Here is a 288,358-nt window from a genome sequence, read left to right on the forward strand (position 1 = left end):
TTCTTGAACCCTTTCTTCTTTTTTTGTTTCTTGTTTATCTTCATTCTGATGGACACATGTTTTTCTTCAGCTATACTGAAACCATTTATTAAGTTATACCAACCATTCTGACCTGTACACCATTCCTTTTTCTTGAAGTGGTTTTGGATATTCATGATCTCATCTCTTACAGATAGATTTTAGGCTTTAAGAGAGCAATGTTTTCGCTCTGATTTCCAAAACTCGGAAGGAAACAACAGAACCACTATTGTGAGCATCAAAGTGAGCACAGAATTTACTGACTGGCAAAGCAAGAGAACACACACCTGTGAAAAATTCAATGAATACTTTTCTGAGGGGAAACTGCAGGAAGCATTATGAGCTAGGGAAGTGGTGGGAGTTCATGGTGGTTTTGTTAGATGAGGATTGGTGTTTATTTTCTGGATAAAGCACAGGGGTACGTAAGCCTCTACAAGTTTAGTTAAAAATAAGCCCCATGGTACATTGGTCAGGAAAGGGTCTTTCAGTTGTGCCCAGTGTTAAAGAGAAAACCCCAGGCCCAAAAGTATATCACTTGTGCTATAGCTGGTGAAAGTTCAATGTACCTGATGGCCTAATAGCTTCAGTTGGTTAGAAGCATTTGTGGTGAAACACAGAATTTAGGCTAAATATATCACAGGCAATTACTGCTATAAGTTGAAAATCTTTCTTTTACATATCTCATTACAGCCATAATTTACCACTTGCCATAATTATATCCAGGGCTTATATTCTATCCTGGGACGATACTTTAGAGCTTATTTACATTTGTATTTCATCATAGTATATAGCACAGTACCTGGATATAGTCAATGCTCAATGAAAATTGTTGAATTAATGAAAACTAAATAAGGTAACTGAACATTTTTGTATCATTTTTTAGAAGTTTCTCAAGATTAATGTATATGCATTATGAATAAAAATTGTGTAACAGGATTTCTTAACATTTTATCAGAGTAACATACTCTAAAATATCACATAACATAGTGAAATCCCCATCAATTTTAACTTTTCTCTTTTCTCAGTCATTTCTAATTTGCAGTTTATTAAAACTGTTTCACTTATATGTTTACTTCTCTGTGCTTCCAATTAACGGATAAATTGATTCAATGATAAGTTGAATATCCACTATTCTTGTTCACAGCATTTAACAAAGAGGACTAATAATAAATACACTCCCAAATTCATTTGACAGAATTGATTTTCAGGACTGACCATTTAAAATATATTTCTCACATCATGGAATGGCCTTTATAACTTACATGAGCTTGTTTTAGTATATATATATATATATATATATATATATATATATATATATAAAATGTGATATATAGATCATGGAGTTAGAAACAGTAATAACTCATAGTAATTAGCAAAACTGATAAATTAATTGATAACAGCAAATATTAAAGACAAACATTTCTATTAAAAAATAGATGCATCACACTCCTTGGTATTTACCCAAAGGAGTTGAAAACTTATGTCTACACCAAAACCTACACATTGATGTTTACAGCAACTTTATTTGTAACTGCCAAAACTTGGAAGCAACCAAGATGTTCTTCAGTCTGTGAGAGGATAAATAACTGTGGTGTATCCACACAATGGAATATTATTCAGTGCTAAAAAGAAATAAGTGATCCAACTATGCAAGGACATATAGAAATATTACATGCTTATTACTAAGTGAAAGAAGCCAGACAGAAAATGCTATATCCTGTATGTTTCCAACTATACGATATTTTGGAAAAGGCAAAACTAAGGAGACAGTAAAAAAACAGTCAGTGATTGCCAGGGGTTGGGAGGAGGAAGAATTAATTAATACGCAGCACACAGAGGATATGGGAAATCTCTGTACCTTACTCTCCATTTTGTTGTGACCCTAAAACTATTTTTTTTTTTTTTGCAGTACGCAGGCCTCTCACGGTTGTGGCCTCTCCCCTTGCGGAGCACAGGCTCCGGACACGCAGGCTCAGTGGCCATGGCTCACGGGCCCAGCCGCTCCGCGGCATGTGGGATCTTCCCGGACCGGGGCACGAACCTGTGTCCCCTGCATCGGCAGGCAGACTCTCAACCACTGCACCACCAAGGAAGCCCATAAATCATTTATTTTGACAAAGAAGGGAGATAGGAGACATTACATTCATCCAACGAAATGATACCAGAGGACCTACATCATCTTTTTCTGGAAGAACAGAATCAAGTTTCTCCACTAAGACAGCCACTGAGTTTCATTTCCGAGATTTCCCTAGCAATCATTTCTGCAAACCTGTAGGCTTGCATCCAGTAACACAAGCTGCTTTCTCCCCACTGTTTGACCTCAGCCAATTTAATTAGCTTCTTTGGATTTCAGTTTTCTCATCAATAGAATGAAGTTTTTGGACTATATGATGTATAAAAACATCTCCTATAACTACTGAGATATTGCAGGTAAGTGTACCTTAAAAAATAAATAAATAAAAGGCTACACTCTTAATGTAGCCACAGCAGAAGCTTCTGATGGCAGACTATTACCTGTGATGCAAAGCTGTTTGATATACAGCCTGAATGTGCCAACAATTTCTGCTCACATATTTTATTGCAAACTTAAATCTACTGCAATCTGCAGAGATGCTTTTCAGTAGAGCCCCTAGGCATTTTTTTTTTCTGACAGTTGTTTACTTTTTTCATCTTCTTAGTGCAACTTTAAAAGGGTTTATTCTTCTTATTCTTTACTCTAGATGTGACAATTTCTTTCCTTGGGAGCAAGAAAGAAGTTCTACAACTGCCAAAGAGAAATAAGCACAAAATTTTGGAAATGATACTGTCCTTAAGGTAACTAACTCCCTTTCAAATAAATGAATATTTATGTGAAGAGTTTAATAAAACTAACATTAAGAATCAAAGCAATTAGAAGAGGCAAATTAATCAGCAAGTAATGATTCGCAATGAAAGAATAAAAGATGTCAGAGAAGCAAAAAATAAAACAGGTAAGAACTAGATGCTAATGTGATTATCTAAGATGAAGTCACAGAAAAATTAATTCCCTTCAGGAATAAATATCTATTTTCCTTGGCAGTTGTACACTTAGAAATGCACTTCGCTGGGCTGTTTACGAATCCTTTCATCCCTGTAATGAACTTTATTGTTCCCCAGTATCCATCTTCATTTTTCTCTCCTATCAGCACCTAGTTTTTCCTTTGAAGAAGACCCTGCTGACTTTGTGTGAAAGCCATGTGATTCTGACTAGAATGACAGTACACCTTCTGGTAGAAACATTGTAAGAGCTAATGTGTCTTTTATTGCTGTCTCTTATTTTGCTACTGTTATACTTGTTGGGTTTGGATACTTTTTCAGTTTAAACACTTCTAATCCTAATGCCTCCGCCCATTTTATGAAGATAAAAATTATACACCAACATCCATATTAAATTACTTATAAGTAATTTAATTTTTTATAGCAAAATCCATCAAAACTCTTAATGAAGTCCTCTTAAATGAAACACAGTTGCTCACCGACATAGTTTTGGAAGAGGACATAACTTTCACCTTCTTCCTAGTGAAGCTGTGTGTGCCCAAACATACGACAGTCCAAAGAACATTGGGCTTTCCCTTGGGGTTATGGAAGTTAGTCGACTGAGAACCAAAGCTCTGGGCCATTCGTGTGTGACTTAATTTGATGCAGGAGCACCCCATCGTCTCAGCAGGTCAAAGACTTTAAACTGGGGCATCAAATAGGTTTCTATACACCCCAAACAGTAAGAGTAAGAATGCCAAAGACAAGTCATTTCAGTTATTTCTAAATCCCTGAATCAATTTTCCATTGAGAAATTTGTGGACTTTGCTTTTAAGGATCTTTTTAAACCATAAAGACCTATATCCCATGAAGTTAGAAAGTAATCGGGTTGGTTTTCATCTGACAAGACCACCACGAAAGTTTCAAAAGTGCAAAATGGAACGAAATGCTGCTTTTTCTCTTGTAGTCCTAGTGAATTTTTGAAACCAGTAGATAATACCTGTGATGAGTGGAAATCAGAGACCAGTTGATACATTTCAAGTGTGAAACACGGACAATTATACTAATCATAGGATTGTTTTGAGGATTAATTGAGGTAATATTTATAACATGCTTAGAAGAGTATGTGACAGATAGTTAGCTCTTTATAAATGTATATAAATAAATCATATCTATTTCATGTTTGCATCCTCATGGCTTAATACTGTATTCTTGGATACATAAGGAAATTCCTGAACAATGTCAACACACACCATACAAGCTATTCTGTGACTGCAAAGCTTGTTTTTCTCATTTCACAAAAGGATACCCTAAGATATGGCAAGTGCTTTTCTCAACTATTTTATTTTCTACTCTCTGACCTCAAAAACTCACTCAATACCACTGTTTTTGTTTTATTACCTTTTTATATATGGTTCCAAAACTCTAGCCCTGAACTTTTTCCCAAGCTCCATTTACAACTACCTGTGAGATATTTAATATTTATGCTTCACATTTTGGTAAACAGCAATTACATTCTCCAATCTAGCAGAGTTAGAAAATTTGGATGCCTCCCTCTCTCTCTACATCAAATGAGCTCAGTTAATTCTATCTCAAAATGTCTACCAATCACTCCTTCATCCTTATTCGCTCCAGTGACTCCTTCAGGCCCTTACTGTGTCTCACCTAGATTATAACATAGAAGACTCTCCTCTCTCTGCCTCTGTTTCTCTCTCATTACTTCATCCACTTTCCTCTTCAATTCATTTACACACCATTGTCATAGTAGGCTTCCTAAGGAAAACCTGTGTTATTTCCTTACAATCGCTTCTGCACGGAATGATAGTGAAACGGTAAGTAGCAAAGACCCTATCCAAGGTCCTTCAGAAACTTGGCTGAAATTGTTCTTTCCATATATAACACCAGCCAATTTTTCTCCTCCTTTCCCCAGATACTTGCTATTTTCTGATATAAAATATTTATAAAGCCTTAATTTATGTGCACAATTTGAAAAACAGTATGAAAATCAAAAAAAATAAGTCACAGAAGACTTAAAAAACTAACTGAAACGTGAATTCCAAGCTGTATTTTCCACTGTAGACATGTTGGGGCACCATTTTAGCTGGTTAATAGCAACTCTGGAGATCCAGATCCTTTGTTAACATCATGTTAAGTTGCTCTAAGTTTGTGTGTGTACCTGTGATAACTATTGAACTGATATTAAATATTTATTAATGGTATTACTGTTAAAAATGCTCCAACATATCAGTAACTTTGAAACAGAATTTAGAGGTCATAAAAATTATTGTTTATATATATAATTTTTAAATTTATGATTCCCTTTCTTATGGGCTGAATTGATATTTAAAGTTCACATGTTGAAGTCTTAACCCCGAGTACACCTCAAAATGTGACCATATTTAAAGATAAAGTCTTTAAAGAGGTAATTAAGTTAAAGACAGGTCATTAGAGTGGGCCCAAATCCAATATGACTGGTGTCCTTATCAGAAGAGGAGATTAGGACACAGACAGGTATTGAGAGAAGACCATATGGAGACACAGGGAGAAGATGGTCATCTATAAGCCAAGGAGGAAGGCCTCAGAAAAAACCAACACAGCTGACACCTTGATCTCGGACTTCTAGACTCCAGAACGGTGAGAAAAAAAATTTCAGTTTATGCCACCCCCTCTACTGTACTTTGTTCTTGCAGCCCTAGCAAATCAATAGACCCTTCAAATATGTTTAAAAACATAAATACAATAGTTGCAGATTACTGTACTATGCAAGAATGTAACTTCCCTATTATACATTCCCTTGTATGGGGAAATGAGCCTCCATTTATATGTTTTTAATTATGTGTGCTCTTCAGAAACCCTTGCCTCAAGTAAAACGCTGAGGTTCTAATCTTGGCCATTTTCCTCTTCTGAGCATTAACTCAATGTCATACCTTCTTACTCATTCACCCTCGTTCAGCAGAGTTTAATGGAGTGGTTAAGGGTGTAGACTCTGGAGCCAGTCCACCTGGGCTCACAGCCCACTTCATCACTAACTCTGTGACTTTAGGCAGTTACTTAAAAAGCCTGGGCCACATTTTTCTCAGATATGTGTACAGTAGAAACAAGCATAAGAGTACTTGCATTAGAGGGCTCTGTAAGAATTGAGTTGATATATACAAAGTGTGTAGAATAGTATTGGGAACATAGTAAGTACAATTATGCTAGCAATGATCCCTCTACTTGATTAGGCTCCAGTTATCTCTTTCAGAAAATCTTTTTATCCTTCAAGGCCCAGAAAAAAAATGATACCTCAACTTTGAAACTTAGAGTGACTCCACTTCCCCTTTCTTCCCAGGTTGAATACTAAATGATCTTGTGTTGTCAAAGGTATTGTAGAGGTTTGAGCTTTGGTTTTTAATCTGAATTCAAATATAGATTTTTTTCCATTTACCTATTATACAATTTCAGACAATTTGCTTAATTTGTCTGAGTTTGCACATCTAGTACATTACATGACAGGCATGCTCAGTATTTTTCTAATAAATAAATATTTCATCTTGGGTCTGGGAGGATAATGTCAACCACATAAGATATTACAGTATTCCCAAAGTGTGAGACTAATGGAGGTACCAAGATAATTTTAGGCTGAACATAGACATGGCCTTAAGGACACTGAATCATACAGAGAAAACTCTTCTTTCAATTTTACTTCAATACTGCTGATTAGGTCAAGAAGAATTATCTCAGTTTGGTGCTATGTTTTAAAATTCTTTAATGCTTATTCATCCCCATTTTTAATCAAGAGAGATTCTGAGCCTTTATCAGGTAACATTTATTTAGAATTGAATCACATTTAGTATTAATTATACTTATTTTTACTTTGAAATTTAGGACAGGTCACAGTGCTTTTTCCATTTATAGAAAATGATACAAATTTTTCTTTTAAAATAAACTCATTCAAGTATAAAAGGTAAGTTGATTTAAAGAAAAATATCACTTAATAATAGTGGTATGAGGACATGGTGAAAATCGAGGATAATATTAAAATTACTGAAATTTGGGCAACACTAACTTATATGAATTATTAGAAACGATTGTGTTCAATACATTTCAAGGTGGCTATTAAGTTCATTCTGTAAGATGACAGTAGCAATTAGTGATGTATCCAGTATTGTTTTACAGTAGTCCCAAGAAAAAACTAGAAACAGTACAATGGTAAACTCAACACAGCTGCTGCTTTTCTTCTGTACCAGACCCTGGATATTGCATAAAAGCCCACGGGAGATAGTGGGAGACAGACACTAGATGTGGTATACAGGTCTCATTATCTCTTATCATTATCCTCCACCTTAGAGCTCTGCCTGCCCCACAAGGTAAACACTGTTGAAGTGGTAACCCGAAGGTGATAGAGACAGGGCTTTCAGGATGTAATTTTTTTCCTCCTTCACTTCTGGCCCAAACTTTCCTAGGATACATTACTGCAATAAATTTTACTGCCCGTTTCCATTCGGATGCACTTCAATACTAGCGATACCGCAGATAACATGGAGAATACACCTCAGCTTCCAGATTTTAAAAGTTACTCTCGTACTTTACCACTTGGTAGGTTAACCCCCAAGGTTTCGCTAAGAGAACTGCTAACACTGCCCGCGAGAGCTTCCCTCACGTGACCTCCTTAGAGCTCCGCGCGGAGGCACGCTGACGTCAAGACGTCATGCGACGTCCGGACGTCAGCGAGTCGCCGAGCGTCTTGGGAGTGCTGCCGGGGCCTTTAGTTGGGCCGTGGTTCGCAGCTTAAGTCTTCCTCCCTGTTTCCGAAAGTGTGTTTGAATCCTGTCTTTCAGCTCCTAGCGGGGGCGTCTTGGAGGAAACAGAGCCGGGGGTGATGGCGCCGTCGCGTCTCAGGACCCTCTCCTGACGATTCTGTTGCGCGGGGGGATGTGGACGCTTGCGGGTCAGGGCTGCTGGCGCAGACGCGCGCTGGCGTCTTGGGCCACCCGGGCGGCGCGTCGGGGGCTGCCCGGGCCTCGCCCCGCGCCGACCCGGGGGGCTGCAGCCGAGTCCAAGACTCCGGACAGGAGCTACAGCTCTGCGGACCGCAAGGTGACCGCCTCTGAGTTTCTCGTCAGCCAAGTTTTAAAACTTGGGAGGGGGCTTATTTTGCTACTGTTGTACTTGTGTTTGGATACTTTTTCAGTTTAAACACTTCTAATCCTAATGCCTTCGCCCATTTTATGAACATAAAAATTATACACCAACATCCATATTAAATTACTTATAAGTAATTTGGGAATTTGGGAATGTGTCGGCCTTCCTAGGACTACCTGTGAACGCAGGCTGCGCTTCTGAGAAGGGCGCGGGCTCCGCTCGGGTTTCTGACTCCATTGCTCACCAGTGTGACCTTGGGCAAGTCACGCCCTAACTTTCCTCATTGGTGATATCAGAACGCTTTTATTGTTTATGCGAGGTGCTGGTCTCAGCATGTATTTAATTTTAACAGCCTACTGGGGAAGCTGCTCGTTCCATTTTCGTGCAACTTTTTAGCCATGGGACTTGGGCAAGTTACCTGACCTTCCTGTGACTGTTTCTAACGTTGTTGAATGAGATGCTCATAAAACTCCGAATGGCTGTTTGTGAGGCTTGCGCGGTGTAAGGCACAGACCTTTTAGCCCAGTATCTAGACTGTAAGGAGTGCTGGGTATGCCTTAGCTTCTGTTTGTTTTATTATTTCGTTTAGCCTCAGCCGGAGCAGGCTTGTGCAGTTCTGACTATTTCTGTGGTTGGAGGAGGTGGGGCTCCAGCGACTCTTAAAAACTGTACTGTCTGTTAACTGTGAAGAGATAACAGTTTAGGCAGTAAAGTAACTGAATGCAAGTTATGAGTAACTGCGGATAAAAAAGACTATAATTATTCGGTTTTACCCTTTTCTAAAATGCCTGTGGAATGTAAAATGGATTTATGTTGCAATTCCCAGATCTTAAAAATGGTGCAGGACTGTATATCTTTTGAATTGAATGGTGGGGGTGGGAAATCCACGGGGCAAACAAATCAGGTTTAGTTGTTTTGCAGAATTCCTTTCAGGTGTAGTTGCACTCTTATTGTGCGCCTTGTATTGGAGCACTTACAAAAAAAAGGAAACTTAAGCTCACGAGAGTTGTGTATTTCATTGTAATTTCACTTTTTTTTGCTGGTTAGGAGATAAAAATTTGATTGGAAAAATGAAATGTTTTGAGTACAAAAAACTGACATATCTGCTTAAATACCAGTTTTTAGCAATTTGCAGTGAGTCTCAGTAAAACAGTAAAGGTGTATGCAACTAAAAATCAGAAGTTAACTTTTCAAAATATTTTAAGAATTAAAGTGATAAAAAAAAGAGGCTTTTTTTCCTTATGTGGTCATATTTTTTCCTTCTCTCTCTCCAAAGAAGTTGTCAAATAACAAAATCATCTAAATTAAACTTCTGAAGGCTCTACTAGGAGCACAGATTTTTAAGTAGACGGTTGATTAAATATGTGATGGGGGCGAAAACTTTTCCTTTTATTCTTTCAGCTTCTCTGTAGCTTTTTTGTTTCAAGAGATTTTGTTAGACCAGGTGCTCCACGGCAGTGGTAGCATTGGTCTGAGGCCTGTTAGGAACCGGGCCGCACAGCAGGAGGTGAGGTCCAGCGTGGGGGGGGGGGGGGAAGCTTCCTCTGCCACCCCGCATCACTCCCCATCACTCGCATGGCTGCCTGAACCTCCCCCTGCCCCCCATCCATGGAACAATTGTCTTCCATGAAACCGGTCCCTGGTGCGAAAAAGGTTGGGGACCGCTGCTCTAAGGCTGTAGAGTTCTACGTATCTTGTGTTCTCCATTCATGAAAGTACATTCAGTTCCTCATTGGCCCTCGAGTGATGGAAATATTATGAGACTTTTATTTAGCTATATGGTCACCTTTGACAGTGAAACCAATGTTTTTGATGGTCCTGTTGTAATCCATTGCTTGTAATACGACTTTAGCCATATGTCTCTTTACTGTCAGAGGAATAATATAAACAATATAAATGCTATAAATGAAATTGTTCTAAGAAGACTAAAAGAACATTCTTTAATTTAGTATACTTGTTTCATATTGTGCACAATTTATACTCATAAATGTAATATGTCTCTCCCCTTTCTAGGAAAAAATTGATATGTCTAGATTCTCTGTTGAAAACACTAGAAATTTCAGTATCATTGCACATGTGGATCATGGCAAAAGTACTTTAGCAGACAGGCTCCTGGAACTAACAGGTATTTTCATTTTATATTCTATACCTAATTAATGGCAATGAATAATTGATAATTTTACCATGCTTTTTAAAAGTTTGGTTTTAATTGTATATGCAGTATTGTCTCTTTTTAAAAGCTCAGAAATATCAATAAACATTTGTATTTATAGGGGCAATTGATAAAACAAAAAATAATAAACAAGTTCTTGATAAATTGCAAGTGGAACGAGAAAGAGGAATCACTGTTAAAGCACAGACAGCGTCTCTCTTCTATGATTATGAAGGAAAGCAGTACCTTTTAAATCTCATCGATACACCGGTAAATTTAATATCAATTTTTTCTCTATTGTTAAAGTCAGCCTTGTATTAATACTGCAAACAAATCCTTTTTTCAGGTTTTGAACTGAACATTAAACACCTCACTTTGCTTTTTGTTTTCTCAGTGTTCTTATGTTAGTGTCAGTTGTTTCACAAGCACAGGCTAAAAAAGAAACCTATTAACTTTTTATCCAGTGGAGTCAATATATTTACCATAGTGCCCCTCCCTAAGAAACATTTAAACTCCAACACTTAGAGGCATTAATATTTTTTGTTTCTCAGGGCCATGTTGATTTTAGTTATGAAGTATCCAGGTCACTCTCAGCTTGCCAGGGTGTTTTACTTGTGGTGGATGCAAATGAGGTAGGTACTTTAATTTTATATGATGTGATATGCTACTTGGTTGTTCCAGGGTTTTCCTTAAAATGCTTTGGGAAATAGAATTTTTGTGTTTGAAGAAAATAAGATTTATTTTATTACTTAAAGTTATGTTTTGGTCCTGTTAATTTGAAGTTTTATTACACTAAAGTTGTCTGTGAAGTTGACTAGTTCATTCTTTCAAAAATGTTAAGAGAAATTGTTCAAGAGATTTTTGAAGTATGTCATGTTATATATACATCCTGCCAAAAAAACCTCAATTTTAAGCAGTTCTTAATCTGAGGTTTCAATTTTTTAGCAGAACTTGAAAATAAATCTTTATTTTTGAGGTCATTTGGGGTGTTTTTAAGGTAATAATTTGGGAAGTGTTAGGTTTAAAGAAACATGTCAATAACATTACCAAGTTCTCTGGTATAAGTATAACCATAATAACATATTGAGATGAGAATATAAGAGCTATGATATACTATTTAAAGTAAGCTTTTGATATGTTTCAGTTTCTCACAGACTCTTCATTTAAAACCCAAAGATTTTTTTGTTGTTGTGTTAAATCTTCCCTGAGCCTGTCAGGGAGAGTCAGTCTCTACCTTACATACATATACTGGGCTTTACAAAATGTGTCACAAGAGTCCTTTGGGAGGCTTAGAGGTCTTTAAGGATCTGTGTTTTACTACTTTGTCTCCAAAGCCTAATACAGTGCCCTCTAAAAAACATTTCATGAACTGAAAGAAATTTTCACAGGGAATGATCCAGGTGCATGGAAGTATAGATACCATAGTTTGCCTTGTACCTTTGCTTTTGATGAGGATGTGTGGAATGGTCTTGAATTACAACTTTTGCCATAAATGGTGGAATGATCATCTTAGTGTCTTGTGTCTTGTTATTTCCAGGGTATTCAAGCCCAAACTGTAGCAAACTTCTTTCTTGCTTTTGAAGCACAGCTATCGGTAATTCCAGTCATAAACAAGGTAATTTGTTAGCACAACAGTGCTATTTATTATTTTACTTTGTAAACTATATAAAGGAAAAGTCAAAAATCTGCGTGTAACTTTTGACTCCCCACAAACTTAACTACTAATGGCCTACTGTTGACCAAAGCCTTACCAGTAGCTTAAACAGTCTCTTAATGCATACTTTGTATGTTATATGTAGTTATATGTATTGTATACTATATTCTTACAATAAAGTAAGCTAAAGAAAATAAAATGCTAAGAAAATCATAAGGAGGAGAAAATATATTTACAGTACTCTATTTATCAATACCCTAAGTTTATGTCATCTGTTTATAAGGTGAATCATCTCTCAGTACTTACATCAATATTGTCTTAGGTGATACAAAACACCGTAGATGTTATATGTATTACTGACACCAGACATCAAAAAATTAAAACATAATGTGAAAAAGAACTTCATATTCATTTGCAGGTATGATGATTCACACATTGATAATGAAGCAGAAATACGATTGCTTTATGGTATGATACTGTATGTGATTGCTTCATGGAAACCTAGCATATACACTAATGAATGAATCCTTATAAAGTTTTTATGGCATACAGTATTACAGTCACATTTATAACAGTATTGGAAACATTGCTACATTTTAAAAAAATATGCTTATATATAATTATAGGCTGATATGCAGTTTCTCCAGTTATGAGAGGCATACTGTATGGTAATGTAATTCTTTGAAAGCAAAGTTATAAAACAGTAAGAAAACCAACACATTATTAATTTTATGTTAAATATCACTCATCTTATGCCTTTGCTAGGGATACGCTATCCACTCAATACAAGTCTTGCACATGATGTTCTACAAGTGTATTTTTACATATTTATTGAAAAAAAATCTGCACACAAGTGGACCTGTGCTGTTGAAACTCTTGTTATTCAAGGGTCAGTTGTATATTGGTGGGATTTATTTCTTTGAATTGCATATGATAAAATTGCAGCTCAAGCTCCTATACCCTGGCATGTAGTTGAGAAGATGGTCTCCCTGACTTACATGGAGTGATGGGGGGCTGTTTCTGTAGGAAAGGGCAGGGCAGGCACAATAGTGTTGGACTAAACCATATAAAGGAAAAGAAAAGGACCTTATGAACTAGGATGAAATAGTGTAACACAGGACACTTAACAGTTAAGTGCTAAATTGAGCAGTGTTGATAAAGCTTACTTTTATATTTTAAAATTAATAAATTAAGAGTCTTAATTAAAAATCTGCATGGCATTCAGTTTTATTTTTTGATATTGAAGTTAGGTTTAAAAGAAGCAAGGTTGCTTATAGGTAAGACAGTTTGTTTTTATAAGTTATATCTAACTTATAAAATCGGTTTACATGGTGTTACTGAACTCTTCTGCCTTGAATAGCTAACTGCCTCAGTTTCATGCTTGCTCTGCTGTCTGCCTATTTTCAGTGGCCATGCTTGTTAAAATTATATTGCCTTTTTCTAGATTATTCTTATTTTAATACTTTTGAAAATAAAATCATAAAGGGGTCAGTTAGCTTAAAAGCAGCTATGCTTTTATCTATCTCCAAATACCACTAATAAATAATACATTTTTATTTAATTATATTAAGACATAATGAATTTTTCTTTTTAAGATAGATCTGAAGAATGCTGATCCTGAAAGCGTTGAAAAACAAATTGAAAAGGTGTTTGATATTCCAAGTGATGAATGTATTAAGGTAAAATACTCTTTTTTTTTAGAAGACTTGGTTTTACTTTCAAAAATCTCAGGTAATTGGCCTAAGTATATTATTATCTTACAGTTCTACAAAGTTCTTTTTACTGATATTTCATTTGATCTTTGCCAAAAATCCCTATTATATGGTTAGGACAGATAGAAATTAGTCTTATGATACAGTTGAAAAGACTAAGAGTCAAAGATTTTATCACTTTCTTAAGGTTATAGACCTAGTTAGCTAATGTGCCAGGACTAAAATGTAGGCCTCCTGCAACTCTTTATAGTATTATTTCTTGTATGCCATTTTGCCTCTATGGAAATATTCTCTTTGAAGAGCAGGGTCAGACTAATTTCAAGGCATATGTACATATCATTCTTGGAAATAGATTTTATTTATATCAAAGTTGATACTATTTTAAATTTGAATTTTTAAATTTACCTTTTAAATGGTGCTTTGGGTGTTAGATAGCCATCACTGAACTGTGCTGTGCTACATGCTTGTGTAGTAAGTCTGTCAGTGCAGTAATACAATGTTTAACTTCCACTTTCAATCTTGTTTGAGTTTTGAAAAAGCAAGTTTCAGCTGATGAAGTGAGTTTTTTTTTAACACATTGGATGATTATATAAACTTGATAATAACGAGAAAAAGCAATAATTTTTTTTCTTGGATATATACGTAGAATTTAATGGTTTTTATTATGAAGAGGGACCTCATTGTAAGGCAGTTCTGAAATTATGGTATGACTTGGATTATGTTATATTGAAGTATAATTAACTGTTCAGATTTTAATAAATATTTACCAAATTCATTCATATACTTAATTTGGTGTGTGCCAGCTAGGGATAATAGCAGTGAACAGTACAGGCAAGACCTCTGTCTCGTGTTTATATTCTGCTTGGGGAGGCACTCACTGAATAAGTAAAAAGAGAAGTAAGTATAGTAATTATTGAATGAGACATATGTTATCAAGGAAATACATTAACGGAGTGTATTGTTCCAGGTGGAATTACCATACTTAACAATGAAAAAAGTCTTTTTCTCAGAGAGGAGCTGTGATGCAGAGTAACTTAGGGAATTCTTCTCTGATGAACTGAGACTTGAAGAAATGAAGAGTTGGGAGAAATGCATTTCTGGAAGAGGAAGGAGCAAGTGTAAAGGCTTGGCATGTTTGGCAAGGTTTGGCATGTTTAAGGAACAGAAAGAAGGCAAGTTAGATGAAACGGCTTTGTAGGTTAGGTGGGAATCAAGTCATTCTGGGACTCTTGCTGTGCTAAAGGGTTTAAAATTTTTAAGATAATGAAAGAATTTTAAAGCAAGAGAGGAAAATAAGCTGATCATTCAGGTTGCCTTATAGAGAATGGATTAAAAAAGGGTAAGAGGAGATATGGGGAAACCAGCTTGTAGTAGTAGCCCAGGTGCAAAATGGTGGTGGCTAAGTATGTGCTGCTGATGTTGAAGAAGTGGGCAAATTTGATGTGTATTTTGTGGATACTGTAGATTTTGCTGGTGTGTTACGTGTAAGGAAGTGAAATAAAGAATCAAGGAGGGTTTGGATTTGAGCAACTGGTTGAATACTGGTATTTGTTAATATGGAGAGGACTCGGGGAGGAACAGACATAGTGGGAAAATGAAAAGCTCTGTTTTGGACATAGTGGGTTTGAAATGTCTGTTAGACATCCAAGTAGAGATATTGCATAAATCTACAATTCTGGCATTTGTGGAGAGGGCTGAGTCGAAGATATTTAAAAGTCTCTAGCATGTATATAGTATTGAGGCCACAGAAATGGATGCCGTTTCCTAGGGAGGAAGTGTAGGTAGAAAAAGAGGTCCTAGAAGCCAGACTACACTACATTATTATCAATTTGTAGGGGGTTTTGAGTAAGAATTTGAGAAGTATTAGAGAGTAGGATTCAAAAGAGGAGGATGCAAGGATTGAGTTTTCAGAGAGGTGAGAATATAGATTGTAACAAGAGAGAAGGCAAAGAGGTTGTGTATACAGGTGCAGATGGATTTGTATGTTTGGGTAAAGGAGTTTTTGATGTTTTCTGTTTCCTTAAATGAAGTAAGAGGCAACCGTATCTGAGAGTGAATTGGCCATAGGGAAAATGTGTAGATTGAAAAGGAAGGTGGTGTGAATTATCTTAATGAGCGACAATGTGAATTTAGTAAGGGATGTGTCCTGGGACGACCAGGAAATGTTGACTGCACATTGAGATCTGTGGTCATGAACTTACAGAAACCAGCCAGACCAGTTACTTGACTTTTCTCCAGCAATGTTAAGCTGCTCTGATTATAGGCATAGAAAAGGCACATAGTTGGATGCAGTCACAGTTGAGGTTTTACCAACTGCTTAGGATAGAGAATAAAAAGTAGTTAAACAGAGTGATCACAAACAGTTGACCCTTGGAGTCTCAGCTGTGAAAAGAGGCAGGGGGGTGAATGGATAATGAAAAAAAAAAGTAGCCTATTCAGTGGATTAGAGGTTGTGATCTTAAAGGACTGTTGCAAAGAATGTACTAGAGTCTAAAGCAGGGTTCTCATTAGGGGGTAGTTTTGCCCCTAGGAAACATTTGGCAATGTCTGAAGTCCTTTTTTGTTGTCACACTGGGGGATGGATGCTACTGGCATCTTGTGGGTAGATGAGAATCCATGGATACTGTTAAGCATCTTACAGTTCATAGAACAGCCCCCCAAACAAAGAATTATCCAGCCCAAAATGTCCTTAGTGTCGAGTTGAGAAACTCTGATCTAGAGGGACTTTAAAGGGTAAGAGGAAGTATTCATGGAATTGGGTTTGAAATAAAGATTTCAGAGATAAGTTCAATTACTGGTAATGACAAAGGTGAGTCAAATGCACATGTGTTTTGAGTCTTTTGACCTGTATTTTCAGTGTGAGAACAATAGTAATAATATGCCCTACAGTTACCTGTATGATATCCACAAATACTGCTTATTCACACAGCAACCTTGAGGTTTAGGTAAAATATGAAAAATCAGTTCATTTATCAGATGAAGAATTTGAAGCTTAAAGAAATGTGTATTGTTTGAAGTCATTTATTACATGTGGAGTGATGATAATAACCCAGATTTTTTTGAACTCTTAGTCCACTGTTCTTTCAATACCATAATCAGAATGCTTTTGTAATTTAATACCAGAGAATCACCTAACTGTAATGGAAGGGCAGTTGTTGACATGTTATATGCTTTGTGCTTCCTTTTACCAAGTTCTTCAAGCAAATTGATAAATTTTAGAGTTCTTTTTCCCTTCTAATTATAAAGCTCAGTCACAAGGATAGAAAAGTGAAGTCTTAACTTATTCAGTGTTTGTTTCACATACATATTTTTAGATTTCTGCTAAACTTGGAACGAATGTTGAAAGTGTTCTTCAGGCAGTCATCAAAAGAATACCCCCGTATGTATTTTGCTCTTTTTATACTATTTGTTTAACAGTACAAGGTCCATCAGTTTGATCTGCTATTTTAGCTTAGTAGCTATGGCAAATGTACTCTTTGCAGTCAGTGAGAATAAATTTTTAATTTATTTTTAGTAACATATAGAAGGCAAATACAGTATAGAAAAATAAAAGAAAAAAGGATGATAGAGATCTCTTAACAATTATTGCAATAGACTTGAATACATTGGTAATTATTGTTTTTTCTTAATCCTGAACAAATATATTTAATCAGTTTCATAAGTAATTTAAAAACAGTCATTTAAAATGTATTTAAAACTTGAGGTCGAATTAAAACTAATATAGGCATTATACCTTATAGAAACGTCCTTTTATTTTAGCTGTCAGTTAATCAACTGTACTAGAATAAATTAAGCATAATATTTGAGTTAAAAAGGTGTTATATTAAGATTTTAATTTATTTATTATTTAAATTTAATTTATTAGTGTTTGTTCTTTACTTATTTTTAATAGTCCTAAAGTGCATCGCAAAAATCCCTTGAGAGCTTTGGTATTTGACTCCACCTTTGACCAGTATAGGGGTGTGATTGCCAATGTAGCATTATTTGATGGAGTGGTTTCCAAAGGAGATAAAATTGTATCTGCGCATACTCAAAAGACGTATGAAGTTAACGAAGTAGGAGTTCTGAATCCTAATGAGCAGCCAACTCACAAACTGTAAGTAATCTGCATTAGTGATTAAAAGACACTTGTATGTGTTTCTGTCACAGCCTTTCTTAACTTGGTGCGCTTAGAATGATCCCAATTTGATAACTTAGAAAAAAAACAAAACCTGATTATTGAATGCAACTACATAGTGAATCCTCTTTGAAAAAGAATCTCATGTGTGAGGGACAGTAGGGATTTGATGTATTTTTTTATTCCTTTTGACTAGCCACAACTAATTTTATATTCTGGTTGCAGACTGGGTCCAACATTGATGTACTTGATGAGACAGTGGAAGAGATAATTCTCTCATCCATATCCATATCCATACTGGGTATCAATTTTTGACATTTAATTTTTTTGTAATTAGATTTTTCAACATAAAATAGTGAAGAAAATTCGATAATTGTTTTCTTTAGTGTGGAATTCATGGTAAAACTTTGATTAACAAGAATTTATGGCGTTTGAGGTTAGCAAGGTAGTGTACATTATAAAACTGAGTTCTGAGTTCACTTATAAAACAAATATTTATTGAGTGCCTATTCCATCAGTACCCCAGATACTAAGATAGATTACCTTGGGCACATAGTTTTCTAAGGTCTTTGTTTCATCATTTGTCAAATTCAGGATATGAACCAGGTGACTATATAGGCCACAATTGATAGTTTAATGTTGTATGTCTAAAACTGCACTATTTTGTCATATTTTTAGGTAATTGAAAGTCATAAAGTCTATTGTAATTTTCTCAAATATTTCTAAAATCTGTCTATATTCTTATTTAAGTATAGTTGATTTACAGTATTATATTAGTTTCAGGCATACAGCGTTATGGTTCAGTATTTTTATAGATTATACATTAAGAGTTATTGCAAGATAATGGCTATAATTCCCTGTGCTATGCAAAGTCTGTCTATATTGTGTCGCATATATATTGACAATTACTGCATCTTTAGTAAAGATTTTTGTACCTCATCCTAAATGGAAATTATCATTTAGGAAGTTTGCTTTAAAAAAAAAAAAAAAAAGCTACAACTCTGAAATCTTGGATTTGCTCTTCCTGCAAGAGGCACATCAAACAGATAATCAGATTTGTTGAGAGTTCACATTTTTTTGCTTGGTTAAAATTGTTCTTTTCTTTTTTAAAGGACATTTGTAATATAATTCACTAATAAAACAAATATTACAAGGAGCGTTTTATGTTTCTGCATTTATCAGTTTCACTGTTGTTTAATATGCAGAGGTGGGCAGAGTCATTAAGAAGGTCCCTAGGCTTATTGTATTGCAGAGGTCCTTGGTAATGGATTGTAAGGCATGGGATGTTCTTTTGCTGACGATTCTTAGAGTTGAGAATTGATATGTAGCACTTAGTTTCAGTTTGATGAGGTTTTGTTTGGAAAGTGTGATCATTTCCTAGAAGAGTAGAGCTGATTGTGAGTGTGCACATGAAACATGAAAACAGTAAATATTTCCATATAATAATTTTATTTAGATATGCAGGACAGGTGGGCTATCTGATTGCTGGGATGAAAGATGTCACTGAAGCACAAGTAGGAGATACATTATATTTACATAAACAACCAGTGGAACCCTTGCCTGGGTTTAAATCAGCGAAGCCAATGGTATTTGCAGGTGAGGAGCGCACATATTCAAAGGATAAGGGCCAGTTTACTCTAAATTGAAATAAAATTTATTAGAAATACTCATTTTAAAGAGCACCTAATTCCTGTTAAAATAACAGTTACTCTGTTTTTCTTAATTTTTTTTTTTTGTGGGCGTGCTATTTACATAGCAGTTAATTGCATATGTATGGTGAAACTTTATGTGGGAGATAATTGCCTAAATTTTTTTAGGACTTCTTAAAAATTAACCTTTTAAACAAGCCCTCTGATATATTGGAAGAGCACAGTAATATGAACTTCCTTCTTGTTTCACTAGAGAGTAGGTCATTGTGTTTGAAATACTTTCCTAATTAGGATGTTTTTATTACTAATTATCAGTGGACATTTACTGACTGCCTTCCCCTTAGCTGGCCTTTCTTTAATACTGTATTATACTAGTGTAGGCATGGCAGAAAAGAGTGTCACCTCATGTATGCATAACTTCAGAACCTCTTATTTCTGCATTATATTACATACATTTGAAAAAGGAAGACCTGATTGAAGGTCATCTGGTTACTCTGTACCGGGTATCCATTCCTTGTTTTCTCGCTTTTGTATTTCTCATTGGGAATTATAAATGTTGTTTAACTCTCCCTGCCCCTGTTAAGACAAAGTCAGTCATCTGGATTTTGAAGAACTTAAGAGGTGAGGACTTGGGTTTGAGGTGAAAGAGAATCTGATGAATCAGTAGTTCTTGTTTTCATTTCTACCTCTGCTTTTTATCTGCTCATGGAATTTCATTTGTGGTTGTGGATGTCTTGCACTTTTGTTTCTTAAAATAAACACAATGTATTTTCCTGATAGGCTTAATTCCCATGGTTCTTTTTTGTTTTCTCTGTATTTTTTGCAAAAGCAAAAACATCACTTTGTGAATCTAGTGGTAAATTCAAAGTTTATGAAACTCGCAAAATACTTTGAAGCTGATTTAACTTAATATTTATAGTTTTCTTAGCAAACCAGTATTTTGGTCAGTGAAATACAGAAAGTAATTTAAAAGCTAAGCGATTAATTTTGAACTTGGCAGCAGTGCATATTAGCTTTTCTAGGCAGCGTTTCACATGTGATAATTAGAAATCATTGTGTTCCCAGGAATGTACCCTATAGACCAATCTGAATATAATAACCTGAAGAGTGCTATAGAAAAACTGACTCTAAATGATTCCAGTGTGACAGTTCATCGGGATAGTAGCCTTGCCCTAGGTGCTGGCTGGAGGTAAGATTCAGTTATGTTGTAGTGTTCCATTTTTATTGAAAAGTAAAGTTTAAATGGTGTATTGCTCTTTAACATTTCTGAAGATAAGTTCATATTAGTGTAAAATGAACCAAACAATGTCTGCCTATTTCTCACTGTGGATTCATATTCTGTGGGTAAGTTTTAAAGCTATTTTACCAATGGAAGATTTTATCTTATTTAATGAATTTATGTTAGCATTTAATTATGATATGATAGACTGAATGACTCTTTTGATTCCACTCCTCCCCCACAAAGTAGCAGTATATTCATCAAAGAAAATACAGCCCGTGGGACATAAACATTTTGGAGTTTGGCTTTTTCTCCCCCAGGTTAGGATTTCTTGGACTTTTGCATATGGAAGTTTTCAACCAGCGACTTGAGCAAGAATATAATGCTTCTGTTATTTTGACAACACCTACTGTTCCATATAAAGCTGTTCTTTCATCAGCAAAATTGATAAAGGTACTGTTGTGAGTCAGCATACAAAGGAAAACTCAATAAATGTATGTGTGTGTGTATGTGTGTGCAGAATACAAGAGAAATATTTTAGTACACCAGTAGCTGAATAGCTATTAAAACTAAATATTTCTTGATTAATAGTAATAAAAGTTGAATTACCTTATGATGGAGAAGTTACTTGAGAACTAATTTATGCAGTATTTTTCTTAACCTGATAAAACATCCACATTATCAATACTAGTCTGTTACTAAGGGTAAAAAGTAGAGTTAGTTCTGAAAATACTGTTCAAAATTCAGCACAAAGATTAAGAGTATAATTTCGGTCATAAGTAATTCATCTTATGAAAAGTAAAGCATTCTGTCCTACGTGGTGGTAGGAAATTTAGATTTCAAGTTAACAGTAGAGACAATATTCTATTCAGTCTAAGTGGCAATCTATTCATTTTAAACAAATATTAACTGGCATCTGTAAATATTTTCCAACAAAATTAACTTGGGAAACTACTTACAGTGCCTTATAAGGGGCAGATTAAAATGTATTCTTCCATCATATTTTTCTAAGTGGTGTACACAATGTGTTTTAGTAAATGTCAATAACCAGAATATATTAATGATGGTTCTTAATGTTAAAGATTACAGTTGGAGAGTTTTTAATCTAAAGTGTGTTAAGATAATATTCTAACCTTTAAGAATTCTTTTGTGTTTATTCCAACACATTCAGTAACAGTAAATTCTAATATATATTATAAATAACAAATTTTAAAACATTGTAATTATTAAGATTTCTTTTTAACTATTGGTGATTTTTCTTATTTTTAGGAATACAGAGAAAAGGAAATTACAATCATCAATCCTGCACAATTCCCTGATAAGTCAAAAGTAACAGAATATTTGGAGCCGATTGTTTTGGGCACCATTATCACACCAGATGAATATATTGGAAAAATAATGATGCTTTGCCAGGTATAAATGTAATACTGTTTGATACAAAAGTAAACTTTAGTCTTCTCAAACAGTGGTACCCAGCTTAGGTTTTGAATTGTTTCTCTTGGCAGTGCACGTTGAATTTAACAAAAGAAATTTTCATAAAGATCTATATCTTTATATATTTTACCTATTTATACATGTAGATATACATATATATAATTACAGTATTTTGATTTTTAAATAAAAAAATAGAGCCAGAATTTTTGATCATCTGTGTTAGTTTATTGAATTGATATTTTAGCCTAAAGGAAAGGAATTTGATGGCCTTTTAACTTGAGTAAAGTATAATTTCCTTTCGCCTTTTTGAGTATTTGAAATTGAGTATCATTTGAAAGATAATTATAATACTTGAGAGACCTTTGTTTGGAAGGTATTCCTCAGTTTGCTTTAGTTCTTGCCACATTGTAATAAATGATTTAATCCACAAATTTGATATAATCATAGTCCTTAAAAAGTACGTTATTTGAAATATTCTGACATATATTGAAAAGAACTCTCAAATGACTAGTGGACTTGAATTTTAATTGTCTTGTCACAAAAAACTTTAACTTTAGTCACTTAATTTCTCTGGGCCTAAATTTCTTTTATTTGTAAAATAAGAAATTAGAACTTTGACTTTATCTGTAGCTAATTTGATTTATTGTTAAATGAAATACTGTATAATTAAAAAAGACAAAGTAGTTTGATAAAGACAAAGGATTAAAAGCTTTGGTAGCAAATATATTGTAATTGAGATACAAAATGGTTCTTCCTGTATTATAAATATTGGTCAGATGTTTTTACTAGATTAAAAAAATATTCCTTCGTTTTGCCCATTCTTTAAAGTTGATAATTGACATCTTCCTATATCCATTAAATAAACCATTATTTGATTAGGTTATCATTCAATACATTTTTTATTCCCTTTTCAGGCTCGAAGAGCAGTTCAGAAGAATATGATGTATATTGATCAAAATAGAATAATGCTTAAATATCTCTTCCCTTTGAATGAAATTGTGGTGGATTTTTATGATTCTTTGAAATCTCTGTCTTCTGGATATGCTAGGTAAAAATTTAATGGGAAACTCTGATACTTAGACAATTTTTTATGAAATATTGACCAGCAAGTGTTTACTAATACTCCACTTATTTAATCTCAGTGATCTTGAAGATGGTTGAGAATCACACTGTAAGGTTAGAAAAGCTTGGAGCAAGCTTATAGGTGTTACAGAGTACTTGTAATTTGCTTAATGGAAGAATGAATTTCTTTGATTCATCAAACTATTACTCCTTTCTTTTTTTTTTTTTTTTTTGGCGGTACGTGGGCCTCTCACTGTTGTGGCCTCTCCAGGTGCGGAGCACAGGCTCCGGACGCGCAGGCTCAGTGGCCGTGGCTCACGGGCCCAGCCACTCCGCGGCATGTGGAATCCTCCCGGACCGGGGCACAAACCCGTGTCCCCTGCATCAGCAGGTGGACTCTCAACCACTGCGTCACCAGGGAAGCCCCTATTACTCCTCTCTTAATGGCAAAAATTTTAGTGCCCTGTTCATGAGAGGAGTTGTACTCCTGTATTTCGATTAAAAATTATAATAATTTGAAAAAGCTACTATGACCTCAGTGACACTTTTGAAATGTATTTGTATGTTATGTAATCCTAGGAGCATCTGTGTACATTTGGAAAATAGAAGTACATATTTAGTCTGTAAAAAATGCTAGGTGTGCCCCTGTATTTGTGAACACTTCAATAACTTGGTCTTCTCAGGAATAAGTGGTCTGCATCATGAAAACCATTATCTTATCCCATAAAAGTACATGGAGGAACAGCCTGGTAAAACTGAAGAAAGAGTATAGCATTGTGGGAGTATTTTTTGTTAAGGCAAATAACTCTAGGTGCCCTTAGTGTCCTAAAATCCTACATTACTAGATAGCATATACTAGGATATAAAGGAAATGTAAAATATAATGGGGAAGTTGATGGAAAAGTGAATGTTCACATCTGTAAAACATGCATGAATGTACATTCATACTTAAAATTAACATTCAAAGAAACATCCCAACGTTTTGAAGAACATGCTACAGTGACCTGGAAGTTTACTTTGTGAAATGAGCTTTTCAGTGAAGAGAGTCAGCGTAACTCTTGATACAAAGGAATCTTCTTTATTTGTATTGAGAATTTATTTTTTCTAATACGTCAGCGAATTCTTTTCCTATGTCTTCTTTCAGACAAGAGCTTGAGCAAATAGGTAGCAATGTAATTTAAAATAAACTGAATTGAGGCAGCAAGTTGTTAAACAATTACTATAATTAAAAGAATGATTACTAAGTGTTTATAACACTTTTAACAAAAGTCTATGAATTCTAGTTTGCATTTGGGTACGACTTTGAGTTAAGTGGTCTTAAAAATCTTTTAGCTTGGAAAATTAAATATATTTCACATTAAGTGAGAGAACATGGTTTATTGTGAACTATGTAAAAATAATTCCAGCTTCCAAAATTAAGGTAATTCTTATGTTCAAAAATACATGTGGATAATGTTTCACATTCTAAAATATTGAAAGTCTAAGATTTTGGAGCATAGAAAATTATAAAGCTGTAAACAAGGTGGAAAGTCTAGGGACTAAGTCTATGTCTTATCTCCTCTTATTCTGCATAGTACTTAACATGGTACCTTTATATAGTATATGATTAATGATGTTTGTTGAAAAAAGAAAGGATTTTGGCAACACTTTAGACAGTAATCGGGTTTTAGAGAGTATTAGTGTCACTTAGTGACCTTCCTGCTGAAAACCTTTTGAAGCCAAACATTTGCAACTCTAGGCAGCGGTTTGTTTTAAAATTAAGGCAGGGGCTTCCCTGGTGGCGCAGTGGTTGAGAGTCTGCCTGCCGATGCAGGGGACACGGGTTCGTGCCCTGGTCGGGGACGATCCCACATGCTGCGGAGAAGCTAGGCCCGTGAGCCATGGCCGCTGAGCCTGTGCGTCCGGAGCCTGTGCTCTGCACCGGGAGAGGCCACAACAGTGAGAGGCCTGTGTACCGCAAAAATAAATAAAATAAAATAAAATAAAGGCAGGAGGAATACACATGTTCTCGTCCATAATTGCAAAGACATGAAAGCATAATTGAAATTTTCTTTCTCATAAGACATCAGTTTTGTAAGTTAAACCTGTTTTGATTAGCACTTTAAGCTTTGACCATATCGTTAATAGAAATAGTTGACACTTACTAAATGCATATTGTGCTCAGCTAGGCTCTGTTCTTAACACTTTTTATGTACTAGGCTGTTCAAGTGCTTTACATGTATTAACTCATTTCATTCTCAAAAAAGCCCTGTGAAGGTTCACACTGAAGAGCCATATATGAAGTCCAGAAGTCTCATTTATTAATGGCTGCTTAGCACTGTCATAGCATTTATTTAACTGGTAATAGAAAACTAGAAAGAAACCCAACTCATGAGTCTGAGAATGACTCACTAGAATATACTGTTGTCTACAGCCAGCCAGCTGCTAGGAGGGAACATTGGGTAGGTGACATTTTCTTTCAGTGATCCATTTTCTTAGCCTGGCTTCAGTTTTTTCCCCTTCCTTTAGTAGAGCATGTTCCCCTTGATTTTTGTACCTAATTTCATAAATGTAAAAAGATGAGGACGTTTGTTCCTTACCGTGGTCATGTAGATCAATTCATCTGAAATTTATATGTAACATTTTGTTTGAAAGTTAGATCTGTTGGGAGGGATATGGCAGGAGGTAGAAAAAAGATATTTTGAAAAGAAAAAAAATGTAATCTCTTGGGAAATATAATGTTTATCTATCACTTGGACATTTTTCCTTGTTAGTTTTGACTACGAAGATGCAGGCTACCAGACTGCAGAACTTGTAAAAATGGATATTCTACTGAATGGAAATATTGTAGAAGAGCTAGTAACTGTTGTACACAAGTAAGTTTGATAGAAACTAATCACAGAATGTGAAAGTACCCACTTTTTGATGTTTTCATTTTAATTATTGGTTGCTCATTTTTATTTGACAGCTACATTTTGAAAACTTAATTAAAGGCAATCAAATTTCCATGTACTAGTTTTTCCTTCCATTCTTTTTCCATGCTTCTCTTTCCAAACTGTTAAAAGGAGAACAGAATTACAATAGCCAAAAGTAGTAGTGTCATGGAAAGAAATGTTTCCCTTACCACATGACACAAAGTAAAAGAAAATGTTTTTTAAACTATGATAAATTTAGAATTGAGAACAAAAAGTTTTTTATTTTCATTAAAACTTTTATAATAATGAAAAATGAAATCCCCTGTATGTTCAAGAAATAGTGGATTGGTTAAAATAAATTATGGGGCACCCATATAATAAATCTATTAAGCCATTAAAATTATATTGTAGAGTAATATTTGGTGATGTAAAAAATGTCTATTAAGTAAAAAAGGGTAGAATATATCATAAACACTATGATCCAAACTGTAAAAAACAATTAAATATAAATATGTATGCAGAAAAATAACTACAAGGATGGATATATGTTTAACAAACATTCTAGAATGTTTTACAGTGGTATTAACTAGAAAGCTACTTTAAATATTCTTATTTAGGATATGTGAATAACTGCATTTTTTCTATCTCAGAGACAAAGCATACTCTGCTGGTAAAGCCATATGTGAACGTCTGAAGGATTCTCTTCCTAGGCAGCTGTTTGAGATAGCAATTCAAGCTGCTCTTGGAAGCAAAATCATTGCAAGAGAAACGTGAGTTGAAATTCATTTTTCAACCAACACTGGTTGGTTTTAGCAGTGATATACATAGAAAATGAAAGAATATTAAAAAACTTAACATTGTCCTAAACTTTATTCCTACTTATAGATACATTAATCTCTTAATTCTACTAAAGTGATGACTATTACTTTGAATTACTTATACGACACTTTTGGGTGATAATTCTTTAGTTATTAATATATATGCTGTGAGGAGTTTTATTTCCATTTATTTTATTCAGTGACCCCACTGAATTTCATAGTTAATGAATTTCTATAAAGTTTTTATGGTTTTATCTCTTTAAGTAGATTATAAACTAATAGGAACTGGAATTAAAAAGGTGTTGGAGGTAATTCTTGCAAGAGACAAAACTAAATTATGATTTTTACTTGAAGCATTTAATATCACTTCCCCAGAGCCAGTCAGGTTGTAAATTGTAAAGGTGAGAGAGGAATGCTGGTATGATGTTAGGCTTCAGGGGTTTGCAGTAGTCTTGGGATAAATTGTAAGCCTCTGTTTGCAGTGAATTTCATTTCCTAACACCATTTTGCTTTAGTTATTTTGTGTTTCATAAATGCCCAGAGATTAGGCAGAGTGAAGTTTATTTATAATAGGGGAACATCCAGGAAAATGCCATTTAAAACAGTTAGCAAATAATCATTCAAACATAAATGTGCTGAGGTAGAGAATACCTTAAAGAAGACTTTTATACCTTCTTATGGAATACAAAAAAGTGGAGCTATTTTCAAATTTTGATCCTCCAAATTTCTCAGATACATTATAGAAATAGATTATTGCTCCTTAAATGACTGTATTAAAATTATTTTGTTTTCCCTGAAATGGGTTTTGTAAAATATATCGTTCTTTATATTCCTAGTCACTCTTGACCCACATTCGGTAGAGTTAGTAATGAGATAATAACCCTTTTAGTTTTTTTGGTAGTGGTAGTAGTAGTAGTATTTTTAGGTTGAGCTGGAAATGACCTTTTATAATTGTTGTAATCAAGCTCATACCGTGCTTAAATTTGACCTCTTCAAGACTGCCCACAAGCCTTGACCATTTTTTATTCTTAACAAAGTTTGTGTTGATATTCATGTTGAATTAATTTTCTATTTTATTCCAAATACATGAAAATAAATACAAGAGCATTTAAGCTATCTAATTATTTGCTTACGGCAATTTTATATAGGCGTGACCTGATCTTAATATGTTTACTGAAGGGGAGATTGATTTTGAAAATAAGTACTTTTAAATAGTATAAGTTATGTACTTATACAGAACTTTCTCGTTTACAGTGTGAAAGCCTATAGGAAAAATGTTTTGGCAAAATGCGTACGTATCTACATGTGTTCTATTTTGTAATATACCTATTTTATAAGTTTAGAATCAGAGGGGGTATAAATACATTGGTTTCCACTGTTGTTTTTTATAATACCTTTTATCTCATCTCCATGTTTTCTTTTTAAATAGGTAAATTTCAGCTTGACTTTAATAATAGCATACTCATTTTGATCACATTTTCCCATCTTATTTTTAAAATTTTCCTTATGTGCAACTATCTAAGAACATTTTTATAATAGTTATGATCAGGATAATGTTTTATTGTTTTAATTTATAAGGACAGATTTTGAAGACAATAACTATGTCTTACAATGGGAGTTGAAACTGAAATTGAAATCCATCTCTCCTGCATTACTTTGCCAAGTTTCGTCTATTAAAGTTTCGTCTATTAAAAAAAAAGATTATTATGAGAATTAAATGATAAATGCTTTTTCTAAATCCTTAGCATAGGGACTGACACATTTAAGCCTATGTGAGTCTCTGTATTAGACTACAGCTAAATCTAAAATTTCAAGCCCTTGAATCAGTAAGGAGATGGATAACTTTTCCTTGACATGCATAATGTTGTACTGGGTTTCCTTGAGGATCTTCATCTTCTTCCAAAAACAAATAAATAAATAAAGCCTTTATTCTTTTGAGAAGACAGTAAAATTAGGATCTGCTTGGGCGTAACTTTGGAAGTTACCCTTAGGAAGACACTTTGCAGGTGTCTACTTCATGGATAATAATTGTAAAGTTTTTGTAATTGTATTGATGTCTCTTGGTAATTGTAGGATTATTTTTCTGTGATTTGGACTTGTAGTTTTTAAAAATGTTTTTCAGTATGGTGGTGATATTACCCGAAAAATGAAACTTTTGAAGAGACAAGCAGAAGGAAAGAAAAAACTAAGGAAAGTTGGCAATGTTGAAGTTCCAAAAGATGCCTTTGTAAAAGTTCTGAAAACACAATCTGATAAATAATTGGTGGGAAAATATAAGGAATTTTCATAAATTAAAAATTGTGTATCTTTTATTTTTTCTTTGTAATTTATAATATGTTGAACACAACAGAATGAAAATTATAAAATTTGCTTGTTACTTTCCAGGTTTTCAGTTTTAAATAACCTCTTGGCTTTTCTTCGAAAGAGAGTCATGGGTGGATAAGAGCATAGATTCTGAAGCCATATTGCCTGGTTTCAAATTTCTGTTCCACCACTCACTAGGCAAAGTGACGTTGGCCAAATTACCCTCTCTTTGTCTGTTTACTCTTTAGTAAAATCAGGATTATACTATTACTTACCTCCATAGGCTGTGAAGATTAAATATGTTTACAATATTCAGAAGACTGCATGACACCTAGTCAGTGCTCAGTGAATCTTAATTTTTCAAGCATATTCTTTACTCACACTAAAAGGCCCCGTACTTAAGATTCTATCTAGTTTCAAGCCCAAGATACAATATTTTCATAATCACCTCAAGTATCAACTTGTTAGATGGATATATTTAGATATATATGAATCTGTTATTCAATATTCAAATAACAGCATCTAGACATGTGCTGTAGTTTTTCATAAAATTTTTACAAATGTTACTTTGAAACTAGACAGTTTCATAGACAGTGCATATAAATTAAAATGATAGGAGCTGTCTTATTCTGAGAATTAAAATGCATTTGTGCAAAGTGATAGATGTTTGATATTAGCAGCAGCTGTTATTAATGACAGTTTAATAATGATTGCCTAGATTTCATAATTGAGGAGACTGAGTAAATAACTTAAGGTCACATAGCCAGTAAACAGTTGTGTTACTTTGAAAGCGTGTCTACTCAAGTCAATAAACAAACCAGAGGGCAGACTGTATTACAGTAAGATAAAATAATTTAGCCATTGATTTTTGTCCTTTACTTTGAATGAATTGAATGAGGTTAATGTCTTCTAGGGATAAGACTATCAGTGATAAATTTTATACAAGGTTGTTATATTATGAGATAATTATAAATTCAGATAGTGGGGATTTACCTAAAATTGTGTATGGGGGTTACATAACCTGTGGCTTATGAGATCTCATGACCAAAGTATCAATATTTTAGAAAATGGCAGTATTTTTGAAACTAGAAAAGCATTTTAATGTCATTTCTAAGACAAGATGTTCTACCATTATTGCCAGGGGAAAGTTACAAGTTGGTACCTGGCACATAGTATGTATGGTGTGTCTACTATTTAGTATTTGTGTCTTATTAGTATGCTTACAGTTTGGATACTTTTTTTTCCCCTTTAACCTCTGACTTTTTAGGAAAGTTTACTTGTAATAGTAGTACAAAAAGTATTTTCCAGATTTTTTAGCATACTCTTAAGTTCTCTCCCCTGGCCACTTTCCTAAACATGATTGAGAGTTGTGTATCCCCCAGAGGGCCTTATATTACTAAGATTTTTGTGTACGTTAAAATAATGTAAACTATTAGTATTAGAATAGCCACCGTTTATTGAGTTTAATATGTGACAGCCACTGTGCTAAGCTCTATAGACAATTCCCTCATTCAAACTACATGGCAATGGAGGTACAGGCACCATTACCATCCCATTTCACAGGGGAAGAAGCTCACACTTATGTATCAGTATTGTCCAACATCATCACAGCTCTTGACAGCTGGGATTCAAACAGTGGTTTCTTTCTCCAAACCCCAATTCTTAGCTACCATGCTTTATTGCCTCTTGTGGAAATATCTTCAATAGACTTAGTTTTTTGCTTAACTGCAGCTTAGCTCCTGAGTTAGGGAGTTAAAGTAGCAGGAACGCAGTTTGCTGTGGACCTTGAGTATATGGACTTCGAACTTACAGGGCAGTGATGGAAAGGAGATTTTGGACTGTTTCAGCAAGCACATTTAAAGCACAGAAATAACAGCTGAACCGTGCACCAATCTTTAGCTTTTTCACTAAACTATATGACCTTCTAAGGTAGTTTGCACTAACCAATACTTTATTACCAGGTGTGGGACTGGGCGATAATACTGATTTCACTTCCTGTTCAAAAACCATGTATAATACTTAAGGCTATTAGAAGTTCATTATCTAGAATTAAGGCAGCATATTTTATCTTAACAGTCCTATTTATTTCTAAATTTGCTATTTAAATGTTTTAAGGAACTTAGCTGTAAATACATTTCAATCACATAGGCAATTAGCAGGTATGTAAGTGATGCTTCTACTAGGTGGACTTACAGAAAGCAATATATGCAGAGAAAAGGAAGCATATTTTACTCCCCAAGGAGCAGAAGTAAGAATTATAGGCAGAGACATTGTCTTTTAATTTAAATCTAATTGCATAATGACAACAAATAAAAAGTAAACGCAAGCTCATAGCTACTGTTAATTGTTAGAATCTTTCAGATGTATGTGTTCAATTTCACTGTTGGAAATAAAATTTAGATAACTTACATTTGTTTATTATAAGCTTTATTTGAGTTAAAGATAGAAAACAATATACTTTTATTTGCAATTTAATAATGCAAGTTGTTATGGCAATCTAAAATAGTTTACAGTAACTTTATATTATACTTCATCATATGATCCTTTTAGACATTATATATATGTAAGGAATAAAGCTAACCATTTATGAAGTTTAATGATAATCAGAAAATTTTCTTCAAAAAAAATAATTTCCTTAAGTGTGTTGCTAGGTATAAAGCTCCTAATTGCTAAAATACTTAAATTAAGTGCGTGAACCCAAGTCGTTAACTAAAAATAAGAGCACATCTGTTTAAAAAAGTGCTACAGAAGGTGGTGCACAAAAAACATGCACTTATACATACTTTCCAAAAGGACGTAAACTGTACTTTTAGGCACTGCAGTCTCTTCAAATTTTCTGTACCAACAATATATAGCAGGACTTTTGATGTCCAGATGCTACTGCAGGAACATGACTAAGGCAACCACGTGCAGAAAGCTTGTGCAGAGAGAATATTATAAAGATAGCATTCCGGAAGTAAAGGCTTGCAATGATAGTGGTTTGATACCTGAAAGGCTTGGAGTGTCTTCCTGTGATTAAAAAATTAAAATCTAATAATGCCACTGGAGTCATATACATGGTACTTTATGTACAGAATTGTCACCTTTAAAATGACTTAAATTTGTAAACAGGCAGACATTGCATTTCTGTGCTATGTTATAGAGTGACTGTGGCTTCTGTAACAACTAGCTGATCAATTGTGAGAGCCAATTACGTCTAAACCCTAGTATAAAATGGACACGTTGTAAATATGGAATGTTTAACATATAGATATTAGACTTCAAAAATGACAATATTCAAAGATTCCCCAAGTTTTATCATATTGCATAGCTGAAAATTCATCTATGTATAAAAGTGTTCTGTTCATTCAAGCAGAATTTTGATCCAGTCTCCTTCAATTTGCTTCTTTCATACTGTATAGTGGATCCACAAGTTTATTGTGCACATGCATTAAACCTTAAAGAAAAAAAGCACAGTTCTAGTTGTATTTCTTATTTTGAACTATATCTTATTTAGAAAACAAAAGATTTAATATTAAAATACAAGTATACTGGCTCCCATCTAGTACAAAATAGTTAAATTTATTGGAAAAATGCAAATAGAAATGTTTCAGAATGTTTAGTTTTAACTACCTAGCATATATCAATTTAGTTATTTATGAAACCACGGATCTGGAATGGGTACATGTTCTTTGTGAGTAACCAGAAGTAGGGGCAGTTCTTGTCTTTAGAACTTCCTTCAGTATGACAAAATAACAAATTTGAGTACTAATTACATCTAAAAGTCTGTTGAGTTTGACCCTCTGCCAGTTAATCTAACAGACTCCAACAAAGGGCTCAGAACTGTTGTTACATCAGTTCTCTAATATATTACCCTATCCATTCATCTGGCAAATTATTTTCTACTATTTTGACATGTGTATTTACAATAGGGGTTGATTACAAGCCACACAGGTTTACTAAAACAATAAGATAACCTAAATATCAATTTCCAAGTAAATTTAAATTTCATCTTATAATTGGTATGCTTGTAAACTGTCCTTAATTTTATTAAAGCTTCTTGGGAGATATATTCCAGTTATTCATGTCTTAATGCACATGTATCGTATTTAGGGAAATAAACTGTCCCAATTAATGAACTAAAGATTTTATATTGTGCAGGTTAAAGAAATCAGTTAAATTTACCAGGTTGTTAAGAACATGGAGGCTGGGGAAAGGGACTCATAATGTGGTTTTCTTAGGAAATGGGATTACTGGATCGAGGAGACAGGGTACTTGTTAGTAAGAAGGTGTACTTTGTCAGAAAGGCTGCAAAAGCACTCTAAAATCCAAACTGTGAAGACCTACTTTTAAGAGATAAGCAAAGGGACATGCAGAGAACACTTAAGTATACGTGTAGTAGAAGAAAAACCAGGAGTGGAACAGTCTTAAAAGGAGAGAGAAATATTCACTCGTGAAATTGAAAGAGAGAATGCTAATTAACTCAACAGCTCACTTCAGTGTCTAATCAGCACCTCAAACTTGTTAACAACATCCAGACCCATTTTCCCCTTCTAAACCATTTCTTTAAAAATACTGTATATGGTGTTACCCTCTGATGAGCTGCTAAAGCCAGACAACTGAAATTCACTGTTGATTTTTTTCTCTTTCCTTTTTAAATTCAGCAGCAAGACTGGTGGGCACTACTTTCAAAATATTGATATATCCCAAATTAGCTACATTTCTTCATCTCCACAGCACTGCCCTTAGTCGAAGCCACTTTCATCTCTAATCTGATTACCAACTCAGCACCCTACTTTCATCACTTCCCATTGTCCAATTTTTCTAAAAACAGAAGCTAGATTATACCATTTCCCAACTTAAAATTCTCCAATTGCTCTTGTCACTTAGAATATAATTTAGATTGTATTATATTATATTATATATATGTATATTATTTAGATTCATTTATCCTTCTGATCTCATGTCCTCCCCACTCTCCCCCTTTTGTGTTACACTCAACCCTGGCTTTGTTGCCATTACCTCAGAAAGGCTAAGCTTGGTTATAGTACAGGGTCCTTATATTTGCTGTCTCATTCAGCCTGGAGTGCTCTTCTCCCTGAGCAAAGCATGATTATCTCCTTTTGGCTTTTTGGGTCTCAGCCCAAATGTCACCTTATAATGAATTACTGTTTCACTTTCTTTAGAGCAATTTTCACTCTTAGAAAATGTTTTTCCTACCATGTCTCCAACTAGAATCTGAGGTCCAGGACCTTAAATTTACTGCTCTAAGTCCTGGGTCTATAAAGGTCATGATACATGTTGGGAGCTCAAGAAACATTTACTTTAAAAAATCTGTGAAGATTCAGTGAGATGGTCTCTGGAAGCTTTTTTTAAATTTAAAATGAATCTAGAATATAGTTAAAAAGGAGGCAGGAAAAAAGGAGGGAGCAGAGACCAAGATTCTGTAGTTCAAGGTCCTGAAGACAGAAAAGTATCAAGGGCACTGGCAGAACGGCTAGACATGAAAGGAAAGGATGCTTAACGATTAGGATAAATTTAAAATCTTGGAGGTAGGACTGTGGAGGAACTGAAGTTAAGCCTTCCATGCAGCTGGAGGGACAGAAGGGTCAAAAGGTTAAAATAAGTAATGGGAAGAGTTTGAAGAAAGCAAAACAAGGAGCACAGCTAACCCAGGAAATGAAAGAATTATGTATAAAGAGTACCAAACTAAGCATAAAGGCACTTGATCGGTTCTGCCTCCACCTCAGGTATATGGCAGCCATTTATCCATCTGGCCTTACTTATAAAATGGAGTAACCTCAGCTCAAAAATTTAAAAAAGAAAGCAATGTACTCAACATAGTGCATAAAAGTCTTATAATGATGTTTGGTATATATGTCTGAGATAATGTAATCTCTGATACTTGAATGTTTCTATAGTGACAGTTCCATAAAGTTATATAACCCTCCCTTCTGTGCTTACCAGTGCAGACAAAAAGCCTGTGATAAAAATCCATGAGTATGTGGACAAACCAACAAATACTTCATTCATTAGACTGTTTTATGCAAACTATCTCCGAGGCTGGATTTGAAGCACACTGGTTTATTGGCATTTGTTCTTTGCTCAAAAAATGTTAATACATACGAATATTTTTCTCAGGGCTAATAACCCCTCCCCCCAATACCCTTTTGAAAGGCCACTGATATGCAAGCCCTCATTTGCCTTTTCACTCTTAATTTTGTTTTTAAAGTATAAGCTAGCCCCATTTTATCGGTATACTTTGTTCTCTATTAAGAGGTGTTCTCTATTAAGAGGAACTTTTTCTGCAACTGTGTTAGCTCATCCTTACACCTGTGCTATTATGGCATTCTCTTCAAATCTAAGTGTTACCATCTTCTACAGCTCTCAGTCCCATCAGCTCCATTCAAGTTTTCATCAACTACTATGTAACTATAAAAATCTCTCCCTTAACATCCCTTGGACTTCACAGTGATTTACATAATTTAGCACTTAAACTGAAATGGTATCAACTTCATGTGTCATCCATCTACCTGCCCAACTACCTAGAATTTACCAAGTGTCTGCAGTGTACTAGGTAGGTACCCTTTGAGATGCTCATCTATTGCAATGAACCAAAACTGAAGTCCCTACCGTCATGGAGCTACATTTTATTTTCTCGAATCACTTAGTGAGCCAGTTTTATGAAGAATGCCAACTACTTTCAGGCAGGGATACTTGTACTTCTTTCGGGTATAACAACACATGAGACAATGTACTTGAAGGCACTGTAACCCATGTTTCTTGGCTGATGACATTAACTGGAAAATATAGTTTACATTTACCAAAAATAAACATTAAAGGGTAATTTTTTAATACTGTAAAAGGTATCTGCTAATGAAAAATATTTACCAAATAATTAGCTCTAAATAGAACCAATCTTATTTAAAATAATATTTAACTGAAAAGTTTAACAACCAGTATGTAAAAAGCAGCAAAATGGAGATTGGAGAGACCCAAGAGAGGGGACAAACAAAGACAATGGTAATCTCAGCCATGTGGTTTAGAAGATATACCTCTTCCAGAGTATCAGCTCTTTGAGGATCATTCTACTTGATATAATTCATCTATCATTCACTTAAAGCTTTGATCATGGAAAGAATACATTAGAGCTTAAAAACACACAACTTAAAACATCAGGATAAACATTAAAAATACAACTCCTGTAAAGTTTTTTAAAAACTAAACACTGGCTGTAACTTGTACATAACATAAAGCTAGTTCCAAACTAAAAATAATTTTGGAAATTTTAGTACTTGCTTTCTGAATAATAAATCAAGAGTTTGCTATGACTAAAGGTAAAAACTGACAACGTTCTACACAAGAATGTGATAAAAATAAATAACTGCTTACTTAACTCATAAACAGAAGTAAATTCTAATGAGTATTGATAAAAATGCATAGACTTTCTGATGTTGCTTGAAGAAGAAAAGTTAAATATAATAGATTTTATAGTTTGGTTCAATCTGAATTCATTCAGCCTCTATCAAGCTATTGGAGCTATTGGAGTAAGGCCTAAAAAGGATAAAACAAAAAGAATGTTCACCATGATGATGATGTCTTGAAAATATATTATCTCAGGACATAAAACATAGGTTTTATTTTTTAAAAAACAAAAAACTAGAATAAAACAAATTAAAATGTTTTCCTGTGATTTACTTATATCTTTCAAAAGATATATACTGAAGTAAACTTCCATATGCTAATGATTTTTATTGTTTTAGATGTAGTTAACCTAGACTTCAAGAGCTAAATAATTAGAACCCTTTAAGATTCCTCTTGACACTTTTAAAGGGATGGCAGAAGAAATAGTGATGTGAATGGTATTCGAAGAATTACAGATTATAACTAAGGGATTCATTTCCTTCAGTATATCTTGCAGTGATATAATAATAAGGATATGACAGATACATAAAACTACATTTATAACATATAAATTTATGAAGTCATTTTACCTAATATCAAAATATCTTACTGTAAGATGAGGTCTATATATATAGCCCAGAACAATACTGCAAATCCATTTTTCTCCATATTGAAGGAGGCATCCTGACAGAGGCTGATGTCCTGAATCTCTTCAGAAATATATAAAGCTCCAATGGAAAATAATTTCTAAGTGACTTTAACATCCGTACTAAGCCTGTTAATTCACCTATAAATGGGATTATAAGAGTACCCATGTCATATAATTGTGAGATTTAAGTAAATCAGCAAGTATAATATGCTTAGAATAGCACCTGGTCATATAACTATTGGCTATTATTAAATGTTTACTTCACTAAAATGTAAAAATTTTCTGATAAAAACTAAGCTGACAAAAATCAGACAAGTATAGGGGTTTATCTGGGGATTACTGGTGCTAGAAAATGGCAATGTTAAATGAATCTCCTCAAAACTGTTATTAAAATATGTGGATAGGGTTTCCCTGGTGGCACAGTGGTTGAGAGTCTGCCTGCCGATGCAGGGAACACGGGTTCGTGCCCCGGTCCGGGAAGATCCCACATGCCGCAGAGCAGCTAGGCCCGTGAGCCATGGCCACTGGGCCTGCGTGTCCGGAGCCTGTGCTCCGCAACGGGAGAGGCCACAACAGTGAGAGGCTCGCATACCACACACACACAAAAAAATATGTGGATAATGAAGATTCCTTCTATTAACTTTTTCAAGGAATCTAATATTTGTGATGAAACCTGGACTACATGGAAATAGATGGGTAAACCTCCATCTAAGAGCTCTTATTCACAACCCATAACTGAGGTATTCCCTGCTTTTATCTGTCAAATTACTAACAAGCTAACAATTTTCAGTTTAATTTGGTATATTTGTGACTTGGTAAAAAACTGGTAATTTAACTGATAAAAATATAAATGACTGGAAGTAATCTAAGTGCTTAACACTAAGGAAACCTTTAACACCTTTTATTAAAGAGATTTAAAACGTATTTTCATTCATATAGTATCAGTAGTACACTTATTACATACTTTGTGAATTACTGAACTATACATATGACTAATTACATAATATTTTCATATCAGCTATATAAATACAGGTGCTTTGTAAAAAGTACCTATTTATACAGCTTGTTTATGTGTGTGTATTTATATGTGGAGTTGACTCAAGCAGGGAATGGCTTCTAAACTGAGTGTATTCAAAATTGTCCTTGAAAATCTCTTAAACACCTATCACAGCAAGTTTATATGGTTATATATATATATATATATATATATATATGGTATGGTAAAGTTTAAAAATTACTGAACTAGATTGTAGGAAGAAGCAAAAGGAAGCTAAATATGCAGAAGTCTGGGCAAACTCTGCTTACTTGCAGAGTTTATTCCATACTGTTTGACATTTAGCAAAATTTATTGTGAAGATTAAATGAGATAGTGGGCAACCCATCTTATCCCCTGATTTCATTCTAAACATAGCTGAGAGGTTAGGGTGGGACAGGTAAACAACGAAAAAATTAGAAAGGACATATATACATTTCCTTTGGGGCTATTTAATCTTGTATATTCAATATGAAAGTAAAATATTTAATTTTGGATTTCAAGAAACATCTTGTTTACTGGAAATATAGATTGAAGAGGTTTTCTTCAAGAAAAAATATTAGGAAATTACTTTGAAAGCTAGTATTATCTGAAGTGAGACATTTCTAATCCTTAGCACAGTGCCAGTTTTCAATAGGCCACAATGCAGAATGTAACTCCCCAGTCATACTAAGTTTTAATTGTCATCTACAATGGAATATTCTCCCAGTCTGCTTTTGAAATTTCAGTGCTCACCTTTAAAGTATTTCACAGTTTTAACTCTTAATTCTAAAGTAGCATCTTCATCACATACAAAAATAGTTCGGGGATGTTGCTGGAAGGCTGAAACAGTCCACATGTGATTGACTCCTTCTTCTATTGCTTTGTAGAGAGCAAATGCCTTGTGTGCACCTGTTATGAGGATCATTACCTGAAAAATCGTGGACATTACCTGTCAATTCTTAAAACATGTTCCAAATGATTAAGAAGCTCTATTTTTTTTAAACAAAGAATTTAGCACCAATATTTTTCTGAGGGTTAAAATAAAAATAAACAGCTCCATATTTCTTCATAGTTCAAGGTATTTATTTCTGCTCTTTAAGGTAACAGGCAAGCACAAAGTGTATCTCTACTTCTGGCTGAACAAAGTAAAATAGTGTCTTGTAATGGAGTATTATTGAATATACCATAATGCCTATGATTATTAACACATTAAATACTGATGTGCAAGAAGAGACCTGGGAGAATGAAGAAAAAGAAACAAAAGGGATGTTTTGCAAAAGCAGAGTTACAGATCAACAAAGAATTTATGTAACCAGAAATGATATATCAAATTGCTCTAGCCCAGATAAGCAATAGATATTACTTTGGAAAAGCAAAAGACTCTGAAATAAGATATTTTAAAAGTAATCTAGAGAAATGAGCCTAAAGACTGTTTCACTGAACGGGTGCTATCTAAAGCTGTTTTGGAACAAAACTAGATTTAAAGAAGGGTTCAGAATCTACTTAAATGCAGGAACTGTCCTTTAAACACACATAACTGAGACCATCCTTAGGTACAGAAAATCCAAGGTCTTTGTCCCAGATCCCTGACAGCCTATGAGATAAGTCAAAGAATGTATGCAAATGTGAGTGAGTGTATACAGGTGTCTGAATGAATCTTTTCTTTAACATTTTTAGCAGTAAATCAATCCTGTTTTTACAAGTTAAACAGTTTATGTAATGTAATAAATCTTTAAACATTTTTCCTCATTATTTTTAAAAAAATGAATGTTAAAGTGGTTGTAATTCTAAAATATCTGTAACAATGTAAAAATTCTGTATTTCACATTTTATAACCAGACCTTCTAAAACAGGGAGGAAATTAAAGATTAATGAACCAGATATTACTGTATTTCTTTTATCCAGATTCATTACTTCTCATTTTGAAGCTATATTTGATTAATATCAAAGCCCATGAATGAAATAAGATATCTATGAATTCTTACTGTTTTTATTGATACTTCTTGTTCTTAAGTATAGAGATCTAGGCTCAGTGAAGAATTAATATGCCTTCACCTATAATTAAAAGCATTTTTTAAAAATTAGCAATGCTTGATATAATAAGGTAAGCACAGCACTGATTAATGGGTCTATTAGTTTTCCTTACTGGAAATTAATATTTTTTTCTTAAGACTGATACGTGTTACAGAGGAGTTTGAAAAAAAAAAAAAAGAAAATATTCAAGTTCTTTGCTCCATCCTGTCTTCTAATTCAGAATCTTTGGGATTAGGACCCAAGAATCAGGGCCCCTTAAGTGATTAGTATGCAATCTTGGCAGAAGTCCTTATACTAGCACTTGAAAAGGCTTTTTAAAACTATTTTAACACACACTACATTAAATGAGAATATGTAGTGATTGCTGCATGATGGATATTTTCTGAAGTTTAATTTATTTCAGGAGTTTTAAAATGTGATTTGGTGGTTTCAAAGTTAAACACCGAACTTAAGCACTTTTCGTGAATTATTATCTCATTTAACTACCCACATCAACAGCGTGAGATAAATACTATTCTTACTCATATTTCACAGATAAGGAATGAGGCACAGATATTCTGTAACTTGCCCAAGGTCTTGGTAAGGCTACTATATAAACAAGAGGTCTGATTCCAGCATCCATATCCTTAACAACTACAATAAGACATATATAACCTTTAATTGAGAATTAAGAAGAAATATCTGGAAAATCAGAAATTGAAGAAAATCCCTCTTGGAATGTAATTTGACGTTGATAATACGTGATTATTTCTACTCTATCTGCTCCACTATTCTCAAGGAGAGTATTTCTTGTATTGTGAAAAAGCTTAAGAGTAGCCCTATCTGAAACCAAATCTTAAGGATAAGCAGAAAAGAAAAGGGGGCACTTCAGACAGTTATGGGGTGGTCAATAAAAAGCTAGAAATTTGGTAAGGCTGAGCATAGGGAAATGAGATGGCTGAAAACTGAATTTTGCTAATACAGAGCATATTATGCCAAAGAGGCTAGATATCATCTTGTGATGAAGCAGCAAGGAATCAGAGACTCTTCATTACATGCATGAGTAATAACTATGTTTTTGGGAAAAAAAAAAATTCAGGCTGTAATAGAGAACAGGAAAGGGAAAGAATGGCGATAGCCACGATTTAGGATGCCTTTGCAATAATCCTTAAAAAACTGATATAGACCAGAAGTAAGGCAGCTCCGATGGATTTATCTCTGTTCGATGGAGGGCTGGATCCTTAATTATCTCTAAGTTAAATGGTGGAATGTGGTGACTGATAAGATGTGAAGAAGCTGAGAATGACACACGTTTCAAGTTCAGATAATTTTCATGGAGGGTGTTGCTATTCACCAAGGGAGGGAGACAATTTTGGTAGAAAGATGAATTTAAATTTTGAACAGTTTAAGTGTAAGGAGTCAATTGGAAATATGAAATCTGCAGCTTCAGAAAAAGAACTGGCTAAAGATATGTACTGGTAGTTATCACTATATTGAGCGTAGTTGACCTTTTTAGAATAGTACTAAATCTACCAAGAACAGGGTTCCAAAGTGTGACTGCTATTGATGTGTTAATTAAAAAAAAAAAAAAACACCACACAAAAAAGGTCACTGCCCAGAAGTATGCATAGTGACTACGCAGTGCTAGGAGATGACCCCCTAGGTAACAACAACATTCAAAAGGCAGATGGAGGAAGAAGAGCCAGGGAAGCATACTGAGAAAGAATGGTCAGAAAGAAAGAAGAGTAATGGTAGAGGTTTATGATGGAAGAAATAGTCCATAGGAATAAATGATGAAAAGAAGCCCAGTAGGATAAGACCTGTAGCAAAGATGATGGTCTTAACAACTAAGAACTTGTCACTGGTGACTTCTGTGACATTCAGTAAGTCAACAAAATCAAAAGAAGATTTTTAAGTTTTACTGGTTTTTCCTTATGTCATCGCAAGAATAAACATTCAAATTATTATAATTATATATAATAAGCAATTCTAAAGATGCTACAGTAATTAAAAACAATTTGTGTCTTTTCTTTTGGAATTACCTTTAAAATATAAAGCATTATCTTTAAATATATCTCAGTAAAAACAAATTTTAATCCTTTGAGGGTAAATGTGGCTTTCATCAAACAGCCGGAAGTCAATAAAAATCAGATCTGGTGGTTCAGGTAGACAGCCAAGCTGTGGATAGAACCAACTTTGTCCAAAATGAATTATAGGCAAAACTATCATTCAAACTATTCTCAACAGTTACTGAATACCTATTATGTGACAGGCAGTGTACTGTGCTAGATATACATGACTCATAAACACTTGGAGATTATAAACTAATGAGGAAGGGTATTAAACAACGAAACATACAGAAACAATTATAAACTGCAAAAAGTGCTATAAACAAAAACTGTGGTAAAAGAATAAAAGAAAGTAATTTTGATTATAAGAATTATGGTCAGAAAATGGAACTCTGAAAGCTGAAAACGGGTGCCATTTTAGCTAAGCAAGGGCTAGAGAAGTAGAACATTTCACAATTAATTAACATCAATGTAAGGCCTCAAAGCAAGGAAGGAGTGAAAACTGAGGGCAGTGACTTGTGTGGTTCATTACCTAGTGGACAATTCCCAAGTCTTAAGAAACCTGTAATAACTTCTGGGTTGTCACTTCCAGGGTCTGTACAGAAGGGCCTCATTATCTGAGTTGCCAAAGTGTGAAGATACTTATTGATGCACTGACCACTTAAAGATTTGTCTCCCATTCAAACCTACTTTCCACTCAACAGTGACATCTGTCCCACACATGGATTTAAATTTTAAATATATTTGCAGTTATTGAAAATGACACTGAAGAACAGCTCACATCACAGTTAAAACCACTGGCAGATGAAAATGTGTACACATGAAGCCCATTAAAATTGAAGATAAAGTCATTAAGTATAATCATGTGATACTTGTTTCAAAAGAATGCTATGAAAAATCTAGCAAGACAATAGCCAAGACAATGGAAACAACCCAAGTGTCCATCAACAGAGTACTGGTTTAAGAAGATGTGGTGTACACACACACACAATGGAATATTACTCAGCCATAAAAAAGATTGACATACTGCCATTTGCAGCAACATGGACGGACCTAAAGAATATCACACTAAGTGAAGTAAGTGATACAGAAAAAAACAATACTATATGCTATCACTTATATGTGGAGTCTAAAAAACAATACAAGTTAATCTATATAAAACAGAAAAAAACTCACAGACATAGAAAACAAACTAATGGCTACCAACGGGAAAGGGGGTAAGTTAGGAGTACAGGACTAAAAGATACAAATTACTATATGTAAAACAGATAAGTAACAAGGATTTACTATATAGCACAGGGAACTATTCAATATCTTGTAATAACCTATAATGAAAAATAATCTGAAAAAATATATATATAACTGAATCACTCTGCTGCACACTGGAAACTAACACAGTATTGTAAATCAACTATAATAAAGCACTAAAGTCCTTGGGAAAACTACTAAATAATAAAAGTTTTGCCATAATTTTCTTTACAGTCATGCTGGGAATGAATACTGTGAGGTGAATAGCATCATATAATTTTGTTGGAAAAGTCAAACAAGAAACAAAATCAATGTTTGAATACTGTTAATTCTAAGAATTAGCATAAGAGTTGCACTGTAACTTTAATCTTGTTATATGTAAGAAATCGTTTTGCATAACTTTCATATTTTAGAACTAAGATTGCTCTATTTTTTTCAATTTATTTACTATGAAATTTCAGTCTTTAAAAGGTCTTTTTTCATAAACCAATTATCGTTAGATGTAAAACTCCATTTTGAATGACAGTTCTATTTGTGCATTCAAGTCTAGATATATTTACATTAAGATCAGTTACTCATTCACCATACCTTGTCTGTACTCTTTCCTCTGAACCTGTCCAATCCTGCTGCCAGAAGGGAATGGAGTTTTGGGTTTCCATATAATTTAACCACTTATAATCATGATCTGACTATAATTTGGTCTGTTATTCTCAGGGCAGGAAATGACAGCCCAATTAAAAACTAAAAAATTTGAGTCTACTGTTCAGAACTCTTGCCTTCTTAAACATACCAAATTTAGAACAGATCCAGCCCTAAAGGGGTTCTTTTTCCACTGGAAACCAACTGAGCTATCCTCCTACAGTCAAGAATCACATTACACTAAATTATCCTAAGCCTCCAAAAGCAGTTTAATGTTAATTATGACTGCATCTTTGTTGCAACAGTCCTTTCACAAGACTATATGATCAGTGTGATTTTAGGACCTCAAACTGTGAAACAAGAAGAGGCAAGTAAAGCAGTACCCCAAAAGAGATGGTGCCTAATTTTTAGTTTCCAGCTCCAAAGACTTAATTTACTTGAATTCTAAACATGGCAATGAGCCTGAAAGAAATTACTGAAAGCCAGACAACAATTTATACTGCAAATAGGATTAACCCAAAATAGCACTTATTTGACACCACAATTTCTCCAAAGTCTATAGACATCAAAGGAAAAACATCAAAGAACATTTAATTCTTACTTCTCTAGCATCCATCACTGTCCCCACACCAACTGTTAGAGCCATAGTTGGCACTTTTGATAAATCTCCATCAAAATATTTAGCATTTGCCAAAATGGTGTCCATTGCTAGAGTCTTTACTCTTGTCCTTGATACTAAACTGGATCCTGGCTCATTGAAAGCAATATGACCATCTGGACCAATTCCTTTCAAAAGAAATACATATACACACACATATATACATAAGTAAATAAGGTTTCTCAAAGTTCAACATGATTTAAAGACCAAAGAAATAGTCATAAACACGCTTACCTTGTTTTATTTGATAGCTGAATTTTTAATGCTGCAGTAAAAGATTTGTTCCTGTATTTGATTCAACAAGTATTTCAATGTTTTCCATATGCTTAGCATTGAGCTAGCATGATTCTAACAGCAAAATTAAGTATCACTTTATAATAATACTTTATAAAGCAATTTCACATGCATCCTCTCAACAACACATATATTTAACAATCTTGTGACATAGTCAGATTAACCATATCTATTTACCTCATCTCCCCCTTTTTTTAAGCTCAAAAGGAAACTTTGATGCTAAAGGATAATATATGATTTGTTCAAGGTAAATAATTTAGTAAATACTAAGACAAAACTCAAATCTAAATCTTCTGATTCCTAACCCAGTGGTCTTTATATTCACACTTTAACTTGCTTGGTTCTAGTCTAGATGGGGCAGTTAACTACTGGACCTCCCTGTAGTATAGTTTCCTCACTTATAAAAATGTTTAGATTGGACAAGATATTATCTAAGGCAGTAGTTTTCTTCAAACTTTGACTGCAACCTACTGCAAGAAATACATTTGACACTGCAATCTAGTACACATAAACAATTAAAACAAGAATTGCATGAAATAATACCCTTACGAGGAGCCATTCAAGCTATTTTTGATTACATTTTGTTTCATTAACAAAACGTACAAAGGGAAATGGTGGATGTGACTGACCATATTGATTTCATGCCCTAATAATATGTGACAACCACAATTTGAAAACTCTGCTTTAAGGAGATCTACTGCCAGCTGAAATATTCTAGGACTGCCTCTAAAATATAGATAAGAATATGACATTTCTTATTTGAAGGAAATTGGAGGTAAATCTTTTCATAAAATCAAGAATCTTTCTATGGCTTAAGTAAATCAAGTTTTATATACATGGACCCTACTTGCTAGTCAGATTTCTGGCAACTTCAATCAAAAAAAAAAAACCCCACAAGTTCTCTGGGTCAAAATACTGGTTATACTTATATTCTGCATATTTAATGATATATAGGTGTATCTTATTGGCTCTTAACACACAATTCTAACAACTTTTTCCCAGGCTACAACAAAGTAAAATATGACAAAGAGTAACCTGGTTTTGAATGAAGAAGGAAGAACTGAAAACCTTAGGAAGCAAATATGAACTACCAAAGCACAATAATCTAGGAATTTTTAACAATATAGGATTAATTTTTAATCTAGTACGTAAAGCCAGACCTATATGTGGTTAATATGTATGGTTTGTTTCCACTATTAAGTATATATATGCTTGTCTATTTTAAATCACAGATACGCATATCTCTCTAGATTTGTAAAACTGTTCTGCTTTTCCTCTTAAGTATACATCTACCTAAATATTTTTATTTATATGTCTCTATGGAGGAAAGGATGGAACCAGGAAAATAAAAGAGTTCCAGAAAAAAATAGAAGGTCCTCAAAGATCAGTATTAGTGGTCTCACCGTTGATTTGGGTCACACAAGTGTACAGCAAAGCTGAAATTATCAGGAATGGTTCATGATGGAGAAGCGTCAATACATTCCCTTACTATCAGTAACTATCAAAAATTGAGCTTTTCCTGATATAAAATTATATTTTTAAAATGTTCAGAATGTTTTACAAAGCCTTATAAAATTTTCTTAAAAATAATCATGAACTCTAAACACCATGGTTAATTCTTATTCAGTCTTTAAGTGTAGACTAAGATATCAACACCTTTTTTTTTTTAAATTTATTTTATTTTTGGCTGTGTTGGGTCTTCATTGCTGTGCACGGGCTTTCTCTAGTTGCGGCGAGCGGGGGCTCTCTTCATTGCGGTGCGCAGGCTTCTAACTGCGGTGGCTTCTCTTGTTGCTGAGCACAGGCTCTAGGTGTGAGGGCTTCAGTAGTTGTGGTGCGCGGGCTCAGTAGTTGTGGCATGCAGGTTCCAGAGCACAGGCTCAGTAGTTGTGGCACACGGGCTTACTTGCTCTGTGGCATCTTCCTGGACCAGGGCTCGAACCCATGTCCCCTGCATTGGCAGGTGGATTCTTAACCACTGCGCCCCAGGGAAGCCCGAGATAATCAACACCTTTATGAAACATCTCTAAAACCTCTGAGTCTGGATTGTGTGTCTTTCCTGTGTCTATAGTTCTATGGGCTAGAAAGTAAACTTCATGAGAGTAGACTTTCTCTTCTTCATAACTGTATCCTTACTATTTAGAACACATGACACACAGGAGGCCCTCAATAAATAATGGTTGAATAAATGAATGGATGGTTGGTATTGTTCAGAATGTTCAGTACAGTTTTTGCCCCCTTCTACCCTGCTCTGCTCCCCTCACAACAGGGGCTAGACCAATCATAACACCCTATATCTCATATTGTTTAGGCAGAACTGTTGTGATCTAAGGACAAGTACTTAGGCCAAGCTGAAACAATCAGAATTTCTCTCTGTAAATCTGAAACTTGACCAGGAACACAGAAAGAAAGAAGGCATCTAGAGCTGACGCATTTGATGACAGCACTGCAGGAGAGGATCAGGTGAGTCCCTGCTTCAGTTCATCTGAGGCTCCTGGTTCTTGTTCTTTTAAAGACTTGTTTTTTCCAACTCTGATGTCAGTTCTGTGAGTTACCCCAGAATTATTCCAATAAATTCACTTTTCGTCTCATTAGTAGACTACATTTACTTGCAAATCAAAGAATCTAATCGTGTAACCAAAGTAAAGGGTTAAAAATTTCCCCAGTGTCTTATTTTTACCTTTTAAACACAAATTATCTTAAGATAATTTTAAAGTTAATAATGCTTTTAGAGTCTATTTATAGATTTCCATGTTTGTGTACTTTATTGCTGGGTATGGATCAGGAATTGCATGATACACCTTATTCTTTCTCCCAACAATTCTGTCATCAGATGAAGAACTTCTGAGTATGTATTTCCTCCTTTCTCCTTTCTATAGAGGGAAGGGAACTCTTGCTCCATTTCCCAGGAGTGAGCAATGGTGGATTAATACTCTGGAGCTCTTCTCTGGTCTTACTATTTCCAAATTCAGAGGGGAGGAGTAGGAAACCCCATTCTGGCCTCAAGCCCAACCTGCAATCTCTAATCCAACTTTACCTTTAATAAAGCTGATATTTTGATCCCATTTGGCTCAGTTCTTAGTGTTTTTATTAACCAAACCCTGGAACAAAAGAAGGGTAAGTGGTAAGACCCAGATACCAAGCCTCATCTTGAATATCCAATGATAACAACCTAGATCAACAAAGGTGAAGAATCAAATGAGATTCTTTCATGAGACAGATCCAATAATAGGGTATCCCAAACAGGGGAAAGTTCAAAGAAAATGTAATAAGCCAACCCTCCGTTCCCTATACACAATTATATGTCCCTTCGATAATAAATATAAACTGTCAGACCCTGGATTAGCCCACGACTACAATGAAGGTGTTAATGGAAGAGGAAAGGAAATCCTGTTAAATTTTTTTGCAAGGGGAGAACTACAGGAAGTTTAAGACAAAAATTGGTTAAAAAACAAAATAAAGTTCTTTTTAGTAGTAAGAGTCAGTGATAAACATAAATAATTATGATTATGCTCCATTAGTTTCAAAGGTAGAACTAAGGTGAGTTATTGTGAGGAAATGCACTGAAAAACTTTAGCTATAAAGAAACAAGAAGTGGCTTAAAGCTATGGGGAAAGAAGAAAGTTTACTATAAATCTCTGAAAAGGGAGATTAAACCTTAAACATTACATTAAGCTAAAATATTTTCCGGAAAGTAGGCAAAAGGACAAAATGGAGTTAAAGAGCTCTTATCAGTTTTTTTCCCCCAAGTAAATTCTACTTCCTGGCATTGAGACCCCAAGGGATTTGTCACAAGAATCCTTATGTAAGGTCAATAAATTAACAGGAAAAAATAAGTCCTCAAATAAAGAAGTAAAAAAATACTATTTATGTTATCCATTCAGCCATTTTTAATACTGAAGTTTTAATAGTTGCATATCTTTTTGTATAATGGTAAATGAGTGAAAATATTTCTTGATATAACTAAGATAAACAGTTTAGGTATATTATTTTACAGTAATTCTACTTGATTTTGGTAGAGTTTAGAAAATCTAAAGAATGCATGGGTAGCGCACTCCTTAAACATTTTCAAATATCTACTGCCTTGGCCTTGATATTGGTAGGCGCAAACGGTAATTACCTCAGAATTGAGCAATACGGACAAAACTGGAATGCAAATGTTTTCCAGGAATAGTGAAGTAATATTAGCAAGTTTTATTTAAAAAATAGATACTATTTTGAAAAGCAAACTAGTCTAACTTGGATTCTTGCTCAGATAAAAAAACCATCCTGGACTGTCTATTTAAGAAAGTAATTGATATTAGTTCTGCTAGGTAGAGATAACAATTTCCTCAAAGAGAAAAACTTCAGTCTTGCTGGATACCCTTAGAGGTAAATCAGTAAAAGAGCAGGACATTCAATGAACTAAGGAAAAATTACTTCAGAAACTACATCTCAGAGACAGAGTGGAGTAACACTTAATGGATTACCAACTACATACCAAGCAATGCACAAGGCATTTTATACATGTTATAATGTGGTTAATTCTCATCAATTCTGAAATGGTTAATATAATCTTGTTTTACAAATAACTTAATTATATTGAATTAGTATACTGAACTAGTTTACTGAAATCAATAAATTTCCTAAGATCTTACAGATTGTAAGTGGCCAAAACAGGATGCTAATTTTTGTCTGACGATAAAACCCAATTTTCTCCAAAGGCAACCAAACACCTCTACAATACCTGGCCACCTCAACCATAAATTAACCTTAGTACAGGTCTATTGAAGATCTAATTCATATAGTTTTGAGCAGTCTTCTAATAAATTAATTGTAAGATATACCTGGATCTAATGGATATATCTATCTCTATATATCTAATGTTAATTTAGAGCTTTAGCATGTTTAGTTGAATACTAAAGAATCTGGCAAAAAACAATTTTGGTTTCAGTTTAGATGATGTACTATTCATATGCTCCATACTGATAGCAGAAAACCGTATTGTCATTACAAAGGAAGAGATTCTTTCACCTCTTCAATGGTAGATCATGAACACACAATATACATACACATATGTATGTTTGTGTGTGCACGTATATATATAAATTTCAAGTGGAATTTAGTTAATTAAACATTTACTTTAGAGTTTATTAAGACAACTATACAGCTTAATTCATATTAACTAAAGGCTGATGATAAAAATTTTACATTCTTAACTGATTTCTTAGTGAAATGAAGCAATTTGAATGATCAGTAGAGAAATGTTAAAATCCACCTGTTCCACATGCAGACTTTCAGAGATTTAACGCCGTAATTTGATAAGAAAGCTGGGTTGGGGTTTTAAAGAAACAGTAGAAGAATAAGAGTATCACTGAGGAAAAGAAACATCACTCGTTTTCTAAGATGTGGTAAACTATCAGTTCTAAAGAGGTAATTAGGCAGGGATTAGGACCTATTTCTCAAGCCATAATTTAAACAATCCCCACTTGCAACATTAAGATTATTTTTTGATGAAAATAAAGTAAAATAGAAATCAATAGCTGAATAAATGGGTATTACAGACAGTCACAGATGTTCTTTACATTACACGAAGGTAAGTTTTTTTTTTAAAGCACCTAGTTCAAATATTAATAAATGATTAATGACAAAATGTTTTACGTACCTCCAACAAAAAGATCAATTCCTCCAGCTTCTTTTATTTTCTTTTCAAATGCATCACATTCTGCTTGTAAGTCTGTAGCATTCCCATCAAGGATATGAGCATTATTAGGATCTATATCAATATGCTTAAAAAAGTTATTCCACATATAAGAATGGTAGCTTTCGGGATGATTTCTGGGAAGTCCTAAATACAAAGTTAATAAATAAAAATGTAACTATTTCCAGAAATAAATCTAAAGTTTACTTTTCTGATTAAGCCATAAATGCTATTTAAAATATGTAACATTTCTATACCATATTCAATTTAAAAGCATTTTTATACGGAATATATGCTTATTATGTGCCAGGCATTATTTTAATCACTGTACATGTATGTATTAATTAATGTGTACAATGTCTATGGAAATAACTATTATCAATCTCACTTTATAGATGAACAGAAACACAGAAAAGTAACTTTCCCAGGGTCACAGAGCTCACAAAGGGGCTGGAGCACAGAAGTCTAGTTCATGTGCATGTAATCACTATATTCCCCTTCTCAAATACAAAATTTTAACCAATAAAACTGATTTATGTGTTAAATTCAACATAAATTAAATGGCCACACAACTGAAATCTTGATCTACGTTCTTCCTCTGTTATTCCTATTTACATGCAAGGTATACTAAATTACGACAGTTCTTTGACAATGACTCAGGCTACTGTTAAAAATGTGTACCTATAAAATTTAAATTTTAACACAGAGTTTATATATATCACTGATCTTTCTAGTTAAGCAAGGTCACAATCAATAAATTATAAAAGCTTCAAGGCTACAAATAGCCTTATATTTAAAAAATATTTTACTAATTACTTTTACATACATATTAATTCATTTATCCCCACAACAACACTGGTTTTAACTTTGCCTTAAGAAAAAAAGAAAAAGAGAAAAAGAGAGAATGAGAAATGTGAATGAATTGGCTCAAAGTCGATGGAGCCAGGACTGGTAAGTGGCATAGCTGAAGACGAATGCAAATCTTCTCATTTCTAGTCTCACGGTCCTTCTACTACGTCATGCTGTCATTACAAAAATAGTTTTTTTTATATAAACTCCCAACCCCACTACAAGGTAATACATTATACTCTAGAAATATATTCATATTACATTCAAAACAAATTTAAATAATGTTAATATTCTCAATATATTAATTTTTTAAAAATATAACATGTCCAAATAATATATTCAAATAATATAGCTTACCTACATATTCATCCATGTTAAAGGTCTTCACATATTTAAAAGAAAGGTCTCCATTCTTGTGATATTCTATTAGTTTTTTATAACATCCTAAAGGTGTACTCCCTAAAACAGATAAACATTCCATTTTCTAACATAACTTGAAAATCTAATTTTAAAAAAAGTTTATATTAACCTTATTCTCTTCTTACTTAATAGTATTTTATATTTCTAATTTATTAGGCAAACAATTATTAATTTAAATACACATTCAGTTAACAAATATATGTTGAATTAGTCTCTCTACAAGGTAACCTAAAATTTTAGTAAACTGGAATTTGCTGAATAAAGCTGGGAATCTGTCAACAGAAATTATAGCTTGGAAAATTATTCTTGTGTCGCTGGATATTTGGAATTAATGGTGTATATTCCAGGATTAGAAACTTCTAGAGAGCACATGTGAATTAGAAGAAAAACAAACGTCCCACCTTTAGAGAAAAAACTATTTAGAGAGGGATTTGTAGCATAAATGCTACATAAATAGGTCAAGTATTGACCATTCAATGAAATCAAAAGTGAAACCAGAGCTGAATTTAAACACTGCCTCTACTTTCAAAATAGAAAGTGGCAAGGATGGAGTGAGGAGGCTTATCCTTTAAGTTTTTAACTGGAGCTCCTGTTTCTCATTTTGTGTTATTTTCAGCATATATCAGCTAAAATGTATAAAGTAAAATGATTTCTAGGAAATGGGATCTTGGCTTTGGATACTTCATCTGAGTTCTTAATGTTATTGTTTTATAAATGTGATTCTTTTATGTTTTATGAAATTAAGATCTGCTTGATAGTGCTCCATGAAACGACACAATAAAGATAAATGAATTTAGCCACTTGAGGATGGCCTCCCTTTGTTTTTTAAATCTGCTGTATTTTTTCATTTTAACTACAAATTCGAAGACTAGATTGACTACATTCTTACAACAAGCAACCTGGCCCACACAATCCTGGTCAGAGTATTGGTTTCTAGTCCGCCCACCATCACAAAACAAAATAAAACACCCAAACACAAAATTTCTACTCAAGAGGCAGGGAGAAGTATGGCAGAACTAAGCAGTCTCTGGCAAAAAAAAAAAAAAACACCAGAAAAACAAAAAAACAACTAATACAAAAAAAATCCAGAGTAGTAAAAAAACTGACTCTCATTTAAGATGACAGAATAATAGAAGTGGCTAAATATCACACAGACAGGTTCACAGAACAGAAGACTAATAGGTTTTCTTAAAGTTAAGCACACATATTGTTTTAAATTGTCATTAATAATTTAAAATTTATGTGGTCAAACTTTACAATTCTCAAAGAACTACAGCCCACTAACATGAAACCTGGATAAAAGATGGATAAGTATGCTCTTCTTTCTCCTTTTCTAGAAGCATAACAAATTTTCTGTGTGTATCTTTCAGTGTCAAGAGAATAGTTATAGGACTCCCTCCGTAATTTAAGGACATATGAATATAAAAAGAAGTTGTCACAATAGTGATAAAAATCACATTCATTTTCTACTTTTTAATCAAAGTGGCTGAATAGAAAAAAATCAATGGAAGATATGGTACACGGTGAACTGGTAAAAGAAACTTCATTTTAATATATTTGCTTTGCAATACTCATTTACTAACATAACTAATTTAGCAAGTGCTTACTATGATTCAGATAAAACAAAGATTATGACTGTTTCTACCCTAAAAGAACTCACAGAATACGGATAGACAAGTACAAAGTAACTATAACACAAGGAAAAATATAAATAACCTATAAGAAGTCTGGGGCAGTATAGTGAATCAAAGAAGAAAACACTATAGTCTTGCTTGTGGGAGAAAGGATGAAAGATGGCATTTCAACTGAGTCTTTGAAGAAGTGAAACTCCCACAATCAAAGAATGGGTTAAGTTGTAACTGAAAATAGAAAAAAGATGGGGGAGGAGGTTCAGAGATGACACTTGTATGCCTACCATGTGCTAGATACTATGCTGGTGTTTCATACATTAGCTAATGTAAATCTCACAAGTTTGGGAAATTGGCATTATCTTTCCCATTGTGAAGGTGGAAGAATTGGGGTAAAAAAATTAAGGAATGTGCCAAATATCACACACACGGCAGTGAAGCCAGATATTCAAGAGATTCTCATAAAGTTCTTATTATACAGTATGCTAGCAACATGAATGAAAGTAAAGCCAGCAAATTCAGGTCTTTTCTTTGAACTACAAGCCGTGTAACCTGCCTACCCTGATTCAGTGTAGAGGAATAGTGGGAATAAGTCTGGGAGGCAGGTTGGGCCCACAGCATGCAGGCCCTTAAATATCAAGTTTGTCAACATCACTTCAATAAATATATTACTGAACAGGGCTTCCCTGGTGGTGCAGTGGTTAAGAATCTGCCTGCCGATGCAGGGGACACGGGTTCAAGCCCTGGTCCAGGAAGATCCCACATGCCGCGGAGCAACTAAGCCTGTGCGCCACAACTACTGAGCCTGCGCTCTAGAGCCTGTGAGCCACAACTACTGAAGCCTGCGCGCCTAGAACCCATGCTCTGCAACAACAGAAGCCACCGCAGTGATAAGCCTGCACACCACAACCAAGAGTAGCCCCCGCTCGCCACGACTAGAGAAAGCCCACACACAGCAGCGAAGACCCAACACAGCCAAAAATAAATAAAATTTAAAAAAAAAGATATATACTGAACAGATATTCCCCAGAATTGTGCTTGGTGGGGCGTAATTACAACATAGCATGTTGTTTACAGAAATGTATGTTCAAATTTCAAAAGCATGGGGTGGGGGGAGGTAAGGATGGGGCATGATTAACACTGTCATTGGTCAATGAAGGAGAAAAGTAGAATATGTTAACAAAGGTTTTCCAGAGATATACCCTTGGCAGATGTATTATTAGGCAGTAATACTATCCAAAATAAAGCAGAAGAATTGTATATCAAAATACACAAAAACATGTTTAGCACTGCTGGCGTTTATGGCTCTGAAGCCTTTCTGCTCCCATACTCAAATTACTGCTTATTTCTTCATAATTAAGACAAAGTGATTAAGGCAGCTAGTCTGAGCATGGCCCAGGTTTACAGAAGGCAAACTGATACAGAGGGCATGTTCAACCACTGGGGCTCACATATCAGAACTGTGGGTGCTGAGGGGGCCCATTTCTGGTGTGCACAATTAAAAAAAATTCCTCTTTGCCGTTCTCACCAACACCTACTGCCATGGACCGAAAAACAAAAAGCAAAACAACAAACAAAAAATCAACTTGGTGAGCTAACAGTATCTTTCATGGAAATTATGCAAGTGAAAAACAATTATGATTGTAGCTTTTCTATAGTTGACATGTATGGGGGGAGGAGCAAGAGGAAAAAATACTGTTTAAATAAAACACACTTAAGAGAACCTTAAATTTACATAGTGTTTACAGTATACAAGGGACTTGCTCTTATTTGAGCTTCAAAACAGCACTGTAAGCTATTAATTTCCTTATCTTCCTTAAAAGTAAGGAAAACAAGATTATGGTGTAGAATAAGTGCCCTTCAGTCACCAAGAAAGTAGCAGCTCTGATTCCAGGTCCAATACTCTTTCCTATGTAAGTCAACAATATCAAATAAAGTACCATGTATCAGTGACACTACTTGGTTATTTTTTAAGAAAAACCTTAACCGAGAACTAAATCCAATAAAGTGTATAATTAATGCTTATGTTCATTCTGTCATGAAGACATACCTGTCTTCAATTTTTCACCTGTAATACTTCTAAAATAGAAAATAATCACAGAAATAGCAAAGGGCTAATAAGATAATATGAGGCATATGAGGTAAAATTAAGAGGCAGTAGTACATATTGTAGGTACCTCTTAATGATCAATGAGAAGGCTAATCTCCCAAGAAATTGCATGAATAGTGAAAGCAACATCCCTAAATACAAACAAAAGACTACTAGAAAAAGGTACAAAAAATATCATGACCATGACCTGAGCTTTATTTCCTTTTCAATTCTTGAGTGGTAGGTGAGACAGAATTTTAACAAATAGTAATGAAACTTAGATACCAGATATGTCTGTATCTATACATTTGACTTGATATCCTAATATGTTAAATCAGTGATATGACAAGAAATAAACAGGAAATATATTTTACTAAGAAAAAGCCTTCAATCCCACAACCTTGAGTACCTAATATGGAAAAAAATGGTGCATTACCTGTTGGCAAACCCAGTGTAAAATATCTGTCCTGTCCAGGTCTGAATTGAATGATGCGATTACAGATGTATTTGGCTGCCCATTCACTAGCCAAGTCATAGTTATCAAGAATTACAAGCCTCATTATGGTGATGCACAGCTTCCAGGACAAGAAGTTCAAACCTGAGAAAATTCCATTGTAGAGCACTTTAAGTAATTTACAGTCAAACAGAAGTAAAATACATTGATGACTTTTAAAAGGACAGTACTTGAGAAAGACATGCATGTATACAAATACAATCTGTACTTTTAAAATAGTAATAATGGCTGTTCTCTTTTGGACGAACTTTGAGTTCTGGGCAGTGGGCTAGGTCATTTAAGTACAAATATTAATTCTTACAACAACCTTCTGAAGTACATACAACATCCAGTTATAGATGAGTAGAGGGACTGACACAATTTGACTGAGTTCACACAGTTACTAAGTGACAAAGCTGAAATTTATATCAAGGCAAATTTACCATAAAGACATCACACTGCACTATCTCTACAGGTATACTATATAAAGCAACATAAAACAAATCTAAAGGCAAACAAAGCAGCACTCATTTATTGATTGCAAATTCATGGTAGTAATGATTACTCAGCACCTTTTGGGTTACTTACTAAAATCCAGAACTCTCCCTATGAATGATGTAATAACCAAACCTCCCTTCTGTATAAAAGTGATACCTGCACTTAAAAAAATTTCAATCAATACAGAAAGATAAAAAGAAGTTAAAAAAAAAAACGACCCAAATCCTGCCACTCCGAAATAATGCTCATTACTATTTGGTATACATCATTCCAGGTATCTATCTAATGCACACATATAAACAGGATGTATAGAAATAATTTCTAACAATGGGATCATACTAGACATGCTATTTTTAACAAAAAGCATAACGAATTGAATTCTTTCTGCATTAAACAGAAGCAAAAGAAAATAAAGTGAACTAAAGAAACTGCTGATCTCTGGGGGAAAAAATTATTCACAAAAAGCAATTTCAGTTCCTAAAAGTATTCTAAGGTTAAGAAAAAATATTATACAAATATTAAGAGATCAGCATCATTTAAAAACTATATGATTCCATTTTAGACGACGTGGATTGACCTACTACCATGAAAGGTGTGAAAATTACATTCTTACACTTCCTCCCACCCCGATTTCTGTAAGATGTATTATTTTATACTGCCAAGATTTATAACATTTACAATCAATGTGTTCTACAACTATAATTCCCAGATTTTAATTCTTAGTTTTATTATACTTAAATGGATCTGTTACCCATACCAATCTTTTCACAAATGGCTTCAGCAGTCCTGAATTCTGTACCCACAAACCATACATACAGAAGTCAAAATCTTTACATTAGTGGGAGCAGGAGGTCTTATTACAATGAAAACACTGAATCTAAATATGTCCTTAAGAACATGATGATTTAGATTCTGGCATAACAAAAACTTACGATCACCATGATCTAGAGTTATGGCACAATAACAAGAGATAAATATCATTTACAGACAATAATTTACAGTTAAGTCATGAATTCAGTCCAACAGATGGACTTGGCCTCCATTTAAATTCATTAATAATCTAATGGCAGAAACAATTTCAAAGTTACACCAAAGAATCAGAAACATTTCCTGGCTGTTTTAACCATCAAGAGATATACTTATCTCTAATAAGGATATTCAGCAAAATGACTACTGATAAAAAGAGAAAAAAAAAAAAAACCCTGTAAGGTGAGGAGGAGGAATGGCATTCGAGCTTTCCAAGTGTCTTCTGTGTTTTGGGGCATGCTATTTCTTTTCTCAGTTCAACACACTTGTGAGGGAGGGCCTATTAAATGCCAAGCACTAAGCTCTGTAGACACAAAAATGACAAAGATAAGGATCCTACTATCAAAGGGCTTAGACTCAATAGTCTCTGGGGAAGAACTTATCCTCATTTTTCAGATAAAGAAAAGTGCAACTCACAAGTTTATTACTTAAGTTATAAAGCTATTAAGTGGTGGAGGGCCTATCTGACTGAAAGATACATGCTTCCCAAAAGTGCCTTATAAGGAAGAATCACTTAGGATGCCTGTTAAAAAGATTCCCCGGACCTTTCCCTGGACATGGTGTTTCAAAAGATATGAAATGGGGTCCACGGAATCTGCACAAATATCACAGGTGATTCTTACAATCAGGATACATTTGGAAAATAACATCATACAAGACGACTGCGTTGCACAGAGGTTCAAGTAAGCCTCTCAGACCAAACACAGGCACGGTTTGCTTTCTTAAACTCTTCCGCGAGTCTACAGTTCAGTTCTAAAAGTCCCAAATGAATCACCTCACCCAGAGAAAAGTAGAATGCCACATGTGTTCAGATTTTTAAATGTGTCTTTTTCCAGTTTTTGCCAATCCTCACACATCTGAATTGCTGCTGCAGTCGACCATTCTCTGACATCTTGACCCGACAGCACTCAAAAAATGACACAGCACCACCTCTGCCCTCATCTTCCTCTGGTGCTGATTCATTTTGGGTGTGCGTCCCTTGGACAAAGAGCTGCCAAACACAAACCTGAACTTTAAAGCTGGATGGGAACTTCTAGACGACTTGGGTTACACAGCTATTTTAGAATCTGTACTAGAATCTGGAATCTAGGCTTACAGAATCCCTGCTCTGCGCTTTTTCCCTGAAACACACTACACCTGACCTCAAAAGATTCCTGAAGCCCGACCAGGAAGGGGGCTCTCAGAGCAGGGTCCAGGTCAGGGTCCCGACGAGAGGCGAGAAGCAGCAGAGAAGGCTGTGGTCCCTGCCCGGAAGGCGAGGGCTGCAAACTCACCTCACCTGCCAGGCCGCTGGGCCCGTCTCTCCTTAAACCCTAACGAATGCAAATGAGGATGACTATTACGAATTTGTAACAAGTGTCAGGAGAAGACTGCCAAAGGGCAGGGGCCAGGAAAGCCCCGTCCCGAAGAGGACGACCAGTCAAGTTGGAGGCTCCCGGGACCCCCATCCGCCCGGCGTCCCCGTCTCCGCATAGAGCCCACCGGTGGGTGCAACAAACAGCCGGGCCCCCGCCCGACTCCCCTTCCAGGCCCTTCCCGTGTACTCACCTGCCGACCCACCGGCTCTTCTGACGCTGGAACAGCGAAAACAACCAGCAGCCAGTCAGCCCGGAGAAACACCAGCCGGCGCGAGGAGCGTAAAGCCTAAGAACCCGGATGTAAATCTAGGCGCCGAGGGGAACGCGGAGCGGCCTGCGGGTGCTGCGCATGCGCGCTGGTGCTGCGCATGCGCGCGCCTCCGGCTCGCCCCGGGTGAGCTGCAAAGAGGTCTTTGAGTTGCGCGAGACCGGAAGTCTTTACTTAACGTGAGTCTCAAGTTGTTGGGTCATCGCCTCGACGTTGTTCGTTTTTCATCTCTCATAGGTTGAATGGCGGTAGATTCTTTGGGTTTATGAGATTTAGCATGTAGGACTACAGTGCTCATACATAAGCATTACTTTAGTTGCTGCTTATAATAGCAATATGAATTCATGTCTCTCTACCCCAAGCTATTGAATGTCTACTTTGCAAGCACAATGACAACTAAGCGCTTTTTATCAATAAGCTCATCAAAGTTAAATTTAACATGCTGCAGAAAGGCAAATCTTGGAGTGGCTCAATAAGCGTAAACTCTAGAAGGAAACTGATGAGATACGAATTTGTGCTGAGATTCTAGGAAAGGGGTAGAGGAAGCAGAATCTGCTTTGTACTGAGTATCACAGATCTTTGTTCATGAGGTGGATGGAAGGAAGCAGGGCTGGGGAAGTTATTGTTAAGAAAGCAGCAGTCACTCAAAGGAAGGGTCTTGTGGCCTCACCAGGTCCCATTAGAAACACTGTTTAGAGTTCTGGGGTGACAGGCAGACTCAAGTTTCCTTGGACACTGAAAAGTTAAGATAAATGTGTAATGCTACAATCCTAAATTCCTTATCTGAAGTTCTGCACCTGGATTGTAAATCCACCCTGCTTCTCTGGATCAAATGAACCCCCCTGGCTCACATTTTTAAGGCAAGAGTAGAATGTTCCATTCTCAGATAAAACTTCAAACAGCAAAATTTCTCACAAACTGGTACTAGGGGACAGAGTTTTTTGGCACTATAGCTTTGAGTTAGTTTACAAAGACAGTTTCAAATACCACCCCAGTACTATAATTTATCATCTAACAAAAATCTAGTGTGCATCTACTGTAGTCAAAAAGACCTACAAATAATAAAAAGAGCCTTGCAGGGAATATTATTGGAGCATAGGGTGATATTTGTGAAATGTATTCTTTCTCAATGGTTTTACTTCTTCATGTGTTTCTGACACTAGAAAAACAAGTTCTGTCCCTGCTGTAAGTGCTGACGATGGTTAATTCTGCTTTGATTGCACTGTTTCATGTCCTGTCTTCCTTTTCTCCCAAGTTGGTGTTTCTCACCTCTTGCAGCCCATATGCCATGCTTTGTATAAGATTAAAGCAAGAAATTACTGCCATCAAAAGCAAAATATTTAATACTAAACAGAAAAAACTTGTTTTTGACAAGGACAGGGACAAGTATGCTGAGTCACTCATTTTTCCATTCAATAAATATTTAGTGATTATGTGTCAGACACCAACATGAGGAAAACAGACACACAGTCTTTGCTGTCAGTGAACTAAGAGTCTTGTGGGGATACAGACATTACCCAGCAAATCCTAATAAAGGAAAGTAGTCTCAGTCATGAGACTCTAATTGAGACATTCCTTTATGTTTGGGGATGACCTGAGCATAGAAAGAACCTGTGTCTTGTCCTCCAGATAAAGCCCCAAGGAATGATAAGATTAACAGAAAGATCCTCTGAACCAAGGTTTTAGATGAAGAGTTTGGTAGGAAAATTTTAACAGGCTATCACCCAGGGAAGGTGATAGATTTACAGCGGCATAAGAGCAGTACAGTAGAGGTAGTTAGATAGGTGACAGGAAAATATGCCTGATGACAGCCCTGGTCTACTACAGGTCACAAAGAGAAGCATCAAACAGCAGTCATACCCTGTCATCCTGATAGCTGGCACAGAGCTGAAGTTAGCTGATACAGAGCCTGAAATAGTGCTTCAGTCAACATGTATCATGCAAATGGAGGCCGATGGACAAAAGATGTTTCAGCAGACACCAATGGGGATATATACTGAAGACCAAAATGCAGAGGAAGAGATACCTATACATTAAGTGGATGTCAGAGAAGAGAAAATGGCCCCAGAACAGATGCCTCCACCGATATAGATGCCAGTAGCCTCCCTACCTTAGATGCCATCCTAAGTCAAAGGTGGGGAAGAGGGATAGAAATGACAGAATTTACATTTGAAATGACTAAGGAAACACTAAAACAATTAAATGAACCTGAAAGATAACTTTTGTTTCCTGCTCTCATGAGAATGGGGCTTGAGGGAGAGATTTAAGTAAAAGTTACATTAAAGCTGTATATTATATAGAGATATTACAGAAAAATAAGAAATGGCACATTGGAATTTATGGCCTATGCAATTTCTATATGCTACAAAAGGTTTTAGCAGGGTATACCATGATCAGATTTGTATGTAAAACAAAAATTACCCTGTATGCCTGTAAAGAATAGACTGAAGTTGGGTCAGGAGTAGATCAGGGAAAGCTGGATTTTGCCAGAATGAATACAGAGGGGGAAACTGTAAGCCCAGGAAATAGTTTGCACAAAGGTATGCAGGCAGGAAAGTAAAAGGCATATATATGGAATTCTGAATGACTACCAAGTGGCTAAGATAGGATGTATTTCAAAAACTAGAGAAAATGAATCTGGAAGGCTATGCATACAAGTTGGACTTTATATTGTAAACAGTGGGGAACCACTTAAGCTTTATGAGTGTAGTAAAGACTAGCAGATTGTGTTTTAGGAAGAAGGAAGTAGAATGGGTGGGGATTGTATGATAGCAGCAAAAATCCAGACACAAAAAGACTCTAGGCTCATTTTGTATTTTCCCTGCCCCAGCCATAGTACTAGGCATTTCACTAATCACTGAGAGTTTTTGGTTTTGCTTTGTTTTGTTTTGTTTTTTATCAAGAATGTTAGGTTTTACCAAACACTTCCTGCATCTATTGAAATGATGGTGTGGTTTTCCATTTTAATCTGTTGGTGAATTATGGTGATTGATTTTTGAATATTAAATATACCTTGCATTGCTGAGATAAAGCTGACTTGGGCATGGTTTTTCTTGTCATGGTCATGGACTTTCAGTCAGAAGCAACTAAACATTTGCCTGGATAGTTTTTGACAAATGACTCGTTCCCCAAGAGTGGCTTGAGTACTAGGCAAGAGTTCTGAATTAGACAAAATTAAAAAAGCCTTTCAGTGGCTTCTTCCAAGGTTCTTCTGTCTTAAAGAGAGAGGTAGGGCTTCCCTGGTGGCGCAGTGGTTGAGAGTCCGCCTGCCGATGCAGGGGACACGGGTTCGTGCCCCGGTCCAGGAGGATCCCACATGTCGCAGAGCGGCTGGGCCTGTGAGCCATGGCCACTGAGCCTGCGCATCTGGAGCCTGTGCTCCGCAACGGGAGAGGCCACGACAGTGAGAGGCCCGCGTACCGCAAAAAACAAACAAACAAAAAAAAAAAAAAAGAGAGAGAGAGAGGTAAAATAATAATGGCTGTTTTGGGGAATGAGGGTTTGAAAGTGCTCCAGCCCAGTTTTTCTCCCTATAGTACTTGGAATGTAAACTTGTTTTTGTTTTCGTTTTTGTTTTTCCCAAGGCTACCATAGTTCTGGGAGCAGGGGATGGGATATGGGTAAGTTAAAACAAACAAAACTGACCGTTCTTATTGATAGTCCTTCAACTTTCATGAAAAAGCCTCCCAGGTTGCTGAAAGACTTTCAGTAGTCTTCACAGTTTTCAGAAATGTAGATTTTTATAGTTTGTCAGTTTTCTTTTTGTTTTTATGGGGGGATAAATTTTTGGATATCCTTACCCTGCCATTTTTCCTGAAGTCCTCAATTGATTACTTTTTGAGTGAGCGTTGACAGTTTGTCTTTCAAGGATTTTTAAAATTTATATGTTGCCAAAATTATCGGCATAACACTGTAACATTCGTTGTTATCTGTGCAATCCTTAGTGATTTCACTGCTCTCATTTCTGATATTGGTAAATTGTATCTTCATTTTTTTTCTCCCTAATCACCGTGGTAAGATGTTTATTAATTTAATTGATCTCTCAAAGAACCAAATTTTGGATTGATTGGGTTTTGCATTGCTTTCTGTTTTCCATTTCATTGATCTCTACTCTGATCTTTACTATTTCCCAAGGTCTGCTTACTTTGGGTTGAATTTTCACTTCTTTTTCTAGTTTCTTAAGTGGAAGCTAAGATTATTGTTTTGCAACCTTTGTTATTTTCTCATATATACTTGTAGTGCTGTATATTTCCCCTCTTAGAACTGCTTTAGTGGCATCCCACAAATTTTTATATCTTGTCTTTTCATTTTCATTCAGCAGAAAATTCTTTCTAATTTCGTTTTTGATTTCTTTTTGACCCACAGGTTATTTAGAAGTGTATTCTTAGTTTCCAAATATTTGGATATTTTCCAGATAGCTTTCTGTTTTTTATTTTACTTCATTTTTCTTCAAAGAACATCCTTTGTATGACTTAATTTTTTAAAAATATATTAAGATTTTTTGTGGCCCAGCATATGGTATATTTTCAAGTTCATTAGAAAAAAAAATGTGAATTCTATTTTGGGGTGGATTACCCTGTTCAGTAAATTAGGTGAAGTTGGTTGATAGTGTTCAAATTTCCTATATCTTTACTGATTTTATGTTACTAATTTTATGAATTAATGAGAGAGTAGTTTTGAAATTACAGACATTTGTGTATTTTTTGTTGCCATTTTATCAGTGTTTGGTTCATGTCTTCTGATGCTCTGTTATTAGGTACATAAACATTTAGGTTTATTATGTACTCTTGATGAATTAAATACTTTATCATTATGAAAGGATCTTCTTTATCTTGAGTGATATTCTTGGTTCTGTAATCTTCTTTGTCTGATATTAGTATCATCATTCCATTTTTTTGATTAGTGTTTGAATGGAATATATTTTTCATTCTTTTAACTTATTCATATCTTTATGTTTAAAGTTAAAAAAAAACAGATTTATTGAGGTATGATTGATATACAAAAACTGCACATATTTAAAGTGTACGAGTTGATGCATTTGGGCATATGCATACACCTGTGAAATCATCATCATAATCTAGGAAATAAACATACCCATCACCTCCAAAAATGTGCATATGTCTCCCTCTTGCCTTTAGTTAACATGAGATCTACCCTCTTAACTAAATTTTAAGAGTGCAGTACAGTATTGTTAATGTAATAGACACTATGTTACACAGCAAATCTCTAGAACTTGTTCATCTTACATAACCGAAACTTTATATACATTGAACAACAAATTCTATTTTCTCCTGCCCCTAGCTTCTGGCAACCAACGATCTATTCTCTGCGTCTATGAGTCTGGCTATTTTAGATACCTCATATACGTAGAATCATGCATTATTTGTCCTTCTATGACTGGCTTAATCAAAGCGTAATGTACTTCTAGTTCATCCATGTTGTCTCATATGGCAGAATTTCCTTCATTTTAAGGCTCAGTGATATTTCATTGTATGTGTATATCACATTTTATTTTTTATCCATTCATCTGTTGATGAATATTCGGATTGTTTCCATAGTTTGAATATTGAGAATAATGCTGTAGTGAACATGGGAGTTAAGGTATCTCTTGGAGATCCTCATTTCAGTTCTTTTGGATATATACCCAGAAGTGAAATTGCTGTATCATATGGTAGTTCTGTTTAGTTTTTTGAGGACTCTGTTTTCTGTAGTGGCTACCAGCAATGTCCAAGGGTTCCAATTTCTCTGTATCCTGACCAATATTTGTTATCTTCTTTGTGGGGGTCAAGGGGATAATAGCCATCCTAACTGGTGTGGCAGGATAGCCACTGTGGTTTTGATATGCATGTCCCTCATAATTAGTGATATTGAGCACTTTTTCATTTTGGTCATTTTTATGTCTTCTTTGGAGAAATATCTATTCAACTCCTTTGCCAATTATTTGAGTCATTTGTCATTTTGCTATTGAGTTGTAGGAGTTCCTTATATATTTTGGATATTAGCCCCTTACCAGATATATGGTCTGAAAATATTTTCCCCCATTCCGTAGGTTGTCTTTTCATTCTGTTGATTGTCACCTTTGCTATGCAGAAGGTTTTTGGTTTGATGTAGTGTTGCTTGTTTATTTTTGCTTTGCTGCCTGTGCTTTTGGTGTTATCTTCAAGAAATCATGGCCAAACCAATGTCAAGAGTCTTTTCCCCCATGTTCCTTCTAGGAGTTTTACAATTCAGGTCTTATGTTTAAGTGTTCAATCTTTTTTGAATTGATTTTTGTATCCATTTCATGATTTTGCTTGTGGATATCCAGCTTTCTAAGCACCATTTGTTGAAGAGACAGTTCTTTCTCCATTGTGTACTCTTGGCTCCCTTGTCAAAGATCAGTTAATCACTTATACCTGGGTTTACTTTTGGGTTCTCTATTCTGTTCCATTGGCCTATATGTCTATCTTTATGCCAGTTCCATACTGTTTTAATTACTATAGGTTCACATTATATTTTGAAATTGGGAGATGTGATGCCTCCAGCTTTGTTGTTCTTCCTCAAGATTGCTTTTATTCTTTGGGGTCTTTCTGGCTTAATATCACTTATAGGATTTTTTTTCTAATTCTGTAAAAAATACCATTGGGATTTTGATGGGGATAACATTGAATCTGGAGATTGCTTTGGGTAGTATGGACATTTTAACAATATTAAGTCTTCCAATCCATTAATGTGGGATGTCTTTCCATTTATTTATGTGTTCTTTAATTTCTTTCATCTGTTTTTTGTAGTTTTCAGTGTTTTGTAGTTTTCAGTCTTTCATCTGCTTGATTAAATTTATTCCTAATTACTTTATTCTTTTTGGTACTATTGTGAATGGGATTGTTTTCTTAATTTCCCTATTTGGATAGTTCTTTGTTAGTGTAGAGAAACAAAACTGATTTTTACCTGTTCATTGTATACCCTGAAACTTTACTGAATTCATTTATTAGTCCTAACAGTTTTTTTGTGGAGTCTTTAGAGTTTTCTGCATATAGGATTAGGTCATCTACAAACAGAGATAATTTACTTCTTTCTTTACATTCTGGATGCCCTTTATTTCTTTTTCTTGCCTAATTGCTCTCACTAGGACTTCTAATATTACATTTAAAAGTGGCAAGAGTAGGCATCCTTGCCTTGTTTCTGATCTTAGAAGAAAAGCTTTCAGCTTTTCACCATTTACTATGATGTTAGCTTTGGGCTTACTATATATGGTCTTTGTCATATTGAGGTAAGTAACTTCTATACCTTGTTTGTTGAGAATTTTTATCACAGAGGTGTGTTGAATTTTGTTAAATGCTTTTTCTGTATCTATGATGATAATCATGTGATTTTTGTCCTGTATTCTGTTAATGTGGTATATTATTGTTAATTGATTGGAATATGTTGCACCATTCTTTTTTTTTAAACATCTTTATTGGAGTATTATTGCTTTACAATGGTGTGTTAGTTTCTGCTTTATAACGAAGTGAATCAGCTGTACATATACATATATCCCCATATCTCCTCCCTCTTGCATCTCCCTCCCACCCTCCCTATCCCACCCCTCTAGGTGGTCACAAAGCACTGAGCTGTGTTGCACCATTCTTGAATCTCAGGGGTAAATCCCACTTTGTCATAATGTACGATTTCTTAATATGCTGTTGGATTCAGCTTGCTAGTATTTTGTTGAGGATTTTTGCATTTAGTTCATCAGGGGTATTGGCCTGTAGTTTTCTATTTTTCTCTTTTGATTATATGTCTCTAATATTTATTATTTCCCTTCTTCTAATAACTTTGGGTTTGGTTTCTTTTTTCTTTTTCTAGTGAGGTGTAAAGTTAGGTTGAGCTCTTTTCTTATTTTCTAATGTGGGCATTTATCACTATAAACTTCCTTCTTAGAACTGCTTTTGTTCCATCCTTGTTTGATTTATTTGTTATTCAAGAGAGTGTTGTTTAATTTCAACATATTTGTGAATTTTCCTTCTTCTGTGATTTCTAGTTTCATTCCATTGTGGTCAGAAAAGATATTTGATGTGATTTCAGTCTTCTTAAATTTGTTAAGACATGTTTTGTGACCTAATAAAATACAGGGTATTTTCCATCTCAAACACTGTAGTTTTCATCTCTAAAAGTTCGATGGAAGTTTTTTTTATTGTCCATGTTTCTACTTAATATATTCAATCTTTTCTTTAGCTTCTTGAACACATAGAATATAGTTAAGATAATTTTTTAAGGTCCTTGTCTACTAAGTTTATTATTTGTGTTATTTCTAGTTCTCTTTCAATTGATTGATTTATATGTTTTATTCTAATTGTGGGAACAGGAACTATGTCTGTCTCTATGAGTGGCTCTGACACTGTTTCCTCTGATCTTTTCAGGTGGTTCTCTCAGCCTCAGATAGTTTCCTTAGCTGTGTTTGCTGATCAGTACTCAACTGAATACTCCAGGGGAACACACTTTAGAGTTCTCTCTGTGTGCATCTTGCTTCTCTGTGGTACTCTGCCTTGCAAACTCTAGCTACCATGGCTTCCCTGGATTCTCATCTCTCAACACAGAGACACCATGGGTCTCTGCCTGCATCTCCTTTCCCTATGCTACAGTGTGGAAACTTTCTCTAGACATTAACCTGGGACAATTGTAGGGCTCACTTTTTTTGTTTCTCATCACTCAGGGTTACCGGTCCTTCATTGCCTGATGTTTTGGGTCTTGAGAGATGTTGTTTCATTCATTTTCTTCTTTTTTTTTTTGGCGGTACGTGGGCCTCTCACTGTTGCGGCCTCTCCCGTTGCGGAGCACAGGCTCCGGACGTGCAGGCTCAGCGGCCATGGCTCACAGGCCCAGCCGCTCCGCGACGTGTGGTATCTTCCCGGACCGGGGCATGAACCTGTGTCCCCTGCATCGGCAGGCGGACTCTCAACCACTGCCCCACCAGGGAAGCCCTTTCATTCATATTTTGTACAGCTTTTTAGTTGTTTAAGTCAGAAGGGTGAATCAGATCCCTCTGACTCTATCTCAGCTGGATTTAAAGAATGGCTGGATCCTCGAAACACAATTTAATGAATTCTTATTACCCAAATTCTGTTTAATTCTGAAAAGTAAATTGCTGTGGCCAGTGAAAAAGCAATACATTTTCTTCTGCTGGTTGTTACAACCTATTTGCTTCCTATAAAAGTGACTATTAAACTTTCAGAGACTTCGTTGAAAAATCATTATCAAGAATCACATATTGCATGTCAAGCATAAAACCTGATAGAAAAAAAAATGTTATGTTCATGGAATCAAGTTCAAATTTCTCAGAAAATAAAAATAAAAAGATGTTATTTAGAAGTTTTATACCAATTAAAATTTAATATCTTTCTTAATACTTTATATTTCATTTTTTTGTCTGACTTTTGTAATATGAAGAAATTAATAAAATTTTCCACTAGCCTGATATAGATGCCCTCAAAACTCCTTTAGTTTACTTCAGTGTGCTGTACATATTTGATCTTTCTCTGTGTGTCCCATTACATGAAAACGTTTGTAACCCCTCACATGAAAAGTGAGTCTAAATCTTGAAAGACCCTTTGCTATAAGTAGCTACTGTAGAGGTGGGGATGGGTGTGAGTGAGCTCATGACTGTTGGTAGGGGGCACCCAGAATGTTTGTGTGTGTGCATAAATGTGTGTTTTAGTTTTCCTTGTTCAGAAGGTATGGTAAAAGCGAAAGGAAGGTCAGATTTGATTTAGAAAGGAGATCATTTTATAGTCATCATTGCATTACTAGACATCTTGTAGCATACTGATTGCAAAAATGGCTTCAATCCTCTATCTCTCCTTAGATCCACACTCTATCTATTGTGACTGTGCTTGGCGGTGACTTATTTTACATGATTGTTATAGCAATTGCTTACTGATACACATCTGTTGTAATGCATTGGAGAAAGAATTCAATAATATGCGGATCCTTCCACACTCAAACGTGTTGGCAAAGCTCTCACAGATGTTGGATATATCTGCTGAGCTGGGCTTCTTGACTCCCAAGCAAAGATGTTGCCTTACCTTTTGCATCATGCAGGAGTGAATGTTTGTCAGATCAGGTACATTGGCTCATGACTCTGGTCTCCATGGGCAAGGCAGGCAGTGAAAGCTGCCTTAAAATTTCATAAGCTTTCATTCATAATTTTAGCCAGATATTTGAATATACGATAAAATGAGGCAAAGCATTCCCAGGGCAAAGTGGAAAATGCTCCTATCATCCATTTTTAAAAGGAAATATGATACATAGTCTGAGAAGGCAAATGGGGGATTTAGATTTTTAATGTAAGTGGGGTTTTGAGTCAGTCATTTGGTTGTAAAGAGAGACTGGGAAACTTGACTTGAAGCTACCTTTGCAGAGCAGGCTCTTTGTTTTAAATTAGATTTTAGGTTTATTTAGGGTTGTTTGGGGTTTGATATACTTGGGGGAGGGGTTAAAGTCACCATGCATAAGACTAACCTTAACTAGGGGTCCCCCAACCTCCAAACACTGAGGTAGAATAAGAGAATACTCTTATAGTTAGAATAAAAGGGGTTGGGCAATTGAGTAAATGAGAAATACACAGGGGTCCTCACACTTAGGAATGAGGGGACAACCTCTTGATAATTGTTAAGGGTGAAACAATAGTCTATGTGTAAAAGGTAGAATGCTAGAGTGGATGATTACTGACTTAAATGTTTCATTGAAATCAAATTCTCTTAAGATCTGCCTACTATGGTTTATATCTTATCATATCTGCTTTTATTATAGAAAGTTTCATTATGGGCCATATTGTCATCTATCTGCAAGCCATCACAATTAAGTTTCTGCTCCTTTAAATTAAAACAAGAACTTTTGTTTTCAAAACCCACAAAAAGTAAGTAAAATTTAAGAAATTTATGTCAGCTCTGAGATTTTCAGAGGATTTCTTTAGATAAGAATCATAAAAATGCAGATGGTAAGAATATATAATTGGATTTAGGGAATTTCAATTTTAATAACATAGACTAAAGCACTGTCTCTTGTCTATAATTTAATAAGGAAAATTTTCCTGGGATCATAAACTATGAAATTATAGCCTCAGAGGCTTCTCAATGACAACTAACACTAAGATTAAATAAGAGCTTTAGAATTAAACATCACAGCAGCATTTTATTGAAGATTATATCTTTGTAAATAGTAGCTATAAAACTAAATCAATGGATTATGAAATTTTTACCACTAGAAGTTAAGGAGAAGAGTTTATGGCAAGCTAAATCAATAATTTAAGATTGTAGACTAAAGAAATTAGTGGCAATATTTTTTAGCTGATAAAAGTATTTGTACCATATAATGAAATGCTAAATCTTCATACAGAAGTTTTCAAATGGAATGTAAACTTATGTAATAATTAAAGTAAGTCCTAAATAATCTCCATGAGGATAGGGACCTTGTAGGTCTTGTCCACAGCTGTGGACTCAGCACCCAGCCTAGCACCTGGCCCATAGCGAGTGTGTGATGTTCACCGTGTTGCACTAAATATTTCGATTTAAAGTTGGAGCTGCTATGCTACACTTAGACACTAGAGGGCATGATGGAACCTGGTATAGGACAGGCTGTGCTGATTTTCTTATAAACTGTGGTTTTTGTTTTTTCCAGTTGTTCTTTGTGAATAGCAGGTCACTCTGGCTGACCTTCTATAGCATAGCAGTAACATATAGTAAGGACTATTAAAAAGCTGAAATTTACTGAAATTTATATTTACTCCTATATAAAACTTAATAACTACTTTCATTTATAATATTAAGAGATTTACCAGAGAACTGAAAAAGAAAAACACAAAATAGAGTGATGTAAAATTTTAGGATTTTTTTAAAATAGCAACTCTTCCATACAAACTGGAACTCTATCTCAGATCACTGCCATAGAAATCAGGCTTTTATTTGCATAGCATGCTCTTTACATTGCATTTTTGCCCATTTTTGTGAGTAGTGAACTGAAGCAAATTAGTAAAAGAAAATTAACCTTGTTAAAGAAAATGTATTCTTCAGCATATAAAATAGTGATGATAAGCAAGGGGTGGAATTGGAACAATAGCCCCCAATATTTTATATGTTGGGGAGATGGAGGGAGGTTTATTGAGCATCCTGGATGCTTGGCAGGTGGCTGTGCTGGTTCTATAAAGATCCAAGGCACAGACACTTCCTGACAGTTGTATATTACAATTGTATAGCCATTATAGATCACTCTTACCCTCCTGTTTTCCAGCTCTCTCCCATGGGCTTGCACTGCCCTCATAAAAAAATAAAGAGCCTAATAGATAGCCAAAAAAAAAAAAAAAAAAAAATCACTTGTCTCTAATGAATTCCCTATATATTTATCTTACTTGGCAATGGTCACCATGCCAACGTGGCTAAAATTGATAGGCATTCTTCATCTTCTTATTTGATCTCTGGGAAGCATTTAGTACCATTGGCCTCTCTTCCATCTTAAAATATTGCTCTCTCCTCTTTTCTTTTTACTTTCATGGACTTTCTTTTTCAGTCTGTCAAATGGGCTTCTCTTTCCAAGATTCCCTCTTTGACCCTCTCTGTAATCACACTGTGTCTGGACACTTTTGCTCTGTGACTTCAGTTATATTGTCCCAAACTTATATAACCCTAGCTTAGCTCTCAATCTTGAGCTCAAACCCCTATGAATCTGAGCTCTGGGCTTTCCAGCTAGAAATTCAAATGTGTTCAAAGATATCACCTCACTCCCTACCCCAAACCTGTTTCTCTCGCATTGCTTCGTCCATGAATGACAATACCATCCAGACAATCGTCTAAGCCAGGTGTCTAAGCAATCCTTTAGAGTTCTGCTTCTTTCTCAGCTTCCACAGCTAATTAGATCCTCTGGGAGACACTATTGGTTGTCTCTCCAACATTCCAACCTTCTCTTCACTGTTGTTAGAACCTACCTCCCACTATAGAGGCTGAAAGAGCCAGATTTTGTTCTCTCAACTTTCCTTGCATTGAAGACATGGGCATTTGGCCCACTCTGATTAATGGGATTCTAGGAAAGACTTTCCTCTCTGATTAAAAAACAAAGAGATGCCTGTACAATGGAGGTCTCCCCTTCTTTCCTGTTGTGGGCATTGCTGTTTGAGAATCCAATGCTCAAGGCTGCTGCTTGAGACCATGAAAAAGAGAAAAACTACGTGGAGAAGTCAACCTGGAGTTCTGACGGGCGTGTGGCAACTGTGCCTGACTCCGTTCTTCTTATGTAAGAAAGTGACTCCCAATTACTTTCGTACTTACACTTGAAATTTTCTGACTTAATGTTGTAAAGATACAGCTTGAAGGCCAATTGATTTTAGCTCCTAAATATCTCTTGAATCTGCTTCCTTCTTTCAGTCCCTTGGTTAACCCCTCTGTTGGGCCTTTTTCATTCGTGCGGGGATTGCTGCAACAACAGCCTGACTGATGTAACTTCTTCCACTCTTGTTTCTTCTTCTCCAGGACCACTTTCCCTCTATTAGCAGAGGGATTTTAATTTCAAACTTCAAGTCAAATCACACCTCTTCCCTTGTTACAAAATTTTCAGTGGTTCCTCTTCAATAGTAGTTAAGTAATCAGGCAGTTGCTAAGCTTCAGCTACTACTTCAGCTGCTAGATCGACTTCCCACATTTCCATAAATGTGGTTGGTAAGGAAACAGTGAGCTTAAGTGGATTGAGATGTTTATCACTCATGAGACATCAGGCAGCAGGAGCTTCCCCTTTGCTCTCCCCTCATGTCACGGGGGCGATGCAGAGTGGATCCTGGTGGACCTTGGAAACATACTGGATGTAGGTCACAGCTGAGCTTAGGAAACCAGTTTTTTTTCTTTTTTAGGATTTATTTATTTATTTAATTAATTTATTTTTGGCCTCATCATTGCAGCGCATGGGTCTTAGTTGCAGTGTGTGGGCTCTTCATTGTGGTGCGTGGGCTTCTCTCTCTAGTTGTGGCGTGCGGGCTCCAGGGTGCATGGGCTCTGTAGTTGTGGCACGTGGGCTCCAGGGCGCGTGGGCTCTGTAGTTGTGGCACGTGGGTTCCAGAGTGCATAGGCTCTGTAGTTTGCAGCACACAGACTCCCTAGTTGAGGCGTGCAAGCTCAGTCGTTGTGGCGCGCCGGCTTAGTTGCCCCGCGGTATGTGAGACCTTGATTCCCTGACCAGGAATTGAACCCACGTCCCCTGCATTATAAGGCAGATTCTTTACCACTAGACCACCAGGGAAGTCCCAGGAAACCAGTTTTATAAGGGGGTTGCAAGCTGCAAGCCAATCTGTCTATTCTTTGCTTCCAAAGGAGACATTACCTTAAGTATCTTGATCAGGAAACAAATCTGTCCTTAAACCTGGAGAGAGACACTCTTTTAATCTCCGAGGATGTTTATTGTATAAACATCCCTGAAAAGATAACCTGAGACATGCAGAAATGCGATGGAGAATTGCTCCCAACAAATAGGAACTAGGTTTGAGAATCAAACAGATCTGGAATTAGGTTCATATGTTTATATCTATTAAATTAGATGGCTTCCAGATTCATTTCTCCAGCCCCAGAGTCTTTTCCTTAGACTCTAGTCCTATATATCCAACTTCCTACTTGACAATGTCTAATTGGTTTGAACGTCTGATAAGGATCTCAATCATACAATATCCAAGTCTAAGCTCCTGGTATTTACCACCAAACCTCTTCCTCCCAAATATTAATGGCAATTTACCTTTCTCCAGCTTCAAATCTTGCTGTCATTCTTGTCTCCTCTCTTTCCCTTACACCCCCATATTCAATCCATCTGCAAATCCTGTTGGCTCTACTTTCAAATATATTGAGAATCTGACAACTTGCCACTCTTCTACTGTTATCACACTTGTACAAAGCACTACCTCCTGCTGTCTGAATTATTGAAAACATCTTCTAACCAGTCTCCCTGCTTCCTCTTTTCAGATTGTTCTCAGCATAGTAGCCAAAGCGATCCTGTTAAAACATACCCTTCTACGATCAAAACCCCATTTTCCTATCTGGAACAAACACCAAAGACCTGACTATGAACTACAAGGTCCTGTGTGATCTGCCCCCTCCACCATTACATCCAGATCTCATCTTCTGCTCTTCCCTTCTCTCCCTCAGCTCCAGCCACATCAACCCCCATCTCAGGACCTTTCTACTTGCTATTTGTTCTTCCTTACATGCCTTCCCCTTAGATATCTGCTCACCCAACTCCATCACTATTTTTAAGCAATTACTCAAACGTTGCCTTCTCTCGTGTATTCTCAGCCTACTTGACAAATACATCTGGATGCCTAACAAGCATGTCAAACTTACCATGTTCAACAAGAGGGCCTTCCTGAACATCTTACTTAAAATTTCAATCTCCACCACCTTCTTTTTCACTTCCGTGTTTCATTTATCTCTATCTGCTAAACTGTGTGTGTGTGTGTGTGTGTGTGTGTGTGTGTGTGTGTATAAAATATACTTAATTTTTATTTTCTTTGTTTTCTGTTTCCCTCCCTAGAGTATAATTTTCTTGACGGTAGGTATTTTTATCTGCTGTCTTCACTACTGTAATCTCAGCATCTGGAACACGCCTCTCACACAGTAGGTGCTCAATAATTATTTGTTAACTGAATGAGTTTTGGCTTTATCCCTTATTTTCCGCAGGCTTTGGAAAAGTTAGTTAAACTAAGCCTTATCTTTCTCATCAGTAAAAAGGGAAAAACAATAGCACTACCTTGTTGGATTATTGTGAGGGTTAAATGGTATAATGTGCATAAAAAATTTAACATGCATAGTGCCTGGCACACAGTAGGCAGTCTGATTCCCTGGGGCTGGAGGTACCTCACCATCCTCCTTCCAGTTTGTATTAGCCATGAATCCTCATAGCATTCTGTGTCTTACATTGTACATTAATTGTTGAAGTTATTGTCTAATCCTTGTTTGTCTGCTTAGCTTGGTGTTTGACTTATAGTAGGAACTGAGGGGAAAAAAAGTAATTTGGTAGGTTACAATTTGCTTTAAATACATTATCTAATTTGATCCTTAGAACTAACCTGCGTGGGGAATAGACTGGTAAAATCATAAGAAAAAACTGAGGTTTAGCGGGATTCACAGCATTGCCAGATCTTATCTGGTGATGATTTTGTTGTTGTTGTTTAGATAAAATGAGTCTCACATTTTCTAAATGGTACTGAAATGAAAGCGTTTTTGAAACAGAAGCAATCCATATACCCATGAACATTATGTGAGTTCTTCAGTTCCCAATTGTGTTGGACCTTCCCAGGCTTAATTTAAACATATTTTTACCATTTTGATGAAATTGTGTTAGAAGTGAGATATCACCTTTATTCTCCTCATTCTCTTGTGCTTCACTTATATACCTATTATTGGTAGATCAAACAAAAAATGCCTAATTTTGTTAAGTAGTTTGTTCTTAAAGAAGAGATCAACTCACAACACAAACAACTCTTGTCTTCTCAAAAATAAAATATAGCTTATTATTATGTGCTATTTGAGGATTTAAAAATATATTTTGCTTCTAAATTATGTCTGAATGACATTAATTAAAATAGCTGTATAATCAGTATTTAAATATTCATTAAGTCTTTGCTAATATCTTTTCTAGTAATTGTTTTGACAAAGTAATTTATAGAAAACATCACTATCTTATCAATTGAAAATTATCATTTTACAAATAAAGATAGTTTGGGAGGACTGATAGCTGATTGCAATTGGAAAGATATTTGACAAGGAGGGAGCAGTTTCTTGGCATCTGGGGAAAGCTGGAATGATTTTTCTTGGTGTATTAGTTTCCTGTTGCTGCTGTAAAAATTACCACGAACTTAATAGCTTCAGGGAGCACACATTTATTATCTTATCATTCTGGGAGTCAGAAGTTTGCAGTGGGCTTCATTGGGCTAAAATTAACGTGTCAGCAGGGCTGCCTTATTTCCTGGCTGTTCCAAGGGAGAATCCACTTCCTTAACTTTTCCAGCTTCTAGAGGTTTCCTGGATTCCTTGGCTCGTGGCCCCCTTAATCTCCAAAGCCAGCAAAGTCTTTCTCATGATGCCATCTTTCTGGCTCTAACTCTTCTGCTTCCCTCTTCCACATTTAAGGGACTGTCATGATTAATTACATTGAGCCCAGCTGGATAATCCAGGATAATTTCCTTACTTTAACTTCAGCTGATTAACAACCTTAATTCCATCTGCAACTTTAACTCTCTCTTGCCATGTAATGTAATGTTCACAGGTCCTGGACATTAGGATATGGACATCTTTAGGGGCACATTATTTTGTCTACCATAGTGGGTAACTCAAAGATAGAGGCCTAAAATGGTATAAGATTGTACCATATAATTATGTTTGTTTGTTTAGGTAAGGAGTTAAGGGGTGAATACACACTACAATTTAATACTTGCTCACATCTCCGTTTGCTATTTATTTTAAGAAGTTATCATTTTAGAAAGTTCTGATCATGCTTTGTGATCCAGATTGAACCCATCACTGGCAATTACCTTCTTTAACAGTACTTATTTTTCTGCTGGCTTGCCACTTTTATGTTTTTTAGCAAATGATTTTGCAGTTATCAATAATATATGCCAATTGAATATGAACTGTCCCATACTTGATGTCCCTTTCTTGTTACCTTCTGGCAGGTAGTGAACAATGTTATTCGTTATACTAATTTTAGCTCATATAGATTTCTACCCACCACCAGGGGAAAGGGTTTGCATTAGAAATAGCAAGAGATGCAAAAACAAATAAACAGTAGTTTTCAAACACTTAAAGCATTTACAGAACTTTTTCTTCAAATTATATATTCTGTGGAAGTCTGTAGACCATTATTTGAAGCACATAAAAACCGAACTGTGTTGTTGACAGAGAGAAACCTCTAACCTCACTCCTCACTTTCTTGGCAATTCCATCTTGAAAAAGAGTAAATTCATGTGTCCTCAGGAAAGGTACTAGGAAGTTAAGGATGAAACAAATAAAAACTTATATTTTTTATTAAAAATGTTTTCCCCAGCTTTATGGAGATGTAATTGACATATAGCATTGTGTAGGCTTAGAGTGTACAATGTAATGATTAGATACGTGTATATATTGCAAAATGATGCCACAATAAGGTTTGTTAACACATCTGTCCCCACACACAGATAAAATTTGGGTGTGTGTGGGGAGAACTTTTAAAATCTACTCTCAGTAATTTTCAAATATACAATAGAGGATTGTTGACTATAGTCACCATGCTGTACATTGCATCCCCAGAACTTATTCATGTTATAACTGGAAGTTTGTACCCTTTGACCACCTTCACCTTTTCCCCCCATCTCCCACCCCCTGTCCCTGGCAACAAATAAAAATTTTAGTAGAAGGCAGAGTGTCCAGGGTAGACAAAGAGTGAGGTACAATGTGGACTGGAAGTCCAGGAAACAGAAAAATCATAATAAGCTGCTGGAATCTGTGGTACTGAAGTCATGACTTAAAGTTCAAATAAGATTTTGGACGAGCCGAGACTCAAAGGCAGCAGCACAGCAGAGAGTAAAGAGGTGAGTGAGGGTAAAGAAACCAAAGAAGACAGGCCATGTTTGTGGATAGCACATAGTTCATCTGGACACCAGCACTGGCTGAATTTAAGAGAAGACTGAGAATCGGAGTCAAGACATGACATGGGGCAGGCTGGAGAAAAGCCTTAAAGAGCAGAGTGAAAAAACTGAGTTTATTTGCTCACGGGAAACTTGCACTAAACACTGGAGTCAGGAATTAGAAGCAGGTTGGATTAAAAAAGTGAAGCTCATTTATAAAAAGCCATTGATAGTATGACAGTCTCCTTTGAACTAAGCAAAGAATGCATGTTGGTGAGCCATGACGACTACTTTGACTTTCTATCATGCTGTGTAGTGTGTCCTAGCTTGTGACAGTGAATGTGCTCAGTCATATCTACTGATCCCAAAGATTTTCTTTCTTACAACCCAGTCTGCTATTTTCTGTAATAGCACACTTGAAATTTTCCTATCCCTAGAAGGGCATTTAACTTAATTGAAACATAGAGTTCAGTGAATATAAAGCCTATTTTTTGATATGTTGCATCCTTTCATTGTGGTGAATTCCCACAGGAAGATCGATTTGGCAGATGTGAGCAGGACTTTATAGGACTTTAGACCTCAAAGGAAATCACAGCTTATTTTCATACATTCTGTCAGTGTTGGTTATAAAAGTTCAGTAGATTCCACTGTCATATCGTACAATGTATAGTTTTTCAGTAACAACTTTTTCTTTTAATTGAGTCTTAAGCTGAGTATTTCTACCACATTCTTTCAGTTGCTATTGCTATGTTATTTGTGTAGATTTCTGGTTCACACCACTGGGAAAAACATGCATGGAAACTTTTATTCACTTTCTGGGGAAAACCCACCAGTGAGGGGCCCTTTTGGCCCTATCTCTGTAAATGGCACGATCATCCCCTCAGTTTCTTAGGCAAGAAACCAGGGAGTCATCACTGATGTTTTCTCTTGCTCTCTCCCATTAATTAGATTTTTTTTAGATGGTGACAATTATCTACCCTCTAGGCTCCCCACCATTTACAATGTGACTTTAGCTCCTCCCATCAAGAGATAGATCTACTTCTCTCTTTGAATTTGGGTAGGCCTTGTAAATCTTTGGAGAAATGCTTTGTAACTTAATTGATTAATATATGTGCTATTTCCAAGCCTAGGTGTCAAGCAACCTTGCACATTTCTGCTGTTCTCACCTATACCGCCTATACCTCTGTTCTGCCACTATGAGAACAGACCTGGGCTAGCCTGCTGAGGGACAAAAGACCATGCACCATGAATCAATTGATTCATCCCAGCTGAGGCCCCAGACATGTAGGAGAACCCAGCCAAGATCAGTAGAGGTATCTTACAGCTGATCTGCCATGTGCTATGTGCTGTGAGCTCTCTTGCAGCTCAGTTCACTGAGACACATGAGCAAGGTCCTTCCAAACTTTCCTGGCCCTAGCTAATCCATCAGTTTATGATTTAAGTAAATGCTTGTTATTTTAAGCCACTAAATTTTGTGTGGTTAATTATGCAACGAAAGCTAACTGATATATCCTCCTTCACTTAATTGTTCTCTGAGTATTATAGCTTTTACCGCCTTAATATAATTTCTCTGCATTTCATTTTCTCCTCCTTTACTGCCTTCTATCTCAATTTTAATCCCACCTCATTTCTACTACTAGAATAGTCATGTTATTCTTCTACTTAAACCCCTTTAATGGTCATCATTTTCAATGGAATAAAGCACGCAGTGCTGAAGGGAGTCACCCTGATGGCTATGAGCCCAATTTATTATGTCAGACTCCCTGGCTCCCTCACTTTCTGGCTGTGTGACCTTGGGCAAGTTACTAAAGCACTCTGTGCTTCAGTTTCCTCATGCTTAAAATGGAATAAAAATGAGCCATTGCAAGTAGAGTCTAGAATAGAACCTGGCACATCATAATTATGCAAATTATATGTACTACAATTTTTACTCCTTAGTATGAAATATAAGACCTTCTGTGAACTGGTTCTTTTATTCTGTCTCTAAAGTTGTATGTCACTATGACTTCTTCACAACCCAAGTCAAAGCCCTTGGTTCTTCCAGTATGTACCATGTTGTTTAAAGCCTCCATATTTTTATTCATGTTGCTTCAGTGTTTTGAGTGCCTGGTTCCTGCCTCTCTTTTCTCTGGCCTCTAGTCCCCTTCTCTGACTATATGAACTTCTTCTCTTTCAGTGCTTACCTCAAGCAGTGCCATCTTAATGAAGTCTTTTCTAGACTCCAGTGGTATAATTAGTTATGCCCTGATTCATGCCCCCATAGTGTCCTGCCCATACTCCTTGCATGGTATGTATTGGCTTATACAGTCCAGACTGTCAGTTCCTTTTAGGAAAAAACAGTGTGCTATTTGTTCTTGTTTCTCGATCATCTAGAGCAATGCCTGAAACATAGTCTGAACTTCAGAAGTGATGATTACAAATTTAGGACACTATAAAGACACAGAGGAAGTAATTGAGAAGAAACGAATCAGGCTCTAATTTTCTGCTTCCAAAATGCTAAAGCCACAGGTGCTCTTGGAGTGATTGCAGATAACTATAGGCAAGGAGGCCATTGGGGTGGGGCTGAATGTAGGCAAGAGTGTGTGGGTAGGGCACTTGTGGGTAATGCTGTATATCCTTGTGGATCTTGAAGAACTTGGAAGATGATAATATAACTAAAACACTGGGGAAAAGCTGAAGTCCAGGAGCATGGCATTACTAAAGACACGTAGAAACTGCTTACTTTGGTTAGAATAGACAGGTTCCTACCATTTTAGCTACTATGAATGAACGCAAGGACAATTTAAAAGTTGGGATCTTTGACAATAAGATAATCTTCAAGTTATGTATGCTGTGTTCTAACTTCATGCTTGTTATATATATATACATATATATATATTTTTTAATTTATTTATTTTTTTGCGTTACGCAGACCTCTCACTGCTGTGGCCTCTCCCGTTGTGGAGCACAGGCTCCAGACGTGCAGGCTCAGTGGCCATGGCCCACGGGCCCAGCCGCTCCGCGGCATGTGGGATCCTCCTGGACCGGGGCACGAACCCGTGTCCCCTGCATCAGCAGGCGGACTCTCAACCACTGTGCCACCAGGGAAGCCCCTATATTTTTTATTAATATTGTCTCTTCTTATAAACTTAATGTTCTTAAAAAGGAATGATGGAATGCTTTTGATCATATATGCTGTAGGACATAGGAAAGTTGGGATGGGAAATATTTCATGAAGTTGATTTTTCATGCATTTAGTGAGCCAAGTTTGTGATTTCCAATGATTAAAAAAGCACTCCAGTAGAATCACTGTTTGAAAACCAAACATCATGTAATACCTCAATGGAGAAAGTTGGAACTTTTTATCAGTTATACAATAACTCCCCGTAGCTTCTCCCCCAACAACTGGAAACCATCATTCTACTTTCCGTCTCTACTATAGGAACTTCATATAAGTGGAATCATATAGTATTTGTCTTTTTGTGATTTGCTTATTTGACTTGGCTTAATGTCCTCAGGATTCATCCCTGTTGTAGCATATGTCAGAATTTCCTTCCTTTATAAGGCTGAATCATAAATCATTGTATGTATATAATACATTTTGCTTATCCATTCATCCATCAATAGACACTTGGGTTACTTCTAAGATTCAGCTATTGTAACTAATGTTGCTATGAACATGGGTTCATAAACATCTCTTTGAGACTCTGCTTTTAACTCTTTTGGTTAGATATCTAGAAGTGGAATTACTGGATCATATGGTAATTCTATTTCTAACTTTTTGGGAAACTGCCATACTGTTTTCCACAACAGCTGTACCATTTTACATTCCCACCAACAGTGCAAAAGTATTCCAATTTCTCTACATCCTCACCAATACTGTTGGTTATTTATTTATTTGTTTATTTATTTATTTATTTGTCATCCTAATGGATGTGAAGTGATGTCTCATTGTGATATGTATGGGGTGAAATTTCACTGTAATTTTGATTTGCATTTACCTAATGTCTAGTAATGTGGAACATATTTACATGTGCTTATTAGTCATTTATATATCTTTAGAGAAATATATACAGAAGTCCCTTGCCCATTTTTGAATCATGTTTTTTTTTTTAATTGAGTTTTAGGAGTTCTCTATCTATTCTGGATTTTAATCCCTTATCAGATATATGACTTTCAAATATTTTCTCTCACTCTGTGGGTTGCCTTTTTACTCTGTTCATAGTGTCTTTTGATCCACAAAATTTTAAATTTTTCATCAAGTTCAGTTTGTCTCTTTTTTCTTTGGTTGCCTGTGCCTTTGGTGTCATATCCAAGAAATCATTGCCAAACCCAGTGCTATGAATCTTTTGCCCTATGTTTTCCTCTAAGAGTTTTATAGTTTGAGGTCTTATGTATGGGTACATTTTGAATTATTTTTTTATATGGTGTTAGATAAAGGTCTCACTTCATTCTTTTGCATATAGATATCTAGTTACCTCAGAACCATTTGTTGAAGAGACAGACTGTCCTTTCCCCATTGAATGGTCTTGGCTCTCCAGTTGAAAATCATTTGACTGTATAGGCAAGGGTTTATTTCTGGGATTTCTATCTTTTCAATTGGTTTACATGTCTGTCCTTATGCCGGTACCACACTGTTTTGATTATGGTAGCTTTTTCATAAGTTTTGAAATCAGGAAGTGTAAGTCCTCCAGCTTTATGTTTTACACATTTTTGTGACACCCTGATCCATGGGTGCACTTAATGGATCCTTCAAACACTTGTGGATTTAATGATGGAACTGCAACTATCATCTAATGTGGGACATGCTGGGAAACTTGCTCTTATCTTGCCAAACCTAGAGTAATTTCCACAGAACTATTTTCAACAAGAAAATATCAAACATATTTTTCATAATATAAGTTATTCCAAATACTGCTTACTGGTGAAGAATGAATTGATTTATTCTCACAGTGTGTTGCCCTCTTTTATATTCATTAAAATTCAGATGATTGGTATTACAGAAAGAAAATCTTTTTCAGTTTAGTCATGGATTCTGAGCATAAAGTTTTTCCAGTGCTAGAAAATTGATCTGGCACCATTTCTTATCCATAGCAAAATAGCATGATCTCTTTATTACAGTTTTGACTTAACATTATGATATGTATTAAAAGTCTAAGGGAATATGATAGAGGATGTTAATGTTGTATTTAGCAATGCCATGATATAAAGATATGAAGACAAAGTGATTAGAATCTAGGGAAGTAAATATCAGAAGTGATATACATTATAAATCACTTTAGTAAAAGAAACCTAGTGCTAGGCATTCTAGTTTTATTGAACCATAATTTCTGTTTGTTTTTAAATTTATGAGCATAATATTTATCATCTTTTCATTTTTTTTCTGATTAAAACTTAAGAGTTTCAGAACTTTAAGGCGTCTGAAAATTCATTGTATTAGTTAAAGTAAGACTTGTGTGCTGTAATAAATAGAACTAACAATAGTTTAGTGGCTCAGAGAAAATAAGTTTCCTTTTTCCCTCATGCTGTAGTCTGAGATGAGCATTCTAGGTTAGCCTACAGCTGTGCTCTGGGCAATCTTTGAGTACCAGCTTCCTTCTACTTTGTTTTTCATGATTCCCTCGGGCATTGTCTTTACCTGCTTGAGTGAAACTGGTTTCAGGCACTTCCTTATTCTAGTTTGTGGAAGAGAACTTGAATACAGGAGCTCAGTACAAGGTTTTATAGGCCAGGCTGGGAAGGGGTAAATGTCACTTCTGCTGACGTTCCATTGGTGAGAGCTCAGTCACTAAGCCACACCTGGCTACAGGAGGAACTGGGAAATAAGGTCCTGGGTAGGCACTCACGTCAGCTATAGCTCTCTTATTATGTAGAAAAGGAAAAATGAATTTTGGATAACAAGCAGTGTCCTTCTCAATCACCCAGACTGAAGCCCTCAGTTTCCTAGTGAGGGTAGGGAGACTGGAGAGCAATTAATCACTTACCACCTATGTGACCTTGGACATACAGCCTTTATCACTTAATCAGCCATCTGACCTGGACTACCTAGCCTTTACTACTTACCATGGATGTGACCTTGAACACGTAATTTCTACCCTTACCACCCATCTGACCTTGAATAATTAACCTCTGTCATTTATTTCTTATAGACATTGGACACATAATCTCTACCATTTATGTGACTTGGTGTCATGACCTTTACCACATAACATCTTTATGACCATCTTGTAATTTCTACCACTTAACACCTATGTGACCATGGCCTATAACCTCGATAAGCATATTTTTCTCATCTTTACCTCATAGGATTGTGTTAGACAAGGTAATTAATATAAAGACATTAGAAAAATGATGAGCACATAGTGCTCAATAAATATACTCTGCTGTTGCTGCCATTACCACCATTACCACTCATGTTACTACTATTTGTATTACCTAGCTAACAGAAAACTAATAAACATGATAATTAATGAATGTTTCAGGGCCTCCAGGTTATTAATATAGAGTTTAGTTATTGCTAAGCATAGAAATGCTCCTGAATTAAAAAGTTATAGTCAATATAATGTCACCTTTACAAGCATTTAATATACACACTTTAATAGTATGTAGTAGTTATAGTCTCAGATTAAGTGGGAGAGTAACACATTTGTATATTCTGGTTCTATTTGCCAGTTTTAAGATTCAGTGACTCGTTTATTGGATATTGGTCCTATAGGAGAAATTAGAACATAAAAAGATAATTTATTCTGAATATAATATTAGAGTTAAATAAACGATCAATATATTTTATTCATCCTTTTGTTATGCTGACATCCCAGGGAAGCTAAGTGACCCTGATGATTATTAGCTCAAAGCATAAACCATTTAGTTGGAAACAGAAGTCAAAGAACTAAAAACTCCAAGTAGCTGTTTGCCAGATTTTCCAAAATGAAATTCAGTTAATTTGTAAATAGGTCCTTAAATGCAAATGATTTATTCCTTCCTGCATGGAGCAAAATAACTTGGACAGTTGAAAAGTCCTTATGAACTAAAGAGAGTAAACAAATCACTATAAAAGTCAGAATGCATTTTCCTATGTTTTACAGACATCACAGCAAAAATTTTAAACATTCAACTTCAATTGATGCCATAGCTTGCTTTGTCTTTTCTCTAGATCAGTTTCTGTATATATTACCTAGAGTTCCCTTACAAAGTGTGTTGATACCTGTTACCCTAAATGAGAGTTCATACTTGTTGATTGCATGTACGGTGTGATCTTCGGAGAGACTATCTATCTGTAAAGGTGCAGTTGTTGATGTATATTTTAAAGTCTAGCAATTATTCAAAGAAGTTTTCATAGAATGCAGAAGATCTTTAATATTTGTAAATTATGCGTGCGCCCACAGGCATACATACACACACACACACAAATTTAATGAATTTATATTCTGTTGAAAATGAACCTGAGAATGAAATGAAGTGTTATTGCTGGTGATGGAAATAATGAGAAGATACAAAGTGACTTATTAGAAAATAGAAGTTTGGACTAAATTAAGAGCAAGCAGTCAAATCTGTGGTGGCTTGGCTGATGTCATGAACAAGTCCACCATGTGTTTTATGGAGAAATGTGAACATAAGAACCCTGAAATTATTTCAGTGAGTGCTCCAGAAAGAATTAGGTTTTATAGGTTTATTAGTGGATACATTGAAAGCTGTTTTGTAAAATCGATGAGGGTATGAAAAGACACCAAATTTTTACATTTAGTTATGATATATTATGAAGTAAATTATGTGCATTATAATATTTAAGGATTTGGGGAGTCTTTATAGCCTCAGTTTATGTTCTCTGCAGTGGCAATATTTATTTAGCAAAGAATAATCATTTCACTCACCACTGATCTCTTACTCACTAAACACATACTGTCAATCTGTAAGCCTAGACATTGGATTGTGTTCTGTCTAGATTTTGCTGAAGTAGCACTAACATGAAAATGTAGTTTAAGGCCAACTATTTAAAAAAAAACCCTCTAGTTTATGTTTATAGTTACAGCTTTTAACTCAATTTTCAAATTAATTGATTTTCAGAATATACTGAAAGTGAAAAATGTGTCACTACAATTATAATTAAACAACAGTGTGTATTTAATTGTGCACAGTTAGACAATAACTTTCTAATTTTCATGAGAGATTTCATGGAAATGCAGGTGAGAATCATCCAGTTTCTTTCATTTTATTTTAGTAAAGGTATGTTTACTTGAAACTAATATTCTACTATCAGTCAAAACATTTTCCTGAGTAGTCTCACTTTATTTCAATTCTTCAGTTTGCAGATACTAACAAGTTTTACCCCTGGGGGTCGCTATTTACCTGTATTTTGAAAAACCAGTTTCTTGATGAAGTGATGTAACTGGATAACTGTAGTGTGTGGTTTACAGTTTAAAGAAACATTGATTCTGGAAAAGTCTAAATTTAGATGAAAGTACCTAGGGACTAAACTACTATCCTTTGTAAATTAAGTGATTCCACAGAGCCAATGATTTTTCTAGAGATTTCATTCAGAGATAACTAAATAGTAATTATGTTCAAAATAGCCATGTATGTATTTCAGGAGACTTAAAAATGCTTTACCAATCTGAGGCAGTTACGGGCTAGATGCTTTCCCAGTCCCCAGGGAATGGTGGAGGAGACACGGGGCTTGGAAAAGGACAAAGGACTCAGGCAGGAGAGTTAGGTTCTACTCTGGCTTATTTTTCACTGACCAGGGATCTGATCCAGTCTCTTATGCCCAGATTTTCCCTTTGTAAAATTAAGGTAGAAGGCTCTGCATTATTTCAATACTCCCTTCTGGCCCTATCTTTCTAAGAGCCCTTGTCACTATCAGTCAGATTTTAAAGTTTTCAGATGAAAGGGAATGAAACTATTTTTACTATTTCATCTCCATGGTAGACAAATTTCAAGATAGCAAAACAAAAGTACGATTTTTTTTGTGTGATACAGCAGAATGAAGTGACTATCACTAGAAGATTTTCTTTTTCAGTGATGTGAAGGGGAAACTGATACCCTGGAAAGTTTATAGCTTTTTAGGTCAGGTTAAGTGCTTTTTATCAGTTTTGCTTAAAGAATTATTATTTTATCAATGCCTATTTTTTTTTCAATTATTCACTTGGTGCTGATTGATCCAAAAGAGTAAAAAGTCCTGGCCCAAGAGCTGCTGGATTCTTTTTCTTTCCCAACTTGCAGCCAAGAAAGCTTCACTCTCAATGAACCACATACCCTTCATTTTCAGACTTGGTGCTGTTTCAGTCTCCAGGACTAGTTCTGTGCCAGGTGTCCCCTGATCCTGTGCCTCTGATCAATGATAACAAAAATACCTAGTGTTTGTAGCACACTCTAAAAAGAATTTTACACGTTAAATGTTTTTCACAACAACCCTGCGAAATAAAGCAAGTAGTATTACCTACCTAATTTTGGACTTCTGGAAATCAAGATCCAGAACGAGTAAGTGATTTATCCAAGTGATTTGTGCAGTTTATAAGCTAACTATGAATTGAATCCAGATTTTCAGTCTCCAAATGTTTACTTTCTGAAGATCCAGATTCTCTTTTATACTAAGTTCAGTTCACAGAATTCTGTTCTGACATTTTTCTCGTGTTTGAGGCTCTGGACTAGTAGATTGTCTTACAATGCCATCTATTATGGGCTGAATTGTGTCCCCACAAGATTCTTATGTTGAAACCTTAACCCCCAGTAACTCAGAATGTAACTGTATTTAGATAGGGCCTTTAAAGTGATGATTAATTTAAATGAGGCCATTAGTGTAGGCTCTAACCCAACTTGACTGGTGTCTTTCTAGGAAGAGAAGTTTGGACACACGTAGAGACACCAGGGATGTTCATGCACAGAGGACAGACCATGTGAGGACAAAGCAAGAAAGCTGACCATTTTCAAACCAAGGAGAGAGGCCTGGGAAGAAAACAAACCTACTGACACCTTGATCTTGGATGTCCAGCCTCCAGAACCGTGAGAAAATTAAGTTCTATTCTTTAAGCCACTCAGTCTTCTGTGGTGTTTTGTTATGGGAGCCTTAGCTAACTAAGGCACCATCCATCTGAAAATAATGACGTAGTATCTAACATGCCAAGCACTGTGTTGCTCTTTGGGATTGAGAGATAAATGATATAGGCCATGTCCTCAAGGCCCTCATAATCTAGTGTAATGTGTGCTTATAGTGGTGATCTGTGGGGAGAGGGAAACAAACAGCTAATACTGTAAGGTGTGTTGAGTTACGACAGGGAATCCATAGAGAATCATGGAAGTACAGAGAAGGAGGCTTTGTCTCAGCCTGAGTTAAAGTGAGGTAGAAGTAGAGGTGGGGAGCCCAGAGAAGGTAACTTGAAGAGCAGTGAATGTTAAACATCACTTCACCCCACAAACTATTTCATAGGATCTAGTCATGGTCCTAAACTCCATCTGGGTGAAGGCCAGTTATCTGCTTAGATATTCTTGATTTCAAATATGTACGTAGATTTTCAGGATTGTTAGCCTCTGGATTTTCTTTTCCCTTACTCTGTCAACAAACCTAACACAGCTCTGATACTTACTATTTGCCTGAAGTACCTACACCTTCCTATCTGTCAAAATCCCTTTGGAAGCCATGTCTTAGCACATCCAACTCGTTCTTGCCATAGCTTGTGAAAACTTGCAATTCTGCGTTCTACACATGTGATAATTTCTCCTGTCCAGCAGAAGTTAACCAGGCCATTGTAGACTTTGTTCTAAGATCTAACAGTATCTGTGTAGAATAATCAAGCCAGACTATAGGCTTCCTACCAAATAGCCCTTATCTATGGGAGCATCATGAGTTTTTGCAGCTCATCTTTATCTAACTGTCCGTAGAAAATTAGAGATAAACATGATGTCATTAGTTTGGCTACACTGCTGAATACAGAGAAAATATTGTCTACTGTGAAGTAGGTTTACAATGTCCATAAGTAATGTAGGACTCGAGAGAAGATGGCATCATGGAACTTGTGGTTATCCATATGGAAAATTTTTGTATATCCATATGGAAAAAATTGAATTTAACTCCTTCTTTACACCACACGCAAAAATTAATTCTAGGCATCTTTTAGATTTAAGTTTGAATGGCAAAATAGCAAAACTTTTAGTATAAATAAAGCTCACCTGGAAGAGTTCTGAGTATCTTTGAGACTAAACTTCACAACATCATCCAATTTGTCTGCTTGTGTGACCGTGCATTGAGTAATGGTAACAAGGCATCCTGCACAGATATCGGAGCACATTAAGAGGAGCAAAGGTTCTCTTCAGAAAGAGAGGGAGGAAGCTGGAACTTCAGACTTTAGCATGAGCTGCTGCTGAGTTGAAGCTCCATCTGCAAAGGCTTGTTCCATCTTGTTCTTGGTCTGCAGCCATAGGCTTGGCTTAATTAGAATGGTTAGGGGACAATATTTTGAATGTGGCCACTCAAAAAGTGGTGCGTGTAGCCTTTCTTTTGAAAAATTATTTCTTATTTTGAAGAAAAACTAGAGATTCTTTACACTATTGTAGAATACACCAAACAGTGACTTATGTTTCACAGTCTTTTATAGGAGAGTTGTGAACTTCTCCTGTTAACACTGATGACTCTCACCTAGCACATTTTCCTCGCATGGAGCTTAGCATCACTGTGGTGGAAATGGGGTAGGGGAGGGCTCTCTTATGTATCCAGAACTAAGGCTTATGCCTTAACTTGTGCCTGGTAAAATGTATCCACTATGAATATTTAAATCAGAAATCTAGGGTACCATCTATTTCTGGAGAGGCCCTCCAGTTAGGAGTTCATAGTTATACTCTAAGGGAGGCTTTGAAAAAAATCCTTCAATACTGCCACTGTCATGATGAGGTTGGGTGAAGGTAGCAGGACTCTTGAAAATACTTCTGGCCACCTGATGTGCCTCTCCTGTTGCTTTCTGTTGTTTTACTTCCCCCATGTTGCTAATTTGTCTTCCATTTGCATGGTCTTTCCTGCTCATTCAAATAATCCTTCAAACTCAGTTTTGCTGGAAAATATTAAATGGTATGTTATAAACCTAAATAAATGACAGCAGTCTGGATTCAAATATCTAATCCTTCAGTAAAATCTGTTAGCACCACTAATGACCAGATTTAAGGATACCATATGTTGCTTTCTCTGGATATCAATGAAATAATTTTTATCCACTCTCCATTCCTACTTCCTTCTTTCTGTCCTTCTTCCAAAAACAAATATTTTTTGAGAGTCAGTTATTTCTAAGTAACGAGAATACATAAGTGAACAAACTTAAGTCTCTCATTCAAATGGAATGACATGAATAATAAAAATTAAGACATTAAAATATAATATATCAAATAATTATATGTATTGTTAACGAGGTCATCGAGAGGATGTGACTGATGGTTAACGTGTGAGCTGGATCCAGGCAATTGGAGGCTTAACCCCTCCCCTGTCCTTGGAATGTATGCTCAGCTCACCCATACTAGGAGCCGCTTTAGGGACGCAACCCTGAGAGAGTAATGTGTTGTTGAGACCATCTGGACTGAATACATGACTGAACCCCATTAAGGCCTCTATATAAACGCTTAAGATGCTTGTGGGCATGTGCTGAGCTCTACTCATCTTGAGGTTGCCCAGGACAAGCCTTGTATGTAAATTCTCTTGCTTATCAAAACTGCCACCTGCCAATCTGGAGTGAGTCTGCCTCTTTCTTGGGTCTTTCTTTACCTTCCCTGCACAGGGGCCAGTTTCAAACTTCACCATGGGAACTCCTGAGGTTGCAAACCAACAATTGGTGAGCCAGCCAGGGAACTGAAGGAATGAGTCTTGGGAAAGAGGCATCCATAGTAGAAATCTGGGGATGGCCATTGACCTCTAAGTGGGGGAGGGCTGACCTGTACGCTGGATGCTTGTGGACTGCAGAGTGAGTACTAGGATGCCCCGAAAACCCAGGCTGGTTTGATGCACCTCTTTGAGGAAGGGAGACAAATGACTGTGCAGTGGGCTGGCCTCTACTGTGGGCAGGTCAGCTGGACACTGATGCTCAACTAGAGGCTGAAGCGTGAGTTAGAAAGTCAAAAACAAAGAGCTGAGGTTAGAGAAGGTTGTATGGTTGTCCACTGCTCCGCTAGCTTCAGGGCTGGCAGACAAGGTGGGAAAGCAGGTTAATAAATTGGAGACCTTAGTGAGATGTTTTGCAAAGCTAAGGAGGGCACAAGGTGCCACAGATTAAGGTCCAAGCACTTGTAACAAAGCCTGGTTGAGACACTAAGAGTTGGAATCCCTGGGAAAGTGATGAGAGTGAAAAGGAGGATGTTATGGAGATTGACAGTGCAATGGAAGAAGCACCCCATGTTGTCTGACCCCTAATATAGAGGAAAGCAAAAACACTGCATTAGCAACTCAGCCAGCAGGGCAGCCCCCAGTTCAGGAAATGTTCACGATGAAAGAGTATGCATCCACTGAGCTTATTGATATGGCGGCTAAGTTCCAACAAAAGGCCAGGGATAGTATCTAGGCATAGCTAGTATGGCTATGGGAATCGGGGGCCATGGCATTTCTCTAACCAGGCACAAGGCAGAGAAAATGAGCAACGTCATCACACACAATGCCCACCAGCAGCACCTGCATGGTAGTCAGGAGGTTCAAGGGACTCACTTCCTTATAGATTGGATTATTTTATCCTGTAGGGAGGCGTGGCCCAATGAGGGCCTGGAAATCTATGGAGGAGGAGCAGATTTTTAGGGAGGTAGGAATGAGACAGGCCATCTACACTCCTGTCTTTGAAGACCCTGATTGGGCCATGTTCACTGCAGGAATGAAAGCCAAGATACTCCAGTTCTCCTTAGCACCTGGTATGGGACCTGATATTCATGCTGGCCTAGTCATAGGACAAGACGTTTATGATGTTGGACAGTCCATTGCTGATCTGGGGGAAACTGACAAATCCTGGGAACAGGTATGGACTGTGGGAAAGACCCAAAACAGAGAGGGAGCTTGAGAAGCCAAAAGCCTATCCCAGTTGGCTGTAAAGTGTCTGGTAAAGGTAACTGGGAGCAAATGTGGTTTGACCTCATTGCTGCAGGGCCCCCACCTGAAAAGACAGACCAGCAACCCAGCACTGTGTTTTTGGCCTGTAGAATGCCTTAAAACCTGAACAACAGTTCAGACCTGCCCCAACTACCCCGAGTGCTCCACAGACTCCAGCAGAGGCATCATGGGATGAGTGCTTCCCATGCCCTGGGTATAGGATGCAGGCCAAGGTCGCCTCCAGGTGAGGGCCATTGGGAATGATTGGGGCCCCACGTTGAGCTCACTATTCACTGTCCCCCAGCAATAAACAAAAGGCTGTGGTTGATACTGGAGCCAAATGTACTCTAATCCGTGTAACCCTCAGAATTTTCCTGGCCCCCTCAGTGCCATCGATGGTTATGGAGGACAAACGGTTATGGTCAGTAAGGTTCCTTTGATGTTGCAAATTGGGTGTTTTCCCCCATGGGAATACAAGGTTTTTATCTCTCCAATGCCAGAGAGCATAGTGGGCATTGACATCCTACAAGGTCAAACTCTGCCAACCTCTACTGGAGAATTCCACCTCCAGTTTAAAGTAATCAAACCAGTGCTGAGGGGAAACGCCAACTGGGAACTGGTAAGGCTACCACCCCAAGGAAGAGTGGTAACTGTCAAACGATATAAATCGCCTGGGGTTAAGGGGAATAAGGTAATAGGAGAAATTATCCAAAAACTGCCCTGAACAGGTATTGTACACCCTGCCCATAGTGCTTCCAGCAGCTGGGTATGGCTGTTGAACAGCAGTTTTAAAGATGAATAAACAATTGTAATAGATGAATAAAGGAAGGTAAAGATAGGGTGACTGGTGGAGATGTGGGGTTAGGTGGTGCTGTTTTTATAGGTGGTTGTCAAGAAGGCGACATTTGATCAATACCAGAAGGTAACTAAGGAATGAGCCATGTAGATAGCAGGAAAAAGAGGATTCTGAGCAGAAATTAGCAAGTGCAGGTGTCCTGAGGTGAAGTTTGCTTGGTGTGTTAAAGCAACAACGGAGTCCAGTAAAACTGGAGGAGAGTGAGTGAGCCAGTAGTGGTGGACATAAGGCCCAAGAGATGTCATGGATCATAGGTAATGGATTTGGGAATTTACTCCAAATAAAATGTGAAGCCAAAGGAAGGTTTCATTATATGCAGAAAAATTTTTAAGATAGATTTTTGCTAAGCTTTCCAAAATTCCTAAAATTGATTAACGCTTCTAGTTCCAATTCTTCTGGGTTTTATAGTCATAAGTGGAAAGAATTAAACTTTCATGTAGTAAACAAATATAGGTAAACAATATTCTGGGGAGATATGTGATTTCCCAGAAGTAAATGATAATAACATTCTAAATTGATCAATAATAGCACTATAACTCTTTGCCGGCTGTTCTGAACTATGTGTGGAAGCATTTGGGCACCGTCAATTACTGCCAGGAGTTAGGGTGAAACCTGAAAATTATTTAATATTTCCTCTCATAATAAGCATTACGTATTTAAGCATTACCAAACACTGTCAAAATAAATGTGGTATTTTCCATAGTGAACTTGTAAGACCAATCTTTGCTCTGCCACATACTTACTCTTTTACCTTGAGCAAATTCCCACAGCATCTTTGAGGCTCAGTTTCTTTATTCCTAGCATGGGCATCATAGGATCTAATTTACAGATAATGTCTGCTAAGCACTTACCCCAGTTTTTACCACATAGCAAACATTTTAAAATAGTTGTAGCTACAACAACTATATTGTTTTTGCTCTCTCCCAATATTGTTGCATATTGTAACTAAAATAGGTTACCATGTTTGCATTCTGTTCGCTAAAGCATACTTATTAACGTTTATTGATATACTCTTAATTTTTTATAAATTCTGAGGATCCAAAAATAATATGTACAAGAATAAAACAAAGAAACCCCATAAATGCAAATTGCCGGGGACCAGCCCCAGCTGAACAGGATTCACCCAAAGGGGAAGACGGAGTCGGCGTGGACAGAACTCAAGACACCTCAGAGGATGCAAGGATCTGACAAATTTATTTTTAAGATTCCAAAAGCTTTTATACTATAAAGTGATCTCATTTTCAAATTTAACATTTTCATTTCCACGCCAAAAACTCCCTCACATAGGCCACAAAACAAAGGTAATTTACATCAGCAGATTGATTAAAACAGGTTAGGTAATTTTCCCATCGCCCAGAGTCTCTTTCTTCTCCTGTGGTTAGTCACATGTTGGTCACATCTACGTCAGGAACACAGTCTGTTCTTCTCAGGAGATTAAAGTGTTCTTGTACTTGTACATTCTGCTTGATCAAGCCATAAACTTAAACATATAATTCTATTAGTGATTAACAATATTCAAATAACATTTCATCTACAAATTTCCCAACCCTACCATAATAATCAAAACAATACACATTATTTTTATGCTTCTAAAAAACTATGGGAGCGGGCATTGTACCATAAACTCATTGATTAAACTCACTGTTGCATAAAAACTCGCCACCATACCCAGGTATTTTCCAACATGTTTATAACTTCACTGGGAGGCCATGACTCTTACAATTTTTCTTTTAAAATCAAAAAGCTACTGCAGAAATATTCCCACCATTGTATTTTCCCAACAAATATAATCATTAAAGGAGCCGAAGTAGTTACAATTCTCCTCCCGATCCTTACCTTAACTTGGGGTTTTTCTTAAACCCCTGCATAAAAACTATACATTTTTCCCATCACCAATAGCAATCCTATAAAAATCACCTTAGGCAAAGGCAGGGGAAGACAAGGGGAGCCACACAGAGGAAAGCTTTGCTTCCACACAGAGAAAAGCTGTGGTTCACGGAGGAAATGGGAAACAAAGCCCTGCTGCGGCGGAAGAGCAGTTGCCATTGGCCAGGTCTCTGGTCTGCTACCTGGGTTCCCATCTGAGCTGGGCGTGGGAAGCGAAGCAGCCATGGGGACAAGAGACCTCTCTCAAAAGGGGTGAGGGTTCAGGCTCCTGCAAAGTTGGGGGGGTGAGGGTCTATGCCCCACCTCTGTTGGCCCCCAAGTTCTCTCCTGATGGCCCCTCTGCGACTGTGCCTGTCTTAGGTTGTTCCTTCCCTGAGGAATCTTACCCGTCTCTGGCTAACCAGCCATCCTCCGGGGCCAAACAGGGAGATGTGAGGTGTGCGAGTGAGCGAGGTGCAGCGCCCCCAGAGAAGGTCAGTTCTCTGTCACCTTGGTAGCCTATGCCCCCGTGGCCTCCACGCCCAGCACCTGCCCTGGGATTCCCTCGCCAACTGGCGGGGCCCCGGCTCTGATCACACGTCTTAGGGAACCCAGGTTTTTCCTCCAGAGAGGGCCCAGCTTACAGCACTGGGCAAGAGAGGCCAATTGCACGGCACCAGCCACCAGGAGGCAGGAAGCTTTGCAAACGAGAACTTTGCTTTTCCATATTTACACCTGACAGTACCAGCTTTGCTTGGCACTATGGGTCTCGTCCGTGCTGAGACTCAAAGGCACTTCCTATGTGGCTCCCGGCAGCAAATAATTTAGACAGATAAGCAATACATTCTTTTATACAAATCAATTAACATGAAATTTTAATTTCAGAATAGCCAGCCTTTGCTTAGTATTATTAGGACTTATTTTTTTGTTGTTGTTCAAAGAATGTTTGACAATGCCTAGTTTTTCTTGACTCACCTGGCATTTTGCTGATAATACATGTTCAAAAAATGCTTGGCAAAGGAAGTGTGTGTGTGTGTGTGTGTGTGTGTGTGTGAGAGAGAGAGAGAGAGAGAGAGAGAGAGAGAGAGAGAGAGAAAAAGAAAGAGAGATTTAAAAAGTAAACCACAATTGGTTTACATTGTACAATTATCAGCAATTGTACATTGCTGATAAGAATGTAAAGTGGTACAGCCACTATGGAAAACAAAATGGCTGTTCCTCAGAAAGAATTATTATGTGATCCAGCAACTCCACTTCTATGTACATACCCAAAAGAATTGCAAGCAGGAACCAAAACCAAAACAGATACATGTCCACCAGTGTTCACAGCAAACATTATTCACAGTAACCAAAACGTGAAAACAACCCAAATATCCATCATCAAATGATTAGATAAACAAAATGTGATCTATACATACAATGGAATATGATTCAGCCTAGAAAGGAATGGAATTCTGATAAAGGAATGGAATGGACAAACCTGGAAAACATCATACAATTTGAAATAAGCTAGATTTTAAAAAATATTGTGTTATTCCACTTATATGAGTCACATAGAACAGGCAAATTCATAGAGGCAGACAGTCTAACAGAGGTTACCAGAGGCTGGCGGAAGGGGAAAATGGGGAGTTTCTGTGAAATGGGTACAAAGTACAAAGTTCTGTAAATGAATAGTGTGATGGTTATACAGCATTGTGAATGTACTTAATCACATGGAATTTTATGCCTGAAATGGTTAAAATAGTAAATTTTATGTTTGTGTATTTTACCTCAATTAAAAAAGAAAAAATAGTCTGTTTAGAATTTTCAAAACCAAAATATCTTCAAAAATAAATTGGCTAAATATTGCCCAGATAAATACAATTATTTATTTAGTGATACATGTTGTTTTATACATTCAATTATTGAAAATTTATTACATATTATGGTTGTTTTCCCAGCTCATTTCCTAGAACATTGTGTACCAGCCATGTAGTTTGGGGAGAGAGGTATGGGGTATTCATATTTTTACACCCTCCAGAATTGTTTTAACCTATCATGGTAATTTGGTGCTTCTTGTCACAGAGATTGCTTCAGAGATGGGTAGTTGCCCAGGCACAAGACAACATATTAAGGGCTACAATATTAATGTCTATGAAAGGAGCATAGCTGTAGACTAACCACCTCAACTACTGAATGCTTCCATTCTCCAAGAAATGGAGATTTGACTGTGTCATGGATATTTTTTAAGAAATTGAAGTATAGTTGTCTTACAATATATCAGGTATACAGCAAAGTGATTCTGTTATACATACATACATATGTGTATATGTATATGTATGTATATGTGTATTCTTTTTCAGATTCTTTTATAGATTATTGCAAGATATACATTATCCTTTTTTTAGCATCTTTATTGGGATATAACTGCTTTACAATGTTGTGTTAGTTTCTTCTGTATAACGAAGTGAATCAGCTATACGTATACATATATCCCCATATCCCCTCCCTCTTGCATCTCCCTCCCACCCTCCCTGTCCCACCCCTCTAGGTGTTCACAAAGCACTGAGCTGATCTCCTTGTGCTATGCAGCTGCTTCCCACTAGCTATCTATTTTATGTCAATGCTAATCTCTCACCTCGTCCCAGCTTACCCTTAGGTTATTGCAAGATATCATAGCTGTTGAATATAGTTCCGTACTGTACAATAGGTCCCTGTTGTTTATCTATTTTGTATATCCATTAATCCCAAATTCCTAATTTATCCCTCCCTCTCTCCCCCCCTTTGGTAAATATAAATTTGTTTTCTATGTCTGTGAGCCTATCTTTGTTTTGTAAATAAGTTCACTTGTATCATTCTTTCAGTTTCCACATGTAAGTAATATCATATGAAATTTGTCTTTCTCTGTGTAACTTACTTCACTTAGTATGATAATCTCTAGGCCCATCCATGTTGCTGTAAATGGCATTATTTCATTCTTTTTATGGTTGAGTAATATTCCATTTTATATATATATATATATATATATATATAATCTTTTTTCCCCAAAATATATCACAACTTTATAATAACTGCAATTCCATAACTTTCTCTGGCTATTAAATGTTACCATGTCTTAAAAATTCTTACAGGAGTACTGTTTTAAAATCAAGTTATAATTTTCCAGATATAAATAAACAAGTTACATAAAAACTGCCATTTAATTTTATTGGTACACTTACTAAGTTGTCCAAGTTTGTCCAATAAAGGTCTTTTTATTAATGATTCATAAATTCGTTTGAACTTTAAATTTTCTCTTTTAATAGATATGTACGCATCTGTTAGCATTTCTTTTGGTTTTAATTTTATGTACTGTATTTATAGTTACTTTTGTAGGTTTTTCTTTTTTGTGTATTTGGTTTTTTATTGAAGTGCAGTTGATTTACAATGTTGTGTTAGTTTCATGTGTACAGCAAAGTAATTCAGATATATATATATATATTCTTTTTCAGATTCTTTACCCTTATAGGTTATTACAAAATACTGAGTATAGTTCCCTGTGCTATACAGCCTTGTTGATTATCTATTTTATATATAGTAGTGTGTATATGTTAATCCCAAATTCTGAATTTATCCCTAACCCCCCTTTCCTATTTGGTAACCATAAGTTTGCTTTCTATGTCTGTGGGTCTATTTCCATTTTGTATATAAGTTCATTTGTATCATTTTTTTTTAAGATTCCACATAGAAGCAATATATATATTTGTCTTTCTCTGGCTTACTTCACTTAGTACGATAATCTTCATAGTATGATGGACTTCATAGTCCATCCATGTTGCTGCAAATGGGATTATTTCATTATTTTTTATGGCTGAGTAATATTCCAGTGTGTGTGTGTGTGTGTGTGTGTGTGTGTGTGTGTGTGTGTGTGTGTGTATACCACATCTTCTTTATCTGCTCATCTGTCAATGGACATTTAGGTTGCTCCCATGTCTTGGCTGTTTTAAATTGTGCTGCAATGAACACTGGGGTGCATGTATCTTTTCGAATTATGGTTTTCTCAGATATATGCCCAGGAGTGGGATTGCAGGATTATATAGTAACTCTATGTTTAGTTTTTTAAGGAACCTCCGTACTGTTCTCCATAGTGGCTGTACCAATTTACATTCCCACCAACAGTGCAGGAGGGTTTCTTTTTCTCACACCCTCTCCAGCATTTATTTTTATAGACTTCTTGATGATGGCCATTCTGACCAGTGTGAGGTGATACCTTATTATAGTCTTGATTTGCACTTCTGTACCACATCTTCTTTATCCATTCGTTTGATAGACATTTAGGTTGCTTCCATGTCTTGGCTATTGTAAATAGTGCTGCAGTGAACATTGGGGTGAATGTATGTTTTCAAATCAGTTTTTATACGGATACTTTCATGGCCTAGCATCACAAAACACAACCAGTCTATACTAAAAACTATGTTCCAAGGAATTCCCTGGTGGTCCAGTGGTTATGATTCTGTGCTTCCACTGCAGGGCATGCGGGTTCGATCCCTGGTCGGGGAACTAAGATCCCACAAGCTGCATGGCCAAAAAAAACAAAACCAACCAACCAAACAAAAAACCAAATAAAACCCCAAAAACAAAACAAACAAAAATCTATGTTCCAAGTAAATTCACTGGCATGTTATGAAACATTAGGGCCTCACCTGTCCTCAGGAAAGGTGTCAGTATTTTGGTATTTTTTTAGAGTTTAAAAATAACTTGAGAGCTACTAGAAAAACCACTGGCAAACAGAGGGAGAAGCATGTGAAGCTATAATAAAATTACCTGTGTTTCCTTTCTCTTTGTTTAATATGCTAAATGCAGAACAGTGCTGGGTGTATCCCTAGGTTTATTTAACCGAAACTCTGTAATTTTGCCCAAGAACATTCAGAACAGACAGTGTCCACCTTCCCCCGCAGCCCCTCTTACTTAAAGCAAGAGAATCTTCTAAAGCAAACAGAGACAAATTGTTCTCAGTCTGAAACTAAATCACCTTTGGTGGAGGTGGAAAAGGCCTTTGACTACAAAGAATACAATAGCCAGTTATTTTGGTACTGTTTCTCTGTTAAGTAAGTGCAGGCTTGTGTCCTTTCTCCTCCCTTCCTCCCTTTTTCCATTATCTGTCAAAAGAAGAACAGCAAAAATCAAGCGAGCTAAAATAAAATAAAGTAAAATAAAATCATGGGGACATATGATTGAATCAGATATAATCTTAAGGAGACAGAGTTTAAATTCTGTTTTTGATGTTTTAGTTATACAGTTGTACACAAGGTTCATTTTGGTTTAGCTTTTGTAAAGGTATATGCTTTTGTATTCAAGGAGAAGTATTAAACTGGAGTTTAGGAGGTGAAATTACTTTCTATAAATGCATGGAAAGGAGGTTTTCATGGAAGCATTACCAAACAGGAATCTTAATTCAAGGCATTTGACCACTATCATTCTGTGTCTAACTGGGGGGAATAAATTACTGAAAATTGTTATACATTTTTCCAAATAGTGCTTTGGTAAGTCACAAAAAGGCATTCAAAGGGACACAAATTGTTGAAGGTTTTAAAAGAATAAATAGAAGTAACTGGAAACTAAACCCAGCAAAACTGTTGAGCAGATGTGGGGACCACCATTTGATAGGGGTTTTGGAGAAATGTGGTTTCTCACTACTCCTCACTTGAACTTTGAGCAATTATTTTGTGCTTTTTAGCCTACATAATGTACATGACTTGAAATTTCCTGTAGACAAGGGAACATTTCTAAACGTTTAGAAACCTAACAGCATGTCTAGAGGAATTATTTCTCTAAGATTAGAAAGAAAAGGGCGAATGTGCTGGCAGTGATTAGAAGAGTTTCTGTTCCTTCAGAAGATGATCAAAGTTTGTAATGAAAACCTCCCTTGCAGCTGTCCAGCAAACGTGCTGGGTGTGTGGTAGGAGGGGCCAGTGTCAGAGACCTGAGGCTCCACTGAAGATCTCCCAATCTAAGCGACCCAAGGTGGCTCAAGGCTCTGGGTAAATGACTTACTCTGCCTTGTTTGTAACTCCTTTCCACCATTTTTTTCATTTAACTGTATTTATTATGCAAAGAAAATGATGATAAGAGCAACAATTCTGAAAGAAATGTATTCACTCAAAAATCCATCTCTTAAACCATTTTTCTTTTTTTTTGTTTTTTTCCTTGTTCCTTTACAATATTTATTGTTCATGTGAACCTATGTCATTTATAAGTAGTTGTAATCAGTTCAAAGATACGGTTTTGAATTCACCCCAGTATTTCCCCCCAGCATCTGTTTATGAGAATTATTCCATGTTCCCGTTAGTTTTAAAATAATCTCATTAATGGCCATGACTACCTGTTTCTGTAGTATTTGACAATTACGTTTTATCAGTCTTTTGTAGCCACAAATAATATTAAGAAAGGTACTATAAATCCCTTTTTAGAGAGTAAATGTTTTTGTAAAAATATATGTCAGGAGCCTGAGGTACAGGGTGAGACATTAAAGCTTCAGCTGAGACCAAGACTTCTGAGAAAGGACAGAAGTACGTGAAAGAGACATACAGGAGAAATTATTTAGCCTCCTTGTGAGACAATGGAAAGTTAGTGGTGAAAAGAGCCAATAATACTGATATGTTCACCATTGTTTAGCTTTTTTCCCCATTTATTATTATTTTACTTCTTATTTTAAAATTTTTCTATTTTTTCTCATTTTAATTTCCTTATTCTTTTATCTTTCTTATTTTTTTCTTTATAAAGATTTAAAGAGGAAACATATATGATAACAATTGTTCTTGATAAATATTGCCAAATTATTTCTAAAATAGTTTCTCATTGACTTTGCCATTAACATAAAACAAGAGCAATCAATTCCTCCAAATATTATTAGTAGCCTCCATATATTACACAGCATTTAAATGAACTCAAGAGAGTTTATCATGGTGAGTATAGGGTGAGGAAAAGGATTGCCTGAATTGCTTTGGAGATAAAGACAACCGAGTGGGTATTATCTGACTATAATTATATTTGCTAGTTGTATTGTATCCTTCATTACCTAGCTATTGTGTTATTGGTTAAAAATCTCTCCTCTAGGAACCTCTTCCCATCCATTCAAATGGTTGCAGTGAGAGTTGCCATATTATTGTTACACAATTTTATTTTCCATTGTCACCATTGGCTGGACCAGACATGAGACTTTGACCCATTTGGGCTATTGAGTTCCTTCGCTGGGAATATAGGTGAACACTGGAATCAATTTATCCTTGTTTCCAAGATTGTAATATGGGAGACCCATGGGTTATTGGTTGTTTGTTTTATCACATGGATTGTGAAGGAGGTGAAGCTTGTCTGCAGGAATATCATACAAGAGGAATATCTAGAGAGAGAAGCAGACACCAAATGGTGAAAGAAGCTGATGGCATTGGAGCTCATGTTCCAATTCTTTCATGATGTTTAAATCTTGAATTCTCTTTTCTTTTCTTATTTACTGTTGAGGCCTCTTGGATAGATGCACAGTACCACTGTGCACTTTTCTGCCTGTATGGTGATCTGCTGGGGAATCTTACCTTGGAATCTCATGCTTCTCTGAGATGAACTTTGCTCTTGGTTAAGCCTCCATTAACTATCAGTTAATTCTATTAGCCTCTTGTTATTGGAAAAATAATTATCCTCTAAACTAATTCACAATAATTTGTAAATACAGGTTAATAGTTTGATGTACATTCCCAAACCTGGTAAATCAGAATTTTCCAGAAAGATACTACAATTTTCTATTTCTTTGTTATGCCAGTTATTACAGAGAACTTAAGGAGAATCACTCAGCAAAATGTGAGGTATTGAAATAGTCTGGACTGGCCTCTCTCTATTTTCTGCCTTTCCTTTCTGCCTGCCTCTCTCTCTCTCTGGACCGACTACCTCTCTTTTCTGTGCTGCATATTTCTTCTTTTCTTCAGCTGCCTGTATGTGGCCCAGGCAGATGTGTGTGTGTGGGGACCTATATACAAAGCTGACAAGTAACTTCCATATTTGGTCAGAACTGAACAATACAACTGCACTTGGACTTCATGATCACTCGGTAAAAAGTAAAGTCCCAGGAACCCCTGCTAACACCAGTCTTCACTCTTCATCTATTTACAGCTTGCTACATCCTGACACAGTCACATGATAAGTATGTTTCACTTTTAGATCCACTGCTAACCAACGTAAGTCTCTCAATATTCCCTGTTTCACTGGCTGAGGGAGACAAGTCTGATTAGCAAAATTTATCATTTCCCCTGACCATGATTCATGTACGAACTGATGGATTGGCTACCTTGGTGTCAGGTGCTCAGTCCTGGTCCTATTCCAATGACAGGAAGTGTGGATTTACAGAGAGTGAACTCTGGTCACCTAGGCATAACAGAAATCCTTTTAGCAGAGGGATTGGGCAAACATGATATTAAATGATTCAGTTTTTTAAGTGAAATCTCGATTGATCTTAACCACAAAATGAGGTAAGAAGAGATATAATTTTTTTAAATTTAAAAGATGACTTAATAAATTTCTTTTTCCCTTCCTTCCTTCCTTCCTTCCTTCCTTCTTTTGTACAATTGCTCACACACACACACACATACACATACACGCGCAGTCTAGATAGTTGCAGTTAATGATCCTAATTTTTCAGAATTAACCATGTAATAACCCACAATTGTTTACTCAGCTCTTTGGAGGCATGCTTAGTCTTAATTTTCTGTCTTTTTTTTTTTTTTGTCTTCCCCTTCTCCATCAGGAAATAATATAGGATAACACAGTAGAAAGAGCACTTAGAGACCAGCAACTTAGATCCCCTGACAATCACCAACTAGCTAATTGTCTTTGAGAAGTCATCTAGGTTTATCTAACACCCTCTCTCTCTCTCTCTCTCTCTCTCTCTCTCTCTCTATATATATATATATATATATATACACTATATAGTATATATATATATATAAAACAGATATATATACACATATATAATATATATGTATGCATATATTTATATTTATAAATATGTCATAATAATGTTTATAAATATTTTTATATTTACCATAGACAAAAGGAAAATGTGATGACTCTAATACTCAACACATGTATTTATAAAATTGTCAATTTCTCAAATATAAATTACTATGGGTTCAAACTTTTAAGCAGCAATACAAAAATGAATAAATTATCATTTATAAAATGTACAATGTCTACAAAATTAGGAAGACTGTATGGCCCCAAAGGAGAATAACATTTCTATTTACTGAGATGAAGGAGCTGTTCCTTCCATGGGTCCTCATAGGGAGGGCACCATATAAATGTAATAAAAAATATTTCTAACTATCTCCTGAAAGTCATTACAGAAGTAAGTAATTCCTGTCATGATTAAGGGAATGGGCTCTGAAAATTGCACTCAAGTTTTCATATCACCATTTTCAAGCTGAGTGACCTTGAGCAAATTACTCAATCTCTTTGTGGCTCTGCTTCCTCATTGTTAAAATAGGGAAAACAATCGTTGTTCACTCAAATGTGTTGTGAGGATTAAATTAAATCTCGTGCTCATGATTCTTAGAATATTGACTGGCACATAATCAACACTTAATAAGCTATCATTATTTCTGAAATACAGTTTATTATTTTTTTAAAAATTATTTTAAAATAAAATAATAGCCTAACACCAAATTACATTTCTGTCACAATAAGGTTTTGAGCAAGCCAAATGTTTCAGAGTTCTGTGACAATCAGACCCAATCCAGGGAGATACTTTAAAGTAGACAAATAAATGGACCACCTATTCTTCAGACAATCATCCGTTAATAGTTTTGTTCAACTCAGTTTGTGATAGCTATTGATCAGCAGTGATTTTGTGGTTATACTCTTTGACAAATACTGGGAGTGCAGTTTTTCTGAGTTAAGTGCTAAACTCATGTTTTGAAAGGGCTAAAACACAAAGTTGAGAAGCTCGATAAAAGCACTTGTCTTAATAGAAACCCTCTATCTCTGCATGGAGATGGCCAGAGGCTACCTGTGGGAAATAACAACATTCTAGTTAAAATATAATCTGGGGTTTGACCCAGCATCTAGATGGATGTGCGACTGAGGCTCACTCATTTTAATCAGAAAACAGAGGTACAATGATTTCACCTTGGAATGTTTTGAAAGCAGGTATAAACAAATGCTCACCTCAGCTGTAAATAAAGACTCTATGAGTGAAATCCTCACAGAATATTTAACCTTGAGCAATATCCCTTTCTTGTATGTGCACCAAATATATGCCAAAGTAACTGAATGGATTTAACATACTGTATAGGTTTATTGATTAAGAGCCATTTAAGAGTTATAGAACATGTACTCAAAATAATCATATTGTTTATAGAATGTTTCATGGTACAGTTTATGTTTAAAATTGCATAAACTGTATAGTCTACTGGCTGTAGAGTAGATTGCTGGAAGGCAATGGTGAAATCAGGAAGATAAATTAGGATGCTATAGCAGGAAAATAGGTGAGACGTTTATGGCTCACAGTGAATCAGTTCAAGGATTTGTAAAAGCCCCTGGCAGGGAACCCACAAATTTCATTCCCAATCCTGATGTTCATATCCCCAGTTTCAGCTGACTCCTTCAAGGAATATGAGAAACCGTAGTTAAAAATATCACCGAATGGGACTTCCCTGGTGGCGCAGTGGTTGAGAGTACGCCTGCCGATGCAGGAGACACGGGTTCGTGCCCCGGTCCGGAAAGATCCCATATTCCGCTGAGCGGCTGGGTCCGTGAGCCATGGCCACTGAGCCTGCGCGTCTGGAGCCTGTGCTCCGCAACGGGAGAGGCCACAGCAGTGAGAGGCCCGCGTACCGCAAAAAAATAATAATAATATCACCAAATGATCTTTTAAACCTTAGCAGTGCATGTGTGCCTTGACTGGGGCAATGTACTTTTTAAAACAAACCCTACACAGCTTGCCAGGGATCTGAACTGGGATCAGAAACAAGAGCTGTCAGTTGGAGGAGTAAGGTGACAGTCCCTTTGCAGTCGACACTGATACCGATGGCCAAACGACCCTTCTTTTTGCTAATTTTTTTCTGTGAATTCTGGAGATTTAAAAGTTCACAAAACTGTCAAAGTGAACATATAATTACTCGGAACTCCAAGTCTCTTACTGGAAAGTGATAGAGAAAAATTCCATCAGGATTCTTATTTTTGGCTGTCCAACTAGCCATGTTTCAGAAAAGAAACCATAATCTTTGAAGGTTACTTTCCAGGGAAACTACTACACTAAAATTAGAAAACTTGTGAATCAATATATTTACATTGCCCATCTGGCAATATTAGGAAGTATTACCAATACAGAGCACTCTTTAAAGGCAGATGAAGTTATATTGCCAAAATATTAATTTTAAATTCAGAGCTTTATTAAGAACTTGGAAGCGTCTGAAATTTTATCCTATTTGCACACTAACATGTTAACCTGCTACAGTTTCATGGATACTGGTAGGAGACATGAAACTCTTGGGTCAGAGACAAAGGATTTTATTACTCTAGGTGTGGCAAACAGCATGAGTCTTAATTTGCATTGACCCCTTGCCCGACCTCCCACCAAGCCCCACAGGAGCCATGCAGAGGTGGGCCCAGGTAGATGCTGTGCAGGTAGTGCATTTGCATCACAGCTGAGGGACCTCAAGCTTAGTAAACCTCAATATTTTGTAAAATGGATGCAAGCAAACCTGTCCAATCTTTGCTCTAAAGGGAGATATTATCTTTATTATACTGGACAGTAGGCAAATCTGCCCTCTGCTTCAGAGGCAGTATATCTATCTTCCATGGCTCTTTGCTATCCAAACATCCTTCCAAAGAGAGCCCAGTAAAAGATCTATCAGTATCTCTTCTCATAAGACATACAGAAATGTGAGAGACATATGGAGAATTTTGTCCGAACAATGTTTATGAAAAAAGCCACACAAATAGCACCAAAACACAATTTTAACTATGATAAATTTATCTTCATTGTAAAAATTTTTGTTATAAAAATTTTATAGCCATCAATGTCTGGTGTTACACTTATATCTCATTTGAGCACCTGGGTTGAGAAGCTATTTGGTATATGATGTAGTCACCTTAAATTGGGCTCTTCCACCTTGATCAATCAAGAACAGACAAGTGTTCTTTTTGGGGTCTTCAAAGCAGTAGAAGAAGTTCAACCAACCTTCTTTGTGACAATTCCATTCTGTCCCTTCCATCTGCTTCTGTCCTCCTCTTCTTGGCTTTTCACTACATTGATATACAGCTAGATTAAATGTCCGGTAGCCTGTGGCTAACAGTAAGGGGGCTACAAATAGATGGCACATGGTGTTTTTTTAATTCCCACTATGTATGCTATTGAGAAAATTTATGACCATATTGGAAATTATATGCAGAAAACCAAAACAGCATGTTCTAAAAAGTAGCAATTTTCCTGAATTATATCCCATATTCTTTTCTCTGAACTTGGAAGAGACACTTCAGCTGTTTATAAGTTAATGATAAATACTGTTAGCAAAGGATATCTGTATCTGTAGGTTTCTTACTGTGAATCTCGGTATTGTAGCTAATAATCCGTATATTTCAGAGTTAATCATGTGTTAAGCTTCAGCTCCACAGTGGCTTTTGGTGTTTACTTGGCTATTTGGAGATATTTTTAGTCTTGCTTTTCTTTCTCCCAACTATTTAGCACTGTATTAAATGAATTGTAATTATTCCTTCCTCTTATTTCACCTTCCTATCCATCGACCTGACCACTAAGCTCATGCCACACATTTTAGATTTTTTGGTATACAGTGACTCAGATTAAAATTAAATTTCTGTAAAGTAAATGGAACATAAATAGATAAAAAGTGAGTTACTGTATTTTTTTTTTAGAGATAAATCTGATTTTTTTTTAACATTTTTTTGATGTGGACCATTTTTAAAGTCTTTATTGAATTTGTTACAATATTGCTTCTGTTTTATGTTTTTTTGGCCACGAGGCATGTGGGATCTTAGTTCCCCAACCAGTGATCGAACCTGCACCCCCTGCATTGGAAGGTGAAGCCTTAACCACTGGACACCAAGGAAGTCTCATTACTGTATTTTTTTTTTTTTTTGCAGTACGCGGGCCTCTCACTGTTGTGGCCTCTCCCGTTGCGGAGCACAGGCTCCGGACGCGCAGGCTCAGCGGCCATGGCTCACGGGCCCAGTCGCTCCGAGGCATGTGGGATCCTCCTGGACAGGGGCACGAACCTGTGTCCCCTGCATCGGCAGGCGGACTCTCAACCACTGCGCCACCAGGGAAGCCCATCATTACTGTACTTTTTAAGGCTTAAAATATATGATATATGATAATGGAAGTCACTAAAAAGAAATTGCTGTCAAATTAGGATTGGATGAGTCAAATGTAAATGATTAGAAAACAAAGGGATGAGAAACACTTAAAAAGATGTACTTATACAACTTACAACCGACTCTAAGTTGTATTCTAGTTTTAAAGAAACCTATAACTGGAAACCACGGAGCTTTTATTTAGTATGTTGTTCATTCATAAAGAAGGCACCGAATTACCATTAGCAGGCCTCTATATAAGGACTAGGTTTTGGTAATATATCAAAAGGTTGGTGAAAGAGTATCTGTCTGTCTGTCAGTCTGTCCATCTATCCATCTATTTTTGAATCCTCCATTTTAACCAACATATTCAACTAAATGACACATCTTTCTGATAGAAGGTAGGGGGGCTTCCTTCTTCCCGGGTAGCAGTTGGTGGCGTGGGCGCTCTTCTGCCCGTTCAGAGGCTTTTGCATATGTATATTCTGATCCAGTTTGTGCTAATTTAAAAATATAATCTTTAAACAAATTTTTTTTTTGGCCGTGCCACGTGGCATGCGGGATACCCACGCCCCTGCATTGGAAGCACAGAGTCTTAATTACTGGACCACCAGGGAAGTCCTAAAATATAATCTTTTAAGGACAATTTATTTCTACCCAAATTACTTGGGAAAGGGAGAGAATTCTTATACAAAGCTGGTCAAACTATGTATGTAGCTTTGTTTTTGTTTTGTTCTTTGCTTTTTTCACTTAAAATTGAAGTGTGAGCATTTACTCATATCATTTAGTCTTGGAAAATGTGATTTTTGGATAGTATGGTATTTCATCAAATACAGTCCCCTTTAAATTTACTTTAGTACCCAAATTTTGGACATTTAGGTTACCACAAATTTTAAATTTTAATGATTTAAATTATCAGATATCTGCTATGATTATCCCTTGTGCTTATGGTGCAATTATTCCTCTGGATAAATTACTAGAGGTTGAATTGCTGTATCAAAGGGTATGAAAAATTTTAAGGCTCTTGATAATATATGTAGCCAAAGTACTCTATAAAGCTTATTCCAATTTAAATTCCTTCCAGCCAGTTTATTGCATCCTATTGAACAATAAATATTAACAACTTTATAATCTTTGTCAAATTGTTAGGCCAAAATGGTGTTATTCTACTTTACTGTACATTTGGTTCTAAGGGGAACATTTCCTCACATGTTTACATTTGTCATTCTTCTCTTGTATGAACGCTACATTCTTCAGGAAGATATGATTGTTGTTTATCATGTTTACTGCAAATATCTTCCCAACTTATGCTTTGTAATTTTATGGTGTTTGAAAACGCAAAACACTCCAACAAAGCTAGAAGTACAGACATTTCAATGTTACTATTTAAATGCCAGATTTTTTTTTAAATCAGGAAACATTTAAATTATTAAAGGGCTTGCTTGTAATTAACAGTAAGTAGATCAAGCAATCCCCAAATTACTTGATTAGAGTTTATGAGTTTTAAAGACCATCATAAAAAGGTGAAGAAAATGATGACTGATTATGGCTTTGCTGTAGCAAGATACTGCTTTTGTAGTGTGAAATATGATTACCCTCTTGAAAATCAGAGTAGTAAATTTATTTTTCTTTGTCATTTAGCCATCCAAGAAAACCTCAAACACCCACAATGCAGTTATATTATTGACATTGGGTTGTTATGTCTTTTAGTTTTCTGTGTGATTTTCTGAAAGATAAGGTCTCTCTAGGGCAGGGCATACTACAAACATTTTTCAAAAAAAAAAGTAAAAGAAAAAAAAAGCCTGCTGCATTTCATAAAACAAGCGTGATATATATTTGCCAATTAGATTTAAAAGTAAATCTCAGCAGAAATGTAATCACTTTCATTATATGAAAAAGAAGTGAGACATAAATAGATATATAGCATGTGTTACACAGAGTAATTCATACATATTACATTAGGCAATCAAGTCCGTAGAGTAAAATGACTGTCAGATAAGCTTATATAACCCTGCATTTGACTGGTGTTTCCCTTAGTGGTATCATTATGGTAGCTAATATGTATTGAGTGTATTCTATGTCAAGCGCTTTACAGGCATTATTTTATTAATGACACATTCACAAACTCTCTGAGGTAGATTCAATTAGTGTTTCCATTTTATCTATGAGGGAATAGAGACTTAAATTTACTTAGGTATTCTTTTATTTCTTTCAACAATGTTTTGTATGTATCAATGTACAAGTTTTGCCCTTCTTTAGTGAAATTTACTTCTAAGTGCTTAATTCTTTTTGGTGCTATTGTAAATAGCATTATTTTCTTAATTTCATTTCAGATTGTTTATTGCTAGTATGTATGAATATTGTACAGTTGATTTTAGTGTATTGGTCTTATGTCCTGCAACCTTGCTGAACTTTATTAGTTTTTTGGTTGATTCCTTAAGATTTTCTATGTATAAGAGAGTGTTATCTATGAAACAAGATGATTTTTTCCTTCTTTTCAAATCTGGATGAATTTTATTTCTTTTTCTTGCCTAATTTACCTGGAATGAACCTTGGGTACACAATGTTCAATAGAGTGTTGAGAGTGGACATATTTGTCTTGTTCCCGATCTTATGTGGACTGTTGTCAGACTTTTGCCACTAAATGTGATGTTAGTGGTGCATTTCTCATAGATACCCTTTATCAGGTTGAAGAAAGTCCCTTCTCTTCCTAGTTTTTTTAAAACTTATTTTTATTGAAGTATAGTTGATTTACAATGTTGTGTTAGTTTCAGATGTACAGCAGCACAGGGATTCAGTATATATATATATTCTTTTCCCTTATAGATTATTACAAAATATTAACTATAGTTCCCTGTGCTCCTTAATTCATTATTGTGCTCTTAACATTAGGGACTCATTTCCTCGCACATCTGAATTTTAATCTATTATTGTAGACAAGGAGGTCTATGCCACCCTAATCCCAGTTCAAGGCAGGACTTGTTGCCCAGTTGTGGGCAGTGCAGTCAGCCAAGCACTTTCATATAGGGTTGGGTTCAGTTGCAGGAAGGAAACTTACTAAGGTAATGCACTACCTAGGTATCTGCATTTGATGGCTGAGAAAGGCAGGTATACACAGGTCCTTTCTGGCCCAATGTGAGAAACCACAGCAGACAAACTTTGCCCCAGAGCTCTTCATTGTGTTCACTCTTCATTGTGTTCATTGTGTTCGCCATGATATATCTTTATCAGATATATCATATTTTACTCTGTTTTCTGTCTGGTCCCTTTTTTTCCCCACTCTCTTCACAAGTGTTGATCCCTAATTACTATCTTGAACCTCCAAACTACATTCCAAAGTCTACTTGGAAGGAATTAATCTACTAACAGTTGGGATCAGGAGTGTCTAAGAAAGCAGGTGATAAGATGGGGTTTTGGGGCTTGATCACTCACAGCCTGATTGGCAATGAGGTCCTCATCACTGGTTATACATGAAAGTATAATTGTCTAACTCGTAATGAATCGAGAAGGTGTGCCAATGGAAGGTAATGTATGAGAAGTCTGAAATGTATAGAGAAAATAGTAGATATAAAGATAATGGGATTGGATGGGTATTGCTGAATTCCACTGGTGTTCCTCAGAAAGACAATAAAGATCTGAGAGAAAATAAAAGGCAATAGAAAGCTAGATGTGAATCCAAAGGGCCTCTTCTTTTGCATACAAAGAAGTCCTCAACTCTTCTCGTCAGAGAGTGAAGAAAGTAGAGGACCAAGGACTAACCTTCAAAGATGATTAAAACCCAAGTAACTCAAGTCTGTTATGGCAAGATTAGGACCCTGATTAGGAAAACCTGGGGCCCTGACAAAAAAGGATGGAAAGATCTGGGTGAATTCTCTGCAAGGTTTTGTTTCTCCAGACTCATCCAAGATGGTGTAAACATCTTCCTTTAGGACTCTGCCTGCTATAAGACAGAGCACAAGGCAACATCTACCTCCTCCCCCCACCCTCCCCACCATGATCTTTTATTATCTCTCCTCCTGGCCATTCTTTTCAGGACTGTAACTAGGGTTAAGTGATAGCATACCTCTAGCACATATACTCTGGGTCTGATAAGGGAAGAAGGGACTACACCAAAAAGGAGCAGTTAAATTTAGGGGCATATATTGGCAGGAGTGGGGAGAGTCTGCATGGGAGAAGATTCTGAGGTTGTTTGATCAATATGGTCCTTAACATAAAATTGGATAAAGAAGAATTTATGGATCTGAGTGGGGATGGTGAGAACTTGCTATTAGCATGGCTCCTAGAAGTATGAAAAAATTGACGGCCTGTGCTGAGTAAAGTTGAAATGCCAAAAATGCCATGCAGATGTTGGGGAAGAGATTAAGGCTCTGAAGAGTAGGAATAGTGGAATGGATATATCAATGCTACATGTGGCCAAAAACTCCTTCAGGTGATTATATTCCACAGGAAGGCTCAAAAGACACACCATTTACTAAGGCCATAAGGAATGTGCTGGTGAGTGCATTAGCTTCCCTTAAAAAGTTCACTGGTGACTCTCCCCTGTAGCCAGGACTTAACGTAGGGTAAGACATTAACAACTAGGCTCTTTCATGACCATGGTGATGAGAGGATTCTGAAACAATGGAAGGTAGATGGTGGTGCTTAACCATCAGAAGTCAGAGTCTCAATTATTGTAGACACTGGAGTGGCAGCTTGGAGAGCTTGACACAAAGAGTTGGGATGACAGTTACTTGAACACAGCATCACAAAGGGAAAAACATGGGCATCCAGTAAGAGTACTATTAAACTATATAACAAAAAGAAAATGAGAATGGACAAGCAGGAGGCTGAGACAGTCACCGAACAAAAATTCTCATTTTCAGACCAGGAATCCACTGACTGAAGAAGTTACCAGACCTCCAGGGGGAAGTATGCTGCAACACAATTCAAATACCTGCTATACTTATTCCTCCAGTTCTTCAGTATTACCTATGGCCATGGACTCACACAGTGACATACAAGGTAAAGGGGCATACCCAGGCATTTCAGAACTCCTTGATATAGGGTCTGAGTTGACCTTGATACTCTGTCACCATGGCCCCCTGTTAGAGTGGGGAAATATGGGACCAGGTAAAAAATGGAATGCTAATCAAAGTCTGGCTTATGAGGGGTCCAAACTCACCTCATGGTCACTCATCCATTCCCTGACTATATAATTGGAATTGACATACTTGGCAGTTGACACTATCATATATTGGGTCTATGGTATATGGGTTAATGGCCAAATGAAATGCCCCCTCCCCAGCCAAGATAGTAAATCAAAAACAATAGTACATCACAGGAGATGGAGCATGGATGGAGGAGGTTAGAGATTTAGGATCTAAAAGATGAAGGGGTGGTGGTACTCCTATTAATTCATCAGTTTAGCCACTGCAGAAACTACATGGATACTGTAGGGTGACTGTGCATTAGTGCAAGCTCAAGTAAATAGCTCTTATCACAGCCACCCTGCCAGCAGTAGTGATTTTCTAGAGCAGATTACTCTAACCTTTATCTGCATAGTTATGCTCCACGTATATGTTAACTCTCTTGTTCTCTGTCATAATGTAGTTGTTCCCCTCTAGGTCACACACTTTGCAGGGAAGCTCACAACTAGTGACTGAATAAGTGAGCTATCTAAGGCCTGGGCATTTTGGCCTGACATAGAACCCTGTGGGAGCCAATACTCCCTCTCGAGCTCCCCACCAAGTTGGACAAGACTTTCTCAGGCCTGCTTTGTAATTAAAATTCTTCTTGTATCCTGTCCTGCTTCCTGTCTTTCAGAGATCCATGGATTTTTGTAATGTATTTTTAATCAAATTGTTTATATTGAAAGGGGGTGCTGCAAAAACCTGGGTTTTTTTGGTTTGTTTGTTTGTTTGCTTGGGGCCCTGCACACTGTAGAGTCAGCCATTGGGTAACACCAGGTGACCCAAGATGACCCAATCCAGTCAATTTCTTGGCTAGTCTTCTTAGTCTACATTTACAATTCTGCCAGAGAATTCTGGCATCTTTTTTCTTCTCCCATATTTATGACCCACTACTGCCCACTTGGTGTTGCAGTAACATTCATTCTTAATTTCTAGAAATGACAAGTCTTATTTAATAAAAAAAAAGTTTAACAAATAAAGGGGTGGTCCTGATTATAACTAGTTTTGACGGTTGATATATTCCTTTTGTGTGTTCAGAAAGGTGCCATTCACCTCTTTTCTGCTTCCTAAAGCACCTTAATGCTACTTTCTTGGCAGGCAGTTAGAACACATGCACATAAACCATAGGTGAAAAACGGAATAGAGCCCTCTGTATTAATTTCTAGGCAGCAATTTGTTGAGGTTGTATTTGTTCTCATAAAACTATTGAACTACTGTTCAGGGTTGGCTCCGTTTTGATGGAAGTGATTGATTCCTTGGCAAGGTTTTCCCTTCTTCTACCCCATGCTGATAGCAACTGGGTCAGAAACACACTCAGCATTGCTTTCGTGCTTGACAGTTATAGTTTTGACCATGTTAATTACCATCCTGTCGAATTGCACAATGGGGACACTCTATAGCACTGAGAGTGATTATAGCCTTGTCTTCTTCAGGAAGACCTTATTGGAAACTGTGTGCAATTTGTAATGAAAGCTCTAGTCATCCTTGGTAAATGTATCTTTTTTCTAGTATAAAATTCTATTTTACTTTCATCTTAACTAAATATTTTACAAGTTAGGTATATCTAGGGGTGGGATCCTAAGGGTCTCATGTTCTGTGGTCTGTGACAGTTAGGAATGAAAAAATAACAACATTGTAAGGATGACTTATTCTTTTTTGTCTTTTTTTTGGCTTCTCTTGTTGTGGAGCACAAGCTCTAGGCACTCAGCTTCAGTAGTTGTAGCACACAGGCTCAGTAGTTGTGGCTCGCGGGCTCCAGAGCACAAGCTCAGTAGTTGTGGTGCACGGGCTTATTTGCTCCACGGCATGTGGGATCTTCCTGGACCAGGGCTCGACCCCATGTCCCCTGCATTGGCAGGCAGATTCTTAACCCCTGCACTACCAGGGAAGTCCCAAGGATGACTTATTCTTATAAAACTTTTAAATACATGAAATAAAATATATTTAAATGAAAAAATAATTTGCATCTTTATATTTAAAATATATTTTGTTCAAGACCACAAAAATATACAGCTCAGTGAATTATTCTAAAATGCAAAATGAGCAATCAGGAAATCATGTCCACCACCAATTACCAAACTCTGGATCACCAGAGTTTATATATGATGTTAGGTAGAGGTACATTTTGGTTTTTTCCCATGTTTTATCCAATTGTTTCAGGGTCATTTATTGCAAAGTCTACATTTCCCACATTGTTCTACAATGCTACCATTATTTTGAATTAAATGTCCATATGTTCATGGACCCCTTACTGGGCTATTTTTAAATCACTCCAGTTGTCTGTTGGTATATCCTGGCATTAATATCACACTGTTTTAATTAAATGTTGCTTTAAAAATAAATCTTAACATCGTGTGTTAAAGCAAATCTTTCCCCTTCTATCTTGAATAGTATCTTGACTATTCTAAGACCATTGCATTAAATTTAAATTTTAGAGTAATTTATAAAGTTACACTCACAAATGCCCACTCCATTGTAATTGTGTTGATTCTTTGGCAATTTGAGGAGAATTGAAATCCTCATCATAATATCAAGTCTTCCCATGAGTAAACATGTTAATCTCTACATTTATCTAGGTCTTCTTTAATTTCTCTCAATAATGTTTTATTGTTTTGTATGTTTAGGTCTTACACATCTGCTATTAGATTTGCTATCAATATATTTCATAATTTTGATGTTCTGTAAATAGTATGTTCATTAGCATTTTTATTTTCTAATAATTTATTGTGGGAATTTATGGAAATACAATAGATTATTCCATGTTGAATTTATAATAATTAACTTTTCTAAAATAATATATCAATTCTAAAAACGTATGTATAGATTGCTTTATATTTTCTTTATATACTGTCATATTATAGAATAGTATGGAATAGCGGTTAAGATGATAAGTTCTAGAAGTTGGCTGTCTGATTTCCAATTCCAGCTCTGCCACTTTTTGGGCAGGTCTTTCGTAAGCTATTTAAACTTTTCCGGTTTTGTTATTTTATCTGTAAAAATGCTATAATAATAAAATCTATCTCGTAAGCATTTTGTGAGGTTTAATTAGGTGCTGAGCCAGAGCTTTCTGAGGAAGCTAGCTAGCAATAACTAGGAAACCAGGAATGGAAACCAAGAATATATCTATATATAGTTAAATAAAAAAATTTTAGAGTAGTTTTAGATTTACAAAAAAATTGCAAAGATAATACATAAATTCCCCATATACCTCGCATCTGGTTTCCTTTGTTATTTATATCTTACATTAATATTTATTTCTGTGCCAGGATTCTGTCCAATACCACATGATAGCATTTAGTTGTCATGTCTCTTTAGGCTTCACTAGACTGTGACAGTTTCTTAGACTCATCTTGCTTTCAATGACCTTGACAGTTTTGAAAGTACTGGTCAGGTATTTTGTAGGATATCCCTCAATTTGAGTTAGGCTTATCTTTTTCTCATGCTTAGACTGAGATTATGCATTTTGGGGAGGAAGACCACAGAGGTAAAATGCCATTCTCATCACATCATATCTAAGGTACATGCTATCAGAATGTTTGCTGTGGTTAATGTTAACTTTGGCTAGATACTGTTTGTCAGGTTTCTCTGCTGCTAAGTTACTTTTTTCCCTCTTTCCATACTGTCTTCGTTGAAAGGAAGTCACTATTGCAGCCTACACTTCGGTAATGGGGAGTTATACTCCACCTCCTTGAGGACACAGTATCTACCTAAGTTATTTGAAATTCTTCTGCATGGGAGATTTGTCTCTTCTTCCCCATTTATATCAGTATGAACTCAGAAGTGTTTATTTTATATGTTGGGTTATAATCCAATATTACTTTATTTCATTCAAATTGTTCCAGCTTTGGCCTTTGGGAGCTCCTTTAATCAACTCTTGTGTCTCTTTGATAGATATATCACTATCAGTGTAGGTTTCCTTTTTCTTTTTTCTTTTTAAATAAATTTATTTATTTATTTAAATATTTTTGGCTGTGTTGGGTCTTTGTTGCTGCATGTGGGCTTTCTCTAGTTGCGGCGGGCAGGGGCTACTCTTCATTGCGGTTTGCGGTCTTCTCATTGCGGTGGCTTCTCTTGTTGCCGAGCACGGGCTCTAGGTCTGAGGGCTTCAGTAGTTGTGGTGCATGGGCTTAACTGCTCCTCAGCATGTGGGATCTTCCTAGACCAGGGCTCGAACCGTGTCCCCTGCATTGGCAGGCAGATTCTTAACCACTGTACCACCAGGGAAGTCCCCTCTTTTTTCCTTTTGAGCCCTCATATGAAATGTGAAAACTTTAAAGTGCTTCTAGTGGAGAATACAAAAAACAATAAGCCCTGAAGAAATTCTAAAGGGGCGAGGCTTTATTTTCTTCAGAAAGATAAAGTGAGGGAACAGCTAATTGCCTTAAAGTATATGATGTGCTATATCTTACTTGTTAGAATTAGTACCACTAATCACAGTTCAAAGGGAAATGGACAAGAACTTAGGAATTTTTTTTTTTAATATGTAGTTGTAAGACTTTAGAATTGCCAAGGCAATCTTTCTCTGATTGTTACACTAGAAAAGAAAAAAGGGAATTCCCTGGCAGTCCATTGTTTAGGGCTCCGCTCTTTCACTGCTGAGTGCCTGGGTTCAATCTTTGGTCCCTGGTTGGTGAACTAAGATCCCATAAGCCACACAGCAGCAAAAAGAAAAGAAAAGAAAAGAAAAGAATTTATAAAGAAGAAGAGGTTTTAGGGTAACTGTAGGAGGAACTAATTTTTAGCATGTACTTATACTATATTCCCAGCACTTTTCGTCTATTATATCATTTGCATTACAGCCATCTTCCTCAGATTTTCTCTGCTTAAATTCTGGGGAATAAATTCAAAAGCCTGTTGTTCTCATGCTACACTGAGATTCTGTGAATCATCAAAAGCCAACTGAAGAATTTCAGGAAGCAAGAAACATTAGTTATTTTTATAAAAAGAAGTCAAGTTATATCCAAATTCCATAGGAATGACTTTCTTGCTACTTTGCTACTCCTCTTTGTAAATTTCTAATAATAAGCAGTGAGGTACAAAGAATAAGATATAGGACACAGCTTGTTCCAAGTATATCAATTGTGAAGTGTCCTTTTCTCTTTAGTTAACAAAAGCACACTTCTAACTTCTGTAGTCTAACCTGCCGTTGCTGATAAACACGATTCACTGGTGAAAAGGGTGGTTCTGTGGACCTTTGACTCATGTGATGCATGATGCTTGGAGACTCCAGCTGGGGCCAATCTATTCTCTCTGCTGTGTTTCTGACCTTAGATTATCACCTGTATTTGGTTCAAGTAATGAGATTCTCAGATGGAATCATACAGTTATTTTCCCCCAGAATTTAAGAAATCTCAGGGACTACTTATGTTATTACCAGTCAAGGCAGGGATCCTTGGTTTCCAGGTCTCCTTGCTCTCCTGACAACTTAATAATTCCAATCTCTTGCTTCTGACTTGGAACCCATAATAAACTGAGGTTCTGCAGCTCCTGAAATATTTTCAAAGCCCCCAGACACACAAGTTTTCCCTAGGAAGGGTTTTTTAACCCACATTGAGAGATGTAAGTACCTGCCTACATTTTAGTGAGCCTTTTTAACACAATTTCTATGATGTTGGTATATTCGTTTCCTAGGACAGCATTAATAAATTAGCACTTAATTTGGTGACTTAAAATAACAGAAATTTATCCTCTCAGTCTGGAGACTAGAAGTCTGAAATCATGGTGTTGGTGGTGCCATGCTCCCCGTGAAGGTTCCAGTGAAAAATCCTTTCCTGTTTCTTCCTAGTGTCTGGTGGCTCCCAGCAATCTCTGGCATTCCTTGGTTTATAGCTGCACTGCTCCAATCTTTGCATCTGTCTTTACGTGTTCTTCCGTGTGCCTCTGTATGTATCTCTGGTTTTCTCCTCTTCTTATAAGGTCACCAGTCATTGGATTTAGGGACTGCCCTAATCCAGTGTGACCTCATTTTACCTTAACTGCAAAGATCTTATTACCAAATAAGGTTACATTCTGAGGTTCCGGGAAGACAGGAATTTCTGAGTACACTCTTCAACCTGTTATGGCTGGTTATTTCTTTTCTCAATGGAAAGCAAATTATGAGAACAATCAGGGGCAGGTTAAGGAGACTTCTGAGACTGTACAGGGAAAACAATGAGAAATGCTGCTAACAACCTGACAGCGAGGGAAAGGTTGAAACTCCAAAACACACTTAGGATGCTTTGTGCACACTACGTCAGAGTCCCCAAATGTATGTACATTATTATCCCATCAAGAACATGTTTATGTGGAGCATTGTCCCATTACTAGTTTTTGGAGATCACTTTATAAATATTAACTTAATTCTTTTTTTATTTGAATTTTTTAAATAAAAAGTTTAATTAATCTTCTTTTTTAAAAATATATCTTTATTGGAGTATAATTGCTTCACAATACTGTGCTAGCCTCTGTCGCACAGCAAAGTGAATCAGCCATATACATACATACATCCCCATATCCCCTCCCTCTTGAGCCTCCCTCCCACCCTCCCTATCCCACCCCTCTAGGTCGTCACAAAGCACCAAGCTGATCTCCCTGTATTATGCTGCTGCTTCCCACTAGCTAACTATTTTACATTTGGTAGTGTATATATGTCGATGCTACTCTCATTCTCCTTAATGAAACATTACTTTTCCATTAAGCAAAATACTCCTAACAAATTTTTGATTTTCTGTTAATCTCATTTTCTCATCTAAAATGTAAACTTCTTAAAAAAAAAGATGATGGATGTATTATTTCCAATATCAACTAGCATGATTTATCAATATTATCAAGCCTTTATTGAGCATATCCTAATTAATTAGAGGATTCGATATCATAATATTTAAGAGGGCAAACTCTGCTAATAAACTGTCTGGATTTGAAGCATGGCTTTACACTTTACTAGCTGTGCTTTAGTTTCCTCATCTGTAAAATGGCAAATATAATAGTACCTATTTCATAAGGTTGTTATCAGGATTAAATGAGTATATAGATGTATGTCAAGGCCTGTATAGATATATGTGTATATATATGTGTGTGTGTGTGTATTTTTATGATATATACATATTATATATTACATATTACACAAGTATTATATGCTTACTACCCAAAGTTCTAAGAGTTTTATTGAATCATGTCATATAATCTTCACATGTAACCTTTGAGTTAAGTATCATTTTTCTCAGCCCTATTCTGTAAATGAGAGAAAATGCTATTATCTCCCAGAGGTAAGTAATTTGCTGAAACTCCCACAGTAGAGTAATTAGAATACTAATCTAGGCAGTCTCGTTTCAAAGCCCATACCATTAATTATTACAAAATATTGCCTCACCTTTTATAGGTAATTATTTTTTATTTTATAGGTAATTAATAACGACTTGTGATTAAGTAATTCTGTGCTCTGTTTCCTGCTGGTTTAACTTATTCATAAACCTCTCAAACTTATGTTGTTCCTTAGTGGCTATAGGTCACTCTGTTAGTTGTCTACTGCTGCCTAACAAATTATCCCAGTCCTAGTGGCTTAAAAGAACAATAATTGTTTATTATCTCTCACCATTTCTGTGGGTCAGGAATTTGGAACTGTTTGGCTGGGCAGGCTCTGGTTCAGACCCTTTTATAAGGTTGTAGTCAGATGTTGGCTAGGGTAGAGGTCATCTGAAGCCTGGACAGGACCTGGAAGATCCATTTCCACAGTGGTTCCTTCCCATGACTCCCGAGACTGTTAAAGGGAGGAGGGTTCAGTCCCTCTTCACGTGGGGCTCTCCACAGGGCCACTTGAGTGTCCTCATGGCATGGAGCTGGATTTGTCTAGAGTAAAAAATCTAGGAGGCTAGTGAAGAAGTTCCAATGACTTCTATGGCCTTGGCTTGAAAGTCAAAAATCTTCTTTACTTTCATTGCAAAGACTTCTGGTCTCAGAGATCAGCCCTGATCAAAATGCAATAAACTGTATAAGGTATGAGGTTTATTAGGGGACATTTTGGAGGCTGGATACCACAGTCATGTGGGCACAGCTTGTTTCCTTCTCCAGCCTGTTTTGGTAAGTCTCCTCCCTTTTTCTGGGGAGATGGCTCTTCTGGATTCCACAGTAACCTACCCCTTGAACTCACCTCTGATTAGGTTTACAAAAGTGGGAAGGTGACATACCCAAGGACAACCAGGTATCAGTTCCAACAATTTTATTCCTGCATGGAAATACACAGATTCAAAAGATCGTCTGTCTAAATCATCCAGTGAATACATGGGAAGATTGTCTAGAAATTTCTGTTGCTTCCCTGGTTCCTGCTCTTTTCACATCCTGGGTGTTCAGTTCTTTCAGAACTTTCTTCTTAGGTAAATCAGAGTTGGTGTTTTTCTTCACCATCAGAAAGTTCTAACTGGCATAGCTACTTTCAATAAGTACTCCACCCCCAAGGATAAAGTACATAGAGTGTGTTATGCGGGTAAAACAATCAGGAAGCCTTTTTGTTGTTGTAGTTTCTTGGTTTCCCAGGCAAGGGGATCTTGTTGCTCTGGGAGATGTGTGGTCCCTGAGATGAACTTTGGCGACCTGCACTAGAAGCACCTTGTACCTCTTCTTTTGTCAGGTCCTGCCATCACAGACTCAGTACTGAAAGACTTCATTCCGTCCAAACCTGGGCTTACTGTTTATAGGAGTCCTGTTCATAGAGAATTTGTTAATTTAGTTAACATTTTAAACTCGTGATTTAGTCTTGTGTGTATACAAATCAAAATGTCTCAATTTTATATACTATTAATATTTCATTAAATATCCTGAAAAAGTCAAAGTCTTTGGTAAATGTATGACTGCTTCATTTGCTGAAAGATTCCTACATACTAATGTGTACAAGAATTTTCCTTTGTTAAAAAGAATTTCTTTAAGGAAATCCATTTCAAGTGATCCAGTCTTCTTGATTTCATTGTTATGAACAATGAACACCAACTTCTAAAATATACTTTCTCAGCTGGAAGTATATCTTATTAGCTTAGTCTTCAAAGGTAATAGAAATAGACATTATGTTCCAACCTTTTTACACCCTGAAAAACAAGCTTAGGGGAAGAAGGAATACAATTATGTGTGGGAAGGTAAAAACAAGGATAATAGTTTCTGGCACATTGTTAACTGAAAGTGTGTGTGTGGGTGTTCAAGACACCATCAGCTGAGAAGCAAGTGTAAGAATATTCACGTAAGGTGCTTCCTAAATATTTTCCCACCAAATGAATGTGTTGAGGTCTTTTCCTGAAATGATTAAACGGTATCTAAGTGTGATATTCCATGTAAATGAATCACATGTAACATGATGAATCAGGGACTAACAAGACAAAAGCTATTTCATTTGTATTTTATTTGAAGATGGGATTTCAGTACATTCTAAGTAGAAAAAACACCCCGGCTGCCTCCTGTCATTTGCACATGTTCTGAGTTTTGCTGTGGGTATTGATAGTCACCTGAAACACCCTTGCACACAGATACACACGGGAACGTTTGTAGGGAATACCAGCTTACTTTTGCACCCAGCTAGGTGCCTGGCTGTTTCATGTGTGTAATGGCTGTATTCTGACTGCTGGTAGGGCTACTGTATGTGCAGGTTTGTGCAAATATCTGTGGCCATGCACACAGGTGCATACTTGTTGGCACATTTTATTGTCTGTATGAGCCTTGTATGTGCCTTTGTGTATCTTCTTACATGTCTTTGTTTAACTTAGTTATCTATTTCATTCCATGCTCACTAGTTATTACATCTTCACACTCCTAGTATTTTGTTTCTTTCTTTCACCTCATCACCCCATTGCAGAGATCATGGAACACTTTTCGATCACGTAAACCCTTAGATTAAATGAGTATTTGAGAATTGAGTCCCTTTCTTCTCCCTTCCTTCTTTCTGAATCGTTCCTCTGTACTTTACAGAAATCTCTTCACTACTGTTGGCAATATCCAAGACACATCTTCCCTATTTGGGAGAGGAGAGGAGCAAAGAGAAATAACTGATCGTCTACAGAAGGGAAATACAAGTCAAAGAGATACATGGGTGGCATCTTTTCACATAGTGATTTTAAAAGTTACATAGAAGCAATATGTTCCTTTATTCACCCAGCATTTATTCATTTCTTCTATTTTCAAGGTAGCATTCTGGGTAGTATTTAACAATGATAATGGTATTCAACTCTTCAAAATTTTCTGAAAGTTGTGCTAAAAGAAAAATATTTCAGTAAGTGATTTTCTTGTTCAGTAGAAAGATACCTCTTCAAAGTTAGCTCTACTGGAAAGAGCACTGGGTTTAGAGACAATATCTGCACAGAAACCCCAGCCCTCCAAATTCTGGCTTCTCCACACTGGAGCCAGAATCTTTATTTTAGGATGCAAATCTGATCCTATTATATCTCCTTGTCCTTTAATCACTTCTTATTGTCCTTAGGATAAAAATGGCAGTCTTTAACGTGGCCTACAGATCCTGCAGTCTGGCTCAGCCTACTTCTCTAATCATTTCTGCCAGTACTGCCCCCCTGGTGCTGTTTGCTCCAGCCACTGCAGCTGTAGTTTATTTACTAGACAATGCTTGTCTCTCAGGACCATTGTCCAAGCTATTTTTCTCTCTAAAACATCTCTCCTTTCTTTGCCTTTTAAACTTCCTCTTATCCCATTTAAAGCAGATTAAGTGGATTCGTGAAACCGATTCATGAAACCATGTTGCCTTCCTCTGGATCATTTATCTCTGTTCTTAATTGTATATTTATTTGTGTGATTAATGTTGGCCACTCCCACTTAACTGTGTCCATGACCATTGGCTCCCCTGTTCCTATCACTGTTTCTGACACACACATTTTTTGAAAAGTTGAATGATTGGAGGAAATTATTTAACTGATCTGAAACAAAGTTTCACCAAATATAGAATAATAGCTGAGAATAGAATGGTAGATTAATGGAAAGAATGTGCATAAAAGGTTTTCAGAATGCTATTAAATAAAGGATAGGATAATAATTATAATAATAACTAAGAGGAGTTGCTATTCTAATTAATTTGATCAATAGAGAAGAAGTGGTGTTGTGGGTGTGAAGATAACTTTAAGAGAAATCATTGTCTTCTTGCAAAAAGAAAACAGTAAGAGGAACTTCTATATCTGTATTTCTCCATCTCTCTATCTCTATCTCTAAAGATAATTGAGAAGGAAATTTTAAAAATGAAACTTCCTTCCTCCGTCCTCACTTCTAGCTACAATCTGCAGTTGTAACCACTTTAAAGAATTTTTTAAAAATTTATTTATTTTTGGCTATATTGGGTCTTCATTGCTGTGCACAGGCTTCTCACTGTGGTGGCTTCTCCTGTTGTGGATCACGGGCTCTAGGACGTGGGGGCTTCAGTAGTTGTGGCACGTGGGCTCAATAGTTGTGGCTCGCAGGCTGTAGAGCACAGGTTCAGTAGTTGTGGTGCACGGGCTCAGTTGCTCCACAGCATGTGGGATCTTTCTGGACCAGGGCTCAAACCCGTGTCCTCTGCGTTGGCAGGCGGATTCTTAACCACTTTGCCACCAGGGAAGTCCCTAAAGAATTTTTGTTTTCAGCTCATCTGTGGTTATCACTGGCTCCATAATTATATGTTATTTCTATTTCTTCATTTATCAACTTTAGACAGTATATATTGAGTTTAGATCATCACACTAGCTCCCACTTTTCACCTTTCTAGTGCCCAATTGTTATTATTTATATTATTTATGATTATTCTAGTATTAGAGTTATGACTTGAAATAATATTCTTCCACAAATGTTTCTTCATTCATGTAATTTCTGAGTACTTATTGACCTCACTTACACAAGATAAAGAAAGTGGTGTACTTAACGTTTTTCTTTAATTCTCCTTGCCCTTTCCATTTCCTAAATTCTGTCAGACATACCATTGTTTGATTTTTGCCAACTTATATTCTGTTTCATTTTTTCAAGTTTTATGTTATTGTCTGTGTTTTCACTAATGGTTCGTTTAAAAACTGAACACAAATCAACCTCATAAAATAGTAACATTATGTAAATGAGATGAGTATTATGCATAAACAATATTAAAAACAAATAAATATTATTTCAATCAAAGTACTGTAAGGGGACCCATTGTAAAGCAGATGTAATCCTATGTAATTGAAACTGCCAAACAAAAGAGAACATTCCAAGTTCTTAATGCTCAAAATCATGTTATATTTTAGTATTCAATATGTAGTCTATGAGTTTCTTATTCAGCTTTTTGTTCTCCAAAGAGTTCCTAATTGTATTTCTTATTACTTGCAACAAAACATTCCCATAAGTTTAGTCATATTGGTAAAAACATTCAAGATCTTAATAATACAGATGTTGAATGGAATCCGTCTTCTTAAGGAAATTTTTAATAGACTTCTCTGACTTCCTGTTCTCATTTGAACAGATTACACAGAGATTACATTGCATAATTTCAGTGAATCCAAATGTGCTACACTTTCTTGATTTTTTTTTTTTTACTTTTCCGTAATACAAACTCAAGTTTTTTATAAGATGCCTGCAAGCAGGTAATCATTCTTAATCCTGAAGGTCTGAAAATGCTTTTAATTTCTCTTTAAGTTTGATTGTTATTTTGACTGGATATGGAATTCCAACTTCAAACTAATTTCCCTCAGAAATTCTAAAGGCATTGTTCTGTTGTCTCCTTGCCTTCTACATGGTTAATGAGAAGCTTGATACCATATTCTTTTTCCTTTGTAGGTAGCCTAAACTTATTTTCTAAATATTTTAAGTATATTCTTTTCATTTTTATGTTGAAATTGTACTAGGATTTGCAACCATATGGCTTAACTTTTCATTCATGTTTTTGCATAAAGTAGACGCTTTCATTCTGGAGATAATACTTTTCTTCAGCTCAGGAAATACATAGTTTTAAAAATTTTTCTCTTCCTCCCATTTTATGTCCTCTTTTCTAGAGTTCTTCTCAGATATTTTCCTTCCTGTATTGATTCTCCCTGTCTCCTTACCTTACTAATTTACATCATTTTTGCCTTTTTGCTTTATAATTATTCATTAATTGATTAATATATCAATAAATACTTATTGAAGACATCCTAAGTGAATATTGAGCTCTAGCCTCTGTGAATACAATAGGAAACAGGCAAAATTCAATGCCTTTACATTATAGGGTCTTACACACCCTAGTTTAGGTATTCTGAGAGATCTCCTCTGCTCTGTCTTAGAGAACAGTAATTTTGTCTTCACCTATGTTTATCTTATTTTTTCCTTCTGCTGAAATTTTAAATATCAGTTATCATATTTTCAATATATAAATTTTTTTCTTCTATTTTTTTCTTTATTATGGTCACCTCTAGTTTTATGGTTTCAGTGTCTACTTGAATAGACCCCAAATTGCTTATTATCTATCTGTCTGTCTATCTATCTACCTACCCATTTCTAATAGAAGGGCACAATCTGAGTGCAGGGTGGTATGCATAGTGAGGATGGAGTTACAGGAACTCAGAATTTGGTTACAGCTATAGGGTCTAGGAAAATGGAGAATGTGAACTTGTACTTCTTGCCTCATTTAACAGACTTTCCGTAAGTAGGAGGTAAACCCAGAATCTGTTTCTCCAACAAAGATGTGGAAAACGAAGATTTTTTTTTCAAGGTTTTTTTTTTTTTTTAAAAGAACTCTGAAGTTACTGGCCAACTTGTGAATTCTGTCCAAAATTAAGTCAATGATTTCCCTGTCAATGGTACAGTGCCCTTGGGCATAGTTATTGTCAGAATTTTCTTTGCCAGTGATGTGCCACACAGGGTGGAAGAACCATTGGTACAAACTTCATTAAAAATGTGGGTTTCAGGTCACAAACACTATAGTAGGCCCTCCTCAACTGTGGTTTTGCTTTTTGTGGTTTCAGTTACCCGTGGTCAACTGTGTTCCTAAAATATTAAATGGAAAATTCCAGAAATAACAACTCATAAGTTTAAAATTGTATGCCATTCTGGGTAGTGTAATGAAATCTCATGCCATCCTGCACTGCGCAACCTGGGATGTGAGTTATCCCTTTTTCCCATGTATCCTGCCTGTTAGTGACAGTCACTTAGTAGCCATCTTGGTTATAGATCGACTGTCATGGTATTGCAGTGCTTGTGTACAAGTAACCCTTACTTTGCTTAATAATGGCCCCAAAGCAGGAGAGTACTGATGCAGGCAATTCAGATATGCCAAAGAGAAGCTGTTGTACTCATACTGGCAATTTGGATGTGCCAAAGAGAAGCTGTAAGGTGCTTCCTTGAAGTGAAAAGGTAAAACCTCTTGACTTAATAATAAAGAAAGAAAAAACTGCTATGCTGAGGTTGCTAAGATCTACAGTAAGAACAAATCTTCTACCTGTGAAATTGTGAAGAAAGAAAAAGAAATTTGTAATAGTTTTCCTTTTTGCACCTCAAACCCTCAATCTACAAAAGTTATAGCCACAGTGCGTATTTGAGAGAGAGAGGGAGATTCACGTAAGTTTTATTAAAGTGAAGTTGGTCCTTGAACAACACCAGGGTTAGGGATGCCAACCTCATCGCAGTCAAAATTCTGCATATAGGGCTTTCCTGGTGGCGCAGTGGTTGAGAGTCCGCCTGCCGACGCAGGGGACGCGGGTTCGTGCCCCGGTCCGGGAGGATCCCACATGCCGCGGAGCGGCTGGGCCCGTGAGCCATGACCGCTGAGCCTGCGCGTCCGGAGCCTGTGCTCCACAATGGGAGAGGCCACAACAGTGAGAGGCCCGCGTACCGAAAAAAAAATTCTGCATATAATTTTACAGTCAGCCCTCCATATCTGTGGTTCTGCATCCAAGGATTCCGCCAACCTCGGATTATATAGTACTGTAGTGCATATTTAGTGGAAAATTGCCATGTATAAGTGGACCCGTACAGTTCGAACTGTTGTTCAAGGTTCAACTGCATATTGTTATAATCATTCTATTTTATTATTAGTTATTGTTAATCTCTTACTGGGCCTAATTTATAAATTAAACTTTATCATAGGTAATATATGTACAGGGAAAAACATAGTATATATAGGGTTTGGTATTCTTTGCCATTTCAGGCATCCACTGGGGGTCTTGGAACATATCACCTGCAGATAAGAAAGGCTACTGTACTTTGGAGATGTGCTCTCTATCACCCATCTCACTGAAGGTGGTAAAGGAGTCACCTCCCCTAAACCACAAGAGTCTTGTTGCTTGGCTCGATGACGTGTTCCAGGCGGTAGAGTGCCCAGCAGTCAATTGCCTGTCTGGGCACATGCTAGCTAATGTTGTGGAGATGAATGTATGCATGTAGCTATGGGTTAGGAGATGAAGCTAGCTGGAACAGACACAGTGTCCTGGTTACCATGCCAACCAGCTAAGGTTTAAGGTAAGTAATTTACTCAGAATGTTTTTGGAAGTTTGATTTTATCCTCCACATGATTTATTTTAATTTAGAGTGTGTTACTGTGTTTGCTCACGTTGGGATTTCTTTTTCCACGTAAGGAGGTCCCCAGATCATCTCTGCTGATACTTAGTTCTTTGCTCATGTTTATTGAATGGTGATTAGATTGGTCAGCATAGGTAGCTATAATGCAGGATTCTTTTAATTTAATTTAAATAGGTTCAGAAATAGAATGGGGGAGACAATAGACCAAATGATGTAGCATATTTTAAATATATAGCCTTAATTAGGAAAATAGCTAAACGTAAATAAAGGTGCTATACTGTTTCTGAATAATGACACTGTGGTCACCATCATTATGACTGACCAATATTTCCTTCTCTGTAAACATCTGAGTTCACTATATGTTGATAAACTCTAATAGAGAAAAGGATATATTGGTTTAGATTAGATAGAATCTCTGCCATAAGAAGATTTACAGCTTAGTGGATCTAATTATCTTTCAGTAACTTTGGAAAATGCATCAACTTGTCGAACCTGGCATCAGTTTAGCACCAAGAGCAAATATTAAATAATGAAGATGGTTTATTACAAAATTCCTATGAGTAACTATTTTAATTTCATTTACAAAAATTTTCAAACATACTTAAGACAGAAAAGGAGCAAAATAAATGCAAACAGTTTTATGGCAATTCTTCCCCTTTTGCCACAAGAGATGTGCTCCATTTATAGCCCTTTAAGTGCTGGCTTTAAAATAATGTGTTGCCATATTTTATTTGCTCCTTCGTATGCTCAGTTATAAAATACCAACATTAAAGCAGTAAATACTACACAGAAGATATTGATGGAAACAGTAGCATAATACAAAAATATAACTCACTTTTCCTCTTTGTATGGGAATATTGGAAAACAAATCAAGCAAAAGGGGGAGTTCTGTGAGAAGGGATACATTTTTAAAATGTGCCAATTAAATTTTCTCTTTTAGCTCTTCTTTTTAAAGGCTGTATATTTTTTTTTTTTTGTATTTCTTCACTTATCTCTGTGGCATGACACTTGCAGAAAGTAATATTAAAACTCTGACTCACAAGATGAGTCCTGTGGATGCTGGAACTAGTCCTTAGAGGTCACAAAGGTGATTCTCCCATCACTGTTCCTCATTTCATTTAATATGCAAATAGCTCCCATGGTTTTGCTCTCTCATAACTTCTCTTCAGTGCTTTCCAGAATTATTTTGAGGCACACGTCATTATCAAAGAACAGTAAAAAAAGGTTTCAGTTGTTCATGACAGAAGATTAAACTACATATCTTATACTGTAGCCTCTTATGTCTTTTTTCTCAATTGTTATTATACATTGATATTTTTCTCTTCCAACCTGATTTAAAGTAAAAGAATATACTTTGTGTAGTTTATCTTAAACATTTTCTTTCTATTCAGTAGTGATAGGTGTATATAATTGAGTTTGATAGGTTATCTATTTTGTTATTGCAGAATTCTGGGCTTTCCTTAAATTGTCAGAAGTTCAAATCATCTTTGCCTAGATGCACAGTCATTGCTTAGATTGCCCCAAGTAATTGGGTATGGAGAAATTTCTATGAATCTTGTTACGACTCCTGGTATATATGATAAAAATGTTTATTTTTCTTTATGTTTGTTCATAGTTCTAAACTATGGACTGACTCAGTAATAAGCCACCAACACTGGCATGTCTTCTTACATGTACACTTCATGGTAGCAAATGACTGTCAGGATTCTTATGCCAAGGACCCCACAGTCCTGTTCCAGAGAACAACTTACTTGTGATGAGGGCTCTGGTACTGAAGAGACAGGGCCTCATTCTAGGAAGCTAGAACTATTCTTTTTCCAGAGTCCAGTCCAGTGAAGTCTCTGAGATACTCATGGAAGAAATCCAGAATGGACAGTGTGGATTTCTCTATAGACATGTGTGCCAGATACTCCAGGGTGGAATGAGAGTATTTCTATGCCCTAGGAAGTGAATGTTTTACTGAAACTAGTTATAGTTAATTGAAAACAACATGGTTCCACTATGGGTGCATTAAATACCCAGTATAAAGAGTCTGTCCATTTGTCTGTCTCTCTCTTTTTCTATTTGTTCTTGAGAGGGTGAACTGATATCTTTATGAAAGCAGTAACTTTTTTGACACTCTCCTTAGTACTAAAACAGTACTTCTTTCCTGAAACCTTGCAACATTTGAGTGTTCAGCTCCATAGCTTGTCTAACTTTGTTGCTGTCACCAGAATCAATGTAGATGCTTCATGTTTGACTAATAACTCCAAAGTCTGCTTAGTGTTGTCCTATTATGTGAATCTGTGTAACTGTGTTCTAATAACCATTATTGTTTTAGGTCAGCCAACTGGATTCTACTGAAATTTTTATTGCTCTCATGACTGGCTATGGTATATTGGTATATCTGCTCACTGCGGGCCACACTTAGTTCTATCCTTGTCAGAGTTTGCTGTATGTAGCAATAAATCAGAGATTGTGTATATAAAACTCCTTGTAAGAAATTCATTAATTAAAGCCTATTGAGGAAAAAATGATGCTCAGGGGCAACAAGTGTTTCATAATACTACATTCCATCAGTTTTTCATGTATTAATATCTCTGAAATTGGTTTTCATGTTACAGTCAATGGCATCTTAGATTTGATTAAAAATGGTTTCATCTACCAGTCTTATGTCCTCAAGCATTCTATATCAAAGATGCAAAGACTAAATTGGGCCAGAAAGTTTAGAAAATGAATTATATGAAGAGTCTTCATTTCTGAAATGAAGCATCCCATCATTTGGGGGATACTATAGATGTTGGGATAATCCCAAGAATCATCATACTCTAATCAGTAGGATATAAATCAGACCCTGGGTTATAACAATATCTGTTTTTTAAGATCCAGCCAAGCAGGGATGATCGGAATGGAATTGCCAAAATTAAAACACACCCACACACAAAATCACAACTGGCGTGGTATTGCAGTGCACCGACAGATGTTTAGAAAAGTTGGAAATAACTCTCATTCAAATAGGAAAATTTCAAAGTAGAGTGTTCTGAACAAAAAATAAATAAATAATAAATAAATAAAGGGAGGAAATGACCAACACAATCTAATTTTTTGACCAATATAAAAACTTAATAAGGGATGAAATCTAGCCATCTTGTTAAATTCACACACAAACCCACCTTATGTTGAAATTGCTCAATCAAAATAAATTTGAATAAAAAAGGCCATTAAAAAGATGCTATTCAAGCCCTCTAGCTCTTTTCAGTGGGTGACCTTCCAGTCCACTGTTGGTTGCACAATTACTGAGAGCCAGTGAGCACAGATTCTTTGTGTTCTGCCAGCTTTTGAAGTGGATAAGCTAAATCCGCCGAACCCTCAGTACTCAGCATTCTGCAGAGTTAGCATCAACAATGGCCGCAGCTGATGACATTACCCCGTAAATTGTGCTCTACACATCATTCAAGATAGAACCATTTTTAAAAAGAGAGGCATATCTTCGACTTGACAGGCCTGATAAATCAAATCTAAGTTTCAAAGCCAGGAGTAGATTCAGTGAAACCATATGAAGCCAAGAGCTGGTTCAGAGAAGCTATCTAGTAAAATTAAACTTATTTTTAAATGTCATAGATATGCTTAAAAGTCCCATTTGGTGGGACTGTAATAATGTTTTAATTAATTTGTGTACCTAAATTATAACAGGAATAACACAGAAAATTTAAACAGTTCATAATCTCTGAGAGTAGATGTCCTTATTTATTACTTGGGATCAAACTAGATAAATGATTCTGAACTTGAAGGTAAAAAATAGCTAGAAGTGTCTCTCTAATTTCTGTTGAACAACATCTGTGATTAATACGTGAAGGGGACTGTGGTGAGATGGAAATGCACTGGCTGGATCTCCCTCACGGGGGGACTTGTTCCAGCTAACAGCAGACAGTGTCCAGCTGTTCGCCCCTTCAGTGTCTGCCTCAGCTAGGGAGTGCTGCCTCCCTCAAGGCACAGGCTTCCTGAAGCAGTCCACATCAGTGACTACTCACGGTGGGGTCTGAAGGCCTGGCCATCTTGGTTCACCAAGGAGTGGGCCATCTGTGCTCCAGAGCTCTGCACGGGGTTAGTCGAGGCTTTGTGGGGACTGCGTTGCTATTCAACTGCTCTCTCTGCTCCATCCTGCATCCTTCCCCTCCACATACATTCACAGTCATCCTGCATGCCAAATTCTTCCTCTGTGCCTGCTTCTAGAAAACCAGCCTGCAACAGAGGAACATACAGAAATGACCTGCAAGCAAAGTGTCAAGCCCTAACTCTTCTCTGAATATGTCACAACAAATAGTTCAACCTGCAGAGGGCTTTGGTGGGGTAAAAAATGGCAGCCCATGGTGTCTACCCCTGTTTGCTCCAGGGACCAACTTTCTCACTACCCTGCCAGAAAGAATTGTGTGGTATTTCCTTCTTTACCAGACACTTACCTATGAAATGATAATTGTTGGGAAATTTCCTTATTTTGTGTACTAATTTAAAAATCTGGATGAAAAATAATTTACCTTTAGGGGAGACAACTCCAGAGGAGAGAAATGTACATGTAAGCTGTTGCAGAATGACTCCTGGGCTGGTTTACTGTTAACAGCTAGTTCAGTACTCTCTACTCCACCTGCTTATTTCCACTGAATTAAGCAATCTTAAAATTACGCACAAGAAAAGTAAAGAGGCCTATTTATTTAAACAAAAATGGAAAAGTAAGGATACTATTAATCCAACCCTGAACCTCCTGCTCTTGGCTTTAAGAGAGGTGATTCTCCCTATGGGAAGCTTCTGTGTCAGGGCACAAGCGGGTGGCAGTGAATGGGATGTGACTTGGTTGCACAGGGCCCCAGTTTGCTGTGCTTTATTCTCATTCTTATGAGGAAACTTAAGAGGCTGAAGGGGGGGGTCTCAAGGCATTACCCAAATGTACACCGTAGCAACCTATTCTCTGATGGGGATTCTTTCAGCTAAAAGCATTTTCACTTTCCCTCATGTTTCTAGTCCCCAACATCTGTCTATGAGATACAAAACTTCTTGTAAATAGCTCCTCTCCTCCAAGGCTAATTATCAGAAATGGGAATCGAGATTCATCTCTGATAGCTTCAATTACTTTTAAGTCCTGATCAGAGGATTGAAACTCTAAGTTATTCAATGCCTTCATTTTTTTAGTTATATAAAATAGTAAATAACTAGGAATATGATACATTCCTCTTGCCAGATATATTTGAAGAGGAAAATATATTTATTACTGAACCCTGAATATATCAATATAATTTCTCTATTTTCCTTGAAGAAAAAATCAAACAAACCACAAAGAAATTGCTATACTTGCTCTGCCATTTTCTCCTAAACCCAAAGAATATCTATATAGTCACAAAAGGGAATTTAACTAAGTAGCCAGTGAGGTACCTCTTCCTACCCCACATCATACATGGCTCTCAACTACTCACCTATACTTTCCAAAGAATGTGAGAAAGAGACCACTGAGATGAACAACCATGAAATTCTAAGGAGAAAGGTGACATTGATTTTGATGGAAGCAAAAGACCCATACTTGAGACTTAGAGCAAGACTCCTAGAGAACAAAATTCTCTTGGCCAGTTACTGTTTTCCTTAGTCTTTTTGATCTCTCTCTCTGTGTTCCAGTTTTGCCTGGGAATTAATGATTTTTGCATTCTCCTGCTCATTCTTAATCTTTGATGGTCAATCCACTTTTAGGGAGAGGGTGGCAGTTAACTGCTATGCCTTTTTTGCTTCATTTTTCCACTGAAACAGTCCCTTTTCACTCCTACCTTGCTATGAGACAGAGGTATACTGTTTTAGTATTTTGTGTAGTATTAGTAATTCTGTTTTATAGAATAAGCAAGTGTTTGGTTAGCTGTGTGATCATAGGAAAGACACCTCAACCCTTTCAAGATTTTGGTCAGGAAAACTAAGTATTTGCAGAAGGAAGGTTTTAATGCTGGGAAGAAACTGCTTTAAACATTATTGGAAAAGCTGGAGGAGTAAAGGTCAGGGAAAGCCGTCACTCTAATGTTCTCTGATAGTTTTCTGTGAATCAGCGTGTTACTCTTGTCATCTGGCTCAGGAAATTCAGAAAACACATCCGCGATGGGCACAGCTATATTTAACACCAAGGCGGGTGACTCATGGAAGGACACCTGGGGGCTTTAGCAAAACTTCCCATCTGCAAAGCCCACACATCTGACCATATAGAAGGAGAATAATGGCCTGTGTCTTTCTAATAAGTGTCTCTCATTGGTGAAATCTATATAGGAACCACGATAAAAAGGTTTCTAGTACACGTAGCTCGCAGGATTCTTGGTTCCTTAAGCTTTTGTTTTCCTTTTAATAAATGCAGTGACTTGTGTATTCCTGCCCAGTGTTAGCTAAGAAAAATAAAGTAAACTTACCTCATGTTACTAATATGATGGCCAGATGACAGCCAGTGGGAGTAGCCTCAACTAACTTCATTTTGAATAAAAACGACAGTTGCTCATAATGAAATCTTCAAATACTATGCATACAAGTGCCTTTGTTCAAAGACATGCTTGGATCAACAGCGGGGATGATTTCCATGAAACTGCTCATGGTTTGACTATTGTAATTTGAGAGGGAATAGTTTTTCTCTAGTTCCTCAAAATAATAGTTTTTGCAAGGTTTTTATGCTCTTTTTAGAATAAGTTAAATTTAGTGTCATTCAGTGTCTTTAACTCTCTTTTTTCTTAAATCTTCTATGATTTATAAGCTATTTCAAGAATACAAATATGATCTGGAGTTAGACATTTCCAGATTCTGAATAATTGCTCCAGGTTCTATCTGCCTCTTCTTTCCTCTTCCTACTACTTTTCTCTTCTTCACTATTAAGTCCTATCTAAATGATCAGCAAGACCTCCTGCTCTAGGATGCTCCTGACCACAAGTGGGTGATATTTAAGCAGCCAAACCTCGATATTTAGTGGCTTAATATTAAGTTGTCTTTTCTGCTTGACCATCCATGACACTGCTCACAGTTTTAGTAAATGGGCTTCAGGACGGTTCCCTGTGCATGACTTTGTTTGTTGGCTTGAGTTTTATTCTAGGGAGAGGGAGGCAGGCCAAAGGCTATCTGCCTCTTCCTTTAATCTACTCAGGCCTCCAGCCCAGTGACTCCTGACGTACTTGCCTCTTTACTTCAAGAGTTACTAATCCGCTTGAACGTGTGATTTTTACCAGATATGTTCAACCCCCAGGGTAACAATAAAAAAGGAAGAATATTATTGGTATGATGAAGTTTAGAGAAATTTCTAGATGGGCACGATCAGAAGGACTAGAAGGTTAGATACTTAAGGATGCTGGTGAGACAGAGATTGAAATATGAATTCTCAAATTGGATTTGGAAGGAAGTACAGCCAACAGGGTTTATAAATTTGGAGAAAATGGATGTATCAGTCAGATTCTAGTAGAAAATAGAATATAATATTCTGAAAAGAGGTAAGAGTTTATATACTAATATTTGGGCAATTAATAAAACATGGTAAAGCTCTCAAGGTCTATCAACAGAGGGGAGTTGTTACGTTCCCTAGGCCTAAAAGTTTATAGAGGAAGGGAGTGGAGAGAGAGAGAGAGAGAGAGAGAGAGAGAGAAAGGATGAAACACACAAAGACAAAGAGCAGGAGGGAGAGGCAGAGAGAAAGAGAGGATGAGAGAGTTTAACTATTGGAGAAGGTGGCTGAAAATAGCATATGGCCTTTGGTAGTGGAAAGAGACAGAATAAATTCCTCATCTCATTCTCCTGCCGCCCTCTGATTTCATGCCGAAGGCTCATTGACTGAATCCATCCAAAATCAGAGTTGCAAGGGATACTGACTGGTTGTGACAGTATATCAGTGAGGCTCCTTGTACAGAGTCCAGGTGGAAGAAAAGCAGAATATAAATTTGTGTGGAGTACAAAAAATACCTGGTACAAGGAAGGAGTCAATTGATATGAGATTTTTTTTTTTTAGGGTAAAGAAGTGTGAAAGGTATGGTATTTTTTAAAATGGTGGCAGAGACAGTAGGTTTTAAACATTCAGTGGTGAAGCAGTTTTGGAGAGTGACAAGTTCTACTGTACATTCAAGTGAGTGGGCTGATAAAGCAGAGAAAGAATGAAGGTCGTTAGGCTTGGTCCTGAAGGTAGAGCGAACTATCCTAGTTTGCTTGGGATGAAAAGTGTTCCAGGGATGTTGGACTTTCAGTGCTAAAACCAGGAGAATCCTGGACAAACTGGGACAGTTGCAGGCAAGTTGTGACAGTTGGTCAAACTTCTTGAAGGTTAAGTGGATATTGAGAAGAATTCCATGCAGAGGGAAAATGTTAGCCAAGGTACAGAAACAGTAGTAGGAAATATTTGCAGGAACAATGATATGCATTTTGTCTGGAATCTAGGGTAGACTTAATAGGAAGGGTAAACAAAGTGAAAAGTAGTATCACTAGTTTATGCAAGAACAAGGAACTTGAACTTTATGCTATATAATCAGAATTTGAGTTTTCTAGTATTGATGTTGAATCTAGCTGACCAATTTACAGGTGACATAGATCATACACAGGGATAGATCCTGTGTATACCTTCATATAGCAGTATACATTTTTTTTCTCTCCTTTTGATTGTCTGTGACTTTTGTCATTCTTATCAATAATTCAAACTATCTGAAGTCTTTAGATAAAATCTGTTAGTGCATGTTTTTATGTTTGTATGGTTATAATTATCTGAGAACCTCAAACTTTCAAATCTAGCCTTTTTTCAATCATCAGAGGATCCAGTAATCAGTAGGATTGAAAGAATTAAAATTCAATTTCTCCCCTAATAGTCAAGTTTTAAAATCCCAGGTAGGAAATTAGTGCCAGATAATGCCAGATGTTGTCTTAAATTGGGGAAAACAGAAAAACTGAAAAAAATCTGTCATTTGAAGCAATCAAATCAAATTAAAAATGGATGTTATAGTTAAAATAACAGTTTATTTTCCCATTTTAAATATGATTTAAAATTATGAACTGCTATTTCACATGATCTAAAATGCTTCATTATGAATCACTTTTTAAAAAGCCTGTATCATATTAATATTGATATTGAATAATAGTTTTGTTCGTGGAATCAGTTGGCTAAAGTGTTCTTTAAATACTTCCCAGTCACACCAGAAATCACTACTTTTGTAAAAGCAGTGTAGCAAGAAGAGATAATTTGGGGAAGTAGATGAAGGTGTTCTGGGATTATGATGGGATTTCCATATGACTTTAAAGTCTTCACAGATAGGCAAGCATAGCTCTGTTAAAGTGGCTGCTTATGCCTAGGAATCTAACCAAAGTTACAATGCTGGAAGCAAGTCTGAGGCTACTTCTCAGGCTTATTTGCCTTTGAAACTCAAAGAGAGTGTGTCATGTCAGATTAAGTAAAATATCATCATCATGTCCACAAAGTAGAATAGGAACATTACTGTATCAAATTGATATAATTTGGTTTGTTGGAAAGGTATATGTTAAATAAATTCTCTCTATCTAGAATTGTTTCTAAAATGTAGTCTGGAGAAAAGTGCTTGTCAATCATATAATACTTGGTACATCTTGAGCTCTTGATCAATGTATTTTAAAAATGCTAATTTTGAATGTCTATTTGCTGTCTTTATGCTTCACACTTTAACCAATTCCTCACTGTGGCAGAATTGCCTGAGAAACATAATGCAATATTAATCAGTCCTAGATTTAAATAACACAGGGTCATTCCTGTTTTCAGAGGTGAATTTTTTAAAACTTTCTTGAATAAAATAAAATAACAGGTCATTAAGAAACCATCTATGTTTTAAAATATTGAAAAGTCTAAGAGTTCAAAAAAATGGTGCAAAAGTGCCGATTACCCAATTTATCAATTATGTTAATATTTTCTTCAGGTGTTAACATGCACATTAAACTTTACAGAACAGAAGAACTGGAGAATAATTCTATACTTATTGTTGTATTTTCCTAGGTTACTGCATCCACTCTACAATAAAGAACTCTGAGCACCAAGTAAGAACCAATGAGTAGGAGTTACAGGGAGTTCTCATCATCCTGGTGGAACACCCATAAAACCATTATGCCATGTATATTCTTGTTGAAGTATTTAAGCCACTTCTGAGTTTTTATTTATCGGTTTATTTATTTATGATTTTTTCTGGTTGAATGAAAGGTTCTTTAAATTCTACAGTGCTTTATAATTTTCAAAAGTTTCACGCACATGATTTCATATGATCCCATAATAACTCTTTTTTCCCCTTCCCCTGTATTGCTCAAGAATGCATTGACAAGAGCACAGCCAGGCCAACCTGGACTAAGAGAGATTGTGACTGAGATTCTAGGCTGCAGGAGACAGCTGGCAAAGCTTCTCAGCAAGCAAGGAGAGTATATTCTCCAATGCCCTCCTCAAATGTGGCTAAGATGATGATATATAAAAAAAAAGAATAACCCAGAGGGTATCTGAGACCTTTTGGCAAATAGATTTCATCCCCCTGTTCCACCCCATCTCTGCACTTGAAGGGATTATTCAAAGTCAGCATTTGCTAAGCCGTAGGAGAAAAGTTGGCTTTTGGCTGCCTACTTTGATTATATTGACATTTTCATAACTAAAAGAGATTTAGTTGGGGCATTGGCTGCCTACTTTGATTATATTGACATTTTCATAACTAAAAGAGATTAAAATTTTTTTCTCCCATAGTAACAAAAATCTGCCCAGAAAAGATTTGCCTTTTTACCGATGATGATAGAGGTACTTCAACTGGCAACTCTCGTATAAGTTGTAAAGTTCCCTGTGACAAGGTCAAGGTGGAAATCAACTTGCTTCTTTTTTGGTGTGTATTGGAAAGTAAAAATCCTTTCCCTTCTTTTTCGGTTATAATTTCTTCAACACTAGCAGTTTCACATTGCATCTAATATTACACAAGACATATCCATGATTAAAAGGTGTGAACTAATGTTTACACAGAATTTTCCAACTCCTTGATCCTTTTTCTCTCTCACAAGATGCAGCAAATTCTTAAAGTTACAGCATTGAACAAGTTGGAGAGTTGAATCTCAATCCCTAAAATCAAGTCTTTCTACATTGTTTTAAACATTATACTACAGTTTTCAGAAATATTCTTTGTTGATTTCTTTCACTAGGAAATTTAAATGATTTGTCAAGACTGGCTTCAGAGAAAGGAGTTTTTGTTGTTTTGTTCTAAAATAAATATTCTGAAGCTTATATATCCAGATGTATAGGGGAGTTAACTGCAAAAAGCTTAGTGGTGGAAGGAAAATAAACTTTAGCTTGGTAAAAGGAAAATTATTGAATATGATTTCCTTGAGTCATTTGAAATGGTGATATGTGGAGGAGGAAATAGGTTTATTCTTTTAGCTTCAAATGTTGTCAGAACTAAGGAAAGTTAGTGGATGTCTTAGAGAAGGAAATCCAATAGAATCAACCATGGGCTTAAGTAGACCCTAAATGATCATAAATTGCAGATATTATAGATTTTTATATTGAATGAAATGTTGGACAATATACATATTAAAGTATTCTCCAACTTTAAAACTCTAAGATTTCATAAATTTCATAATTTGGGGAAGATATAAACTTAATCTAGAAAGGTGAACATTACTCAGATCTTTTTTGAAACTCTTTTTATTGGAACAGACTTCAGAGCCCATGTCTTTCCACCGTGAGAAAAATATTATTTATAGTTACAAAAATTTCTTTCTTGATTTTCATTGTTTTCTTCCTCTATGTACATCTTCAGACTTCTTTTCATCTTACTTCTTCCCTTTCCACCCACATGGGTTCGTAGTACTCAGCAGGTCTTTGAGCCAACAATCTGGATGATCAGACAGTCTCTGTGCTGGTATTGACTTTTTTAAAAAAATCTTTGGGGAACAGAGGCTGTGATATAGACCCAGACTCAAGATATACATTCAAATAAATATGGGTCTTGCTAATGTATGTTTTGTAACAATAAGACTTAGCCTCATAAAGCCAGTCATGGGAGTTTCATACTTTTTAAATCTTAGGATTCTTATGATCTCTATTATCATGGATAAATAAACAAAAAAATGATATTCCTAATAATTCTAAAGTTCATCTAGCCATAGGAAGCACTGTTATAACCAAAAAACGTACCACAATTTAAAAAGTCCCTATCATTGAATTGCTTCTTTATGTTCTTTTTGTTCACAGAAAGCTCTTAAAATGCCAGTGTGAACTCCAGAATGAATAATACATAAGGCCACATACCCTTATAACTCATGAATACTTTCTTATATCAACTTTCTTTTACATAGCAGACAGCAGTGCTCTCATGAGTTAGGGCATAAGAAAGCCATGCTATATGGAGCAAGAGTAGAGGAGAGCCTGGAGGGCAGGACTGCATACACACAGAGGGCCAAGGAGGTCTTTGGCAGCTTAGGGAATAGCATAAAGTCTCTGCATTGCCGGTGGGAAGAAGAGTCCAGTGGGGATGGATATGAGTTTGTCCCTTACAGAAGACAAACTCAGTTGGTCAAAAGTACTTAAAATTAATACTAAAAGGTATTTTAGATCTTGTTATCTCTAACGAGTTACTTAGTCTATATAAGCCTATATAAGCTTCTTTATCCTCATCTGTAAATTAGAAATAATTCTACTTAACAGTGGTTAGTATTTAGATGAAATGACGTTAATGAAAGCGTGTTAAATTCTTCTGAGTTATGCATGAATTAATAAATAATGTTCATAGAGGAAAATATAGGAAGAACACTCTTTGACATAAATCACAGCAAGATCTTTTTTGATCCACCTCCTAGAGTAATGGAAATAAAAACCAAAATAAACAAATGGGACCTAATGGAACTTAAAAGCTTTTGCAAAGCAAAGGAAACTACAAACAAGACGAAAAGACAACCCTCAGAATGGGAGAAAATATTTGCAAATGAATCAACAGACAAAGGATTAATCTCCAAAATATATAAACAGCTCATGCAGCTCAATATTAAAAAAACAAACAACCCAATCCAAAAATGGGCAGAAGACCTAAATAGACATTTCTCCAAAGAAGACATACAGATGGCCAAGAAGCACATGAAAAGCTGCTCAACATCACTAATTATTAGAGAAATGCAAATCAAAGCTAGAGTGAGGTATCACCTCACACCAGTTAGAATGGGCATCATCAGAAAATCTACAAACAACAAATGCTGGAGAGGGTGTGGAGAAAAGGGAACCCTCTTGCAATGTTGGTGGGAATGTAAATTGATACAGTCACTATGGAGAACAGTATGGAGGTTCCTTAAAAAACTGAAAATAGAATTACCATATGACCCAGCAATCCCACTACTGGGCATATACCCAGTGAAAACCACAACTCAAAAAGATACATGCACCCCAATGTTCACTGCAGCACTATTTACAATAGCCAAATCATGGAAGCAACCTAAATGCCTATCGACAGGTGAATGGATAAAGAAGATGTGGTACATAAATACAATGGAATATTACTCAGCCATAAAAAGGAATGAAATTGGATCATTTATAGAGATGTGGATGGATCTAGAGACTGTCATACAGAGTGAAGTAAGTCAGAAAGAGAGAAACAAATATCGTATAATAATGCATATATGTGGAACCTATAGAAATGGTACAGATGAACTGGTTTGCAGGGCAGAAATAGAGACACAGATGCAGAGAACAAACGTATGGACACAAGGCGGGAAAGTGGCAGGGGAGTAGTGGCGGTGTGATGAATTGGGCGATTGGGATTGACATATATACACTAGTATGTATAAAATGGATAACTAATAAGAACCTGCTGTATAAAAAAGTAAATAAAATTCAAAAACCCAAAAAATAAAATAGAAAAGAATGTTAATAATGATTATTATTATCTTAAAATTGTATCTGAGGTCTGAATGATATGTGAAACAATTAACTAAGAATTATAGTTAAGAATTAAACCTAATTACACTACTGAATATTTGAGGGAAATAGCAGTTTCTCCTAAGAAAAAGCTGTAATCCTATCTACTACCTTTGGAAATCTTAGTTCTACATGAGCAATTTTATTTTTTGTGACCTGGAATTTGGACAGAAGTTCTGGCTGGGAGGTTGAGACAGGGAAAACAAAGGGTAAGCAATTTGGTTTTTTTGGCACAGCTGACTATCAGACTGTCTCCACATAACAGTGTTTTCCTGATTCTTCAGGCTTGCCATCCCTACTCCCTATTTCTATTTTATTTTATTATGTATTTTTAAATTTTATTTTAATTTAATTTAGTTTTATTTCTATTGTAGTAAGAACACTTAACATGAGATCTACCTTCTTAACAGATATTTAAGTATACAATACAGTATTGATAACTATAGGCACAATTTTGTGTAGCAGACCTCTAGAACTTACTCATCTTGCATAACTGAAACTTTATGCTTATTGATTAGCAACTCTCTATTTCCCTCTCCCTCCTAGCCCCGGTAACCACTATTCTATTCTCTGCTTCTGCAATTTGACTATTTTAGATACTGCATATAAGTGGAAGCACGCAGTATTTGTCCTTTTGTGACTGGTTTTTCCACCTAGCATAATGTCCTCAATGTTCATCCATGTTGTTGCATATTGCAGGAATTCCTTCTTTTTAAAGTCTGAATAATATTCCACTGTTATATATACCACATTTTAAAATACATTCATCTACTGATGGACCTTTAGGTTGTTTCCACATCTTGGCTATTGTGAATAGTGCTGCAATGATGTGGAAGTGCTAGCATCTCTTCAAGATCCTGATTTCGGTTCTTTTGGATAAATACCCAGAAGTAGAATTGCTAGATCATATGGTAGCTCTAGTTTTAATTTTTTGAAGAACATCCATACTGTTTTCTATAGTGGTTGCACCACTTTGTATTCTCACCAATGGTGTCCAAGTGTTCTAATTTCTACATATCCTTGCTAACATTTGTAATATCTTTATTTATTTATTTTATTTATATAGCCATCCCAGCTCATGTGAGGTAATCTCATTGTGGTTTTGATTTGCATTTCCCTGATAATTAGTAACATTGAACATCTTTTTTATATGCCTGTTGGCCATTTGTATACTTTGGTTAAATAAATGTTGGCTGACACTGGGGAACTGGTGACCTCAAAGATGATGTGGTAACTGGCAATTGACTAGTATCTGGGGCCTTGTGCGTTGCTCCCAAGATACAATAGTTTTTCACCAGTGCTATCAGCTCTTAATATCACTTTCTAACCTGCCCCTACCCAGTCTCAGAAGTTTAAGAAATAAGATCCTTACTTAGGCATATGTGTTAGTCTTATTTAACATTGGTTCAACTTGAGCATATATTCAATTGATATGTATATGGGTGCAGTACCTATACATTAGGTATCCTATTTTAAATGCCTTAATTTCTAGAAAAACCATAGCATATGTCCAAAGTAATAGTCTCTAATCCTACACTTGACTCTTCTATAACTTCTAAATGCACTTCTGAGTGTTGTAGAACTACAAATACTAGTAGCACAAAAAGTGGCAATAGTATTCTTTTACTTATATATTTTATCTGTGTATCCATTTCTACTGACTAAAAAGCTAAAAAACAAAAAGTCAGGAACTCCATGTTTCAGAAGGCTCTTTTGTTGTCTTATGTGTTGATGCTAATAATATTAAATTACAAGGTGCATTTTTTCATCTTCAGTTAGAGAGTTTTCCTCTGGTATTTCTGTAAAAACTATAAGAAATTCTTAAAAAACAGATTTATGTGTGGGTTGCAAATATTTTAGTTGCTTAGAAGTGCGTGCTATTTTCAATACATGAATAGTAGTTTTCATAAAAATCGTTAAGAATTAATCTCCTCTCCTGTGTCCTCACTATGTGATGCTTTGAAATATCTACCTAATTAGAGAAATTCTTATCCCCAAGTGGCAAACTGGCCTGCCCCATTATCTACAGGATAATTTTCCCTTTCACTGATGTTCTCCTTTACAGTAGCGTGGTTAAGAGCTGGGGCTCTGAATCTATACTTCATGGGTTTGAATCCAACTCTGCCATTTATTAAGTCAGGACTCAGATTTGATTAATACACGTCAGGATGGTTCTCTCTCTGTTCTGATTGTTAATGCCCATGTTGCCATTATATATATATATATATATATATATATATATATATATATATATATATATATATATGTGATTAATTTTTATTGAAATATAGTTGCTTTACAATGTTGTGTTAGTTTGTACTGTACAGCAAAGTGAATCAGCTATACGTATACAAATATCCCTTCTTTTTTGGATTTCCTTCCCATTTAGGTGACCACAGAGCATTGAGTAGAGTTCCCTGTGCTGTACAGTAGGTTCTCATTAGTTATCTATTTTAAAAATAGTATCAATAGTGTATATACGTCAATCTCAATCTCCCAATTTGTCGCACCCCCCTTTTTCCCTTTGTTTCCATACGTTTGTCCTCTACATCTGTGTCTTTATTTCTGCTTTGCAGATAAGATCATCTATACCCTTTTTCTAGATTCCACATATATGCATTAATATATGATATTTGTTTTTCTCTTTCTGGCTTACTTCACTCTGTATGACAGTCTCTAGGTCCATCCACATCTCTACAAATGACCCAATTTCGTTCCTTTCTATGGCGGAGTAATATTCCACTGTATATATGTACCACATATTCTTTATCTATTCCTCTGTTGATGGACAGTTAGGTTGTTTCCATGTCCTGGCTACTGTAAATAGTGCTGCAATGAACATTGGGGTGCATGTGTTGTTTTGAATTATGGTTTGCTCTGGAAATATACCCAGTAGTGGGATTGCTGGGTCATATATTAGTTCTATTTTTAGTTTTCTAAGGAACCCCCATAGTGTTCTCCATAGTGGCTGTATCAGTTTACATTCCCACCAACAATGCATGAGGGTTCCCTTTTCTCCACGCCCTCTACAGCATTTATTGTTTGTAGATATTTTGATGATAGCCATTCTGATGCTGTGAGGGGATACATCATTGTGGTTTTGATTTGCATTTCTCTAATAATTAGTGATGTTGAGCATCTATTTTCGTGTACATCTTGGCCATCTGCATGTCTTCTTCAGAGAAATGTCTATTTAGGTCTTCTGCCCATTTTTTGATTGGGTTCTTTGTTGTTTTGATATTCAGCTGCATGAGCTGTTTGTATATTTTGAAGGTTAATCCTTTGTCAGCTACTTCGTTTGCATATTTTCTCCCATTCTGAGGATTGTCTTTGTCTTGTTCATGGTTTCCTTTGCTGCACAAAAGCCTATGTTTAATTAGGTCCTATTTGTTTTTAATTTCATTACTCTAGGAGGCTAAGAGGTGGGTCCAAAAAGATCTTGCTGCAATTTATGTCAAAGACTGTTCTGCCTATGTTTTCCTCTAAGAGTTTTATAGTGTCTGGCCTTACATTTAGGTCTTTAATCCATTTTGAGTTTATTTTTGTATATGGTGTTAAGGAGTGTTCTAATTTAATTCTTTCACATATAGCTGTCCAGTTTTCCTGCACCACATATTGAAGTGACTGTCTTTTCTCCATTGAATATTTTTGCCTCCTTTGTCATAGATCAATTGACTCTAGGTGTGTGTGTTTATCTCTGGGATTTCTATCCTGTTCCATTTATCTATATTTTTGTTTTTCTACCAGTACCATACTGTTTTGATGTATGTAGCTTTGTAGTAGAGTCTGAAGTCAGGGAGCCTGATTCCTCCAGCTCTGCTTTTCTTTCTCAAGATCACTTTGGGTCTTTTATGTCTCCATAAAGATTTTAAGATTTTTTTGTTCTAGTTCTGTGAAAAATGCCATTGGTAATTTGATAGGGATTGCATTGAATCTGTAGATTGTTTTGGGTAGTTTAGTCATTTTTACAATGTTGATTCTTTCAATCCAAGAACATTGTATGTCTATCCATCTGTTTGTGTCATCTTTGATTTCTTTCATCAATATCTTTTAGTTTTCTGAGTACAGGTCTTTTGCCTCCTTAGGTAGGTTTATTCCTAGGTAGTTTATTGTTTTTATTGCAATGATACATGGGATTATTTCCTTATTTTCTCTTTCTGGTCTTTCTTTTTTAGTGTATAGGAATGCAAGAGATTCCTGTGCATTAATTTTGTATCCAGCAACATTACCAAATTCATTGATTAGCTCTAGTAGTTTTCTGGTGATATATTTAGGATTCTCTATGTACAGTATCATGTCATCTGCAAACAGTGACAGTTTTACTTCTTCTTTTCCTATTTGGAGTCCTTTTATTTCTTTTTTATTTCTCTCATTGCCATGGCTAGGACTTCCAAAACTATGTTGAATACTAGTGGCGAGGTTAGACATCCTTGTCTTGTGCCTGATCTTAGAGGAAATGCATTCAGTTATTCACCATTGAGAATAAAGTTTGTTGTGTGTTTGTCATGTATGGCCTTAATTATGTTGAGGTAGGTTCCTTCAGTGCCCACTTTCTGGAGAGTTTTTATCATAAATGGGTGTTGAATTTTGCCAAAAGCTTTTTTGGAATCTGTTGAAATGATCATATGGTTTTTATTCTTCAATTTATTAATATGATGTAGCACATTGATTAATTTGCATATATTGAAGAATCCTTGCACCCCTGGGATAAATCCCACGAGATCACGGTGTATGACCCTTTTAATGTGTTGTTGGATTCGGTTTGCAAGTATTTTGTTGAGGATTTTTGCATCTATGTTCATCAGTGATATTGGCCTGTAACTTTCTTTTTTTGTGATATCTTTGTCTGGTTTTGGTATGAGGGTGACAGTGATCTTGTAGAATGAGTTTGGGAGTGTTCCCCCCTCTGCAATTCTTCGGAAGAGTTTGAGAAGGATAAGTGTTACCTCTTCTCTAAATGTTTGATAGAATTCTCCTGTGAATCCATCTGGTCCTAGACTTTTGTTTGTTGGAAGATTTTTAATCGCAGTTTCACTTTCATTACTTATGATTGATCTGTTCATATTTTCTGTTTCTTCCTGGTTCAGTCTTGGAGGTTGTAATTTTCTAAGAATTTGTCCATTTCTTCCAGGTTGTCCATTTTATTGGCATATAGTTGCTTGTAGTAATCTCTTATGATCCTTTGTAATTCTGCATTGTCACTTGTTACTTCTTCTTTTTCATTTCTAATTTTATTGATTTGAGTCTTCTCCCTTTTTTTCTTGATTAGTCTGGCAAAGGTTTATCAATTTTGTTTATCTTCTTAAAGAACCAACTTTTAGTTTTATTGATTTTTGCTATTGTTTTCTTTGTTTCTATTTCATTTACTTCTGATCTGATCTCTTTGATTTCTTTCCTTCTGCTAAGTTTGGGTTTTGTTGTTGTTTTTGTTCTTTTTTCTTCTTTCTCTAGTTACTTTAGGTGTAAAGTTAGGTTGTTTATTTGAGATTTTTCTTGTTTCTTGAGGTAGGATTGTATTGCTATAAACATCCCTCTTAGAACTGCTTTTGCGGCATCCCATAGGTTTTGGGTCATTGTGTTTTCGTTGTCATTTGTTTCTGGGTGTTTTTTGATTTTGTCTTTGATTTCTTCAGTGATCTCTTGGTTATTTAGCAGCATATTGTTTAGCCTCCATGTGTTTGTGTTTTTTACAGGTTTTTTTTCCTGTAATTGATTTCTAATCTCGTAGCATTTTGGTTGGATATGTTTGATATGATTTCAGTTTTCTTAAATTTACCAAGGCTTGATTTGCAACCCAAGATGTGATCTATTCCTAGAGAATGTTCCATGTGCACCTGAGAAAAAAGTGTATTCTGCTTTCTGATGGAATGTCCTATAAATATCAATTAAGTCTATTTGGCCAAATGTATCATTTAAGGCTTGTGTTTCCTTATTAATTTTCTGTCTGGATGATCTATCCATTGGTGTACGTGAAATGTTAAAGTCCCCCATGATTACTGCGTTACTGTCGATTTCCCCTTTTACGGCTGTTAGCATTTGCCTTATGTATTGAGGTTCACCTATGTTGGGTGCATAAGTATTTACAATTGTTATATCTTCTTCTTGGATTGATCCCTTGATCATTATGTAGTGTCCTTCTTTGTCTCTTGTAATAATCTTTATTTTAAAGGCTATTTTGTATGCTATGAGTATTGCTATTCCAGGTTTCTTTTGGTTACCATTTGCATGGAATATCTTTTTCCATACCCTCACTTTCAGTCTGTATGTGTCCCTATGTCTGAAGTGAGTCTCTTGTAGATAGCATATATATGGGTCTTATTTTTGTATCCATTCAGCTAGTCTGTGTCTTTTTGTTGGAGCATTTAATCCTTTTACATTCAAGGTAATTATCGATATGTATGTTCCTATTACCATTTTCTTAACTGTTTTGGGTTTGTTATTGTAGGTCTTTTTCTTCTCTTGTGTTTCCCACCTAGAGAACTTCCTTTAGCATTTGTTGTAAAGCTGGTTTGGTGGTGCTGAATTCTCTTACCTTTTGCTTGTCTGTAAAACTTCTGATTTCTCTGTTGAATCTGAATGAGATCCTTGCTGGGTAGAGTAATCTTGGTTGTAGGTTTTTCCCTTTCATCACTTTAAATATGTCCTCCCACTCCCTTCAGGTCTGCAGAACTTCTGCTGAAAGATCAGCTGTTAACCTTATAGGGATTCCCTTGTAGTTGATTTGTTGCTTTTCCCTTACTGCTTTTAATATTTTTTTTGTATTTAATTTTTGTTAGTTTGATTAATATGTGTCTCATTGTGTTCCTCCTTGGGTTTATCCTGTATGGAACTCTCTGTGCTTCCTGGACCTGGGTGACTATTTCATTTCCCATGTTAGGGAATTTTTTGAATATAATCTCTTCATATATGTTTTCAGGTCCTTTCCCTTTTTCTTCTTCTTTTGGGCCCCCTATAATTCGAATGTTGGTGCATTTAATGTTGGCCCAGAGGTCTCTGAGACTGTCCTCATTTCTTTTCATTCTTTTATCTTTATTCTGCTCCGTGGCAGTTGTTTCCACCATTCTATCTTCCAGCTCACTTATCCATTCTGCCTCAGTTATTCTGCTATTGATTCCTCCTAGTGTATTTTTCATTTCAGTTATTGTGTTGTTCATCACTGACTGTTTGTTCTTTAGTTCTTCTAGGTTCTTGTTAAACATTTCTTGTATCTTCTCGAGCCATGCCTCCATTCTATTTCTGAGATCTTGGATCATCTTTACTATCATTACTCTGAATTCTTTTTCAGGTAGATTGCTTATTTCTTCTTCATCTATTTGATCTGGTGAGTTTTTACCTTGCTCCTTCATCTACAACATATTTTTCTGCTGTCTCATTTTGTGTAACTTACTGCGTTTATGGTCTCCTTTCCACAGGCTGCAGGGTCATAGTTCCTCTTGCTTCTGTTATCTGCCCCCTGGTGGATGAGGTTGGTCCAGGGGCTTGTGTAGACTTCCTGGTGGGAGAGACTTGTACCTGTGCTCTGGTGGGCGGAGCTGAGTCTTTTCCCTCTGATGGGCAGGGCTGCATCAGGTGGTATGTTTTTGGGTGGCTGTGAGCTTAGTACTCCTTTACGCATCCTGTCTGCTGATAGGTGGTGCTGTATTCCTGTCCTGCTGGTTGTTTGATGTGAGGTGTTCAGCACTGGAGCCTGCAAGCAGTTGGTTGGAGCTGGGTCTTGGTGTTGAGATGGATACTTCCAGGACAGTGCATGCTGATTAATATTCCCTGGGCCCGGGGATTCTCTGGCAGTTCAGTGTCCTGGACTTAGCACTCCCACTGCAGAGGCCCAGGCCTGATGTCTGGCTGGGGAACCAAGAGCCCACAAGCCACGCTGTGCAGCCAGAGAAGAAAGAAAACAAACAAACAAACAAAACCCAAGAGAAACAGAAAAAACAAACACACAGCAACAACAACACAACACACACACACACACACACACACACACACACACACACACACACAAGAAGAAAGAAAACAGACACACCAAATCCATGATAAATGATAACAACAAATCCAAAGTAACAGAAAAAAAGAAGCAGACAGAAAAGAAAAAACAAAAACCAAACAATAAAAAAATAGGAGAGCAAACAAACAAAAGAATTCAAAAGTGAGAACAATCAATAAGGACTAAACTAACAACAAAAAAAGAAAACTAAAAGAAAAACAGAAAGCAAACAAAAAGCAAAGAAAACATAAACACATAAAAGCAATCAAAAAAAAAAGAAAAAAATTAAAATAAAATAAAAAACGAAGAACAAAAATTAGGAAAAATACCAAAACAACAAAAAAGTAAAGTAAAATAGAAACATTTAAAATATATATTAAAAAAATAATAATAACAACAACCATAACTGAAGAAAACAAAACAAACAAAAAAAGAATAATAGTAATAAGAATATTTTCCTGGTGCCTCCTCTGTCAGTGTCCTTGCTCCCACAGTGAGCTAGAGTCAATCCCTGCCTCCCCAGGAGGTCTTCTGATACCTCTAGGCAGGTCTCTGGACCTTCTGTGGGCATGGTGCGACCAGCTCAGACTCTGACCTGGCCCAACTGCCATGTGTACTTGCCTCCAAATTCCACGGGTGCTAAGGCTAGACTGGTGTCAGTTGTGGTAACACTCATTGTCTATTTAGGTATTCCACAGATGCAGGATTTACCAAACCAATCGTGGGGATTTAATCCACGGCTTGTGCAGCTACAGAGAAATATTTCCCTTCCTCTTCCTTAGTCACACCGCCCCTGGAGCTCAACTTTGGTTTTGGCCCCGCCTCTGTGTGGTCACTACCCTCAGGCATCTGTTCCCTGCCCAGGTGAGAGGGAGCGAATGCAGTGGCTGATTGGGGCACACTTACTCACTCAGACCCGGGAGGGGTATGGCAGCCACAGCTGGGGTGTGTGCAAATTGCCTGCAGCTGCAGGGACCAGCAGGCAGTTGCAACAGACTGGGGTGTGCTCACTCTGGTGGGAGTGCCATTATATATTATGAAGATTACCTTTGACCAGCTGTATGACCTTGGATAATTCACTTAATTCATCTGTGCCTCAGTTTCCTCAACTGAGGGATAAAATGTATATCTATCTCACTGAACTGTCACGAGAATTAAATATATAAATATCTGTACAGTGTTTAAAAAGTTCCTGTCACAGAGTAAGTGCTTAATATATGCTTTTATCATCTTTTATTTCCCTCTGGCTCCTTCTGATCTATGTCTCTATCTCTCACTTTCTCTGTCTTCTTCCTAAACTTATGCTCTTACAGAATGTAAATGTGAAGAAAAAAGGGAGGGAGGAGAAAATGTTAAGGTAGGGATACTAGCTCTGGGGTTATTTCAATTGTCTGTTCATGAGGAAACACATGAGACAGAAGAGCCTTATCAAAGGGAGTAGCTGTGGGAACAGAAAGCAAGAACTGATGATAATAGCTGACATTTATTGAGCATTTACAGTGTGCTGGGCACTATGATTTCTTAAATTTATTCTGCCACAGATTTTGTTCTAGGTATGCCAATCAACAATTTAAGGACGCTAGAGTTTACTGAGGTTAAATAATTTGACATCCAATCAGTGACAGACTTGAAATTTTAATCCAACTGTTTGAGAGTCCCAAGCATATGCCCTTAACCACTATATATTACTTCACTCCAGGCATTGGACCTGAAGGACTCAAGGGAGTCTAATTGATATGGTTTGAGTCATTTGAAAAAGCCGTCAGATAGTATTTTAAGTTTTTGGCTTATTGTTTCAATAGCCAAAATCAAGGCTTTCATCTGAAGCAGCTTCCTTTTTGATCTCAAAAAGCTGTAGGAGTCTTATCAACAAAACACCTGTCAGTAAAGGAGGACTCATTAGCCTTATCTCTGTAGACCCACTCAACCACTAGCTACCTGGAGTTGTCCCATACTATTTTATCTCGGCACAAGATGGTAAATGGCAAAACTGCCCTTTAAAAATAACTCTTTTCCCATAACTCTTTCTCATCCTTGCTATTTCCTGGTCACTAGTATCTAAGGAAGTTAAATAAAGCTTGCCTGCTTTTCCTCTGAAGGAGAAGCGATGACAGATCCCTTTTATAAATAATCCCCTTCTTTGCACAAAAGAAATGTCACTTCTTAATATAATTTGTAGCAACTCTTACTATTTATTTCCCTGAATTCACACATTAGTTAAATCAATCATGGGATCCACACATGAGGGGCAGATGATAAACTTGAATTTCAGTTGATCTAATTTTTCTTGATTACAAATATTGGAAAGGGAATGAGTTTGGGAAATAAGTACCTCTAAATAGATTTCTTTTTTATATGCACCAAATAACATACTATACTCAAAGTTTAAGATGAAAACCAAAAACATAGGTATACCTGCATCACAGACCTTATATTGATACATATGTAAGAAAACAGATGTTCATGTATACAGTTTCGTTAAATTGTATTTATGAGTTTTGGATAAATTCAAGAAATTATATAAAATGTCAAGGTCTTATAAGAGAATTTTCTTTTTGATTATCAACTCCTGTCAATGCAATGAATGTTTCTCTTTTCCTTAATTTGGTAAATTTCCCCCCTACGCTAAATATAAAAGACTCACTTTTAAGAGTATCCATAGTTCAGTCATATCTGTTAAATAAATAATATTTTTATAACTTTTATTTCATAAATATGTATCAAGGGCCAACTATGTGCACTCTCCTAGTCATGGTAAAGAAAGCAATGAGAAAAACAGTCTCTTTGCCTATGGATGTTACATTTGAGTGAAGAAAGACAATAAAGAAGCAAACAAGTCATATGTCACAGTGGTAAGGGCTATGACAAACAGTGGGGTTGGGCAAGGGTGATAGCTATCAGGGTGCTATTATATATCAGGGGTCTGTGGTCAAGAAAGTCTTCCCTGAGGAAGTTCTTCACCTACCTGTGTATGAACAAACCTTTTTGTCTAAGACATCACTCTTCTCAAAAGAAGACATTTCAGAAAGGAGGCAACAGAAAGGAAACCAACACCTAAGCATTAATGGAACTTGAACACAAACCCCATGTTTACCTAGATCATGTAGATGTATATATATATTCCTCATGTAGAAGTGTATACATATATGGATATAAACACACACATATGTGTGTATATATATATATATATATCCTATTAATTCTGTTTCCCTGGAGAACTAATATATTCATAATGGACTTGCTATAGCTGAGGTGGGAATGTGGCTTGTAAAACAATGCAACAAAGTAAGTAAATATAATCATGACAAAATGTTTTCAGGAACATTCAAATATAAGTTTTTATTTTCTTATTAAAATACAGAAGTATTTATATTTTTCCTGCCAATGCACTATAGTACAAGAGATAAGAGGATCTCATATGACTACATCAGGCAATTTTGAAAAGTTCACAGTGCAGTAGAATAAATGTCCTTAACTCACATGGATCTGGGTATTAGCAAACAGAAACAAATAGCCAAAGTAATAGGTGAGAAAGTATGTGTATTAGATATGAACTAAAATTGTCCTGTAATCATTTTGCCAACACTAACACAATAAATAACTAGTCTAGCAGGGTGATCAGCATGGTCCATAGAGCACTTTGGGGCACAGAAAGATATAAATGAATCATTAGGACAATGAGGCCAGAAGATCAATTAAGACAAAGTAATTATATTGATATATTTATGCTTCAGTTTATTCTAAATTAATACCCCTGGTTGCTTTTACAAGTCCAGGTGAGTTTAATATTGATAAATGTTGTAAATATCTTTTTTTCAGTAATAGCTTTATTGACTTATAATTCACATACCATAAAATTCACTTTTTTATACTGTGCAATTTATTGTTTTTTAGTATATTCACAGAGTTGTGAAACATTGCCATTCTCTACTTATAGGATGTTTAAATCACCAACTAAAATCACACACCCAAATGAAAACTCATGCCCATTAGCAGTCACTCCCTATCCTAACTCACCCTACCCCTACTCTCCCAGCCTTAGACTACCATTAATTAATCTATTCTCTCTCTACAGATTTGCCTGTGCTGGACATTTTATACAATATGTTTTTTTGATTGCTTCTTTCACTTAGCATAATGTTTTCAAGGTTAATCCAGGTTGAACATATATCAATTTACCATTATATACATATATATATATATATATATATATATATATATATATATATATGTATAGAGAGAGAGAGAGAGAGAGAGAGAGAGAGAGAGAGAGAGAGATTGAGAGAGAGACGTTTGTTAGAGGGATTTGGCTCACTTGGTCATGGAAGCTAAGGAGTCCATAGTCTGCCTTCTGCAAGCTGGAGAACCAGGAAACCCAGTGGTATAATTCAGTCTGAATCTGAAGGGCCACTAGTGTAAGTCCTAGAGTCCAAAGGCCAGAGAACCAGGAGCTCTGATATCTGAGGGCAGGAGAAGATGAATGTCCCAGCTCAAAAAGATAAGAAAAGAGAGAATTTGCCCTTCATCTGTCTTTTTGTTCAATTCAGGCCCTCGACAGATTGGATAATTACCCACTTTGGTGAGGCTGGATCTTTTTTACTCAGTCTACTGATTCAAATACTAATCTCTTCCAGAAACACTTTCCTGGATGTACCCAGAAATAATGTTTTACCATTATCCTGACATCCTTTAGCCTAGTCAAGTTGACATGTAACAGTAACCATCACAATAGGTGATTGTTCCACAAAATGGACAAAATATCCCTTATGTAGGACTGAAACAGAGATACTGCTCCTGGGAGTGCCCTAGAGCCATATTATATGTACAGGTGGCTAGGTAGGTAAGCACGTGTATGTTCTCTACTTTATATCTCATAGTATGTTATTTTTTATGTAGAATCTTTTAACCTTCTTTGTGTTAACTAGGGGGCACGGGCAAAGACTACGACTGACACAAGGTTAGGCTCAATGAAACTTACAGGTGCAGGGCTGGTAATGCATGTTTCTCTCTTGGGCAAAGTGGGGCTATATGCTCCATAGGTTTTGCTCTAGCCTGTTTTCCCTGCTGCTTCTCATACTGGAAATTTAAATGAGGGCAGAATCATCCTAACTGGGACACTTTGAGTTAATAATCTGGGTTTCAGTTTTGCTGGCATGAAAATTTAGTGTTCTCTGGTGCCTCTCTGCATATCAGCATTAGGTTTAACTGGAGGCCTTATTGCTTACAACCTCCCAGGTCAGAGACATGACTCCTAGGCTACCTGAGGTATTGCTGTAGGGGTTATCCAGGGAACCAACTGGTTTTATGGGGTTTTTTTTCACCATTTTCCATACTACCTTGAAAGTTATCTAAAGTCCTCTCCCCAAATTTGTCAATATTTTGTATAAACTTAATCTCCAAATTGTTTCCCAAATGTTTTATCCCAATGTGAAGTTACTAATGAAACGAGTATTGGGAAACATGAGTTATATAAATCTGGCTCTGCCTGAATTTCAGAGCTCGAGAGTCAAGTAAGTTCTATTAGATTCATTTCATCACTAGTAAGATGAGGGAGCAAGACAAGATGATCCCTCATCTCTTACAAATCTGTGATTCTCTAATGATGTGCAGTATGGATAAATTTACTAAAGGAAACAACTCAATTTCTATGTGTCTAAACAGATCACTTTACAACCTTTTCATTGAGAATGTCTCTTTTTATTCCAGATTTCTCTTTACCTTATTATGCCCGTCTCTTAGGAACTGTAAGTTAACAAAGCAAGAGATTGGTATAGCTTGCTTTGGAAGATAATGCGTTAAATTTATCTTGCTGTATTTTAAATTCACTAAATCCAGATGACTTTACCATAATTGCATCTCAAAAGTTCACAACACTGCTGTCATATAGACTTTCTGTCTTAATGGGTATAAAATTGGCTACAAGAAAATGAACATTGTAACACCTTATATATACAAAGGCCAAATCAGATGTCATTTGTGTAGCTATCTCTAGTGAAATAATCATGTAGTGTAATTAGCACTGTATTGTGTTAATTCTGCCTGCTCTTAGGGAACACAGACTTCTTAACATTGCGAATAAACATCTAGAAATGAACTCATTTTTGATAACAACGGTAAAATGGCCATGTCTACTTTTTTCCATTAGTGTCTGTTTATGGGCTTGAGTGAATCATTGAGTAGCATAATAAGATATTTATTATTTATCAATAAACTTATAAGGTGAACTAGGCAATAGGAGTGTCTCTTAAATACAAATTAGTTTACACTACAGAAACAACTCTTTTCAGAATGAGTATGAAGTGCTGATAGTATTTCAATAAGAAAATTCTCAAGATATGTTTTCAGTCATAATGCACTTTTGCAAGTACCCAAAATGAACTGTACTTATTTCAAAGGCTTTACCATTATTTTAACTTAAGGAAAATGCAAATCAATGTAAAACAGATTTCTGAATCTGAGTTTAACTGTGTGTGAAATTCTACTTAGAAATAGGTGGTGTTTGGCAGCTCCTTTGTAAAGTGGCCTCACAGTGGGACCTTTAGAACTGAAGTTTTCCTTTTTCCTGACAAGTGACAGTGGAAATGTCCTTATATTGGGTCTCTCCTGGGAAATATCTGCAAAATGTCACAAAGGCACTACATGAAAAAAATTGAATGAGTAAACTGTAATTCTAAATGGATAACTATAGATTTTTCTGGGCCAGTTTTCTCAATTTTGACACTATTGACATTTGCACCCTATAATTCTTTGTTGTAGGGGGCTGTCATGTGCATTGTAGAATGTTCAGCAGCATCTTTGCCCTCTACCCATTAGATGGCAGCCCTCTTCTAGTTGTGACAATCAAAAATGTCTCCAGACAAGATCAAATGTGTCCTGAGGAGGCAAAATCACCCCTCCCTCCCCGACGCCATTGAATACCACTGTTTTAAGCAAAGCAATGATATAACATGTCTTCTCTGATTTGGAAGCTGCTGTACTGTTCTGTTAGGGGATCCACTGTGGTAGGAAATACTTGAGATGAGTTCTTTATGTATTTCGATAGTAAGTGCTTTTCAGATCTATGATCTGCAGATATTTCCTCCCAGGGATGACCAACAGTCTTATGTGTATAGAAGAATGATTAGGTTCGTTTGTATTTCTGTACAGGTACCAGGGAGCTGGGACTGGTCCTTGATGACTGCTTGGCGTTCTGCAGGCTCTTTATCCAGGTTGTCTGAAGAGTATAGTATCATCTGTAGAAAACTGGATTATAGTCCTGCCATTGGCAGTTTCTGAAAAGACTACTAGGGAAAAGACCATTAGGTTTATACTACCTATCTCTTCAAAGCTCTGTAGACATCACTAACACCACTCTCCCTAAAGTCCTTTCAGTTTCTTCGCATTTCCTGGGCACTCTTCTCTTTCCAAAGCTGCTTCTCTATTTTTTTCATGTTTATCATGGGGGGACCTCCGCTACAAGAAACCAAAATCTGTTTGGTTATTCATTGCTATATAAGAAGTTACTCCAAAACTTAGTGGCTTAAAACAATAATGAATTTTTAATATCACACACAGTAGTAGTGGTCAGGAATTCAGGAACTGCTTAGTTGAAGGGTTCTAACTTGATACCTGTTGCGAGTTTGCAGTCAAGATATCAGCCAGGTCTGAAGTCACCTGAAGCTTTGACTGGAACTGGAGGATCCATTTCTAAGATGGTTCTCTCACATAGTGCTTAGTAGGACCCTTTAGTCTCTTTCTAGCTGTGGGCAAGAGGCTTTACATGGCCTCCCATGGGGCCGCTTGGGAATCCTCATGACATAGCCGATGGCTTCCCATAGAGCAATGATCCAAGTGGCAGTAAGGCAGAAGGTAGAAAAGTCTTTTATGACTTAATCTTGGAAGTCACACATTATTTCTGCCACATTCTTTTGATCACGAAGTCAGCCCTATTCAGTGTGTGAGGGAACTACACAAGGGTGAAATACCAGGAGGCAGGCATCACAGGATACCATCTTGGTGGCTGGCTGCCACAATCTCTTGGGTTTGTTTCTGTTGTTGGTTTTCTCTTGACTCTCAGTCACATTTGCTGCCTCTCTGCATGCCAAGATTCACTTGCATGGTGGGCTTTGTGTTGAAGCTCCAAAGGACACTATCTTTCTTTTACCTGAAGTTTTGCCTTTCCTCTATTGAGCAGGTAGAGTAAGGGGCTCATTACCTCAATCTGGTTTGAGACTGGGTTAGATCAGGGCTGGACTGCAGGTTTGCTAAGATTCTGTCTATCTTTGATTTTCTTTCCTCTGTTGTGTCCTGTCTAGGCTTCTTACCAAGAGCCTGGTGAGTCACTGTCTCCTTTCTGAAAGATAATACATGTATCATGGGGAAAATCTAATTGCATGTTTAGGATTCGTGGCATTTCCAATTTATTACACCAGTGCTTCATGACTTTCAAAAGCTTTTCTGATTTCTCTTTACCCCGGTAGCATACCTCTTTGCGCTCCAAGCCATCCTCTGCTCATCCTAATTCTCAGCCAGAATAGACGAATATCCCCACGGGAATAGGGTTACTGGTAACCCTATTAGAAAAGAAAATGTCCAGTAACAGATTGCTGCCTCACAGCGGCTCTCCCCTTTTTGATATTCTGAAGTTTCAGTTCATCGTTCCTCTTTCCTACAGCTCTCTGTAATGCTTTGGCATATATATTGAACAGCTTTTCGAGTGTGGGGCTCCTGTAAGCTATGCAACATCACAAACAAGACACTTTATTATTGTATTGTCTGCATATGCTTTTAGGACATATTTATAAAAATTTGTCTTCTTACTAAATTTAGTCTTGAAAACTGAAGTTACTTGCTATGGCTCAAATGATGAAATCAGACTTGGAAATTAATGCCATATACTTGTCATAATTTCCAACAATTCCTAGCAGTTATGCTAATTAGAAGTTTCCTGAGGCACTTGGTTTGACGACTGAGGTTAAGTAACTGTGTTTAATTACAGAAACCAGAAACTTACAAATCCGAATGGGTCACTCAGGCCACACCTTAAGAGTAGAGTATTTCTCATTAATTACACACATTGAAACATAAGATGTCCATTCTAAGATGTACGATTGCTATTCTTCTTTTGAGGGAATCACAGAATCAAAGACCTGGAACAGATTTCAGGGATTACCTACGAGCATTCTATTCACTTGCAGACACCCACTTGTCTGCCATCGCAAGCCCAGTTAGAACCTAATTGCTTTTGTCCCCCTTTTCATTCCTGCCCTCACACCTTCCTCCCCACCACTTGTCATTGTCTTTTACTGTACCCCATTCTGTTAAACTAAAGTTAGTCCCCTTTCCCCTTCCCTTCCTTTTCTTTCCTTCTACCACGTTTTGTGGGAACTCATATTTAACATCACCAAATTTCTTGCTTTTCCTGACACACTTCTTTCACCTCTTGAGGTTAACTGAACCCCAGCATTTTTCTCACGACAGTTTATACTCACAGCATGCTTTCAGACTTTGTGTTATCTTTTTGTCTACATTAATGCTAGACCCCTCAGGTGCCCCACATTTGTTATTCTCTCTATGGAGGACCCTTGTCTAGATGCTAAAATCTAGGAGGACAGGGATCAGATGGCTGTCTACCTCTAAGGAGCGCACTCAGGTAGGCATCTGCCACAGTGCCGGGAATATTGTGTATAATAGGCCCTCACATTTGTTGAATTAACTGGTGAGTGAGTCAATAAATTAATTAATTAAAAATGGGGCCCATATTTACTGTTCATTTTTCTCACCTTCTTTCTCTCTACAACTTTTTTTATAATTTGTCTGCCCTTTCCACGGGAATGAATTTCTCAAAAGGTTAAAAATGACCTTTAGACTATCAGATTGCTAAATCCAAGGATCCCTTTTCATAGTGCGTCCTGCAAATTTCTTTGGCCTTTCTCTTCACCTTCTTCTTTGGCAATCATCACACGCTTCAAAGGAAAAGAATGCTTCCATTAATTCCTACTTTTTTTTTCTTTGCTGTTAGAAAGAAGTGATTCCTAAAACTCTTATGATAGATTTTTATGCTTTACTTTGGTAACTTAACATTGTGTAGCTTGCGGTAATTATAGTTTTATATTATTTCTTATTTTCCCTCTTAGATTGTGGAGTCTTTGTGGTTAATAATAATGACTAATATTTAGAGACCAGTAACAGGCATTATTCTAAGTACTATATACATAATAACTTAGTCTTCATAACTCTATAATTAAGGTATATTGTTGTCATTATTTCCACTTTATGGAAGAGGAAACTGAGGCCAAGAGAGATTAAATAAGTGTTCAAGGTCATGTCGCTAGTAAATGACAGAGCCAGGAGTAGAACACACACAGTTTGGCTCAATAGTCCATGTGCTTACTTCTCAGTATGCATCAGCCTCTCGCAGCATGACCTGCATTTTATTACTCTTTGTATCCTCAGCTGTTAACTCGGTGCATGAGACGTAATGATTACGTAATACATTTTTTGAGGGGGGGCATTAGATTGAATTATTCATGTCAATCCCTTTACTTCACTTCTTTGAGAATCACATAGGCCTACACGGAAGAGTCAGGACTAAAAGTAAGATCTCTAGACAGCTTCTTCAGAACTCTTTCTACTGCTTGTAGAGCATCAGAGAAGTAAAAGATATTAGTTTTATTATCAATAAACTTTACTTGATGTGAGTCTACTGACAAATCCTTGATATGTTAGAGTTCAATACACATTTTTTTGAGTTTCAACTTTAATTCTAATCACATATGTCTCTCAGTTAAATTGGGAGTTAAGGTTTGATTTCTGGTTGCAGATCTGTCACTAATCAGTTGAGTGACCCTAAATAAGTCTCTTTACCTTTCTAAGTCTAATAAGTTAAGTGTACATATTAGGTTAAAATGATCTTCAAATTTCCTCCTGCTGAAATTCTTTTTATTTTTTTATTCTGTATTCATAGCAACCAAGTACTGATTCCTTGATGGAATCATTCATTTAGCAAACATATAATGCCTACTATGTACAAGAGATTGTAGACCATCTCCAACAATAGGAAGACAGAGCAGAAAATTAACATATTCTTTGGTATTATCAGGCTGCATGTTTTTCTTGGAATATTCCTTGATATTCATTTGAAAAAAAAATAAAGCCCAATTTGCTTTTCTGCAGCCTCCTGGGCTTTAGATATTTATGACTTTAATTATTTTTCCAAATAGATTCATCCCTTTGTACAATTCAACTTGTTTTCTCTGATAAGAATCATTTCAGTAAGTGTTCTGTACAATTGTCTTAATAGTGTATCTCATTTGGTGGGTAATCTAGGTAATTGTATAACGTTATACTTGAAAATGAGCTTCAGGTATTATAGCGAAAAAAGCCCAGTTGTAAGGAACGGGCCCAAAGGCCATGTCTGCAGAGCTGGTGCATCCAGAGCGCCATGAGCTCTAGTAATTGCCCTTACAGTGATGGCTCTGCTATCTGTTCTGTTTCCATAGATGAGGATGCTAGGTGACTCTGCCACATTTCAGAGCAGCAACTTTATAATGTGCATGCTTTTGAAATCTTCTGATTTCAACACGTCGCATTCTTAATTTAAGCGTTAATATTACTACTAGGTAGTAATATTAACTGCTACTTATTAAATATATAACTATATGCCAGATGGTATTCTGAGTACTTTATAAATATTACCGCATTTAATTCTGACAGATCTGTAAGGTGGATTTTATTATCATTCTGATTTTACTTATGAGGAGTGTTAAGCAGCTTGCCTAAGGTCATATAGTTTGTAGCGAGAAATAGAGCAGGAATTTATATCCCAGTCTGACTAACTTCAATCTATTAGGCTTTATGCTAACTACCGAGTACCATTTTAACTCTTAATTACGTATTATTCCCTAATTCTCTCCATATAAATCTTGTTTTCTATCACTGACTAAAGAAGAGCCTCTATTTAAACCAGCTTTGTGAATCTACATTCCACTTATTTTTTAAGATATGTATAATTTTATACATGAAATCTAAAAGTTTTAAAAGAAAGATATTAAAATATAGATGTCAAAAATCGATGTTATTTCATTCCAAATTTAACTTGGATGTCTAAGTACTTATATATGGGAAATGCTGCCATTTCACAAAATGGTTTTGGAACTAATTTTCCTGTGGGAACACTTTCTTAGTATTCATTTTCCTGTTTAGGCATAGAAAGAGAAAATGCTCTCATTTATGCACAGATAATTACAGTATTCACATAACCTTTAGAAGTCTTTATTATTATTTTCTTTCCCTTCAAAGTTTCTGTATTCACTGAATTTATATCAGCCTAAGCACAGGGAATTCTTCCAGCTTGCACTTAAACTAATTTCTGAGAGAAAGCAGCATAATTTATACCTTATATTGCATAGTATTTATGAAACTGCATTTATTAAAGCTTTATAGACAAATGTGTTTGGGCTTGTTGTCATTTTTTCCTGGTTTGGATTGATTATTCAGTGCTGATTTATGGCAGTCGTCCCTCTGCACGAGTAACACTAGTAACAGGGAAAATCCTGTAAATACAACATTTGCTATAGAAATATGATTTCTCAGCATCTCTTTGATATAACAAGTTTAGGGGTCTCTTACTTTCTTTTAACATAGTATCTATTAGAATAATTTGTAGCTTCTTATTTATCTTCTGTCTGTGTAGTGTCAATAAACATGCAAAACAGAACAATTTTTCCTCATTACCTAGTCCAGGGCGTTCAAAGGGAAACAGTATGGAGCAGGGCAAAGATATGGGCTATGGAGTCAAAATACCTGGGTTCAAATCCTACTTCTACTATTTTCACACTGCATGACCTTGGGGCATGTTAATTAACTTCCTAAACCTCAGTTTTCTCATCTTTAAAATGGGATTAATACAAATCAGCTAACATTAATTGAACACTTAGCATATGTGAAGCATTACTTTTAAAGCTTTTTATTTAGGAAGACATTAACTCCTCACAGTAACCCTGTGTGGAGGTGCAATTATCACCTCCATTTTACAGGTAAATAAACTAAGGCACAGAAGAGTTAAGTAGCTTGCTCAAGTTCTTATGGGATTGTTGAGAGGATTAGAAGTGCGTCAGGTAACCAACAGAGTGCTCAGCAAGTAGAAAACACTGAGGAAAGGTGTTTTCCAAGCAGCCAGGAAGAGCTCTTGGTCACATACTTGTGTACCTTTAATAACAGATAAAAGGAGTAGATGCTGTTCTTTACTCTCTACAGAAGTACTTGATTGACTAGGTTAACGTTTCTGGAAACTTGACGGAGACCAGTCACCTTGTTTTATATATAAAAAAGTGTATACCTTGCCAGGTTACATGACTTGGCTAAGATTTGGGTAGTTCAAAGACTAGAACCCAGATTTTCTATCTTAACCCTGGATTTTTTCTCTACCATAAGCCCAATGTCATAGCTCCTCTCATTGCTATCAACTTGGTTTGGGCAATTCATTTTTTAGTTAGAAATATCCAAGGTCAAGGAAATATGGCTTGTCTTGTCTTTCTACTTAGTGAAGACAAATTACATTGGTACCAGAGTTACGAACTTTTGGCAAAATAAAAATAAAGTGATGTATATTTTTACCTTGTCACACATAATCACAGTTTATATTTGGTTATGATAATGTAGGTAGCTCCTTTATCGTTACCTTTCTCTATTGGGAGAGTGTGGAAAATCTATTTCATTAATCATTTACATTATCTAATCAAATTATATAAATTAACTTTCTTATTTGGTACTTTCTCTCTTTAGGACACCATGTAGGAAACCTAAATGTCAGATAATGACTCTAAAGTAAAGGGTCAGACAAAGCAGAAAGCAATGAACATATCCAGGGTAAGCAATTTTTTCTAAAGATATGAGAAACATCTGAGATTCATTTTCAATGGTTGTGATTTGCTTTGTGGTTTTGAAATGAAGATAGCAATAGTACTTCAGAACTAAAACCAAACACAGATAAAAAAAGCGTAGAAATCTAGGCTTGTGAGGAGCATTCCTATACACCCAAGTTCAAAGTCACCAGTTAACCTTTAAATGTCACCAAACTGTTTCAGAAATGGTGAATGTCATGGCTAATGTGACAACTGGTCTTTATGTGTGTCATGTACATACAAGAATTCTCCAGGTCCCAAGGGCAATTGAATTGGTAGATTTATCTTAACCCTTCACATAAACTCGAGTTTACATTGAATTGGAACATTTTTTTCCCTTGATGTTCCTTTCTATTCTTTGGTTGAGAGTGATCTTTTCTGTCTACTGTTACTTTCTTGGGATGCGTGGATGTAGATATTCACAGTATAAATCAGATTGTTGGAGGTGCTATAATGATAGTGATACTAAGTGAATTCAATCAAAATTGATCCCTATTCCACCACAAAATATAAAAATCAAGTTTCTTGGAGTTTGAGGGTTTTTATATTAGTTTTATCTGACTCTTTCCCCTGGTTTGTTTAATGTCTAACAATTTTATCTAATATAAAAACATGAATTTAGTTTTTTCTGGTTATCATAACTGAATAGATATCAAATATGTGGCAAATGCCATGATCTTGGGGGTTAAATGTTTGGAATCTTGCTCTGGAGCTGCCTGGGTTTGCATGCCAGCTTTGTCCCTTACCACAAGACGTTGGGCAAATTACTTGTCTTTTCTGCACCACAGTTCCCTTATCCACAAAAGGATAGTGTATGTACACTGCAAAAAGTCATTATGAGGATTAGATGAGTCCATCTATTTTAAGTGCTTAGTATTAGTATCTGGCACAGACTAGGGGGAGGTTTGCTATTATTATTGCTTTAACTGGCATGAATTACCATGGAGGTTGAAAATATTTTCGTTTCTTAACCATTTATATTTCTTCTATAATTTCTTGTTCATATCCCTTGCCCATTTTTATCACCATGTTCTTTTTCTGTCTTATTGATTTTCAAAATGTGTACCATTTACTGACATACTGCTTTGAATATCATTAAATATCATAGGTATACAAAATAATAAAGAAAAATTAACCAAGCACGTACAATGTCTGAGACACTGTGCTAGGTGCTGTGCAGAATAGAAAAATGGATTACATGATCCCTTTCCTCTAAGTGATTTTTAACGTAGTAGGGGGAAAAGGAAACCTCCAAAATAATGCAATGTGTTATAATAGAGCTTTCCATATCTGTGCTTTTGGTACATTGATAAGGATGACATTAATTCAGATCGGAATCATCCCAGAAGGTTTTTGGAAGAGGTGGCATTTAAGATTGGATTGAATAGTGGGCAAAATTTTGAGACACATAGGTGGCTGGACAAGGGCATTCTAGTCGGTTAAAATAATGAGAGAGAAGACAGAGTCGGGGAATAAAATACTCATTTAAAGAACTTACTTTTAGATTTTTTAATCTCTACATGACACTTGTTTTCAACAAAGCAAAGTAAACATTGTGATCACTGACCCCTTAGAGCTTTGAATCATAAGGAAAGATAGGAATTGTACTTAACCTAAGACTAATTCAGGAACTCAAACTAGTGGTGTATATGATCCATTCAAAGCTGCAGTTTACATTAAAAGGCTAAACTAGATGCGTAGGACTGACAACATACACAAAATGACCATTTCTTTTTGTCAGCATTGAATAGAAAATATAGATTATGGCAGTTCCAAGGCTGTAAAAATCTAGAGGGGTAACAGCCAAGGCTTTGTTGTCAATTCACAAGGGCAGATTTGGAAGAAAACAGTCAGCAATCCTTGATGTATTTTAATAAGCAGGGTGGGGCTGTCCTGTGCATTCTAGGATGTTTAGCAGCATCCTTGTTCTCTATCCCCTAAATGCCAGTGGCACCTCTCCCAACCCCAGGGTTATGACAAATAAAAACGTCTCTAGAAATTGTTCAATGTCCCTTTGGGGGCAAAATCTCCCCTGGTTGAGAACCACTGGAATACAATATACAATTATTCCTTTATTTCAAATTTCTTTTAACTGTTTACCATATTCTTGGGCAATATGTTCAATTTTTTATAGTTATAATACCAAAGACCTACCATTTATTGAACATATGCATAAAAGAGTTTTTAAAAATATATGTATGTTCCATACAAAATGCATTCCAAATGTTAAAGCTTGGACATGTACTTTGGAGTGTCAATACCTTGGTACAAACCAAGCTGAGCTCATTTTCTGAATTTATCCAAATAGCAAATGCCTTACTTGCAGCAACTTAATATTCCTGTTGTGAAAAATCAAGCAGATTACTCTAACTTGGGAAACTTGTGGAATCACCTTTTCACAAGCCTTATATTTTGAAATAATTTCAGAATTAAAGAAAAGTTGAAAAGATATGTACAAAGTATTTCATATACCTTCATCCAGATTTCTCAAATGTTAACATTTCACTACTTTGAGCTCTCTCTCTCTCTCTCTGTAAGTAGAGAGATAGATAGATAGATAGATGTTTATAAAGATATAGATATAATTTTTTAAGACCATTTGAGGATAAGTTATACATATGATGCCCCTTTACAACTAATACTTCCATGTTTATTTCCAAAAACATTCTCTTTTGTAACCACAATGCATTTGTCAAAACCAGTACTAATATCTAATCTTTAGGCCTTATTTAAATAATGCCAATACCTCCAATAATATCCCATCTAAGATCACACATTACATTTAGTTGTCATGTCTCTTTAGACTCTTTTAATATGGAATGGTTCTTCGGGGTTTTTTTGTTTTGGACTGAATGTTTGTTTCCCCCCAAAATTCATATGTTGAAGCCCTAACTCCCAGTGTAGCTGTATTTGGAGACTGGTCCTCTAAGGAAGTACTGTAATTAAAGTTAAATGAAGTCATAGGGTGGGACCCTGTTACAACAGAATTAGAGTCCTTACTAGAAGAGACATCAGAGAGCTCGACTCTCTCTCTGTCTCTCGTTCTGCGCACGTACGAGGAAAGACCTTGTAAAGACATAGGGAGATGGTGGCCATCTATAAGACAGGAAACCAGACTCACTAGAAACCAACCCTGCCAGACCTTCATCATAGACTTCAGCCTCCAGAACTGTGAGAAAATAAATTTCCATTATTTAAGCTACCCATTCTATGGTAATTTGTTTTGGCAACCTGAAGCTGACATACAATGACTGACATTTTTGAAGTATACAGACCATTTACAGTGCTTAACACTTAGATTTAATATCCATACAGTCTATATCAGCTAAAGGGCTATTACAATGGTACAGGCAATACATGATTGTGGATTGGTCTAAGATGACAGAAATGGCATGGTGAGATGGTTCCTATTCAGAGTTTATTTGGTATTAAAGCAAACAGGCTTCCTAATGCATTGGCTATGAGGCAAGAGGGAAAAAGAAGAGACCCAGTTTCAGCAAACATAGCAGAAATCATACCTCCAAATGGGTGCAAAATCAATGACAGCTTAAATACATTACCAATTTCTGTTTTGAAATAATTTTCAGTTCTAGTGATATGTTTTTATATATTTCCAATATAAGTTTATTGAATGAAAGATGGTTGGTAGAGTGAATAAATAGCTTCATTCATAGCAAATTTTTATTTCAGGGTAGACTTAACTTTAGGAGTAATCCAAAAGCCATAGGGTAAATAAGTTAGATAACCACTTTAAGCAATAACATTTTCAGTCAAAAATTTAAGTAATGACTCTGGTTTCTTTGCATTATTCTTAACCTGATTCTGAAAGCAATTCCAAGGGCAAGTTTTCAAAAAAGCTTTTAAGCAATAATAGCATTATTAGCAAAAGTGGCTATATCTTAAAGATTATTTTTCTTTGAAAGAAACAAAACTCAATAATATCTATAGATAATGTAATAGCTATTTATATCTGCTGATATAAATATCTATGTTACACCATTTTTCATTATTTTCATGTCTCCTCTCCCCTTGTAGAAGGCTAAACTCTTTTCCTTCATTTTTTCATTTTCTAGATGTGGCTATCTCTAGGGTACCCTGGTGTGGTACTTAGAGAAATGTCTATACCTATACCTATATCTATATCATCAATCTCTCTCTCTGTATATATTTGTATCTATATTTATATATAATCTATATTTATATACATATACCTAGATATATATGACAATTATAAAGAGGGCTTTCTTTTTCATCTGATAATTGCTATTGCATTGCTTACTAATTTCTGTTTTATTCATGAATCTGGAAAGAACTTAGAAGTCACCTACTCAAACTCTCTAATTTAGTACATGAGGAAACTGATTTTCTTCCCCCAAAGACCTTTAACCAGCACTACATTTAGGATAAGAACCCAGGTTTTCTGTCTCCTGGTGGAGTGCTCTTTCTAATATATTAGAATGAAGGTTACAATAGTATTCAGAAGAGGAAAATTATTAGCATTGTAACTTAGTTTGGGAGTTTGAGTTATGCTAATTTCTGCTATAGATATTTTGGAAAAAAAAACAAAATACAGGTCAGTATTTTAACTTCAGAGGATCCACAAAAGGGCCAGAGTTACAAGCCAATCCATTGCTCTAAAGCCTGCAAACTCAGAATCAACAAGTCACAGTAGATAGTGTTAAGACAGGTGAATTGCAATAAATTATGAGCTAACAATAGGGCTTTTCTCACTGAAAATGATTACCTCTGTAATTAGGGGACCCTAGTGTTCTGTAAAGTACCCATTGGATATTCTTAATCTGTAGATGGGTAGAGAGAATGTGGAGAAAAAAGCATTTCTTGAACATCTGTTGTTTGGCAGTCACTTTTCATGCATTAGTATTGAACAAAATTTTAAATTTATTGAAATTCTGGTTCCAAGAGAAATTTTAAATAAAAGTTCTGAGTTGAATATTTATTATTTTAAAGTCATTAATCCATACTTCTACATCAAGTAATGGAGTAATGCTAAATGACTGGTAAATTCCTGAAAATATAAGCTAAACATTGTTATATTGAAATTTCCCTATTAGAAATAAATTATGGTGAGTTAAAGTATTATGTCTTTTTTTAATGAAAAAATTAATCAACACAGTTGATTATTATTCAACAAATATTTATTAAGTATTTGCTCTGAGTCTATCGGTGGCACATGAACTGTTTAGAGCAGGATCCATTTGTCTTAGTCAGCTTGGGCTGCTATTGATTGAGTATTTTAAACAACACATTTTTTTTTCTTATTTTTTTAGTTCTGGAGGCTAGGAAGTCCAAAGCCAAGTTGCTGGCCTATTTGGTTCCTGGTGAGAGCTCACTTTCTGGCTTGCAGATGGCCATCTTCTTGCCATGTCCTCACATGGCTGAGAGAAGCAAGCTCTGTTGATTCCTTCTCTTCTTATAGAGACTAATCCCATAGAGGACCTCACCATCATGAACTCATCTAAACCTAATTACCTTCTGTAAGCCCCACCTCCAGTTACTATCACATTGGGGATTAGGGCTTCAACAGATGAATTTGGGAGGGATATAAACATTCAGTCCATAACACATATCAATGTGTTTTCTTCCTTGATGGAGCTTAGAGTCTTACAGAGAAAAGCATAAATAAAAACTTCTTGTGACCACTGTTATAAAAGTGGTAGAATAAGGTCCATAAGAGAGAAGAATGGGGAATCAACTTTAGGTACAATTTTCGGGAAAGCCCACCCTAAGGAAATGTTTGAGATCTGATGGGTCCTGGAGAGCCAGCTTTGCAGAGGGAGCTGGGCAGAGTTGTTCAGAAAGAGGGAATGGAACTTCACTTGCTAAGGCACTGAAGAGGGAGAGATTGCAGTGTGTTTGGGGAGTGAAAAGAAAGATTTCTGTCTAGGGCACAGAGAGATGGGCTTGCAAGAAACTGGAGCCCCAGCCCAGATTGTGTAGGATGTCTCAGACTGTGCCAAATGCAAATAGATACTACCAAGTTTGAATTTTCAAACTTCACTCTGTTTGCTTTGATAGACACTAGAAAACTTAACAAACAAGATCAGAATGTTGGATGAGGAAAAGAAAGAAACACAGTTTGCTAATTTATCTCTTGTTTTATATAAAAATAGTCTGTTCTTGTTTTATTGGAGAAACATAGAAAATATTTTAATGATAGGCAAATATTTTTGGAACAAGTGTTTGTCAAGAAGCCACCTAAAAGATCACATAACTCATTAATAGTAGACCCTACTACTTAAGCTTAAGCCCCTAACTTCTAATCTGCTTTCCTTTTTACTATATTTTTATCTTCAGAGTCAAGAGGGGAAAACAAAAAAAAACCTCTACTGAAAACTGGGCCCCTAAAAACATGGACCCTCTGAGCACAGTTTCCTATTCTTCTCTGTGAAAAAATTTCCATTCTAAAATGGAAACTGGAGGATGTAAAATGAAAAATCTCACATCTGTGCCCTCAGGAAAACAAAACTTAAAGACTGAGAGACTGATTTCCCATAAAAGCCTGATTTACAGAAAACTGGTAACATTTGAATTTTCTTAAATAATAGGGAGTTGGTCAGGGGTTGCCTCATATCAGCCTTGGGAAATTTTCCTAATGGTCTCCAAAAGCATGAGCGAGAAATGATCCAAGTTGGGTTGATCTCGCAAAATAAGCAGAATTGAACTTTTGTTTGTATGACTGGACTGGTTTTGTCTGCTTGGGGGACTCTTCAGGGCTGGTCTCCAGTTGTTTTTGATTTTTAACAGATTCTCACTGAATCCCTCTTTACATTCTCTGCCCAAAAATACGACCCCCCTGAAAGTTTAATGGACTCGCCTGCAACTTGCTACAGTTTGTATGTCCCGAATTGCAGTTCTTCTGCTGTTCCCGGATAAAGTCATCTTTCTGAAAATTTCGAGCTTGCCTCATTTTACCTTTTTATTTAGGTCAACACTCTCTTATAGACCCTGTTCATGGTGTTCTCTCTGAACCCTGGCAAGCTGCTCCAGACCAGCCGGAAGAAGCACTGGTTTTCTCACATAGCTAAGTGCTGGTTTAAATCTCTGGTAAATGGCAAGCTGGGCTCTGCTCTAAGGCACCGTCTATTCTTCTGATTTTGGAAATGATCTAAGGGATTTGAAATATTCCATTACGTCATATGTAAAAAACCAAGTTTGTTACCAAACACAGGTTCTTGTGCCCAACGCACAGTGAGGCCAAACAAATCAAAACATTAGAGTTTGGAGCAGAGAAAGGTTTATTGCAGGACCATGAAAGAAGAATGGGTGGCTCATGCCCCCAGAAACCCCCAAACTCCCCAAAGGGATTCAGCAAAGCATTTTTAAAGGCAAGATGAGAGAGGGGGGTCACAGGGTTTGTGATCAGCTGGTGTAGGATTCTCTGGCTGATGTTGAGGTAATAGGTTGGTTAACATGGGGCTATGTGCTCATGATCATCAAGTAGTTAATTTCTTCCATTTGGTGGTGACTTTTAGCATCTGAAACACTCAGGAAATATGCATGAGATACCATTCTCTGGGTACTTCAGAAAGGAGCTACAGCAGAGGATATGGGGGTGGGGTCTGTCCTGGGAAGGCCCCATGGGATCCTGCTCGGTTACAAGTTGATAATTCTTTTTTAACTAGTGACCTATATATATATATACATATATATATATACATATATGTATATATATATATTTTTTTTTTTGCAGCACGCGGGCGTCTCACTGTTGTGGCCTGTCCCGTTGCGGAGCACAGGCTCCAGATGCGCAGGCTCAGCGGCCATGGCTCATGGGCCTAGCCGCTCCGCGGCATGTGGGATCTTCCCGGACCGGGGCACGAACCTGTGTCCCCTGCGTCAGCAGGCAGACTCTCAACCACTGCGCCACCAGGGAAGCCCTGACCAATATATTCTTTGAAGACGCACAGTTTCAGCTTAAAGTCAAAACAGAGAAACAGCTCAATAAGGTTAATTCTGGTAGGAAAGAAAATTTTATTTCATAATGAAAACACACTTGCAAAAATGTTATATTTTTCTATCTCCTTTGTTAAATACATTTGCCTAATTGAAGGAAGAGACTTTTTTCTTTTTCCTGAAAGTTTAAATGTCCACCATATCTAAATAGAAGATAGGACTGCTTCAAATGCAGTATTCTGTTTGTGCACAAATCATTTCTTCTGAAAGGTTAATAAAGGCATGTTTTGGATCCATAAGCATGGTGGATGTATATGCTTTCTAAAATGAAAACATTCTATGAAGAATTATATATATATTAAGTCAGTTCTAGTATAAATTGGAGTATGGGAAATTTGCAATGAATTTGAAAAATGCGAGCCTAACTGTTTTATCTTTTCCCTAACTTATCTGGCAAATTGAAGCAATATAAAAGAAATATACTTACATTTAAAAATAACTATCTAAATTGAATTGGTATAATTTGAGATTTAAAATGTTTAAAGGGCTTGGCTCCAATAAGTTAATTCTTAATAATTTTTAATCACTTTCTTTTTTCTGCAAAATAATTTGCATTTTAATGCACGTCATTTTCCTTAAACACAAAATTCTTTAAACCAATAATGCTCAGAGGGACAGATGTTGTTTATTTCTTCTAAGGGCCAGAAATAAGACAGCTTGAAGGCAGTGTTTAGATAGTCACCAGCTAGTCAGTTTTAGATGTGCTTCCTTTCCACGGTGTTCTTTCTGCTATAAATGAAATGGTAAACGTATTCAGTCTATGAGTATTTATTAAGCAACTACTACACATCACACATGGTGCTCGATACTACATATATGACTATGACATAGCACTTGCTTCATGGAGTTTTTAGTAAATTCCATTTGGAGTAAAAATTCTTAAAATTTCAAGTGAGTACAGTAATTATCCCTAATTTTTAAAAAATCAGGTTTCTTATGAATTATCCTGTTGTATACTATATTTCTTCCTTTTTATAGCTTTATTGACATAAAATTGAAACATAATAAGCTATATATAAAGTATAAAAATTCTATACATATAAAGTATACAAATAAGTTTTGATAAATGTATATACTTTGAAACTACCACCATAATCAAGGTAATGAGCATATCTTCTGTCCCCAGAAGTCTCCTCTTGTCCCTTTGTGATCACTTCCTCTTGCTAATTCCTTCCCACCCCCCCTACCCCTACCCATCCCCAGGCAACTACTGATATTTCTATTACTATATTCTAGTTTATACTCCCAGAATATTATACAGTTCTAGTATGAGTTTTTCTTTGCTGTGGTTTCTTTTATTGAACATAATTATTTTGAGGCTCATTCATTTTGTTTCATATATCAATAGTTCATTTGATTTTATTGCTGTGTAGTATTCCAGTGTATGGATATACTACAATTTGTTCATCCATTCACCTGTGGATGAACATTTGTGCCGTTTCCAGCTTTTGATGATGATTAGCAAGAAAGCTGCTATGAACACCAGTGTACAATATTTATGTTTATGTGCACAGATCTTTTTGTGAACATATGATCTGATTTTCTTGGAAGTAGCTGTTTGATATGGCAGCCGTACATACAAGTTTTTTAAAAATTGCCATACTTTTCTAGATTTGTTGACTATTTCCTGTTTCCACGAGCAGTATAGGAGAGCTCTAGTTACTCTACATTCTCACCAATACTTGGCATAGCCAGTCTTTTTAAATAGTGAACATCTGGGGTTTGAGTGGTATCTCATTGAGGTTTTTAATTTGCATATCCTTAATGACTAATGATGGGCATTTTCCATGTGTTTATTTCCATGTTGCCATCCATATATCTTCTTAAGTGTCTAATTCAAACCTTTTACTTAATTTAAAAAATTTTGTTGTTTTCTTATTATTGGGTTTTGAAAATTCTTTACGTATTATGGATATAAATCCTTTATCAAATATGTGACTTGCAAATAATTTCTTTTAATCTTTGGCCTTTGTATTTATTCTTTTACTGTCTTTTCAAAAACCAGAAATTATTAATTCTGATTATGACCAATTTATCAATTTTTCACTGTATGGAAAATCTTTGCCTAATCCAATGTCAAAAATATTTTCTTCTATGTTTTCTTTTGGAAGATTTATAGTTCTAGTTTTTATTGTTAGGCCTGTGATCTATCTGAGTTAATGTTTATATATGGTGTAAGCTATAGATTGAAAATAATTCTAATTCTTCTTCTTTTTTTAATATAGATATGTGCCATTTGTTGAGAGGACTGTCTTTTCTCCACAAAATTGCCTTTGCATCTCTTTCAAAAATAAATCCATTCTGGACCCTGTATTCTTTGTCTATATTGACACCAATGCTATACTGATTTGATTACTGTAGATTTCTTTTAATACTTGATATTACCTACTATAATCCTTTGAATTTTTTAAGTATGTCTTCACTAAAATGTTATTTTCTTAGACCACTTTTAGGTTCACAAAACAACTGCGGGGAAGGTACAGAGTTTCCATATACCCTCCCGCCCCCAAACATGCACAGCTTCCCCCATTATCAACGGCCCCACCAGAGTGGTGCATTTTTTACAACTGATGAAGCTACATTGACACATCATAATTACCCAAAGTTATAGTTTTACATTAGGGTTCACTTCTGGTGTTGTACATTCTATGGGTTTGAATTAATGTATAATGACATGTATCCACCATTATGATATCATACAGAGTATTTTCACTGCCTTAAAAATCCTCTTTGCTCAACCTATTCATCTCTCCTCCAACCTAACCCCTGGCAGCCATTGATCATTTTACTGTCTCCATAGTTTTGCCTTTTCCAGAATGTCATATTGTTGGATCATACACTATGTATCCTTTTCAGATTGGCTTCTTTCACTTAGCAATATGCACTTAAGTTTCCTCCACGTCTTTTTATGGTTTAATAGCTCATTTCCTTTTAGTGTTGAATGATATTCCATATTTCTTTATCCATTAAGCTACTGAAGGACATCCTGGTTGTCTTCAAGTTTGCCAATTGCAAATAAAGCTGCTATAAACATCTGTGTGGACGTAAGTTTTCAACTCCTTTCAGTAAATACCAAGGAGTGCTATGGCTAGATTATGTGTTTAGTTTTGTAAGAAACCCCCAAACTGTCTTCCAAAGTGGCTGTAGCATTTTGCATTCCCATCAGTAATGAATGAGTGTTCCTGTTGTGCCACATCCCTGTCAGCATTTGGTATTGCCAGTGTTCCAGATTTTGGCCATTCTAATAAGAGTGTAGTGGCATCTCATTTTTGTTTTAATTTGCATTTCCCAGATGGCATGTGATGTGGAGCATCTTTTTTATGATTACTTGTCATCTGTCTATCTTTTTTGGTGAATTGTCTGTTAAGGTCTTTGGCCCGTGTTTAAATCGAGTTGCTTGTTTTCTTGATGTTGAGTTTTAGGAATTCTTTGTTTAGTTTGAATAACAGTCCTTTATCTGTCTTTTGCAAATATTTTCTCCAAGTGTGTGACTTGTCTTCCCATTTTCATGACGTGATCTTTTGCAGAGCAGAAGTTTTTAATTTTAATAAAATTTATCTTATTAATGATTTATTTTATGAATTGTACCTTTGGTGTTGTATCTAAAAAGTCATCACTATACTCAAGGTCATCTAGGTTTTCTCTTATGTTATCTTCTAGGAGTTATAGCTTCGTATTTTACATGTAGGTCTGTGATCCATTTTGAGTTAAATTTTGTGGAGGATTTAAGGTCTGTATTTAGATGATGATGACTCTTCATTTTTTTTCTTTCTTTCTTTCTTTCTTTTTTTTTTTTTTTTTGCATGTATATGTCTAGTTGTTCCAGAACCATTTGTTGAAAAGATTATCTTTGCTCCATCAAATTGCCTTTGTTCCTTTGTCAAAGATCAGCTGACCATACTGATGTGGGTCAATTTCTGGGCTCTCTATTCTGTTTCATTGATCTATTTGTCTATTCTTTTACTGATACTACACACTACCTTAATTTCTGTATCTTTATAGTAAGTCTTGAAGTCAGTGAGTGTCAGTCCTCCAAATTTGTTTTTAGGTTTTTCGTAGATACTCTTTTTCAGGGTGAGAATCACTCTTTTTATTCATAGTATTCTAAGAGATTTTGTTTGTTTATTTTTTGTCTGTTTTTAGGAAGGAATAGATGTTGCATTTTGTCAAATGTTTTTCATGCATCTATCGAGAAAATCATATGGTTTTTCTTTTTTATTCTGTTAATATGGTGAATTACACTGATTGATTTTCATTACTAAACCAGTCTTACATTCCTAGAATAAACCCTATTTGGTCATGATATAGTATACTTTTTATATTATTTGGATTTAATTTGAAAATTTTTTCTAATAATTTTTGTATCAATTTTTATAAGAGTTATTGGACTCTAGTTTTCTTTTCTTGCAACATCTTTGTCTAGTTTTAGTATTACAGTAATTCTGGCTTCATAGAATTATTTAGTGTTTTCTATTTTCTGAAAGAGATTTTACAGAATTGGAATTACTTTTTCCTTAGATATTTGGTAAAATGGTGAAGCCATGTGGACCCTGAATTTTCTTTGTGAGAAGGTTTATAATTATAAATTTAATTTTAAAAATAAATATAGGGCTTTCAGTATTTACCCATGCAGTGTCAACTCCCAGTGTTTCCATTCCTCTGTGTTGATCCAGATTTTTATCTTATCCCATTGTCCTTCAGAACTCCTTTAATATTTCTTGTTATACAGGCTTGCTGGTGATGAACTTATGAGCTTTAATGTCTGAGAAAGCCTTTATTTTACCTTTGTTTTAAAATAATATAGAATTTTAGTTGATAAGTTTTCATTCATTACTTTAAAGGTGTTGTGCAAGCAAAGGGAAAAAGTACTTATAAAGAGATTGGGACTATGTAGAGTTTAAAAAAAATTTTTTTTAAATAAAATATCTTGAGTAAAAAAAAATAAATTTTTTAAAAATAAAAGATCTGGGCTTCCGTGGTGGAGCAGTGGTTGAGAGTCCACCTGCTGATGCAGGGGACATAAGTTCGTGTCCCGGTCCGGGAGGATCCCACATGCCGTGGAGCGGCTGGGCCTGTGAACCATGACCACTGAGCCTGCGCGTCCGGAGCCTGTGCTCCGCAGTGGGAGAGGCCACAACAGTGAGAGGCCTGCGTACCAAAAAAAAATAATAATAATAAAATAAAAAAATAAAAGATCTTATAAGATTGGTTCAAGATAGGGTAGTAGAAGGATGTGTGCTTACTCCCTCTGGTGAGAGCACCGACATCACAACTAACTGCTGAACAATCATCAACAGGAAGACACTGGAACTCACCAAAAAAGATACCCCACATACAAAGACAAAGGAGAAGCCACAATGAAACAGTAGGAGAGGTGCAGTCACAGTAAAATCAAATCCCATAACTGCTGGGTGGGTGACTCACAAACTGGAAAACACTTATACCACAGAAGTCCACCCACTGGAGTGAAGGTTCTGAGCCCCACATCAGGCTTCCCAACCTGGGGGTCCGGCAAAGGAGGAGGAATTCCTAGAGAATCAGACTTTGAAGGCTAGCGGGATTTGATTGTAGGACTCTGATAGAACTGGGGGAAACAGAGACTCCACTCTTGGAGGGCACACACAAAGTAGTGTGCACATCGGGACCCAGGGGAAGGAGCAGTTAACCCATAGGAGACTGAACCAGACCTACCTGCTAGTGTTGGAGGGTCTCCTGCAGAGGCAGGGGGTGGCTGTGGCTCACTGTGGGGACAAGGACACTGGCGGCAGAAGTTCTGGGAAGTACTCCTTGGCGTGAGCCCTCCCAGAGTCCACTATTAGCCCTGCCAAAGAGCCAGGTAGGCTCCAGTGTTGGGTTACCTCAGGCCAAAAAACCAACAGGGAGGGAACGCAGCCCCACCCATCAGCAGACAAGCGGATTAAAGTTTTACTGAGATGTGCCCACCAGAGCAACACCCAGCTCTACTCACCACCAGTCTCACCCTTCAGGAAAGTTACACAAGCCTCTTAGATAGCCTCATCCACCAGAGGGCAGACAGCAGAAGCAAGAAGAACTACAATCCTGCAGCCTGTGGAACAAAAACCACATTCACAGAAAGATAGACAAGATGAAAGACAGAGGGCTATGTACCAGATGAAGGAACAAGATAAAACCCCAGGAAAACAACTAAATGAAGTGGAGATAGGAAACCTTCCAGAAAAAGAATTCAGAATAATGATGGTGAAGATGATCCAGGACCTTGGAAAGAGAATGGAGGCAAAGATCAAGAAGATACAAGAAATGTATAACAAAGACCTAGAAGAATTAAAGAACAAACACCTAGAAGATTTAAAAAACAAACAAACAGAGATGAACAATACAATAACTGAAATAAAAAATACACTAGAAGGAATCAATAGCAAAATAACTGAGGTAGAAGAACGGATAAGTGACCTGGAAGACAGAATGGTGGAATTCACTGCTGCAGAACAGAATAAAGAAAAAAGAATGAAAAGAAATGAAGACAGCCTAAGAGACTTCTGGGACAACATTAATCGCAACAACATTCGCATTATAGGGGTCCCAGAAGGAGAAGAGAGAGAGAAAGGACCCTAGAAAATATTTGAAGAGATTATAGTCGAAAACTTCCCTAACATGGGAAAGGAAATAGCCACCCAAGTTCAGGAAGTGCAGAGAGTCCCAGGCAGGATAAACCCAAGGAGAAACTTGCCGAGACACATAATAATCAAATTGACAAAAATTAAAGGCAAAGAAAAATTATTGAAAACAACAAGGGAAAAACAACAAATAACATACAAGGGAACACCCCTAAGATTAACAGCTGATTTCTCAGCAGAAACTCTACAAGCCAGAAGGGAGTGGCATGATATATTTAAAGTGATGAAAGAGAAGAACCTACAACCAAGATTACTCTACCCAGCAAGTATCTCATTCAGATTCGATGGAGAAATCAAAAGCTTTACAGACAAGCAAAAGCTAAGAGAATTCAGCACCACCAAACCAGCTCTACAACAAATGCTAAAGGAACTTCTCTAAATGAGAAACACAAGAGAAGAAAAGGACCTAAAAAACAAACCCAAAACAATTCACAAAATGGTAACAGGAAGATACATATTGATAATTACCTTAAACATGAATGGATTAAATGCTCCAACCAAAAGATACAGGCTCACTGAAGGGATACAAAAACAAGACCCATATATATATGCTATCTACAAGAGACCCACTTCAGACCTAGCGACACACACAGACTGAAAGTGAGCGGATGGAAAAAGATATTCCATGCCAATGGAAATCAAAAGAAAGCTGGAGTAGCAATACTCATATCAGATAAAATAGACTTTAAAATAAAGAATGTCACAAGAGACAAGGAAGGACACTACATAATGATCAAGGGATCAATCCAAGAAGAAGATATAACAATTATAAATATATATGCACTCTACATAGGAACACCTCAATACATAAGGCAACTGCTAACAGCTATAAAAGAGGAAATTGACAGTAACACAGTAATAGTGGGGGACTTTAACACCTCACATACACTAATGGACAGATCATCCCAACAGAAAATTAATAAAGAAACACAATCTTTAAATGACACAATAGACCAGATAGATTTAATTGATATTTATAGGGCATTCCATCCAAAAACAGCAGATTACACTTTCTTCTCAAGTGCACATGGAACATTCTCCTGGATAGATCACATATTGGGTCACAAATCAAGCCTCAGTAAAATCAAGCATCCTTTCTGACCACAAGGCTATGAGATTAGAAATCAATTACAGGGGGAAAAAAACGTAAAAACACAAACACATGGAGGTTAAACAATACGTTACTAAATAACCAAGAGATCACTGAAGAAATCAAAGTAAGTCAGAAAATACCTAGAGACAAATTACAGTGAAAACGCAACAATCCAAAACCTATGGGATGCAGAAAAGCAGTTCTAAGAGGGTAGTTTATAGCAATACAAGCCTACCTCAAGAAACAACAAAAACATCAAATAAACAATCTAACATTACACCTAAAGAAACTAGAGAAAGAAGAACAAACAAAACCCAAAGTTAGTAGAAGGAAAGAAATCATAAAGGTCAGAGCAGAAATAAATGGAATAGAAACAAAGAAAACAATGGCAAAGATCAATAAAACTAAAAGCTGGTTCTTTGAGAAGATAATGAAAATTGATAAACCATTAGCCAGAATCATTAAGACAAAAAGGGAGAAGACTCAAATCAATAGAATTAGAAATGAAAAAAGAGAAGTAACAACTGACACTGCAGAAATACAAAGGATAATGAGAGATTACTACAAGCAACTACAGGCCAAAAAAATGGACAGCCTGGAAGAAATGAACAAATTCTTAGAAAGGTATAACCTTCCAAGACTGAACCAGGATGAAATAGAAAATATGAACAGGACAATCAAAAGTAATGAAATTGAAACTGTTATTAAAAATCTTCCAACAAACAAGTCCAGGACCAAATGGCTTCAGAGGTGAATTCTGTCAAACATTTAGAGAAGAGATAACACCTATCCTTCTCAAACTCTTCCAAAAAATTGCAGAGGAAGGAACACTCCCAAACTCGTTCTATGAGGCCACCATCACCCTGACACCAAAACCAGATAAAGATACTACACAAAAAGAAAGTTACAGATCAATATCACTGATGAATATAGATGCAAAAATCCTCAACAAAATACTCGCAAACCAAATCCAACAACACATTAAAAGGATCATACACCATGATAAAGTGGGATTTATCCCAGGGATGCAAGGATTCTTCAATATATGCAAATCAATAAATGTGATACACTGTATTAACAAATTGAAGAATAAAACCATATGATCATTTCAATAGATGCAGAAAAAGCTTTTGAGAAATTCAATACCGATTTATGATAAAAACTCTCCAGAAAGTGGGCATAGAGGGAACCTACCTCAACATAATAAAGGTCGTATATGACAAACCCACAACAATCATCATTCTCAATGGTGAAAAACTGAAAGCATTTCCTCTAAGATCAGGAAAAAGACAAAGATGTCCACTCTCACCACTATTATTCAACATAGTTTTGGAAGTCTTAGCCATGGCAATCAGAGAAGAAAAAGAAATAAAAGGAATACAAATTGGAAAAGAAGAAGTAAAACTGTCACTGTTTGCAGATGACATGATACTATACATGAAGAATCCTAAAGATGCCACCAGAAAACTACTAGAGCTAATCAATGAATATGGTAAAGTTGCAGGATACAAAATTAAAGCACAGAAATCTCTTGCATTCCTATACACTAATGATGAAAAATCTGAAATAGAAATTAAGGAAACACTCCCATTTACCACTGCAACAAAAAGAATAAAATACCTAGGAATAAACCTATCTAGGGAGACAAAAGACCTGTATGCAGAAAACTCTAAGACACTGATGAAAGAAATTAAAGATGATACAAGCAGATGGAGAGATATACCATGTTCTTAGATTGGAAGAATCAATATTGTGAAAATGACTATACTACCCAAAGCAATCTACAGATTCAATGCAATCTCTATCAAATTACCAATGGCATTTTTTATAGAACTAGAACAAATATCTTAAAATTCGTATGGAGACACAAAAGACCCCGAATAGCCAAAGCAGCCTTGAGGGAAAAAAATGGAGCTGGAGGAATCAGACTCCCTGACTTCAGACTATACTACAGAGCTACAGTAATCAAGATAATATGGTACTGGCACAAAAATAGAAACACAGATCAATGGAATAGGATAGAAAGCCCAGAGATAAACCCACACATCTGTGGTCAACTAATCTGTGACAAAGGAGGCAAGGATATACAATGGAGAAAAGACAGTCTCTTCAATAAGTGGTGCTGGGAAAACTGGACAGCTACATGTAAAAGAATGAAATTAGAACACTCCCTAACACCATACACAGAAATAAACTCAGAATGGATTAGAGACCTAAATATAAGACCAGACACTATAAAACTCTTAGAGGAAAACATAGGAAGAACCCTCTTTGACATAAATCACAACAAGATCTTTTTTGATCCACCTCCTAGAGTAATGGAAATAAAAACAGAAATAAACAAATGGGACCTAATGAAACTTAAAATCTTTTGCACAGCAAAGGAAACTACAAACAGGACGAAAAGACAACCCTCAGAATGGGAGAAAATATTTGCAAACGAATCAATGGACAAAGGATTAACCTCCAAAATATATAAACAGCTCATGCAGCTCAATATTAAAAAAACAAACAACCCAATCCAAAAATGGGCAGAAGATCTAAATAGACATTTCTCCAAAGAAGACATACAGATGGCCAAGAAGCACATGAAAAGCTGCTCAACATCACTAATTATTAGAGAAATGCAAATCAAAACTACAATGAGGTATCACCTCACACCAGTTAGCATGGGAACCATCATAAAATCTACAAACAGTAAATGCTGGAGAGGGTGTGGAGAAAAGGGAACCCTCTTGCACTGTTGCTAGGAATGTAAATTGATACAGGAACTATGGAGAACAGTATGAAGTTTCCTTAAAAGCTAAAAATAGAATTACCATATGACCCAGCAATCCCACTACTGGGCATATACCCGGAGAGATAACCACAATTCAAAAAGCCACATGCACCCCAATGTTCATTGCCGCACTATTTATAATAGCCAGGTCATGGAAGCAACCTAACTGCCCGTCGAGAGACGAATGGATAAAGAAGATGTGGTACATATGTACAGTGGAATATTATTCAGCCATAAAAAGGAATGAAGTTGGGTCATTTGTAGAGACGTGGATGGACCTAGAGCCTGTCATACAGAGTGAAGTAAGTCAGAAAGAGAAAAACAAATATCGTATAATAATGCATATATGTGGAACCCAGAAAAATGGTACTGATGAACCGGTTTGCAGGGTAGAAATAGAGACACAGATGTAGAGAACAAACGTATGGACACCAAGAGGGGAAAGTGGCAGGGGGTGGGGGGGGGATAAACTGGGCGACTGGGATTGACATGTATACACTGATGTGTATAAAATTGATGAATAATAAGAATCTGTTTTATATAAAAATAAATAAAATTCTAAAATTAAAATAAATAAATAAAGTAAACCATATATATATGTGAATTTTGAGGAAAAACTTAGCCAAACAACTGAAATTACCTGGAGCCAGATGTAAAAATGTTGTCAGGGTGGTGTTAATATAGATTTCTTAAATAGAATCTGGTCAGTCTTCAGCAATACTTATTAAGCTACCCTATCTATATGACTTTGGGGTATCTGCTATAGACAGAAAGGAGACGTACACCTTACCCCATAAAGCTTAACTTATATATGAAGAGAAAAAATAAAATGGAAACTATCTTTTGAAAAAAAATAATCATAAAAAAATAAAAAATAAAAGATCTTGAGTAAAAATAAATAAATAAAAAAGTAAAGGTGTTGCTCCTCTGTTTTCTGGCTTACTTGAATTTCAACAAGAAATCTGCTGTTTATCTAATTTTCTTCCTCTGTTTTCCCCTGTCTTCTTTTAAGATGTTATCTTTATCACCAGGTTCAAACAATTTGATTATAAAATGCCTTGGTGTGGTTTTTCTCACATCTCTTGGGGTTTGTGAAACATCTTGGAGTTATGGTTCTGTAGTTTTCTTCAAGCTTGGAGAAGTTTTGGCATTAGTTTCTTTAAATAATATTTGCCCACCCCACCTCCTTTCTTTCCAGGACTCTTATAACACAGGTATTTGGCCACTTGAAGTGGTCCCACAGCTCTTTTAATTTTTAGTGAGCTTATGCCTCTGGACTGGGATTTTCCTAAGTGTTTCTCAGTCTTTTCCTCCCACCTCAGGTAGGACAAATGGCTACAGCTGTGGGTATTTCTCTTCCCGCGGTTCAATTAAGCTCTAATGATATCCATCTGGTTAGGCTCTGTTAACTAGCTTCTCCCGAGGTTGGGCCTTGTTAAGAAGAGTGCTGCAGCGTGTTTCAAGATGGCTCCTTTGCTTCTCGCCCTGCGGGGAGAACAAGCGGGTTTTTCCTCAGATATTTGCTGCGAGAACGTGGTTGAGCTCTTGGAAAACTCAACAAAAAGTGAGTGAATGTTTTGCATTATTGAAAGTACTGGATATTTTTGTATTGTATGTGTATTCTTGAGCTTTGTTCTGGGACAGTTAATTTACTTGGAAGTAATTTGATTCCTACTGATTCTTGCTTTAGAACGTAATTAGGTAGGATGTGTATCATTACTCTAGGGCCAATTTTGCCAAACTAGTAAGAGAACTTTTCTGAGTAGTCTACATGATGTCACTTAAATTCTGAGATTTTTCCATTCAGCTGGTGACTACTGTAGATTATTCCTTCTAATCCCTTTTCTGGGCCCCAGGTAATTTCTTCACATGCATGAGCTCATGGTTACCTGGCTGAAGTCTGTAGGGGAAACCGCCGTAAATCTCTGGAGCTCTCTATGTGGTTTTCTAACCATCTAGTGGCCTTTCTGGTCTTCCAGCTTTACCTGCTCAACTCAGGGAGTCTGCAGAGCCCTCCATGGTTTCCCTTTTCCTTGCCATATCATGTACACTTTGTCCTTAATTACCTGATGTATAATATCTTAGAGCTGTGAAGTTAGAAATGGCTAGTAACTTCAAACTGTTGTTTTATATATTCCCTATCCCACCCAGTTTTTTTTTTTTCTTAGTTGTTTAAGTAAGAGGATACATCTGATCCCTGTTACTCAATCTTGGTAAGAAGAAAAATACCCCTCTTTTGAATTTTGTTTTTAAGAGTTATTTTGATAGGGTGGTTATGAGTTACGTGTATGCTGATTTCTGTAACTCAGTGGCATTAAACATGGATTATGCAAATTTAAGGTAGGATAATTTAAGAATTCTCATTAACTCTCTCCATGTTTAAATTTTACATAATGCAAATTAACTCTCCCGAAAAGAACCAAGAAACTTTGGGAACTGTGTATTTTCAAAACTTGATAGGCCAAATGGATTGTAAGTTATGTTCATGCTGTTGACACATTTTAGCACCATCTTTTGTTTGACTTAGTTGAAGTATGTTGGGTTTGAATTTTGCAAAATATTCAGTAATGAGTCCCTTATAAAATGTTATCTTCTTGTTTATGTAAGTTTATCTCTTGAAAGGGAGGCATTATTATCTTATCACATAGGTGTAAAAGCTGAGGTTCGCAGAGCTTTTTTTTTCCTTTTTTGTTTTTACATCTTTATTGGAGTATAATTGCTTTACAGTGGTGTGCTAGTTTCTGCTTTATAACAAAGTGAATCAGTTATACATATGTTCCCATATCTCTTCCCTCTTGCGTCTCCCTCCCTCCCACCCTCCCTATCCCACCCCTCTAGGTGGTCACAAAGCACCGAGCTGATCTCCCTGTGCTATGCGGCTGCTTCCCACTAGCTAGCTATTTTACATTTGGTAGTGTATATATGTCCATGCCACTCTCTTGCTTTGTCACAGCTTACCCTTCCCCCTCCCCATATCCTCAAGTCCATTCTCTAGTAGGTCTGTGTCTTTATTCCTGTCTTACCCCTAGGTTCTTCATGACATTTTTTTTTCTTAAATTCCATATATATGTGTTAGCATACGGTATTTGTCTTTCTCTTTCTGACTTACCTCACTCTATGACGGACTCTAGGTCCATCCACCTCATTACAAATAGCTCAATTTCATTTCTTTTTATGGCTGAGAGCTTTTGATGTTTGCTTAACTTTGTGTAGCTGAATCAGAGCAAGTGATAAGACTGAAGTATTGCAGAGTTCAGAGTAAATACTTTCTGCTCTTCCACGTTGATTCAATGGTTGCTTTAAATTCTTAGGTAAATTAGTGAATTAACAATGCAAATATAATGAGCTTAATATATTTGCAAAAGAGTTGAGGCCACATTATTTATGCTAGCTCCATCTTTTGTTAGTGAGGCTCTAAATTATGTGTATTAACCCCATCTAAAGGGAAGGGACCTCCCACTTGATCCAAAGGGATCAGTGTCTTTCTCTCTCTCTTTAATCTTATTTGTTGCTCTTCTCAAAAGTAGGAGTGACCTATCTGACTAATGTTATTTGGGAAAGAGAGTCTGAGCCTGGGCTACTTCACTCTTCCTTGTTTCCTCCTCTCCCTTTTCCTCTCCACCTCTCACTCTTGCTCTGGTTTGCTTCTTCTTCCTACTTGCTATGGGAAATCTGGGTTAGAACACTATTCAGAACCTTTCAGGTCCATCAAACTCACTTGTCCTTTTTCTTCTGCCTCTTAGTTTCTTGGGTTCTTTGCATTTGGTGTGTTGAGGGAAAGGCTAGGATCCTCTGGTGACCGACTGGTAAGGCTTCAATTGGAATTATTAGGGAATTATTTTTGGCTTCAGTTCCTAGTCACATATTGCATCCAGCTTTACCAGCAATAAATCTCATATTTTAAAGTTTAAGTCTTAAAGGTGAAAGAGATATGATAGATCATCAACCTCACAAACCCCACAGGTGTCTTCAAATCAAATACTAATTTCCGAAGGGTAAGAAGGAAACTTTTTAAAGTAACCAGGGCCACCCCCAATATAACAACTAAAGGGTAAACAGCTGGCATAGCAGAATATTGCCAATACTTAATTCAAACACCACAGCTGGCATCCACTAGATTGTCAGACCCATGGCAAATTGGCTGTTGAAAAATACTATTGCCCTTGCCTAATGCATTAAAAAGAAGGCAAACTTTAAAAAGAAAACATACTGTAAAACATAATAGGGAAGATAAAAACCATTTTTGTTTAGTAAAATTGATATATTACAACTTTTAAAAGTTTTTATGTGAAAACTACATTAAGCGAATCATTTTTCTCCATTGATTCCTATAAAAATAATGAGATTTAATCTAAAAGAGGGGAAAAAAGTTATTTACTCATAACCTGCCTTTTTGACAAAAGATTTGAAGTAGCTTACAGGAAATACATATAATAGAAACATAAAATGAAATATAAATTTGAATGGCCACCAAAGTGGGATGAAACGCTAAATATAGATTTATAGGCTTACTGGACTATGCACTTGCTTAAAGAGGGCAATACATTTGTTCTGAGACTCACAGGAGCCAAAGTTTAAAGAAATCCAACAGCAGAAGAAATACAAAAAAGTTCAGTAGTTTGATTTCTCTGGGTGAATGATGCCTTTTTTTTTTAGCTTAAATAAAATCAATAAATGAAATCATGATGGAAAAATGGTAGTTTTACTACATATAATTTAAAATTTTTATTTTATCAAAGATAATAAAAATATCTGCCATTAAAGAAACATAATGTGCTCAGAGAAAATATTTCTAGAAAATATGACAATTTGTGGGGTTTTTTTGGATTTGCAAAAGCCACTTAAGAACTCAGAAGGATTGTCTGTAGTAGGTTTGTAAGTCTTTCAAATATTTCAAATGTCTGACAGAACAGACTTACAAACCTACTAAGTGACCCAATTATTTTTTGCCAGTTCCCATCACCATTCTGGAACTTTGTCCTAAGATGCATTCTTTTGGTAAAGTTCTACTTTGTACAGAAATGTAGAAATCACAGATGGTTTGTCTGACTTCTCATTGCTCAGATATCCCTGTTACCCCACTTGCAGCCACAAATAGTTGATCAACTGATTTAAGCCAATGAGCCTTTTCCATGAGGACTTGAAACTGAATCCAGGTGATTCCAATCAGTCAGGCATCACTCTCTTGAAAGGAGAAAATGAGCTGGAGGCTATTAGTGATGATCACTTTCTATCATGAATGCTATAGAGCAGATAAAAGCCATTTTCAGAGTGAGAGGAGAGAGGGAGGTGATTTTGTGGTTTTCCTGTAGCTTTTCAACTATTGGTTCCATGCCCTTCTATGGCCTCAGCTGAAATGCTGTCCTTTGCTTCCCTGAGAAACATTTATATCTTTATACTGTCTACTTCTCTGGTTACCTTAGCTGCCAATCAGTTTCCATGAAAACTTGGGTCCATAGGAACTGTACATCCTCACCTAAATCATGCCTGAGAGATTGCAACAACTTCCCAGATTCTGTGCCTTTACTTCTGGTTGCTCATCAAGAGTTTGCCTCTGAGACTGTCATCTGCCTCGGCACATCACTCAGGTGTGCAAATCTCATTTAGCCCAAATACCCCTCCTTCTTCTGACATCTCCATGTTAACTTTTAGGTCTCCTGACTTCCATAATTACCCACACTCCCATCTGGCCACTACACAATGAAGTGAATTAATTTTGAGGTTTCTGGTAGACAGCTCTAGAAATTTTAATGAATATTTTTACATGACAGTATGACTTAAAATTCTAAAATTCTTAAAATCCATTATTTTATTGCATCTGTATGCCATTTTGCTATATTTGAATTCAGAAAACACTAGGCTATTCTAGTTCACTAATTTAAAATTATGAAAATGTGCATTACTTGAAAGTCCCTTTATGTAGTAAGAATTACAATTTATTCTTATAGGGTTCCAGCATCTGCTGGGCTTATTAGAACCTAACGTGAAAAAATCAGAACATTTTGAAGAATGACGACTAATTTGTAATTCCTTAAGAAGATCATGCATAGAAATAATGCATTGCTTTTATAATATAAATTCTTATTTATATATAGTACAGTAAGGATTATAAGGAAAAATACTTCCATTCTGCATAGTACAGTAATGTGTTACCTTGTAGGAAGAGTTCTATACACATTGTTTTAGAGATTTAATGGTCAGGAGGAATTTTCTTATTCAGCCTTCCATCACTGTTGGAATAAAAATGCAGTTTGTCTTTAATCTTGAGTCCTTCAAGAGTACCTTGTTCAACAATTTGATTTTGATCACTGTAGTTAAGATGACTAAGAATCTTTCAAATGTTACATATAATTGAAAAAATTTTGGTGTCTTAATTTCTTAGGCAAACAAAACAGTGCAACAATGCAACATCATTGCTACTTGTTATAATTGATGCAAAACCTTGTGTTCAAAAGGGACCAATGAAAAATAAGTACATTTGTCATTGGCATGCACTCGAGATAAATCTAAGACTACCCCTTCCCACTTACTGCTCCTTAGAAATGCTAGTGCAGTAAGCTGATGAGACCACTCCCCTGCTCTGCAGGCATCTGTACTGTAGGACGTTTAGGCAGTTAGAAAAACCAAGCAATATCCTGTCATTTAAACCAACACTTTAGCCTTATTACAAGCCAAAGGTATCTAGGCAAAATGATACCACATTAAGAAAAAAACAAAAAAACTTCTTGTGGTGCTGGAATGACGTTTGATTGCTTTCAGCTGTTTGTTCTCTAATCCAAAGCCAGAGAGCTGCTTACTCCCTCAGGGAAAACAACTCCACAGCAGCTATTTTACACCAAAACGATTAACTGAACTTAATTGGGCATAACATTTAATTAAAAACAGCTTCCTTTGGGAGAAACAATTTTTTATATGTCTGCAACTGCACAGCATAAAATTGCTATGATTTTGTATATGTGTGTGTGATTTAGAAACAACTTTATAAAAGAGTCTAGAAACCAACAACTTCTACATGGTGCTTGTCAAATTGTTGACTATTAGAAAAGTGGTGTCAATTTCTCCTTCTAGACTTTTATGTGAGACTTCGTCTTCTCCTGACCAATGATTTATCAGATTCCACAGGAATGCAATAAAGGTGAATTTTGTTTGAAAAGTCTTCCTCTTTGAAGTATCTCATATTAACTTCTCTAAGGAGACATGTATTTCAAGATATATTTTCTGTGGCGTAAGGGCAATTCCTTTCTTAAATCTGAAAAATGATTAAAAAATAAATTGAAGTTAGGTACCATTATAGATTGTGATACAATTTACTGTTTCTCTTTCCAAGTATTACCTTGTCCATTAAAATTTAAAATATAACATTCTATACCAGGGTTATGATATCTATCTTTTTTGACATAGATCAACATGTTTACCTCTATGTTATACAGAAATTTAAACTTATGCATCATTTGCACAGTATTATACATTAGTTTAATAATACAATTGAAATACCTTTGAATTTTAAAAATGCCCTAAAGAAACCATAAGTTCTGATGAAAAAAATGAAACTTAAAAAAGATAAAATTAGTCTTTTTTAGTGTCAGTGAAGGGATAATGTGCATACATGAGAAGATATGAAAAATGTGCTTATTTGTCATTATTTATTCGTTTTAGAACTCAGTTTGAGTATACTGGAGAAGAGAAGGTCTTATTCTGATTCCCTTGTGATAAATTTAATAGCTCATAAAATTTTGGAGATGCTATTTCAGGACACGTTGGCATAAACATTTGTAAGATTCTTGCCTTAAAGTAAGAACTAAAACGTTTCTCAGAGGAAATGTATTTCTGTCACAGATAAGAGCATTCTAAAATAATCTGTTTTAAAGTAAATATAAAATATAGAATGTTTGGTGCTCTACTGTTTTGTATTCAAATATAAATCTGAGTTCCCTGAAATTATTGAGAACTGCCAACTTTAGCAGTCAAAAATCTCCCACTTGGGCATGTATTCCTTCAACCACAGTAAAGACTAAAGCATGAGCTCTGAAAGAAAGCATATATATAATAAAAGATTCACCCTACTTTATCTTTAAATACGTCTAGGTCTAGTGAGGTCAAATGACATGCCCATGATCAAATTCATAAAAGCCAGGAAATATTTGTAAACAGTTAAAAAAATAATTACTTTTCAGTTGGTCCCTCTGCGTCTTCTGATTTTGTGTTGAACTGTTACTATGATAATTAATTATCTGTGGGTTGACTGCCTGGGTTCAAATTCCAACTTGACTACTTACAAATTATGTGACCTTGAGAAAATTAACCACTCTCTGTCTCAATGTTTTCACCCATAAGATGGGCATCTAACAGTATTTACTTCCTAGGATTGTTGTGAAGGTTAAATGATTTAAAATCTTTTTGAACAGTGCCTAGAATGAAAGTAGTACATTCAGCTGGGTAAGCCCTGTACATACGTATAATAGTCCTCTACCTTCCCTATGATGGCAAACTTCCATTAAAGGCTTTATTTGTGCTTCTGTTCTTTGGATTTTTGTGTAAAAAATAACTTTTATTTTTAATAGCCAGAATGTGTAATCAACCCAGATGTTCTTCAGTGAAAGAATGGACATAATCCATGGCACATACATACCATGGACTATTACTCAACAATAAAAAGGAGCAAAGTGTTGATACACACAGCAACTTTGACTCTCTAGAGAATATTCTGAGTAAAATACATCAACCACAAAGGTTAAATACTGTATTGTTCCAGTTATATAACATTTTGAAATGAAAATGTTGCTATGAATTAGGGATCAGGGCTGAGCGATTGGGGGCCGGTGCGGTTATAAAAAATCAACACAAAGGATTCTTGCAGTGATGAACTGTTTTGTTTCTTGACTGGTTGTGGATGCATGAACATATAATTGTGATAGTAGTATTGTACAGAACCAAACACCACCCCCCCATCCCACGCACGTACATGTAAATATGCACAAATGAGTACAGGTAAAACTAGGGAAATCAGAGTAAGCTGTGTGGATTGCATCCATTCAATATCTTCATATTTTGCAAAATGTTATTGTAGTTTGGGGAAAGTGAACACAGGATTTGTATATTACTTCTTACAACTAAACGTGAACTATATTACAACTGCATTTGAATACACAACTATCTCCATAAGAATTTTAATTAAAAAATAAGGGAGAAGGGAGCCTGTTTGGTATTTGAAAATACCAATAATCCATGTGTAGGAGATAGACAATGGGAAATTTAAAATGGACTACTCTTTTAAATATATAACATGAATAAAATCATAGATCCAAAAGACACCTGAGAGATCATCTCATTTAGTAACCAGTCCAGGGTAAAGGTTTTGTTACTCGGTGGCAAAAGGAGAAATATAAGGAAAATGATGATGGTGTGTGTGTGATGTTGGCATAAGTTTCCTAACTGTCGTAACTTGAAGAAACTGTTCTTTATTCTATTATACCCTTCCTACCTTTTGATGTTATAATTGTCCTTCTTGCACAGAATAATAGTTAGTGGGGTTTTTTTGTAATGTCTTTCCTTAACAAAATAAAAAGTTGATAAATTTAAGGGGAAAAAAAAGCAACTGAGCAGGTACGAAGACAACCCTCACCCCCCCAAAAAAGGGACAGGAAACACAAATGAAAGTAACACCAGAAAAACAAGAAATCAATGTGTACCATTGATCACATGCACAGAATTTCTCTCTTGAAGGACTCATGTTTTGAGGCTGACTCGAGGTCTGGGAGGTTATACTGCATGTATATTGATTCTTTTCAACAGGACCTTTCTGAGGTTCATTAAGAGTTATTCCATGATTTAAAAGTGTCCTGTATTCTTTGTACTCAAGTGTTTTCTTCCTTTGTAAATTTCCACAGTCTGTTTAGGACTGGACTCTAACTAAAAGATTAAACTGTGTTCACAAGCTGATAGGATTATCTTAATGATCGAGCCCTTTTGAATAAGGAGAACCTTCTGGGAAGTTTTCCACATTTGTTATTTTTACATTGTTTCTCACCATTACTAATTTTTCAGATGATTGTTTAAACCTAAATTATTATGGACAACTTTAATATACGAGGCATGCTTATGAAATCATCTTGGAAGAAAGCTGACTGAAATATTCAACGCTGTTTTCCATAAACTCATTCTTCACCCAAACTCTCTCATGAGAAAGAGCTTTCCCTTTGGGTGAATGCCATTCACTATGAATGTCTCTCTTTGTTTCCTGGTGCTTCCTCATCTGATCCTTAAACCCAAACCAATCCACAGTAGCATGACCAGGACTTTTCCCTTGTTTCCTTTATCTTTTCAAACCATGTAATGGGTCATTATGAAAATTGCCCTATTTGAGGGCTTTCCCTGGCAATCCAGTGGTTAAGACTCCATGCTTCCAATGCAGGGGTGTGGGTTCGATGCCTGGTCAGGGAACTAAAATCCCACATGCCACTTGGGGTGACCAAAAAGTTAAAAAAATAAAATACAGCTGCCCTATTTGAGGTTGATTCTTTTATTCTGAGTACATCTGCAAAATCAGTACACTGCCTGTCAGGCTACAGTTCCTCATCCAGTGCCTTCATATTTCCCAGGGTAGAGCCTGAGGACCCAAGGCTGCTAGGTGATCTCAAACAAGAAAACGCTGCAGAGATCTTAGACACACACATGCACACGCACATGCACACTGGTTTGTTTCTAACCTCCATTCACACATGACAGCCTACATGTTGTACAGAGATAGTTCAAGTATTATAAAAATTGATAGAGTTCAGTTTTTCCTCTTGGTAGAGTGTCATGGATTTAGTACCAAGTATGCATTCTGATCACAGTAGATGTTTTGAAAGTAAGCTATACACTCAAAATATAGATATTATCAGTGATAATGGATAGCCAGGAAGAAATATTTAGATGGTTGCTTATAGTATCAAAATTTCCAAATTGGATATCTTCATTGAAGAAAAGTATGATTTCCAAATGAGTATATTGAGAGAGTTTAGACTCAGAATATCTGCCTGTCATGAAATTACCAATCAGTCAACCTTTATGCCAAAGTGATACTTGGTTTGTCTCCCTGTATAGTATAAACTTTCTCATGAGTTAATCTCAAGATGAATTCTTTGCCATTTTGCAGTTAAAGAAGTAGCCAGTTTTACACTTAAGTATACCTTAAATATTTTTGTAAAGATTCTGTATATTGTGTATTATTGTAGTCATTCAGTTGACACCTGATTTGGTAAAATAATTATCATGGTTATTCTTTTTATCTACTAGAGACCATATTTTTTTTTTTTGCGATACGCGGGCCTCTCACTGTTGTGGCCTTTCCCGTTGCGGAGCACAGGCTCTGGACGCACAGGCTCAGCAACCATGGCTCACGGGCCCAGCCGCTCCGTGGCATGTGGGATCTTCCTGGACCGGGGCATGAACCCGTGTCCCCTGCATCAGGAGGCGGACTCTCAACTACTGCGCCACCAGGGAAGCCCGAGACCATATTTTTGATCCATGTAATACTTAGCCTCTTTCTTACTTGCTCACATTTGTTCATGCCCTCTGCTAAAGATCACCAGGAATGCATGTGTAGTCAAACAATTAGGGTTTATTGCTCTTGTAAGGAGAGATACCATGCCATGGGGTACTAGGTAGCACCTCAGTATCAGGGTGTTAGAGACAATTTATTGTAGAATTTGACCTCATAGTAGGTAGTTTGGGGAGGAGTTTAAAGAAGCTAGATTTTGCTCTGAGTTGGATGCTATCAGGAAGTTTAGGTAGTTCCATGATTCAGTATTTTAAGAGGTCCTGTCTAGAAGGAGGGAATAACAGAGCGAGACTAAAGCTACAATTCATAAAGAAGCAGCAGTTACTCATAAGCCAGGGTAGGGGGATGTTGGGCTATTTTTGTGGTTTAGACAATGTTCACGTTCAGACAGGTATAGGGATTGGTCTTTTTGTCTTGATCCATCACAACCACGGGTGGCCTTGTCTGATGTTGATGTTCTGTAAAATTATTTATTGTTCATAGGGGAACACGAAGACCTAGCTGTGAATACCTGGTAACCTCCTAGCAACACCAAGGTCCAGCTAATAATATTAGGCCAGCACCTAATGTTGAAGATGGCTTTTCTTTTTCTTAAATTTACTTCCTGTATCGTCCTTCCATTTCTGAAAGATAAGGATGCCTACTCTTAGAACTATGTTCCTCTCCTTTGCTCAGTTATCATCTTGGCCATGGCATGAGGAAGATTTCAATAGAAATAAGCTATTTTGGACTCCCTGCTTAAATGGCAGAGTCCTCTGCTCAATGGTTCTCTAGTTAATAATTCTTTCTCATAGTGACACAAGATTCATCACTTGCCAGGCCTTCTTTTGTCATCCTGCAGGATGAGAGGATTTGTATATGATTAAAATTCATTGAAGAGCTACAATATCAAATGCTATATCTCTGAATAATTACTTTGAGTGTGTATTGTCTTGAACTGCCATGACAGTTACAGCTAAGTTATGGTCAACTTAGTGAGGCTGTGGTGCCCAGTTGTTTGGTCTAACTAAACACTAGTCTAGATGTTGCTGTGAGGCTATCTTGTAGATGTGATTAACACATAATTAGGAACTTTTAAGTAAAGTAGAATGCCCTTGATAATGTGGGTGGGCCTCATCCAATCACTTGAAGGTCTTAAGAGCAAAAATAGTTTTCCCAGAGAAAAATTAGTTCTACCTCAAGACTGTAATATAGAAATCCTACCTGAGATTCCAGCCTGCTGGCCTCCCCTACAAATTTCAGACTTGCAGCCTTCCTACAATTAAAACAAATCTCTTAATATACGTTTACACATATCCTATTGGTTCTGTTTCTCTGGAGAACCCTGCCTAAAACAACTGCTATTTAGCATTTTATAATTGTAATTTTTATGTATTTAAGTACATGATAGGGACATTGAGTGCAGGGAATTTTATATTCTTCATGCCCTATGAATACTTATTGAATGAATCAATGAAAATTTGGTGACACTTTCCCCATAACTTATAATGCTCTTTATTTCATTAGCTTTCACTGATGGTTAAAGGACCTGAGGGTCAGCTTAGTTTTTCTAAATCAACATAAAGTCATTTATATGTTAATTTAAAATTCAGACTTTATCTGTATTTTGAGTAAGACGATACAGGAGCTAGGTTAAAAATGACTGGGTTTGCTCTGAAAACTGAAATTGAAATATTTGAAAATGCAAGCAGGCTTCTCATTCTATGCCCTAATCTACTCCATTTATTAACGCATGCTATTGAGAAGTAGACTAGTCCTAATTTATATGTATGACCAAGGCCAGAAACTTAGAGTGGTATTTAGATGTTGCACAGTAGATATTTTGAACTGGCCACTACCTTGGTTATCACTATATTGACTAGATATTTATTTATTTTCTATATATATGCATCGTCCCAACTTCAATTTTTTTGGCTATTTCATGCCTTCAATCTTTTTTTTTAAATATTTATTATTTTTATTTAGTTATTTATGGCTACGTTGGGTCTTCATTGCTGTGCATGAGCTTTCTCTAGTTGCGGCGAGCAGGGGCTACTTTTCGTTGTGGTGCGCGGGCTTCTCATTGCGGTGGCTCTCTGTTGGGGAGCACGGGCTCTAGGTGCGTGGGCTTCAGTAGTTGTGGCTTGCGGGCTCTAGAGCGCAGGCTCAGTAGTTGTGGCGTGTGGGCTTAGTTGCTCTGTGGCATGTGAGATCTTCCCCAACCAGGGCTCGAACCCGTGTCCCTTGCATTGGCAGGCGGAGTCTTAGCCACTGTGCCACCAGGGCGGTCCCGTGCCTTCAATCTTAATATGAATCTTAAAAGTGGTAGTTGTTTGAGGACAAATAATTCTAAAATTTTAAGAAGCTCAGGATATGAGTTGGCAGAAATTTGATTCTATGTTTAATTTTATTAGCATACATATAATCGAGACAAGACAAATCATGACACACACTTTCTTTACACCTTTTTTTTTGAACTCGTACTTCCAACATCTATGGTAGAGCATTCACTGTATCTTTTGCCCTTATATCTTAATGTCTTAGTAGAATTCCCTGATGTCAGAAGAACAACTGTTTTATTCAGAATTTTAAAACGGAGTTAAATATAGTCATTGAAAGCTGAGTTTTTAGGATCCTAGCCATCAAGGATAAATGGAATTCTAACAGCTTCTATAATAGTGACTCCTGAGTTTTCCAGATTCTGTCACTTCTGAACCCCGCCCCCCGCTTTACTTCCTTCACCTACTCCTTCAGTTTTAGCAAGGTAAGAGCTGCACCTGTGTGTGATCAAAATGGATTCTCTCCCTAGGACTAGATAGTATTTTGCCCAATCTGTGCTCTCTGCCTAAGTCACCTTTCCTCTGGCTTCTTTTCCCTTAATTACTTCAGAATAAGACATTGATTTTATACACACACACACACACACACACACACACACACATATACACATACACATATTCCTAGGCTGGCCTCAATGTTCTCGCTCTGTGGTTCTGTGGCCCTTGGGACTTCCATTATCTTAGCTATTAGCATACTGCACAGCTGCTGTACACACTCGTCTCCTCCCATTCTGTAAGCTCCATGTCACTATGTTCAGTAAGTCACCAGTGACTAGCAAAGAGCCTGATGCATTGTAGACAATAATAGTAAATTAACAATCAGATTTGACAAACATTTTTCATTCAGGGTGGAGAAAAAGAAGGCCAGAGTGTTTAGCAACCAAAAGTTAGTGAAGTGATATTTGCAGTTTTGCAAAACTTCATGAGATATTTGACCAATTCTAATTCCTCCTCTGTTTTCTTCAAGCCTCACTTCTAGTTGTAATCTTAATTCAGTGTATTATTTTTCTATGTTGAAAAATATAACTTAATGGATCGATACAGTATATGCTTATTAAGAAAACTGAAAAAATAAAACGAAGAACCTATGTCTTTTTTTTTTTTTTTTTTTTTTTGCGGTACGCGGGCCTCTCACTGTTGTGGCCTCTCCCGTTGTGGAGCACAGGCTCCGGACGCGCAGGCTCAGCGGCCATGGCTCACGGGCCTAGCCGCTCCACGGCATGTGGGATCTTCCCGGAGCGGGGCACGAACTCGTGTCCCCTGTATCGGTAGGCGGACTCTCAACCACTGCGCCACCAGGGAAGCCCTGTCATTTTTATACTATGAATTGTGGCATTGAAGTTTATGTATATGTTTTCATTTGCAAAATATCATCTGTTGTAGTATTTGAGTGATGAAAATAAAATATTTAAAGATATAAACCAAATATGAAATTACATATATCAACAATATATGTATATTTTGCAATCATGTATGTATGTTTGTATATATATGTATTTATCTGTGTATAAAAAATGGTACATATTTCACAGGATCATTATGAGGATTAAATATAAAGAGCTTTGAATAGTGCCTGGAACATAAAAAACATTATATAAATTTGTTAATATTATGATTATCGATGATTTATAAATATTTTTGGATTGAGGAAGATTTTTCTTTTCATTCCTAGAGAAAATGAGAGATAAAATATTATTTTTTGGTCATCAAAGCTATTAGGGTGTAGTAACAACTTGGGTTTTGGGCATCAGTAGACCAGAAGTGGCAGCCATGGCAGGTCAAGCTGAAAAGATCATGCATCAGTGTTGGCAGTCAGAAACCTATCACACTTCCATCCTTTCTTTGTCTGGACAGAGGCAAGTGCTCTCTCTGGGGTCACACTCGAACAGGGGCTTTACCTCTAGTGGCAATCTTTTGTCCTTTAAGTTTCAGAATTGCTGCCGTGCATCCTCTGGAATTTAAAACCTTTTTGAGATTTTCATCTAAAATAAGTTTTCTAGAAAACTCACTCCAGTTTCATTTCTCTTGATGTGTTTCTTTGCTCTCTCTCAAGCAATTGGGACAAACTTTTGGAATTGCAAAAATATTATTACTTCCACAGGTACTTCTACCCACACTCTACACCTTCATTTCTACATACTCATCAGCATGCTTTTTCTACTATATTTCACTTAATGGGGTGTTTACTCAAAAAACTAAAGACAATAAATTGTCACTATAATGAAAATATAGTTTAAGTAGAATAAATGTATTTGAATTCTTGACATTTTTCTTTTATGAACTTAAAAGTATATTTTGCAAACTCTGAGCTTCTTCCCTCTTACTCTTTCTTCTTTGGAAAAAATAATTGTATTCAGAGTCTCTCTTTTCTATTTTTTATTATTTTTGCCATTCTCAATTTTTATATTTCTAAGACACAGCTGACTTAACCCACTATGAATTATAAGTTGTACAATGATTTACAATTTTTTAAGCTCTTTTGTGCTTTTCATCCTTACAAAGACCATATGAAGTCATCATGTCAGGGAATAATGCCCTCCCTCCCTTTTTCTAAAATAGAGTAAAAATAGTAAAGCAACTTGACAATGTTAAACTTCCTAGTAAATATTACGCAGTAATTTGGTCTTACATCATCACTCTCCCAAATATATTTATTGCACTATTGTAACCTCCGATGCTGAAAAGGGCTTAATTTAGAGACAAGATTTTGATCTAAAAGTAAAAATGTACAAAAAGGAATTAAAATCCTAATTTTTTTTTTTAAAGAAGATGTTGGGGGTAGGAGTTTATTAATTAATTTATTTATTTTTGCTGTGTTGTGTCTTCGTTTCTGTGCGAGGGCTTTCTCTAGTTGTGGCAAGTGGGGGCCACTCTTCATTGTGGTGTGCGGGTCTCTCACTATCGTGGCCTCTCTTGTTGCGGAGCGTAGGCTCCAGACGCGCAGGCTCAATAGTTGCGGCTCACGGGCCTAGTTGCTCCGTGGCATGTGGGATCCTCCCAGACCAGGGCTCGAACCCGTGTCCCCTGCATTAGCAGGCAAATTCTCAATCACTGCGCCACCAGGGAAGCCCCTAAATTTTAATAATTACCCTTGTCCTAGGTTACTACTTGCTGTTAAAAAGAGGAAGCAAGGTAAGAAGACCCAGCTTCTCCCAACTTACCCTCATGAATTCTTGAAATTCATCAATATTAGTCAAAATAGGAAAAGAGGCCCATTTGTCTGGTGAAGGAAAAGGAAAAAGAGGAAACTTGAGGTTGCCTATTCACCCAGTTTTCTCATTATGGAATCTTGGCAGGAAACTGTCCAGAAAGTATACTCTTTCAGGGTGAGTGTGGTTAGAGGGGACTGTGGTCCTTTTGCCCACTGACTTATTTCAATTTTCTCTTTCCTCTGCCCCCACCCCCTCTTCTCCTGCACAGAAGAATCAGTTGATCCTCACTGGTCCCTCAGAATTAGCGCTCTACGTAATGCCTTTTCTTATTTTCTTCCTGGATCTACTCAGAGAAACAGAATTCTGTTACTAGATCAGCTGCTTTAGATTGCTTCAGAAAACAAATTTTAGAAAAAAAAAATGGGGCTTCACTGGTGGTGCAGTGGTTAAGAATCCGCCTGCCAATGCAGGGGACACAGGTTCAAGCCCTGGCCTGGGAAGATCCCACATGCTGCAGAGCAACTAAGCCCGTGTGCCACAACTACTGAGCCTGAGCTCTAGAGCTCGTGAGCCACAACTGCTGAGCCCACATGCCACAACTACTTAAGCCTGCACGCCTGAAGCCTATGCTCTGCAACAAGAGAAGCCACAATGAGACAATGAAAAGCCCACACACTGCAATGAAGAGTAGCCCCCGCTCGCCACAACTAGAGAAAGCCCGTGCACAGCAACGAAGACCCAATACAGCCAAAAATAAAAACAAATAAATTAATTAATTTTTTAAAAAGTGAACTGGGTCATTTATGTGATCAGTTATCGATGACCAGCTCAAAATTTTCTCTGAGGCATTTATTCAAAGTGATATATTCAAAGTCAAATTATATTAGAATAATTCTGTTCTATTAATTTAAATTATATAAACAACACATTAATTGCATTGCCTTTGTTAGTCATTAAAACATGCCACATAAATCTAAGTCTCCTTCATCATGACTGCAATCTTGGCCCCCTTCATCCTTCAGAACTAACTACAGAACTAACAAATAACTTATGTGTATCCTCCAGTGTCTTCCTTATATTTGAATTGCATAAATATACAAAACTGTAGAAAATAAAAAGTATTGTTTTGTTTTTGACATCAAATACACTGCTCTGTAATTTGCTTGCCTTCCTTACACTTAACAATATAGCTTCAAGATTTCTTTATGCTAGAACATAAAGATCTACCTCATTCTTTTTATCTATTATACTATATTCCATAATACAGTGTCCTCTTCCCTGCTAATAAACATTCAGGTTATTTCCAGTTTTTACTGTTACAAATAAAACCACAATAAGCATCCTTGAGTATGACTTCTTAAGTTGAAATGCCAGTATTTTTCAAGAATGTATATGGATAATTTAAAATGGAAGATTATAGGGTACACATAGTCTCACTCATAACAGATCTTGCTAAATTCCCCATAAACTTACTATCACAAATACTATTCAATTAACAATGCCCATTTTCCACAGTCTCAATAACATATGGTATAAAACTTCAAATTTTTGCCAGTTTGATAAGGGAAAATGGTTTCAGATTAACTTTTACTGCTTTTCCCAGGGTGGGAAAGTCATCATAAAAATCCTCTTTAAAATAATTTTATATGATGCATTAAGTAAAACTCAAGTTGATATATTAATTTTTTCTGTATTTCTATTTTATTATACCATACAGTCAGATGTCCTTATTCAGGGACTATTTAAGACTCTTGTCTTTAGGGCAAAACTCCCTTCTCTCACTGAAGTAAGACTGTTAATTGGTTTTTGAATCTGATTACTGATACAAATGGGATCAACAGTAAAAGCACTAAGCAATTTACTTTATTTTCACAGTCCATTGCCAAGTAAAACAGCTGATAAGTTCCCATGAAACTAAGAGATTGTCCATCCTCCTAAAAGGCAAGCCAATAAAAAAAGAAAAATTCCTAAGCAGACGTAACTGACACCTTGTTAAAGAAGCCTTTCCTTATAGTCAGTTCTTCAGGCTTGGGATTATGGGAAGAGTCTGAGCATATTCAGGCTCTCACTGCACTTTATATTGTACATACCATCTGCTTTTACTCAGGATAAAAGCTAGAGGTGAGCTTTAGGGTCTCTCAATGCATGGGCTTGAACAATCAAATCCAGTTATTTTTAGAACTAGGGATACATGCACAGTTTCACTGGCTGTGCTGTGATACTGATAAGGAGGCCCAGTGGCCCAGAGAGTCTGACTTTTGAGCAGGAATAAAAAGAGAAGCTCCTATCTCAATAAAGAGTGTCAGGGAAAAATGTGCTGAACTCTTCATTCTCCATAGCAGTGCCAATGCAGAGGAGAAGTAGTGGGCTCTGAAGTGCATTCAATGGACAGACATTTTCCATGTGTGTTGTATTTATCCCAGGTAAAAGAAAGACACATTTTATAAAGATAAGTGCTTTTCATTCAATGAATGAATGATGTGGTAATATAGTTTGAAGATTAAGCCATACTGAAATTGACACCAAAGTAATATATAAGCATTTTTAGGTCATATACCCTATCTATATGGCTTTAGGTGAGAATTTAATCTCTTTAATTTTTTAACTGACTCATATATAAAATGGAGTTACTAATATGTCACTGACAACTTCATAGGGCTATGAGAGTCAGAAGAGAGCATTGTCATGTTGGGAAACCTCCAAACTACAGTTATGGATTCATTCATTTTTTAATCTATTCAACAAATTGTTATCGAGTATATAGTAAGTTCCAGAAATGCACACACACGCACGGATACTTTAATATATATGATCAATTTGGATAAATGCTGGGAAGGAATGTGGGCTCTTAGCTATTATGTCGACTTTAAGCAAGGATTCTTGCTCTAGAGGATAAATGCAGGCTAACGGAAGAGAATAATATTTAAAACAAGCATAGGAAGGTGAGTTCAAGTTATTCGAGCCAAGGGTCTGGGAGTTTAAGGGGTCAGAGGCAGAGCAGCGCTTCCTGTAGGAAAAAGAGCATGTAAAATGCCTTAGGCAAAAAATGATTAACTAGGAAACTCCTTGAGCTTTTCTTTAGTTATTTTTACAGTAAATTCCAACTCTTGTAAAGTAAAATGTATATATAATATAATTTAGGATATTTGCTCTAAAAGCTTTCATTTTAGAAAAAAATATTATTAAAATGGGCTAATTACTTGAATTACTATGTTCGGTGGCAGATGGAAGGCTTTTAATATCCCTAATTCACATCCTATTGTACTTAGCACTTTTATGCATATATGTGCATTTGTTCTCTTTCTTTAAAACTAAAAACAAAATGTCCTTTAGCACTTCCAGCCTATCTTCAGTAATGGCTGAACCTATAGCAGCCTTAACTGGTCCCTTTCCCAAATGAAAACTTACATGAGGTATAATTTTATAGGCATATTGAGTTAGTAATTCTATCTGTATTCGTTTACTATGTTACGTGAGCCATTTTGTTTGTAGATATACCCACTTAAAATATTTTTTTCTGAGTATAAAAATAACATAGATATTATAGAACACTGATATCAGGCAAAAAAGTATAACATTAAGTAACAATCACATGATACTACCAACTAGATTTAGATGTTACTAACGTTTTAGAGCATACATACATTTACAGTCTTTTTGTTCTAAACATATATGTGTACTTAAACAAAATGGATATTATCTGGAATATGCATGAATGTATTCAGCTATTTCTAATATCTATAATATTTCTCCTGTTAGTAAATATTCCTTAGAATTATTTTAATATCTCCAAAATGTTCAACAAAGTTTATCTAAACACAAAGCTCACTTAAAAATTTACCTAGTCCTAAATATTTAAGTAGTTTCAACTTCTTACTAATCTAAATCATGCTGTCATAGATCTTCATGGACATGAATGTTTGGTTATATATTCAATTTGTTACTGGCAATTAATTCCTAGAAATTTAATTGCTAGATTAAAAATAACACGCATTCTTGATACATATTGCCAAATTGCCCTCCAGAAATAATGTACAAATTTATATTTCTACCAATAATGTTTTCATGTGTTTTCACATATTCAACAACACATATTCAGCCAGTAGGTAGTTGGCTATCTTAAAATTCTCTGTCATTATGGTAGTCTTCAAAATATACCCTTAAATTTCAATTTCTTGAATTAAAAGACTGAATTTTAATTAATTTTTGACCTATAAAATTTGTGCATAATTAATGTATAAAACTTTGAGTTTGGAACTAAGTCTACACTAGTGAAACCATCACCACAATCTATGCCATAAACATATCCACAGCTGTAGAAGTTTCTTCCCACCTTATTATATTTATGTTTAAAGATGAGAAGCATTAACATAAGATTTACACTCTTAGCCAAGTGTTAAGTATACAGTACATTAACTATAGGCACTATGCTGTACAGTAAATTTCTAGGACTTCTTCATCTTGTATAAACAGAACTTTGTACTCCTTGTCTAATATCTCCCCATATATCCCGGCCCTTGGAAACCCCCATTCTACTCTCTGCTTCTATGAGTTTCATTATTTTAGATTCCTCATAAAAGTGATATTTGTCCTCCTGTGTCTGGCTTATTTCACTTAGCATAGTGTCCTCCAGGTTCATCCATGTTGAAACAAATGGCAGAATTTCCTTCTTTTTATATAAGAATATTCCATTATCTTCATCCATTCATCCATTGAACATTTAGATTGTTTCAACATCATTACCGTTGTGAATAGCGCTGCAATGAACATGGAGGTCTTAATATCTTTTTGAGACTCTGATTTCATTTCTTTTGGATAAGTACTTAGAAGTAGGATTGTGGGATATGGTGATTAAATTTTTAGTTTTTTGAGGAACCTCCATACTGTTTTCCATAGTGGTGGTACCTGTTTACAGTCCCACCAACAATGACCAAGTGTTCCAATTCTCCTCATTCTTTCCAAAATTTGTTATTGTTATTTTAATAGCCATCCTTACAGATGTAGGGTAATAAATAGCTCATTGTTCTGATTTGAATTTCCTGATGATTTTGTGACATTGAACACCTTTTCATATGTTTGACATCTGTATGTCATCTTTGGGGAAATGTCTATTCAGTTCCTTTGCTCATTTTTGAATTGGGTTATTTATTAATATTTGCTATTGAGTTGTAGGTGTTCCTTATGTATTTTGGATATTAACCCTTTATCAGATACATGGTTTATAAATATTTTCTCACATTCTATAGGTTGTCTTTTCATTTTGTTGTTTGCTGTGCGGAAGCTTTTTATTTTGACATAATCTCACTTTTGTATTTTTGCTTTTGTTGTCTGTGTTTTGATGTCATATCCCAGATATTCATTGCCAATGTCAATGGCAAGAAGCTTTTTCTTCTAGGAATTTTAGGGCTTACATTTAAGGCCTAATTTCTAGTCTTACATTTAAGTCTTTAAATCATTTGAGCTGATTTTTTGGGTATGGTGTGAGATATCCACTTTTCCCAGCACCATTTATTAAAGAGACTCTCCTTTCCCCTTTGTGTATTCTTACCACCATTGTGAAAAATCAGTTTTCTGAATATGCCTAGGTTTATTTCTGGGCTCTCTGTTAAGTTCCATTGGTCCATATGTCTGTTTTTACACCAGCACTATACTATTTTGATTACTGTAACTTTATGATACATTATGAAGTTAGGAAGTGTGATGCCTCTAGCTTTGTTCTTCTTACTCAAGGTTTTTACTTGGGCCATTCAGGGTCTTTTGTGATTCCATATGAAGTTTAGGATTGTTTTTTCTATTTCCGTAAAGAATACCATTGGAATTTTGATGGGAATAGCGTTGAATCTGAAGATCACTTTGGTTAATAGGGACATTTTAAAAATATTAATTCTTCCAATTGATGAACATTTATTTGTGAAGACTGATTTTCCCTCATATTTATTTTTGCTTGTATATGTTCTTTTGTGATCTGTTACTTTTCCACTTTTCTTTCTGCTATTCATAATGTTATTATTGACTTATGAGTCCTGTACAGATGGAAGCTTTTAACATTTTTGTGTGCTGTATTTGAAAAGAGTATTCCTATTTATTGATTTGTGGTATTACAAATTGGGAAAGAAAGGAATATTTGATAAATGGTGATGATAAATTATTTTGGTAAGAATACAGGGAAAAGAGGCTTAGAATAGGTATTAAACCTTTACTCTGTACATTAATAAAAGTTCACTTCAGGTAGGTTGAAGAGGCAAATGTAAAAAATATTAAATTAAGAAGAAATCATAGGATAATATCTCTGATTTAGAACTGGTGACATCCATTTTAAGCATAAAGGTAATAAAAGAAATTTGTAAAGGAAAAAGTTAAGATTTGGCCATAGTGAAAAAATAAATAAAACCTACAGTATAGGTTTAATATCCTTTTTTCTTAATATAAATTTATTTATTTTGGGGGGGTTGCATTGGGTCTTCATTGCTGTGCGCGGGCTTTCTCTAGTTGCGGCGAGCGGGGGCTACTCTTTGTTGCGGTGTGTGGGCTTCTCATTGCGGTGCTTCTCTTGTTGCAGAGCACAGGCTCTAGGCATGTGGGCTGCAGTAGTTTTGGCACTCGGGCTCAGTAGTTGTGGCTTGTGGGCTCTAGAGCACAGGATCAGTAGTTGTGGCGCACGGGCTTAGTTGCTCCACGGCATGTGGGATCTTCCCAGGCCAGGGCTCGAACCCGTGTCCCCTGCATTGGCAGGCAGATTCTTAGCCACTGTGCCACCAGGGAAGTCCCTAATATCCTTTTAAAAAAAGATTTCCAAGGGGAAATGACTGACTTTAAATGTAAAATCATCCTAATAATGGGTGAAACCAAACAACATAAAAATACTGTTTAACTCTTTTCTGGAGTCAATATTTTAACTCATATTCTAAAATGCAGAACCATTTTTATAGTAAGATAAGATTCAAGTAAACTGGAATTTCATATATAAGAATGACAATCATTTTGAAGTAAAAGTGTTTGTATTTTGGTGGTGTTTTATTAAAGAACAATATTGCCTTTCTAATTGCCATGCATTTAATTCCAGAGAGTCCTTCTTCTGTTCGGCCTCTCTTGAGCTGAAGCCCAGGTGGCAGTACCTACTATGGAGACCACACTAATGTCACCCATGTTGTCTGATGACTCATGACCAGAGCCCCAACCTCTTTCTTAGTTCAGAGCTGATGTTCCTAACTGCATATTAGAGCACCACACCTGGATGTCAGGCTGTAAATTAATCTGTCCCAAGCAGAAGTGATCATTCTCTCTCTCCAATCTCCTCCTCCTTAGTTATCTCCTCTGTCAGTTAATGACATCATTGATCACCTAGATGCCTGTTCTTGGGTGTCATTCTGTAGTCCCCCTTGTTTGCCATTGCACAGACCTAATTCTCAATAATCATTTGTGATTCCACTTTAGAAACCCTCCTAATTTTCTTCTTTTCTTTGTTTCTTAATGGTATTTGTCTAGTTTAGGCTCTTCTCATTGATCACCTCACTCTTTCAAGAGCTTGCTAATTTGTCTTTTTATCTCTTTTCTTTTCTTCGTTCCAAAACCTAGTTAGATGCTAAAAAAAAATATCTGTAAAGAAACCCTCCTTGTATATTCTGGAATATTCACAACTATGAAGACAACTTTAAGAAAGTGTGCTCTTCATACATCTCTTTCAAACCTCCATATGCCGTCACACTTTTTTTTTTTTAATCTTAAAAATTGCAAGTGTTTCCTAAGCAGAAGTAGTTCTGCCAAGTAACATATAGAGCTCTGTTAAAGCAATGACTGGGTGCTTGCCAGTGATTGTGGGTGAAGGACAAGAAGAGGAAAACATGAGAGGAGAGTTAATAGTATTCACTCCTTTCCTCTACCTCCTGCTCAGTTTGCTCTCATCTCCTCCCTCTTCTTCTCTGAACTCTTAACTTTTTAGATCAAGGAGTATGGTGGCCTCTACTCAGTACACTGGCAAGGGATACAGAAATAAATAAGCTGAAATTTAATCAAATATGGGTCAAACACTGAAATGAACCACTAAAACAAAGAAAATCTTTCACTTATAAATTGTCTATCTTTAGATTTGCCATAGTCAAGTACCTCACAGATATAACTTCCCTTAAATAAGGTTTTTTTTCTCCCCAAAGTGAGGAACCCTTGTATTATTCAAGAAACTGAGATTACAGTGATTTTTTATGTTAATTGTTGAGTAATTATGGCTTCATCATTGTAGTAAAATGTTGGGACAGATGTCTAATTAAAGCTGATGAAATTATTGAAGTTATCCACTGAAGGGAACAAAATGCTTAGCAATTCTTCTTTGACATCAGTGTACCCACCGTGATTCTGCAGTGAAATTATCAGCAGAACAAAGATGGGAGTATATACTTAAATATAGTAATTCTATCAAATAATATATTTTCTTAATTGTAAAGGGCTTTGATTTATAAATATATCAAATTCTTCAAAAACTAAATAACCAGCTTGATAGTTGGTCATATAGATGTAATTAAAATGAAATGATCTCTAATTCTCATTCATTACACTGAAGACTTTTCTCTATAAAATGGAAGCTAATGCTCAGTTTGATAAAAAATTTATTTTGGTAATAATAAAATTATTAATTCTCCTGTATGAGTTTCTGTGGAATTTTTTATGAGAGCTAAAGTCTACACGTTCGTAAGCACATATTTATTTGATTGGAAAAAAAGAAAGTGAAAATTTCCTTCAGAATAAAGCTTGGAAATAATAGAAAGTGATATTATTGAAGTATTTTTGCGTAGCATGTTTCAAAAGTATATTTCTTTGGGACAGCCACCCTGTTAACATTGAAGAACTTAGGGCACTCTCTCGATAAAGTATTTAAAGGAAGGAGGTTATTCTGGCCTCTCCCTAATAAATGACCTTTGGTATGGTCTTAGAAGAATGGGGCTAAGCTGTCCTTTACTTTTGTTCTTTGAGTCCCATGTGCTTATCATGATTGTGACAGAGTTTAATTTTCTCTAAGTCCTATAATAAAACAAAACTGTAAATAGAAACCAAAAACCATACAAAAAGAAAAAACAATCTTTCGTATCCTTCTTAATACACACAGAATTATGAGGATTCATTTAGAAGCCTGGTGGGAAATTCAGTATAAGAAGGTATTTAAATAGAAAAAATTAAAATGCTAAGAATAACTGTTTATTGAGAACCTACCATGTGCCTAGCACCATGCTAAATGCTTTACAGACAATATCTCAATTAATCCTCACCACAACTCTTTTTTAACGCATTATGAAAGAAAAGTGATAATCTGGCACCTACTAAAACAAATGAACCAAACATTCAAATGATTTCTTTAACTACACTTAAGGCAGTTATTGAATACCTCTATGTGTTGGATGCCAAGGCTAGAAGAATAGTCTGCTATTGTCCTCTAGTTCGTGAGGAAAATGTTATCACAAAGAAAAAGTTGTCAGTTGAATTTAGGCAAATCTGTTTCAGCATAGGCAAGGAACAAAAGAAGATCTGGAAAAAAACTGAAATGCTTCTTTTCGACTGCCACCCCTGACTTTATCCACTCTGCCACTCCATACTGGTTCCTGGTACCACACCTAACTCACCCCTTCTCTTCTCCCAGTAGAACTCCTCTCAGATAACTCCATCCTGTAGCTCCCCTCTTCACAGTATCTTCATCAAGCATGTCTGGTCTCTGTCCTATTCTATTAGAGCACTTTTATCTACCATCAACTGTGACAGTGAACTAATTGGATAAACGAATCCTTACTTTTGTGTTAATAAGAAACAATAGCTTATAAGATATTCTTCCCAGGTAACAGGTAATTTTCTCACTGAACTCCTCTTGCAGTAAAGTGTCAAAGTATTTCTAGGAACTGAGAAAGGGTGATAGGAGAGCAATTTGGGGGCAGAGTAGAAAGGACATTTCGTTTCCTTCAGTGTACTCACTCGTAAATTTTTCACTTGATAAATTGTCTTTCCTTACTTCAACAAGTGTAGCATCTTTCATATGTAAGGCTAGTTTTAGGTGCTGGGGGTACAATGGTGAATGAGACAGCATAGCCCTCACCAGGCCCCACCTAGGGCTGTTACATATTTCTAGGATCGGTAAAGTGCTCAGAGGAGAATAACATACAGACTCTATGCTCAAGAAGTTTATGAGCTCAGAAGCCATAACTTAAATACTTCGATGATGCTTTTTCTTTACTTATAGAATTGGTCATATATAGGTCAAACACTGACCTCTACTTGCTCGTTAACAAAGCGTGCTAAAGGCTGTTGAATGAGACCACCCAAGTGTGCTTTAGGAAACTGTCTTCTCTGATCACTCTGTTAGGAGTATAAATACAAAGCAAGGTTCACAAACTCAAATATGTACACAGGCCCAATATGTTAAAAAAAAAAAAATCAGTGATGTCAGTTGAGTGTAAGACAAGATAGGTTGATTGGGACTGTGTTCATTTGAGAAATACGTATATTACTTGATGACATTCAAATACAAAACTTAGAAACATAGTGCCAGCCAACTAAAGCACAGCCAAAGACCCCAGAATTCGATCTCCATGTCACTACATTTTTATCTCTGATTGGTAGGATTGACTGTGATATTCAAAAGATGAAAAACCTTAACAAATCAGTGAATTAAAGTTCTATTTATGCTTCTGTGGGCTAACTAAAATTAGCTTAAGAAATGTTATCTTATTCTCTTCAAAACTAGTTATTTCATGCCTACAATGTCTTGGACTCTGTTCTAGGTGCTTGGGATACATTTGTGGCAAGCTAGATGAAAATATCTGTCTTTGTGGGGTTTACATTCTAGCAAGGTAAAGAAGTAAATAACAAATGATTTTTAAAAGTACTCTGGCAAAAGAGAAAATGGGGACAGGTTAATGGTAAATAGAAGATAGTTGTAGTGGTTGCAATTTTTCATAGGCGATCAAGGAGAACATATTTAAAAGGGGGATTTGAGCCATTTCTTCAGAGTCATGGTTGAGTTGCCATGTGAACGGTCAGTAAATACTTTTCAAGCTGAGGAAAGAGCCACCTGGGAAGATAATTTGCGATTGTTGTGAGGCCTGTTCAAGTGACATTTAAGGGGGCCAGTGGTTGGAGTGAAGTGAATGAGGGGTACAGTAGAACGCTAAGGGACTTATAAACCATTTTAAAGCCTTGCTTTTCTCTGAATAAAATGGGGATTGTTACATGTTTCCCCCCACCCCAGAGGAAATTATCTAAATTATGTTTTGAGGATTATTCCAGCTATGCTGTTGAGGATAAACTCTCTGAGAACAAAGGTAGAAACATGGAGACAAGTTTGGAGGCTATTTAATAATCCAGGCAAAAGATAATAGCTTATAAAATATTCCTTCTTAGTAACATGTAACGTTCTCACTGACCTCCTTTGGTGATAAAGTGTCAAGGTATTTCTGGAAACTGAAATGGCTCAGATGGCGGTGGTAGCTGGGATTTATAATTGTTAAGAAACTTGACAAATCTATTCGGGTGGTAATGACAGCAATGGTGAGTTATCCCCCTGATGACGTGTGATTAAAAGCTATTGTTAGGGAAGAGGGAGCAGGAATGTTCTGAAAGCAGGAATGAGGACTAAGGAAAATAAGAATATTATCTTCAGACCCACTTGTACAAAGGCTGTGTTTGTAGGTTTTGGCAATGGTCACTCCATAAGAGAGCCCATAGGGAAGCACAGTCCTCAGGAAAGAGCCAGATTTCAGCTTCAGAAAGAAAATAAAGGGAATATTAAGAGAAGAGGCTGAGAATGAATATAGAGCATTTTGGCTGGTGGTGAACCATATATCTCAGAAGGTACAATGGAAGTTTGAAGAATTGATTAGGGATAGGCGAAAGATACAGAAGGGGCGGGGTGAATATATAATTTATCTTCCAAATGGGGCATTTCTTAAAGTGTGTGGGACACCACTGATACATATTCCAGGATAACAGACATATATCAGAAACACTGCAGGCCCACCTGGACTCACGGTAGAGGTGGTAACCCTGATTGCCTTATGAAGATTAGAACGTGAGAGATGAAGGGCACTCTGGCATCTGGGGCTTCCTTAAATGACAGTCATAAATAGGGTTAAAGAGCCTAATGCGGTTTGCTGAATTCAAGGCAGATAATAGCAGCGGAGTTGGAGTGTAGAGAGGAAAGTCACACATTTGAGCTGAGATCTGAATTGTTACTGAACACAAGTTCATGCGCCAAGGCACAGTGAGGACAAACAATACCAAAATATCTCACTTTGGAGCAGAGAAAGGTTTATTGCAGAGCCATGCAAGGAGAACCGGGTGGGGGGGCCTCATGCCCCACCCCAAACCCTGAACACCGCAGAGGGTTTCAGCAAAGCATTTTTAAAGGCAAAGTGACGGAGGGGGTGGTTCACAGGGTATGTGATCAATTTGTGCACAATTACTCTTTTTTTCCTTTTTTGAATTTTATTTATTTTTTTATACAGCAGGTTCTAATTAGTCATCAGTTTTATACACATCAGTGTATACATGTCAATCCCAATCTCCCAATTCGTCACACCACCATCCCACCCCCCAGCGGTTTTCCTCTCTTGGTGTCCTTACGTTTGTTCTCTACATCTGTGTCTCTATTTTTGCCCTGCAAACCAGTTCATCTGTACCATTTTTCTAGCTTCCACATACATATGTTTATATACAATATTTGTTTTTCTCTTTCTGACTTACTTCACTCTGTATGACAGTCTCTAGATCCATCCACGTATCAACAAATGACTCAATTTCGTTCCTTTTTATGGCTGAGTAATATTCCATTGTATATATCTACCACAACTTCTTTATCCATTTGTCTGTCAATGGGCATTTAGGTTGTTTCCATCACCTGGCTATTGTAAATAGTGCTGCAGTGAACATTGGGGTGCATGTGTCTTTTTGAATTATGATTTTCTCTGGGTATATGCCCAGTAGTGGGATTGCTGGGTCATATGGTAATTCTACTTTTAGGTCTTTAAGGAACCTCCATACTGTTCTCCATAGTGGCTGTATCAATTTACATTCCCACCAACCATACAAGAGGGTTCCCTTTTATCCACACCCTCTCTAGCATTTGTTGTTTGTAGATTTTCTGATGATGCCCATTCTAACTGATGTGAGGTGATACCTCATTGTAGTTTTGATTTGCATTTCTCTAATAATTAGTGATGTTGAGCAGCTTTTCATGTGCTTCTTGGCCATCTGTATGTCTTCTTTGGAGAAATGTCTATTTAGGTCTTCTGCCCATTTTTGGATTGGGTTGTTTGTTTCTTTAATATTCAGCTGCATGAGCTACTTACATAATTAGAGATTAATCCTTTGTCCATTGATTCGTTTGCAAATATTTTCTCCCATTTTGAGGGTTGTCTTTTCGTCTTGTTTATAGTTTCTGTTGCTGTGCAAAAGCTTTTAAGTTTCATTAGGTCCCATTTGTTTATTTTTGTTTTTATTTCCATTACTCTAGGAGGTGGATCAAAAAAGATCTTGCTGTGATTTATGTCAAAGAGTGTTCTTTGTATTTTTCTCTAAGAGTTTTATAGTGTCCAGTCTTACATTTAGGTCTCTAATCCATTTTGAGTTTATTTCTGTGTATGGTGTTAGGGAGTGTTCTAATTTCATTCTTTTACATGTAGCTGTCCAGTTTACCCAGTACCACTTATTGAAGAGACTGTCTTTTCTCCATTGTATATCCTTGCCTCCTTTGTCATAGATTAATTGACCATAGGTGCGTGGGTTTATCTCTGGGCTTTCTATCTTGTTACATTGATCTATGTTTCTGTTTTTGTGCCAGTACCATATTGTCTTGATTACTGTAGCTTTGTGGTATAGTCTGAAGTCAGGGGGTCTGATTGCTCCAGCTCCGCTATTTTGCCTCAAGACTACTCTGGCTATTCGGGGTCTTTTGTGTCTCCATACAAATTTTAAGATTTTTTCTTCTAGTTCTGTAAAAAAATGTCATTATTAATTTGATAGGGATTGCATTGAATCTGTAGATTGCTTTGGGTAGTATAGTCATTTTCACAATATTGATTCTTCCAATCTAAGAACATGGTATATCTCTCCATCTCCTTGTATCATCTTTAATTTCTTTCATCAGTGTCTTATAGTTTTCTGCATACGGGCCTTTTGTCTCCTGAGGTAGGTTCATTCCTAGGTGTTTTATTCTTGTTGTTGCAGTGGTAAATGGGAGTGTTTCCTTAATTTCTATTTCAGATTTTTCATCATTAGTGTATAGGAATGCAAGAAATTTCTGTGCAAGAGATTTCTTAATTTTGTATCCTGCAGCTTTACCAAATTCATTGATTAGCTCTAGTAGTTTTCTGGTGGCATTTTTAGGATTCTCTGTGTATAGTATCATGTCACCTGCAAACAGTGACAGTTTTACTTCTTCTTTTCCAATTTGTATTCCTTTAATTTCTTTTTTTTTTAACTGATTGCTGTGGCTAGGACTTCCAAAACTATGTTGAATAATAGTGGTGAGAGTGGACATCCTTGTCTCGTTTCTGATCTTAGAGGAAATGCTTTCAGTTTTTCACCATTGAGAATGATGTTTGCTGTGGGTTTGTGATATATGGCCTTTATTATGTTGAGGTAGGTTCCCTCTATGCCCACTTTCTGGAGAGTTTTTATCATAAATGGGTGTTGAATTTTGTCAAAAGCTTTTTCTGCATCTATTGAGATGATCATATGGTTTTTATTCTTCAGTTTGTTAATATAGTGTATCACATTGATTGATTTGTGTATATTGAAGAATCCGTGCATCCCTGGAATAAACCCCACTTGATCATGGTGTGTGATCCTTTTAATGTGTTGTTGGATTCTGTTTGTTCGTATTTTGTTGAGGATTTCTGCATCTATATTCATCAGTGATGTTGGTCTGTAATTTTCTTCTTTTGTAGTATCTTTCTCTGGTTTTGGTATCAGGGTGATGATGGCCTCATAGAATGAGTTTGGGAGTGTTCCTCCTCTGCAGATTTTTGGAAGAGTTTGAGAAGGATGGGTCTTAGCTGTTCTCTAAATGTTTGATAGAATTCACCTGTGAAGCCATCAGGTCCTGGACTTTTGTTTGTTGGAAGATTTTTAATCACAGTTTCAATTTCATTACTTGTGATTGATCTGTTCATATTTTCTATTTCTTCCTGGTTCAGTCTTGGGAGGTTATACCTTTCTAAGAATTTGTCCATTTCTTCCAGATTGTCCATTTTATTGGCATAGAGTTGCTTGTAGTAGTCTCTTAGGATGCTTTGTATTTCTGCAGTGTGTGTTGTAACTTCTCCTATTTCATGTCTAATTTTAGTGATTTGAGTCCTCTCCCTCTTTTTCTTGATGAGTCTGGCTAATGGTTTATCAATTTTGTTTATCTTCTCAAAGAACCAGCTTTTCATTTTATTGATCTTTGCTATTGTTTTCTTTGTTTCTGTTTCATTTATTTCTGCTCTGATCTTCATGATTTCTTTCCTTCTGCTAACTTTGGGTTTTCATTTGTGATCCAAGATGTGATCAAACCTGTGTGCACTTAGAATGATCTGTGTGCACTTGAGAAGAAAGTGTAATCTACTGTTTTGGGATGGAATGTCCTATAAATATCAATTAAATCTATCTGGTCTGTTGTTTCATTTAAAGCTTGTGTTTCCTTATTAATTTTCTGTTTGGATGATCTGTCCATTGGTGTAAGTGAGGTGTTAAAGTCCCCCACTATTATTGTGTTACTGTCATTTTCCTCTTTTATAGCTGTTAGCAGTTGCCTTATGTATTGAGGTGCATGTAGGGTGCATATATATTTATATTTGTAATAACTTCTTCTTGGATTGATCCCTTGATCATTATGTAGTGTCCTTCCTTGTCTCTTGTGACATTCTTTATTTTAAAGACTATTTTATCTGATATGAGCATTGCTACTCCAGCTTTCTTTTGATTTCCATTTGCATGGAATATCTTTTTCCATCCCCTCACTTTCAGTCTGTATGTGTCCCTAGGTCTGAAGTAAGTCCCTTGTAGACAGCATATATATGGGTCTTGTTTTTGTATCCATTCAGCAAGCCTGTGTCTTTTGGTTGGAGAATTTAATCCATTCACGTTGAAGGTAATTATTGATATGTATGTTCCTATGACCATTTATTGTTTTGGGTTTGTTTTTATAGGTCCTTTTCTTCTCTTGTGTTTCCCACTTAGAGAAGTTCCTTTAGCATTTGTTGTAGAGCTCGTTTGGTGGTGCTGAATTCTCATAGCTTTTGCTTGTCTGTAAAGCTTTTGATTTCTCCACCAAATCTGAATGAGATCCTTGCCAGGTAGAGTAATCTTGGTTGTAGGTTCTTCCCTTTCATCATTTTAAGTATATCATTCCATCCACTCCCTTCTGGCTTGTAGAGTTTCTGCTGAGAAATCAGCTGTTAACCTAATGTGAGTTCCCTTGTATGTTATTTGTCATTTTTCCCTTGCTGCTTTTAATAATTTTTCTTTGTCTTTAATTTTTGCCTCCTTGATTATTATGTGTCTAGTCGTGTGTCTCATTGGGCTTATCCTGTATGGGACTCAGTGCTTCCTGGACTTGGGTGGCTATTTCCTTTCCCATGTTAGGGAAGTTTTCAACTATAATCTCTTCAAATATTTTTTCGGGTCCTCTCTCTCTCTCTTCTCCTTCTGGGACCCCTGTAATGCGAATTTGTTGCATTTAATGTTGTCCCAGAGGTCTCTTAGGCTGTCTTCGTTTCTTTTCATTCTTTTTTCTTTATTCTGTTCCATGGCAGTGAATTCCACCACGATTCTGTCTTCCAGGTCACCTGTCCATTCTTCTGCCTCAGTTATTTTGCTATTGATTCCTTCTAGTGTAGTTTTCATTTCAGTTATTGTATTGTTCATCTCTGTTTGTTTGTTCTTTCATTCTTCTAGGTCTTTGTTAAACATTTCTTGCATCTTCTCGATCTCTGCCTCCATTCTTTTTCCGAGGTCCTGGATCATCTTCACTATCATTATTCTGAATTCTTTTTCTGGAAGGTTGCCTATCTCCACTTCATTTAGTTGTTTTTCTGGGGTTTTATCTTGTTCCTTCATCTGGTACATAGCCCTCTGCCTTTTCATCTTGTCTATTTTGTGTGAATGTGGTTTTTGTTCCACAGGCTGCAGAATTGTTTACCTGTGCACAGTTCTGTTAGGTTGATGTTTAGGTAACAGGGTGGTTAACTTTATCAGTCCTTAGGCACCAGGATGTCCAGGGTCTGTGTGCTCATGATCATCAAGTAGTAAATGTCTTCCATTTGGTGATGGCTTTTAGCATCTGAAAAACTCAGGAAATATGCATGGGTCCTTCAGAGAGGAGCTACAGCAGAGGATATGGGAGAGGGGTCTGTCCCGGGAAGGCCCCCTGGGGTCCTGCTCTGTTAGAATGACAAACAGAAGCAACCTATTTCAAAACATGGGAGACACAGGAGGGAGGGGATAATTGGATATATGTATACATATAGCTGATTCACTTTGTTATACAGCAGAAACTAACACAACATTGTAAAGCAATTATACTCCAATAAAGATGTTAAAAAAAAAACAAGCATAAAAAAAAAAAGCATGGCATCAAGGCCAGTGTGCCCTAGAGTGTAATAAGCAAGGGAGGCTAGGTGAGTAAAGTAGGCAATGGCTGGATGAAGTGTCTTTTAGGCTAAGCCTCTGTTTATTAATGTTATGAATTGTCATCTAAGCTAGGAATATTTTGAGAATAAAAGGTGTTTCTAATATTGAATATGCTGACAAGAATGTAAACCTGTCCTTTCTTGGGCACACTGGGTCATCTAACTTTTGAAGGCAGTAAATGACTCTAAATTGCTGTAGTGAGACAGTCTTATTTATATTATCCTCCTGATGGCAGTATAGGACAAGGTAGGATATTTTCCTGCCCCTCTAACCTGATAGATATTTTCAGGAAGCCTGTGTGTGTGTGTGTGTGTGTGTGTGTGTGTGTGTGTTTCCAGTATTCATGGAATACATCCATGCATTTTTATTTTGTGGGAACATTTATAGGGACTGTAAAAAAAATAGAACATCCACCCTAATATAAAACAGCCTTTTATTCAAAATAGATATAAACATTTGTTAAAATGCTAGTCATACTTCCTTAAAAGGAAAGCCTTGTTGCTTTATAACGAGATTATGAACAAGGTGTATACATTTAAAAGTCTATTATGGGGCTTCCTTGGTGGCTCAGTGGTTGAGAGTCCGCCTGCCGATTCAGGGGACACGGGTTCGTGCCCCGATCTGGGAAGATCCCACATGCCGCGGAGCAGCTGGGCCCGTGAGCCATGGCCGCTGAGCCTGCATGTCTGGAGCCTGTGCTCTGCAAAAGGGAGAGGCCACAACAGTGAGAGGCCCATGTACCACAAAAAAAAGAAAAAATTAAAAAAAGTCAATTATGAACTATGAGCTGACGCTTTTTTGGGTTGTTGCTGAGTCAGCCTGACATAGCAAATTTAGGCTTGTTGGAGAGTCAAGACTTCTAAATCAACGTGCCTTTAAGCTCCATCTTAGAAATTTAATGCCAGACTTTCCTTAAATGGTAGTGTCTAGACTCTGCTACTGGTTGTGAGATGAGCCAGCTTGGGAATCAGAGCCACCAAGAGCCTCTTGATGGGAAGTGCAGGCAGATCAATTGTCATCACCAACGAAGTCCAGGGACAGCCAGGCAGGCAGGTGGCTTTCTTGGCAGGTTAGTGAAACATGGCAGGAGAGGCCTTTGGCAGAAAGTTATAGAGAAAGCTCCAGGAAATTTATTTATGTCTGGGAACCTTGGTGGTAGAGAAGGGTCTTAATCACATGAACAGAGATTTAGTCCTTAGATAAGCAAAAAGAAGAGCTATTTTCAATCACATCTCTCCAACTACTATGCTCAAGGGTGAGAGTTATTGAAATACTGACCGATTCCTTCTAGTTGTCTCTGGGAGTGGCTCAGGATGACCTCTATAGAGCTGGATGTGGATTCTGAACAGATGGATGGAGGCTAGGACCAGACAAACACTGATAGACCATTACACTACAGAACTAATAACTTCTGCTTAAATAGCTGTGGGCTTTGCTCTGGCACGTTAACCTCCGAAACCACTAGGACTCCCTTTTTAGTGCAACAATAATCAGGACTCATTCTCTTGTCAGTACCATGCATTGTAAGGATCCAAACACTAGATGGAATCTTTAGGAGTTAACTAAGGCATTTAACTGACACCAGGAAATTGACTAAGGGGCTCGGAAAATAGGATTTCTAAAGCCCTAGAGCTGAGCTGACCTAGAGTCACCAAACCTACTTTTTACTTCTTTAAACTTATCTCCATATAATTCAGGTAAGAGAAAAATAAGATGTTTTTTTCTGTAATATATTCGGTATTATCACATACACAGAAATCTGACAAAATGCTGAACAAACATAAAAGCAACTTTAATGAAATTTAGCCTTATTACTGGATTCACCCTCAGCTTGCCTTTTCTTCCTGGCATTGGGCAGGTAGGCATGAAAATGCTCATAGCTGTGTTAAACGTTGTTATTAATAGCAAATCTTTCCTTAGTTCTTAGCTAGAAACAACCCATTCCCTTTGCAGAAGCTCAGTAGTTAATTTTATCTTCCACTTACTGCCTAAGACTTTTGTCATTATGATGATTGTGATTATTATTAGCTATAAAAACAATCAGTGTGCTTATAAGTGCAAAAGATATTTTGGGGAGGAAGACAGGGTAAAAGTAGTATGTCTCAGGAATTGTAGGATACAAAGTTCATTTTTTCTCTTGCAGACTCATATGTATTTTTGAAGTTTCTTCCATTTTCAGTTTCAGGTAAAAGAGTAATGCTGGTTGTACAAATTCATCGTTCGTGTGATTTAAAACAAATAGATAGATATCAAGAGTTTTTCCATGTTGGCTTAGGCTTGACCTGTGATGGGAGCCTGTTATAAATTACAGAAGTTTTAGAAAATGTTCATTCCGGTTACATAATATGCCCATTTTTGAAAGTCATACAAGGCTTTCTTCTAGAAAGATCAAAATAGTGTTCAGAGAACTATCATAAAATGAATGCTACCTCCTTTCATGCCATAAAGAGTCTGATGACTAAATAGGGGAAAAGACACAAGACATAGTGAGTGCTGAAAGGGAAGAGGAATGTAGAAAAGCACAGAATAAGAGAAGGAAGGAAAGAAGTATCTTTTAAAAGGCACTATAGAACATCTTTTAGTTTTCTTTGTATATTTGAAAAGCTGTACTTCTGTGTGATAGTGAAAGAGGTAATTGAAAAAGGTAATATTAGGTTATTGAATCATGACATTACAGTTAAAAGCTGTTCACTTTTTAGGCAGCAATTCTGACAGGGACAAAAATCACAAGATAGGTGCACAGCAATGACTTTTACTACTGAGAAAAATAACAAAAGAAGTCGAGAAGGAGTGGTCAATTCGCCTTATTGCTTTACCTCAAGGCTAATGCATCTTTATGGTAACAATGCTAATGATTAATCTGTCCCTCCAAAGAAAACTGAAAGCTACATTCCTATAAAATAAGCTGAATTGAATGAAGCAAAATTGGGAATTCTATGGCCATTTTCATATTGGCTTCTTTTTAGGTAGGCTTTGAAATTCATAAATTACTAGCTGTTTTCTATGAACTGCTTTCTCTGGAATTTAAAATGTAGATAATGTGGATGTTTGTGAAAATTTTATTTGCTTAACAGCTGGCACCAGAATTAACTTGGGAGGACACATTTTTTGTTTAGAATAGTGGTTTCCTCTGGTTACCCACAGGCCTTAAGCAGCCTACAGACATAATGACCTGAACGATAGATATTAAAATAAGCTCGTATTTTAAACTTAGGAAATTGTACATCAATTTTGGATTCTAGATGTGTGCTCACATATCAAACACTTTTTGTAGCTATTATAGCTGTACCCCTAGACTGGGCATGCCCTTTTCAGTTTGTTACTGTTGCAATCTGTTCCTGTTAGCTTCCCAGTACTGAAGTAACATGTTAGTTGCCATATTTCATTGGATTTGCATTCCTTTTTACTGACATCCAGTTTGCTTTAGTCATTCATATTATCATTTCTCCTTGGTAAGCATATGTATTTTTACCCTCTTCTATTTTAGAAAAATACCTTTATAGAGGATAATATCTTAAGGACAGGAGCCAAAGCAAATATAGTTCAGTTGAGAGAGGAAACGAAGAGAATTTGATTTCTGTTTCTAAGAAAGAAAAGGGGAGGAAAAGGAAGAGGAGAAGAGAGATAATTCTAAAAGATTTTATAGCACTAAGAGTACAGTGGGGCATGGGGTGGCCTAGGAAACTTCCCTGGTGTTAGAAAGGCCAGGGGTCATTTCAATAGGAAGTTGTTGAACTATAAAGCTAGAAGCCAAGGAAAGTAGGGGGAGGCCTTTTGTCTTGTACAGGGTTTAGAATGACATTCCAGAGAGATGTAAATTTCAGGAAGGTAGCAGATACCTTTTGACATGCTTTTACATTATGATTTTGCTTTGGATTATAAAGTCCTTTGTATAAATGTGCAGTTTGAGAGCCCTGAGAAGAGGAAGTAGTAAAGAACTAGATTGACTAAAAAGTATCCATTAAAAATGAGTCATGTTATATTAACCTTACTACTGTCTTCATGGGTGGATTAGGGAAATGTGGCAGATACAGTGTATCTGGGCATCAGCCTTTGCAAAGATTCATGATATCAAATAATAGGCTGGAAGTTATGTTTACATAGTTACTAATTATTCAGAAAACTGTTAGAGTTCTTCTCAGCTTATTTTTGTTGATTAAATATCTAGTCAATGATATCTGAAGCTGGATAGTTATAAAATTGTGTAAAAAGATTTCCCAAGCAACAAGAATCTGTTGAGTTGAAAATATTTATTAATTTATTTGAAGAGATAAAAATAATTCTTGTCAAATTTTTAGATGACTTCAGGCTGAAAATGAAATTTATTGTATGAGAGCCTGATTCAAATGTCTCTATAGGTTTAAATACAACTAAACATTAGAGCTTCTCTAGAAAGATAAAATTCCATAATGTCCTGAACTTGCTAGTATGGCTTTATAGAAACATAGATAAAAAAATGCTTACATATATTGTAGAAAGATAGGCTCACCATGAGCTAATAGTTTTATATGATTGCCAGAATGGCTGTGTTAGTCTTAGAATCTATCAGAAGAAATATAGCATCTATAACAGGTATAAAAAATTGATTTCATCTCACATGTCAACTCTGATTAGTGACAGGTTCTGCCTAGAATGCAGTGTTGAGGGGGAATCTGAGGCTGTATCTGAATTTGGCAGGAGAGCATTGCCATCAACTTGTGACACCTGTCATGGTCACATCATGGGGAGGTGGTACTTTTATGCACCTGCTGTCTTAGGTGGAGAATGAGGGAGATGGTGGGATAAGCCTCATTTTGCTCTGTAATGGTTATACAGCATTTGAAACCTTTTTTTGTGTGACAGTTTCCACTCTTAAAGCTGGTTTGAGTTTTCACGATGTATATGTGTATTAAATCATCACATTGTACAACCTAAATGTATACAATTTTTATTTGTCAGTTATACCTCAGTAGGAAAAAAAAATAGTTTGAGTCCTTGTCTTTCTTAGATGGGGGTGAGTGGAAGAGAGAAATGAGACCTTGAAATTGGAGATAGTGCCTTTCCTTTTAAAACATCCTTTTGTTTGTTTCTGGGTGTGTATCAGTTACATTTGGTACTTTTAAACTTTTTTTAATCAGATTCCTGGCTACATACTGCCTCTCCCTTTTTGGTATGTTTTTGTCTTCTGTAGTCTTTTCTTAGACCTCAAAACTTCTACTCTGATAATTTTTCTTTTGTACCAAGAGGGAAAATTCTCTATCCTTGTCCCCAAAGCAGTGGATCTCAACCCAGGGTGTTTCTTACCTGCAGAGGATGTTATTTTTGGTTATTACAACAGAGTAGTTGCCATTGGTATCTAGGGACCAGAGGCCAGGGATGATGCTAAATATCCTGAAATGCAGAGGGGCCTCAACAACAGAGAATTGTCTAGTCCCAAATAATTGTGCAAATGTTGATAAACCTTGCTGTAAAGTACTGATCCTGCTTTCTCAGTCAAAAACAGGCTGGCCAGAGTAAATCACCGTTCCTCTTCCTTGGGTTCTATCTAGTTCAAAAGCTAAGATGAGCTGGCATAAATTGTTCTTATTATAATCTACTATCGTTTTAACATGACAGACCTTCAACTATTTAAACAGCTATATTATGAAAGACGGTACAATATAGAAGACTGTGAACCAGACTGTCTAAATTCAAATCCAAATTCCCCTCTCATTAGTTGTGTACCTTAGTTTCCATTTTTGTAAGACAATAATAATAAAGTAATATATAATAGTAATAACAACACTTAACACATAGGGTTGTTTTAAGAATTAGTGGATATACACACGTGTGTATAATGTGTATACATAGCCAAGATGTCTATATTAATCTTAGACTGCATCAAGAGAAGTGTAGCATCTTTAACGAAGATGAAAAGTAGATTTGCTGTAGGGCAGTAGATGGTATGTAAGTATTATTATTATTCATCCTGAGGTTCTTTTTTTTTTTTCCTAGATTAAAAAATTCCACTTATTTCAACTCTTTAACAAAGAACATAAGTTGTGGCCACCATCATGGGGTCAGTAATTTCAAGTTACCCTCTAGTCTGTCAGCATCTTTTCAAGATAGATAAATCAAGATTCTGCACTGGGTTCTAAAGTTAATCTGTTAGAACGACTTACTTGTTAAACTTATCAAATAGAATTTTTTTTTAACAAGGAGAAAGACCTTAAAACTTTTCTCTTAAGTGAATGTGCCAGATTTCCTGTAATTGATTAAATTAATATGCAGTTAGTAAGGTCAAAGCCAGTGGGTTAATATTTACAAGGTTGGTGAATAAAATCAACCTCCTGTGATTGAGAAGATTTACAGCTTGAAAATTTTCTACAACGAATTTTAATAAATGTAGTATTTTTTACTACAGAAATTAATATTCTCAAGGATAGGTCAATACTTTTTAGATGACATCACAGATTTTGCCCTTTTAATTTTTTTAACATTTTTTATTCAAACAGAAAGTCACAAAAATTATGATCATCCTCATCAGTTCACTCAGTCCCATGTAATTAATTATTTTTCATCTTGATCTTTTGTTAGCACTTTTATGAATTCATCAGTGTTCATTTAGAGTTCTGAAAATGCTTATTCATTCAGTTCAGCAGTATAGTCAGTTACCAGAAACCTGTACTTGTCAGTCTTTTCCATGAATTTCTTGAAGATGAAACCCTTTTATAGGAACATTTTTTCAAAAGCATCAGAGTACACCCACAACTGTCTGTAAATGACAAAACACTTAAAAATGACCACGGTTAAAGATTTGATGAAAGTTCATAATAATGCAATTGACAAGGAAATTTACTTATTTCTCAGATATACATTTTAAAGTAATAACTAGAATTATGACTTATAAGATTATACCAGAACATACAAGATTTTTAGGAATTTCATGTAATGTCTGAAACATTTCTATTAACATTTCCATACAAATAACCCAAAGAAAGTTTAGTATTATTTTTAAATTTAATTTTATTTATTTTTTTATACAGCAGGTTCTTATTAGTCATCCATTTTATACACATCAGTGTATACATGTCAATCCCAATCTCCCAATTCATCCCACCACGACCACCACCACCCTGCGGCTTTCCCCCCTTGGTGTCCATATGTTTGTTCTCTACACCTGTGTCTCAATTTCTGTCCTGCAAACCGGTTCATCTGTACCATTTTTCTAGTTTCCACATACATGTGTTAATATACGATATTTGTTTTTCTCTTTCTGACTTACTTCACTCTGTATAACAGTCTCTAAATCCATCCACGTCTCAAAAAAAGACTCAATTTCATTCCTTTTTATGGCTGAGTAATATTCCATTGTATATATCTACCACAACTTCTTTATCCATTCGTCTGTCAATGGGCATTTAGGTTGCTTCCATGACCTGGCTATTGTAAATAGTGCTGCAATGAACATTGGGGTGCATGTGTCTTTTTGAATTATGATTTTCTCTGGGTATATGCCCAGTAGTGGGATTGCTGGATCATATGATAATTCTATTTTTAGATTTTTAAGGACCATCCATACTGTTCTCCATAGTGGCTGTATCAATTTACATTCCCACCAACAGTGCAAGAGGGTTCCCTTTTCTCCACACCCTCTCCAGCATTTGTTTGTAGATTATCTGATGATGCCCATTCTAACTGGTGTGAGGTGATACCTCATTGTAGTTTTGATTTGCATTTCTCTACTAATTAGTGATATTGAGCAGCTTTTCATGTGCTTCTTGGCCATCTGTATGTCTTCATTGGAGAAGTGTCTATTTAGGTCTTCTGCCCATTTTTGGATTGGGTTGTTTTGTTTCTTTACTATTGAGTTGCATGAGCTGTTTATATATTTTGGAGATTAATCCTTTGTCTGTTGATTCGTTTGCAAATATTTTCTCCCATTCTGAGGGTTGTCTTTTCATATTCTTTATGGTTTCCTTTGCTGTGCAAAAGCTTTGAAGTTTCATTAGGTCCCATTTGTTTATTTTTGTTTTTATTTCCATTTCTCTAGGAGGTGGATCAAAAAAGATCTTGCTGTGATTTATGTCAAAGAGTGTTCTTCATATGTTTTTCTCTAAGAGTTTTACAGTGTCTGGTCTTACATGTAGGTCTCTAATCCATTTTGAGTTTATTTTTGTGTATGGTGTTAGGGAGTGTTCTAATTTCATTCTTTTACATGTAGCTGTCCAGTTTACCCAGCACCACTTATTGAAGAGACTGTCTTTTCTCCATTGTATATCCTTGCCTCCTTTGTCATAGATTAATTGACCATAGGTGCGTGGGTTTATCTCTGGGCTTTCTATCTTGTTCCATTGATCTATGTTTCTATTTTTGTGCCAGTACCATATTGTCTTGATTACTGTAGCTTTGTAATATAGTCTGAAGTCAGGGAGTCTGATTGCTCCAGCTCCGTTTTTTTCCCTCAAGGCTGCTTTGGCTATTCAGGGTCTTTTGTGTCTCCTTACAAATTTTAAGATATTTGTTCTAGTTCTATAAAAAATACCATTGGTAATTTGATAGGGAATGCATTGAATCTGTAGATTGCTTTGGGTAGTATAGTCATTTTCACAATATTGATTCTTCCAATCCAAGAACATGGTATATCTCTCCACCTGTTGGAATCATCTTTAATTTCTTTCATCAGTGTCTTATAGTTTTCTGCATACAAGTCTTTTGTCTCCCTAGGTAGTTTTATTCCTAGGAATTTCATTCTTTTTGTTGCAGTGGTAAATAGGAGTGTTTCCTTAATTTCTCTTTCAGATTTTTCATCATTAGTGTATAGGAATGCAAGAAATTTCTGTGCATTAATTTTGTATCCTGTAACTTTACCAAATTCATTAATTAGCTCTAGTAGTTTTCTGGTGGCATTTTTAGGATTATCTATGTATAGTATCATGTCACCTGCAAACAGTGACAGTTTTACTTCTTCTTTTCCAATTTATATTCCTTTTATTTCTTTTTTTTAACTGATTGCTGTGGCTAGGACTTCCAAAACTATATTGAATAATAGTGGTGAGAGTGGACACCTTGTCTCGTTTCTGATCTTAGAGGAAATGCTTTCAGTTTTTCACCATTGAGAATGATGTTTGCTGTGAGTTTGTCATATATGGCCTTTATTATGTTGAGGTAGGTTCCCTCTATGCCCACTTTCTGGAGAGTTTTTATGATAAATGGGTGTTGAATTTTGTCAAAAGCTTTTTCTGCATCTATTGAGATGATCATATGGTTTTTATTCTTCAATTTGTTAATATGGTGCATCACATTGATTGATTTGTGTATTTTGAAGAATCCTTGCATCCCTGGAATAAATCCCCCTTGATCATGGTGTATGATCCCTGTAATGTGTTGTTGGATTCTCTTTGCTAGTATTCTGTTGAGGATTTCTGCATCTGTATTCATCAGTGATGTTGGTCTGTAATTTTTTTTTTTGTAGTATCTTTCTTTGGTTTTGGTATCAGGGTGATGATGGCCTCATAGAATGAGTTTGGGAGTGTTCCTTACTCTGCAGTTTTTTGAAAGAGTTTGAGAAGGATGGGTGTTAGTTCTTCTCTAAATGTTTGATAGAATTCACCTGTGAAGTCATCAGGTCCTGGACTTTTGTTTGTTGGAAGATTTTTAATCACAGTTTCAATTTCATTACTTGTGATTTGTCTGTTCATATTTTCTATTTCTTCCTGGTTCAGTCTTGGGAGGTTATACCTTTCTAAGAATTTGTCCATTTCTTCCAGATTTTCCATTTTATTGGCATAGAGTTGCTTGTAGTAGTCTCTTAGGATGCTTTGTATTTCTGCAGTGTGTGTTGTAACTTCTCCTTTTTCATTTCTAATTTTAGTGATTTGAGTCCTCTCCCTCTTTTTCTTGATGAGTCTGGCTAATGGTTTATCTATTTTGTTTATCTTCTCAAAGAACCAGCTTTTCATTTTATTGATCTTTGCTACTGTTTTCTTTGTTTCTATTTCATTTATTTCTGCTCTGTTCTTCATGATTTCTTTCCTTCTGCTAACTTTGGGTTTTGTTTGTTCTTCTTTCCCTAGTTCCTTAAGGTGTAAAGTTACATTGTTTATTTGAGAGTTTTCTTGTTTCTTGAGGTAGGCTTGTATAACTATAAACTTCCCTCGTAGAACTGCTTTTGCTGCAACACATATGTTTTGGATCATCGTGTTTTCATTGTCGTTTGTCTCTAGGTATTTTTTGATTTAATCTTTGATTTCTTCAATGATCTCTTGGTTATTTAGTAACATATTGTTTAACCTCCATGTGTTTGTGTTTCTTACGTTTTTTCCCCTGTAATTGATCTCTTATAGCATTGTGGTCAGAAAAGATACTTGATATGATTTCAATTTTCTTAAATTTACTGAGGCTTGATTTGTGACCCAAGATGTGATCTATGCTGGAGAATGTTCCATGCACACTTGAGAAGAAAGTGTAATCTGCTCTTTTTGGGTGGAATGTTCTATAAATATCAACTAAATCTATCTGGTCTATTGTGTCATTTAAAGCTTGTGTTTCCTTATTAATTTTCTGTTTGGATGATCTGTCCATTGGTGTAAGTGAGGTGTTAAAGTCTCCCACTATTATTGTGTTACTGTCGATTTCCTCTTTTATATCCATTAGCAGTTACCTTGTGTATTGAGGTGCTCCTATGTTGGGTGCATATATATTTATAATTGCTATATCTTCTTCTTGGATTGATCCCTTGATCATTATGTAGTGTCCTTCCTTGTCTCTTGTAACATTCTTTATTTTAAAGTCTATTTTATCTGATGTCAGTATAGCTACTCCAGCTTTCTTTTGATTTCCATTTGCATGGAATATCTTTTTCCATCCTCTCACCTTCAGTCTGTATGTGTCCCTAGGTCTGAAGTGAGTCTCTTGTAGACAGCATATATATGGGTCTTGTTTTTGTATCCATTCAGCAAGCCTGTATCTTTTTGTTGGAGCATTTAATCCATTCACGTTGAAGGTAATTATCAATATGTATGTTCTTATTACCACTTATTACCACTTTAAAAATTGTTTTGGGTTTGTTTTTATAGGTCCTTTTCTTCTCTTATGTTTCCCACTTAGAGAAGTTCCTTTAGCATTTGTTGTAGAGCTCGTTTGGTGGTGCTGAATTCTCATAGCTTTTGCTTGTCTGTAAAGCTTTTGATTTCTCCACCAAATCTGAATGAGATCCTTGCCAGGTAGAGTAATCTTGGTTGTAGGTTCTTCCCTTTCATCATTTTAAGTATATCATTCCATCCACTCCCTTCTGGCTTGTAGAGTTTCTGCTGAGAAATCAGCTGTTAACCTAATGTGAGTTCCCTTGTATGTTATTTGTCATTTTTCCCTTGCTGCTTTTAATAATTTTTCTTTGTCTTTAATTTTTGCCTCCTTGATTATTATGTGTCTAGTCGTGTGTCTCATTGGGCTTATCCTGTATGGGACTCAGTGCTTCCTGGACTTGGGTGGCTATTTCCTTTCCCATGTTAGGGAAGTTTTCTACTATAATCTCTTCAAACATTTTCTTGGGTCTTTCTGTCTCTTCTCCTTCTGGGACCCCTGTAGTGCGAATGTTGTTGCGTTTAATGTTGTCCCAGAAGTCTCTTAGGCTGTTTTCAGTTCTTTTCATTCTTTTTTCTTTATTCTGTTCTGCAGCAGTGAATTCCACCATTCTGTCTTCCAGGTCACTTATCTGTTCTTCTGCTTCACGTATTGTATTGATTCCTTCTAGTGTAGTTTTCATTTCAGTTATTGTATTGTTCATCTCTGTTTGTTTGTTCTTTCATTCTTCTAGGTCTTTGTTAAACATTTCTTGCATCTTCTCAATCTTTGACTCCGTTCTTTTTCCAAGGTCCTGGATCATCTTCAGTATCATTATTCTGAATTCTTTTTCTTGAAGGTTGCCTATCTCCACTTCATTTAATTGTTTTTCTGGGTTTTTTTCTTGTTCCTTCATCTGGTACATAGCCCTCTGCCTTTTCATCTTGTCTACCTTTCTGTGAATGTGGTTTTTGTTCCACAGGTTGCAGGATTGTAGTTCTTCTTGCTTCTGCTGTCTGCCCTCTGGTGGATGAGGCTATTTGAGAGGCTTGTGTAAGTTTCCTGATGCGACAGACTGGTGGAGGGTAGAGCTGGGTGTTGCTCTGGTGGCCAAAGCTCAGTAAAACTTTAATCTGCTTGACTCTTGATTGGTGGGGCTGGGTTCCCTCCCTGTTGGTTTTTTGGCCTGAGGCAACCCAACACTGGAGCCTATCTGGGCTCTTTGATGGGGCTAATTACATACTCTGGGCAGGCTCACAACAAGGAGTACTTTCCAGAACTTCTGCTGCCAGTGTCCTTGTCCCCACGGTGAGCCACAGCCACCCCCCGCCTCTGCAGGAGACCCTCTGACACTAGCAGGTAGATCTGCTTCAGTCTCCCTTGGGGTCACTGCTCCTTCCCCTGGGTCCCGATGTGCACACTACTTTGTGTGTGCCCTCCAAGAGTGGAGTCTCTGTTTCCCCCAGTTCTATCAGATTCCTGCAATCAAATCACACCAGTCTTCAAAGTCTGATTCTCTAGAAATTCCTCCTCCTGTTTCCGGTCCCCCAGGTTGGGAAGCTTGATATGGGTCTCAGAACCTTCACTCCAGTGGGTGGACTTCTGTGGTATAAGTGTTGCCCAGTCTGTGAGTCACCCAGACAGCAGTTATGGGATTTGATTTTACTGTGATTGTGCCCCTCCTACCATCTCATTGTGGCTTCTCCTTTGTCTTTGTATGTGGGGTATCTTTTTTGGTGAGTTCCAGTGTCTTCCTTTCGATGATTGTCCAGCAGCTAGTTGTAATTCTGGTGTTCTCGCAAGAGGGAGTGAGAGCACGTCCTTCTACGCCGCCATCTTGGTTCCTCTAGATCTTTGCCCTTTTTAAGCATTAGTGAAATTAGAAACTTAACTTTGCATTGACAATATCCATAAGATGAATAGCTTTAATGTAATTATAGTGGTAAGTGATAGGGAATAAAGGCAGTGAATATTTACCTATTAATCTAAAGTTAATGGTTAAATATGTGCTCTGTGCTTTCAATATCACTTGCATCAACAGCTTCCTAATATATTTTTGGTATCACCTCACACTGGTCAGAATTTCCATCATCAAAAAATCTACAAACAATAAATTCTAGAGAGGGTGTGGAAAAAAAGGAACCCTTTTGCACTGTTTGTGGGAATGTAAATTGATACAGCCACTATGGAGAACAGTATTGAGGTTCATTAAAAAACTAAAAATAGAACTACCATACGACCCAGCAATCCCACTACTGGGCATATACTGTGAGAAAAACATAATTCAAAAAGAGTCATGTACCACAATGTTCAATGCAGCTCTATTTACAATAGCCAGGATATGGAAGCAACCTAAGTGTTCATTGACGGATGAATGGATAAAGAAGATGTGACACATATATACATTGGAATATTAGCCATAAAAAAGAAATGAAATTGAGTTATTTGCAGTGAGGTGGATAGACCTAGAGACTGTTGTACAGAGTGAAGTAAGTCAGAAGATAAAAACAAATAGCACATGCTAACACATATATATGGAATCTAAAAAAAAAATGATTTTGAAGAACCTAGGGGTAGGACAGGAATAAAGACTCAAACATAGAGAAAGGAGTTTAGGACACAGGGAGGGGGAAGAGTAAGCTGGGACAAAGTGAGAGAGTGTCATGGACATATATACACTACCAAATGTAAAATAGATAGCTAGTGGGAAGCAGCTGCATATCACATGGAGATCAGCTCAGTGCTTTGTGTCCACCTAGAGGGGTAGGATAGGGAGGGTGGGAGGGGAGACATAGGAGGGAGGAGATATGGGGATATATGTGTATGTATAGCTGATTCTCTTTGTTATACAGCAGAAATTAACACAACATTGTAAAGCAATTATACTCCAATAAAGATGCTAAAAAAAGAAAAGAATTGAGACTTGTGGCCTCTTGTTTAAATTTATTTTTAGTCAGGATTAATTAAAAAATCTTAAAGTTTGTAATAATTTGTTTTTGCATCCCAGAAATGTAGGGCCAGACCAACATATTACACTATTGAATTAAAGCCAACATTTCTAAGTTTTTGACATAAATATGACTCTTAAGCCACCCTTCTTATCTTGTAGTTTGACATTTAGTTATAGATAATGCTACCTTTAGTGATACTATTTGGGTATATTTTTCATCATAACTGAATTTTCCTTTGTAGTAATTGAAGCATTGTGCAGAGTAAATGGTAAAGGTGTCCATACTGGAGCCAGACAGCCTGAATTCTATCCATCTTACCTTCAGCAAGTTATGTGATATCTCTTCGCCTCTGTTTTCTGATACATATATGGTGTGTATATATGCTATATGATGATTATAATAGTGACTTTTTAATAGGATTTTTGTGATGATTCAATGCATTCATATATTTAAAAGCACTTAGAACACTGGCTAAGTTACTGGTAAGTCTTAATTATCCACAATTTCAGAAAATTATATTTCCTGTAAACTCAGAACAAAAACTATATAACTGTTTCATGCAAGACCAAAACCCTCCTTTTCTAAAATCAAGGGTCACCAGCATTTTTCCAAGGAGAAGGAAAAATAAATTATGGAAAACTCTTTGTCTTCTTGGCTTGAAGCCTCAAAACACTAGACAAGAATGCATTTATGAGTTAGTGATCAGAAACCATTGATTATCAACTGTTATCAAATATTCGGGATTAGGGAGAATAATAGCACTGACTTGGTAAAGAGAATAACTTTTAAATCTAACTACATCATTCTCCGGATCTTGAGATGCCTGAAATCACTGTAATAAAATGTTTAAATGTAATTTGAACTCAGAACTATGGCTGCATGGCCAAAAATTACTACTAATCTTTTTTTTTTTTTTGCCGTACGCGGGCCTCTCACTGTTGTGGCCTCTCCCATTGTGGAGCACAGGCTCCAGATGTGCAGGCTCAGCGGCCATGACTCATGGGCCCAGCTGCTCCGTGGCACATGGGATCTTCCCGAACCGGGGCACGAACCCGTGTCCCCTGAATCGGCAGGCGGACTCTCAACCACTGTGCCACCAGGGAAACCCACTACTAATCTTTTAAGACCACCTGCATTATGGTGAAGTTGAGGTCTCTCAAGGGGGCATGATCAGTAAATTTGTATTTTTCTAGCTTAGTATTTCTATGTAAGCTGAACACTAAACTGTTTTCTTTTTCACTGTGTAGCAAAATGATAAGACATATTTGGATCAGTAATAATAATGGGCATTATTAATTTATTAATAGAGATTTTACTTCTAAGCACTGGGTAGTTTATATAGTTGTTCCCTAAGTAATTATTGAATTGGTTTTTGACAAAGTCTTATGACTTTCAGGAACTTTCAAATGAAATGTGTATGTATTCCCATATGCATTTCATATCTATTTTACATGTAAAGAGATAACCTTAGTTATCTTGTGAGTGAGAAGACTTGGGTTGAGTTCCCTCAAAGCAGAGCCTGAGGAGAGGGGATTTGGTGCCTCAGCTTTACTGAGGCTGTGCTGTCTAGGGAAGGTCTATAAAGAAGGAAGTTAAGCAAGATGGGGGAGTGGAAAATAACATGTTGCCTCGTGTAAAGTGGAACTGGCTTGATCCACAGAGATGTTTCTGAAGCATAAAAGGCCCATACAAAGTTGTCTCCCCTTGAGGCAAGATGGCCACCCATTTGTAAATTGTATCACTCAGACATTGGCTATAAGTCACCTTGGGAGGGGCAGTGAGGCATAATCCCCATGCTGAGGCTGCTCTGGGGCCATCTCTAGAGAAGTGAGCAGTTTTATTCGATTAGCATGCAACAATCACAGCAGCTAGGGTATGAGTGCACCACCTAATAAAGCATCTACTCTAAAAATCAAATTATTCTTGAAGTATTTTCAAAGCAGCTAGCCTACTGAAATATTCAAGCAACACATACTAAAATTGACCTAATTTTTTAAAAAGATATATTAGGAAATGTTTTTAATATGCTCATATTTTCTAGAGCAATTTATTTTAGAATGCTGTTGACGTAGAAGGAAAAGAAATTATGGAAGAGAAGGTATTGATTGTGGAGGTACCCTCCTCAAGAAAATGCCAAACAATGGGGAGAATGAAATGATGACATTAAAACTTGGTAATAGACCTAATGGGGTGAATTAGTATTGTTCCTTTAATGTTTATTTATTTAAAATTCTTAAAGTGGTTTTAAAGCCAGTCATATTTGAGGAGTTTAAAGATTCCCAGAAACAGAATAAATCTGTTGTGTAGCAGGGCATATTTTGGGTTTACCAAAGGGGAACTCTGAAGATTTATAAACTAAATTATTTGGCAATCATTGCAGCTGAATCACAACTCTTTTCGCAAAATACTTCTTTTTCACACTGCCAGTTTCAATCATCTATCTTGAGAATCTAAATGTACTACGACGATCATTTAAGAGAGAATGAAAAGTTTTGTTGAAGTGGGAAGATTTTTTTTCAGTTAGTGCTTGTGCTGTATACCTTCTGGATCTAGGTTTTAAGTGTAGAAATACAAATGATGATTGGGCTGCTACTACTTTTGAATACATTACATACAAACACTATCCTTGGGAATTGATGTTATTGGAGAGTCAGTTTTAGATAATAAATCATATTAATAAATACCATTTATACTTTAGAGTCTTCAAAATGCACACACATATGAAATATATATATGCATATCTATATATATGCATGTATATATATTCCAATTTGATATTTATAGCAGTCCGAGGAGATGAACATATTACTTTCATAAACCTCTTAGATATGAGGAATATCTTTGAGACTCAGTCATTGGTAATCAACGGTTTACACAGAAGTAAAGTGACATGATTGCTGATTTCTCAATGCAGACTATGTTGGTCAAACCACACATTAGGTTTATATCCTCTGTTCTTTCCTCTTATATCCATCTATCTCTGCACTACTTACTTCTACCTCCACACTGTTTTCAAATTATCTTCTTAAAACACAGTCTTACTTAAAGCCTTTGATGCTTCCCCATTACCCATGGAATGAAATCTAAACTCTTAGTAGAATAGTCATCACCCTGAGGATTGGGCTTTAATTTGCCTACTCATCTTTACACAATTTATAAGACATCCTGTACTAGTATAAAGTCAAAATCATCTTCGATATTTTTATCAGATTAAAATATGCCTATTTCTATTAAGCTATGTTACCTCCTCTGACATACTCACTACTATTCAAGCTCTTTATTTCCTAGGATATCATTCATTTCTTATCCATGGCTTATAGGACCTGATATTTACATAGGGCTCAACACAAACCAGTATATGTTATTTTGACAGAGAGAAAGCAGTTCTGCACTTAAAGAGAAGTCAGGAGACTTTCATGTTGAGTTACAAGCAAGTTCAGCTGGTGGAATACAGTAATGGGGGAGACAAAGCAAAATGGAGCCACCCAGAAAGAATTATCTTAGTAAATCCTTATATAGCACTTACTGTATGGCTGGCACTATCTACGTACTTTGCGTGAGTTAACATCATTTAATCCTCAACTCTATTTCCCTATTGTTAAGTTGAGGAACCTGAAGCAGAAAGAAAGTAAATGACTTACCTCAGGTCTATGGAGTAGGTAAGCTGGAATATGAATCCAGGAAGTCTGGTTATATTGATACAGTCAATATCCAAGATATGATGGGAGAAGCTTCTGTTCCAATTTCTAGTTCCAGTTCCTGCCAGACCTAGATGTACTTTGTTTCTTATCTTTGGGTTTTTGTGAGGGTCTGTGGTATATGATACAGCCTTTTTTAGTTGAGCTAATTTAAATATATTTCTATTTATTTCATCCAAAATAGCCTTAGTGAGACTTGCCAATTTCCATTTTAATAAAGTTCTAATGTAATCTCTGATTGAAATGCCTTTTCCACCATTTTTGTCTGTTGAAATGTACTAATGCTTCATGATCTAGCTCTAGTCCTGCTTATTTGTGGCTTTTCTGAATTCCCACCTCCAATTAGGATTGTTTTTCTTCCTCTTTTTCTTAGTGCACGTCTTATTCTGTTTAAGGACTTGAGACATTCTAATTTTGATATTTTAAGTTCTCTACCTATTTTCCATAATATTAGTTTGAACCATATGAAACTGTCAACCCTAAAGTAGTTTTAATTTACTAAAATGGCAATTTCATGTGATTCAATTTAGTATGTTGGAAAGAAACTGATTGACCAGTAGGTATCTTAATGATATTTGTATCCTGGATATCTGATAGATGGTAAGGTCTCAGTAAATTTTGATGGCATTAAACACTTCTTGGATATAATAAAATTTTAGTAATTTGACAGAATTTTCCCCAAATAGTTTCTGTGGATAATAAAATGTTTAAAAGTATAAATACATCATTTCCCCCTGTTTTCTACTTCTGATATTATATGTGTCCATTTCCAAGAAAATCCTAAGAGTAGTTAGTGTTCTTGTGTGTGGATAATCACAAATGGAGACTAATTTCCCTGCAAAAAATAAAACAAATTTGCATTTACTAAAAGTAGATTCATAAGGATTTTTGAGTTGTTATTTTCTAGTAATATCCAGGTACATGGGTCAGAATATTACAAATAAACAACCTCCCAATCCTCAAAGTTTATGGAATAGTAAGGGACCACATGTAGATGCAGTTATTTGGAAGGTCAAAGAATGGATCTATATCAGGCAGTTATGGGAAATTTCACAAAGAAGTGGCTGAGTAGGAATTAATCAGAACAGGAAAGAATATGGGCTGTTGCAGAATATGATAGGCAGTGTGAATACAGAGTTTATGAAAACTTGGGAGAACTGGGTATAGAACCATGTTGGTAGAGTATATAGGATATGAGATGAGTTGGGGGAAGTGACAAAAGGAGTCATTTGAACATTTTAAGTAGGGTATTAACATTGCCAGATTTGAACTTTCTAAAGGTTAAAAAGAATCAGGAATTACAAGAGAATGTAGAAACTGCTGATTTAAATGAAGTGACCACTCTGGCTGCAAAGGACTGCAAAGGATGATGGAAAGAGAGCTATGGAGACCAGGTAGGAGATGACTGATGTGATCTGAGCAAGGATGACAAGGACCTTGAATAAGGATGTTGATGTTGAAATCAATAGGAAAGTGGATTCAAATAATATAGGAAAATAGAATTGGTAGGAACTGGAGATCAATCAGGGGCTGGGAGTAATCCCATTTGTGTCTCCTGTCAATTTTATCTAAGTGGTTTATTTATTTAGAGTAGGGCCAGATTACTTTGAGCTCAGCTTAACTGTGAATGAAGCTTCCAACAAAGTCCTCTGTGAACTGAATATTCAAAATATAGACATAGCCCAGAACAAATTGTTGCTTCTCCGGAGGTACTCTTTTGAATGAAGTTTCATATAAATTAAACATTCCATGATGGTGAGCGCAACACACTTCAAATTAAAACATGCAATAATGTTAATTAAACAGAAAGTTGTAAATTGATGTTGGCATACATCTTCACCTTCATTCATTTTTATGAAACTGCATTATTAATGTCCCTTCTAAAAATAAAGATTAAATAGCATTTTTGTCATTAAAACATGTGTACCTAGACTCCTGTTGTCAGATAACAAGCTAAGAATGATGAGAGAGTTTGTTTTGTCAGACTCATGTATGTTTTTTTTTTGGTATCAGCATTATGTGATAATAAGAGAAAGGTGTTTCATAATATATTCATATTTTTTGGCCTTTTATTTATTTGAAGCTGAACAGATTTAAAGAGTTTAAAAAATTTATAGGTGTTGGAGAATACTTTTCTTTTAAAAATCAAAATGTTTATTGCAGTGTTGTATGAAATGTCATAAAATGTGTATTATAAATCATTGGGGAAAAGGGGGTACTTCTTTAAAGAATAAAGTCATAAAATCATAAATCTCATGCAAATGTAAACATACATTTGACAGTTCATTAGTAAGTTCAAAGGAAAATTTAAAGAACACACACGAAGGCAATCAAGAATGTTGAACGTGTTTGCCAATAGATGCAAAATAGGTCTATATATATAGGGAAATAATTGCAATCCACTGGGAAAATTCATTTGCATTACTCTCAGCTTTCTATATCTTCAGAGTTTTAAAATAGCTCAAATATGATAAAAGGCACATTTCACCCATTTCAAAGTCTTTTACAATTTTACTTGACATAGGAAAAATCACAATAGAAATGAAAATCTGAGAAACATACATAGAGACTGCTTCCCCATGGCACTTCCCAGAGCTCTCAACAAATCACCTTTTTCCTTGCTTAGAGGTCTGTAGTACATCTTAAAGCCAAGTCCAGTTTTGAGTAGGAGAATAAACATTTATCACATTGTTCATTTTGTCAAAAACTATATATTGAGAATTTAGTCTGCCAATTGCTGAGTGACTGCTTATTGGTACTGTAACAGTGTAGAAATAATATTGTGTCTGCCTTCATGGAACTTACATTCTAGAAGGGAATACAGACAAGTAGGGAGGCAATCATATTGCCATGATAGGAGCAAGGTGATAGATCAGGGAGGTCTCTTAGAGGAAATAAACTTAGGCAAGCACCTGAAACATGAGTGAGCATTATGCTGGTTACTAAGATACAGAGGCAAGAAGCATTCCAGAAAGAGGAGATGTGTGATGGATGGACTGGGGTATAATGAGCACCAAGATTTAGGGGGGCTCACAGAGCTTCAACATCTCACAACTCATTTATTTAATAAACTTATTTTATTTTATTTTATTTTTGGCTGCGTTGGGTCTTTGTTGCTGCATGCAGGCTTTTCTCTGGTTGTGATGATGGGAGGCTACTCTTCGTTGCGGTGCAGAGGCTTCTCATTGCGGTGGCTTCTCTTGTTGCAGAGCATGGGCTTTAGGCATGCAGGCTTCAGTAGTTGTGGTACCTGGGCTCAGATGTTGTGGCACGCGGGCTCAGTAGTTGTGGCTCAAGGGCTTTAGAGCGCAGGCCCATTAGCTGTGGTGCACGGGCTTAGTTACTCCGTGGCATGTGGGATCTTCTCGGACCAGGGCTTGAACCCGTGTCCCCTGCACTGGCCTGTGGTTTCTTAATCACTGCGCCACCAGGGAAACCCTCACAGCTTATTTAATGCCTCCAAATCATGTTGCCAGTTTGGCACATATGTGTTACAAAGGCTAGCAGGCAAATTTCAAACGTCACGTGACATTTTTCTTTGACTTCTTTAAACTTCTAAATTACCATGATCTCTATAATTTATCTTGAAATGAAGAAACAATGTAGGGAAAATAATCCAAACATTTAGAATTTAGGACTAGTTAAATTCATTTTAGTTTTTCCATAGTAGCCTATCCTTATCATCAAATAATCTATCCTCTTCAGTTCTTCCACAAATCCCTTAATCCCTCTACCCCATGACCAATGACTCATTTTGTAAGTAGAGAGAGCTTCCTTTTTTTCTTTTTTTTTCCTGTGCAGAGACTATTTTTGCATCCCTCTGTGTTTTTACAAAAGTAGCAGTGTAGGAGAGTTCATTTCTTAACATAGTTTACAGTGCAATAAGAAAATAACCAGTTCAGGTTAATGTTGTTGCAAAAGAACTAAGTGTAGAAGCTACAATTTTGACCATAGAAATAATATGAAATAATGAAACTCCACTTTTCACAGTAGAAAGTTAGATATGTCCAAGTTGACATACTGTATTTGGATGAAATCTCTAAGGCCATTTTTTTTGTTTATTGCTTTGGGGTTTTCAAACTATTTTGATACGCTCGGCTCTACATTTATTCACATGATAGATTAGGAATCAGAGATTATGAAAGTCAAGTAGGTAGTAAATAAGTGGATCAGCATATAGGTTAAACTATGTGGGAAAGTGCGGGAAAAAAAAAGCCCACTCTATTACAACAGAGTGCAATAATTAATGGCTGAAATTATGCCCTTAATCCAAGGGAAGGGTAATTATTTTCAGTATCTTCTATTTAAAGAAAATATATATGCATTTTATTTTTTTTAAATTAAACATTGTCAATTTAAAAATGTACACAGAGAATTAACGTTTAGCTGCCTTGGTGATTACATTGGTGATGCCTCCTAATTCCAGTCATATGTGATATAATGACCCTTGCTATTAATAGTATAAAAAGGCAGAGAGCAAAGCTGTAGAGTGCTTGGGTTAAAGGGTGTAGGATCCTTAGGAGAAACTAAGAACACAGGACAATATTCAAGTTAAGAGAGCAAATAAGGAAACAAATAGGGAGAAACATATTTAGCAACAGTAATTAGGGGGTTTCACCCATCCCTCATGCGGATTTGGAAAGGGTTTGTTGCTGGGGTTTGAAGAAGATCCAAATAGGCAGCCAGCAATGATTGCAGGGACTTAGCTCTTCTGGCAGGTGGCCACTACAACAGATTGCTTCATAAGTGCTCAGGAGATTGCTTTGTGCCAAAAAGGTGGTGATGTCTTGAAGAGGATAAAAGTGTTGGAGTTCCATGGTGGTCTGGTCACCATGGGGAGTCTGTAGGACAAGGCATTGGTTTTGACTAAAGGTGGGTGATGGCGCTGTAGGCAGTGAGTGACACCGGCCTACACTTCAGATGTTTGATAAATGTTATGTCATATTTTCAGTTTATTTCATTTAAAATCTGTGTGAAAAATACTATTCTGACATTTTAGATATTCCCAGGAGAGCTAAGTAAAGGGAATGTGGCCCCATATCTCTCTGGCTGCTTTCACCCTGCTTTATTTTTCTTCATAGCCTTCATATTCTGATAAGGTGAGGTAGGAAGAATAATGGCCCCCAAAGATACCTGTGTCCTGATCCTCAGAACCTGTGAACATGTTCTCATACATGGCAGAAGGGACTTTGCAGATGTGATTAAGTTAGGGAGCTTGAGGTGGGGAGATTATTTGGGATCATATGCGTAAACCCAGTCTAATCCCATGGGTCCTTAAAAGCAGAGAGAACGTTTCCTAGCTGAAGTCAGGGAGATAGGACTGTGTAAAGATAATCAGAGGGGTACAATGTGGTTGCCCATGAAGATGGAGGAAGGGACCCATGTGAGAAGTTTCTAGAAACAAGAAAAACAGTGAAACTGATTCCAAGAGCTTCCAGAAAGGAATGCAGCTCTGCCAACACCTTGATCTTAGACCAGTGAGACCTGTGTTGAAATTTTAACATAAAGAACTGTAGGATAATAAACTCATGTTGTTGTAAATTTGTGATAATTTGTTACAGCAGCAGTTGAAAACTAATACATATGGTATATATTTTTCTCATTGTCCTTCCCACTCTCTATATATACACACTGGAATGTAAACCTCAAAAGGACATGAAATACCTATTTACTTAGCACTCTCTCCCTAGGATATTTTGAAATGTAGCAGATGTGCAATAAATACTTATTGAATGAACTGATGATTGAATGTGAGAAAACTATTTAAATAGGATTTATGAAATTTTGCTCCAATAAATGTGTTAAAATAACAACGTTGAAAGATACATTCTTATAATTTTGAAGCACTGTTGTCTATATTTTATTTGAGCTTCAAAAACACTTCTATCATGTTTTACAAATGTGGAAATAGATTTTCACAAGTAATAAAAATATGGGAATTTTTCTTAATATTTATTTATCAAGACTAACAGCAAACTAACATTTTAAAACCCATTTAAATGTCTTGGAACCATATAAGTACCATATAATTCGATAAAGCTAAGAAACTGAGAAATTTTATGTAAGGAAGACAGCTGACATCCCAGAGGTGCTTCACAAATTGGTAGTACTTTGGGGTCATTTCTGTAGTCCAAGGCTTTGGCTTTGACCTTGCCATTTCAAATCTAGACAAGGGATACAGTTGTTGCATTTGGAAGCAGTCAGGTTCTCAAGGGACAACCCTCATTCATTCATTAAATAATATTGGTGAGTGCTTGCTATGTACTAGGTATGGGTCTAGGTGCTAAGGACATAGCAAAGTACAAAGTAGACAAAAATTCCAGCCCTCGTGAAAACCCATTCTAGTAGGGGAGGTAGACAGTAAAATAATGCAAATATAAAGTATAGATCTCCCCCACTTTTTGAAAGTTTGCTTTACACCACTTCACTTTTGCAAAAACCCTGCATTAGTACCTGTTTTCACTAATGGAAAGAAATCCAAAGAGAATTTTCACTTTTCCAAAAAGTGAAAAGCAAATATAGCATTCAGCATTTGTTTTGCATTGAGCCCTTATAGAGACAGCACACACCTTATGCAGAGAGAGAGGCACTGCCAAGTGCCTTCCTGGGAACTAGACTCAGCATCAAGCTGCCATAGCTTTGAACTGTGTCTGTGAGCATCTGTGCTTTATCTTGATTGATTTTGTGCATCTGTTAGCAAGATGTGTCCTAAGGTAATTGCTTCTTCACTTTATGCCAATTCAGCTTAGGAAAAGTTTCATAGGAATGTTACATGGCGATTAGATCTGTGGAGGAAAGTATGACAGGGCAAGTTAAACAGGGAGAGAGTGTGTGTAGTGTTTCTTTTATGAAGAGGATGTCTTGGGAAATCTTCAATGAGCAGAGGAAATTAAACAAAGCAAGAGGGTGGGCTATGAAACTCTGGAGGAAAATTATTCCAGGCAGTGGGAACAGTAAATGCAAAGCTTTGAGGCAGGGTCAACCTGGTGTATTTGAGGACTTGCAAGAACATTTCTTATTTATAATACTTTAATTAATTTTAATGTATAAATTTGAACTTTATTGAAGACCTCTAAACCAGACAGCATAGCATGACCTGAAGAAGTACTTTCCAATTTAGTGTATCAAAATGATTCAGTGTTTTAGTTATATCTGGGACTATTGTTTACTTGCTGAGTTTCCAACTGGCAGGTCAGACTTTTCCACATTTGTTGGTATTCTGGGATGCTTGGACCAAAAGTAGTATTTAAGTGACCTATCAACAGAAAGACTGTTCCTTATCATCTGTCTTAGGATTCCTTTATCATCAATATTGAAGTGACCTCTAAGAGTATGGCCTGAATAGTCTAGACATACCCATAATCCTTTGAAGTCTGTTACGTGAGATCTGAAGGAAGTGAAATCATCCTTGTTCCAAGTCTTTGTTTTGAGAAAGGATGATGCAAGTCAAATGAGCATGCTGTGAATCAGGAGAACATGCCATCATTTTCTTATTTATATATCTGAATCACTCAATTCTATCACAAAAAACAATAATTTCATTTGGACATAAAATGTGAAATCAAGTAAGTAAAAGAAAAAATTCCAGAGTTGTACACAATAATCAGTTCACATGAGCTCTTCTTTCTCAATAAGGTTCTGGCTTTGAGATCTTGGTTTTGCTGATGTGTATGGAGTGGCCAAATACCAATACCAGGGAGGCTTCCCTGAGGTTAGGGAGAACATATTTTGAATTATTGAGTAATTAAATGACAACTACATAACTTGTAATGGAGGCTATAACTATCTAGTGGTTACATGTACCACTTTTGCCTGGAAGAATGGCTCACTAATGGTAAGGTTCCTTGGACATGGCATGGGATCAAGGTCAGTTAGCATATCAAGAGAAATATTTCATCCTGGACATCTGTACTTCTGTGCCCCAAGTGTGAATCCTATTCATTCATTCATTTGATGAATATTTGCTGAGCATCTACTTAATAAAAGGCACTCCTTTCTGGGCTAAAGATATGACAATGAAGAAAGTAGTTTGAAGTCCCTAACCTTCACAAAGCTTATACTCTAGTAGGTTTTGTTTGTTAAATAAATTCTTTCTTTTCAGGTTATCAGTTGAATTCTATAGTGTCTCTCTGACTTGGGCAGTGCTGAATAGATAAATGTTTTTCTGCTTGGTCCCTCTTTTAGAGTTGTTATGAAGGTAATTTATTGTGTTTTGGCTTGGCTAAGTTTTTTACATTCCATTTGTTTATGTTATTGGCTTTAGCTATGTTGATACACATGTGTCCATGCTTATGTGTTCCTACACTTTCTCAATAAATTACCCATTTATTGACTGCTTTTTTAGAGTATATTCTAAAAATGTCAGCTCTCAAATACTACACTGAAAATACTCTTTAACGCTGAAAACAGAATTTATAGGCATTGTAAAAAATTTAAATTATAGAGTGTATAAGATATAAAATAAAATCTACTTCCCCATATCCCTATCTTCTCTAACCAGGTTCTCTGATTAATTTCTCTCCTTAGAAATAGGACCTTTCTTTCTATATCTCTCCTCTGAACACGCACCTCTTTTTTCCCCAAAACAAAAATCCTACATTACATTTTTTTCTTTTTCCCAGTTTAATCATTATTTGACTTTTTTTGGAGTATAGGAATTTCCTCCCTTATTAAATATATGTTCATGTCTATATTCACATGTTAACACCTCTTTCCTCCATTATAAAGATGAAAGAAGGAAGACATAATTCTCAATCCAAAAACTTTATGGTTCTCCAGTAATAATTTTATGGGAAGATGATTTTTAAATATATAAAGCTTCTCTAGATCAGATTATTTTAACTAATTTTCCTTACCTCGATTTTTATTTTTATTACATGTAATTTGTTAAAGTAGAATTTTAAAATTTCTAGTTACTTGTTATAATTAACTTTACATGGACTGTATATAGTTATCAAATTGCTTCAGTAGATTTCAGAATTGCAGATAACTGTCCAATATCATGAGCTAAATGAAGCTTATGTAGATTCTCAAATAAAGGTCATAGAAATGTAAGCAGTAAGAACTATTTAGCCATGGCACAGATGTTGTGATCATTACAGGAGTTGTGTCTTTAATTAAATTTGTTCTCTAGTGCCAGTTCAAAAACTTTGTTTTTCACACAAAAACCCAATTATACAGGCAAAAGATGTCATGCTTCCATGAGTTGAAAGTCAAGAAGAAAAATGTTACAAAATTAATGCAAGCTTTTTATTCAAACGTTGTTACTGTACTATAATAGAGAAACTTTCTGTTATTGCCAATATTGAAATGTACAGATGACCACAATAAATGGGAGAGGGAATTAAAATTCTTTATTCTAAAATTAGGTAACTTAAAAGGTAACTTAAAAAAAAACTTTAAAAACCCACTGTTTTTTACTAGATGATTAAAATATCTCGAGAAAGTCAGAGTTTATTCTGCAACAATAAAATATGATTCAAACCAAATGGAAATGAAAATTTAAAACCAAGTTTTGAATATATTGACATTTTGTATTTTTCCATCTATTTAGATCTGCTTATGATATAAGGCATGCTATTTTACCATTTGGATTTGTATTTTAGGTAACAGAAATTCTCCTCACTCACATTTGAATCACTTACACTTTCAATTCAAATAGCCTAAGTCTTTTAGAGAAGATCAAATAAATTGAAAAGCAAGTAACATTTCTATGCTTTGATCCAGAATTAATACTATGAAAGGTAAAGTAGCAGAAAAATTATAACATTTATTTAATGTAATGTGAACAAAAAGGCTGAAGATATTGTCCCTAATGCAGTTATCAATGATGTCCGTCAAACTTATACAACACAGCTCTGTATACAGTTATGTCCCAAAATGTATGAATGAAAATTTAAATTTTTAAATATTAAGCTCAAGTTATTCCTTGGACTGTTTACTAAAGAATGTGGAAATTCCAATTGCTTTTGCAGCAGTGAAATTTATTTTAAAAATATTACAATTCTATAATGTCAAAGTCTTGAGCCTTTTCATTTGCATGGTTTTCATGTGAGTAGATTTTCCAGGAAAGTAAAAGTAAAAATTAAAGAAAAATGAAGAATATTTCAGTGTTTTAAAAAAATTTCTTGACACAAAAATCATTCAGTTATGTTTGTCAATCCAGTTTCATTAGATTGATACTTTGTCTTTTTTATTCTTTTGAGGATTTTAGGATGGAACGATCTAGGTTCACATAACTTCTTGAGCCAATTTACTAATGTTTCTTTGTGCTCTAATTCATATTCTTGTGTGTGTATGTATGTATTTTATATATATATATACATATATATATATGTGTGTATATGTATGTACTTGACCAATTCCTCTAAAGCTGGCTAGAAAAGTCCATATAGAAATTAAAGTGAGATGAATCTGAGAAAAGTACAGGTTGGTAAATCTAACTCTTGAATCTCAAGTGATTCAAAAAGAACACCTGAAGGTGTCTCTTTCCAGGAACGATATAATCATCTCACTCCACCACCCCAATTATTATCTGCTGCCCTGCAATGGGCATAAAACTTACCTTTCTTTTAAAATATATTCTTTATATTTGAGGATGGAGAAGGGGAAAATTAAAGTGAAAACAACTTACTCTAATCCCCTAATGTTGGTAATCATAGCCTAATTCTATCCCTATCATAAAAGGAAATAAGTGTACGAATAAAAGACTTGGTATTGCTACTGACTCAATCTCTTCAGTACCTTTTTGTGTGTTGAAAGTGAGATTTCTAGATTTGCAGTTGGGTTGTTTCTCGCTGTGACTGTTACGCTCGCCTTCCTGACCAGAGATGCACAGTCCGGAGGCAAGTGATCAAATGATTCAAAACCCTGGGTGTACGTGCAACGGGAAGCTGGCATCCTCAGCTGGCTGTAATTCGCTAACCGCTGACTTTCCATTCTCTGCTTAAACCACATCCATTTTCCCCTTGAATTTTGGAAAATTTCTGTGTTACTGGCACTGTTTCTTTTCCCAGCTTTGAAGTCCTTGAGAAGAACAAGGTCCTCAATTGGTTGCAGAATTTTAGGAAGTATTATTAACCTTCAAATACTTAACTGATGTCATGGGAATGTTAATTGCAATCTCAAACTTACTTCCAAGGGATTAAATCCCTACCCAGTTTACACAACAGCCTCTCAGTTAGCTCCCTCCAAACATCACATCAATCTCAATAGGCACAGAATTATCACAGAAGACCAGAGGCACCGGCCTGCAAATGCAGCCTGCCTTCTCTGCCCTACAACCTTGCCTGTCATCTGGAGATGCATGTCCTCAGTGCGTCTCATTTAAATCTTTGTTTTTTTTCTTTTTGACTTATGCAAAATTATGACATCAGGGTCAGTCTACTAATGCTGGAAAACTTCACAGCTAGTTTGAGTTTTTTCTAGACATGTATGTCTTCCCCGATTTGTCTTTATCCCTTATATCAAATTACAGAAAGGCACCGCGTACATGACCAAAAGAAACAGTTTATCCGTGAATGTCCCTATCTGTAGATATTGAAATACAGCATATGAGAGAACAAGGGCAAATATTTATATATTAGAATAAAGAAAGAGGTTCAGGCTGTGGCTGTGTTTTAGGCATTAGAAGTCTGCTTAGCTCTGTTACTTTGGTTGGTACTTACTATATTGCACTTCAAGCTTGTTTGGTTGTCCCTTGTTTTAAATGTACTTCAGTCTTTTATTGTTGCTACTACCACTTTTAGAGCTCACCAGGCATCCATGTATGTAATGGAAGAAGATACTTTGGCAAAAACTTCTACAAAATTCACTCAAATCCATGTTCTTCTTGTTGCTTCTCTTTGGAGACAAAGGTAGATAATATTTCCCAATCTCATTTACTGTCAGGTGTGGCCATGTGACTGGCTTCTAGCTAAAAGTCTGAGTAGTAGCGATGTGTGCATTCCAGATCAAGCCTTTGTGAAGGTAACGTGCCTTCTCTTCACTCTCTTTCCCCCTCGCTGGCTAAATGCAAATGATGAGAGGCCCCTAGGGGATTTCAGAACAAACCAGAAGGAGCCTGGATCCCTGAATCACTTATTGAAAAGAATCCAATGTTTTCCAGGAACACCTCTTTGGATTGTTAATGTGAGCAAAAATTAAACTTCCATCATGACTGAGTCACTGTATATTTTGGAGACTATTCATCACAGCAGTTAGCTTCCTCTAATAGAGATCAACCTGGACAATTTTATTAATTGGGTATTCTCATTAATACTGAAATAAAAGAGTAAAACCACTAAAGTTATGAATGTAATATGTATATTGTTGCAACCATAAAAAAAGCCGTAGATAGACGATTTCTGAATTGATTTAAATGCTACAGAAATAAACTCCTAGTGCCAAGTAGAGTTACTAAGCAAGTATTTTTTTTAATTTGGTGAAAGTCTCAGCTCTCTCCAGGCCCTACTTTCTAATCTAATCCTGAATATTGCACTTTAAGACTATAACCATCCCTGGAGCTCTATTCTTGACTTGGCCCATCTGTCCCTGAAAGTCTGTTTTTGATTTCTGGGGCTTCTGTGAGTGACGAAGGCACTTTTCTACTGACTGCGTATAGGACTTTGTAGGTTTCAGCCCATCTTGTATGATGCTTCCTTTTCTGCCCTTTAATACGTCTTTGCCTTTGGTCTCATAAATATCCTGTGCACAGTTAACTTTCCTCTTCTTTGAGTAATTTATTTTTGCTAATTATATTCAATAACCAGTTCTAAGGACGATTCCCATTTTGGCTGAACTAGCATTTTTACTCGGAGCTCTCATTGAGTGATCTAGAACATGGCTTCTGTAGGCATCATGTGGTCTCTATGAAGTTTGTTCACTTTATTTTCCTAGACTCTTCCAGGCTGTGTCAGATAGCTTCTTACTGCTTTAAAGCTAGGACTCCCATTTCCTATCTGAGTGGTGGTGCCGTTCTTAGATCTTCCGCAAAGTGGACACAGTCAACATAACTGAGCTCAGTTAATGAGAGATTTTTCAGTTACTTGTTCATCCACTTCTCTGATTTCTATTCAATATTGAATCATATTGCAAGTGTCAGAGAGGAACGGCCAGAAGTAGATGCCTAGACTGAAATTTAGGCAACTTGGGTTCGATTCAGACCCACTAACTACCAATTAATAATATTCTAAAATATTCCTGATATTTTATCTCTGCTAAAAATTAGGAATAAAAATACTTCTTACTGCAAGTTAAGAACGAACTTGGGTTGCTTCAAGGACTAAATAAAATCATGAACATGGAAGCACTTAACAAATATTATACAAATAGATTATATAAGTGTAGGTATAATGTTTCTAAAGTTCCTCAAATATATCATTAGAGTATATACTGTTTTGAACACATGATGATATGTAAGAAATTCAGAAAATGTAAAGTTCAGTCTCTCATCTTTTATGTTGTGTAGTCTTTTTCTCTTTGTATAATCAAATAATTGCTCTGGCTTTTCTTTTTCACATATATTCTAAATAAAGACATAAAATAGAGGACATTGAGTGGATGAGGAACAGTGTGATGAATCCTGGGGGCCCAGTGAATTTCAGCAGCAGAAAAGCAATCCCTGAGGTCTGCTGGCCTCAGACACATCTGTTTGCCTGTTTCATACCCTCTTGGTATACAGAATATTGTTTTGGAGGGATAATTTTGTGGTTGAGCATCAAGGCCTCCTGTCTCGGGATATGAGCTGAGACATTTTAGGAGATGACTACTACAACCAAGAGAATAAGCCGATGCTATTAACTCAGTCCAGCAGGAGCCATGAATAAATTACATACCATGAAAGCTTTTTGTGAACTGAATTTTCCAAAGACCCTTCTTCACTTTATGCTCCGTTTCTTTTAGCTGTCTCTTTTTCTTTTACTTTTTCCCTGCCTTAGAAATACTGAGGGTTTTTGCCTATGATGCATTTGATTAAAAAAAATATATAACACATGGGCTCTTTAGATGAGGCAAAAATGAGATATTCTATTTTCCACAGATAGCAATTGAATTATTACACTATTCTGTGTTGTAATATATCACATAGGTTTAATATTGTACACCAATTATCTAACCTGGGCCCATAGCATAGTTTCTAACACATAGAAAGCATTTACTGTGTAATTTTGAATAAATGAATGATGTAATATACAGTATTAGTTCAGAATTATTGCTTGCATTTTTTCTACACCCAAAAATGATAAAGGAAATTTTCATATCTTTAAAAATTTTTTTCAGGCCAAAGACCTATGCTTCAGATGATCTAGATACTTTTATAAAGATATTCATTGAAAAATATGTCCATTCCCTGGAGGACAGAATATGAGATTTTCTTATAGCAGCTTTATTGCACTTCCAATAATTAATTAAAAATTGACCTGCTTATTTGAGGCAGATAAATATTTGCCTAAAACCTTAATCTTAAATGAAGGAGATTCATTAAGAAAATTAAAGGGTAGTTATTTTGGTGGTCTAACAGCCTTCTGTCTGCAGAATAGACTTTTGTTGTTGTTGTTGTTTTTGTTTTTTTGCGGTACGCGGGCCACTCACCGTTGCGGAGCACAGGCTCCGGACGCGCAGGCTCAGCGGCTATGGCTCACGGGCCCAGCCGCTCCGCGGCATGTGGGATCTTCCCGGACCGGGGCACGAACCCGCGTCCCCTACATCCGCAGGCGGACTCTCAACCACTGCACCACCAGGGAAGCCTTGCAGAATAGACTTTTAAAGAAAGTATTTGTCATTCAGAAGATGGTTCTTCTATGTGAATTTTTGGAAACAATTTCTAAGATTGTTTCATTTTCTGAATTTCATCATAGAGATGTTACCTTGGATTTCCTTTGTGGAAGATTTCTTTAATACCATATCTTAACTCTAGACTATTAGAATGAAATATTTGAGTGACTTGACAACAGAAATTTATTTCTCACAGTTCTGGAGGCTGGGAAGTCCCAGATCAAGGTGCCAGCTGATTCAGTTCCTGATGAGGGCCCTTTACCTGGTTTGCAGACAGCTACCCTCTTGCTGTATCTTTGCATGGAGCGGGGGAAGAAGAGGGAGAGAGGAAAATAAGGTGGCTCTTCTTATAATCCCATCATGGGGCTCCACCCTCATGACCTCATTTAAGCCCAATTATTAAGGATTAAATAATTAAGCCTAATAATTATTAAGGCTTAAATAATTAAGCCTAATTATCTCCCATAGACCCTACCTCCTTATATTATACCGTCACATTGGGTATTAGGGCTTTAACATATGATTTGGGAGGACAAAAACATTCAGTCCATAGCATATCACCAGGGAACCTGTGCTATCACTTTACTGAAGGAGAAATGGCTACATCATGGTTAATAGTAAGTGCTCAGATACAACAAATCAAGTTTCAGAAGAGCTTCTAAGAGTTGTTCCTTGAGAAACTTGATCAAGATTATCTGGTGTTTTACAATAAAGAATCAGGTGCAGGGGAAACATGTCTCATATTTTACATTGTAAAGTCAGCACACAGTGATATTAGTGTAATTATCAGTGATGGTCCTTGAATTAAGTAAATTAAGTGGAAAAATTAATAACATTGATTCTTTTACCATACTTACTTTTATTACCTTCCATTTATGCCTAATGGTGCTAGTTTTCCATTTAAGGTATTAATTTAACAGTTCCTCTTGAAAGCTAAACTTATTTTAAGTCATTTGATTTAAAACATATTAAATATGTTCTTAGCTATGACAAAACTCTAAAGTTGGTATATTAGAAAATAAAGTAGAGGAATACTGGGTTGTCATAATTTTAAAGTGTTCCTTCTATAAACACCCCTAGCAATTTATTTTGTGACCTTTTGCAACACTCAGCAATTCTTATGACAAGAGCTCTTATTTATTCAAATTTCATTTGTTGTACTTTGAGCTAATTTCATTTTTGTTTTCCATCATGGTTACCACTACTCCCTATTACATATACTCAACCATGGTACCTACTATTGGAATTATGGAAAATTGTATAAAACCAACTCTACAACCTGGTTGGGTTGGTAAGACACATCTGCAAGAGAGGGTAATTACCGTGAATTGCCCTTTACCCAGTTGCAGAATACTAGGAAGATGATAAATCTTAGTGTCCACATGCAATGTGTACATTTGATTGTCTTTGGCGGTTACTTAAAATTTATGAAGGGATAATCACCAAATGCATATAATCTTCTAAATATGTTTCTTTTGGCCTGAAATTCTAACCTTTAAAATAATTTATAAAAAGCATATCATTTTATGTAAGTTAAAGTCTTACAAGAAATAGTAATTAGTTATAACAGTGGTTCATATTGGTCTTTCTAAGAGGGAAATATGGTGGTCCAGATACAGAAAGTAAGAGAAAAGAGAGTGTTGTAACAGGAAGTGGCAAGCTTGAAGGAGAAAAGCACACTTGGCCTTTTTTTAAAATTTTGTATGTCAGTGGCATCCTTTTCTTCCAAATTGTCTCTTTCCCTGGAGTTATTTTCAAGTTTCTTAAAAGATGGTTTGAAGAAACTTATCTTAATTTAACTTAAAAAAAGAATGTCACATATATCTTTGGGAAAGAGAGAAGGCTTTACCAGATCAAATATAGGATGTCAATTTGTTTCAATATACAAGTTGATAATGAAAGGTTTTTGACATTGTATACTAGAAGAAAATAATCTTTAGCCATAGATTTCCATAATAATACATTTGTTTTTATTGATGGACTAGATATCAATTCTTGATGGTATCCTACTGGCTTAAAAAAAAGAGATTTTATATCCTGGGGTAAATATTGTTGAATATTTTTTCTTATGCCTCATTTTCAAACAGCTATATTTGTAAAATATATAGGTGTTAAGAAGAATACCTAGCCTAATGATGGTCTACTGCTATATAACCGCTACCCACAATGACAAATAGTTCTGCCTCATTGCGACCAAAAGCCACATTTAACTTAATACAAGAAGAAGAGGATTATTCCCCAGTTCCTCCTCATACCCAGACACTCCACTGCTTGACCAGGTTGTGTTATTGTCTTTAAAGGAGAAGTTCATGCCAGTTTGTTAGTTCAAGTTCACAATAATTAACTGGGCAGCATTGGAGTGGATGCTGTGCCCAAGTGGGAGATCACATCATCTGATTGCTCACTTCTACTTCATGTGAGCTAAAGTGGCCAAGTGGGTCAAGAAAACCAGTAAGGATCTTTCTCTTTTGCTTCCTTCCCTTTGCGTGTGAATAAGCGATTAGGTGGGACTGGGGACTGTAGTGTAATGTTGAGTATGTAGTGATGAAGGTGTCATGATGGTAATGATGATAATGATCCTTATTATAACTAATATTTGAGTGCTTACTATTTATCATCCATTATTTGAAGCATTTAACATTAATACGTTCATTACAACTCTAGCATGAAGTGGATATGATTATTATTCCCATTTCACAGATGAGAAAAATGAGGCACAGAGAAGTTAAGTGACTTGTTCCAAAAGTTGGCATCGCTAAGATTGAACCTAGCCATCTTGCTTCTTTATTTTTTACTTCATTCCTCTGTTCATCTATTAGGAATGAGCCAAGATCTCAAGATTTGAATTTGGGAGAGGAGGAGATGTGAAAATGGTGGAGAGAGTAGATCCCAAGACTAAAACATGTGTTTGGACTCAGCTTTTAACAGAGTGCTAAAATAAGGGTATCGGGTGGTATTAGATTCTTATCTTGCTGCTGTTCCTTGTGTATAATTCTTTGAGAAAGCTTGTGGGTAGAATTTAGGAGTGCAATAATTTAATTGATAAGAGCAATAATTGGTCATTTCTTCCTTTAATGTCAACTAACTTCACCCAATACCCATCATTATTTCTAACTTAAATAATATTAATTGCAGCTTTATAGCATGCAACTAGCTTAAATTGACCTTTTTATTGCTTCCATTTATTAAAAGCAACACAAGCAAAATTTACCTTCTTTTCCACAATCTTCAAATATTTGAAACGTCATTGTGGTAGAGTGACCAAAGCAGAGTGACTGCTTGGTCCATAATTTTCCAGTTCTTTGACACTACAAAACAGTAAAGGGGACAGAAAAGTCATTGTGTTAAGGTCCATGTCGCTTTCAGCCTAAGCCTAAGATGTGCTCGTTTCAGGGCAGATAATGAGGATGCTGTAAGGAAACTGTTTTCATAGAGGAACTTTTCAGAAGATAATTCTACCTTAAAAGAATTAGATACGCTTGGTCATATCCCACATTTTTAGAGTTCAGAATTGAGTCTGCTCACGTGATGATGTTTATTTATCAGATGTGTTCCTTGACCAGCCACTAGTATCTTATTTATATAATCTGGGGAGCAGGGAGAAGAGCTGGGAATGTAAGCGAGAAAAGGGAGAAATCAACCAAGAGATGTAGAAACTGATGGAGATGTTTTGCCTCAAGAGTTCTTAACATTTAGAGACTCAAATCAGTATTTCCTAGATATTCTTAAAGGAAACATGCATTTTTTTTTCTTTCCTGTTGAACATACCACCTGGGTTTGGGACGCTAACATTGGATAGAGTTTAACATTGCTTTGTTATTGGCAGTGTTCTAGGGTGTGTAGCTAAGTGCTGCTCAGCAGAAGTAGCACTGAAAGTACTTGGAAAAAAGGAGGCTCTACCTAAGTAGGTATGAAGTGTCTTCATGTAGCTTTGGAGACAGTTGAGGCCTCAGAAACAGTACAAAAAAGGGCCAGCGTAGAAGAAATAATTCTTGGATGCCCTGTGGTTGCTAATTGACATGGTCGTGATGTCCAGGAAATACCCTGCAGGGTGACTGGAGTGATTTTGGAAGGGAATGTTGTGCTCAAAACTGGAAATCCTGCAATAGCAGGTGGGCAGTGAAGGAGCAGAGCCAGAAAATATTTTTTTCTAAATCTGATACTTTTTCAAACGCTGGTCTTTCTTGGCTACATAACAAAGGGTTGCACATGCTTGGAAATCATTTCTAAACTCTCATTGAATTATATGAGCCTCCCTTTGCTAGTTAGTAAATAAGAGAAATATTAATAACAGGTATTGCATATTTAATTAAGGAATCATTTATGAGCACACTATGTATACAGTACTGAGCTAAGTTGGTGCCTCGGGCAATTGAAGGATCCAGTGCTTTTAAGGGGAGAATGGTAGGCAAACATGAAAGTTTTACACAATGTGCCACAATTTATTGTTTAGGAACATATGTCCTAAATGTTTTTCTAGAGAAGGAAAAAGTAAAAGTGGTTTGGGATGTGTTATAGAAGGTGGCATTAGGGACAGAGTACTTGATAAAGAATTTAAAAGATAAGTACGATTTGGATCAGAAGAGAAAAAAAACAATAGCCCAGGTGAATTTAAGCTTCACACACTTTACAGGCTAAGTTCCACAAAGACCATTTTTTTTTCTTCAGCACTATATGCTCAGAACCCAGGACAGAGCCTGGCACATAACAAACATATTCAATAAATGTTCACTAAATGAATGAATGCTGAATTGTTAAAACACTTTAAGACTATTGTATTCCTTTTGTGATGACATTTGAGATGATCTAATTAAAGAGAAGTTTTCCTCCTTGGACTTAAACTTGGCAGTGAATGTGGCTAAGGTTGACCAATTTCTGTCTCATATCAATTAAACCTTTCATGGGTTTTTTACTCGAAATTCAGTCATTAATGAGCAGCTGCCCAGGGCAATGATAATGATGATGATAATACATTGCCCTTACACCTGTCTCCCTTATCCATGGGAACCTAAGTGCTTTACCAACAATAATTAACATAGCTCTTATGGGAGGTAGGAAAGTATAATTAACCATTTACAGATGAAAATGGAAATAGAGAGATATTAAGCGACCATCTCAGAGAGATGTAGTAGGTCAGCCATTTATTATTTTCAAAATGTCAGCCTTCACATCTTATTAAGGCTTGAGAACAGTGAATGACCAATATCTGTTAACTGTTCAAACCATAAGTTTGTCTCTCTTTTAGAGATGTTAATAAAATGACAGAAATGAAGGTAAATTTTGAAATTCATCAATCAGTGCACTCCTTGAGACCTAATCTGAATTCTTGTTCAAACTGATGGGTGCTAATAGGTTAAGGAAAGTATGCATCTCTTGAAAGTCTTCTACATGAGTTCACTTGGCTCATGTAAATTTAGGAGTGTAATAATTATTCAATTCTCAAGTCAAAATGATTGTTTTATCACGTTTTGTTCCCTGTTCCCAAAACTCTTTTGCTTTTTTCTCCTCATTTATAAAAATGGCCCCACCCCAGACACTAAGATCAATATGGATTCTGTCAAGTGATCTGAAGAATAATTGAGTTACAGTGATTCACCATCAAGATAAGCTTATTTTGTGTTTGATTTGATCTTGTTTTCTCCTCATAGTGATGAAAACTCTCCACTGATGTGTGTGTGTTTATGTGTGTGTGTGTGTGTGTGTGTGTGTGTGTGTTTCAGGAACACTAAGTATTTGTTTCCCTCTTCTTTTGTTAATAGTATACTTGCATCAGGATATTTCTGACACAAGTGACAGAAAACTACCCCCAAATGGATATAAGCAAGAACGTTTATTGGCTCTGTTAATTAATTCAGTGGTAGAACTGGCTTCAAGTTTGGTCTCCTTGAGGTCAAAAAGTGTCACCAAGATCTAGTTTTTTCTCTCCTCTTGTTCAAGTCTCATCGGTGTATTGGCTTTACATGTGGTGGCAAGATGACAGCTACTCCTATTACAAATTTTCAGGTTCAAGTTCAGTGGAGGAGAGTATTGCCAACATCCTCAAAGCCTCAGAAGAATTTCCATTGTACCATACTGGCTCTGATTGGGTGACCTGTTCATCCCGACCAACCCTTGTCTAAGGCATGCTATCCAGTGCATTAGGTTGGAAAAATTAGAGCCCACCCTTGATGAGGGGTTGGAGTAAATCATCACTCAAACCATACCTCTGGTTGTAACATTACAATACTTACCTTTCTCCTAACCTTTAGGGACTTGATCCTTCACCCAGTGCAACTCTGATTGGTCATACAGCTGTCAATCACAGTACTCCACAGTAGCAGTGCCTCCACCCCCCCACCCCCACCCACAGAGGCTTGATCATAGTGCTTATCCTCCTGTCTAAAGGATAGGTCCAGTGAGTGACCAATGCCAGTTAAATCAATGTCTATCCCTGAGAGTTAATCTCTTATAAGAGGCAGATAGAAACTCAGAGATAAGCTAAGGTGAGAGTTTGAGAAATGCATTCATAGAATGTTGGCTTCGTTTTAGGCACGGAGATTACCAGAACTTCCCTGGTTTCTGCAGCCTCTCCACTGATTCTGTGATTTATCCTAGTATCCCTACAAAATCTTGTTGTTGTTGTTTGTTTAAATGAATTTTAGTTCTATTTCTATTACTAACAATAAAAAGTCTTTGGTAACACTCTTTTGTTCTTGAGACTTCAGTTTCTTCCTAGTTCCAGTAAGTGGGCCCTCATCTTGCTTTCCTAGGTCTGAGTACCTGCTTTGAAACATTGCCTAGTTGAAAAGCCCTTTTGTATTTTGACTGTGACATATTTTCAGACTTACAGAAATAAATTTGTATAGTAGTCCAGAGAATTTCTTTATACCCAGATCACCCAAATGTTAACATTTTACCATGCTTGCTTCATCCTTGCCTTTCTCTATGTATACATGATTTGTATAAATTCAGACTAAGCTGCATACTTGATGCCCCTTCACCCCTAAATCCTTAGTGTGTTCTTCCTAAAGAAACGGTGTATCATCTTGCTTAATTACCATAAATAAATCAGGAAATTATTGTAGACCAATAATAGTATCTAACCTATAGTTTTTATTCAGATTTTGTTGTCTCAGTTATGGTATTTATAGCAAAAAAACCTGAAAAAACAATCCTGGATCATACCTCCAGTAGTCTTATTTCTTTAGTCTCCTTTAATCTCATACAATTCTTTACTTTTTCTTTTTTTCCTAGCATTGGCATTTTTGAAGATACAGGCCAGTTATTTTGTACTATGACGAATGATCCTGATTTGTATCAATGCTGATGCGAATCTTGATCACTTGGTTAAGGTGGCATCTGCTAGTTTCTTCACAATAAAGTTTACCAACTTTTTCTTTGTAATTAATATATATGTTGTGGGAGGTGCTTTGACTAACATTCTTTCACTCCTCATACTTTTACTCATTTTTGCCTCCCTAGGTCTTTATAAATGATGTCCCTTCTCTACTTCACCAGTTTCCTCTGAGTGATCATCTACTTGCTCTCACCTTGCTGTCCCTGCTACCACTCACTCATATGCACAACAAATGTCCTGTTTCTGGTGCCCCTTCTGTAATCGGAGTCTTGCTATGCACTAGTGCTGACTGCCCTTTGCTTGGCATAATCTTAGGCTTTTGCCATCACCTTAGGCATCTTGTCACTCATCTGCTGGATTTGCCATTTTGCATTTTATTGAAACTAGCCTCTATTAATGCCTACTTATTTCTGGCTTTATCCTCTAAACAATTGACTCTTCCTAACCAATTTGATGACCTTCTATCTGTAGCTATAACCTCTCCCAATTGTTTTGTTTTGCTTTTATTTTTAGACCTTCCAAGTCTCCTAGCTATCCTAATCTAGCTAATCTTATCTTCTTCTGATAATAGAGAAATATATGTCAGCCTCTGGCTGCTCTATAGCTGGTAATTAATAAACATGCAAAATATTGTAGAGCGATTCTACTGTCTGGCAGTAAAGATGATACTATTTCCAGTAGGCAACCTTTGTATCGTACTGTTTTTAAATTTGAATTTTACCATAAACTTGTGAAACCTAATCTATATGGTTATATAAGTTACTTGCACAGAGGAATGCGTGATATTCAATCTTGAAATCTTCATGAAGAAAATTGACCAGCTGAAGCAATGGGGGAAATCCAAGTTTGTTCTGGATACATTTTCAGTCTCTGTCTTAAATTCAAGACAAGGTCAGGATACTGGGATGGTGGAGAAGAAGGGTTCTGCTAACCCAAGAAGACAAGTGTAATGTAGAAATAACGCTTTCTATCACTATCATAGCAAGGAAATTTAAAAAAAGAATTCACTTGGGATTATTTCTGTAACAGTTTAGTAACATTTCTTAGGATTTGTGAATTCTTGATGTTATTTTTATCATCTTTTATTTCTTTGTGACAAATAGCAATAAAACTCTTAGTTACAACTGTGACCCTCTGTAGAGGAACAAAAAGGAGAAAGCTAAAGAAAAGGGCTCCTGTTCTAAAGAGTGATACCGATGACAGGAGGAAAGAACAGGTTATGTCCCCGATGCCTGAGAAAAGGCAGAAAAAGACATTGCGGAGAGTTGTTCTGGTCTGAGAAGCTGTCCTACGTTTACCCATAAATGGTCCACAAGGGCTTCCAGACACTGAACACTTATAGATGATTTAAAACCCAAAGGATTATGACTTCTTTATTCATGTTTATGCGTTAGCTACAACATTATCATAGATTCTAGATTCTGTGTACTTGCCTTTTGGAGAGTTTTATAGGCATTTTTCATATTCTCTCAGCATCAGTGAAAAAAGATAAATGGTGTTTTTATTTCTATAGGGTTATTATTGCAAAAGTGAAGAGTTTTGGAGACTACTTTTCAGTCTGTATACTCCATGAGCACAAGAGCCTGTATTGTTTACTACAGTGATCCAGACATAGTGCTAGTTACATGGCATATGTAGCCAATAAGTATATGGTTACTCACTAAGAGGCTTGGTGGCTGCAGATTATAGCACTTTGCCTTTGTTTTATTTCCCCCTCTAGTAAGGATCTCAACAAATCATAGTTTTAACTTTGTGAAAAGACATGCAAGAACTTAAAGAACTTGACATACTCATTTTTACAAATTGTTGAAAAAACTAGTTTAGGAAGGTTATAGACCGAGTCAAACATCTGTTTATTCTAAACTCTGGAATCCCACTACATACTGGAAAAAAAAGGATAACTGGAGCATATTAGGGTGGGCTGTAAATTAGTAGAATTTGGAGGCTGATTTCTTGCCCTTATCCCCAGCGCTCCCTTTCTACAAGGGCAAAGAGGAAAACCATGCCAAATACCAGACCGAATGGATGATGTTCATGTCTGTTCTCTTTCCTACTGGTAATGGAGCTGCTCCCAAACTTCACAGAGAGCAACCTTGTCTAGATTTATACTTTTAGTTAAGTGCAAATTCTAACCTTAACTGTTAAGAAAGTTGCCATATTATCAATATTAATAACATCCAGCCTGGAGAAAAATATGAAGAGTCTTCATGATTGACTCTTCCTTGGCTGACCAGTGTTCAGAGACAGACCCTAAGGGTTACATTAGCGCTCTCCATACTCACCTCCAGGATTTGATCTCAGTGCCCCCATTTGGGAGACCGCAATCACAGATTTGTAAACCTGTTGTTGCATTTTAACCCTTCTCAAATCCTCATTAAGTTATGGTTTTAATGCAAAGTAATTATGTTTACTTACAGACCTATGATTAATGCAAGCCACAAAGCAATTAGCTGAAGAGAGACAAAAATATGGTTAATATCATTGACATACTGGTCCTAGGCAGAATTAACATTATCTGTGAAATGTGGACACTTCTGCACAGATGGTTGACGTGGTTGTCATAGAAACTGCTTGTCTTGTCATTACTTCAGTCTCCAGACATCTGTTCTAAGTTCAAACACTCATTGACATGTGCATTCATTTGGTCAGATAAGATGTCTTATCTCAGGCACCTTTATCGTCCATGAGTATGTTGACTCCCTTTAAATAATGAAACACCAGTTATAAATTCGTAACCACAGGTGTATCAGCATCTAGAGCTTTGGTTGATAATCGCTAATAGCATCACTGAGACTTAATTGTGTCTACTGTTATATGGATTTTATAGTCAACTATGAATTATTTGCAATAACGGATTAAAGCTCTGGGATTCAAGAAATATGAATAGTTTCATTTTTTACCTAAATGGAAGAATTCTTGAAATTGAGTTTTTACAGATATGCTCGAATATAGCCCCAAAGTGTTTGATGTTGGAAAAATTCACCACACTTCAAATAAAGAACGAAATTATACTAGGAAGATCTAGTCACAGAGAACTAGGAAAGATATTTAATTTCCCCCTTATTTATTGGCTTAAATTTGCTAACTGTTTCAGCCATTTCTAGGAAAAGATAACATTAGCCTTCACCTTAACATATTGAGCAGAATAATACTTAATTTTGCATGACTGTATGTAGCATTTTAGGAAATTTAGCATCCCTATCCTCCAAATGCTAAACACTAGTAGTAACTCTCTGCCCTGGTCATAGTAGCAACCAAATATGAATCCACACATTTCCAAATGTCCCCTATGTAGAGCATGGGATAGAGTGGGAGAGATAGTACCACTCATGATTGGAAACCACTGTAAATGTCTTAGCAAAGATGTCTTTTCTAGTTCTGTCATTTTCTCAACAGATGATTCTTACCTTGTTACAGTTAAATTTATCTGCTGTGAGTCTCATATTAATTGAAGTCTGGAAGGTAACAATTGCTTTAAGGTGTCAAGAATACTATAAGAATGTCAGGAAAAGAACAAAAAAGGAAAATTAAAAAGATTTGGTACCCTAAAAAGAAACTGATAAGGAAAAATGTCACTAGATTACTAAACACTAAATAAAATTGCATAGAATAGAATAGTTAAGGATTTGTATCTCTCTCTGCTAAAGGTTGCGATAATATTGGATTGGGTTATTTGTTAGACATAAGATAAATTGATGGCAGGACTGAGAGTCTGTGTTGTATGAGAGGAATTCACAGCAATTGTAGAAGAGATAAGCTGATGGACCAGAAGGAAATATCTTATGATTTTATACCAAAGAAATTTGGATGAATAGGTCTTTTGGAAATGATACCTGGTGATGGGGTGTCTCATATTTTTCCTGAAGTTGAAAATTCATGCAATAAAATAAATAATTGAGTATAATGAATAGCAGAAAAGTCTTTTTCTCTTATCCACCCAAAACTCTGGCATATTTCATTGATTCATGATTTTCTGCTGTTGAATGTACAATAAAGAATTCCCACTAAACATAATTACTATAAAATATTTGTTGCCGCAATTATTGTCTCGGTACACAATAAATAATAATTGATTAAAATAAACCCAGAGGAGGCTAGAAATATAATAGACCTTAGAGACAGTCTAACATCACTTTCTCTACATAGGAGAGGAAATTAATGTTGAAAGATATTATTTAAAACAGTCCCTTAGCTACTTACCTGCAGAAACTGGCTGAAATTTTGAGATATATTTTGAACTGAAGTGACTTGGGAGTCACCAGATTTCTGTGTGATTAAAATGTAACTATTTCTTAGGATGTGCTCAGAAATGATGCTCAAGTGGGAAGCTTTGGAATTCAGAGGCCAGGGCTTGGTAGATGTCGGTTTGGGAGACTATATCAAGTTTGGGACACTATATCAGGAACTTTTTCTTAGCCACTGAGCATCAGTTAATAATGGCAAGAGAGAGGGTGATATGGAAGAAAGCTGACTAGGGTAGAAGAAAAAGTGCTGTGCCATGTTACTGTTGAAGATTATGATATTTCAGTAGCATCAGTCTGGATAACTATGTTTTTTCATTGCTGTGTTCATTACTTGGGAGTAGCCATAGAAATGATGCATTTTTTTGATTTAGGGCTAAATTTTGATGGAAATAAGCTGGTGCTAGAAGCCTAAGCTAGAAGAATAGGATGTTATGATCAGAGTGAGATCTTTTAATTTAAGATTTCAGAAGAAGAGTTTTTGAGTGATATCATAGTCCAGAATGTGGACACCAGAGTGGACAGGGGAAAGGAATGGGCATGAAATAGCTGGAATTATGGAAACCAGAAAATAAACGCTCAACATTCAGATAACTTTGTCACTTGGTCATTAGTTTACTGAGGATGGGGGTAAGCGTTGGAATAAAAAGGAAGGTGGCAAGCCAGGAGCCAAGGTCACTGATGAGTCAGTGAGATTGATAGGAAGCTACAAAGACGCAGAGGAGGAATAGTGAGGATGAAGCAGTGATGGTCCAAAATGAGCACTATGAAGTGAACGACTGCCCCGCAGTTCCCTTGCTTCTGGACTCTGAAGAAAGTAGGATATGGGAGACTGAGAGCTCAGCACTTAAAAAGGGTTTTGTAAGGAAAGTAGTATTTGTAAGTAGTATTTGTAAGGAAAGTAGTATTTTGTCTGCCAGCAGTCTTCATGAAAACTGAAGCCTCTAAGTATTTCAAGGAAGGGACTTACTACAGAGAATCAGAGGCTTACAAAAATGGGGAAGCTGCTCTGTTCATTCAGGAAGTTACTACAGAAAAAAACTTGAGGAAACCACTGCTAATAATGATAGCTGCCCTCCGACTGGAAGTGGGAGATTAAGAGGAGGAAGCACCAACTCCACTGGATATGTCTCAGATGCACAGTCAGCTGAATGCCAACCTACTAGTGCTCTTCCTCTAGCTTCCAAGTCTTATACCAATGACTCTTGTTAGTGGACTCTAAAGCAGAACCCTGCTGGCCAGTGAGTCTGGAAATCATTTTCCCAACCTCTGTCCCTAATGATATGTGATGATGCGCTGCTTAGCAGGTGGGAATAATAGTACTGAGTCTGAACAGATAATATCAAGGAGAAGTATGTTCAAGTAAGATGAATTAAGACGATGCAGAAAAGACATTAAGAATAGATTAAATATAGAGACTTATTTGTCACTGTGAGACAAGGCCTAAAAAGGTCAGAGGAAAAGTTTTGCAAGAGAGAACAATGGTGGGAAATTGTATCCAGACCAAGGAAGCATAGAGCAGTATGACTGTGAAACTTTATGGGACCAGAAAAAGACTAGAGGGAATCATTTTTTGGATGTTAATTAAATATCACAGCAAAGTGAGACATGGTAGGACTGATTTCAAGTTTCCTTGAAAAAGAAAAGTTTTCATTAGTTTTTTTTTCTAATGAAAAGGAAAACTCAGGTCTTCTGGATGAAACTGGCAACTTGGATTGTTTGTATATCTATAGCAATTCTAACCTGACAGGCCAACAATGAAAGAGTGACTTTCTAGGATCCTAATTATGTGTTAGAAATGGTGGCAACTTCTGAAAAATGGCAACCTACTTCTAATATACTTCTAATATAAATGGAAGTCAATTTTAAAGGTCTTTGTATTTTTTTAATTCAAAATTCTGCAAAACATTAACACAACATGTGACTATAAAAGAGGAGGCTATGATGTGGTGCATGAATTAGATTATATTGTTCCAATTACTTATGAGTCCTTTGAGGGGATTATGATTCCTCCTCCATTAACCTGGTTTTGGTGGGGGAAAAAAAAAAGAGTGAACACGTGCTATTTATGAACAAAAATTTAAGGCGCATCACATGTTTCCACAAACCTTTTTTCCTCTGTCACCAGCCAGCATGTCCTAGATAGGGGCTGCTCTCTAAGCTTGAGTCCCTGGATGAAGACACGGTTGTAACTGACCAGTAATAAACTGACACGAGAAGAAAATCTGCTTCCATTTTTGTAACTACAGAGATTTTGAGGTTGTCTGCAACTGTGCTGATACTTCTTTGAATGGTATACATTCTATTTTCCAAATATACAGTATACATTCTAATATTTCCAAATAACTATGAAAAAAATTTTGCACTGGCTCACCTGATTGTTCAAACCAGCTTCTGTATACAACTGATGAATAGCTTGAGCTATGTGAAGTCTGGATATCATTATTATATTATTGAGCTGTTTTCATGGAGTAAGCCCTGGTCACCCTTAAGTATTAAAGGTTAGAACATCTACTCATTTTTTCTACTACGTTTGCCAAATCAAGGTGAGAAAATTTCTGTCCTGTTTGTCTTTTATACTATTAGGTTTGGCTTGGAGGCCAGAATCCTGGGGTGAGTCACAGACTGGTTTTCTAGAAACCTGGGAACGCTTGGTTTTGAGAGCCCTTTCCTCTTTGGAGCTGAATTCTATGATGTCTACCTTGTCTCTCTCTAAGTAGATCAGCTGCCCAAGATATTGATTCTTCTTCTCACCTTGTCTTTAAGAATTTGTTCTATCAGTCCTCATTCTGTTCTACTGCTCCCACCCTCCCAAATTTTAGTTATTCAGTCATTGACACCTGTCCAGATCATCTTGCATTTGCCCATTTGAACATTTCATCAGCCTGCCCAGTTTTCCTATTTTAAACACACTGTGACTTTATTTTCTCTAGTGATTGAGATCTCTGTGCTTCACCCTACGCCTCTGAGTTATAACAACTGTTGTGGGTAAATGTAATACAGATGCTTTATACAGTTTGATGAATGTTTTTTAATCAATGTATTCAAAAGACCCAAGGCAATTAAAATCTCAAATTTATCAAGTTTTTATGAATTTCTGAGATGTAGTAATATCATAATGTAAAAACTATGTTGGTTGAAAGGTATTTCACATTGATTCTTGGTTTGGTAAATAATGGGAAAGCAAAAACAATGATATATATTTAAAAGAGGTATACATATACTTGATAAGATTACTTCACTCAGGTAAAACAATATAAGTCCAAGATTATGTGATATGTTATTTTTTAACTCTTGTCCAGTTGATATTAAAACTTTCCTCCACTAAAGTCAGATAGCAAGCAGGGACAGACTTGCAACCATGCCTTTTAGACCAAAGCAAATGTTAAGAATTCAGAGTAGCAATGCATTAAACAGTGATACTTTCAAAAACAAAAAAGTTAGCAGAATAGTGTTACTAAAAACTCGCAGCGTCTGTAACACACCATTAGAGAGTGTGACTTGAGTAATGAAAATGGAAAATGTGTTATTTGAACAGATGTTGCAGCCTACTTAGAGAGGTATATCCGTTCACCTATGTGTATATTTGTCTTCAAATGGCCAGGCTGACCTTGGTTGAAAACAGAGCAAATCCTTTTTAATAGAGACACACCCAAGTTCAAAATGATTTCTGTTGTGTCCTCACTAGTGCTTGCATTCCATTAAAGTGAGCCTACTGGAACAAGCAAACCGAAAACTCCAAGATTCATAAAGTTCTTGAAAGATTTTGAAATTTCATTTGAACATAATACAGTATGGAATCCACACATCGGCTGTTAAAGTCTTTTTTTTTTTTTTTTTTTAAATCTTTGTTGGAGTATAATTGCTTTACAATGGTGTGTTAGTTTCTGCTTTATAACAAAGTGAATCAGTTATGCATATACTTATGTTCCCATATCTCTTCCCTCTTGCGTCTCCCTCCCTCCCACCCTCCCTATCCCACCCCATTAGGTGGTCACAAAGCACCGAGCTGATCTCCCTGTGCTATGTGGCTGCTTCCCACTAGCTAGCTATTATATGTTTGGTAGTGTATATATGTCAATGCCACTCTCTCACTTCGTCCCAGCTTACCCTTCCCCCTCCCCATGTCCTCAAGTCCATTCTCTAGTAGGTCTGTGTCTTTATTCCTGTCTTACCCCTAGGTTCTTCATGACATTTTTTTTTCTTAAATTCCATATATATGTGTTAGCATACGATATTTGTCTTTGTCTTTCTGACTTACTTCACTCTGTATGACAGACTCTAGGTCCATCCACCTCACTACAAATAACTCAATTTCGTTTCTTTTTATGGCTGAGTAATATTCCATTGTATATATGTGCCACATCTTTATCCATTCATCCGATGATGGACACTTAGGTTGTTTCCATCTCCTAGCTATTGTAAATAGAGCTGAAATGAACATTATGGTACATGACTCTTTTTGAATTATGGTTTTCTCAGGGTATATGCCCAGTAGTGGGATTGCTGGGTCATATGGTAGTTCTATTTGTAGTTTTTTTTTTTTTTTTTTTTTTTTTTAACATCTTTATTGGGGTATAATTGCTTTACAATAGTGTGTTAGTTTCTGCTTTATAACAAAGTGAATCAGTCATACATAAACATATGTTCCCATATGTCTTCCCTGTTGCGTCTCCCTCCCTCCCACCCTCCCCATCCCACCCCTCCAGGCTGTCACAAAGCACCGAGCCAATATCCCTGTGCCATGCGGCTGCTTCCCACTAGCTATCTACCTTACTGCGTTTGTTACTGTGTATATGCCCATGACTCTCTCTCGCCCTGTCACAGCTCACCCTTCCCCCTCCCCATAACCTCAAGTCCGTTCTCTAAGAGGTCTGCGTCTTTATTCCTGCTTTACCCCTAGGTTCTTCATGACATTTTTTTCTTAAATTCCATATATATGTGTTAGCATACGGTATTTGTCTTTTTCTTTCTGACTTACTTCACTCTGTATGACAGACTCTAGGTCTATCCACCTCATTACAAATAGCTCAATTTCGTTTCTTTTTATGGCTGAGTAATATTCCATTGTATATATGTGCCACATCTTCTTTATCCATTCATCCGATGACGGGCACTTAGGTTGTTTCCATCCCCGGGCTATTGTAAATAGAGCTGCAATGAACATTTTGGTGCATGACTCTTTTTGAATTTTGGTTTTCTCAGGGTATATGCCCAGTAGTGGGATTGCTGGGTCATATGGTAGTTCTATTTGTAGTTTTTTAAGGAACCTCCATACTGTTCTCCATAGTGGCTGAACCAATTCACATTCCCACCAGCAGTGCAAGAGTGTTCCCTTTTCTCCACACCCTCTCCAGCATTCATTGTTTCTAGATTTGTTGATGATGGCCATTCTGACTGGTGTGAGATGATATCTCATTGTAGTTTTGATTTGCATTTCTCTAATGATTAATGATGTTGAGCATTCTTTCATGTGTTTGTTGGCAGTCTGTATATCTTCTTTGGAGAAATGTCTATTTAGGTCTTCTGCCCATTTTTGGATTGGGTTGTTTGCTTTTTGTTATTGAGCTGCATGAGCTGCTTGTAAATTTTGGAGATTAGTCCTTTGTCAGTTGCTTCATTTGCAAATATTTTCTCCCATTCTGAGGGTTGTTTTTTGGTCTTGTTTATGGTTTCCTTTGCTGTGCAAAAGGTTTTAAGTTTCATTAGGTTCCATTTGTTTATTTTTGTTTTTATTTCTATTTCTCTAGGAGGTGGGTCAAAAGGATCTTGCTGTGGTTTATGTCATAGAGTGTTCTGCCTATGTTTTCCTCTAAGAGTTTGATAGTTTCTGGCCTTACATTTAGGTCTTTAATCCATTTTGAGCTTATTTTTGTGTATGGTGTTAGGGAGTGTTCTAATCTCATACTTTTACATGTACTTGTCCAGTTTTCCCAGCACCACTTATTGAAGAGGCTGTCCTTCTCCACTGTACATTCCTGCCTCCTTTATCAAAGATAAGGTGACCGTATGTGTGTGGGTTTATCTCTGGGCTTTCTATCCTGTTCCATTGATCTATCTTTCTGTTTTTGTGCCAGTACCATACTGTCTTGATTACTGTAGCTTTGTAGTATAGTCTGAAGTCAGGGAGCCTGCTTCCTCCAGCTCCGTTTTTCGTTCTCAAGATTGCTTTGGCTATTCGGGGTCTTTTGTGTTTCCATAGAAATTGTGAAATTTTTTGTTCTACTTCTGTGAAAAATGCCAGTGGTAGTTTGATAGGGATTGCATTGAATCTGTAGATTGCTTTGGGTAGTAGAGTCATTTTCACAGTGTTGATTCTTCCAATCCAAGAACATGGTATATCTCTCCATCTATTTGTATCATCTTTAATTTCTTTAATCAGTGTCTTATAATTTTCTGCATACAGGTCTTTTGTCTCCTTAGGTAGGTTTATTCCTAGATATTTTATTCTTTTTGTTGCAATGGTAAATGGGAGTGTTTTCTTGATTTCACTTTCAGATTTTTCATCATTAGTGTATAGGAATGCCAGAGATTTCTGTGCATTAATTCTGTATCCTGCTACTTTACCAAATTCATTGATTAGCTCTAGTAGTTTTCTGGTAGCATCTTTAGGATTCTCTATGTATAGTATCATGTCATCTGCAAACAGTGACAGCTTTACTTCTTCTTTTCTGATTTGGATTCCTTTTATTTCCTTTTCTTCTCTGATTGCTGTAGCTAAAACTTCCAAAACTATGTTGAGTAAGAGTGATGAGAGTGGGCAGCCTTGTCTTGTTCCTGATCTTAGTGGATATGGTTTCAGTTTTTCATCATTGAGGATGATGTTGGCTGTGGGTTTGTCATATATGGCCTTTATTATGTTGAGTAAAGTTCCCTCTGTGCCTACTTTCTGGAGGGTTTTTAATCATACATGGGTGTTGAATTTTGTCGAAAGCTTTCTCTGCATTTCTTGAGATGATCATATGGTTTTTCTCCTTCAATTTGTTAATATGGTGTATCACGTTGATTGACTTGCATGTATTGAAGAATCCTTGCATTCCTGGAATAAACCCCACTTGATCATGGTGTATGATCCTTTTAATGTGCTGTTTGATTCCGTTTGCTAGTATTTTGTTGGGGATTTTTGCATCTATGTTCATCAGTGATATTGGCCTGTAGTTTTTTCTTTGTGACATCTTTGTCTGGTTTTGGTATCAGGGTGATGGTGGCCTCATAGAATGAGTTTGGGAGCGTTCCTCCCTCTGCTATATTTTGGAAGAGTTTGAGAAGGATGGGTGTTAGCTCTTCTCTAAATGTTTGATAGAATTCGCCTGTGAAGCCATCTGGTCCTGGGCTTTTGTTTGTTGGAAGATTTTTAATCACAGTTTCAATTTCAGTGTTTGTGGTTGGTCTGTTCATATTTTCTATTTCTTTTTGATTCAGTCTTGGCAGGCTGTGCATTTCTTAGAATTTGTCCATTTCTTCCAGGTTGTCCATTTTATTGGCATAGAGTTGCTTGAAGTAATGTCTCATCATCTTTTGTATTTCTGCAGTGTCAGTTTTTACTTCTCCTTTTTCATTTCTAATTCTATTGATTTGAGTCTTCTCCCTTTTTTTCTTAATGAGTCTGGCTAATGGTTTATCAATTTTGTTTATCTTCTCAAAGAAAGTCTTTAATGAAGACTTAATATGTTCCATAAATAAAACAATACATTCTTTGAAAAGAGAAATGACTGATTAATTTATCTTTTTGTTCATGTACATGACTTTTTTTTCTAGTTATTTTTTATCTGTAGCTTTTGTATGCCAGATATTTCTCGTTTTGTGTTTTGTGGTGAAACTGTTATTCAGCACTTGAATTTATAAAATGCACCACAAACATTTCATCAAAAAAAGAAAACATTCATTTTAACCATTAGTCAAACTTGTATATCCATCAAGGAGGCTAGGATTTAGGATATAAGTGATTGTTCCATACTTCTATTTATTCTTTTGTTGATGCCTTAGAAATTTCAGAATGTTATATCCACTTATATTTTCCAAATAAAAAGCCATCAAATGAATATATGTGAAAACTCATATCAAATAGTTTTTAAAAAGGCTAAAGGAGATTGGTAGAGGGATCCCAATGTCATTAGTAGAGGGATGTAAATGGCAAGGCTGCTCCATGTTACTTTTTAGATTAATAGTGACAAGATTATAGTTCAAATTCTTGTTTTGTTAATCTTATGCTTTTCTATAGTTAAAAGTATTTCTACTTCTATAAAATATAGTATATTAGTTTATCATTTGCTGCCTAGCAATCAAAATTCTAATTTTAAATATCATGGTACTTTTTACAAGTCAAAACTAAAGCAGCTTTCTGGTGTTCACTGATACTTTTATTCTTATTTTTCCTAAACCTATTGAATATACAAAATTTTCACAGTCCATGTTTCCAGGTACCTGCTGCATCTCTTTTACATAGCAGTTATTGTAGATATTTATGCTACTTTTCAGAGTCATGTTTTAGTTATTTCTGATTACCACAGACTGTATGAATGAATGATGTGTAAACTTTGTATTTTTGGAAGGTATGAAGAAATTCTGATATATTACCAACATTTGGCAAAAACTAAAATCATTCACAAAGCTATATTCAAATGGGTAAATGTGTTCTCTAGCCCAGATTGCATTCATGTTGGGCTTGTCAAAGTAAAATTGCTCTGGACAAAGAAGACTTTAAGATTATTGCAATATAAGAGAGATCTGAAATCACCCTGAGATAAAAGGCGGGGCATTTTTTAAGCATTGGAGTGAGCTAATAGAAAAGGACTGGAGGACTTGAGGGTAGAGGTTAATCAATGGAATGTGTTCAGCCCAATGAATTATTCCTGATTTTGCAAACTATTTTTCTTTGATTAGGCCATCTTTGTTTGCTAATTAACACCTGTAGGAGTTTGGTTCTTACCCTCCCACAGAGATGGGGAGATAGGGGTACTAGTTCCTTTAATATTTCATCAGGCTCAAAACATGTTGTTTGAACTAAGTCTTATACACATTTGCTACTGATACTGGAAACTCTTACTCCTTTTACTGCGACCATGACTCGCTATGAATCATGGGAAATTTATGAGACTGAGAACTTTGGCCAGGGTTTTTGTGGAGGTTTTATTGGCACAAGACATTGTCAGCCTAAGGAACCAGGTTTTGTTCCAGCACAAAGCCTGATTTAGAGATACCCATATTCATAAAGATTATAAAGCTGCAGTATTTTAATAACTTTCTGAGTTTCTCCTTCCCAGTGTTAGGGCAGCGCACAGAACAACAATGTGGAAAGAGGTGTTTCAGATGCTGTCTTGTTTGTGTACTTTGTTTTATGCTTTGATATTTCAAGGTACACTACGCCACCACTAATACATTTAACACTGAGCGCTGACGACAAGTAGCATACATTTTAGAGTTCAGAACGGCTGGTTTCTCACAGCGATTTTGGGAAAATCAGTGGAATGCTCAAGCAATTAGCTAAGGCAACTGTAAGGACAAGCAAACAAAGCCATTATGCAAATTTTGAGTCTTTCACAGTTAGTTGGCTTTAAAGCTTTTTGCCCTGGGATGGGAGAGAATGTTTTTTTCCTGGAACAGCAACTTTTAATAATCAACTCTGTAAGATTATTAATATTCTTTGTTATTAATACTATGTGTACTGATCTTAGTAATTATCATTAACACTAATTCAGGTATTTTGACTTTCCCATTAACTTTTCTGCAATTTGTTTCAATTTCCAAATTTGCACATTTATATCTATTCCCCTTATCCCCATTCCACACTAACATCATTGAGTGCCCCCAAATGGCTCATGCTGTCACATTCCCCTACCTGACACCAGCCATGTACTTCCTCTATCCTTTAACAATAACTTTCTGCTCATTTCCTTAACCCTGACGTAAAGGAAGACTGGCCTCTACAGTGTGTATCTTTCTCACTTAACTTACCTTTCCCTTGGACTTTACTAATCAGAAAGCAATCTTACATAATGTAAAGGAAACATGGACGCTTGGAGAAAAGGCAAATATTAAAAACAAAACACAACAGAACACACAGGAGTAAAGAGCAAGGAGAGTGTTGCTGTTATTTCTGTGAATGATAAACACAGCACTTTCTAGCGCTTGCGAGCTGTTTTCTCACCTGACATGTGTAAAGAACAAAAGGGAAGAAATGAAGAAATACAGAAGTTAAAATACCTATGGTATCTGCACAGTATTTCCTCTGAAACAGCAGAACCAAGTGGGAATATGAAAAATTTTGGAGTGTTAAAAGTGATTCAATATAATATTTCCTTACCAGTGACTTAGTGATACATTTCATTTCTTACTCACATTGTTCTTCTTCAATATTTATTCAAGAAGTATTTGTTAAGCACTTAATTTTTCCCAGACATTATAGAAGATTCCTGGATATACAATTATTTAGAAATAATTCCTGCCCTTAAGTAATTTAAAAGTAGCAAGAAAGATGGTGAGAGAGTAGGTAAATGTGATACAGAGAGATGAGTGCCTTAATAAAGCTAAGTGAGGGAGACATGAGAACAATTAATAGGGATGGTGAACCAAGTTTTGGAGCAATCAAACAAAGACTATCTCGGGTAGATATTTCTAGTAACACGCTTCCGCAAGCATACGTGGGTTTCTCTGTAAAATGTTACTTTTGAAGTTTCATTTCTAGTATTTGTGTATTTAATTTTGATTACTTTCCCTCAATTGCTCTTTGAAGGACTTGTACTCATTTATGCTACTACTAAATGTTTTATACCCTCACTAAATATTGGGGCTCTGCATGGACCACCCCAAACTCCACGTGAGTTGCTTTCCTCCCCTTTGAAGTCCCAAACGTTTACTCCGGACATCCTCATTTGTCTTTGGCTGAAGATTGTATTTGAGGTGAAGGTTTCAGCCATTTTGGCAAGTTACTCAGTTTTCCTGGGGCTCTGCTCTGTATACAGAAGGTATACATGTTATTAAACTGCTTTTCTCTTATTAATCTCTCTCATGTCAATTTAATTTTTAGACCATCCAGAAGAATTTAGAGGGTGAAGGAAAATGTCCTCCTCCCTGACAATATTAAGGAATTATATTATGCACACTCTACTGTGACAGGCTCCCCTCCTCAGCCCTATTAATAATATGTAGTGCACAATTCGGAATACCTATAACCTTAGCTTAATCTTTCTAAAAACTGCACATATTTCTCTCATATGGCTCTACAATAATTTATGTGGTCAGTCCCTTATTATACATATAACGTTCTTGGCATCTACAGAGAAGAATGTAATATTTTAACTTTTTGACAAATATCACTGATTATATTAAATTCCTGATATTGAACTATTTGTCTCCTTATTTTAAGTACTACTGGTTTTAATTTCCTCATATTTTATTTCAGATTTTAATATATTTTCATTTGCTTGCTTATTTATGCTTTCTTCATGAGATTAGTCTGATTATTTTTTAAAGGTTACAATGGTGTTTTGTGTTGAGCCATTTTTAGAGGGTTTTTTTTGTTTGTTTATTAAGGGAATGTTTTGATATCTTGATATGACAGAAGAGTTTCTATTTATGCCAATAATTTATTTTTCTTATATCTTCTCTTTTTATTGTGCCTTTAAAAAAATTGCTCACTCTATCTTTGTTGTATTCGAGTTGGTATGTGTGTGCCTGTTTGTTCATTTTTAGAATGTGAAGCTTTTATAATTTACTTTCTTCAGGTGGTTTCTTCATAGCTATTTATCAGTAATCTTTAAACTATTTTGATCATATACCACTATTAGTAAAAAAAAAAAAAAAAGAAAAAGAAATCCAAAAAAGAGTCCCAATACATATACAAATTTTTATATACTTTTTATATGTAAAATTCTCAGTATTTATATTAAACACATGAAAATAAAGTTCTCATTCTGGGTACAAACAAATACAGATAGAAATGGCAGTATTTAATTTTGATACTCTGGGGAATCTTCTTCTGTACTTCCTGTGGTATAGCGAACACTGGATCTTAATGTAGTCATTTTAGGCCTGATCTATTGACTTCACAGTCTAGAATAAGGTAATGTGTGTGCTTTCATGTCCTTCCAGCTTACCCAACCTTAACTATCTGACTGCATTATTATTCGTAAAGCTTCCACATCCAGTTACCTTGTTTCTAGCTCATCTGATGGTGCCATACACCTTGAATGAAGTACGTATACCTCTTTTACTGAACTGATCAGTTCCAAATGGTTTCCATTGAATTCTCATTCCTTGTTCTGAAAAAATAGGGTTGTAAGTTTATACTAGAAGCTTTTCTAACTGATCTCCACTTAATGCTTCTTTTAACCCTTGCTTTTCTGTTCTCTCTATAAAACATAACTGATGGATGTCTACCATGTGTGAAACACTTATTTCTAGGTGGCCCTGATGTATCCTGCTCTGGCAAATTATATTTTCCAAAGATGGATGAAACATCCCAGATGCTCTTCTACAATCTGACCTTGCCAACCTGCCACCTCTGACCTCTCTGCTTGAATCTGGGTAAACAGTATGTTGCTCTTGACCAATCAAATGCAGTGGAAATGATGTTGTGCAACTTACAAAACTAGGTTAGAAAAGGCCATGCAACTTCAGCTTGTTGTCTTGAGACATTCTCTTTAGTGACAGTCAGGGGCCATGGAGGAAGCAAGACCATTATGCAGGAGAGGCTACATGTAAATCCAGAATATCCATAAATCTTTTTTTTTTAACCTTTATATTTAGAAGTTCCTTCCCCCTCCCCCATCTTTTTTTTTTCTTGCTGAATAATTAGCTCTCTGTTGGTATCCCTCTGTTGTTAGAGAATGTCTTTGTTGATATCTTTCAGCTATGCCTGAAGTTTTTACTTTTATGGATGTCATATTTTCTTCCATGGCATGTTTTAGTTCAAGGAATAGTCATTGTAGTTTTCACTAGTTACATACATATGTGCTCCTCAACTGCCTTTGATTTGTGATTTTCTCTTTCTAGTATGGTGATTTTACATAGATATTTCTAAACTACTTGTATTTAAATCAAGGTTTTTCTGGGATCAGATCATTATTCTGTAAATAATGCTGTATGTGTCTGGAGAGTTAGGAGTAATTACAGGCAGTTAGAGCTTCCTTCTGTGGTCTATGGAAACTTTCTCGTTGACACTTGCCTTTTTTGACTTGATTTAGCTTCCTGTAAGTTGAAAGAATGAAGTCTTGTAGGTTTTTTTTGTTTGCTTGTTTTGTTTTTTTAACAGTCTCTCCTCTGATACATCCTTTTTTTCAGATGACAAAAATTGGCAGGTGCAGAGCTTCTTGTAACTTAGAATTTTCCCTCTTTTCTAACATGAAGATAGCCTGCTGGCAAACACGGGTATAATTGCCAATTTCCAAATTCAGTGCAGTCTTTCTGCCATGCCAGGGTATTAAACCTATTTTAGGGAGTATGATATTGTGGCTTATAAGAAATCTGTATTTGGTTTTAGTCACTGTTTCTGGCACCAATCTCCTAAAACTCCTGGAATGTCCTACGTGATGAGAGCAACAAATGTGTCTTTTGTTATGTTAATGATATTACTTTTGGACCTCACTAAGGATGGAGGTTTGTTGCCTGGGGAACCAACCACATGAGTAGAGGATTGGAACTTTTTCTTCTACCCCCTGACCTCCAGGGAGGGGAGAGGGACTTGAGGTTGACTCAGTCACCAGTGGTCAATGACTTAGTCAATCATGCCTGTATAATGAACCCTCCACAAAAACCCAGAAGGATAGGGTTCAGAGGGTTTCCAGTTTGGTGAACACATCGTAGGGCAGGGAGAGTGATGTGTCTGCAGAGAGCATGGAAGCTCTTTGCCCTTTCCCCTACCTTGCCCTATGCATCTTTTCTATCTGGCTATTACTGAGTTATATCTTTTTTATAATAAACCAGTGATCTAGTTAGTAAAATGTTTCTCTGAGTTCTGTGAGCCACTCTAGCAAATTAATCAAACCAAAGGAGGGCTTGTGGGAAGCTCTGATTTATAGCTAGAACTCCAGGTAACAACCTGGACTTCTGAATGGTGTCTGAAGTCTGAGGAAGTTGTTGTTGGAACCTCCAAATTGTAACCAGTTGGTCAGAAGCAAAGGTAACAACCTTGGCTTTCAACTAAGGTCTGTAGTGGGCATTGGATGGGAGACTTGTAGGGCTGAACCCTTAAACTGTGTAATATGATGCTACTTCTGGGTAGATAGTGCTAGGATTGAGTTGAGGTGTAGGACACCCAGCTGGTGTCCAGAGCATCATTTTTTATTGGTGTTGGGGACCTCCCCCTCAATACACACACATTGGAATTGAGTCTGGGAATCCAAAACAGGAATACTTCCAGAGACAGACCCTGCTTTTTATTCATGAGGTCCTTTTTGTAACCTTGTAGGAAGGGAGAAAATGACCATCCACTTGATTTAGAATGACAGTTTTTCTGGAACATTCTGAGATATAAAGCTAGGTAATTATAGAGATGTCTCAAGCTTTTCCCGTGGCCTGCCTGTGAAGAGATTTGCTTTCTACATCTAATATTTTATGTCCCTTTTAAAAAATATAATTTTATCATTAACCTGTTAATCATCTCTCATTAACTCCAAGTTCTAAGTAAAATAAACTTAGGTAGTGCCTTGCTGGGTAGCTTCACTTACTTTAGAAAAATCTTTGCCCTGAAAACTAGGTCTAGAGGAATGTAAGAATACTAGACTTTGCAAGTTTAAATTTTATGAACCTTATTATCTTTGGCAGTTATTCTTTTTAACATATGATTTGTGATTTTACTTATTTACTGTTTCATTAAATTTTCTTTTCTTTGGTTATAGCTTAGGCAGAAAATAAAAATTTCTGGAGTCTCATGTCATTTATTGTGTAGCCACCCCAGATTTTCATTTTAAAGAAGTTCTCTTTGATCATTGATTATTGGGGGTAGAGGAAGAGAAGAATGAGGGTTGCAAGACTAGTCTGAAAGCCTTTAATAAGAGGAGGTATGGACTATTATGTTGGCATTGGCAATAAAGAGAATAAAAATAATTTGAGACATGTTGAAGAAGTAGAACTGGAAGAATTTCATGCTTATCTTCATGCTGGGATTAAGGGAGAAAACAATCAAGCATAAAAATCAGTTTGGTGTTGAGACACTGGGTTAATTTCCTGCCATCTCCTGGATTATGGAACTCAGAAGAAAAGTATATTATAAGAGATAATGAGTTTATCATTCAAAAGAGTAGTTTCAATGTCTGAACATCAGTGTGGTGACTTATTTTACCCCCAGGCAACATTCATCAATGCCTGGAGACATTTTCATTTTTCACAATTGATGGCTTACTGCTAGTGGCATCTAATGAGTAGGGGACAGGAATGCTGCTGAAAATCCTGTAATGTACAGGATATCCCCTCAACAAAGAATTATATAGACCAAAGGTCAATAATGTTGAGGTTGAGAAACTATGCTGTAAGTAGAAATGTCCAACAGGCAGGCAATTTAATATTCAGGTTTGGAGTTCAATGGAGAGACCAATTTTAGAGCCACAGTTTTGGAAGAGACCTCTAATTGACCACTGAATCCCATTTTTTCTTACTAGATACACAGATAGACTTCATTCCTTAGTATTCTTTCTTTAGGTGAGCCTTTGTGATTTAGTTCTAACCAATGGAATTTGAGGGAGAAGGGAAGGAGGGAGAGAGAGAATGAGGGAAAAAGGGAGGGAGAGAGAACTCAAGATGAAATCATGGAAGCCACGGTCTTTTATAACCTAATCTGGGAACTGGCCTGCCATCACTCTGCGTATGCTATGTGGAAGACGAGCCCTAGTGCACTGTGCATGGGGACTAGTTAAGAATGTGAATAACAGAATGTAGAGATCATTGTGGGTCACTTAAGATTTTAAGGATTGTCTACCACAGAGGTTTTTTTTTTTTTTTTTTAATTTATTTATTTTTGGCTGTGTTGGGTCTTCCTTTCTGTGCGTGGGCTTTCTCTAGTTGCAGCTAGCGGGGGCCACTCTTCATCGCGGTGTGCGGGCCTCTCACTGTCGTGGCCTCTCGTAGCGGAGCACAGGCTCCAGACGCGCAGGCTCAGTAGTTGTGGCACATGGGCCTAGTTGCTCCGCGGCATGTGGGATCTTCCCAGACCAGGGCTCGAACCCGTGTCCCCTGCATTGGCAGGCAGATTCTCAACCACTGTGCCACCAGGGAAGCCCTACCACAGAGGTTTATCCTTAATAGCAGTATATCCTTTTGTCTTTCATTAAGAATCAGTAGCATTCCTTGCATGGGAGAGTTTGGTTTGGAAAAGAATGAAAGGGTAGTGAAAAGCTGACACAAATTGTCATGAAAAGTAAACACTTTAAGTATTTGCTATAAACTGAACTGTGTCCCTCCAAAATCCATATGTTGAAGTTCCAACCCCCCAGTGTGACTGTATTTAGAGATATGGCCTTTATGGAAATAATTAAGGTTAAATGAAGTCATAAAGGTGGGGTCCGGATCCAGTAGGATTTGTGTCCTTATATAAAAAGACAACAGAGGGGTTGTTCTCTGCCTGCCATGTGTAGACACAGCAAGAAGTTGGCCAGGCCATCTACAAGTCAAGTAGAGACCTCTGACCAGAACCGAACCATGCTGGTGTGCTGATTTCAGACTTCAAGCCTCAAGGGCTGTGAGAAAATAAGTTTCTGTTGTTTAAGCCCCCTAATCTGATATTTTGTTATGACAGCCCTAGCTAACTAATACGGTATCCATTGGAAGGTTCATCCAGTGCTATACCAGAGTAACAAAGAGATACATCCTGAAAGGAGTCATTGTCATGCAGAAGAAAAGCCATGTCATAGGTGTTAAAGTAACCAGAATAGGCCCAAGATGGAGTTGCTCATGCTAAGCCCATGACAACAAGCCAAAACTAAGTTTCCATGCTTAGCTCTCCCAGAAGAGGAAGGCCTAGTTCAGCTTACCAGTGCTTTCCTGTTCAGCACAAGCTACCTAACCCAGCTCCAAGACTTCCCTTTGCTCCATATAAAGTTACCCAGATTTTGGGCTTCCCTAGTGGCACAGTGGTTGAGAGTCCGCTGCCGATGCAGGGGACACGGGTTCGTGCCCCGGTCCGGGAGGATCCCACATGCCACGAAGCGGCTGGGCCCGTGAGCCATGGCCGCTGAGCCTGCGCGTCCGGAGCCTGTGCTCTGCAACGGGAGAGGCCACAACAGTGAGAGGTCCGCGTACTGCAAAAAAAAAAAAAAAAAAAAAAAAAAAAAGTTACCCAGATTTAACCAGTCAGCAAATGCCCAGAGTAATTTACTTCTTCCTGCTCACTTTGGTCTATAAAGCTCTCTCACCTTGTACGTTTCTTGGGAGCTCCTCTCTATGTGCTTGATTCATGAATCACTGAATAAAAGCCTACTAGATCAGTAAATTGTGGAAAATTTCTTTTAACGTAGGAAAATACGTACTAGGAATGGTTCATGGCCAGACAATTGAGAACATTTAGACTTGAATCTAGAGTGAAGGGTAGAACCTAGGAATGGAGCTTGAATTAAATCCTCATTGCCTGAAGGGAAGGTGCTGGAATTCAAGAAACAAGAGCCTCCAATAGCAAGCCGCCAGGAAGACTAGAGGAAAGAGTCTCATGGTTAAACATGGGCTTTGACTTCTAAAAGATACTGATTTGAATCTCATCTTCATCAGTAACTATAACACTGAGTGAGTTAATTTACCTGGTTTTAGTTTTCTCACCCGTAAAATTAGGATATTAAAATACACTTCATAGGGTTATTTTAAGACATAAACTACTACTAATACCTAGTAGTGCCACTACAGAGAAGCACTTGATATGTATTTGATGAAGTGTCCAATAATTTATTTGAGTATACGGCTTGAAGAAGTAAACTGAATATTATAGATTCCTCTAGATTCTTTAGTAATACCTATTCCAGTGATGAATTATGTTGGCTAATCACAATATATAATTTTTTATACCTTACTATTATTTTTAATGGAGAAGGCAAAAAATATATAAATATTGACAAATTAAATTTTTGAAATTTTAAGTATTGAGGATTTTATTGTAGTCAAGTTTAATAAAGAAATGATCTTTTCTCAAGTCCAAATGTGTATAGCATGATAGAAAATAGTAATATCTGGATCTCATAAATAATTTTACACAAATAGTCTCAAATTTTCATCACTCTTTTGATGGGCATTTAGTGTTATGTTCCCCATTTTGTTCATAAAGAAACAGAAGCTTAAAATGATTGTCAAAGATTACAGTCAGTTACTGGCAGAGTAAGAATTCAAATGCACTTCTGACCATATGAAAAATAAGGGCAAAATATCTGCTTTACAAGAATATTGTTAGCATTAAAATAGAGAATAAACCTACAGATTGGGGAAGCACCAAGCAGAGTGCCTACCACATATTAAGTAGTAAAATGAATCATCCATCCCACCTCTCTTTAGCCCCACATATCAAGTGCTTTCTATCTAGTTCTAGGCACATTAGGATTCAGAATCTGCATTATAAAAGAAGTTAGCAAAAACCTGAATTCAATCTGTTTAAACAAGAGATTATAGGTTTTAGATATCAAATAACCTATTGCACGTAACACGATCAAACTAGACATTGCATGATAGATTCCCTACTCCAGTTCTAAAAAAATTTTATTATTCACCTGAACAGAGAGTATACTCATTAAGTTTGCAGCTGACAGATAATTAAAAGTAGAGTTTAGAAGGAAAATGATGTGTAAAAGAGTTTTGAACTTCAAAGTGACACAAATAATTTGTAGAAGAAATCAGGGCAAAGTGAATTGTTTGATCAGATATCCATACAACATATAGTTATTGAGTGATTACTATGTTAACTGTGGATTCAGCAGTGAAAAAGCAATACAAAACAAAACACAGACAATGTCCTTGCTCTTGTGGAGTTTACATTCTAGTCCTAAGAGAAAGACCATCAATAAATACGTATGTTATATCAGATGACTATGAATGCTTTGGAAAAAAAAAAAATAAGAGTAAGGGAGATATGGAGACCAGGGGATTTGTTTTATATAGGATGGTCAAGGAAAGCCTCATTGCCAAGTAATGTTACTCAGTCATTTGTTAATTGATTTCATAATATTTATTTGGAGTGCTGTCTGTGATAGGCACTAGACAGTCTCTCATGATTCAGAAAATAACTATGGTCATGTTTTCAAGAAATAATTCCATTTGGCAATGATACTTAACATTTCGCGCAATACATTTGCCTTTGAAAATCTTTCAAATGCTATGAACACTCTTCCAAGAAAATACCTACGTGTACATATACAAAGTATTGTCCATTTTAGGGATTCCTTGAAACTAAAACTCAAGGTTAAGGAGCCCTTATTTGGGGTTGAAATTATAACCCAGCTAAAAGCCAGCAACATGTTGCCACTTCTTAATTTCAAGTGAAACTTAAGTCTTGTATTGAGGATGGTCAAAATTATTGTATATAGTATTCTGTATTTAAGAGAAGAAAAGAACCATGAGGACAGTTGAATGTTTGAAAATAGAAAACATCTAGGAGGACTCTTTATATTGGAAGAAAGGAAGTTGGAAAAACACCCACTATTCTTGAAATGAACAAATGATTATTTTGTAGTAACTTTACTTCCTATGTAATGTATCATAATTTTTATGTAGTTATAGTATGAAATGATAAATATTAAAAAACCTGATTTATAAAGGTAACTTTTTTACTTCTCCTCTCTCCTTCCCCCCTGTATTGTTTCAATCCTTTGTTTATATTCACTTTGTTGGCTTCAAGTTATCAACAAACTAACTCTAATGGTAGCATCCAGTGTGTTGTTGTCCTCCTAGAACCATAGTCCTTCAGATCTAGGTGTGACATCACATGATCACTTTGTCTAATTTTATAGCTGAAGAAGTCAAAAGATAGTGACTTACCTGAGTTCACACTATATTATCAAATAATGACTAATATTTAATAAAGTTAATATGAGCCAGGCACTGAGAAAGCTAGTCACTAGTGCTGTGTTCACTTTAAAATGTGGAAACTGAGTCAGAGAAGGGACACATTATTTGCCCGGGATCACAGGATTAGTAATAGCTGAGTTGGGATTTAAGGCTGGCTTCCTGCTTCCCAGCCCACCCACTGTTGCATGTCATTCAAGTCTTCTGGCTGTAAGTCCTCTGCAATTTACACAGCCCTATACTGCCTCCATCGTAGACTCACCAACCTCCTATTCTTTTATACTTCTGAATCTTTGTTCCCTAAATACTGCAGTCGGGGACAGGTGGAAGATTGCTGTGAAAAGAACAGGCAGCAACATTCTTGTTTAGCCTCTTTATATATCTATTTTTCCTACAGATTGAGGTATTTTTCTCCATTATGCATACTTATTCATTCTGCCAAAAAATTCTTTTAAGTCTGTTAAAGCTGTAGTCAATTTTCTCAGTTTGATGTTCCAAAGGAACCTGCTGTGTCTTTTTCATTCTGTGCAAAAACCGGCATGGCAGGATCCACCAGCTGCTAAAGTCGTTGCGTAGCTTAAAAACTTTCTATGTTATATTTTCATAGTTTCAGAATAAGAGCAGCATTTAATTTCTCTCTGCATTATATTTTCCTTTAGAGAAAGAATACACTGGTATTTGTATATGTTGGAGGAATACTTTCAAAGAGAGAAATTATTCTTCAAATGTTTATGTCCACTGAATACTAAGTAATACTGCCACCTACTTGAAAAACAAAACCAAACCCCAAAACAAACCAAAAAACAAAAAAATCCTGCAAACCAAAAAGTACAGGAAGCCTCAGAAGAATATGGCAGTTATACTGAAATGTAAAGATGCTTTACTATATCTTCTCTGGAGAGAGTTCCAACAGTATTTACCAAAGACCCTAAAGTTATTCACATCTTTCATCCCAGCAACTACACATCTTAAAATACATACAAAAATGTATGATGTAGCCATTTTTTTTGTAAAAGGAAACAATCAGAACCTAAATGTTCAGCAGTAGGCATTCATTGACTGAGTTGACACAATCACATAATAAAATATTATAGAGCCATTATAATGTTATTTACATGTATTTATTAATATGAGAAATCATTCATAGTTTGTGGTTAAGCCATAAAACAAAAAATGTGTGGATTAGTATGCATAACATCATCTGATATTTTCATTAGGAAGTGACTAGGAAAAATTACCTCCGAATAGTTTCATTTTGTATAAATGTCTTATCTGATTACTATTCTTGCCAACTTTTTACGTCTTTGAACCTAATCTATTGACTTCTTGCCCACAATATTTCCTGTGTAATGGGGGAGTAAAAAGGGAATTAGAATATGATCTGTCCTAGCTTTCAAGATGCTTACCAATGTTAAACAAACAAACCAAAAAATACAAACATGAGCACCGCTAGGAAGGCAAAAGACAGGATTGGAAGCCTAAACCATAGGTTTCATTTTTACAAAGAACTTCAAGAGAGAAGATGTTTGCCTGCCTGGAATGAAAAGAAAATAAGATTGTCTATTTTTGTGAACTTGAATTTATTAGGAATTGCCTTATGTATTGATTGGATTTGTACAGATTCTTGGAAGTTAAACCTAATTCATTTTTACTCTTCCAAAGCCTGGAGTGATTTTCTTCTTTTGACCTCCTCTAGTACTATTTGTCAGCTAATTCATTTGGTATCCAACAAATACCATTTTTTTATGAGCCTATATTCTCAACATCATGAGACATTCTTTCAAAGCAAAGACAGCCATATCTTCTGACTCCTCACAGAATTCATTATGGAATCCACAATGTAAATATACATTATCTCTTTAGGAAAAAATAAATACCCCCGCTTACTTTAGTTCTATGCTAAAAGACCTCCCAATTAAGATAATTTCTATACACATACTATTAAATACCTCTAAGAGGACAAAACTCAACCTCCAGGAAGCCTGCTAGAGAGGATAGAATGTGATCTTTGGAATCAGACACATCTACATTTGAATTCTAGCTCCCGAATTTCTAACTGTGTGACCTTATGCATGAATTACAGTCAACATAGGGAAAACAATAGTATACCTAAAATGTTGTTAGGGGGATTTCATGAGATAATCTTGGTAAGCACTTTCTTTCTTTTTTCATTTTCTTTGTAAATTTTTTTTGACTGAGGTATATTTGATTTACAATATCATATTAGTTTCAGGTGTATAACAAAGTGATTTGAAATTTTTATAGATTATACTTCATTAATAATTATTATAAAATATTGGCTACATTCACTATGCTGTCCAATATATACTTGTAGTTTAAGAGGTACAAACTACTGCATATAAAAAAATCACTTAGCCCTATCTTGCCCCTCCTGCCTTCCCTTTCACCGTTAGTAACCACTAGTTCGTCCTCTATATCTGAGTCAGTTCTTTTTTGTTATATTCAGTAGTTTGTTTTATTTTTCAGATTCCACATAGAAGCGATAACGTACAGTATTTGTCTTTCTCTGTCTGGCTTATTTCACTAAGCATAGCACCCTCCAGGTCATCATATTGCAAATAGCAAAATGTCATTTTTTATGGCTGAGTAGTATTCCATTGCATATATATATACCACATCTTCTTTATCCATTCATCTATTGATGAACACTTAGGTCGCTTCCATATCTTGGCTTTTGTAAATAATACTGTTATGAATATTGGGGTTTATGTATCTTTTTGAATTAGTGTTTTCATTTCCTTTGGATATATATCCAGGAGTGGAATTGCTGGATCATATGGTAGTTCTATTTTTAGTTTTTGGGGAACCTCCATACAGTGGCTACACCAATTTACATTCCCACCAAGAGTGTACAAGGGGTTCCTTTTCTCCACAATCTTGCCAACAGTTGTTATTGTGATTTTTTAAAATTATAGCCATTCAGACAGGTGTGAGGTGATATTTCATTGTTGTTTTGATTTTCATTTCTCTGATTAACAGTGTTGAGCATCCTTTCATGTGCCTGTTGACCATCTGTATGTCTTCTTTGGAAAAATGTCTATTCAGGTTTTTGCCCATTTTGAATTGGGTGGTTTGTTTTTTTGATACTGAGTTGTGTGAGCTGTTTATACATTTTGGATATTACTCCCTATTGATCATAGCATTTGAAAATATGTTCTCCTTTTCAGTAGGTTATTTTTTGTTTTGTTGATTGTTTTATTTGCTGTGCAAAAGCTTTAAATTTAATTGGGTCCCAATTTAAAAATTTTTGCTTTTCTTTACTTTGCCTTAGGAGACAGATCCAAAAAAATATGGCTACAGTTTATGTCAGAGTCTTCTGCCTATGTTTTCTTCTAGGACTTTTTGGTTTCTGGTCTTATATTTAGGTCTTCAATCTGTTTTGAGTTTCTTTTTGTATATTGTATGCAAACATGTGCTGACTTCATTCTTTTAAATTTAGCTATCCAGTTTTCCTAGCACCACTTATTGAAGAGACTGTCTTTTCTCCATTGTATATTCTTGCCTCCTTTGTTGCAGATTAATTGACCACAGGTGCTTGAGTTTATATCCAGACTCTCTATTCTGTTCCATTGATCTATGTCAGTTTTTATTTCAGTACCATACTATTTTGATTACTTTAGGTTTGTAGTATAGCCTGAAACCAGGGATTGTGAGTCTTCCAGCTCTGTTCATTTTTTTTTTATCAAAATTGTTTTGGCTTTTCAGGGTCTTTTGTGTTTCCATACAAATTTTAAAATTATTCTAGTTCTGTGAAAAATGCCATTGGTATTTTGATAGAGATTGCTTTGAATTTGTAGATTACCTTGGGTAGTATGATCATTTTAACAATATTAATTATTTCAATCCATGAACTTGGTATATCTTTCCATTTGTTTGTTCTGTCTTCAGTTTCTCTCATCACTGTCCTATTGTTTTCCGAGCACAGGAAAACCTCCTTAGGTAGGTTTATTCCTCAGTATTTTATTATTTTTGATTGTTTCATTAATTTCTCTTTCTGATAGTTTCTTTTTACTATATAGGAATTCAATGGATTTCTGTATATTAATTTTGAATGCTGAAATTTTACCAAATTAATTGTTGAGCTCTAGTATTTTTTTGGTGGCATCTTTAGGATATTCTATGTATAGTCATGTCATCTGCAGTGACCATTTTGCTTCTCTGTCTCCAGTCTGAATTCCTTTTATTTCTTTTTCTTTTCCAATTGCTGTGGCTAGGACTTCCAATACTATGTTGAATAAAAGTAGTGAGAGTGGGCATCCTTGTCTTGATCTTAGAGGAAATGCTTTCCACTTTTCACTGTTGAGTATGATGATAGCTTTGGGCTTATCATATATGGCCTTTATTATGTTGAGGTATGTTCCCTCTATAACCACTTTCTGGAGAATTTTTATCATAACTCGATGTTGAAATTTGTCAAAAGCTTTTTCTGCATCTATTGAGATGATCATATTGTTTTCTTCAATTTGTTAATGTGGTATATCACATTGATTGATTTGTAGATATTGAAAAAACCCCAGGATAAAGCCCACATGATCATGGAGTATGATCCTTTAAATTTATTGTTGGATTCAGTTTGCTAATATTTTCTTGAGGATTTTTGTGTTTGTGTTCATCAGTGGTATTGGCCTGTAATTTTCTTTTTGTTATATCTCTCTCTGGTTTTGGTATCAGGGTGATGCTGGCCTCAGAGAATGCATTCAGAGGCATTCCATCCTCTGGAATTTTTGGAATAGTTTCAGAAGGATAGGTGTTACCTCTTCTCTAAATGTTTGGTAGACTTCACCTGTGAAGCCATCTGGTCCTGGAATTTTGTTTGTTGGGAGTTTTTAAATTACTGATTCAATTTCATTGCTGGTATTTGTTCTGTTCATATTTTCTGTTTCTTCCTGATTCAATCTTCGGAAATTGTACATTTCTAGGAATTTTTCCATTTCTTCTAGGTTGTCCATTTTATTGGCACATTGTTGTTCATAGGAATCTCTTATGATCCCTTGTATTTTTGTGGTGTTGGTTTTAACTTTTTCATTTCTGCTTTAATTGATTTGAGCCCTCTCTTTTTTTTATTGATGAGTCTGGCTAACAGTTTATCCTTTTTTTTTTCTTTTCAAAGAACTAATTCTTAGTTTCATTGATATTTTCTATTTTTTATTTTAAAGTCTCTATTTCATTTGTTTCTGCTCTGGTCTTTATGATTTCTTCTACTAACTTTTGGTTTTGTTTGTTCTTTTTCTAGTTCCTTTGGGTGTAGGGTTAGGTTGTTTGAGTTTTTTCTTGTTTCCTGAGGTAAGTTTATATCACTATAAACTTCCCTTTTAGAACAGCCTTTATTGCATCCCATAGATTTTGTATCATCATGTTTTCATATTTATTTGTCTCCAGGTATTTTTTTATTTCTTATGATTTCCTCAGTGATCCATTTGTTGTTTATTGGTGTATTATTTAACCTCCGTGTGTTTGTATTTCTTGCAGTTTTTTTTCTTGTATTTGACTTCTAGTTTCATAACATTGTGATCAGAAAAGAAGCTTGATATGATTTCAAATTTCTTAAAGTTACCAAGGCTTATTTTCTGGACCAGCATGTGATCTATCCTGGAGAATGTTCCCATGTGCACTTGAAAGAATGTGTATTCTGCTTTTGAATGAAATATTCTATACATATCTATTAAGTCTTATCTAATGTGCCATTTAAGGCCAGTGTTTCTTGACTGATTTTCTGTCTGGATGATCTGTCCATTGATGTAGGTGGGGTGTTAAAGTCCCCTACTACTATTGTGCTACTGTCAGTTTTTCCATTTATGTCCAGTACTACTTGCTTTATATATTTAGGTGCTCCTATGTTGGGTGCATATATATTTACAATTATTATATCTTCTTCTTAGATTGATCCCTTGGTCATTATGTGATGTCCTTCTTTGTCTTTTGTAACAGTCTTTATTTCAAGGTCTATTTTGTTTCATATAAGTGTTGCTACTTGGGCTTTCTTTTGATTTCCATTTGCATGGAATACCTTTTTCTACCCTCTCACTTTCAGTCTGTGTGTCTTTAGATCTGAAGTGAGTCTCTTCTAGGCAACCTATGTAAGGGTCTTGTTTTTATATTCATTCAGCCATTCTCTCTTTTGATTGGAGCAGTTAGCTCATTTATATTAAAATAATTATTGATATGTATGTACTTATTGCCCTTGTTAATTGTTTTGGATTGTTTTTGTTGTTCCTTCTTCTTTTGTTCTCATCCATTGTGATTTGATGACTGTCTTTACTGTTATTTTTCAATTCCTTTCTCTTTTTTGTGTATTTGTGTATTTCTTTGTATTATAAATTTTTGGTTTGTAGTTACCCACATGATTGTTTTAAGTGGCTGATCTCTTAATTTCAAATGCATTTTAACAACTCTGCATCTGTACTTTCCTCCCCTCAATATTCCTGTTTCTTACATATTTTACATCTAATTGTTATGTGTATCCCTTAACTGCTTTTTGTGGATATAGATGATTTTACTACTTTTGTCATTTAACCTTCCTAATAGCTTTGTGCATGGATGATTTTCTACCTTTGGTGTATTTATTTGCCTTTACCAATGAGCTTTTTCCTTTCCCAATTTTCATGTTTCTAGTTTTGGCCTTTTCTTTTTTGCTTTGAGAATTTCCTTTAACATTTCTTGTAAAGCTGGTTTGGTGGTGCTGAACTCTCATTGCTTTTGCTTATCTGTAATACTTTTATCTTTCCATCGATCTGAATGAAAGCCTTGCCAGG

The 288,358-nt window shown here is 36.2% G+C and overlaps 2 protein-coding genes, 1 long non-coding RNA gene and 1 pseudogene across 15 annotated transcripts; 2 read left to right on the top strand and 2 right to left on the bottom strand.

Annotated features, from left to right (window-relative positions):
- The first annotated feature begins 7,739 nt into the window (after positions 1-7,739).
- GUF1 (GTP binding elongation factor GUF1) lies at positions 7,740-40,077 on the top strand. 5 transcript variants are annotated; one of them, XM_073805210.1, is made up of 17 exons: positions 7,740-8,091; positions 10,150-10,261; positions 10,410-10,558; positions 10,840-10,920; positions 11,826-11,903; positions 13,538-13,621; positions 16,969-17,033; positions 17,547-17,750; positions 19,228-19,367; positions 20,486-20,609; positions 20,960-21,092; positions 21,909-22,052; positions 22,988-23,121; positions 25,889-25,990; positions 26,680-26,799; positions 28,102-28,138; positions 28,950-40,077. In XM_073805210.1, the coding sequence occupies exons 1-17, from the start codon at positions 7,927-7,929 to the stop codon at positions 28,995-28,997; spliced, it is 1,920 nt and encodes a 639-aa protein (XP_073661311.1). In that variant the 5' UTR covers positions 7,740-7,926; the 3' UTR covers positions 28,998-40,077. The 5 variants fall into 5 exon arrangements, with proteins under 5 accessions (XP_073661311.1, XP_073661312.1, XP_019783794.2 ...); XM_019928235.3 differs by having other exon boundaries at positions 7,741-8,091; positions 28,970-40,077; XM_019928236.3 differs by lacking the exon at positions 28,102-28,138 and having other exon boundaries at positions 7,741-8,091; positions 28,970-40,077.
- GNPDA2 (glucosamine-6-phosphate deaminase 2) lies at positions 31,557-59,491 on the bottom strand. 9 transcript variants are annotated; one of them, XR_004526673.2, is made up of 9 exons: positions 59,351-59,491; positions 56,222-56,383; positions 52,006-52,107; positions 50,764-50,946; positions 44,769-44,953; positions 38,952-39,126; positions 37,145-37,321; positions 36,523-36,684; positions 31,557-32,587 (listed from the first exon to the last, which is right to left on the bottom strand). XR_004526673.2 is itself a non-coding variant. In XM_019928241.3 (9 exons), exons 3-8 carry the CDS (start codon positions 56,343-56,345, stop codon positions 37,158-37,160), a joined length of 933 nt encoding a protein of 310 aa, XP_019783800.1. In that variant the 5' UTR covers positions 56,346-56,383; positions 58,583-58,793; positions 59,351-59,478; the 3' UTR covers positions 31,557-32,587; positions 37,125-37,157. The 9 variants fall into 9 exon arrangements, 6 of the variants coding, with proteins under 6 accessions (XP_019783800.1, XP_019783799.1, XP_019783798.1 ...); XR_002174995.3 differs by having other exon boundaries at positions 37,125-37,321; XM_019928241.3 differs by lacking the exon at positions 36,523-36,684 and adding an exon at positions 58,583-58,793 and having other exon boundaries at positions 37,125-37,321; positions 59,351-59,478.
- A 32-nt stretch (positions 59,492-59,523) lies between these two features.
- On the top strand, positions 59,524-139,564 carry LOC141278781 (uncharacterized). Its single transcript, XR_012331992.1, has 4 exons — positions 59,524-59,607; positions 87,823-87,989; positions 138,659-138,699; positions 139,385-139,564. It is a non-coding gene; the product is annotated as an uncharacterized lncRNA (long non-coding RNA).
- A 102,890-nt stretch (positions 139,565-242,454) lies between these two features.
- Positions 242,455-246,227, bottom strand: LOC109548793 (peroxiredoxin-4 pseudogene; annotated as a pseudogene).
- Positions 246,228-288,358: the final 42,131 nt, after the last annotated feature.

The sequence above is a fragment of the Tursiops truncatus genome, chromosome 5 (assembly GCF_011762595.2).
Source record: "Tursiops truncatus isolate mTurTru1 chromosome 5, mTurTru1.mat.Y, whole genome shotgun sequence".
Taxonomy (NCBI): Eukaryota; Metazoa; Chordata; class Mammalia; order Artiodactyla; family Delphinidae; genus Tursiops; species Tursiops truncatus.

Coding starts and splice junctions, on each gene's coding strand:
- GNPDA2 (XM_019928240.3), bottom strand. CDS start 56,345: ATGAGGCTTGTAATTCTTGATAACTATGACTTGGCTAGTGAATGGGCA. Junction 52,108..56,221: donor TACACTGGGTTTGCCAACAG/GTAATGCACCAT, acceptor TATCTGTTTTAG/GGAGTACACCTTTAGGATGT. Junction 50,947..52,005: donor TAACATGGATGAATATGTAG/GTAAGCTATATT, acceptor CTTTGTATTTAG/GACTTCCCAGAAATCATCCC.
- GUF1 (XM_019928235.3), top strand. CDS start 7,927: ATGTGGACGCTTGCGGGTCAGGGCTGCTGGCGCAGACGCGCGCTGGCG. Junction 13,622..16,968: donor CAAGTGATGAATGTATTAAG/GTAAAATACTCT, acceptor ACATATTTTTAG/ATTTCTGCTAAACTTGGAAC. Junction 28,139..28,969: donor AAAATGTTTTGGCAAAATGC/GTACGTATCTAC, acceptor AATGTTTTTCAG/TATGGTGGTGATATTACCCG.